This window comes from Phascolarctos cinereus, unplaced genomic scaffold (assembly GCF_003287225.1).
Source record: "Phascolarctos cinereus isolate Bilbo 61053 unplaced genomic scaffold, phaCin_HiC Scaffold_1;HRSCAF=81, whole genome shotgun sequence".
Classification (NCBI taxonomy): domain Eukaryota; kingdom Metazoa; phylum Chordata; class Mammalia; order Diprotodontia; family Phascolarctidae; genus Phascolarctos; species Phascolarctos cinereus.
The window spans coordinates 101,886,507-102,174,864 of record NW_027555514.1 but is presented as its reverse complement, the minus strand read 5'-3'; the positions used below and the strand labels follow the sequence as shown (position 1 = coordinate 102,174,864).

Genomic DNA, 288,358 nt, shown 5'->3' with positions numbered 1-288,358 from the left:
GTGTGTATCTTTTACCTCCCTTACTAGACTGCAGACTCCATGATGACAAATGCCATTTTTCTGCACTTGTGTTTTTTTCACGGCACCAGCAGAGTGTCTTGAACATAATGGCCACTGAATTAATGAGTGAGAAGATATGTTGACCTAGGAGAAGGGGACAAGGTAATATCCTCTGGGTCATGTGGTAGTTGGGATGGTTTTGGTATACTAATGATGATGAAGGCTAACGGTATGAAGTACTAAGAAGACTTTTTTTAACTATAGGTTTGGAGAAATGGCTGGAAGAATCTAGGATGAATTGGGTCAGAGTTGGGGAAAACAATCTGTTATAAAAGTCTGAAAGAATAGCTCGTACAGGAGGATATAAAAAAAAATTAATGCAGAGTTAAAAGGATGGAAACTAAAATGGACTAATAAAATTTGATAGGTCAGCCTAGGAAAATGAGTAAGGGTTATGTACCAATAGCTAGGCTAAAATAGGAACTTCCAAATTGATAGTGTAAGGGCTGCTGGGCTAAACATCCAAAGGGTTGTGGTCCTACAAGTGAAATCTTTGGACTAGAAGCTGGCTTTGGAAGCTTCTGGAAATTCTCTGAACTTCAGTTTCCACAACTGTAAAACGTTGGGGCAAAACTAAGTAATCTCTAAGGCCTCTCTCAGCTCTAATTCCTATGAACTTTTATGTTAAACCTTTGCCAATATAAGATTCTTCCTGTAACTTTACTCTGCTGTATCTGATTGTTTGTAAAGTAATGGAATTGATTTTCAGGTATGAGTTATAGAATCTATTCCATTTCTTTATAACCATAATAGAGATATAGATATATTACCCTGTAATTCTCTAAAGTGTGATAAAGGAATGGACAACATATACTGGACCATAGTGGGCAGAATGGGAAAAGATTTACTAAGGGGAAGAGAAAGACAAAAAAGTAAACAAAGGCCAAAAAGGAACCATAGACTTTTTGTTACTTTTCATGAATACTGGTAGTGAGAAGGTCATCAAGACAAGCAATGTCAGGAACTCAGACAGAGGTGTGGTAAAAAGAATGCTGGGTTTCTGTGTAAGAATATGGGTTTGAAGCCCAGCTCTGCCTACAACTTTTTGAACTGTGGACAAGTCATTTTTACTCCCCTAAATCTCAGTTTTTCTACCTGCATGTAGAACTAGATGACCTCTAAGGACCCTTACAATTCTGATATTCTGATAGCCAATGACTTTCTGCTTGTGAAAGATCTTTCAGGGAGGGGCAGCTAGATGGCACAGTAGATAGAGCACCAGCCCTGGAGTCAGGAGGACCTGAGTTCAAATCCAGCCTCAGACACTTGACACTAACTGTGTGATCCTGGACAAGTCACTTAACCCTGATTGCCTCACCAAAAAAAAAAAAAAAGTAAAACAAAAATCTTTCAGGGATATGCTTCAAGTGAGTTAAGCAATAGAATCTGTCAGAAAAGAGATAACGAACTTTGGGGTTAAACTTAGAGCAAGAAATGTAGCATTGGTCCCATATAACTCACAACCTGTGATGTCTTGGGCAATTGATTATATAGTTTATCATCTGAGCCCCCATCAGGTATACTTTCTATTACTTAACCATGCAAGAGATACATAAAAACAAACCTCAGAAGTATTTGATTGAGACATAAATCAATGTAAATAACAAGGAATTAATTTTTTGTAAAAGAATTGTGGATATAATTTCCCATGGGAAGATGGGATAGAAACATTCTTGGAAAGTAGAGAAATTATCTCTCCGTTCATGGGTGCTCAGAGGAATCTATCAGCCCCTCATCTCATCTTAATAAGTGTCTCAAGACAGGTTGAAAAAACTCCAGAGTCACCAGGGTTGTCAGGATTTCTGGGGTAAGCAAATGTCATGCCAATATGCTCCACTTGGCTTGTTTTTTGTCTCCCACTCCTAGCTGTATCCCAGAGCTTGCCTCTCCTGTGTCTGCTTACCCCCTCTGCTCGTTCTTCTCCTCTTCCATTTGTACTCACACCACTCCTGTGGCTTTTTTAAACCCCCTACCTTGTATCCCACCCTCCACCAATCAGTCTTCCCATGGTGATGTTACCATTCTGCAGCCAGATATAGAGTCTCTCTAGGAAGCATGATCCAGAAAATTTCTCCTAATTAGCAATATTCTCTTAGCTCCAAGCATTGTAGATAACGAAATCCTAGGAACTTTTTTTTTTCACTTAGTCATCCCCTCTATGGAAAGAAAGGCGTGTTTGATGGGGAGGAATAATGGCAGTATCCCTTATTTAGGCTTCAGACTGCTGTCCCTGGTTTAGGGCAGTTCACCAAGTAGGAAGATAAAATGTGGCCATAAGTTGACTTAGTGGGACTCTTATCAGCACCTAAGATTGTCTGAGCTCTGCTACTCAATCCCTGTCCCCTCCCCGACCCTCGTCTTTCCCTTAGTATATCCTATGTACCAGATGTCTTTGCTATGGACTCCATCTTTTACGAATAGTGTATTTCTAATATAGATAGTATCCCTCAAATATTTAACAAGATGGCAGAGAAAAAGAAATGGAAGAGATGAGAGAAAAGCAGAGATAGATCCTCCTCAACAAGAGAAAAAGGCAGGGAGGGATGCTTGTTTTACAATTTGTTGCTGCTGCTGCTGCCGCTACTGCTTCTTAATTTAGCAAGCCGAGTTCTTAAGCCTTGCTGTCTGAGAATCAGACATAGATGAATTTTCAGGATCTCTACTGTTCCCCCAGAAAGGATTCAAGACCTGAGGCTTTAACGTTTAGGAGCTAACACTCTTAGGTAGAAGTAGCTAGTTACTAACTGATGGCTGCTTTGCTGAGGAGATTAGGAGACCCAGTGTCAGGGATTCTGCTTTTTTGCAGGAGTAATCAGTTACTTTATTAGCTGACAATATTTCATAGTTGGCATTTCTTACAGCACAGTAATATTACAGTCATGTACCCCAATTTGTTTTGGTTTTTCTGCTTCTATGGGTCTAAGCAACAGGAGAATAGACTGATGAGAAGTGGGAACTCATAGCTTCTCCTACTTGGCGCTGAAGGCAAGATATCAAGATAACAAAGACTAATGGGCATTCCAATACTTGTCCTTCTTGTCCCCATCTCTCCTTTCCCCCCTTCTCCCTTCTCCCTGCTCTCTCTCTAAAATCTTAGATTCCCTCTCTCCGACTTCTCCCTTCTTCCCCTTTCTTCTCTTCCATTTCCTCTCTGCCTTTTCTATTTATTCCTCTGCTTTCTTTTCTCTCTACCCCAACCCTATGCCTCCCTCCTCTGCTACACCCCCCCCCGCCACTCAGAAAAAGAGGAAGGGAAAATGGTGAGCCCTGCATTCTGCTTATCCAGTGGGAACATCCCTGCTGTGAAGGTGCCCAATGAAATCAGTTGGAAGCAGTAGTAACAGCTCAGCTCCTCACAAGCAGCGACAGTTAAGTGCCACTGTCTGCTGCCTGGGTCTCTTAAAGGGATCTCTCCTCCTCTTTGCCTTTTCTCGGCTTCCTTTTCTTTCACACATCTTTTCCTAAATCTCACTTTTTCTTGCTTTAATTTTCCTTCTTTTCTCTTTTCACCCCTGATTTTATCCTCTTTCCTTTCTTTCTTCCCCTCGTCCCTGTCCTATTGTTCTGCATTGTTTCTCTCTTTCCCCCCTTCCATCTTTCACATCCTTCCCCCCCATCTCTCTTTTATCTCAATACATCACAACCATAGATCATTTATAAGAGTAATAGTACCTGTTTGCCCTGAGGAAGTAGAACGCAAACTGGAAATCTGCTCTCACCAGACATCAGTCAGTCAGTGACAGATTTTTATTAGCATTGTTGGGGAACGAGGTGTTACATGTAAGAGAACTGTCCAGATAGTTGACATTTCTTCCATAAGTACCCAAACTTTTAAAACCTTAAACATTTCAGATGGGAATCTTTCTGATTTGTATCAAATGATGACATGCCTCCTTAAATGAAATATGCTTGAAAAAATATGAACTTTTTTTGATGATGGAGAGAGAGAGAGAGTGACTCAGGGACAGAGAAAGTCAGAGACAAAGGCAAGAGAAAGATCAACTTAGCTAGCTTAATGCTCAGTCCCAGTTCCAGATGTCTTTATTTTGATGGGGTCCTCATGAGCCCAGACAAAGTTGTAACTGGGACAGAGTGTTTTGGACTTTGTCCCAGGACACCAAAATGGTGGGGGTGCAATTCTTTTGCATCCTTTTTCTAACACTTCCTGGTGCTGTACAGGGATGGTAAAGAAACTTCACCCAGAGCTACTATCTACCTCATTGCCACCCCTACTACCTCCTCCGTCTAGGTGTTGCCATTGCCACTGCACCAGGTAAATCTTCCTCTACAGGAAGGGTCTACCAGACCCTTTTCCCTCTCTCCCCTTTGACTCCACCCCAAGTTTTCCCAGGTCTGGCCCCCTCTGCTGGAGGAACCTACCTCACCACAGGACCACTGGCCTGGCTGTCATTTTTTTTTCTCTTATGGGATCACACCTCCACCTATGACCAATGTTATACTGATGACTAGATAGTGAGGGTCCCATCTCTTTCTTGGGACATACCTTCCACGCTTAGTCCTGTCCTTTTACCTCTGGACCTCTGCATCTGAACCTAGTCAGCAGGTACCCATGATATCTGCACCCCCCTCTAGAGGATTGCCTTGAAGAGCTGTGGTAAGAGGGTCCTTCTTCTGCTCTGCCTCTAAATCTACCCCCCCACCACCACATTCTCCAGAGCTGTCTACAGCACTGCCCCTGAAGCAGGATCCATCTTCTTTTCCCCACCTTCTCTGCCTTCAAGAGTTAGGGAAGTGTTCAGCATCACTGGACCACAAAGGGCCAGCACGTCTACCAGAGTCCACCTTTTACTAACAGAATCTATTCCTCTTCTGCCCTGCTTCGAATCTCCCTCATTTGACATCTGACACCCTCTCTCCTTCCCCCTAGAGGTTACACAGTGCTGCTGGACAATGAAGATCTTGTCCTCTGGGCCCACCACCTTCAAGAGGTTGCAGGACAAGATTTCATGAGAATGGGCAAACTGTCTCTTGTGTTCCCCTTTTCCTAACCCATCCCCCACCAGGAATTATACCCCCTTTCCCTAACCCAACCCCCACTCTGCCATGTTGATGCAAAACCTGGGGGGATTTGCCCCTGCGTTTCCTGCTTCCCTCTTTGCCTTCAAGAGGTAGAATTGCTAGATGAAGCTAGGTCTACAAAACCCTCCACCCCGCTTCTACTGTGCTCCAGAATTCCTGGTTATTGCTCAGACTCAGGCTCCGCTCTTCAGGTTTTTTACAGGCTCAAAAACTCAACTTTATCAGTTTACCCAGAGGGTATTAAGCCTCTGAAGAACTGAGCCATGAACCCAAACCCAGACACTGATTTATACACCAGAATGTCAAGTTATTAATTTACAATAGAAAATAGCTTTCTAGTGACTGGAATACTGATGGCCTCTGCCCAGGGTACCTCTTGCCCAGCATCAACGAAGCTGAAAAAGCACAGTATTCATGAGATGGTAGCTAAGTAAGATTAGAATCAGAACCAAGGGCGCTGGGTATTCCCATGGGGTGTTTAACCCAGGCTGTAGTGGAGTCCAGAGCATTATTTCATCTGTACTACACATACTGTACCTTTCTAGTGAGTGAAATACTCAGTTCAACAAGGTACAATATCTCTCACTTGGATAGCATTCAGGAAACACTAATAAATTCTTATGGCTTCAATCTTCTTTTTCTAGGTTCTATTTAGAGCACCATTTTTTTTGAAAGGAAATAGGGGTTAAATGACTTGCCCAGGGTCACACAGCTAATTAGTATCATGTATCAAATCTGAGGCCAGATTTGAACTCAGGTCCTCCTGACTCCAGGGCTGGTACTCTATCCAGTACCCCACCTATCCGCCCCACAGAGCACCATTCTTTGGAGACAAGAACATCACCTCAGACTCTTTATGATTAATTAAATCATAACTATTTTCTGTTAATTTCATTCTAGTTTCCATGATGAGATTCTGGAGACATCCTAGACGCCTCATCTACACAGTTTCAAATCCTTTAGACCCTGTTCAAGTCGCACCATATCTGCTATGTATGATCCTGCACAGCTCAATCTCTCAGTCCCTTAGGCAACTCTGTGATGCAACTCTCTATAAATTGTAGAGAAAGTGCTGAGCTGCATTGGTAGAAGGAGTTTCCTCACCTGAGAATTCCCCATACCACTGAAATCACAGGGCCAGTATCTAGCCTAGCCCTTCAAAGAGTGACTTTAAAAAAAGTCCTTGTCCCAAATTCTTAGGCTATTTCATTGTTGGAGCTTGCAATTTCCTCTGCACAAGCTACACTAATTATGAACATTAATTATTCTATTGTGCTATAGTTCCTTGATGCCTTCAAAGGCTATTGAGGTATACAGAGAGGTATGTCCCTATGTTAAATGCCTGAGACTATGCTTTTTTTAAAAAATAATATTCATATATATTTTACATGACCTTCATTTCTGAATATCTCTCTCTCTCCTCCCCTACTCAGCAAACCATCCTTTATAACAAGATTTTTTAAAAAAAAGAAAGAGAAAAAAAAGTTCAGCAATCCCAAAGAATCCATCTGCTATATTTTATGGAATATACAATATTCTACACCCATAGAACTCCACCTCTGCAAAGAAGGGAGGGAGGTATATTTTCTCAACTCTTCTCCAAGGGTTGGTTTATTATGATTACACAGCATCCAATTTTAAAAGGTTTTGTTGTTGTTGTTTCTATTTATATTACTATAGTCCTTGAATATAATGTTCTCATTGCTTATTTCACTGAATCTGTTCATGTATCTTCCCATGCTTCTCTTCATTCTTCGCATTTGGTATTTTTTACAACACAGTAATAGCCCATTGCAGACATATACCTCAACTTATTTATTTCCTTACTTCTAAGTATTTATAAATTGTTCTAGGGCAACTCTCCCCATGTTTCTACCCCACTCCCTTCTTCCCATTCTCACAGTGGCAGAGAGGGAGGAGGGTGCAGGGTGGATCAGAAGGGATTGATTGTTCATCGCCAGGTAGCACCCAGATCCTGAAACAGAAGCAGAGACCAGAGAAGAAGAAGAAGGTTCTGAGTACCCTCAAACTGATAGTTATAGAGAATCTGAGGGTTGGAAATTAATGAGGAGAAAACTATTTTCATTATACTTTCTCTGTTTTCCTCTGGGGTTGAGTCTGGGTACATTCTAGTTCTCCTAATCTTTTCCATGATTTGGGGGGTAAATGTGGTTTAGGATTTTTCCTAGGTTTACCAGAAGAACTAAGAGGACAGGAAGAATTTTTGGAAGATGACTGAAGGCAGATAAAAATGCTCAACCCTCTTCCTTGTTTTATCATTGTAGTCAATAAATTATGCAGCCACAATTTGTTGAGTATCTGAATCCTGTGAATATGGGCGGGGTGGGGGGGTTGTAACTTTAAAAAGAAAATCCAGATATGGGCTCTAGAGTTGTAGATTTCATAACTTTATCATTTGAAAAATATTCCATATTCTATACTAGACACATTCTGAATCTGGCAGGTGGGGATTCAAACTGATCAGTTCCACTCCACTCCTGGAAACTGAGCACCATCGTGATGGGGAACAGGCTGGGTGTTTGCTTGCAGAGTGCTCTCTAGTGGCCAGACGGGATACTGCAACCTTTTGGAAGGCTATCTCGTTGTAATGGAGATGTTGCTGGATTAGTGACTTAAGGAGAGTGCCACCTGGTGGACTATTTAAATATTATATACCCTTCACTGGATAATTAATCCAGTGACATTCAGTCATCCTGTAGGCTTAAAGACTGCAGCACATAAGCTACTTTGGATAGCTGCCAATACTGCAGTGCCCTAGGTGTCACATACAGGGCAAAAAAGTATAACATTTTTTCCCCTTGCTTTCACGGAATAAGAGAATTTATGCCTCCGATTGAATGGGGAAAAAAAGAACGAAATTACTACCATCTTATGCCTACAATTAGGCAAATGTAACATTTTAGAGGTCTCTAATAATAGTATGCTAAGAGCCACAAAACAGATAATGTTATTTTAGGAAGGCAGACTTTTTTTTTTTTTTGCTTAATATTATATACCTATTTCCCTGAGCACAGAGCTAAATGGTTTCTGTGTTGAAACAGATGAAGAGATGATTTCACAGATGTCTCAACTTAGTTGTTTTTCAGCTTTAGGTGGAAATTAAAACACTTAATATTGATACAGATGTTGCCTTCAAAGTGTAGTTCCCAGATGAAATGAGATAATATTTATAAAGTGCTTAGCATAATGCCTGGCACATAGTAGGTGCTTAATAAATACTTCTTCCTCTTCTTCCCCATCCCCTCTCTGCTTCCTGTGCAATTTTGTCTATTTCCATGGAACTCCTCTGTAGGGAGGTCCATCTAACATTCTAGGAGCCTCTATTTCTTAACATTTTGTGGGTATTTGTATAGCACTAGGGGCATCCATTTCTTATCCCTTTTTCTTGCTCTGTGACTATCTCCTCCAGTCATACATCTTTTTGATTCGCTCTTTTATCCCATTTCTTGCATGAGATTGATAATATCATCGGTAATATGCTACAACCTATTTATGTGCAGCATACATCTCTGCATTGCCCTTTGTATGACCCATAATTTTTATTCTTCCGTGATTATAGTATTGCACGAGTCACAGCCCCTGGAAGAATATTGGTGTTAAAACAGACGGGGCTTGAAGCTGAACACTGAGTAATTGTGAAGATGGATCTTGCCCCAGAGAAGAGATGAGGAAGTACCTCTCTCCTTTTGGTAGAGAGGTGGAAACTATGGGTGCAATATGTCTCATGTACTGTCAGATGCAGTCAGGATCTGATTGCCTGTTTTTCTTTGTCACAAGGGAGGTTCCTTTTTTTCTGAGGGGGAGGTAATATATATAGAAATTGCTAAGCTATAAAATAAATGACATCAACAAAACTTATTTGAATTTAAAATAAATTGTTTTAAAAGCAAGAAAAAAAGATAGGGTTTCGTTGTTGTTGTTGTTGTTGTATTTACAAATGCAATCTAGTCCCTCTTTTTTCTTTCTCTTTATTTCTCATTCCAGCTAAGTGGGCTCTCCATCTGCCTGCATGTTAGAGTAGGCATTGTAAGGTAGTAGAAAGAATATTGAAGTGAGAATAAGAGGACCCCAGTCTGAATTCTGACCTTGGCTTAATAACTATTAGCTGTGTGACTTTGGGTAACTTACTTCCCCTCTCTGGGCCTCTGTTTTTTCCCTCATCTTTGAAATGAGAGGTTCATACCAGATGACCCCTAACTCCCTTCCTTATATGCTATGTCCTATAATCCTAGTCTGAGCAGTAGTTATTCTTCAGCCACTTGGTTTTTCCTGCATACATTGCCAAACCCAGCTCTTCTGAATGATTGTGCATCTTACCTAAGAAAATCTACAAGATTCCCAGGCTTGATACAATAAGTGCAAAATCATTCCCGAATGCCAACATCTGAGGACCTCCCCTACTCTAGGGAATCACATTTCTGTTTGAATTCTGGGCTTGACATCATTGGTAAAACATCTTCTTTTATGCCAATTAATAATCATGGGATTATTTTTTCAACAGTTACCCCTGTCGTTACCTCTATCAAGGAATCTTTACACATGGGAGGCACTTTGCTGGAAGAGGGTCTTCATTTTGTTCTTTTGAGTTCTTTTGAGTTGAATGCTTTTTCATAGTCCAGAAAAAAAAATCCACAAATTGTGGATTCTGTAAGTCTTCAAGAGAAGGTGTATAGATTGAAATAGTGTTGAAGTCTGGGCCATACAGTGGGTCAGATTTGGCCTGCAGTCTGCAGTCTGCCAGCCCCTGGAGTAGATGGTCTTCAAAGTTCCTTCCAGTTCTATATCTATAATTCTATTAATATCCTCTACAAAAGTCTTCTTATTCCCCTCTTAGAGTATCTTCTAAGATGCCCTTGGCAAGGGTGAAAATTATTCTCATAGCTTGTAGTGGGTCAGTACTATTTAATGCTATTTTATGGGGTTTTTTTTTGTTTTTTATGTATTTTATATTTTCACAAAAGCCTGTTCCCAATGCCTCATTGTGATATAGAGATGCTCTGGGCTCTCAAAGACAATGCCAGCAGATCTCAAGATCTGGCAGCTTCTACCATGCTGGAAAGGGTTTCAGAACTCAGAAGGTGTTTGTTGGTTGGCTAATAAAGAGGTACTCATCGCTGATAAGTTAGCCCACTAAATAATGAATTATTTGACCATGGGAAGATATCAAAATGAATCTTATAATAAATTCTGGAGCTGTTTGCCCTTTTTTAAATTTAGAAAATTATGGGTTTGTTTTAAGTTAGTCAACAAGGATTTTATTAAGCACTTAGTAGTGTGCTAAGTACTAAGTGTGCTAAGATGCAAAGAAAGGCAAAAATATGGCCCCTACCTTCAAGGAACTCACATTCTAATGGGGGAGACAACATGCAAGCTATTATGTACAGATAAGATATAGATAGATAGATAGATAGATAGATAGATAGATAGATAGATAGATAGATAGGATAACTTAGAGGTAATCTCAGAGGGAGGTCACTAGCCTTGTAGGGGACCAGGAAAGACTTTTTTGCAAAAAATGGGATTTTAGCTGAAATGTGAAGGAAGTGAAAGAAACCAAAAGGCAGAGACCAGGAGAGAGGGCATTCCTGGAAGGGGGGACAGCCAATGAAAAGGCACTGAGGGCAGAAACGGCAAGAAGACCAGTGTCACTGGATGATAGAATATTCAGAGCAGAGGAAAAAACATGGAAAGAAGTAAATGTAAGAAGATTGGAAAAGTAGGAAAGGGCCAGTTTGTTAAGGGCTTTAAAAACCAAGAACATTTTCTATTGGATCCTGGAGGTATTGGGGTGCCCTTGGAAGGTGACTAGGTCAGATCTGCAATTCAGGAAGGTCATTCTGAAGGGTAGACTCCAGTGGGGAGAGACTTGAGGCAAGGACTGAATGTATGAATGTCTCTCAAGGCTTGTCAAACATCAAGACTGAATTCTTACAAAATTCTTCGAAAAAAATGTCCTCCCCATTGAATAATAATAATTAATAACTATATATAGCTAGTTACAGTATACAACACTTTCACACAGATTATCTGCATTTTTAGTATTTTACTAAAATTTTTAATTAAAAAAAAATTAGTCTGACCTAGGAAGGGAACTCTCAGTATAAAAAGTGGCTAATGCAGATTGACCAATCTTCAGTAATTTAACCATTTAAAAAAGTTGCCTGAAACTATTATTGTTTTGCAAACTCTTTTTTCACAACAGGATTAATATGGAAATAGGTTTTATGTGATTGCACATATATAACCTATATCAAATTGCTTACCATCTGAGAGAGGGGAGAGGGTAGGGAGCGAAGGAGAAAATTTGGAACTCAAAATTTTACTAAAAATGAATGGAAAAATACTATTAAAAAGAAAGAAAATTTGTTGCCTGGTGTAATCAGAGATTAAGCTACTCTTCCAAGGTACCAAAACTAGTATGAGAGAGACCTTGACTCCAAAAAAGGCCTCTCTACCCACCCTACTCCAACCAGGCTTGGGAACCTCTTTCTACAGAATGAATCCGAGGCTAAACGATGGTGGTGACTTGTCTGGCTTGCCATACCTAATAAATCAAAGCTGTAAAGACAGACTTGTTGAATGGAAATAAATTAAAGTAGCAGAAGGAGAATTTGAATACAGGTCTTACTCACAATCCAGGCTTCTTAGCTCCATGTAGCTAAATAGTATTTTCAAGCGATTTCGTGAGTATTTTTATGGACTCTTTTGCTGTGTAAGTGTGCAGTTAAGGGTCTAGGTTGTGTTTTCTGCCTGGCTGTTTCACGCCTTCTGTGTTGTAAGAGAAATCACATACATTCCAGGATGCTTCATTAACTCGAACTCTTGCAACATCTCGATATAAGAACAGAATTAACATATAAAAACTTTCAGAAGGGGCTCTGGCCTGCCTTCCTTTTCCTTTGACTTTCTAAAGCTTTTTACAAACATTAGGTCCCTTTATCTTCAACACAACATCCTCTTGGAGTCACTAGAGCAATCATTATCACCCTCATTTTACAAATGAGGAAACTGACCCACAGAGCAGTTAAAGGATTAGACTAAAAGTATGTAGTTAAAGGCAAAACCTTTACTTGGGTGTCCTGACTCTCCACACAGTTCTCTTTTCCCAGATGCCCAGATGTCTCTGCCTCATTTTCACTGAAGCTGTTCATCCTTGACTGAAAGGCAAGTTCATCCCAGAAAATGAAAAGAAAAAAAAGAGAAAAATAGAGCCAGGCAGGAATGGGCAGAGTAGAAAAGCTGGCCTCTTTTAGCAGCCAGCATTCCTTATTTCTTTCTGAAGTATTGGCACCTTTAAAAGCCTTTGCTGTCCTCACCAACCTCCCCACTCAATCACTAACAACAGCTCCTGGGGAAAAAAATAAGGGAAAAAAAAAATCAATGTATGAAATCTCAGCTGAGCTCAGAGGCAGCTTCCCCCACACTTTCCTTCTGGCAGCGTCTCCCTTCCCTGTATTTGAACTAGGCCCCGGGACAAGTCCTCTTCCTCTCTAGGACATCAGTAGCATAGACAAAAGGTGCTGGACTTTTGGAGAGCCTGCCTAATCATTGGTGTTCAGTGCTCACTATTGCCCTATTCCCCTTTCCTCTCACCCACAGCTTGGTGCCGTAGAAAGAATACCTATGGGAAGACATGGGAAAACTGGGTTCAAAACCCTTCTCTGATGCTTATAAGCTAGGTGACCATTTAATCTATGTGAGCCTCAACATTCTGTATCTGTAATATGGAGCTAATATTCCTCATGGTACCTACTTAAGAAGATCATTGTGAGGGAAGGGCTTTAGAGACCCTCAAGTAGTATCCTTCAAGTAAGCTAATAAATAAGTCAATATTTTTATTTCTAAGATTAGTATATTTACTCTCTCTTTCTCTTTAGACTTCTACTATTTCTCTCCTCCTTATCTGTGCATATTATATCCCACTCAACATAAAGCTTCTCACAGTGTATTTCAGGCTGTGTGAGACAGACAGACAGACAGACAGAGACAGAGAAGCAGAAAGAAAAAGAGGGAGAGACAGACAGACAGACAGACAGAGATGTATATTTGAGTAGGGTTATGTACAACCTGTACAGAAATGACTGCATTTCTATCCAGTGCACAGAGATTTCATTCAATGCAGCAAGCTTGCTTTGAGGGCCTGCATTCTATGAGATGCTGACAAGGGTTGGTTGTAGAAAGATCAGAGGAAGGGATTTTAGGGATTATCTAGACCCAGCCCTGACTTTACACATTAAAAAACGGAGGCCAGAGAAATTTAGTCATTTGCCCAACTTTACGCAGATAGAAATGGCTGAGCCAGTATTTGAACTCAGGTTTCTGACTCCAGCATTGGTGGAACTTTTTTTTCATTATGTAGGGATGCTGCGTCTCAAGGACTATAAAAGAAATATTAGGATTATAGTGTAGATGGAAAGACAAAAAGACCTGAGATTTTAGATGAGGGAAGACCCTCAGAGATCACTCAATCCAACCCATTCATTTTGTAAATGAAGAAAGTCCCACTGGTGAGAACCTTCATCCTGAAGGAGGCCCTGGAGGAGCCATCCTTCATTCCTCTCCAGATTGGCTTCACCCTCTCTGGATTTCACCACTTGCTCCCATTTTGATTCTCTCACCTATAGCCACTTACTTTTTAACTCAACTTGAGCGGAAATCAGGACTCAGATCAGAGGAGTGTAGATCTAGAAGCGGAAACAATCTCAGATACCGTCCAGTTCAGTCCCTTTGTTTTATGTATTAGAGAACTGAGTCTCACAGAGCTTGGACCCAAGCTTATACAATCCAGAAGCGAGATTTGAACCCAGGTCCTCTGACTCAGAAAATCACAGATTTACTGTTGGAAGGGACCTTAGAGGCCATCGAGTTCCCCCAGTCCTCTCACCCAATTTTACAGATGAGAAAACTAAGACTGAGAACAGTTAAGTGATTTACTTAGAGTCATTTACCTACTCACTAAGGCAAGAATCTTCCCCGTTCTAAGTTCGATGCTCTACCCACTGTGTCTCTGAGCTTCCTCTACAGGTGTCATCTCTTCTGCTGCACCAGTCTAGTCTTCCAACTCAAATTCAGTGGGTCTAGTCTTCCAACTCAAATTCAGTGGGGTTTTTTCATGACGATATAATATATCAAACAATCAAAGAACTATTTCAGAGTAATATTCTGTTCAATTATTCATCCTTTCTTTGGGGAGGAAGTAACAGTGTCATCTCAGGCAAGAAGGGGCTGGTAAAAGTGATGTCCTGAGAATTAGGTCAGTGACTGTGTAAGTCAAGGCAGAGGAAGAGGAGGACATGTCAGGAGTATTGTCTAAGTGGCCAGCATTGGAAGATTTATCAGAGTCCAGGTCCAGTTGCCAGATGTTATAAATTCTGGGGGTTCAAATGGCCGAGTCATTGGGAAGGGGGAAGTTACCTCTCAGATCTAGGCTGTGTTGTTCCAATGCAAATGGGAGATACTGTTCCCAAACAAATAGGAATGAGCCCTAATGAAGGTTGAAAGATCTAGGGAACACAACCTATATAACCAGAAGGGAAGGGATAGCATACTTTCCTACAGAAGTAAATAGAGGAAGGAATCCACATCTTCATCCCTACCCCATCTCTAAAAACAAAGTTTCCGACCAAGTGACAAAGCATGTCTTCCTAAGCACTGGTCTACCCATGACACTCCCCAGCTCAATAATCCTTCATAGCTCCCTATTTCTTCTAGGATAAAATACTCACTGGTCAGCTTGACAGTTAAAGTCCTTCAAATTCTAGCTCCAGCCTGCCTTTCCAGATGTATTTCGTATTGTCCCGTTCACAAACTCTCTTTCAGCCAAATGACCCCTTTTCTGTTCCCTAAATTTAGCATCCCATTTCTTGCCTCAGTACTTTAGCATGGTCTGTCCTTCATTCCTCACTTTTTTCTCTTAGAATCTTTAGTGTTCTTCAAGATTCAACTTAATTGACGTTTCCCATGGGAAGCCTTTCCTGATCCCCCAGGTGTTTGGGAGCTATTAGTATCCCTATGTTACAGATGAAGAAATTAAAGCACAAAAAGAAAGGTTAAGTGACTTGCCCAGGGTCACTCTAGTAAGTATGTGAGGACAGGTTTGAACTCAGGTCTTCCTGAATCTAGGCCTGGCACTCTATCCACTGCACCACCTAACTGCCTCATAGCAGATGTATAGGTGTTCAGTGAGGATCAGCACCTCTCATGTGAAGGCTTGCTGAGCCCTTTCCAAGGGCTGCTCATCCACATTTGGTGTCCAGCTCTGGTCGCCCAACTCTCACCTATGGCTCCAAGAAACTATATTATGTGCAGTGGTCACAACTGTGGTAAAAACCGTGTCAGCAAATGGGCCTCAAAGCTGGTGGGTTAGGGGGATAGCTACTCCAAGCATGCAAAGACTTCCCCCAGTGGGATGGGAAGATGAGATCAATTTGTTCTGATGGCCACAAAGGTGGCTGAAGCAGGAGCTGTGAAGTGCTTAGAGTTTGGTCAGGCATTGAAGATGTCAAGGTCATCCACTGCATCCTGGGCCATCACCAGTTTTCCTGACTTTTGTCTTGCCACTGGACTTTGATGGCTCTGGAAGAGAGATTGAGGCTGGCTACTTTGCCCAGCTCTGCCTCACTTAAATCCACTTCCCAGCAAGTCAAGATATCATTCCTTGATGTCATTGGTCCTCTTTGAAAACGAAGGACAAAGGATCAGCTAGGTGGCGCAGTGGATAGAGCACTGGTCCTGGAGTCAGGAGGAGCTGAGTTCAAATCGAGATCTCAGACCAGAGACTTGACACTTACAAGCTGTGTGACCCTGGGCAAGTCACTTACCCCCAATTGCCACACACACACACACACACACACACACACACACACACACACACACCCAAAGAAAAAACAAACAAAAAAACAAAGGACAAACAATACCACCAACTAACCTAGGACTTGCACTGAGATCCTTTGACTCCAAATTCAGTGCCTCTTCTACTATACTTTGCTTTCTTCAAGAAGGACAATAGTTGGCCACCTTCTAAGAGATAATTAATAAGCTAATCCCTCTTTGTGTCAGCTCTCCAGTTTTTTCTTCTCTCCCTCTTTTTCCCCTCTAGCTCCCGTATCATACCAGAGCTGATGGTACCAGATGCCAAAGGACATTAATTCAATCCAAGAGCAACCCTACAATGGCACCCAGGCTAAGTTCAAGCCAGTCCCTGGACTAAAAAGTCTTACAATGGCCTGGTCCTCTTAGAAACATGGAAATAACCACAAGATATAGAGCTAAGAGGGATCTTAGAGATCCTTTAGTCTACAAATGATAAGTAATGGAAACTGAGTCTGGAATCCAGGCCTTCAGACTCTAAATATATTAATACCGCAGTTACCCCTTTTTTTCCCACTATGCCACATTGCCTCAGAAGTGGGGTCCTGAATCAACAAACAAGTGTCTATTAGCATTTACTATGTGCAACGTGCTGAAGATATGAAGAATCCAATCAAACAGATTGATACACTGTGAGTGTTCTGAAGCAAACATCCCTAACCATCCCCTGGACCAAACACTGGCTACACCCTTGATTTAATACCCCGGGATTGAAGTTGATGACACAGCATATTTGTCTTCTTTTTCTCGCCCATTTCTGCCTGAGCTCACTATGTTCCCCCTGTTGGTGCTCTCCAGATGAAATTAGTAATTTCTGATTCTCTCTGAGGAGCTTCTCGCCAAAGAAAGTGATTTTGTTATGGAATGTGTACATGTTGCATTTTGAAAGATACTGCTCCGTGGTATAATCTGCAGGTGGCATTATGCTCCTGAGCAGCACGGCGCCTAGTGACTAAAATATGTTCTTTCCAATCTCTACATTTCTACAATCTGTGAAAAATAGCTTAAGCTAAAATGATGAAGGCTCAGTAAACCAGAAGAGTCAGAAGCAAAGTTCTTGTGACTAATCGACTTCTGCATATTTGAAAACTGACATATTATTAAACAAAGCCTTCAACTTGAGTAACATCACCATTTCTCCCATTTGCCTTTTTTTTTAGTCTGGCCAAGGATTTCACATGGCATAGGGAATTGCTGGCTAAGAAACTTCCTAAGAAACCCATGCAATCTGGAACCTCCTCTAAAAATTGAAAGTTTTAGGGCAAGGGTTCTTAACTATGTGATAGATTTCAAAGGGTCCATGAACTTGATTGGGTTAAGAAATTACTTCTTTATTTTCACTATCCTCTCAATAAAATTTAGCTTTTCCTTCCATTACAAATGTAAGAAACAAATCACAGTCATGTTAGAAGTACCTGTTAACTTTGTCTCCAGCAGAACTCACAGATACTTTCATTGCACATTACAGTTGTTGCAAACAATCTCAAAATATCATTAATGTTCATCACTACTTCAAAATTACTGTAGTTATTAGATATACTACTAGATCCTGTGTGATTGCAGTCTTCCTGTGTATACGCTCGTGCAACATAACTAATCAACCATTGGGGTCTGTAGGTTTCACCAACAACAACTTGAATTAATTAAGCACCTACTGTGTGCCAGGTACTGTGCTAAGTAGTGGGCATACAAAGAAAGGCAAAAACAGTCCCTGATCTGAAGGAGTTCATAGTCTAAGTTCTGAAAGTCTAAAAGACTCCAATTTAGAAAATTCCTAGGGCACCAAGAAGTTAAATGTTTTTGTCCAGGGTAACATAATCAGTATGTAGCAGAGTTGAGACTTGAACCCAGGTCCTCCTGACTCTGGGAATACTTTCTTTCTACCCTTTGAGGCTATCTTTCAGCTATTTACTTACTGAAACTATTTAGAATAGACTACCATCGTTTAATTTTTTTTTTGAGCTGGAAAAGATGGTCCAATTCCAACTCCCTCATTTTACAGATAAGGAAATTAGTACCCAGACAAGTGAAATGATTCATCTATATCCCCAAAGCTTAACACAATACCTGGCATATAGTAGGCACTTAATAAATGTTTATTGAATGAGTGAGTAAGACATCTGGTTAGAGGCCAAGCCATTATGAAAATCCAGTTCACCTGGCTCCCAGTAATATGCTGTTTCTGCAAAAACACAAGTTAGCAGCTTCCCAGTTTGACTCAACTGAGACAAATATTCCTTTTCATTTAAGAAAAATCTCCTCTCAATAATTAAACAGAGAAGGCTATCTTTCTCTGAATGTCATGTGTAACTTCTCAGAAATTAGAAAAGACAATTTTACAGGGCAGCTAGGTGGCGCAGTGGATAGAGCACCGGCCCTGGATTCAGGAGGACCGGAGTTCAAATTCAGCCTCAGACACATAACACTAGCTGTGTGACCCTGGGCGAGTAACTTAACCCCATTGCCTAGCAAAAACAAAAACAAAACAAAACAAAAAAATGAAAAGACAACTTTACACACCTCTATACTCAGTTTCTGTTCCCAGGAAAAGCTATTTAATCCCCCCCATACCTCTGACCCCCATCATATCCTCTCTCCTGCTCTCCCTTCACCAAAGGAATGCACCAGTTATGTTAGACTGAGAGAGGAAGGGATGGGGATGGGTAATGGGAAAGAATGAGAATAAGAAGAACTGTGTTTAGTGTAGTGCTTTACATTAATCTGAGCCATGAGATTATCCAGCCTCAGCATGAAATGGATGAGGAAAACAGAATAACCTTTCTCCCGCTCTGCAGTTGGAGCATCATGGTGCCTCCTTATTATTCACAGCGTTCCTATGTCATTTTGCTTGAAGTATTATGAATTCCAAAGTTTGTGATATATACCCATGTTCATCTGCAAATACAGAAATGCATTCAAAAACCAAGTAGAAATGCTGGGCTTGGCTCCTCTTTTTAAATTATTCCACACTACTGTTCCTCTCCATCAGCAATCCTAAATCCTAGTACAAGATGGGAAGATGTGGCTTGATAGCACTGTTCGTGTGGAAAAGACTTAAGGATTTTGGTGGACTGAGTACGAATTAGTTGTGTGGGATGGCTGCCAAAAAAAGTTAATGCGAACCTAAGTTGCAATAGTAATAGTATCTAGGGGGGAAGAAAAGATGGAATAGCCCCACTGAAGTTTGTGTTAGGCAGATCACATGTTAAGCATCATGTTCAATGTGGGGTACCACACCTGAAAGACACTGACAAATTGAATTGCGTCCAGAGGAGGAAGCCCCAAACAGCATCATATGGAGATAATTGTGTTGCAGTGGAAGATTGCATTGAATTTGCAGTCTGGGGACTTTGGGTCAAGTCCAGACCTTGCTTCTTAGTACTTACGGGACCTTGGGCAAGTCACTTCATTTCATTTTTCTCATCTATAAAATGAGAAGGTTGGACTGGGTGAATTCTGAAGTCTTCCAGCTCTATTTTAATCTATGAAATTATGAAGGATGACTGGAGGCACTGGTGATGCTTGGTCCAGAGAAGACATGACTCCAACGAGGAGTCTGGCACTCTGCTGCATCACCTAGCCGCCCAGAGCCAGGAAGACCTGAGTCCAGATCTGGCCTCAGACACTTGCTAGATGTGTCACCCTGGACAAGTCACTTAACCCTGTTTGCCTCAGTTTCCTCACCTGTAAAATGAGCTGGAGAAGGAAATGGCAAACCAGTCCAGTTTCTCTGTCAAGAAACCTCAAATAGGGTCACAAAGAGTCAGACACAACTGAAAGAACTAAACATCAACAAAGGCCTCTTTCAGCTCTGCATACACCATTGAAAAGGCTGGATAATCACATGTCAGGGATAATTGTCCAGGAGATTATAGTTTTGGGTGATTGGATTACATGATTTTTAAGATCCCTTCCCACCCTAAGAATCTCTGATTCCATAGGTGCCAAGTGATCAATACAGATAAGTACATGAAGATTTTGGAACAGTGAGAAGCCTATCAACACACATGTGTTGACCTACTACGTGGAGGATACTAACAAATCACCTTCAGTGAGAGGTGGATGAGAAAAGCTTTGTGAAAGATAGGCTTTAGAAGATCAGTGGAACTTCTACATAGGCCCATGGGATCAGAAATTTAGAGCTGCAAGAGACCAGAGAGATGGTCAAATTTAAACTCCTTCTACTGATGAGGAAACACAGGTCTGTTGGAGTTAGTGACTTGCCCAAGGTCACACAGCTAGTAAATGTCTGAGGCTGGATTTGAACTCAGGAAGATGAGTTTTCCTGACTCCAGGTCCAGCCCTTTATCCACTACGCCTCCTAGCTGCCCCCTGCTGCCACCTAGGCCAGCACTTCAGAGCAACAGTTTCTCAAAGTTTGGTCCCCCCAAATGGCCACATTACCCATACTGGCAGTGCATATTTCCACTGGGCTGGAACCAATGACCACATTTTACATAATTGTAACTTCAAATGCTGTAAAGATATGTGTCCATGTCAGGGGATTCTATATGCTCTAATAAGGATTTAGTCTTTCTAAGACGTTATTTTTCCTTTTCCAACTACCTATGTGTGTGAGGCCAGATCTTCTTCATACACTTCAACCAAAAACAATGTATTGCAATAGATTGAAAATAGAGGTAGCTATAAGAATCCAACCATTTTCTATTAGGCTGACATTAAAGAAACTTGCAAAAGAATATGTAAAACAATGCTATTCTCACTATTTTTTTGTTTTGGAAGAGTTATTTTTTTATAAAACTATGTTACATTAATATGTAATGGGCAACATGTAAGAAGGCTCAATGGATAGAGCGCCAGGCCTGGAGTCAGAAAGACCTGAGTTCAAATCTAGCCTCAGACATTTACTACCTGTGTGACCCTGGCAAGCCTCAATTTCCCCACTTGTAAAATGGGCTGGAGAAGGAAATGGCAAGCCACTCCAGTATCTTTTGCCAAGAAAACACTGAATGGGATCACAAAGAGTTGGACATACATACCCATGTCTGACATGTTCATCATATTATGAGTCCATCACCTCTCTGCCAAAAGATGGGAGGCACGATTCATCATTACTTTTTTGGGGTCATGACTATTCATAATGTTGATTCTAGCTCTTAAGTGTTTCAAAGTTATTTTCCTTGACGAAGTCCTAATTATCATATTAATTATTCTCCTGGTTCTGCTCACTTCACTCTGTAGCAGTTCTTTCAAGTTCTCCCAACTCTCTCTAAATTTGTCCCTTTTATCAATATTCCATTATATTCCTGTACCAGAACTTAGTCAGCCATTTCCCCATGGATGGGTACCCACTTTGTTTTCATTCCTTGCTGTAACAAAAAGTGCCTCTATAAATATTTTGTATATATGGGTCCTTTGCTTATTTCCTTAATTTCTTCTTGATTTATTGCTATAGCTAGCCTTTCTAGAACTACATTAAGTAATAGTGATGACAATAAATATCTTTGCTTTACCCCTAATCTTATTGGAAAGGTCTCTGGTCTTCTCAATTACATATAATGCTAGTTCTTCATTTTTAATAGATATTATTTACCATTTTGAGGAAAGGTAGAGTATTCCTGTGATTTATAGGATTTTAACATAAATGAGTATTGTATTATAAAGGGTTTTTTCCTAATTTTATTGATATAACCCTGTGATTTGTATTGTTATTTTTATTATGATCTATTGCACTTATAGTTTTCCTATTATTGAACCATCCTTATATTTCTGCTATAAATCCAAGTTGATTATAGTGGATAATTTAAAAAATATGTTGCTTTAGCCTCTTTGCTAACATTTTATTCAGCATTTTCATCAATATTCATTACAGATATTGTTCTCTAGTTTTCTCTCTCTGATTTCTCTCTCCTTAGTATAGTATCAAGACCATACTTTCATCACAAAAGGAATTTTCTAAGATATCTTTTTTCTCTATTTTGATAAACCATTTCTGTACCACTGGAGTTCACTGTTCTTTGATTATTTGATAAAATATACTTGTAAATACATCTATGCCCAGCTTCTTTTCTGGGGGTGGGGGGGAATAAGCATTTATAATGTTTACTATGTACTAGGCACTGTGCTAAACACTTTTTACAAATATTATTGACTAAAGAGGAAACTGACAAATGTTAGTTCATTAATAGCTTGTTCAAATCCTCTTACTGAGTTTAGGTTATTTTAATTTTCTATATAGTTTTATGTTAACCTAGATATTTTATATTTTTGTAAGTGTTCATCTAGTTCTTTGAAGTTATCAATTTTTTGACTTATATTTGGGCAACATAATTTTTAACTGTTTCTCCTCTCCTGTTATTTTTCCTTCTTATATTGGCGATTTGGTTTTCCTCTCTTTTTAAAAAATACAATTAGTGGGGCACCTAGATGGCGCAGTGGATAGAGCACCGGCACTGAAGTCAGGAGGACCCAAGTTCAAATCCAGTCTCAGACCAAACACTTGCCACATACTAGCTGTGTGACCCTGGGCAAGTCACTTAACCCCAAATGCCTAAAAAGTAAAAAAAAAAAAAAAAAAATACAATTAACTAATTCTTTCTCTATGTCATTAGCCTTTTAAAAACAGCTCCTCATTTTGTGTATTAATCTGACATCTTCAGAGCCATCATTTCTTACAGAACAGCAACATTCCATCATATTCATGTGCTATGCCATTACCCAATTTATAGTCACCCATTTTGTTTCAAATTCTTTGCTACCACAAAAAAAAAATGGTGCTTTAAATATTTTGATAAGTATGGGGCTTTTCTTGACTTGACCTTCTTGGCATATACCCAGCAGTAGCATCTCTCAATCTTAATTTTAACACAGTACTTTACAAGTTTTCTCTAGTCAGCAACAGCTGAGATTTCTTGCTCATAAATGATTCCATGACAGTAAAGTGAAGAGATTGCCACATGTAATTCCTATCCTGACCCAAGTTCCATCATCCTCAATTTGTGCTATGTACATAAGCAATGGGATTTTGTATCTCTCTGCCATTTTCTTGCTTCTAAATGCTCAAAAAGCGATTAATGTAGACTTCCTTTTCCAACCATAAGCATATTAGCCCACGTTTCCCAAGTCAACACACACCATTTTAACAAGTCAATTTAAATCATCTCTTCCCTAGCTATACTGTGATTTTTTTTTAACAACAACAAAAACTCAACTGGCTTTTCTGCCTGATTCCCTTTCATCTCATTTTTTTTTTATTAGCAGGAATTTGAGGATGAAGGGCCAAGATGAGGAGGTATAAAAAAAATCAAGATAAGGAAAGGCCATAGAGGGGATTCTACCTCTGTAATGTCCTAGCTATGTGAACACAGGCAAACCACTGAAGCCTTGTAACTCTGTTTCCTCATCTGTAAAATGGGAATATTGCATATGGTACCCTGTTTGATCCACACAGCAACTCTGTGAGGCAGCTGCTATTATCATGCCGATTGTGCAGATGAGTAAACTGAGTCCAGGAAGAATTAAATCATTTATCCAGGATCGCATTGCTAGGAAGTGTCTGAGCTAGACTTGGAAGCCAGGTCTTCCTAACTTCAAGTCTTGCACTCCTTTCCACTGTGCCATAATGACTTTAAATAGCTTTAGAATTTTTCTCACTGTGTTCTTTGTGAGGCTCAAGTGACATGATGCATATGAAATGCTTTGGAAACTTTAAAGTAAGAAATAAACACAGGGTATTATTGTTATTATCATCATCATTATAATTACAGTATAGTGATATAAATACAATAGAGTGACATTATAAATATCACATAGTGACAGAGCCCAACTCAGAAAAGGACTGTTGGGTCAGGTAGAAGAATAGTTTACCACATGTGGTCTACTTCCCTGTCCAGAATGATAATTCCAGGTTGTGTGCATGCAGAACCTTTCTTCTGAGGATTCCAAATGCCTTCATATCTCTGTAATGTATCCCAGGGCTTGGGGGGATGTATAACGAAGAAGAATGCTGTTTTAAGAAGCTTTATCATTTCTTTTTGCCTTATGCCGGTACCTATTCCCAGGAGTGTACTGGTAGATGTTTAACAACCGGCTTAGGGGAAAGGAGGGAGAGAAGGGGGGAAATGTATACATGACATACTTTTAAGTTTAATCTGCAATATTATCATTTTCTCCATGACTTTTTAAAGTCCAGACAATCAAAAAAACAATAAATCAAGGCCTGATCTGTAGCATTTGCTGATTTCCAAGGTATAAATGCTCACACTGAAAATTTAACAATTGGCTTTCCCAAGCAGGGTACAAGCTGACTCCAGCACATCCTCGCCTATTATTCTAGCATTTTCTTCCCATGCTCACCCCCCAAAAAAATGTAACAGAGATAAATCTGGACACTTGTGAGATGCCATCTAATTTAGGTTTCAATCATAGGATTTTATGGCTAGGATCTTTGTGATTATCTGTACTAATCTCTTCATTCTACACATGAGAAAAGTAAGGCTGAGAAAAACTATTTTGCTCTAGGTCAGGCAATTTGTGGCAGACCCATGACTAGGATCCAGTCTTATTCCATTAACACCCACATAAGTAAAGCAAAGATAATTACTCCCTTTTTAAGATGAAAAAAAAACTCCATTGTAGAAAGGTCACAATGTTCCCGTGTTTTAAAAATGGAAATCATTATCATAACAACAGCTGACATTTATACTGTACTGCACAGTTTACATAAATTCTCCTTTGATCCTCACAACAACCCAGCGAGCTTAATACACAAGTATCATCATCTCCATTTTACACATGAGGACACTCAAGGACAGAGACATTAAGTGACTTATCCAGAGTCACACAGCTAACATGCGGCTAACCCAGGATTTAACACTGTATCTCCTGACCACACTACTATAAAAGGAGACCTTATATCCAAATTATTTTCTTCATGATTTTTCCTCTATGCTGACTTCACTCAGATGACCTTGCTTACATCCAAATATTTCCACAAGTCAGTTAGGTAGAAAGACTCAACCCAGTTTTGACATGTATAAGACCAATTCCAAAATTCCTCACTTCAAATCTTTTGGTCTCCACAATACCCCTTATTCCTCATACATACATACATACATATATATATATATATATACATATATATATATGTATATATATATATATACATATATATGTATATATATATTATACACATACATACATACACACACACATACATACATACATACATGTGTATATACGGAATAATCTTCTCATTTCTAAAATATAGCTGCAAAAAAAATTATAATAATGAAAGCACTCTCCCTCGAAGGGGATGCCTATGAGCAAATGAGTGTCCCAGGAGGAGAACTAACAGCGTATGTCTGGGGCCAAGTCACAAAAATGAATAACAGAGGGTATTCACCCTCATGGAGCTCATGATCCTCCTTCTACCTTGCATGAAACCATGCTCATGTAACATTGGAAGATGATCTTTGTGGGAGTTTGAAGCACAGTGATTTCTCTGTTGAATAATTTCTGCGGTTTAAAACATTTTCTTCTGATTTTATTTTTCAAAGGGAACAGGGAAGGGGTAGGGTGAGAATTCTCTTTGGCATTTAGCCGCCACTTTCCTTAAAGCATTGCTGTTGTCCTATATTAGATGTGACCATGGGTCAAGCATGTTGTAAACTTAGGATCATAGAATCACATTTATAATATGTGATAACATATGTAAAGGGATTTACAAACCTTAAAACCCTAATGTTAGCTATTATTATTGTTGTTATTTATCTAGAGCTGAAAGATTTCAATGGCATCTGGTCCAAACCTCTCATTTTAGTGCCAGATATTATTAATAGCAATAGTAACAGAATATTCTTGCAGGAAAAAGAGCCAGGTTTTTTACATATACACGTACATATACACCCAGGCACAAACGTGAAAAAGATAATAAATAGAAATATTTAATGGCAAACTGGTTATAGAGGTGGGACAATAGTGAGAGAAGTCACTTCCTGAGCAGCAAGCCCCAGTCAAGTTGGTGCTTATCCCTAGCAGAGCCACTGAAATTTCCCAGACTTTTTAAAAAATTCAATTTTATTTTATTTTCAGGTATATATTCTCTTACTCTTTCCTGCCCCCAACACCTTTCATTGAGAAAGTAATAAAACAAACTTATAAGTATATATAGTAAAGCAAAACAAATTCCCACATTGGCCATGTCCTAGTCAGGGGTGGGAAACCTGTGGCCTTGAGGCCACATGTGGCCCTCTAGGTCCTCAAGTGCAGCCCTTTCACTGAATCCGAACTTCACAGAACAAATCCCAAATCATTTGGATTCAGTCAAAGGGCTACACTTGAGGACCTAGAGGGCCACATGTGGCCTCAAGGCCACAGATTCCCCACCTCTGCGACTTAGACATTTTAATAACAAAGCTCAAACTCACTACTGGACAGCATTCTTTTTTATTTTTTAAAAAGTATTTATTTATTTGTTAACATTTATTTTTACAATTTTGAGTTCCAAATTTTCTCCCTCCCTCCAGTCTCCCCAACTCATTGACAAGGCAAGCAATACGATATCAATCATACACATAGAGAAAGAAGAAGAAGAACAAGAAGAAGAAGAAGAAGAAGAAGAAGAAGAAGAAGAAGAAGAGGAAGAAGAAAGAAGAACAAGAGGAAGAAAAAGATGAAGAAATAAAGGGCAAAAAATATACTTCAGTCTGCATTGAGAATTCATTAGTTCTGACTTTGGAAATAGCATTTTTCATGCTGAATCCTCTGTAATTATCATGGATCATTGCATTGATCACAGTAGCTAAGTCTTTCATAGTTTATCTTTAATATATTTTTATTATTTCATCAAATTTCATTAATATTTCCCAGTTACATGTAAAAATTTTAACATTTATTTAAAAAATTTTTGAGTTTCAAATTCTCTCCCTCCTTCCTGTCCCCCACCCCTTGAGAAAGCAAACGACATGGTATCAATTATACATATGAAGTCATGCAAAATATTTCCATATTAGCCATGTTACACAAGACAACACACATAAAAACAAAAAAAATAAAGTTTTTCAAAAGCATGCTTCAATCTGTGCTGGGGGCAGCTAGGTGGTGCAGTGGATAGAGCATCAGCCTTGGAGTCAGGAGGACCTGAGTTCAAATCCGGCCTCAGACACTTGACACTTACTAGCTATGTGACCCTGGGCAAGTCACTTAACCCCATTGCCTAGCAAAAAACCAAAAACAAACCAAAAAAATTACCTGTGCTCAGAATTCATCAATTCTTTCTTTGGAGATGGATAGTATTTTTCATCTTGGGTCCTTTGGAATTGTTTTGGATCATTATCCTGATCAGAATAGCTAAGTCTTTCATAGTTGATCATCATTACAATATTGCTGTTACTATGTACAGTATTCTCCTGGTTCTTCTCAATTTACTTTACATCAGTTCATATAAATCATCCCAGGTTTTTCTGAAACCATCCTACTCGTCATTTCTTATAGCACAATAATAGTATTCCACCACAATCAGATACCACAACTTATTCAGCCATTCTCCAATTAATGAACATCTCCTCAATTTCCAGTTCATTGCAACCACAAAAAAAAAGTTGTTGTAAATATTTTTGTACAAATAGGTCCTTCTCCTTTTTCTTCTGATATCTTTTGGATCCAGGCCTAGTAGTAGTATTGCTGAGTCAAAGGGTATGCACAATTATATAGCCTTTTGAGCATAATTCTAAATTGTTCTCCAGAATGGTTGGACCAGTTCACAACTTTACCAACAGTGCATTAGTGTCCCAATTTTTCCATATCCCCTCCAGCATTTGTCATTTTCCTTTTCTGTCATATTAATCAATGTGATAAGTGTGAAGTGGTACCTCAGTTGTTTAAATTTGTATATCTCTAATTATTAGTGATTTAGAGCATTTCTTCATATGACTATCAGTAGCTTTTATTTCTTCTTCTGAAAACTGCCTGTTAATATCCTATGACTGTTTATCAACTAGAGAATGGCTCTTCTTTTTTGCAAATTTAGCTCAGTTTCCTATGTAGTTAAGAATTGAGGTTTTTACTGGAGAAACTTGCTATAAATTGTTTTCCCCCAGTTTCCTGCTTACTTACTACTTTTGGCTGCTTTAGTTTCATTTGTGCAAAAACTTCAGTTTTATGTAATCAAAATTATCCATTTTACCTCCTGTGATTTTTCTCTATATTTTGTTTGGTCATAAAATCTTCTCTTTTCCATAGTTCTCACAGCTCATTTTTTCCCCATGTTCTCCTAATTTCCTTATGAATTTTCTTACCCTTAATGTCTAAATAATATACCCATTTTGACCTTATCTTGGCATAGATTGTGAGATGTTGGTCTATGCCTAGTTTTTGCCAGTCTGCTTTCCAGTTTTCCCAACAGTGTTTGTCAAGTAGTAAGCTCTTGCCTCAAAAGCTCGGATCTTTGTGTTTATCAAATGTTAAATTACTATGGTCATTTACTACTTTGTATCACGTGCATATTTATTCCACTAGTCTCCTACTCTTTCTTAGCCAGTATTGGATTGTTTTGATAATTACCACTTTGTAATCTTTTTACAAAAATATTTTTAAAGAATTTATAAAATTTAAAGAATTTTTAAAGAATTCACAAAATTCTCTTTTTAAAGAGAAAGATATATACTAATAGCTTATCACTTCATTTCCCTTCTAGTTCCAGTTCTTTGGACTTCTCCATCATGACCTGAGCCCAGTACCTTCCCTTCCTTTCCCTCTCACTCATTTCTTGTTGGCTACCTTTTGCATGTTGTTTTCCTTCATTAGATTATAAACTCATTGAAGGTAGGGCTTGTCTTTCTTTTTCATATTTGTAACCCTAACACATAGTAGGTACTTAATAAATGTGTATTGACTATTAAGATATTACATGAGGATTAGTGATTTCTTGATAAGACTATCTTAATAAGAAGATGGGTACATTAGAACTGACTAGGATCTTGAAAGTTGAGGGAAACGTGATTTTCTTTTCTCTGAATGAATATTTATTGAGACTGTCTACATTGTGTAAGTTCCTGGGACAGGACAGGTCTGACTGGTGATTCACATGAGTTGTTCCAGGGGGCCCTGCTATGTATTAGGAGATTTTCATTTAATTTGAGGATTTTTCATTATTGTGTACATTTTTATTTTATTGTCCACTGTGCAGTTCAAGCTCTCCTGCAATTGTAGTAATCAGGTTACTAGTCATCAGGGACCAAATTGAAAGAGCAGCAATTAGATAAATTGAATGACAACCCAGAGCGCTGTCTGTCAAGTAGAAATGATCACAATCTAAAGTAAGTAAATTTAGGCAAAAAGCCAAGACCATTAACCCAAAATACAGTTATTACCAGCAACTAACAAGTGCCCAAGGCTTTCACTGTACAGGAGCCCTAGGAGTATATATTTTGCAAGGCAATTCCTGTGCCCCTTCAAAATGATTCCCCCAAAGTGCCCCTCATTAACTTGTTCATCTTTTGCAAGACTTTCTTCTTAATTCTCTTGTTCCTTTTCTCTCTTTCCCTCTTCTTCTTTTTCTTTCTGTTTTCTAGCTCAATTAGCAATATTTATGGTAATTGCTGAATCACAGGCCATACTGTAGATATATTTCCGGTTTTAGAGGAATTTCACAGCTGATCCCATTGACCTCTCTGATTACTGTTCTCCATTCTTGCTCTATTCACTTTCCTGAGGCTGTACATCTACATCCTTAAGAATGTCCAAGGACTTCCACCATGGGACCTCAAGCAAAAGATTCTTTGATTTTTACTTCCTTTGTACTACATTGATTTCTGAAATCTGGTCACTTCATGGGGCTTTCCAATCTACCAAAGCAATTTCCAACATCTATTTTCAGGTTCTGCTCCAATGTTTCCCAAGTTTCTCTTCATGAGTCTAGACGTCAGTAATCATAGCATGAGGTAATAGGCCAGAATGGTACCAGTGGTGATGTAGAAGAAAGGGCCCATCTGAAACATATTACGAAGGAAGAATCAATAGTACTTTGTGATTAATTGGCTATGGGAGATGAAAGGAGGAGAAGAGAGTCAAAGGTGGCATAGATCTTAAGCCTGTGGGATCACTGACAGAGATAGGAAGAGGAACTAATATGGGAGAGGAAATGATGAATTAAATTATACATGAAACACATTTGTAATATATATATATATATATATATATATATATATATATCTTAGACATGCCTAAATGAACTATGTTACTTTTTTATTTTTTAAATTTAAACTCATAGCCAGAAATCTGGGAAAATCTTTACATTGGACAACCCAGAAGATGGGCGCCAGTTTCCTAAATTCTAAGTATTCAGGTTGCAATGTACACAAAAGAAAACTGACTCTAATCTGTCTTTTCAGGCTAATTATACTTTAGTCTTTGTAATATGTTCTATATTCCATCCCAAATGGGCTGCTTACTGATCCCTCTACATGACATTCAACCTCCCATTTCACTGCTTTTGTACAGGTTGTCCCCCATGCCAGGAACAGCCCCCTTCCTCATGTCTTGTCTCTTAGAAACTCTAGTTCCCTTTAAGGTTCAGCTCAAGTGCCACTTCCTACAAGAAGCCTTCCCTGAATTGGATCGCTGTTAGGATTTCCCTACCCTGACATTACTTTGTATTTAATTTATGAATATTTTGTATATGCTGTGTTCACAAATATTCAAAGTAATTGAAAGAGACAGAGAGAAATAGAGACAGATGGGAAAGAGGGAGAGAAAAAGGGAGAGAGAGAGGGAAAGGAAGAAGGGGGAGAGAGAGAGAGAGAGAGAGAGAGAGAGAGAGAGAGAGAGAGAGAGAGAGAGAGAGAGAGAGAGAGAGAGAGAGAGAGAGAGAGGAAGGGGAAGAGGGGGAAGGAGAGAAAGGGAGAAACAGAGATGAGGAACAGAGAAAGAGGGAGAAAGGAGGGTAGAGACAGAGAAAAGGGTAGACAGAGACAGACTGAGACAGAAAGACAGAGAAAGAAGGAGAGTGGAGAGAGAGGGAGAAGAGGGGGGAAAGGGGGAAGGAGAGGAAGGGAGAAACAGAGATGGGGAACAGAGAAAGAGGGAGAAAGGAGAGGAGGGTAGAGACAGAGAGAAAGGTAGACAGAGACAGAAAGACAGAAAGAAGGAGAGTGAAGAGAGAGGGAGAGAGAGAAAGAGAGAGAGAGAGAGAGAGAGAGAGAGAGAGAGAGAGAGAGAGAGAGAGAGAGAGAGAGAGAGAGGAGAGAGAGAGAGAGAATGCAGGTGAGGAGAAGGAGAGAGCTAATAACTTTGGAGACATATCAGAAAAAGCCTCATCCACAAAGCGGTACTTGAGCTGTTATCTAAAAGTTAGGGCTTCTGCCAGGTAGAGATGAAGAGGGAGAGCTTTCTAAACATGGGAAACCACTTGTGCAAAGACACAAAAGTAGGAGATGGAATTTTATTCACTCTGTTTATGTCAGGTAGGGGGTACTATTAAAGACTTGTTCCTCTCTGGACCTCTAAACCACACCTCACCAAATTTCAGTTAAAGCTTTATTCTGAGGGCTTGCTGCTTTCAATTTTTCTCTATGTAAGCACTGCGAAAGTCCTTTTTGGAGGTCATTTCTCAAAATTCCTTCTCCACCTAAGGGATGTTATAGATATTTTGAGTTTGAAGTGGTGACAGGAGAGTCAAATAGCAGCTGGAAATACAGGCCTAGGGCTTAGGTGAGATGTTAGGGCTAGAACTGAAGATTTGGAAGGCTCCATAACGGGATCACATTAAGCTGTGAGGATGAGCTTTCAGTGGGAATTAGTATAAAGGAAGAAAAGCAGAGAGTACAGAACTGTGTCTTTAGCAATACCCACAGTTTGATTGCATGAAGGAAGGAGATTTTATGAAGGTTTTATAATAGAGAGCACTGGATTTGGAGTCAGAAAACCTTGGTTCAAAACCTGACTCTGCTATGAATTACAGGTCTCTGTTTTCTCATCTGTAAAATAAAGAGATTGGATTACAAATTAAAGTTTTTAAAAGTACTTCATAAGAAAATATTTAAAGTGACAAAGTGTGTAAAGTGCCTTCTACATCTTAAGTCATATCACATGGAGATAAGAGAGGAGAAATGGGTGAATACAACACGAAAAAGGAAGGAAGGAGACATATTTAAGAGAATATTTAGTGTCAAATGCATCAGAACTTGAATGCCAAAATCTAAGTAGTGTCAGGAAAGGCTTCTTGCAGAAGGTGGGATTTGAGTTGAATATTGAAGGAAGCCAGGAAAACCAGGTAGAGGTGAGGAGTGATGGTTTTCCAGGTATAGAGGACTGATAGAGAAAATACAGACTGATACAGAAAAAACAGAACAGAAAATACATTGCCTTCTAATAGCAAGGAGGCCTCTGGAGCCAGATCACTCACTATTTGGAGGGGAGGAAAGTATCATTATAAAGACTGGAAAGAAGGGAAGGAATCAGGTTGTAAAGGGCTCTAAATGACAAATGGAACACCTTCTGTTTGATCCTGGAGGTAACAGGAAGCCACTGGTAATTATTGAGTAATTACGGTAAGACCTGCCCTTTAGGAAAATCACTTTGGCAGTTGAGTGAGGCTGGATTAGAGTGCAGAAATACTTGAGGAAAGGGGATCAGCCATCAGGCTATTACCATAGTCCAGGTATGAGGGGCTGAGGGCCTGCACTAGGGTGGTAGCTTTATGCAAAGAGAGAAAAGGACATAGATGAGAAATGTCATGAAGGCAAAAATGACAAGACTTGAAAACAGACTGGATGTGTGGGATAAGCACGAGAGCCAAAGTTGAAGGCCTGAGTGGCTAAGAAAATGGTGTTGCCCTCAAGAATTAGAAGGAAAGTTGGGAAGAGAGAAGGGTTTGCAGGAGAAAGACAATGACTTCTGTTTTTTGACATGTTAAATGTGAGATGGCCATAACCAGTGAATCAATAAACATTTATTAAGCATCTACTGTGTGCCAGAGATTATGTTAGGTGCTAGGATTACAAAAAAAAAAAAGGCAGAAGACTGTCCCTGCCCTCAAGGAGTTCACTAATGTAAGTCCCTGTCCTTAAGGAGCATAACTAATCTAATGGGGGAGACAACATGCAAACAAATATATCCAAAGCAATCTATATGTAGGATAAATGGGAAATAATAATTTAAAGAGGGAAGGGACTAGAATTAAGAGGGGTTTGGAGAAGACTTCCTGTTTGTTGTTGTTATTAGGTTGTTTTTCAGTCATGTCTGACTCTTCATGACCCCTTTTGGGGTTTTCTTGGCAGAGATACTGGAGCGGTTTGGTATTTCCTTCTCCAGCTCATTTTACAGATAAGGAAACTGAGGCAAACAGGGTTAACTGCCTTGCCAAGGGTTACACAGAAAGTGTCTGAGGCCAGATTTGAACTCAGGAAGACGAATGTTCCTGCCTCCAACCCTGGCACTCTATCTACTGTGCCATCTAGCTGCCCTAGGCTTCTTGTAGAAGATGAGATTTTTAGTTGAGACTTAAAGGAAACCAGCTAGGTCAATAGTTGACATGGAAGAGGGAGAGTATTCCAGGCATAGGGAACAGCCAGAGAAAATGGCTGGAGCCGAGTGATGGAGAGTCTCATTTGTGTTATAACCAAGAGGCCAGTGTCACTGAACTGAAGAGCACATGCTGAGGAGTAAGGTATAAGAAGACAAAGCATCCAGTTTGAAATATTCAAAAAGTGGTTGATGTTGTCAGACTGGAGCTCAGGAGAAAGCCCAGAGCTAGATATATTGATATGGGAACTATCTACATAGAGATTGTAATTGAACCCTGATTATAATGGAAGCTAATGAGATTACCAAGTGAGAAGGTATACAGGGAAAAGAAAAGAAGGCCCAAGACAGACCCTTGGAGATACCATAGTTAGTGAATGTGAATTCAGTGAAGATCCAGGAAAGGAGACTGAGAAAGAGCAGTCAGACAGGTAGGGGAAGAACCAGGAGAGAGAGGTGCTATGAAGACCTAGAGAGAAGAGAGTATTAAGAAGAATAGAGGGAGTAAAACTTCAGAGAAGTAAAAAACAAACAAACAAACAAAAAAAAGAATGAGTATTGAGAAAAGGTCCTTAGACTTGACATGGCTGGGGGAGGGGAGCAGAAAAGGAGAAATGAGAATGTCTGGAATAGCCGTGGTGAGTGAGATTGCATATTGATTAGGCATATATAATGAAAGGATTACCTTGCTGCAGTAAGGGCCCAGATGAAATTATATAACATGATTTTGTAGTGGACCCAGTCAACCCAGTTTCACCATTTGCTCCAAATGTCTGGGAATAGAAAGAAGCCAAATTAATTGATCAGTGGTTTGCATACTACCCTCTTCCCTTTTCTTCAAATTGGAATATTTTCCCCTTCTTTGTTCCTAGAACTCTTCTCCTGATGTCCAAGATCTCTCCAAGACCATAGATAGTTGCTCAGGAATCATATCAGTCAGTTCTCTCAGGACTCTCCACGTCGTTTGTCCAGGCTTGGTGAATGGAACCAACTGAAGACAGATAAGTGCTATCTTACTCTTGAATTTTTACTCCCTGAAAACCATTTTTGTTCTGTCCATCTCAATACAAATATCCTTCTCAGAAGAGAGCACAGAAGCAAAATGATATTTGAGTAATTCAGCTTTCTTACCACTGACCATTGCCATCATCCAGTTCAGTCCAAACAATGGTCCTGTCCTCCCTTTGATACTCTCCTCCAACTCTACCAAGCTGGCCTGAGAAACTTCTTCATATTTTGTTTTAAATCTTAAGGCTTCATTGTCTCGGTTACTTGTTCCCTGATATGCTGCAATTTCATCAGCTGGACTGGGTGGGGAACAATAGTTAATCCACCCTACTACACTTATGTGTTTGTGCCCATCAGCCAGTTGTCAATCGATAAGCCTTTACTAAGCATCTACCACGTGCCAGGCATTGTTCTAAGCAGTGGGGGTGCGAAGAAAGACAAAAGACAGTCCCTGCTCTTATGGAGCTCATAATTTAATGTGCCATTCCTCTATGTTCATTCTTAGTTACTTATTTTTGTGTCCATCTTCTATAAATGTGTTTTAAAGGTCTAAATAGGTGAATGAATTTCCAGGGTACATGAATGAATCTTTTTAGGTAGTTCCACATTTTTTCTGTTCATCTGGAAATCTGCTTGCTCCTCCAATATTTCATTCTCTTTAATTTTTTTTTATTCTTGATTTAACAAACACCAAAAACAAAAACAAAAAAAACCAAACCATTTCCAAATGCAAAGCAGAACAGAAAAAGGGCACCAAGTATCAAAAAAGAATCTCTATTATATACCGCTTGCTTTTAAAAAATGATGAAATAAATTCAACATACTACTTTCAAAGCTATCCTATTTATGTTTTCTTCTGAGTTTCCTTCAGTTTTCTTCTGTGCTTTTAAAAAATGCTTCGGTGACCCTCTTTCTTTTTTCCTATCACTATCCCTAGCTCTCTTCCACTAAATAATTTTTTTTAAAGGCAGTCTTTATAATAAGCATAGTCAGGCAAAACACATGCCTACATTTGCTATTTCTGAAAATGTATGCCTCATTCTGTACCTTGAGTTTTATCACCCCTCTTTCAAGAAGTTGATAAGCATACTTTCTCAACAGTCTTCTGGAGTCAAAATAGGTCATCGTTTCGATCAGTTCTTAAGAAGTCTTTCAAAATTGTTTTCAGAATTTCATTCTTGCAACTTTCTCTTCTCTCTTGAGCTAACTTTCTCCACAAAATATGAGACCATTGGATTCTACCTCTCATTCCTTTGGATCCTTTGAAATCTGTTCTTTCTAAATCTAGGGTATAGATGAACTATACTGGGCTTTCTTCTGGTCATCTTTCAAAAACTGTGATGAAGTAGCCACTTGTCTCCAAGGTTTCAGTAATTTCTCTTTCAGCTACCAATTCCTCTTTGTTGATGAAATTCAAGTGCGAAAGTGGTTGTTCCTCCATCTTCGGAAAGATGAAAATGTCATTAACTTAAGGCACAAATTTATCAGCTGTTCTACCTTTGGCAGAGCATTTCCCACCCTCTACCCCCACCCTTATCTTTCTCTCTCCAAGTGAAGACTGAAAAAAAAAATCATCATCTAACTGTCACCCATGGAAGTGAAACCAGGAAGAATCCCATTTTATCTACAAACTCTATTTGGGAAGGAAAAATTAAAAGTGTATCTCATCACTTCACACTCTCCCAGCCTTCCAGAAACCCTGAACCAGCCTTAATAGACCTTACTCCTTCCACACAGACAATGCCCTGGCCATGTACTACATGGAATTGGGGATCAGACAAGGATCCCCAACTATTTAAGGGTGGCATGAAGGGGTCCTAAAACCTCAGTGGTGGACAGTCCATCCCATTAAGATCTGGTAAGAGGCTGCAACATGATGTAACAGAAATAGCACCAGTTTGGGAGTCCGAGATCTGGTTTCTAATGTACCCTACAATTAACTAGCCACATAAGTCATCCAGTTTTCTGAAGTACAGATTTTTCTCTAAAGATCCACTTTCAGCTTTGAAATGTCTTCAGCATGGGCCCTGAAAGAGACACCCAAGTTCCAGGTTCTCCAAGTCATCATCAGTTGAAACCCACAGCTCATAAGCCTCCCACCACTGCTTTCCTTTTTCCAAACGAAATGAGATTACGCATTAATTCAAAATAAAAGGTACTTAATTAAAACAATATAGCAAAGTAAATAAAGGAAAATCCTCCATGCAAGTTTGGAAACACACTCTTCCATAGTTTTCTTGGAGGGTAATGGAGGGAGAAGGAACATGTGGACAATTCACACCCTTAAAGGTATGTTCCAAGTGAATCATTTCTCTGCCTTCAGAGTCTCTGCTCACTGCTTCCATGCAGCAAGGCTGGTGTTATTTCCTGGGCTGCTGCTTCTCCCCCTATAACTACAACTGCACTGAATTTCATTCCTAGTTGGCCCCTTTTTCACAGAGGAGTGGTCCCAGCTCTTTTGTGAAATAAACCATAACTTTGGGGCTATTTTGGATAGTTCTACAAGAGAAAACCCACAGGAACTCTGTGGAGAGCAGGGCTATAAAGTCTTTGTTTCCAAAATCCTCTTTGGATGGGCATATAGTATGAATTTATTAAACATGTACAATTTGGCAAGGAATATACCAAGTATGAGGGATGCAAAGAAAAGAAAAAACATAAGTCCCTGCTTTCAAAAAACTTAGGCTGGGGGGTGGGATGCATGATGCAAATAACACATGCAAATAAACAACATGCAAATAACTGTACATATATGATAGATGCAGTGTAAACAGAAGGTAATCTGATAGATGGTATTAGCAAAGTTGATGTCAGAGGTCACTCTCCTTAAAGCTGCATTCTCCCTCAGCTGACAGTCTTTCTCTATCCAAGTCAGTCTAGAGGGTGTTCTCCACTACGTACGGTGCAAAGGTAATGTCCAGTAGCTTTCTCCTAAAGATATATGGTTGATAGGAGGAGGAGGAGGAGAGATGAGATATTCCTCCCTATCCCCCCTTGCTATAGTCTCCTCCACAGGTTCCTACTGGTTTGAAATCTCTCCCAGTCTTGAACTACTTCTCTAAATACTGTACGTTTCCCTCTAGACAAATTGCTGCTGCCATACTCTCTCTGAGCCTTAACTGACTTCCATGACCTCCTCAGGGTTTATCTATTTCAAGTCCCCAGATGTGTGGCTAATTTGTTTGCTCAACCAATTCCTTCAATTCCTTTCTGGATGCAATCAGAGATGTAGGTGTTCACTGCATAAAGAGATCAGGGCTAGAGACATCTTTAAATTTAGTTTAATACCTCATTAACATTCTGTGATTATATTTTATCTTTTGACTATAACTGGGGGGAGGGGCAGAGTGGGGTACCACCTACCACTCCCTTATCAATCTAATGTAACATCCTTTCTGGGATTCACTCCCCCAACTTGAACTTACAATCAAGGTTTGGAGTCCAAAGAGGGTTGACTGTCTACTATTATCAGGGTTCTAGGAGGAACCCTATGGGGCTGAACTTTTAGTACTATTGCTTTAAAGCCCCCACTGGTGTGCTCCTTATTAAAAATCAGGCAGGTGATTCAATTGGCTTTTAGAAAAAGTGTTTAATGAGATGGTAAAGTAAGAAAAGTTTTCCTTCAAACCTGGGGCACGCTATTCTACAAGTATACACAATGTCTGTGGGGAAAGTAGACTCAAACATAGTACGAAGGCAGTAGATTAAATTTTTTAAAATGTCTAGCAAAAGGATGCCTCCTATCTCCTTCCCCTGGAAATCTTCTTCTCTCTTTGTACAATCCTAATGATATTTCCCTTAAGTATAGCTCTCTGCTGGGCTCCAGTAGTCCCTGACATGGTCCGCAGCCAGAATTTCTCTCTGCCATGAGGGGTCATGCTCCCTGAAGTTGTAGTTGAATTGCTTCAGATAACTATCATTCCATATACAATTGTAGTTATTTCCATTGCTACTGGCCGCTACCACTCCGATGGATGCTGACTGCTACTGGGTCCATTCAGATCTGGCTACTGATGGACTTTCTGGTCTTATGGACATGTCCATCTCAGAATATTTATTTGCCTAAAATCAGGAAAGAACAAATACAAAGAAACAGAGGATGCCAGGTACTCACAGCCACCATGGCCAAGTTGGAGACAAGGCAGCCTCCTTTCCTCCACTCAGCTCTCAGAAAGGCTACTCAAAGTAGCCCTGTCTCCTCAGAGTTTCAGAGGCAAAAGAGTGACAAAGGGGCAGCTCACTTCTTATGTCTGCCCACTGGGCCCTGGCTCAGTAACCCCTGGATCATTAGTTCTTTTGCTTCAGGAGTAAACTAGAAGACTTTTTCTTTTCACACAGTGCAAGCCAATCAGTCACACATGACTGGGAACAGGGTCTCCCAAAGTTTCCATATGGTCATCTAGACTGGAATCAGGTGGAGAACAGCCCTGAATTTCCCAAGGACTGGACCCCATAGACCAGTTCACTCCTAATTACACTAAGAAATGACAAAATTAAGCAAAAAGGACAAAGTTATTTTCTTCCACACTCCTCAGTCCATTGAGATTACCCTTAGAACACTGAGTAGTAACTGCCCTCTGGGCACTTGACCTGCAAGGGCAGGTTGAGGGAGTGAGCCCAGAGCAGGTGCTACATATTCCTGATGTCCCCAAAATCTGTCACAGTGTCTGACACATGGTAGGAACTTGATTAATTCTAGTTGCCTGCTTCCTCACTTCTTCTACTATGTACAAAGCACTGTACTAGGGGCAGCTAGGTGGTGCAGAAGATAGAGCACCAGCCTTGAAGTCAGGAAGACCTGAGCTCAAATCCAGCCTCAGACCAAACACTTGACACTTACTAGCTGTGTGACTCCGGGCAAGTCACTTAACCCCAATTGCAAAAAAAAAAAAAAAAAAGAAAAGAAAAGAAAAAAAAAAGAGCACTGTACTAGGCTCTGGAGGAACAAAGAAAAAAAGTGAAATCATCCCCTTCCTCAGAGAGGTTAAATTCTGCTGTTGGCCATCTGATAGCTTGGAAGGCTCTGGAGTATTCCTTGGCAGAGTCTCCAGTCCTGAGGACTGGTTATACAAGGCCTGAGGCCAGTTCAGGCTTGCTCTGGGGTCTTTTCTGGGTAAGAAAACATTTCTACACAATGCATTTAGTTAGTAACCTTGCTATTTTTGTGCTGACAGCAAACTAGTGAGTTATAAACGTATTGATTTCTTATTACTAAAGTCTCTTCTTCCTCCACTGAGGGCCGATTCCAAGGGCCTAGAGATGACCCTGAGCTTTCGATGCCAATGCTATTGAAGCACAAAGCCTTAAAGACCTCTGGGATGCCCAATAACCTACTATGCATCTGGAGGGAAAGGGCAGGGAAGGGAATAAGCATTTATGTAGTGCCTACCATGTGCCAGGCACTGTGCTAAACGCTTTACAAATATTATTTTGTTTTATTGTTACAACAACCCTACTATTATCTCCATTTTATAGTTGAGGAAACTGAGGCAAACAGAAGTTAAGTGACTTGTCCAGGGTCATACAGATAATAAGAGGCCAGGTTTGAACTCAGGTCTTCCTGACTCCAGCATTCTATGCACTGTGCTGCCTCTAAGACAAGGCTAGCTAAATTCAAAGATCGTCATAAGATTTTCCTTCGTGATGGTAATGATGATGGCCATAGAAACTCCTAAGATTACGTACTTAGGCAATGAGTGGTAGATATATCTTAGTTGGATATTAGAACAAGAAGAGAGGTGATGTAACATACCTGTGAAGGGGGTATTCACCCTGATGAAATCATGGGTCACTTAAAATATGAAAGTGCAAAATCTCTTCTTTTCCTTTCCTTTGCCAGAGTAAATAAAACCATACAGCCCCCAAAATGTATAGCTATGGTATTGCAGATAGGTGGTGCAGTGGACCTGTGGAAGAGGACCAGTCAGGAAGACGTGAGTTCAAATCCAGCCTTAGATATTTAATATTGGTGGGACCCTAGGCAAGTCACTCTACCTTTGTCTGCTATGGTAGTAGTAGTAGTAATAATAACAATGATGATGATGATGATGATGATAATAATAATAGCTAGCATTTATATAGCACCTAGTACATGCCAGACAGTGTACTAAGTGTTTTTCAAATATTATCTCATTTGAGCTTCACAACAACCCTGGGAGGTAGATGCTATTGTTATCTTCATTTTACAGATGAGGAAACAGGTAAATAGAGGTTAAATGACTTGCCCAAGGTCACATAGCCAGTACATATCTGATGCTGGGATTCCATTTAGATCTTCCTGACTCCAGGCCCTGTGCACTATCAGCTTCCTCATCTGTAAAATGGGGATAATAGCAGCATCTATCTCCCAAGGTTGCTGTGAGGATCAAATGTGAGGATCAAATAATATTATAAAGTGCTTTGTAAACCTTGAAGTTCTACATAAGTGCTAGCTATTAGTAGAACAATTTTCCTCTGCCCCTAGAGTCCTGACTGAGGACTCCTCTAACCTCCTGCCCCCAAAAGCTTCCCTACGCATAAAATCAGGTTCCAATGAACATCAAGAAAAATCTGGAAAGGGAAAAGAACTAATGAACTATGCACAGAAGGTGGGGAGAAGCAATCCCATTTTCTTTGCTTTCTTCATTATGGAAGGTTTTCTAGACTGATATTAACATACAAGAGCCCCTAGTCTTTGTTTAGTACTTAATGACAGAGGTTTTCCTTTTTTTTTTTTCCTGAATTACTGCCCGCCTGTCAGTAGCTCAGGGTTTGTAGGAAAGTAGTTGTTCCTAGTCATCATGTGTGGCTCTGATGTCAAGGCTAAGGAGGATAGATGCAACCCCTACAAAAAAGTGTGTTCTAATTACTGTCAGAAGACCTGACTTTGAATCCCAACTCTTAGGCCCTCTAGCTGTGTGACCATGGGAAAATCACTTAACTGCTCTGAGTCTCAGTTTCCCTGTTTGTAAAAATGAGTTGGTCTGGAAGGAGGAAAGAGTGGAAAGAACAATGGATTTTAGGTCGGAGGACCTGAATTCAATTTAGTTATCTCACCTACTACCTAAGTGACCTTAAGCTTCATCTTTCGGGGCCTCAGTTTCCTCATGTAAATGAGGCTTAGACTTCATGGGAAAGGAGAGGCTTAGACCAGATGACCTTGAAGATCTCCTCCAGCTCTGTTTCTGATCTCATGGCAGCTGTAGAGAGAGTGCTGGACCTGGAGTGAGGAAGACCTGAGTTCAATTCTAGCATCAGATATTTTACTAGCTGTGTGACCCTGGACGAGCCAAGTAACGTGTTTGCCTCAGTTTACTCAAAGCCAAACGGGCATAACAACAGCACCTACCTCCCAGGATTATTGTGAGGATCAAATGAGATTCTATTTTGTCCAGTGCTTAGTACAATGTGTGGCACATAGTAGGTGCCTTATAAATGTTTATTCCCTTCCTTTCATGGAGTATCCCTTCCTTCCAAAATCCTTTTCAGCTCTAAATCCTTTTTTTTTTTTTGGAGGGAATTGTTGTTAAAGAGAAATCGGTGTCACAGTGAAAAGAGCACCGCATTTAGAATTAGGAAACCTGGGCTCTGGTCTCCATTCTAATATGTTTTGTTTTGTGGCCATGGACAGAAGTCATTTAACTTTTCTGAGTCTCTGTTTCCTCATTTGTGAAATGTGGATGATGATATTTGCACTTGAGAGTCCAGCATGGAATAGTGGATAGAACACTAAACTCTGAGTCAGGAAGCCCTAGCTATGTTCATGTCCTGCCTCTGACATATACTAGCTGGATAAGTCACTTGACCTTTCAGTATATCAGCCAACTTTCAAAGAATAGAAGTTGTAGAGCAGGTTTTATTCTGCATTGATATAAACTCTCTCGATATGTACTTAGACATATATGTATATGTATATATATGTAACATGTGAATAACAATTTATGTTTAATATATATGTAATATATGTAATGTGCATATAATATGCAGAATGTATAATCTGTTTTATACATATAGTATATGTGGACAACTAGGTGGTCAGCAAATAGAGTGCCAGGTCTGGGATCAGGAAGATTCATCTTGAGTTCTTGAGTTCAAATCTGGCCTCACATACTTACTAGCTGTGTGCCCCTGGGCAAGTCACTTAACCCTGTATGCCTCAGTTTCCTTATCTGTAAAATGAGCTGGAGAAAGAAATGGAAAACCATTCCAGTATCCTTGCCCAAAAAAAACCCAAATGGGGTCATAAAGACTTGGATACAAATGAAAATGACTGAACAAGCGTGTCTGCATTTAGATGTGTTATAAACCATAAAGAGTTATGTAAATGTGAATGATTGATAACACTGAAGTGCTGAAGATGTGGGACTCATAAGAGCCTATTTGGTAGGCCCCAAGATTCAGGCAGCCCCTAGCTACAAGCTTAATGCCTCAGGCAAGAGCCCTCACTAAGTCTCAGCCCCTGTGTGGTATCGTACAGCAAACTACCGAGCATTGCAGAGAGACAATTTGCATTAGATTCAAGTTATAACATTCCCAAGATCGCTAACAATCATGGAGATAGTTAGAGGATGCTGGCCCATCAGCCACAGGCCGAGTTAAAATACGTTTATGCGGTATTCAGGCTCAATTTTCTTTTCACCACCTGGTCTTGAGAGCCACCTAGTGGTCAGTATTCCCAGCTTGCCAAAAGCTTTTGGCCCAGCAGCAAAGAAAGCCAAATCTTAGGATTTGGGCCTACTCTCAAGGATTACGGTGATGCTTGCTGGAGCTGTGATGGGACACCTTATAGAAATACCATATAATTGAGAACATAAGGATTTATGTCAAAAAAGGGAAAAAAAAGACCATTTCCCACAACACTATACTACAGTAACCTGGGATAATGAATGAGCATCACACCTGGCATCAGGAGGCCCACGTGTGAGCTCTGGCTCCATTACAAACTACTTGTTAGTGGAACTCAGAGTTTAGTGTTCTATCCACTATTCCACTATACAAAAGCCTCATCTGTAAAATGTTAGAGTGAATGTCCTCTGAGGTCTTTTTTTGTTCTAAATTCCTTGATCTAAATAAGGTCCCCTCCATAGCCAAAAGTCTTTGATCCAATAAATATATATTGCTACTCATCTTTCCTCCCCCCCCCAAGTTACTGCTGACTCAGGAGCAGCAGGACATGCATTGCTCCCCCAAAGTAGGGACAGCTTCACTTTGCAAAGAAGAATTTGTTATATTTTCAGTATAGCAGACTCTCAGTATTCCATGGAAAATAGGTTCCAAAGTTCCCTGAGGATAAGGAAAGGTTCTATTGGGGGTGAGGGGAAAGGAGGCAAATAGTTTCTTTCTGCCTATGTAGACATATAAAACTCTATTTTCTCTTTGCCCTTGCTTCTTTCTATCACTGGGGAGAGGCCGAGATTGGATGGGAGAAATGCTAAATGCTAACCACCGAGCTTGAATTGGACTATTCCAGATAAGGAGTGAAATGAATTAGATTTACAACATTTCAAACTTAAGCATTGGCAAGCCACAAAACACGTGCCGGAGACAAGGTGACTCATGGTTTTCAATGGCGTGTAGACTGCTAACAGTTCTCTAAAAAAATGACAAAGTTGATAGGATGCAGCAGCCTAAAATCCTACAGGAGCAAGTCAAGTTGGTAAGGAGGAGGAGGACATGAGAAGCTCTCAAGAATGAAATTCAGAAGACAGAAAAATAAATGATTCTGATGAACAAAACACAAAGTTAACTAAAGCCATACAGAGGAGCCATTAACTACCTCAGATTTTTATTAGACATATAGAAAATATGAAAGCAAGGTTGAAGGAGAAAATGACCACAGAGGTGCCACAAAGTCCTTTATAAATAGTGTAGAGGGAAAAGTCAAAAGCAGAGGGTTACAGCCAAGGCTTGACGCCCAAGGTGCTGACATTGGGGTGGGGAGGGAGACCTTTCCTCCCTCCCACAGCCTTGGTACATTTTACTTGTTACAATAGGGGCTGGAGGGAAAGGAGGAGGAAGGAGAATACGGGGTTATGGGTCAGCAGAGACTAGGGAAGGATGGGAGACAAGCCAAACACTGCCTTAGACTGCCTGTAGCCATGAACAGAATATTCTCTGTGCTGCCGCTACATCATTCCCCAATCCCACCACAACTGATTTTGCTCTGTGTGAAAAAATTCCTAGTTATACTTCTGAGTGCTAAAACTCAGAATCAGCTGAAGCTGGCATTTGAAAGCGAAAAACAACCAAAAATCAACTGACATTAGGTATTCTACAGTAGGAAAAACCCCGTCATATCCCTCAGCCCCCAAATCCTCCATTGCAAATGCTCCCCAAGGGCAGCTAAAGAGCTGATGAATTCAGAAACATATTTTCTTTTCATTCTTTCTCCTTTTTTTGGACGCGGTTAATGCAGGAATTTGTTTTGCATGACTATACATATTTGTAAGGGGGTTTGTTTTTCTTGCCTTCTCAATAGGTGGGGGAGTGAAAAGAAAAATAAATATAGAGTAAAAATAAAATAAAATTGAATTTTTTAACAAGGGAGAGATGGGGCAGCTAGGTGATACAGTAGAGAGAGCACTGGCCCTGGAGTCAGGAGGAGCTGAGTTCAAATCTGACCTCAGACACTTGACACTTACTAGCCGTGTGATCCTGAATAAGTCACTTAACCCCATTGCCTAGCAAAAGGAAAAGAAAAAAACAAGGAAGGGAGAAGGGAATAAGTATTTATATAGCACCTGACAAATACTAACTCATTTGACCCTCTCAACATCTCTATGAAATAGATGCTATTATGATCCCCATTTTATAGTTGAGGAAACTGGGCAAACAAAAGTTAAGTGGCTCACCCAGGATCATACAGCTAATCTGTGTGTAATTAGTCTGAGGCTAATATTTGAACTCTGGACTTTCTGTCTCAGGCCCCAGTACTCTATTAACTGGGCCACCAGCTGATACAATTCCTGAATAAAGGATCTTTTCCCATGGGGGTCTTCTCTTGTCTGCAGCAGCCCTTCTGCTGGTCTGAGTGACTCCCATGAAGACTGGGGCATCCCCTCCACTTCTAAATGTTCTCCCTAGATCTTTCTGAGTGCCCCAGACATCTGCTCAGTTGAAATCCTGAAGTCCTACGTAAATGGGAGCTAATATTATTAATGAAATTCCTTTCTCAGAGTCCACAGCCCTTGCATTAATGGGCTAGACTCCTTTTCAATCTGTCTCTCACCTGTTTTCAGCTTCCTTTATAGGGTTCCAAACCTTTGGTACTTTCCTCCTTAGTCTCCATTTTCCATCTGTGGCTCTGCTTCCTTTTGACTCTAGGCAACATTGTGTCCCAACCCACCCTCAGATTTCGTAGCTTCCTTTTGTGTGCTGGCTTCCCTGAGGGCAGGAACTGTCTACCTTTTTCTAATTTTATCCCTGAAGCTTAGCACTGTGCCTGGCACTTAGTAGGTGCTTAATAAATGTTGATTGAATTGAAAATTGAATTGAAATACCTGCAACTAAATCCCTTTGGGGCCTTCTCTTCTAGACTATAGGAAATCCAATAGTTCTGACTATCATCAGAGAGAGAGAGAGAGAGAGAGAGAGAGAGAGAGAGAGAGAGCGCGCGCACACGAGCTAGCAAGCCACTTAATGTACACATAGCTTCCTTCTTACTTCCCTTATACTCAGAATTTTTAAAATTTTACTTATTTTATTCTGAACTTAAGAAATAAAACAAGCATTTCCATAACATAGTAGAATAGGGGGAAAAAAGATTATTGTACATGACGCTGCAAATCTATTATGTACAATTTGATATTCCTTTTAAATATACAATAAAGTTAACATCTAAATTTCTTTTTTATTCTTTTTTCCCTTTTTTTCTTCCCCTTCCCCCAGTCCCCCAGATGACTACCATTAGACACAAATATGTGTGATTGTATGCAGGTATATATATATGGGGGGGGGGAGAGGTGTGCGCACATTCCCCAAAACAGAGTTTGTTCTAAGAAAGATAAACGATTTAGGTTGTATGTCAGTGTTTTAATTTCTCTCACAGGCTGGAGATGTGCATTGCATGGGAGTGACAGCTTCCTTTATAGGAACTGGCTCAATTTGGGATTTGTGGGTACAGGGTTATATGCCCTTTGAAGAGTAGGTGTTCCCAAGGGGTGCCAATCAACTCTGATTGGTCAGCACACTGGGGGGTAGGCTATATTAAAATGAGGGTCTTTGAGTATGTAGTTTAGGTCACTTAATCCTGGTACAATACCTTTTCAACAGGGGCTGCGATCAAAAGTACCTATTCTATCAGACACCCCCCCTACCACCACCACACACACACACACACACACACACACACCCCATTCCAGACCACTCCTAGCCTTGGGCTATCTGGGAAGAAGAATCTGTCTCCACCTAAACCGGAGCAGATTAAATCAATTCAGGTCTGGGGTAGAGTTTGACCAGGATAAGACTCAGTGCAATCTCATCATCAGTGATATCTTTCTGAAGAACTTTTCAGAAAGGACTGGGGGGAGAGAGGGAGCTCTGAGTTTAGAAATCATTTTTCACAATATATATATATTATATATACATTATATATATATTATATATATATATATAATATATATATGTAAAACCATTCTATGCATACTTCTAGTTACTTCTTTCTCTGGAGGCAGATAAGCCCTTCCTTCATATGTCCTTTGTAATTAATTTGGGTATTTATAATAGTCAAAATGACTTAGTTGTTCTTAAAACAATATTGCTGTTACTGTATATGATGTTCTCTTAGTTCTGCTCATTTCACTCTTCATTATTTGGTGCAAGCCTATCCATGTTTTTGTAAAATCATCAAGAATAAGGTTTTGAAGTCCATTTCCCAAAAGGCTTCAAATCTCTCAAGTATGAGCCATGTGAGTGTGTGGGACAGCGACCCCAACCCAAATTAAACTCAGAGACTTCTCAAGGTGGAAAGCAAAGGTTACCTTTATTATAATCTCGGGAGATGGCTGTGTGCTCCTCAGATACAGTGGGGAGGAAGAGGAGAGAGGGAGAGAGGGAGAGAGAGAGAGGAGAGAGAGAGAGAGAGAGGAGAGGGAGAGGGAGAGAGAGGAGAGAGAGAGAGAGAGAGAGAGAGAGAGGAGAGAGAGAGAGAGAGAGAGAGAGAGATGCATAACAGGGGCCACCTTATAAAAACAATTCTCTGCCCACCACCAAAGTCTCCACCCACTATGCAAACAAGTCTCCACCCACCACTATCCCTTACTCCCTTAACTGGGGGTAGGCTTACATTCTAACTGGGAGGTGGGGCTTACATTCTAAGCTCAAAAGTTTCTTCCTATCCCCTCAACTGGGAGGTGGGGCTTACATTCTAGGCACAAAATTCAAAGACAAGGAAAGAGGCCGGATGCCAAGGGCAAACGGCTCAGGTTGGGGGTGGGGCAGGGCTTATTCTTTCTGTTAAGTGCTTTAAAACAGGGTCTGAGTCGGGGAGGATTTTGAAAGTAATAATCAAGAATTATTTGACCCTTTGAGGAGACTTCACTTCTGAGAGTTCATTTCTCACACTACCTTCTGAACTCATTACCTTAATTACACTGAGAAGTCTTCACTGGGACATCCCATTCATGAGGGTGAGGGAAGATGTGAGCACTCTGCATTCTTACTATAGGTAAACAGGAGTATGATAGTTCTAACCCACCATCATTAGATGACGCTATGGATAGACTTGGACCTAGAGTCAGAAAGACCTGAGTTTGAATGGCTCCCTCAGACACTTACTAGGTATGTGATCCTGGCCAACTCTCAGCATCAGTTTCCTCATCTGTAAAATGGGTGTAATAGAAGCATTTACCCCATGGGATTGTTGTGAGGGTTAAATGAGATAATATGTGTAAATTGCTTTGCAAACCTTAAAGTGGGGTGTAAATCCTAGTTATTATTATCAGTAGGACATGGGCTTTGAATTATTTTTCTAACCATTGCCTGGATTTTCTTGCTAATCTAGCCATTCTTCTTCTTTTAATCCCGTTGGATACATATGACATGGGATATATTTGTGGCTGTGTAATTGAGTAAACTTAACTGGCTTTCACATACGTTAGACCCTACATCCTTAGCTTTATTACCTATTTGTTATCATTACCTGTCTGAGGCATGCCACTTATAGCTCCAAAGGGCTTTTAAGTAAGGTAGTTGACCTAGACCATGATTTAATTCCTCTGGACCTTGGTGCCCCTCAGGTATTGTTCTATTGAAATAGTCAAGGGGCAGAGGTGAGATACAGGATGAGGATGATGAAAGTTTCACAAGGAAAGGATGGATTGTGGGAAGTAGACTATCCCACAGAAGAGTGGAAGACCAGATGATAGGTAGCAAATCTAAGGTATGATTGTCATACAATTGTCATATGATTGTCATCCAAGTACTTAATACTTGAATTGATAAGTGATTTTGTCACTATGGGTATCCCCTCTACTTATGCAGATTCCAACCACTCTTTGCCTTCCCATCTCATGCATTCTTATCTAGGTCTTTTCAAAATCTTACATATTTTTGTTGTTATTCAGTTGTTTTCAGTAGTGATTTTCACTCCATTTGTGGTTTTCTTGGCAAAGATACTGGAATGGCTTGCCATTTCTTTCTCCAGCTCATTTTACAGAAGAAGAAACTGTGGCAAGCAAGTGACTTGCCCAGGATCACAGAGCTAGTAAGTGTCTGAAGTCATATTTGAACTCAAGCTTTCCTGATTTCAGTCTGGTATTCTAATCCACTGTGAAGAAGAGGTTTTGAATGCCATTAGGCTCCTTTCGTGTGGCAAAGCACATGGTGCTGATTCTGTTCCAGCCGAGATTTACAAGGTAGGGGGATCCGTTGCTCATACAAAAGCTGACTGAAATTTTCCGGGTTATATGGCAAGAGGAGATTATGCCAGAAGTTTAAGGCTGCCTCCATTGTCCATCTCTATAAAGGTAAAGGAAATAAGTTGTTCTGTGACAATCAGAAGGGGGTCTCTCTCTTAGTCATTGTTGGCAAAAATCTTGCCAGGGTCCTCCTTATTAGGCTGATCATTCACCTGGAAGATGGTCCTCTAGCTGAGAGCCAGTGTGGCTTCAGAAAGGGCCAAGGAACAGTCAATATGGTATTTGCTGCCTGACAACACCAGGAGAAATGCCAAAAGCAGAACAGAGGTCTCTATACAACATCTGTAGATCTGACCAAGGCCTTTGATGCAGTCAGTCAGGAGGGCTTTTGGAAAATTATGTCAAAATTTGGTTGCCCAGAGAAGTTCTTCAGTATTGTACATCAATTTCATGACTTCATGCTTGCCAGGATTCTGGATAATGGGTGATGTTCTTGTACTTTCCCCAGTCACCAGTGGAGTGAAACAAGGTTGTATGCTTGCTCCCATACTTTTTAGCCTGATGTTTTCAGCCATATTATCAAACACCTTCAATGAAAATGAACGCCGCATCAAGGTCAGCTATCGCACTGATGGCAAATTCTTCAACTTGTAAAGGCTGCAAGACAAGACCAAAGCGGAGAGAGTGTTGGCGTGTGATTTTTTTTTGTTTGCATATGATTGCGCACTCAATGCAGCCTTTGCAGCTCAGATGCAACAAAGTATGGATCATTTCTCTGTTGCCTGTGCTAATTTTGGTCTAACAATTAATACCAAGAAAACACAGGTGCTCCATCAGCCAGCACCACACCATCCATCTATGGAACTATTGGTTACAGCAAATGGAGAAGTTTTGAATGCTGTGGATAAGTTTGCTTACCTTGGCAGTATACTTTCTAGGGATGTACATATTGATAATGAGGTTGAGGCACGCATTGCCAGAGCTAGCTCAGTGTTTGGGAGGCTCTGAAGGGAAGTGTGGGAGAGAAGAGGTATTAGACAGATTACCAGACTGAAGGTCTATGGAGCCATTGTGCTGACCTCATTGTTGTAAGCTTGTGAAACCTGGACAGTGCATCAGTGCCAGGCCAGGAAACTGAATCGCTTCCATTTGAATTGTCTTAGGAAGATTCTGAAGATCACCTGGCAGGATAAGATACTAGACACTTAGGTCCTTTCTCGAATTAAACTGCCAAGCATTCAAACTCCACGGCAGAGAGTGCAACTCCAATGGGCTGGCCACATTGTTAGAATGCCAAACCCACGCCTGCCTAAAAGACAATTTTATGGAGAATTCACACAGGGCAAGTGCTCACATGACGGTCAGCGTTACATGGACACTCTCAAGGTCTCTCTTAACTTTGGAATTGGTTATGTGGCATGGGAGACACTGCCACAGGGCCACCCAGCATGGTGTGCCCTCATCAGACAAGGTGCTGTGCTCTATGAGCAAAGCAGAATTGAAGTAGCTCAAAAGAAATGAGATTTGCAAATTTAGAGAATCCATCCCAAATGTTCACATGGACTATTTTTGCCTGACCTGTGGTAGAGCATTCCGAGCTCATATTGGTCTGATCAGCCACAGTCAGAGGCACTGTAACTTGACTCTAGCCCAGTGATGTCATTTTGGTTCTCTTTGAGAATGAAGGACAACAACCAAGTCACCTAGCTGCCCATCTTACATATAAGATAATAGCTAGCATTTATATAGTAGAAGATTTTTTTTAAAAAGCTAGCATTTATTAAACACCTACTACATGCCAAGCGTTTAAGAAATATTATTTCATTTGATCCTCGCAACAAACCCTGGAAGGTAGGTACTATTATTATACCCATTTTATAGATGAGGAAACTGATGTTAAATGACTTGCCCAATGTCACATAGCTAGTCAGTGTTAGAGGTAGAATTTGAACTTAAGTCTTCCTGACTCCAGGCCCAATGCTCTGTCTACTCTACCATCTCTCTCTAGAAACTTTCCTTGGATTCTTTTGTCTTAAGGATATCTTGGGGCAGCTAGGTAGCACAGTAGATAGAGCACCCTCCCTGGAGTCAGGAGGACCTGAGTTCAAATCCAGCCTCAGACACCTGATACTTACTAGCTGTGTGATCTTGGGTAAGTCATTTAACCCCATTGCCTAGCCAGAAAAAAAAAGGGTATCTTAATATCCATAATGTCTTAAAGATAAAGATAAACGTAGCATTCAGTTGCTTTTCATCCTTAATACATGGCCAGTCCTTCTCCCATTTGGTTTGTATTATATGTATAACTGGGGCAGCTAGGTGATGAAGTGGATAGAGTGGAGTCAGGAAGACCTGAGTTCAAAGCTGGCCTCAGACACTTACTAGCTGTGTCAACCTGGGCAAATCACTTAACCCTGTTTGCCTCAGTTTCCTCATCTGTAAAATGAGCTGGAGAAGGAAATGGCAAACCATTCCAGAATCTCTGCCAAGAAAACCCCAAATGTGGTTATGAAAAGTTGGAAACGACTGAACAACAACAAAATATGTTTAACTTGGACAAATGCGGCATATAGACAACAAGCCAGGCCCAGAATTTGGTAGGAGCAGGAAGATGACATTTGGGAAACTACAGATCTTTTAATGATCTCATATTGCTCACTGCCACAAAAGTCCTTTTTTAGAATCACAGATGTAGAGCTGAAAGGGACTTCAGAGGCCATGCTGTCCAAACTCCTCATTTTACAGATGTGGAAACAGGTCAGAGGGAAAAAAAGTAAATTGCCTGAAGTGACACAGGGGGTGCCAGAAACAGAATCTGAACTCTTGTCCTCAGACTCCAGAGCTAGTGATCTTTCTACTGTACCCTACAGCCTCCCTCTTTATGATCTCTCATTTCACCAGGCGATGTTATATGGGTGCACATCAGGGAACTCCACAAATATGAGAATAATAAAGCTGGGTTTTAGACTGGTTTGTAGAAATCCTATAAATGAGAGTTACACTAAAAACTGACATCTACATATACTTTAATACATTAGGTCATTTTAGCCTCATAGCAATCTTTTGAGACAGGTACTATACCATCAGGGTCACTATTTTAAATATGAGGAAACTGAAGGTGGATCTTTGTATGACCTAATTTACAAGTAACAAATATCGATTTAAGGCAAAAGTGATCAGAGAGGGAAGATCTTCCTACACGTCTCTCCTCTATTCAGTAGACTCTAGAATCAAATACAGTTATCTCTTCCATATCAAAGGGTGAGGCATTCCCCCCCCCCCCAACCTGGAAAATCCACGTGAAAATTTTTGGGCCTCCTTTTGTACCAGAGAGGATGTCTGAATTGTTTCTTTTTCCTTTATGGGGTGTTTATAATATCTTCTCGTAAAAATTGGGTTTAGTATTTTTCTGTGTTATCTGCTGGCCTTCAAGTGTGGTCTGGGGCTTCCACAAAACTCCTTCAAAATTCCCATTTAATTTCTTACGCCGACCCTCAATATATAGAAACTGTGATGGGGAAAGTCATGATATGGAAGGGATAACTGTACATGTACAGACTCTTCTGTGGAGCTTTCAAAATACTTCATCACCTTGCTCCAACCTTCTGGATTTATTGCTTAGTATCTTCTTCCCCCAGCCCAGACCAAACCGGCCTTCTGTCTGTCCCTCACAAATGAGATTTCCTTCTTCTCAGTCCCTGTCTTTTCAGTGCTCTTCCCTCATGCCTAGAATGCACTCCTTTTTCACCACACGACCACTCTCCAGCTTCCCCTATCTCCTGAAATTACTTTGAATTTATTTTGTATATGAGATACACATGTGTATGTATGTATATGTTCATGTGCTGTTTTTCCTAATGGAAATTAACCTCCCTGAGGCACTGCAGAGTGCCTAGAACATGGTAGACACAATTATTTTTATTGGTTGATTCTTTTTTACAACATGACTGAAAGGCAGGCAACTCTGTGTTAGGAAAACCTGGGTTTAAATCCCACCTCAGACACCCACCAACTCTGTGACCTTGAGTCACTTAAACTCTCTGTGCCTCAGTTTCCTCATCTGTGAAATGAGGGGTTGGACTAAAGTCTCTTTCAGCTGAAAAGCAACGGATCCTATGTCCATTGTGCCTTCGGGAAAACGGAAACACTGCTTGAATGACCTGCCCCAAACTTAAATTCATGTGGATGGAGTGGAGGAGAGGGAGGTAGGGTGGGGGAAGTGAGAAGAAGGAGGAGGAGGTGAGAGAAAGGGAGAGGAGAGGGAAAGAGAGAAAGAGGAAGGGGAGGGAGGGAGGGAAAAAGAGGGGGAGGAAGGAGTGAAGGAAGACAAAGAGAGAGGAAGGGGGGAAGAGCAAGAGCAATGGGGGTAGACGGGGAGAAGGAAGAGAGGGAGAGGGAAGGAAAAGAAGTGGGAGAGCTGGAAGGAGTTGAGGGGAGGGGAGGGAAGGGACAGCCAGATGGGAGTGGGTAGGATGCCCTTGATCCCGCCGCCAGGGGAAAAGCAGGGCGGGGTCCCGCGGGCCCGACCATTCCGCGCAGCGGGGGCGGCCTGCCTGAGCCTCGGCCAGGGCGCACCTGCTGCGCGGCGGAACCGAGCGCAGGTGGCCACGGTTTTCCGGGCCATGGGGGGAAGAGCTTAAGTAGGCACACCGGAAGGGCGGCCCGGGACGGAGCGCGTGGGGCGCGGGGTGCGGAGCGAGGCCGGTAGAGGCGCTGGTGGGCGGCGGGGCAGGCGGTGAGTCGGCGCCGGGCCGCCGGGCGGGGAGGAGGACGGGGAGGACGGGTTGGGTGTGCGGCCGGGGAGCGGCTGCTGGCGCAGCGTGGGGTCCCGGCCCCGGTGCAGCTCCTCGGGGGCCCCCTCTGCACGGGGGCAGCCCCACTCCTCCCCACCCCGCCCGGCGGGGGGGCGGCGCGGACTGACTTGTTAGTCTGCGTTCTCGTTCACCTCCAGCTCCTTAGACCCCCCGCTGCGGCCGGACACGCGTGTGGGGAAGGAGAAAAACGGGGAGATCCCCTTGACTTGGCTAGCAGACAGCAACAGACTGGCTTGCACCTCTCCGGTGGCACGTTGCATGGTTTTTTTTCCTTCTCTAGTCACTGTGGTCTACGCACAGGTTTTCTCAATTCTGCTTGATTGTAAAGTGCTTAAGGGCCAAGACTGACTTTATCTTGTGTTCCAGGGCTTCTTCAGCTTTAGTGAATGAATGAGTGAATGAATGACATTACCTTATATTTATGCAATCCTTTTCATTTTCAAAGCACTTTCCGAAGCCATCTACCTTTTTGATCCACCCAAAACTATGCAGGATAGGTATTGTTCCCACTTTACAAATAAGGAAACTGAGGCCCTAGGACTGGGAGTCAGGGTATCAGAATTTCTGGGCTGCCACTGACTTGATGCATGATCTTGAATAATTCACTTAACTCCCTTGGGTCTGTTTTCTCATCTGTTATACAGGGATAATAATATCTGCCCTATTTACCTCTGGTCTTTAGGAAGATATAAGGAGATGGTAGATATCAGAGGTCTTCAGAACATATAAAGTGGTTTGCAAACTAAAGTTATTTGGCCAACTATTTAAAATTGAGGAATTCTGGAGTTAGGGTGGAAAGAGTTCTATCAAGATTTCTGTGTTGAGTATTCAATTTATAAGGCAGATTGTTCAAAGGTAATGAAAGTTAACTGATAATCGCACTGCTTCTTCTGTACCTGTGTTGTTTCTATTATGTGTTAATTCATCCAACTCAAATGATGTCCCAAATGATTCAGGAACAGTTTTTTGAGTTGATATTGTATTGATTCATAGCATTCACAGTATCTTCCCTTTTCTTGGGTAGGATGGAGAAATCCATATGTCAGGAGCTAAGGAATTCTCTCTCTAGATATTTTAGCTACTACGTTCAGGGCAAGGTGCTGGATTTAACCTGAGGGAATCTCAGACAGTTTGAGGGACCTCAGGTACCACGTAGTCCAGACCCTACACAAATAGACTCCCATTCTATCATACTTGACAAGTGGTCATCTGACCTTTGCCTGAAGACTCCTAAGGAAGGGGTGCCCATTACATCTTGGAAGCAGACCATTCTACTTTTGGACAATGCTAACAGTCCTAACTTCAAGCCTAAATTGATCTCTTTGCAGCTTTGACGTATTCATAGTACCTGGTTTTGCCCTTTGTGGCAAAAAGAACAAGTCTAATGCCTCTTCTACATGAGAGCCCTTTCAGATACTTGAAGACAGCTCTCAGGTTCACATTAACTTTCAAGTCAAAGTGATGGTGTGGTTAAGGAAGAGACGACATTTGTTCCTGCTAAGCCTTCCTTATTAAATGATATTAGACCAGTGGTAATGAAAGGGAAGAGCTTCTTACTTTAGTCTGTGTTCATGCATGTGTTAGAAATAGACTGGACACCAAAAATTTAGTATCAAGAAAATTTATTATAAAGAAAGTCCAGAGGATTTAGATGTTTCTGGCCAGAAGTGGGGCTCCTCCCCTCTTCAGGAGAGGTGGGCCCTGAGTGTAAGGGCAAATGTGCTTTTATGCAGTTGAATTCGGTGCGAAACCTCCCAGGCCGGGATTGGTCCATCCCGTTAATGAGGCTCTAATTTTATGCGGGGTGTGTCAGATAATAGTAATGAAGTTCATTAAGCGGGTGCACTAACATTTTTCAGGTGTCCTCAGGTTGACCCTAGCTAGTCTGAGCTGGCTCGACCCCTATCTTGATTTTGGGGTCTTCTTGGAACAATCCACTTACTTCCTATTGGTCAAGCCCAGGCCACCTACAGTGTTCCACCTCCAGGGACCTTTGTTCTTTAAATCTCTGCATTATTCTACCTGTGGAAACATAAGCCCTTCTAACTCTAACACATGTATATGCTGTTTAGCCTACTTAGACTTCGGGTCATCCGCATCTTTGAAGACTGGCATTGTAAGACTCTTAAACATCAAGGGATCTCCAGAAGAACATTTGTATTAAGAAGATGAGTGTTTGCACCAGGGAGTGGGTTGATGTTGTTAAAAGTACTGCACAGTTTTCTAGATATAGTTCAACTTGTTCTCTTCATCCTGTTCATTTCTGGACTCCAATACATTATCCACATGAAGTACCTGTCCTAAACATATGTACTAATGTGATACTTCAGTTAAAGGCCTTGCCTTCAACCTAAATACCATACTCCAGACTAAAGGTGTGGTTTTTTCTTTTAGTTTTTTCCTTCATGGATTGATAATGCTGATACCTTTTGGGTAGTCATGGATTATATTGAGGAGGCTTTGGCTTACCACATTCAGCACTTTGTCTTTCTGAAATGGATACACCTGGAGAACATCTTCATATCTAGGGAATCCTCCCATTTGGTCACTTTACAGAACATCCTCCATTGTTCCTTTGGCAAGCATATTCTCCCTGATTTGTGCCTTGTTGGACAGTGATTAACAGAGGGGCATTGGAGAGTTACCTCTATAGTTGCCTTTATTATGTAATCTTACATGATACTATGGATAGGAGACACCTCATTGGAGGAAGGCCTTTAAAGCTGCATTTTGATCCTCCAAGTCAAGGGTTTCTTGTAACTGATAAATATAATAGGGTCTTGTATTCTTTGCAGCTTTTAGTCAATTAAGGGATTGTAGAGATGTGGCCTGCTATAGAAAAATTTTTTGTAAAAGACTCTGTTCCCTTCTCATAATTTCATAAAGGATACCCTGAAATGTGTATAGACCATTCTCATAAAAACTTGTATAAAGATGAGAAAATGAGCATGTGGGTTGTAGTTGTTAATATCTTCTAGATTGCTTTTTTGGAATATTAATGTCGTCATTGATTTTTTTTCCCATTCTTTTGGTGCCTTTCCCTACCTGAGTTATCTTATAAAATGATCACTAGGATCATAGAATTAGAATTGAAAGGGACTTTGTAGTCCTTTAGTTCCAACCCACTCTTTGTATGGATGAGGAAACTGACGTCTGGAGAAATTAATTAATTTAACAGCATCACAGAAGCAGTTAGTTGTAGAGCTGGGATTTGAACCTAGTAGCCCTGACTCCAAATGCAACCCTGAAAAAAATGATTTTTCAAGCCTGGTCTTCCCCAGTCAGTCCACTGAGCTGTTTCTAACTTAACCATATTCCCTCTTGCTCCTTGAACCCCACTGCATCTAGAAACTTCCATATAGTTCTGTCAGTCAGCAAATGTTTACTAAGTGTACTTGTTGAGCCAGACACTCTGCTAGGTTCTGGGGATGCAAGAACAAATGAAACACTTCTTGCTTTGGCAGAAGCAGCTAGGTTGCACAGTGGACAGAGCGCTGGGCTTGCAGTCAAGAAAACCTAAATTTGCATCTGATCTCACACGCTTACTATCTGGGTCACCTTGCTCAGCTGTAAAATGATGATCATAATAGCAACCTATCCCTCAGAGTTGTTGTACAGATCAGATGAGATAATTTAAAAAAAAACTTGGTACAGTGTCTGGCACATCGTAGATGCTTTAAAATGCTTGTTCTTCTCCCTTCAAGGAACTTGCATCTTAGATTGGAAACTTCCAGTTTCCTAATTCATTGGTAGCTCTCTGCTTTCACTTTAGTTGTGGGAAAACAATCTGACTTGTCTGAGTGGGATTCCTCTGATGGTCATAAATACCTGAGTTACCCTAAAGCATGGAGTGAGGATACCCCGAGGAATTTGAGATCATACCAGACTTCTTTCCCTGAAGTCCATTGTATCCAAGGTTACCTGATGAAATCTTGGTTGTTTCCCAGTCTTGTCCTTCCCAGTCCCACTTTAGAGGTATCAGATCTGGCTCTAAGGTGGGGAAGTTGTCTTGGCCCCAAGGATGGAAGAATGTCATTGAGTTGCTTTTGGGGGTTGATTTACCCTAGTTCAGAGAATTGCTCAAGTACCTTTTATTTGTTGACCCCACCTCTCCTTCCCTCTTCCTTCTGTGGGCCTAGGTAAGCCATGTAACCTTTTCTTAAGGGTGCTGAATGAAAGAGCATGGCTGCTTTTTCGAATTCTTCCGTGAAGCCTCCTATTCTTAGCAACAGGCCCTGACTGCTTTTATGATTCTGGTTCCCCAGCACAAATTTCCTTTATGTTTACTTAACTGGTTTGCCCCCTCTTTCTGCCTTTGTCTTCTTAAATGCCGTACTTCCTTGTATAGCACAGAAGGGCCTGGGATAGTGGGTTTTAAATGTCCACTGTCATTCATTGTAAAAATAAGTGATTATAAAGTACTGACAGCATTTGTTTCATTTTCCACTTGGTTGTGCTGTCAGCAGTTACTGGCTTCTTTTGCAGGGGTATTTCATTGTTTTGGAGGTGATTCTGTTTATGCTTCAGGTACAGTATAGGACTAAGAACATGAGTAGGAGGGACCAGTAATTGACAGGAGACAGTACTCCCCCCCAAAAAAAAAGCCTTTTTCTTGGTGACTGTACATATGCACAAAGTGTAAATAATAAACGAAGTGAACTCTAGAACCTAAGGCAAGGAGGCAAACTCATCCTCATTGTTTCAGTGAGATTTGGTAGAATAAAATTTGTGATCGGGAAATGGCTCTAGAAGGATTCCTTTTAATAATAAGGAAAAGAATAAATGTTGAAGTAATTTGTTTATTAAGAAGATACATGAGAAAGTTCAGGAACTGGAAGAGAAGTTATTATGGAGAACATTTGGATGAGAATCGGTGGAGGAAGAAACAAGTATTTTTTTTTTATGAGTATGTTCTAGACCGGGGTGAGGAACCTGCGGCCTCAAGGCCGCTTGTAGCCCTCTTGGTCCTCAAGTGTGGCCCTTTGACTGAATCCAAACTTCACAGAACAAATCCCTTTAATAAAAAGATTCATTCTATGAAACTTGTACTCAGTCAAAAGGCTGCATCCGAGGACCTAGAAGGCTACATGTGGCCTCCAGGCTGCAGGGTTCCCCACCCATGCTCTAGACCCATTTGTACAGAAGGAGGAGATAGACTCAGAGTTTAGGAAACTTTACCTGTCGTGGGGGCATGATAGTGTAGGGCTGGGGAACTTTACTTATCAGGACATCTGCTAGAGCACTCTGGCAAAAGCAGAGTGCCTAATGAAACTTTTCACTTTGATTTACTGATAATCTGATTCTTTAGAACATAAAAGAAAATAGTTTAAATCCTTTAATGAGGCATCTGTCCAGATGAAGGAGTCTAATTATCTTGTTCTCTGTCATGGTCAAATCACATGTGGAGTGTTGTTCTGGGCACATTTTGAAAAAGGACATTGAAGGGTAGGGAGTATCCAGAGGTGATAGGACTGTAGACCATATGAAGGTCATTGAATGAACTAGAAATGCTGAGCTTGGTCAACAAGTCAAGTCAACAAGCCTCTGTAAAGTGCTTGCTTTATTTCAGTCACTGTGCCTAGGGATGAAGATAGGAGGTGGTGGAGACGTGACAACTGTTTTCAAATATTTGAAGAAAAAAACCTCGTAGAGAGCATAGACTTGTTTTTCCACAAAGCATATACCCATTAATTCAGGACTGGCTAAACCAATTACAGTACAGAATGTCACAGTGCTGTAAGAGGAGGTGGATATGATGAATACAGAGAATCAGAGAAAGACTTATATGAACTAAAAATAAAAGTTTCCTTTAAAAAAAAGTCACCTTGTTTTTCTCTGCTCCAGAGAACAGAGCTTGGTAATCCTTGATGCCAGGAAAAGACTCCTAATAATTAGAGTTGTTCAGAGTAGAAGTTGTTGCCTTAGAAGGTGGTGCCTTCCCAGGGTGGCTGGAAGAACGATTGTTAGTGGTGTGGTAGAGAAGACAAGGCTGAACTAAATAACTGCCGGTTATTGTTAAGATCAAGTCTTATGCGGAGATTCTTTGATTATTTGAGGGGTTGGGTGAGTGAGGAAGGGAAGGGGAAGACAGTGACGTGAGCAAAAGCACAGAGAGAAGAGAGTAGACTGGAAATGGGGGATAGAGGATAGTCCAGTTTGGTTAGATTCTCAAGTTCATGGAAGGGGAACAGAATAAGGTGAAAAAACAGAGTGAACCTACGGTATAAAAGACTTTTAATGCCACTGGTTTCTATTTTATTTAGTAAGCAGTGGAGTACCACCCCAGTGGTTTTAGTTAGCAGAGTGGCACTCAGAACAATCTTTTAGGAAGATTACGAGTGTTACGTTGGGAAAATTGGATTGGAGAAAGGATAGAAGTAGAGCTGAGTAGGAAAACATTACCGTAGTCTAGGAAAGAAGAGCTAAGTGCTTAATGCCAAGGAGATTGCAGAAGTAAGAAATGAGAGGATCAGTACAAGAGATATCATGGAAGAAGTTTTGACCGACTTGATGGCTGATTTGGATGTGGGCATGCTCTTGAGGAAAGAATAAAAAATTGAGTGTGAGTAACTAGAGAATGGTCATGATTTAAACAGAAAGAGAAGTTAGGGGAAGGTACAGGTTTAGAGAATATTAATTGATTTCAAAATATGTGGAGTGGGCCATCTGGATGGAGATGTACTTTAGGCAAAAATAAGGATTAAAAAGTAAAAAAATAAAAAAGAGGTAGCAGAAAGAATATGAATATCATGTGATTACCCTGGAGACCTTATGCTAATGTCCGCTCTTACCTTCCAGGTTCTGGTAAACTAGCTAGCCTACTAGAGAAGATGACTCAACTTGTCAAAACCTTTCGGAACCATTGGAAGAAAACTACATTTGGTGCCTGCCTGTTGACCTGGGGAGGACATTGGCTGTATGGAAAACACTGGTAATTATCTGATTTTCTTTTTTGGGAAAAATAAAAAAGTGGCTGTAGGGGAGAGGTTGTATAATGAAACTAATTAAAACCGGTTGCACTTTCTATTCTAAATTTGAGTTCTTTTTTTAAAGCTTTTGTAACTAGAGGTTACAGGAAGCTAAGCAGAGTTGTCAATTTAATAAGTCATTATCTGTAGGTTGAAGAACAGATGATGGAGAAGGGCCGTTTTCTGCATTCTAAGTGGGGAAAATTGTCAGAATAGCTTCCTATGATTGGGAGGAATCTAGGCTTAAGGATTTTTGTACTGCTTTCTAGGGTTTCTGCCCCTTTCCTATCTTTCCTACTTTCCCACTCAGAATAAGCTTATAGTGCCTAACCCCCATTTTTTTGCTCCTAAAGGACCTCATCACTCAGCCCCTCCAGTCCATTAGCTTTCCAATGACTGTTGATTCCCTTGTGCCCTTGGCTCTCTGGCCACTTAATGTACTTCACTGCTGCCCTTATTCTGTTCTTCCCCCTTCCTGTGTGTCCCTCCCTAACCTTGTTTGCCTTCGTGTGCTGCTATTTCCTGCCTTCTTTTGGGGTGATATGATGCTGATGGAGAAAGATGCAAATCTCTCCCACTCAAATTCTATAGCTCTTTGTGCTGCTCATCAGTCCTTTTTATTGGTTGCCTGGCACAATCTGCTCAGTAGCTATTCCAGATTTTTTCCACTGTGCTCATTTTCTTATGCAAAATCACAGAATCATGAGATCTTAGCAATCATCTGGTTCAACTTGTCGTTGAACAGGAATCATCTGTGTTCTTTCTGTGACAAGTGGTCTTCAGTGTTGTAGACTTCACTGGCAGTTGAGGCAACAGGCCAGATTGTTAATCACACGTTTCCTTTACATTGAGCCCAAGTCTGCATCTTTACAATTCCTGCCTACTTTGCTAAGTCTGCTTCCTGAAGCCAAGAGAATAAGTCTAAATCCTCTTTACCTAACTCCCCTTAAAATATTTAAAGATAGAAGTAGTTTTTCTTCTGATGCTTCTCTTTTCCAGGCTAATCAACTGATTCTTGAGTGGCCTGGTCTTTAATGCCTTCACTGTCATAGTTGCCCTCATATGACACTCCAGTTTGTCAGTATCCTTCTTAAAATGTGGCACCCAGAACTAAACTGTAGTATTCCAGATATGGTCTGACCAGGATAGAGTACAAAGGGCCTTTCAACCTCTCTCCCATGGTTACTGTGCCTTTATAAATTAATACTGAGATTGTGTTAGCTTTTTGCCTCCCCTATCGTATTACTGATTCATATCGAGTTTCAAATCCACTAAAACCCCCTCCTTCATTCCTAGCACATCATACTGCTTCCACCTTCATTCAATAAACATTTGTCGAGCCCTTGTTTAGAATTATGAAATTGTAGACTTAGAGTTGGAATAGCCCTTGGGTGTTGTCTTCACCATCTACAAGTAGGATCATAGGATTTAGAACCACAAAGGATTGTAGAAGGCATCTCGTCCAGCCTGTTCATTTCGAAAATGAGGGGGCCAAGGCCCATAGAGGTCAAGAGACTTGGTCAGTATCACAGATAGCATAGGCAATGCAGCCTGGATTTGTGCTCGAATTATTATTTGGAAGTTTTTCCTTAGGATGAACTAAAATCTGAGCCTCTGTAGCTTCTGTTCAGTGTTCTCAGTTCTGCCCTGTCATATGGTGTGGCTTTGAGTACCCTAACCATTCTATCAGTCTCTGCTTTGTCCCAGCTTGTCAGTGTCCTAAAATGACACTTGAAATGAATGAAGTTTCCAGATGTACTCTGAACACAGCAGATACAATAAGATTATCTTCTTACTCGCCCTGAACCTTAGACATCTTTTCATACCACTGAAGCTCCCATTCACTTTTTTGGTTCTCATCTGTTTTGAGTTTGCATTCTGCTAGAATGCCTGTTCATTTTGACGTTGGGCACTTGGAAGCCACACTACCCTTTCTTGTACTTGGGCGGTTTATTTTTATGAATTCAAAGAACTTCATTTCTTCCATATTGCATTCATCTTTTTAACTTAATCCCAGCCAAATTGTGTAGTTTTATATCCACAGTTCTAGAATCTGTTGTCTTAGCTATCACCCTTGGTTGAGTGTCACCAACAGATTTGGTCAAGATACCATCTATGACTTTATCTGGCACTGAAGTTTGTGCAGGTCATATTCCTTGGATTCATTGGGGTCAGCTAAGTACTGCCTCCAGCACTTTCCTTACTTATCTTGAGTTTCATTTCTCTTGTTATCCTTTCCAAATCATAGGTCATTCTCCTTGGTACAAAAGCAGGATAGCATTTGAATAATCCTGCCTTCTTTCTGTTGCTCATGATCATTTTCTCATCCACATCAAGGTACTATCCCATCTCTTGCTTGATTTTCTTGCTCTCAAGATAGCTTTAAAGAGCTCTTTTCATTGTCTTCACTGTTTGACCAAGCTGAAGCTCTTAGTGGTCTTTAACCTTCTCAACATTATTTTTTACATGACCTTGCTACCTTTTTGTGCTAATTCTTAGTTACCTGTGTAACAGCTAAAATTAAGGTAGACTGAAGCACAAAGTTCTGAGCCCAATCAGTTTATTAGTGAAGCTCAAATTTACCAATAAATAGGATCTCAGCTTCCCCAGCAAAGCTAAGACCCTGAATGGAAGGGACAGCTCTTTTTTATGCTTTCAGAGAGTACAAAAACAGGAAGGCAAGCATCATAGATGAAAAAAATATAATTGGGTGGATATTGGGAATGAGGGCTAGTAACAACCCTTTCCTTCCCTACTGTGAGTAAGAAATGTTTATTGTTAATTCTAGCTGTATGTGCAAGGAAAGAGATAGCTTTGGATGACAAGCCAGACATCCTTGAAGGGGTAGGTTGGTGGTGTAAAAGTACTAGATCAGATTCTTTGGTGTCTACCTGCCTCCTTCAAGGATAACATATTTCCTTGATAAACTGATGTTCAGTCATTTTCAGTCATGTCTGACTCTTCGTGACCCCATTTGGGGTTTTCTTGGCAAAGATACTGAAGTGCTTTGCCATTTCCTTCTCCAGCTCATTTTACAGATGAGGAAACTGAGAGGCAAACAGGGTTAAGTGACTTGCCCAGGGTCACACAGCTGGGATGTGACTAAGTACAGATTTGAACTCTGGAAGAGGAGTATTTCTGACTCCAGGCCCAGCATTCTATCCACTGTGCCACCTTGCTGCCCCGGACACAAGAATAGAATGTGATTAAGAGAACTGTATTTCTAAACTAAACTCATTGCAGGGCAGCTGAATTTCTGAACTAAGTTCAGAGACAAAGAATCATGATTTTAAACAGTTACAAGACAAAATCAATTCATTGTAAATGGGGTCAATTAAAAAAGACACAGAATGAATCTGATTATTTCAATTGCCTTTGCTTTCCTCTTTTACATACATGCATTCTTCTAAATTATGAGCACATTGATGAGCTCTCTGTTTAACATCATTTTTCTCTTTTAACAGTTCCTCCTTTCCTTCTCATTAGAATCAATTGACTGCAACTAAAGTTTAATTTGAGAGTCTACTATTCTTCAAAAGTACTTAACTTAAAAAAAAAGTTTCATTGGTGCTTTGTCTTTTTTAACATTATCATTGCTTCTCAATGATACTTCCTCCCCACTGTTCCCCAAGACCTCACTTCTAACAAAGGAGCACAACAAACCAACACATTTGTGCCATTCTTATTGGACTGAGTTCCCATATATCTTCTTGGCATATGGGATGCAACCTAGCTTATTTCTGTAACTCAATAGAAAGAATGCTGGATTTGTTGACCAGAGACCTTGGTTCAGATCCCAAACAAGTCATTTAACTTCTCTAGTTTTCTCATTTGTAAATTGAAGGGATCAGTCAACCAGTAAATATTTATTAAAAATCTGTTAAGTGTCAGGCATTCTGCTGAGGACTAGCAGTACAAAGACAAAATGCAGTCGCTGCTTTCAAGGAGCTCACAGTCAAAGGGAGGAGACAGCATTCCAGTAGCTGCAAACTAGGTCTATGCAGGAAAAATGGGAATTGATCAGTGTCGGGAAGGCCGTAGCATTACGGGGGAGATCAGGAAAGGCTTCTTGTGGAAGGTGGAATTGTTACCAGGGTGTGGCTGCTGCATGTGCTGTAGCTTTCGGAGCAAAGGTGAGAGTTAGGTGGAACATGTAGGCACCCAAAGGTGGAAAGCAGCCCTGAAAAGGGCTCGGCAGCCTTCACACCAGAGGTACTGCTAGTCTTCCCTGAACACATCCTACACCCCAGAAGGTAGAATTGTAGCTGGGACTTGAAGGAGGGTGGAGAGGAGGAGAAAGTATTCCAGGGCTGGGGGACAGCCAGTGAAAATGCACAGAGTTAAGAGATGGAGGGCCAGTGCCACTGGGTGACAGAATATGTAGGGGTAAAGTAAGAGGGTAGAAGAAGGCCAGATTGTAAATAGCTTTGAATGTCAAACAGTGAATTTTGTGTTTGATCCTGAATGTCATAGGGAACCACTAGAGATCATTGAGTTACCTAGGAAGAGGTGACGTGATCAGATCTGCTCTTTAGGAAGAGTAATTTGTCAGCTGAGTAGAAGATGGCACAGAGTGGTGAGAGCCTGGAGAAAGGGAGACCAAACAGCAGGCTTTGCAGTAGTCTAGATGTGAAGTAGTGACAGCTGGTACCGGTGTGGTGGCAATTTCAAAGGAATATGTAGGAGGTATTAGGAAGGTAAAATCGGCAACCCTTGGCAACAAATTCAGTATGGGGGTTGAAAGAGTGAAGAATTGAGGACAACACCTAGATTGTGAGCCTGGTGCCTGGGAGGGTGGTAATATCCTTTACAGTGAGAGGGAAATTCACAAGGCACGGGTGATTTGTGGGGAAAGGTAATGTTTTGGACATACCAAGTTTAATATGTCTTCAGGATATCTAATTTGATATGTCTTATAGGAAGTTGCAGATTCGAGTCCAAAGATTAGAAAGAAAGATTAGGGCTGATCATCAGCATGAAGATGATAATTAAAACCATGGGAGCCAATGAGATGACCAAGTAAGATAGTATAGAAGGAGAAGAGAAGATGATCCAGGACAGACCCCCTCTGGGATACCTAAGATTATCAGGAGCGACCTGGATGAAGATACAGTAAAGGAGAATGAGAAGGCTCCATCGTAAGGGAGGAGAACCAGAAGAGATTAGTGTCACAGAAACCTAGAGACAAAAAGTGTTAAGGAGAAAACGGTGATTAGCAGTGTCAAAGGCAGCAAAGAATTCAAGGACAAAGATAGGAAAAAGGCCTTTGGATCTGGTAATTAAGAGATCTTCGGAAGCTTTGGAGAGAGCAGTTTAAGTTGAATGATGAAATCAGAAGCCAGTCTGTAGAGAATGAAAAAGGAATGAGAGGAAAGAAAATGGAGGCATCTTTTATGAATGTCCTCCTGGAGTTTAGCCACAAAAGGGAGAAGAGATTAGAGATAGCAAGAAGAGATGAAGTGAGGGTTTTTTAGATTACCTCAGAAGTCCCAGCTATAGATCTAGAATCTAATAATGCTTAAGTTTAGGGTACTGGTCAGACAGTGATTTCCCTCACAGCATTGCATGGTGGCAAGGATGCTGGATTTGCAATTAGGGAACTTGGGTTTGAATCCCACCTCTGTTACTTATAACTTTGTGACCTTGGGCAAGCCCCTTGGCTTTTCTGGGCCTTGGGTCGTCATCTATAAAATGAGGTAGGTGGAGCAGATGTCCTCCCAGATACCTTTCTGCCCTAAATTTATGACTCTATGATTCTTAAGTATTGCAGATTCTGAAGTGGCATGCTCACCCGTATCACCAGTTAACCAGCCAGTTTTAGGAGCGTTCTGTGCTATGGGGAATGCCACAACGGTACATGGGATGTGTTCTGTGCCTTCTAGGAGCTTACAGTATTTTAGGAGGAAGGAAATACTATATATAGTAATAACTTAAATACAAGGCATTTTATATCAAGTGTCTTACAGCAAGTGCTAGGAATAAGGGTGGTTAGGAAAAATGAGGACTTCCAGGTAGGGTGGTAGCATTTCTGATTAGGATAATCAGAGAAGACTTCATGAAATTGAGCCTTGAAAAATGATTATGATTTCAGTGAGAGGAAAAGGAGATGGGGGGAAGGAAAAGGGAGGAAGGGAATTCCAGCTAGAGGGAATAGTGTAACTGAATATATGAAGTCTCCACCAGGAATTCTCAGTAGTTTGTCTGCCTGCTTTGACAGAAACTGAGGGTTTGTGTTGGGGAGTAGTGGGAAAGAGTTCTTTTTAAATCTTGTATTTGTTATGTAGCCTTTTTTCCTGGAGATTTGTGAATTATTTCAATTGGTATTTTTTTTTTGTGTTCAGAAGTTCTGGGCAATTCTCTTCTATTATTTCCCGCAGTATAGTGTTAAAGTTTTTTGTCCTATTGTGGTGGTCTGGGAGACCTGTGATTCTTAAGTTGTCTTTAAACATCCTGTCTTTTTTTTTTTTTGCATAGTGAACATATTTTCTTTTGATATTATTATTTGCTTTTCTATATTGGTCTTTCATTTCTGTATATTTACATTCCCAATCTGTACTCTCTTTTGTTTCTTTGGTAAGACTTGCCATAGCAGACTGTAGTTTTTCTATTCTGCCCATTATTTTTGCTCTTCAGGCAATATATTATGCTCATAATTCTCATTTCTGTTTTAAACCACTCAGAAACAGTATGTTGTAGTTCCATGTTCTCTTCACATTCCACAAGGTCTCTTGTCTCATCAAAGTGTTGGATCATTTTCCTTCAGCAGTATTTATTCATAGATGCCTGAACTTGTGTACTAGATCTGGAGGCCATATTTTCTTCTGTTAATGGTTTCTCTGTTGATTTATTCTCTTATGAGTTTTCTTATTCCTGAGATCTTTGGCAATTTCAGTCACTCTGATCCCCACCCCGATTTTTCCATAGTCACTTTCTGACTCTGTCCCTTCTAATGATGGTTTCTATGGGGGCTGGATCTTAAAGCATTTCACACTGGGAAATTCACCATTCACCAGCCTAGGTTTCTGCCTCAGGTGACTTTTGAGTAATCAAAACTGGCCCCAACTGGATGCTATGCTCTTCCCTCTGGCTTAGTGGAGGGCCACAGAGCCCCTGCACCCTACACATTGTACCCTTTCCTGGTGTCCTGTCCTGCTCCCTCCACTCATTAGTTCTCTGAACAGAGAAGGCTTCATGGAATTGGACCTTGAAAAAATGAATAGGATTTCAGTAGGTGGAAATGGCCGGGGTGGGAAGTAAGGGGAGAAGAAAGGTGGAAAGTAATTCCAGTTAGAGAAAATAGTATAATTGACCAAAATTAAGTGACTAAGATTATGTCTACTGAAGCCAGGGCAAACTTCTGTAGCCTGGAGCCCAGGGTCTTTATGGCACTGGAAGGAAGGAGGGAGTGTGTGTGTGGAAGTGGCTTTTGTTGTAAGCCTCTGTCAGGTCCTTGGGTGTGCTAGTGCTTCCTCACAGCTGATAGCATGGAAGGTGGAAGAGGGGTGTTAAGTAAACTCAGGGTCAGTGAGTATCACTGCATGAGTTTTGAGTTTTGTTTTGTTTAAACTTCTTTTGGATTCTGAGTGTCCTAGACCGTGGAGCATGAAGTTTTATATTCAGTGCATAATTTCTGTTTTGGAGAGGTTTGAGATATCCTGGGGAATCAAAGAAAATGTGTAGTTCTTCATCTTATTGATCACATGACCGGGAAGTGTACATTTTGTATTTGTTATGAAGGTTGGCTTAAATTTATGTTATTTTGCTAAAGTTTTCAGTTCTTTAGAGGATCTCTGATTGAAGTGATGTGGGTAGTTCCTCCAATGATTCAAGTGTCTATAGACATTGTTTTTTGGGGGGGGGTTGGTACTAAGGTATGGTTTGGAAAAGCATTCTAATCACCAACTTCAGTTTCTTAAACTTAAACATGGTGTTTAAGTCCATGGTCCAATTGCCACCTGGAAGTTCTGCCACAATTACAAGGGCAATTTTTTTAAAGCTTTTATTTAGTATTTCATTTCCCCTCAGTTACAAGTTATATGTAAAAACAGTTTTTAACATTCATTTTTAAAACTTTGAGTTCCAAATTCTCTCACTTCCTTCTCACCTGACCTCCCCCCCAGTGAGAAGGTAAGCAATTTGATATAAGTTATACACGTATAGTCATGCAAAACATATCCATAATAGTCATGTTGTGAAAGAAAACAAAGAAAAAAAACTCAAGAAAAAGTAAAAAAGTATGCTTCAATCTGTATAGAGATGCCATTGGTTCTTTCCCTGGAAATGGATAGCATTTTTCATCATAAATCCTTCAGAGTTGTCTTGCATTGTTGTATTGCTGAGAATAGCCAAGTCATTCATGGCTGATCATTTTACAATATTGCTATTACTTTGTACACAGTACATTTCACTTTGCAGCAGCCCATGCAGTCTTTCCAGATTTTTCTGAGAGCATCCTGCTCATCATTTCTTAGAGTACAATAATATTCCATCATAATCGCATACCACAACTCGTTCAGCCATTCCCCAATTGATGAGCATTCCACTAGGGCAATTCTTGAAGGCAGGTTGAGCTAGTAAATGGCATAACCATAAATGTGCCTAACAGAGATGACAGCTTTGACAAGCTTTTTATTCATACTATTTGAAAATGAATGAAGTTAGAGAAGTTTGTTAAAATATCAGGTGATAAAAGAAGTAGGTGACTGAAAGCCTTCAATACATGGCTCCAACTGAGTTGTCAATTCATTGGGACTAGAGGTTGCCCAAATAAAGATGGCACAGTTTAACAAAGAATGTGTAGTGCGTATTATACTCTTCTCATATATTAATAAGTTTGTTTCTTATTATTTTCCTTTTCATTACTAGTTTAAAAAAGGCTTTTGAAATAGCCATATATTTTTATGTGGCAGAAAATGATATATGGCATGCCATTTTAAATGACAATAACTTAATTAGTAATTTTTTTCTTTCGTGTCAGTCATGTCATTGGTTTTCTCTGAGTATTTTGTGTAATGTTTTAAGAGAAATGAGGTCCAAATTCATTTCACATTTGCCATGTGAAAACATTGGGCGTTTCCTTTCATTAGCATGCTGTTTATTGCAGAATATACTTGTGAAAGTAATGAAGCCGTGGTAATGATCCTATGTGGTTTGTCTGAGTATTTGAATTGGGCCCTGGCACATGGGCCCTTAGTGAGTAATTAACTCTTTAAAGTGGTAGCAGGATTTCTCTGAAGAGCACATTATTTTCTTTACTTGAAAGGGGCAGCCTCCACCTAGAGGACCATATGTCTGATTGCTCACCCCTTTGGTGAGCATAAAGACATACTACATGAATTGTAGTTCTGAAACAACTATTCAAGATAAAACAGGATTAAGAGAGACCAAGTATAGCAAAACTGTACAAATGTAATTTGTAATTAATTCCCAGACCAGATTTTGTAGAACATAGACTACAAAGTATCCCTGTAGGAATTCCCTTTTTCTCCTTTCCACAATAGTTGTTTTGGTTATCTTATCTTATTGTTTGTTTTTTTAATTTTTAATTTTTTTAGGCAATTGGGATTAAGTGACTTGTCCAGGGTCACACAGCTAGTAAGTGAAAAGTGTTTGGTCTGAGGCCAGATTTGAACTCAGAGCCTCCTGACTTTAGGGCCGGTGCTCCATTCACTGCACCACCTAACTGCCTCGTTTTGGTATCTTAAAGAAGATAGGTGGGGCATCTAGACAGCGCAGTGGACACTTTAACACTTGCTAGTTGTGTGATCTTGGGTAAGTCACTTAACCCCATTGCCTAACCAAAAAAAAGATGATATGTAAGTACCCTAAAATAATTGTGCAGTTAGTTAGCTTGCTTATATATAGAAGAAAGATGTATTTGCAGGACAAAGCTAGAAAAGGAGATAAACTAGAAGAAAGAACAATTCTAACTAATCCCTACCATGGGAAAGAAAAAGATGTGCACACTATTTATGTGTAATCTTAAGAAAAAAAACCATGAACTGGTGAGTAGGGGTGATTTTTTTTCTTTGATTTGCTGTATTTTCCCCTCTGAGTTAGAAAGGAGATTAGAGCTTTCTCATCTTTTTTTTCCTCACTGAAAGTGGGTCTGTACATTGACTCAGTGGGCTTCACTCTTTAAATTTGTCTTGGAGGAGACATATTCTTTTTCTGCGTCCTTTTCTCTTGCCTTGGATGTTGAAAGAATGCTGAATCTGGAATCAGTGGGCTTAAGTTTGAATCCCAGCTCTGCTATTTTACCTTTCTGACCCTAGATAAGTCGTTTGACCTCTATGCTACTCATTGTCCTCATATATCAAATGTGAGGGTATGACTTCATGATAAGCTCCATTTCAATGCTAAATCTATGAACCTATGGAGTGCAGGTACATTCCATAGTACCTTCTTCTGATCTACTAATCTGATAACCTTAAGAGAAAAGGATATGATTAGTTTTGTATGACCTGTTCTTGTTAATAGATTGTGAGTTCTGTGAGGGCAGGAACCATTTCTTACTAGTAGAAGCTAACATTTATATAGCACTTACTATGTACTAAGTGCTTTACAAATATTATCTCATATGATCCTCACATCAAATCATTTTGCGGATGGGGAAACTGAGGCAAGCAGAGGTTTGGTGATTGGCCCAGGGTTACACAGTTCGTGGGTGTCTGAGATCATATTTTAACTTGGGTCTTCCTGACTCTAAGCTTGGTTCTATCCACTGAGCCATCTAACTGCTGCTTCATTTCTTATAACAGTAATATTCCATTACATTCAGTTACCACAGTTTGTTCAGCCATTTCCCAGTCAATAGACTTCTACTTTGTTTCCTATTCTTAGTTATCACAAAAAATGCAGCTATAAATATTTTGGAGTGTATGGGGGCTTCTCCCCTCCCCCCAATCAATGGCTTCCTTGGGGTATAAACTCAGTAATGGAATCTCTGGTTCAAAGATAGGGACGTTTGGAGCATTTTTTCACGTGATTGTGAATATTTTTGTTCATATTCTTTGACCATTCATCTATTGGTTATAGATAGTGGTTATAGATAGATAATTTATGCATCTTGGGTATAACTCTGGTACAAGGATTTTTTTCCCCCAAATTAACTGGTTCACTTATCCTAGATGCATTTGACTGTGCTGAAGCTTTTCAATTTTGAGTTCCTTCTTTTTTTGATAGTCACAGTATTATGTTCCTTCAGTTAATCTTTTTTTTTTTTAAGGTGGCCTGGTTCCCACTGGTCCTCTTCTCCTTGCCTTTGATTTCTTCTTCTCATTTGATATTTCCCCTTCTTCTTCTCCCTTTCAGCTAGTCCTGTTCCTTAGTTTTTAAATTTTATTTTTTTAGCACCCTTTTCCAAAAGATTTCTCTTATTTTCTTCATCTTCTGTCTTCTTTTTCCATTTACTCTAGACTCTCATTCTCTGATTCATAGCCACTCTAATTATCTGGTCTCCCTCTTTTCTTTGTGTTCTTCATGCAATTCAGGGTGTCCATTCCAGGCTTTCCCTCCTAGGTGCTTTCTGGTACTGCTTTGTAGGCCTTACTCCATGGATTCCCCTTTTCCATTGTACTTTATTTCCAGAACAGTGCCAATTATTGTAGGTGTCAGAGAGGCTCAGTGGTAGAGCTGCTCTCCAGCTATGCCTCTGATTATGCATCACACTATTGATCTATTCTCTCTTTTGTTTGACTTCCCCCATCCCCCTACATTTGCCTAGAAACCTCCTTGCGTCCATGCTCTCCACTCGAGGTAACACTTGCCCCTAAAGATTCCCTATCCCCTCCCCACCGTCCACCCCTGTTCCCAGTGAGAGGAGAAGTTTTCTTCTTCCTAAAATCTTTGGCATTTTTAATCCCTTTTTTTCTCTCTCATTTTCTTATCACTCTCTTCCTTACTTTTCCCCCCCTCTAATTGTGGTTTGGGGGCTGGATCCCAGCCTCTTCCCTCATTGGGTAATTCTTCGTTTGCAGACCAAAGTCCCAGGTGACTTTTGGGTGGTCAGAACTAGCCCAAACTGCTTTCCCTCAGGTTTGGTAGAATTCTTTATAATCCCTCATGCATAGTTTCCTATCCTATTCCCTCTTGTGTTCTTCGGCTCTTTGGTTAGTCTGTTTTCCTAGACACCAGCAATTTAGAACTTTGCAGCTCTGGTACTTTTGGTTGCAAATTCCAGCAGGCTTTTGCTCCTGAAGAGCTCTGGTCAAGCTGACTATTGAAGCCTGAGTCAACTTCTGCAGCCTGCATCCAGGGTTTCCATGGCACTGGAAAGAGGGAGAGGGTATCAGAATGTGGGGAGAAGGTTTTGTTATAAGGCCCTGTCATGTCCTTGGGTCTGCTACTACAGCCTCGATGCTGGAAGTGTGAGAGGTGGGGGAAGGATGCTGAATGGTTTTGGGTTGTGTTTTTTGTTTTTTGTATTTTATTTTATTTTTTATTTTTTATTCTGGCTGTTCTAAGCCATGGAAACAATTGAAATTGATTTATCTTTGGTGCTTAATTTCTCTTTTGGAGAAGTTTGAGAGATCATGGGCAGCAGAGAAAATGTCTAGTCTACCATTTTGTTGCTCTTGTGACCTGGAAGTCCTCCACTTAATATATTTAAGAAAATCATCCTTTTCCAGTTAGTCTTCTCTTTTCTGATTAGATTTTTTTTTCCAATTCCTTCATACTTTTCTCATATGTTAGTTTCTAGACATCTTAAAGTTATAGTTGTCCTCCTGGATAATATCCAGTTGATCAATTTCCTTTGCAAACATGGCAGCAGAAATGAATACAGTACACTAGTTGTGTTCCAACTTGTATTGGGCACCGTAGAACAATTAGCTGTTTTGTTCTGTACACTATAAATGCAATCTAAAATTGCATGAACTTTTGTAACGGCTGCCTTACAAAGTTCACTTCTGTTATACTTGTGGATCAACCTCAGGTCTTTTTATATGAACTCATGTCAAAGAATTATAGTCATCTGGCACTTTGATTAATTTTTTGAACCCTGGTAGGACTTTCCTGTTAATACTAACAAAATATCATCTTACTGGCTTTGGACTGTAATTCTAAGTTGCCCTATAATGTTAAATCTTGATTCTCTCATCTGGAGTAATATTGCTACCACCTCATTTTTGTGTCCTATTTTGAACCATCAGGTACTCAGATTGTTAATTTCACAGGATTGCTAAGAGGGTAAAATGAGATAGCTTAATGTTTTATGAAACTATGAGACATTATATAAATGTGAATTGTTATTACTGTGATATGATGTGTAAAGAGTACTGATCCAAGAGTCATAAGACCCAGGTTCTAAGTCCGCCTCTGGTACTCACTAGCTGTGTGACCCTGGATTAACAAGTCAGTGAATTTACCAGAAATTCAGTTTCTTCAAGTGTAAAATAGAGATAATAATACTTGTACTATCTACCTCACAGAATTATTGTGGGAATGTGTTTTGTAAAGTGCTGTCTAAATTTGGTTATTTTGTTATTAAAAACTGTCAGAAGTAACCAAGTGCTATAAAATAATAGTGTATAATGCCAAAAACAGTAGTCCTGGAATTAGAAAACCTGAGTCCAAGTGCCAACTTTGGTATTTTACTAGCCGTGGGACCACGGGGAAATTATTGAACCTTTATTTCCTCATCTATCAAATGAAAATAATTAGGCAGTGGTACTAACAATTCAGAAATCATTTTGTGGCTTTCTAAGAATTTCATAGGCTCTAGAAATAGGAAAGACCTTGAGATTATCTGGTCCATACCCTTCAGTTAAAAAAAAATTAACTCAATTTTATTTTCTTTTCAGTTCCAAATTCTCTCTCCCCCACTCATTGAGAAGGCAAAAAACCCAAAATCCATTAAAAATATGTGTAGTCTGGGGGCAGCTAGGTGGTACAGTGGATAGAGCACCGACCCTAAAGTCAGGAGGACCTGAGTTAAAATCTGGCCTCAGACCAAGCACTTGATACTAACTAGCTGTGTGACCCTGGGCAAGTCACTTAACCCCAATTGCCTTAAAAAAAAAAGTATAGTCAAGCCAACTACATTACTTATGACTCCAAGAAAAAGAAAGTGATAAAAGAAAATATGTTTCATTCTGCAATCTTGAATCCAACAGCTTTCTATCTGAAGTGGATAGCATGTTTCATTGTGAGTTCTTTGGAATTATATTTGGTTATTGTGTTAATCAGAGTTACTAAGCTTTCAAAATTGAGTATCTTTACAATATTGCTGTTACTACATAAATTATTCTCCTGATTCTGCTTGCTTCGTTTTGCATCAGTCATGCAAGTTTTCCCAGTTTTTTCTGAAACCATCCCCTTCATCACAGTAGTATTCTATCACATTCATATACCACATGTTCAGCTATTCCCCAATTGAAGGGCATTCCCTCAATTTCTAATTCTTTGTCATCACAAAAAGAGCTGCTATAAATATTTTTGTGTATGTGGGTACTTCTTCCTCTCTCCTTGGTCTCTCTGGGGGATAGCCCTAGTAGCAGTATCGCTTGGTCAGGGAGTATGCGCAGTTTGATAGGGTTTTGTTGTTTTGGGGCATAGTTCCAAATTGCTTTCTAGAATGGTTGGACTAGTTCACAGCTCCACCAGCAGTAAATTAGTGTACCCATTTTCCCATATTCCCTCCAGCATGTGACATTTTCCTTTTTTTTAGCCATTATGATAAATGTGAGGTGGTACCTCAGAGTTGCTAATTTGCGCCTTTCTAATTATTAGTAATTTAGAGCACTTCTTCATGTAGCTAGTGATGGTTTTGATTTTTTCCTCTGAAAAATGACTTTATATCCTTTTGACTATTTATCAATTGTGTAATGGCACGTATTCTTAAAAATTTGACTCAATTCTCCATATACCTTAGAAGTAAGACCTAATTTTTTTTTCCCCCAATTACATTTAAAGATACATTTAAAGATATTCTCTTTCCTTCCCTCCTTCTCAAGACAGCAGGCAGTCTGATGCAGATTATACATTTACAACCATATTAAACATATTTTCACATTACTCATGTGGTGAAAGAAGAATCAGAACAAAAGGGAAAAACCAGGAGAAAGAAAAAAAACCAAAAAAAATGTGAACATAGTATGCTTCGATCTGCATTTGAACCCCATAGTTCTTTCTCTGGATGTGGATAGCATTTTCCATCATGAATGTTGTAAGTGTCTTGGATCATTATATTGCTGAAAAGAGCTAAGTCTGTCATAGTTCATCATGGCACAGTGTTGCTGTTACTGTGTACCGTCTTCTCCTGCTTCTGCTCAAGAAATGAGACCTCTATCAGAGAAACTTGCTGCAAATATTTTTTCCCAGTTTCCTGCTTTTTTTCCCTTTGTTTTAGCTACATTGATTTTATTTGTGCAAATATATTTTAATTTAATGTAATCAGAGGTATCCATTTTACTTTGTCTGAACCTCTCTGTCTCTCTTCTTTGGTCATAAACTCTTCCATTATCCACACATCTGACTAATATTTTCTTCCCTGCTTCACTGTACCCAACTGTGAATGTATGTATATGCCTCCCTCCTTTAACCAATTTTGTATGAACATGAGGTTCCTGAGGTTCCTGCTATCTGCTCCCCCACCAACTGCCCCCTCTGTGATATGTAAACTCCTCTTTGTGCCTCCTGTTTATGTGATATAATTTTTCCCTTCTTCTCCCTTTCCCTCTCTCCCAGTACCTTCCTCTTCCCCACCCATTCCATTCTTTTCTTGAGATGATCCCAACACAACAGAATCATACCTAGGCCCTTTGTCTGATTAGACCCTCTCTATATAACTCCTGTGTTGAGAAAGTTCTAAGGGGCTACACCTACTTCCCTGTTTAAGATTGTAAACATTTTAACCTTATAATCCCCTTATGATTTCTCATTCATGTTTGCCTTTTTATGTTTCTCTTGACTCCTGTGTTTATATGTCGTATTTTCTACCCAACTCTGATCTTTTCATCAGGAATGCTTGAAGTTTCTCTAATTCAAAATCAATTTTTTTTTCCCCTGTGGGATTATACTCAGTTTTAATGGGTAGATTATTCCTGGTTATAAGCATAGATCTTTTGACGTCTGGAATGTCATATTCCAGGTTCTCCACTCCTTTGTATTGGTGGCCACTAAATCTTGTTCGATCCTATTTGTGACTCGTTGATATTTTAATTATTTCTTTTTGTCTGCTTGAAATATTTTTTTCTTGATCTGAGATCTTTGGATTTTGGCTGTAATATTCCTAGGAGTTTTCATTTGGGGTTTCTTTTAGGTGACTAGTAGATTCTTTCAATTTCTACTTTGTCTTCTGGTTCTAAGATAACTGGACAGTTTTGATTTATGTTTTCTTGGAATAATATGTCTAGGCCTCACCCCACCCCCTTGGTTTTTTGGTAATCTCAAATTATCTCTCTTCAGTATATTTTACAGATCAGTTGTTTTTCCTATGAGATATTTCACATTTTCTTCTTTTTTTTTTTCTTCAGTCTTTTGGCTTTGTTTTATTATTTCTTGATGTTTCATGGAGTCATTAGCTTCCATTTGGCCAATTCTAATACTCTTTACTTTTTTCAGTAATGGTTTTCTAAGCTGTTAATATTCTTTTCTTAACTCCTTAAAGTAGGTGTTTCCCAAGGTCTGTCCTTAGTTCCCTTTGCTCTATGTACTTTCCTTTGGCAGTTTTATCATCCTTTATTTCAGATGCCTTCCACCTGAGCTCCCAGTGGCAGTCTCTGGTTCCCTCTTGAATATCTTACAAGCACCTCCAACTCAGTGTGTCTGAAAAAGAACTCCACCCCTCACACACACACACACACACACACACACACACACACACACACACACACACACACACACACACACACACTTCTACACCTACCTCTGACAAAGCTTTGCCTTTGAAATCCTTTTCATCTTTGAAATGGCACTTCCTCAATGAAGACTTTGCTGATTTTTTTCCTTAGTCAGAATCTTTTTTCTTCCTCCAGCATCAGTTAAAAATAATGACAGTTCTCATGTGTACAGTACCTTAAGATTTACAAAATGCTACTTTGCTAATATTATCTCATTTGACCTTCATAGCAGTGCTGTGAGGTGGGTACTATAAGTGTTGTTATCCCCATTTTATAGGTAAAAAGGCTTAGAGCAGTTACATGATCACCTAAGAAATAAATGTCAGAGGCATTGAACCCAGCTTTCCTGACTCTTAAGTCCAACTTTCTATCAGTTCTGATTTTGTACCTTTTTCATACTCTCATTTTATTCCATTTATCTCCATGAGGCAGGGCCTGTTTAATTTTTGTCTCTGTTAGGCCCTCACACGGTGCCTGGCATGCAGTAGCTATTTAACAAATGCTATTTGTATGAGTGGATTGCATGTTGAGCTTCTTAAGAATCCAGGCTGTGTGGTATCTATCTTTGTATCTTCAGTGTCCAGCCTTCCTGGTACGTAGTCTAGGAGGTACTAAATAAATGTTGTTGAAATGAAATTAAAATAAACATCAGTATGTAGCAAGACTCTTGGCCGAGTTTTATAGTTTCAATAGAGGTGAAAGTAGAAGAATGTGTTTTTCTATGAGATGTTCCATTCATTTATTCACCAAATATTTATTGACTGTCTGCTGTGTACGAGGCATTATGCTAGAGGCAGAGAGGGATTCAAAGGAGGAAGAGACAAAGATTGCTTCCCTTTAATTTATGCTCCAAGGGGAGTTAAGATTAGTATACTGGCATACAAGTAGTATGTAATATCAGCTGTGTGTATCATAGAAACTAACCTATATAGAGGAAGAACAAGATCACTTCTGGCATTGGGAATTAGAGAAAACAGCACAGAGAGGTTGGCATCGGAACCAGGCCTTTTTGTCATGGATAGGACTTCAAAAGGGGTAACATAGGGAAAAGGGGTAATTTTGATGGAGAAAATCATTTGAGTAATGGCTGGAGACAGGATATAGCACAGTGCTTGTTTGGAAAAGTCAGCTTTCCTGGAGTGTAAGGTTAAAAGAATTGATGGAAAAAATAGGTTAAGTCCAGATAGTAGAGAGTCTAAAGGGCCAGAATGAATTTGTCTCATATTTAAGTACTGGGAACCATTGAAGGATTTTGAACACTTAAATGACATGATCACAGTGGTGGTTTGGCATCATTAATCTAGCTGCAGTACACAGGGTAAATTAGAGCAGGGAAATGTAAAGTCCAATTAGGAGTGCTGTGGTGTAAGGGAGGGGAAGAAGGCCTGAACCAAGGTGGTAAGAGTTGAAATACCAAGGAGGGGATGGATTTGATAAACACTTAGAAAAAAGAAAAGGACAGAATGTGGTGACTGGTTTGACAGCAGTAAAAGAAAGGAAACAGACAAAGTCTATTTGCATTCGGAGTGACTGGGAGAATGATGATACCATTAACAGGAACAGGGAAGTCAGGAAGAGGAGTTGGCCTCTTGGGAAAGATGGTAAACTCAGTTGTAGTCATGTTGAATTTGCCGTGTGCCAGTGGGACATCTAAATGGAAATGTGTTAGATCCAAGGTGAAATTATTATGCATGAGACATGCATGACTAGATTTCTATTTCCTTTTTTAGGACAGATTAAGGATTTGGTAAAGTATTGTGGTTTGGGAATTCAGGGAATTTTGTGTTTTGTTTTGTTTCTGGCATCCCCTACCTTTTTAATAAAGAGGGGATGCTCCAACTTGACACCAGTTCAGATTAGCCTCTGACTTCCTGGAATTAGCTGTCTGTGGCATGGCTGGCTCATTTGCAACTGAAGAAAGAAGAATTTTTTTTCCTTCCCATGGATTTTCATCCTTTAGATTTTGTTGAACTTTAAAAGAAGCATTTTTTTTTAAACCATTTCAAGGGTCATCTCTTTTTGGGTGTATAAGCTGATGGTGAGATTTGGGGTATTCATGGGAGCTATTTAAAGCAGCACATTTGCTAGGAATTAAATAATGTGGCTGTCAAACTAGATTTGTTAGAAGTCAAATTTTTTTTTTAAATGCAGTGTACATTTGTTGTATTCCATTTCCCCTCCCATTCCCTTTTCCAACTAATAGGTGCTAATGAATCTAAAACTTATTTTATTGTGCCTGAGTCTTGTTTGGGGATTTATGTATGTCATAGATTCAGTCTGGTGTGGAGTAGAACCTGCTCTTTGGAAAGGATAGCGAGAGTTAGAACCAGAACTGTCTCTTGACTAGAAAGCTTATATCCTAAGGAAAAGGTCCTGTTCAGATTGTCTCTTCAAGGAGACTGCTAACAGTGGTCATGGGGGTCAGACCTTGTCCAGACCTACTGTCTATTGTGGAGCCAAATGAATTGGAGTAAACAGCACTTTATACCACTTATCTATAGAAGTAGGTTCTGATGAAAATTTTTCTAGTGTAAAGGTCCTTCATCTGCAGACAGTTCACTTTTTGATAGGTTACATAAAGGAAGCATAGTATCATGGTTGTGGCTGGGGCTTAAGAAATATTTGTTGTTTAATTGTAAATAAAAATATCCAAAGGCCTTTTCTCAGTCTTCATATTTCTTTACCTTGCAGCTTTTCTTGGATACCTTCTCCTGTCTGGGTTTTAACAGTACCACTTTCTCTCTTCTGCTGTCTCTCTCTGACCATGCTTCCACTAGATTAACATCCCTGACCTCCATCCTCTGACTGCGGATGTACTCCAAGCTTCAGTCCTGGGCCCTCTTCTTGTTTCTATACTCTTTCTCTTGATGATTTGACCAGATCCCATGGATTCAGCTATCTCTGCAGATAACTCTCACCTCTCTCTCTCTCTCTCTCTCTCTCTCTCTCTCTCTCTCTCTCTCTCTCTCTCAACCTCTCAACCTCAACCAGGCTTCTCAAACATCTTTATCCCTAGATCCATCTGTTCCCTAATATCCTTATTTCTGAAGAGGGCACCACCATCCTTCCACTCATCCAGATTTGCAGGCTCAGTCATCTTCTACTCCTCACTTCCCTCAGTCCCTATATATATTTAGTTGCCACATCTTTTTAATCCTACCTCCTTTCCCTCCCTTCTGTGGCTATCACTCTCATCACTCCTACATAGATTAATGGAAAAACATTCTAATTATTCTCCTGGTCTTCTCTAGTCCATCTTCCACTCCACACAGCTACCAAAATGCTATTAATAAAGTCCAATTTGATCATATTGGTTCCCTGCTCACAAAGCTGTTGTGGTTTCCTCTTAGCCTCAGGATAGAATGCAAACCCGTCTTTTAGACATTGATAGCCAGTCTGGCCCTAACCCCCCTTTCCAGGGGTATTTTGTATCATTCCCCTGCACCCCTCTTTATATTCTAGCCACATTGGCTTACCTGCTTTTTTTCATATATGATATTCCATCTCCCCTCTTAGTCTTTACACAGGCTGCCCCCATACTGGAATACACTCTTTCTCTCCTAACCTAACCTAATCCTAACTCAGAGAATTCATAGGTTCCCTCAAAAGTCAGATCAAGCACTAACCTTCTACATGAGAAATTGTCTAATTCCTTCCCCAGATGTTAGTATCTCCCCCTCACCTCCTGAAAATGATCTGACATTTAATTTGTTTTTTGTATTTATGTGTTGTTTTCCCCCAATAGACTGTAATCTCTTTGGGGACAGATATTGGGGGTTTTTTGGGCTTTTTAATATCCCCAGCACTAGCACAGAAGGTGTTTAATAAATGCTTGTTGATTATAGATGGATGTAATCATTGAAAAAAGAGAAGACATGGCCTAGGCTGGCTGATACAACTAAATGATGGACGAAATGAAATGGTTGAACCAGATATGGAGGGTAGGGCAAAGAGGGAAGAAAGAGAAGTTTATGAATAAAAGAGCAGAAAGATGGAAAGAAGTTGGTGAACAGAGAATGGGTTACTGTAAAAACTACAAGTAATTAGCTAGTAAACAATTGGTCTGCCAAAGAAATGCAAAGAGAAATGAGTAGAATACCCATGTGGCATGAAAGCTGATTGTCTAAGGTTCAGAAGGCTTTGCCTCCTCAGTGATAAAAAGAACTTAGGCCTCACTTTGGCTTTTATAATTATTGGACACGAGTGATATCCCAGGAACAGGAACAAACACTTATGGTAACATGAAGCCCAGAGTAAGAGAATGCATTTACAACAGGTACCATAAAGGGAGGGAAAAAAATAAAATGTGAACTTGAAGTAGGGGTTTTTAACCCAGAGTCTGTAAACAAAATTAAATATTTTGATAACTGTATTTTAGCATAATTGATTTCTTTTGTAAAGATTCTGCAGAGGGGTCCATGACACAAAATAGGCTGAGAACCCTGGTCCTATACAAAAAAGGTTAAGAACCCTGGGCCTATAAGAAAATGAAATCTCATTAAGACCTTCTTTGCAGGTCAAAATGAGTAAGGGAGAAATTAGTAGTGCTAAGGACAAATAATTCTGTACTGCTTTACTCTGGTGCTTTTTTACATGAGGGATTTGCTTCAGAAATTGAAGAAGTGTGGTGGAAAGAGCGCTACACCAGAAGGCAGGACACTTGGGTTCCATTTCATACCTTGTAAATGACAGCCTGCACTTGGGCACGGCACTTCGACTAAATTTCCTAAAGTGGATAGTGAATTGGATGTGGTGTCAAGGAGCTACAGTAACATAAAACATCCAGTCACATATCTTAATAGAAAATTACTGCTAAGTGGGAAGTATTTTCTTTTTACCCAGAAGAACTATGTTCTAGACTTGAGGGGTTTGAGTCGCCTTAAGCTCCCCATTTTTGTCTGGGAATTTACTTTGTGAACCAATCATTGGCTCTGACATGGGTTAAGGTAATGAAGAATTTTTATGGCAAATTACAGAAATAGTCTTAAAAGCTTCAGGAATCCCAAATAAATACTGGACATGTTGTTAAGAGCAAGAATGTATAGGGAAAGACACTTTGTGCAGTATGGGACAGAAAAGCATGAACTGGGCAGAGACTCATCCTAGTTAATGGATGTTGTGTATTTTCTTTTAAGATATGAAATTGTGTGTGTGTGTGTGTGTGTGTGTGTGTGTGTGTTATGTATAGAAGGGAGAGAGAGGAGACAGAAGTGTGAAGGAATTACTTTATATTTCTACTTTAAAACCTTTTTTAAAAAGTAAGTGAAAATAGAGCCTCTTTGAAAACCAGCTTTGTCAGAGGCCAGGTTGCAGAAAGGTTACTGTTTTTGTGGATTTGTAACTGGAAGGGACCATAAGGATCATTTCATCCAACTCACTCTTTTGACAGATGACTGACACCTAAAGAGGTTAAGTGACTTGTCCAAGCTGCAAAGTAGCAGAACCAGGGCCTTCTGTGACTCTGCATCTAGTCCTCTTCCATCACACCAGGAAATTTAGGTGTTTTATGTAAAATAGAAACAATGTGCTCTGTAGCTTCACTGAGAAAACAGCTAAGAATAAGAGTCACGTAGGTGGGAAAAAAAAAAAACCTAGTCAGAAAAAAAGGCAGTCACTGGGAAATCACTGCTCTAAATAAAGGGCATGTAGTGTGATCTTTATCTTTCTTCTGCCAGTGAAATGGAAAAGGATACCGGAAGCCTGAGCATCCAGATTGCTGACTGAAAGTACAGGGAGGGAGATCTAAAAACTATTCTAGGATTAATTGGAAGCGTTACTAGGTAAGACTGCCTTCAGCTGGCAAGGAGCTGTGCAGGACCAGGTCTTTAAATCCAAGTGAAACCAGATCCAGCTGAAAACAAGCCTAAGGCATTAGTTATCAAGTAGGTGAGAGCAGAGGAGCCAGAGGTCAAGGCAAGGTTATCCCTTTGATGTATGGGATTGGTTTGGGACAGTCAGTGGATGTGTGGAGAGAGGGTCATGGCAAGTTACTGAGCTTGTTCTTTTCAGGAGACTATGCTAGAATTAAACAATGATAATCGTTGAAGATTGTTGAGAAAGGAGCCTTTATCATACCTATATGTGTACAGTATGTGCTTTTTAAATTGTCCTATATTGTGTATCCAATTTAAATATAGTATTCTTTAACATTTATTTTTTAATAGAAAAAGCAGAATTCAGTTGGAAAATTTCCTGTAGGCTCATTTATTCGGTTAACCACAGCTGTGAGAAATTTAGGTATTTGGACCAGGAAGCCATGAGCAAAATATCATTATTCAACTACTGGTAAAAACAACAACAATAACAACAAAAAACTAAATTGCTGACAAATTATAAGGAAACAGCCTCTAGAATACTAGTCTAAAGCATATAAAGTGAAAATAGGCATCACATTTGTCAATAAGGATCAATTCTGCATCTCCACAATGATCTGAAAATGAAGTAGCTGAGAAATGACAGCATGGGAAAATTAGATTAGATAACAAGAAGTATTTCTGTTGGTGAATATTACTCAGCATTAGGATGTGTTACTAAGCAGAGCTGTAGTATTTTGTCCTCAAATAGTCTTTAAAAAATAGGATAGATTCTCATTTGACTAGGTGCGATCTGGCCTAAAGATGGAGAGTAGAGGTGACTTACAAACTTAGGTTATTCTGTAGCATATGCATCAACAGCCTTTTTTTTTTGGTCTGTGCCATCTTGAAGGTAGATTGAAAGAACCACAGTAATTGGTTGTCCTCCACTTCATTCTCGCTGTACTTCCTGTTGTGCGACCATTACTTAGTGATGTCAATGGAAATTCTTAACTGTGCAGTGAGAGTGATGACTTCATTGGACGTTATACCTGACATGATAGTCTACCATGACACATTTTGTGTATCTGCAGGAGTCTGCCAGTATTGGCTGTAGTACCTGAAGAGATTAGTATTGTTCATCAGGGTGATAGGACTCATATGTAAATATAGAGTTCCCAACCTATAAACGTTCAAGACCGTGGGTAACATTAAATCTCGGATGGCTCAGACATTTATTTGCTTATGGGTCAGAAGACAGAACAAATAATTTCTTGAGGTCCTTCCTGGGAACTTCTCTTACCATTATTAGAACGAAAGTTCTTTGCAAGTTGGAATTATTTCATTCTTTGTCTTTGTATCCCCAGTACCTAGTATGATGCCTTGTGCATGGTAGCCACCTGAACGGTATTTGTTGATTAATCCATAGTACATTTTCCTGAAGGAGTGGTGAGCCAAAGCCATGCATCTGGTAGACTAACTCATACAGTAGGAAGTAGAAATCAGGAGTATTGAAGGTTGGGTTAGAATGGCATACTAGATTACCAGCTAGCATTTGTAGTGATCTGGGAACATCCTTCAAGATATGTGAGAAAATGGCAGGCAGATGACATCTATATGTCAATGTCAGTGGGATGGGGGATTGACCTGTGCAGACGTAGTATTGGAGCTTGGGTGTCTTTAATAAATGGATACCTGCCTGGCTGCTTTTTAGTACTTTTCATGATCACATAAAGCACTATGTAATAAAGAGAAAAAAGATGAAGGTCACAGTTCTGCTACATTTTGCTATAAACATTCCAGGAAAGATGTGTTTAGACTTCAGGTCTTTTAACAGAGCACAAATGTTGTCTGTAAAATGGGACCAGCTATATCTTTCCCATGGTGCTGAGCTATATAGTATCTATTGCCTTAAGGATTAAGGAAAAAGGGTTTTTATTGGCACACGAGGTATTGCTACTCATTCCACCTTGGCTAAACTCCAGAGAACAGATAATATTGCTAGCTGGTTAACTTCACTGCTTCATTTTATATCCCTGCCAGCTTCTTGACTTGAATTTTTCACTTTCAGCAAATTGCTAAATTCAACTACAGATTTTTAAAGAAGCTAATTTAAAAGTGGTCTTCGATTTAAATTCTCAAGTGGAAATGTGGTGAACCTTTTGCCATTCCAACAGCAAATTTTTACTCCCAATTGTCCTTTATATCAGAGTTGTCAAACACAGGGCTGCCAGCAGCCCATAATATTCCTGAGTGATGCCCAAGCCATATTAAAATGTAATTGGGAAATGTTTAACAAAATAAAAATACAGTACAACATAGATAATGTTAATTTGTGGTTTCTAAGTTGGTATGTGATCTGAAGATACACTGCTTTATATGATAACATTCAATAAGTAGTAACTGCCTACTATGTGCCAGGCATTGTGCTAGGCAGTGGGAGTACAGATACATTGAATGAAACAATCTCCAGTCACAGTGAGCTTACATCCCAATGGATAGACAGGGTGTCCCAAAAGTCTTTTTGCTAAAGTTTGAAATTGTCCCAAGACTTTTGGGACACCCTGTCTGTAAGTATATGCAGAATAAATGTACAGGGAATAAATACAAAAGAATACAATGTAGTTTGAAAATAAGGGGCACTAGCAGCTGAAGGGAATTGGAAGAGGTTCCATGTTGTACTCAAGTTGAATCTTGAAGGAAGTAGCATCTGGCGAGGAGAGATGTGTGTTCCAGGTGTGGGAGACAGGAGTTTGAAACACTGTGTGTAAGGAACAAAGAGGAGGCCAAATGGACTGGTTTGCAGAGTGTGGGATGGGGAATGATGTGCGGTGACACTGGAGAAGAGCAAGGTTGAGAATGGCTTTAAAAGCCAGAGTTTGATAGGAAGCCAGTGGAGTTTATATATTGCTTTAAGATCTACAAAGCTCTTTTTTCACAACTCTGTGAGATGGGTAATTAATATTATTTTCTTTATTTTGTAAAGATGAGACCTGAGGCCCAGAGGGCTAAGTAACTTGCCCAGTCATATAGCTGCTACAGGCCTTTACTGTGAATCAAGTTCTGATAGCCTGTATGGCACCTTATTTCTCACACCTTTTATGACACCCCTTATTTCTCACACGTTTTATGATACCCGTAGAAATCAATGTAGTTTAAACAGATTGCAATATATAGCCATCAGAAGCACTTCTTCATGACTCTTTATGGAGTTAGATACAGGCATACATCCCTCACATAATCTCATCCCAACCAGTTTTGTTTTGCAATAATGTTACTAATACATTATAACTAAACTCTGTCATAACATTATAAAACCCCACCATGATGTCATTTGACAGGTTGCATAAGACATAAATTGTGGGCTTTATCTGCCCTCTATAATGATGTTTCACTTGCTATGTTATTTTTTTGTAACCAGTTGATGGCGTTAGGTAAGGAATACTGTCAGCGGTTTTGCCCTTGTTCTCACTGTGCTATTTAGAAGTAAGACCTAGTATCTTCAGTAACAGCTGATAGATATATCAAGGAAAATGAAGGTTTTTATGAGGAGATCTGCAGGGAGCAAAAGATTTTTCATCTTTTGGTTTACCCAAAAGATCAGAAGATCCTGAAAACTGTTCAAACATCATGAACAATTTTTCTTTCCTTGGGGGTTTCCAAATGAAGAACTGTCCATTTTTCACCAGTTTCCTTAATAACCATCTAAGCCTAGATGATCAAGCATTTCTCTGAACCAAAGGGTGTGTGTGTGTGCGTGCGTATACGCACGCACACACATACACACCCCTACTCACTTGGTCATATGTCATTCTCTGAAGTGTATTTTTCTTTATGATTCTATTCCCACCCCAATCCTTTGCTGCTCCACAGGGCTGCCAGAGGACACAGCTACTGGCAATATAATGTTTAATTTCAGTGCAAGAAAATAGTCTAGTATAAGTTGAGGTGGTTGTTATAAATGCTATACTTGGAGTCTGTTTTGCTGTAAAGCATAAGCTATGTTGGCATGCTGTAAAGGAAAAGCTGGTGGTACAGATTGCTGCACAATTTGCTTTTAGATCATAGTGGGAAATGTCTTTTTGGGGGGAATCGGATGGATCAGTATGATTTCTCTCTCTCTGCAAAGTTGTTATTGTAATAAAATCTTATCTTATTCTGCAGTCCTACAGTAATAAATAAAACATTAGAAATGCCTTAGAATAAATTTAGAGCAATCCTTTACCTGTGATAGCAGAAAAGTTCATGGGGCATGCCCTGTAAGTCTTTGGCATGTGGACATCAGCAAATTTTCCTAACTTGGCGACTTCTAAATTCTTTCTTCCAAAGGCCTCTTCTTTGGCAAGTGAGAAATTGTAAAAGAAGCCTTAAACATAAAATTAAATTTTGCATCCCCTTTCAGATTTTAAAACTACATTTTCTCATTCCTTATAGTCTATGGATTTTTTTTTTGAATCTTTGTACATTTGTGTTTTCTTCTTTTCCCCCACTTAGTGATAATGTTTATGCATATCTTTAAAAATTATTTTTTTTTATTCTCTGCAGTGTCTTTTGGTTTTAAAGACCCATATAAAATATGGTGGACCTAAAGTATGTTTGAGTACATTGTAGTCATCACATCCCGATTCTCAAAGTTACTATCAATATAATCTGCTAGATTTTCTTTAGCATCAAGTGACAAGACAAGGTCACCTACATCAATATCATTCATGAAGGAAGCTAGTTCATCATCTCGGTGTTTGCTAGAATTGGACTAAACTTATACAAAGAATGGTTAGGCTCCATTCACTCACCACCTGCTGTCTTGGACTTCTACCAGTCTAGTTTATGTCTCTAACATTTGTTTGAAGGTTACCTTTTTCTGGCAGATCCACTGGTTGCTTTTCTTCCTCAGTGAGGATTATTTTACCCTTGCCTTCTATGGCACTTAGTTTTGCTTTTACCAAAATCTTCCAGCTAGTAGCTACTTTACAGCTAATCTAATCCAACCACTCCTCCACTTAGGAAATTCATTTGCAAATGGTTAATAAGGTCATCTCTGTGTGAATACACCCAGGAAATGGGAATCTGTGATCCCATGAGGCTATTCCAATTTCATGCTGTCTTGACTGTAATTTCTCACATAGAGCTAAAAATCTCTCTAAAATCTTAGCACTTGTACCCGTTCTTCTACAGTGGCACAAAATAAATGTGATCCCTCTTCCGCATGTCAGCCCTTCAAATCTCTGAAGGCTCAGAAGGGTTTAGTGCCTCATCAAGGATGACCATTTATTTATAGTAAGGCTAAAACTAGGACCTCACCTTCCAGACTCCCACTCTACTGCCCTTTCCATTCTGATACTCCTTTGTTTGGAGAATGACAATCACTATAACAGAGACAATGGAAGGAAAATTGGAATTGAATGGTTCCACTTTCTGTGACCTCCATTAACTGTTAATACCAGTCTACCTAAAGCAATGGGTCGGGTCCTTTCTTTGTTTTTCTTGCTACAAATCCAACCTTGGAATCCATTTTTATTGTCTTTAGCATTTTGCAGCTTATTTTAGACTTTGACTATCTTGACATTATCTTAGAGGGCCCTGGCCCTCTTGTATTCTTCCTTGTTTATGTGATCTTCATCCTGTTTGCTGCATATGTGTTTTGTTTTTGAGTTGATCAGAGTGATGTGGAGCCATATACATATCTTAAATGTTTTTTCCATATTTTGGATTATTTGTCACAAGAATTTCCCTGTGGGGAGCCATCTGTCTGTCCTTATTGAGCCTACTTTTCTTTTAGAGTTTTCGGCCATTAATTTATGTTGATCATGCCTTGAACTTTGTCAAATCTGCTTTCTTAAAGCCTAGGACGTGTATGACTGCACCAAGAATTCCTCTCCTTGGCTGTCTTGAATACTAAAATAATATGGTCACTTTCTCTAAAGGTTCATGTTAATAGCCAGTTCTGACTTATTAATGAGGTAAGATTTGAATATGAATTTATCTTTGCTTCCTCTACCTTCCTTCTCCCAACTTTTCTCCTGACTTCAAAATCATGCTCAGCAGCTGTCTCTTTCTGGATCTTCCCTCAGTGCTTGGGGTCCACCTGGCCCTGAAACACCCAATCACTCCTGTAGCTTTGTCCCCCTAGAACATCCCTCTCCAAGTCAGTCCTCATCTCCAGTTGATGAGTTCTTCTTGAAGCGTCCATTTTGTGGAGTGGCCTAGCTACCCAGCCTTCATTAGCCTCCTGGCTCTGCTTCTGATTTTCTCAACTTCAAAACTGCCATTTCCATCTACCCCTAGGACTTCAAAACCATTAGCAACCCTCTCCCCACTTCAGCTTCCTATTGTGGATTGTCTTCCTCCATTAGAATATAGGTTCCTTGAAAGAAGGGACTGGTCTTTTATTTTTGGCTGTGAAGGCTAAATGGAGAGCTTCATATCTGAACCTAGAAGTGATAGGAAGCCATTGGAGTTTTTGAGTACTGAGGTGACATGGTCAAACTGGTGGGGTGTGGCCCAAGCCCAGGTCTTCACCCCTTGCCCCAAAGGGAATCTGGTTCCCCTTGTCTACAGGCCCTAGCCCCTCATCTTCCTTTGAAAGCCTTAGCCTACCTTTTAATCTCATTCAGATACCTTTCAGTTCCTTCTTATCTATTCCCATTGTCTATTCAATCTCTTAGACATTCTAATCTCTGGCAATTCTCACCCTGACCCTTTTCCCAGACCATTTTCCCCGACCCTTCCCTGGTCACCTAAAGTATATAAGATCTACCCTGGACCTCATTCGGGCTGAGAATCTCAATCTCAAAAGGCTGAGAACCTCTCATGCCCGCTTGTCCTTATGGGTGACACCTGGCCTATATGTTTTATCACTAATAAACTTTTCCTCTAGCTGAAGAAGATTTGAGTTGAATTCTTTCCGGCAGGCCCCGGTACCACAATCTTGGGGTTCCAGCAGCACCCCAAAAACCTCTAGACCTCTTCAAAGCCAGTACATCTTCTTGTACTGCTTGTTGTGCCACTTCTGGTCCCGCCAGTGGCTGTGCGGGGTCCATGGCAGTTGCCCATCTTGCTTCTGCCCATGCCCCTGTGGAGCCCCTTTTGTTAGTATTATTTTTTACATCTGCCATTTCCCCATAAATCGACATTGTATTCTCCTGTGTAACAACAAGAGCAACAAAAATGGTTAAGCAAAACTAACAAAGCAGCTTCTGATAGCGTGTGCAATATTTTATGCCTCTCTATTGAGAATTGAGAAGTGGATTTAATCCTTTGTTTTAATGGACTATGATTGGTTATTACTGTTAACCTGAGGTCAGTTGCCTTTTTAGTGCTATTTTAGTGTGGGAATTATTTTCTTCATTCTGCTTGCATCACTTTTCATCAGTTCATACAAGTTTTCTTGTAGTTCTCTGAATCTTCTTTGTCATTCTGTAGGATTCAGTAATATTCCATTATGTTCACATGCCACAGTCTATTCAGCCATTCCCAATTTTGTAGTTACCCATTTTTGTTTCCAGGCTTTTTTGTTTTTCTACTGCAAAAAGAACTGCTGCAGATATTTTGGTAAAAAATGGAACCTTTTGGCCTTTGATCTCCTTAGGGTATATGTCTTATAGTAGGATCTTTGAGTCAAAGGTCATGAACAGTTTATTGGCTCTTCTACCACAAGCTAAAACTTTTCCAGAACAGTTAAGTAGCATCATGTTACCTAGGTAGGGGCTGGTGAAAGTCTATGGTACTGTTGGAAGGATTAGATATTTTAACAGATTTTGCCAAAATGGTCAAAGCCTCCTGTCTCTGAAGTTTATACAGCAGTGAAAACAGTATCACAGAGCCCACATTTTGCCTTGGTTTCATTTTTTTCCAGTGACACAAAGATGCTTATCTATGATAGGGTGAGACATGGCTGCTTCCAGCCTCTTTTTGTTCATATCTATTCAGTTCCTTAAGGGGACACATCTTTGGCCATGTCACCTGGTGCCAGTGCAGGTAGTGGCTCAGTTACAAGATAAAAGATCTGAACTGAAAGGTACCTGAGAAGTCATCATTCTTCTCTTCATTTTATGGATGAGGAAGCTGGTAAAAGGTGGTAAAGAAGTCTTTGTGGATTTATACCCCAAGATACCTGCTTCTTTATCCCTCTCTTCCCAAGATCCATATCTTGTGGTCTTTGGGCATCAGAACTGGTTGGTTCAAAAAAATGGATTAGTGAGCTTCTTGTTAGCCTTGCAAATGATCATACACATACAATATGGGGCCTGCCTTTGCATAGTATTATAGGATATTGGACACACATGGTTTTTTTTTGTGTCCTGGACTTCTTTGACTGTAGCCTATGAACCCCTTCTCAGAATAATGTTTTTAAAGGCATAAAATAAGATATATATTGAAAAAAAGTTATTGATTTTTTTTTGAAGTTTATGGACCCCAGGTTAAGAGCCTTATTTATAGGGTATGGAAAATTTGTATCATGAAGCCCCTCAAAAATTCAGGAATATAATTAGCAAGCAGTGATGTAATGTGAATATGTGTATGTGTTTCCAATTCTTTACTTGAGACCCCCTTTGTAGGAAGGGATATTGCTCTGGAAGTTATGTCACATATGATCGAAACTCATGGATATGACATTCCCTTCTCTGGGCTACAATTTGCCTTCTAATATGTAGTCGCAAAAGCAAATGTTGATAGAATTTGGCAAAGAGTCTTCTGTTCTAGGGTTGCCTCATACACCGTGCTGTGCATACATTATTATATGAGGTGCATTGGGCATACAGAGGCAGGAAGGAAAAAGCCCATTCACTCAAAGAACTTATCTTCTACTGTGGACCTGACATACAAACAAATTAACAAGAGGAATTAGGAAAGGCTTTTTATATGAGATGGTGCCTGACCTGAGCCTTGTATGAAGCCAAGGTTTCTGAGAGGTAATGGAGGACGTTCCAGGCATGGTGGCAGCTTTTGCAATGGCACCAAAGTGGATACAGAGTACCAAGTCTGAGGGAATAGCAAGTAGATTGATTGTAAAGGGAGTAATATGAAATAATTCTGGCAAGTGAGCCAAATTATGAAGGACTTTAAATGTCAGGTGGAAAACTCATTGTATTATTCTGGAAGTAATAGCCTAGATTTTTGAGCAGGAGGGTGACTTTTGCTTTAGGATCAGTTATTTTGGCAACAGTATGGAAGATGAATTAGAGAGGAGGAGGGAGGGAGAAGTTTAGAGACTGTTTCAGATGGGGAGCGGGGGGCAGGGAGGTGTCTAAATTAGAATCATAGCTTTGACATCGAAGAGAAGGGAATGGGTGTGAGGGATGCTATAGAGGTAAAATTAGCAAGACATAGTAGCTGATTGATGTGAAGAATGAGGGAGAAGGAAGAGTTGAGAATGACTCCTCAGTTGTCACCCTGTTTTACTAGAAGTATGGTGATGCCCTCAACTGACATAGAGAGTTTGGAGGAACACTTGATTTGTTGTTGATAATGTTTTTCAGGGGAACAAGGGCACATGCTGGGTGTGTTTTGTGTTGGACTTTTAAATAAGATGCTCAAAGAACATCTAGGTGAAGATGTCTAGCAGGGAGCAGATGTGTGACTAGAGTTCAGGTCACACAGATTAGGACTGGTTTTGGAATTGAATACAGATTTGGGAATCATCTTTATAGAAGTGACAATTGAATCCACGAAAGGTGATGAGCAAAAGAGGGTGTAGAAAGAAGAGAGAACAGAAGAATTAGAACAGAGCTTTAGGGAACTCAGATTTAGGGACCTTCTGTCCAGGGTCCTGTGGTTGCACTAAATTACATTCGTGTTGCAAAGCCAGCTAGGCAAGTAGCCTTCTTGTTTCATTGGAATTTTAATGAAACTTTGTTCTTAGATGATATCATTCAAACTAGCAGCTTTTATACCTCCCAGATGAGTGACATTATTTAACTTGGAGTTTAGAGATTCTTAGAGGTTAGCACGGTGTTTTTTTCCAGTGTTGCTGAATCATAAAGAAAATAAGTAAGCCCTTCCCTGTAGCTGTGGTAAAGAACAAGAAACTGTTTATTTTCTTTCTTTTAGTTCAATAATAGATACAAAAAATGGATTTGAATTTGTGTTGAAATGTAAAGAATACTAAGTACATAATGTTAATGGAAAAGCGTAGAGAAGAAAAGACTGAAGGTATAATGATCTTTTTTTCCTTTTATTTATTCATTTTTTTAATGAGTTGCCTTTTGTTTGCCCAGTCCAAGTACAGATTTCAATAATGGCCTAGAACCACTTGAAATTGTTATCTTAGTACTACCAGCAAATTATGTCCATTCTGCACTGAGCCTTCCATTGAAAAGATTGGGGAATTGTTAGCCAGAAGAGCTGCTTAGTGCCATAATGACGCAAACTGTATTTAAAAGCTTCTTAAAAACCTTGAGGCTAAATAGATGAACTTTTTCTGACAGCCTCCTTTGAATTTTTTTCCAAACTGATCTTTATGTTATGCCAAAAGTGTTCTACTTATGATAACATGGACAGTGACACTAGAAAAGACAGAGAAGTCTGACTTTAAATGAAATAGCAGGGAAAAGAAAACAGTTTAAGAAACAAATTATTTCATCATTATCCAATGACCAGATCAGTCAGCTGGGGAAGGAATAAAATGGAGATTGTAGAAATAACCAACAGAGAATTTTCTCCAGAGAGGTTATTTTTCCAAGTTTTTCCATGCTATGCTATCGGCTCCTTAAGACTTTTGTAATAATGTGAAAGAAATGTTTACAGATGTTTTGCAAAACAAACTCTTTAGTTTGAATCCTAAACTTTTTATTGAAAGCTAATGTCCCTTTCCTTTTTTCTTTTACCTTGACAGTGATAACCTACTAAGGAGAGCAGCCTGTCAAGAAGCCCAGGTAATACATTCAGTGTGATAAAATTAAATCCTGCCTTTCTTATCTCAGTGGTGCAGTACTTCAGCCACAGACTATTCCAGGGTCTTTGGCTGGATACAGTGTCTCACATCACTGGAGTTGGGGCTATTTCTTCCTAAAATGAGGGGCTGCCTCAGGCTGTGAACCAGCTCTTAATGGAATACTGGCAGATTAACTCTTTGGTTCACAACAACGCTTCCTTCCCCCCCCCCCAATTTATTTGGTTCTATAGTAACACTACTAGCTTTGTGACCCTTGGCAAGTCACTTAACCCTGTTTGCCTCAGTTTCTTCATCTGTAAAATAAGCTGGAGAAGGAAATTGCCAACCACTCCAGTGTCTCTGCCAAGAAAATCCTAAATAGGGTCACAAAGAGCTGGACCCAACTGGGAAAAAAATAAAAGACTGAAATAATAACCCCAGGGCTATATATTTGGCATAGCTTGGGCTCCTTAGGTTTGCCTTTACATGGAATGACCTCTGAAGGACTGTTTCAGCTGTGGGCCATCCCTATATCTAGATGAACTTTGAGGATTTTGTTTACATGTAGTACTACCACTTTGGGACTTGGCTCTCAAGGTGGTTTTTTTTTTTTTTAGGCAGTTGGGGTTAAGTGACTTGCCCAGCTAGTAAGTGTCAAGTGTTTGGTCTGAGACCGAATTTGAACTCAGGTCCTTTTCATTTCAGGGCTGGTGCTCTATCCACTGCACCATCTAGCTGTCCCTGCTCTCCAAGTTTATTAATTGATATTGTTAAAACCCATTTCAAGATTCTTTTTGTTGTTCTAGACGTATGTTTTATCCCTGTGGGAAATTGCCACATTTAACTGCAATTTACAAGAGAGCACCACGTTCACTTTGTATTTTGCTCCCCTTAGCATTAGACCATAGAATGTGAAAGGGCACTAGAAGTCTTCTGATGCACTCCTTCATTTTATAAATGAATAAACTGAGGCCTAGTCAGGTTAAATGACTTGCCCAGGTCACACTGTCAGTAAGTGTCAAGTATCTGGGGCCGGATTTGAATTCAGGTCATCCTGACCCCAAGGCCAGAGCTCTATCCACTGCAACACCTAGCTGCCCCTGTAGCTTTCTTTAATCAAGATGAGTGGAAAGTTTCAAGGAGTTTGGTGACGTTTTGAGAATACCTTAAGTGTCCATTAAGCTTATCATGTCAGAAATACAAAAAAAGAATCATTAAAGTCATCAATGGAAAAGAGAACAGTACATTGAGCTGGAGAGGTGGGTGATAGACAAATTCACATTTGGTTACTGAAATATTTTCATAGATTACACTGACGTTTCATACTATTAATAGATTCCCACTAAAGTGGGAGTGATAAAACTACTTTAACTCCATTTTAAAACCTTGTCAAGTTTTCTGTTTGAAAGTATTGTTTAGAAATGTTTTGTTCTGATGAGGACATTTCTTTTTCAGTTAGTTCTGAGGAACCTTCTTGCCAACACAGCCTTTACAAAACAGGCCATAAATATTTCAGGTGCTAGTGCCACCTCAGCTGTTTGGCAAAGTGTTTTTTTAATAGAAATTGCAGGTAACAGCTAAGCTAGCAGGTAGTGACTGGAAATCCTCTTGGGAGAGGGAAGATGATTGCTTTAAGAAAGGAGAAAGTTACTTGCTCCTGATTGGATAGTGGCAGTCATGCAGTTTCACCAGGCTGGTTTAGAGTTGTAGCTATGAGGCCATAATCTCCCTTTTTCAGCTCTTTGGAGAGTGAGCATAGCTCACTAACAGCAAATCTTCCTTGCTTATAAATTAAGAAGTCTAGAAGGATATCTTTCTAACTAACCTGATCTAAAAAATTTAGACAAATAAATAGCCCACATTTGAATTAGAATAAGTGAGAAAACTGGCTGAAAAGTAAAGAAAAAAGCCATTATCGTTGTTGGGAAAATGGAAGGGCTTTTAGCACTAAGCTGGCCTGAAGTGTCTAAGCTTATACCAACTCAGAAGGAATTTTATAATACTAATAGTTAAGCTAGAATAGAACTTTCTTTTTTAAAAATTTATTTTATTTATTTTGATTTATCAGCAATCACTTCCATATGCTTTTGAGTTTAAAATTTTTCTCCTTCCTTCTTCTCCACTACCCTCCCCAAGATGGTGCACAATCTAATATAGTCTATGCGTTTACATTCCTATTAAACATATTTTCACATTAGTGATGTTGTAAGTAAATATTAAAGCCAATAGGAGGAACCATCAGAAAGAGGAAACAAAACTCAACAGAAGAGAAAAAAAAATAGCAATTCAACTTCCATAGTTCTTTATTTGGATGTGGATAGCATTTTCCATCACAAGATGTCTTAGATCCTTGTATTGCTGAGAAGGGTTGTTTATCGATATTAGTCGTCGCACAACATCACTGTTATTGTGTACAACATTCTCTTGGTAGAATAGAACTTTCTAATAAGGCTTGTGGATCCCACTAGAGTTGGATTAAATCAAGGATCAGTGAAAAAGTTTCCAAATTTACCCTAAAGATTTTCAGTGACCTTGGCAAACAAGAAGTCCTCATCCTATCAGAAAGTGGTAGGCTACAGGGTTAGCTAGGTGGTGCAGTGGATAGAGTGCAGGAACCTGGAGTCAGGAAGATTCTCTTCCTGAGTTTAAATCTGGTCTCAGATACTTTCTAGCTATGTGACCCTGGTTGAGTCACTTAGCCCTCTTTGCCTCAGTTTCCTCATCTATAAAATGAGCTGGAGAAGAAAATGGTATGGCATTCCAGTATCTTTGCCAAGAAAGCCTCAAAAGGGGTCACAGAGTCAGACTACCCTCTTTCTTTACTTCCCTCTCCTTTTATATCTTTTTGTTTTATGTTTTTTATGAGGCAGTCAGGATAAGTGACTTGCCCAGAGTCCCATAGCTAGTGAGTGTTATGTGTCTGAGGCTGGATTTGAACTCAGGTCCTCCTGACTCCAAGGCCACTGTACCATCTAGCTGCCCCTCATCTTGGTATTCTTAGAAGCAGCCAGGTGCTCCATTGGATAGATCACTGGGCCTGGAGTCAGGAAGACTTGAGTTCAGATCTCTCCTCAAACACTGGCTGTGTGACCCTGGGCAAATTGCTTAACCCCTGTCTGCCTTAGTTTCATTAATTGTAAAGTGGGAATACTAATAGCACTACCCATCTCACAGGGTTGTCATGAGGATCAAATGAGATATTTGTGAAGCACTCAGCACAGTACTTGGCATTTAGGCGGCGCTATATATGTGCGTTTCCCTTCCTCTTCTTCTCCAAGGCTGGTAGATGCATTGCTTACCACAGCATATCATTTGAAATGAATGTGGGTTACTGAAGGCAGACTTCATTTTGTCCAAATTGACCCTCAGTTAACCGTAGGCACTAGATTATCCTTGGGTCCCCTTTCCCTTCTCTCCCTTCCCCTCCCCCTGATCCCCAACCCCAACATGAAATTCAGAACCTTCTGGCCAGAATTAGGGAGGATGACTTATCCTAATAATCAACATCTCCCCTAACTAGGCCATAGCCCTACTAGACCAAACTGTCTGGAGCCTTTTATCCATACTACACTTCCAAAAGTAAAACTACTTTTTTCAACCAAACCTGGGAGACCCTTTGTTTTATAGTCTGGCTCCTGAGGACTCAGACATGGCTGGAGGAAGAATCTTCTTCCAGATTACAAAAAGAACAAGTTGTTTTTCTAAATTCACTCTGACTTAGTTGTCCGTCAGAAGCATTTATTAAGTACTGTGTGCTCTGGAACAACCACATGCTGCTTAAGTCTCACCATAGAATTTATTGATGATATGTGCAAAAAGTGTGCAAAGACACATGTACAGGGGTTCTGTGGCAGCTGAGTTTTCAGCTGCCTCGTTTGGCCCCTGCATAGCAAAGCAACACTGTGCCTCCTTGTCTCTTTCCAGGATTGCAGACTAGGCTCTAGCAGTAGCATCTGCCGGAAGCAGCATTGTTTTATACTCTGGGAGGTAAAAGGCTTGAGCCTTTTTCAAGTGCACCAACAGAACTATAGTACGTTTTGTGTGCACTGATCATGGGCAAGCTATTTAAGGAGGCTGGTAGAATTCCTTTTCTGTCATACTGGGTTGGGTTGGAAGTTATGCTCATGAATCTTTCGGGTAGACTAGCTGTTTCTGTTACCTATATCTTCTTCTTTAAGGGGGAGAGGAGATCACTTGTTTGGATTATACCACTACCTGAATCATTCAGGGAGTATTTGTTCTTAACGATAAGAATATAGATAATGAAGACCAAAAGGAGGTGTGTGTGTATGTATGTGTATGTGTGTATATATGTACATATGTATATGTGTGTATACACACACGTACACACATACACATACATACATACATACGTGTGTGTGGAGAGAGAGAGAGAGAGAGAGAGAGAGAGCAGTTGCTTAAATGTAGCGTTCATATTTTCTCCTCTTTGTGTGGTTACTTTAGTCTTTTTCTTGTTAACTGTTTGTTGCTTATGATTCTTTCTTCACCTTGATTTGCTAATTTTGAAAGATCTCCTCCTGCTTCCACTTTCAGCCTCATTCTAGTATTTTTCTTCATCCACAAAAGCTAACAATTCTTCCGTTTTGTATACCCACTCTGACATGCCTCCCTGCCCCCTCCTAGCCCCACCTTTTGTCCTTGTATTCTCATTGCCTCTTGATTCTTTTTTATATCTTATATCTTCTTTTCTGATCTGTCTCTTTGCTTTGTTAGGAGTGTAGAATGACTACTACAAGGTTATGAAAAGGAGGTAGTAGACTGATAGGTTTTTATATATAACATAAAAATTGTCTAGTAAACACCCAACATTCCATATAAATACTTTTGTAATTAAAGAGATAAGGATAATACTTTAAAGACCAAGGAAATGGTAAATGGATTTAATTTCCCCTCTGACAGACTATGGCCTCTCTAGCCATGTCTTCTTGATCATGCCTCTTGATATTTCTTGTCCAGGAGAGGGGGAAAAGAGGTTAAAATTAACTTCTTACGATAAAATGCCCTTGGGAGGCTAGGAAAAGTTTTCTGTTGCTCAATTTTAAATCTGCTTCACTGGAGGGTTTTTCCTTCCAGTGCCTGGGAATCTGAAAGAAAGTTAACTTGTTTTGTACTTTGCAAACCAGATGTCTGTGAACCTGCCTTCTCTTAATTTACACAAGATAAAGTTGGAGTTGAAAAACCATATGAAAAAATTAATGGAGTGCAGATAGAATAAGGAACAAAAACTTAAGATGGTCAAATTTGGGTTGACCTAAAATAACCTTCATCTACTTTCAACTTGACTCTTAGATTCTCATTCCTATCCCTATGTCAGAATCCTTTGACTTCTAATCACCAAGATCCTGGGATTTGACAAGGAATGATTTAGGGCTTAGAGGACTCGGCCGAGGCTACATTTGTCACAGACTCTGTGACATAGGTTTATTGTTAATGTTTTCCCTCTCTGCCCAAAACAATTGTATTTATTTTATTTTTATTTATTTGTGTACGTGTTTTTTCACTCCTGCTAGAACACAAGTTCCCTAAGCTCAGGGACTGTTTCATTTTTGTCTTTGTTTCCCCAGTACCTGGTCCATAGTAGACATTCAGTTGATTCTTGTCGAATTGAATTTATTTGTGAATATGTCTTGACCATACCCAGTCCATATGGTTGTCAGTAGCTTTATTGATTTCAAGCATCAGACCCAGTCCATAGTAGGGTTTCTTCCCTTTTCTAGTATGAAGACTAATCCCTGTCCTGGCACCTTGGCCCTAGCCGTTTGAAGGACCATTAAGACAGTTATCAGCACAAAATTGTCCAGACCTAGTTATTTCTCATCTCCTAACCCTGTGCAATCTTTTTTCTGCCCACTCCTACTCCAGCCTTGGGAGCCATTGGGCATGGTGAATCATCCAGCATCACAGGGCTATCCAAGGTCGGGTCTCATCAGAAGACTCATTGTTGTCCACCTAATGGATCCTAGCTGTTCATACCCACCTGTTGATTTTCCCTTACTGCCTCAAGGGAACAGGTCATTGACAAGTTGGCCCCCACTCCCACTACAGAGAAGGTCATTTCCAGTAATCCTGTTCTAAAACTTTCATAATTTTAGTACTTTACATGCGCAGTAACAACCAAGACAGTTTCTACCCACAGTGAGAGGGTCATTTCATTCTGCCTCTCATAGGTGAGAGTTTATAGGATTGAGTAAATAGTTATTGTCATGTGACATTTAGGCATGCTGCAGTTTGTAAATATGAGAACATGAAGGCATTCAATTCATCTCTGGTAAGGCTAAGTGCAGTATAGATTGAGAATTAGTTATTTTGGCACAAAATAATATGTTTTGTAACTAAAGGACAAGGGAAAATCCATTTTTAAAACATTTATTATCTTTCTCAGGTATTTGGAAATCAACTCATTCCTTCCAATGCACAAGTGAAGAAGGCAACTGTCTTTCTCAACCCTGCAGCTTGCAAAGGGTAAGTGTGTGTGTATTTTATAAAATATAAATTACTTACTTAACTACCTCAAAGATCTGGAGCATTCCTCCACTGGTTTCAGTCAGATCCCTTTGATGACAACATAGATAATCTTCCAGTATGGTCATAGTTGAAACATGAATTGCCCTGAACCTGCCCAGGGGCTGAGCCTTTTTAATTGAGCTAGCTTGATTTCAGACACATTAAATTAATCAGAGGACCTAGAGGGGCTTATAAGACTTACCAGTACTTGATTGTCGTTGCTTTTGAGAACCTAAGGTTACCACCACACCGTGATGAGGTACTAGAGAAGAGTTTTAGATAGTCAGAGTTAATAAGGAGCGATTATAACTCAAAAAGATAATGAAAACCATAGGGAGAAGTCAAAAGAAGCAAATTTCTTACTTTTCTTTTAGTCAGACTTTGGCACTCTGACCAGGTAGCCAGGATCAGAGAGAGGCAGATATATAAAACTATTGGTAACAGGAAGTTAGTTATGGCCCCTTTAACCTGGCTTGTGCTTAAGTATTGTTACTATGAGGTGTTACTATTAAAATTAATTTTCTTTTTGAGAAATGTATTGATAGGGTGGTCATCTTGGAAGACCACACTCATTCCAATAATGTTGCTCACTCTTGTGGAAAAGATTATATACTTTAGAACTATTAGGTACCCTAGAGGTCATTGAGTCCAGCCCCTTTGTATTACAGATGAAGAAACTGAGAACCAGAGTAAGTAATTTGATCAGATACTAAATGTCAGAGATAGTATTTGAACCTGGTCTTCTTGACCCCAAGGCCAAAGCAGGTCCAATATGCCATATTGCTTCTATGCAAGACATAAAGATGTGGCCTACATGGTAGGTTGAGAACTTGTTGAATACTCAGATTCAGGATAGTGCCCAGTATTAAATTGGTAAGATGAACAAGGGCTGTATTTACAAAAGTAACAAGGATACAAAGATATGTCAGCTCACCACGTGATTTACATTCAGCCTACTGACAAAATCAAGGTGACTGACTTTATTCAGTATACATCATTTTGAAATAGAAACACATGTGTATACACATATGTATTGCATATATACGTGTGTATACACACATATATATACATACGTGTATGTGTGTGAGTGTTTGTATTTCACTGTGCTAAGTGAAGAGATACAAAAGCAAATAAAACATCCCTTTCCTTTTTTCTTTCATTTTTCTTTTATTTTTAAAAAAATTTTATTAATTTATTTTGATTTATCAACAATCACTTCCGTATGCTTTTGAGTTGAAAATTTTTCTCCCCCTTCCTCCCCCCCACCCTCCCCAAGACGGCACACAATCTGATATAGGCTTTACATTTACATACCCATTAAACATATTTTCACATTAGTGAAGTTGTAAGTAAAAATTAAAACCAATAGGAGGAACCATCAGAAAGATGAAACAAAACTCAACAGAAGGTAAAAATAAGTGATAGCAATTCGACTTCCATAGTTCTTTCTTTGGATGTGGACAGCATTTTCCATCCTGAGGCCTCTGGAGATGTCTTAGATCCTCGTAATGCTGAGAAGGGTTCAGTTTAACAATATTAGTCATTGCACAATGTGGCTGTTATTGTGTACAAAGTCCTCTTGGTTCTGCTCACTTCACTCAGCATCAGACCATATAGGTCTTTCCAGGTTTTTCTGAAGTCAGCCTGTTCATCATTTCTTATAGCACAATAGTATTCCATTACATTCATATACCACAACTTGCTCAGCCATTCCCCCAATGGATGGGCATCCTCTCAATTTCTAATTCTTTGCCACCACAAAAAGAGCTGCTATGAATATTTTTGTATGTGTGCGTCCTTTTCCCATTTGTAAAACATTCCTTTCCTTAAGGAACTTAAACTAAAGAGCAGCCTACCTAAATCTAGTCACGTTTAGAAAATGCACACATTATTCAAATTCAAGGACTTTTTTTTTTAATTCATCTTGGCCCAACTTGAACACACAGCAAGTAGAATATAAGCTCCTTGAGGGGAGGGACTATTTTCATCACTGTGTATTATCCAGCACAGAGTAAGCTCTTCATGCTTTGTGAGTATTTGAAATATCACTAGTCCGTCCCCTTGACTTATTTGTAGGATGGATTAGAGAAGCACAGCTTCTCTTCAACCCTTTGTAATATTTTAGCAACCATAGCAGTTATAAAAAAAATCAGATGAAAAGAATAGTCTGTTTATCCTACAACTGAGATAAAATTTTTCTTTTTCTTTTTTTTTTAATTTTTAGGCAATTGGGATTAAGTGACTTGCCCAGGGTCACATAGCTAGTAAGTGTCAAGTGTTTGATCTGAGGCCGGATTTGAACTCAGGTACTCCTGACTTCAGGCCGGTGCTGTAGCCATTGTGCCACCTACCTGCCCCTGAAATAAAATATTTGAAAAATATATCTAGTCTAAAAAATCAGCTGATAGAACAAGCAATAAAATAGCATTATACAGGTCTACTTGGTCTAGTGTTTTAGCTAGTTTTAGAGAAACATGATTTCATGGAGTGCTGTTATAGGGGACAGTAAGTTCCATGAGAGCTATGGTATTGCAGTTGAATAAATGTTACTGCCAGGGGGCACAGTGGTTATAACACTGGGCCTAGAGTCAGGAAAACCTGAGTTCAAATCCAGCCTTAGACACTTACTAGCTATATGACATTGGAGGAGTCACTTAACCACTACCTGCCTCAGTTTCCTCATCTGTAAAATGGAGATAGTGATTGCACCTACTGCCCAGGGTTGTTGTGAGGATCAAATGATACAGTATTTGTAAAAAGCCCTTAGCATAGTTCCTAGCACATAATAGGTTACTATATAAATGTTAGCTATTATCATTATTTTACTAAAAACCAGATCTCTTGGAATATAATATTCTAAAAGGCCAATAAGATAGGTTTACAACCAGAATAACTTACTTGACAAAGCTGAGTATGATACCATAGGGGGAAAAAGTGGAATAGCAGACTTTAAAGCCTTTCTGATGAAAAAGAGCAGAGCTAAGTGGGAATTTTAAAATATAAACACAAAAGAGTCTAGAGAAACCTAGAGAGGTAAATTGATTTGAGCATTGGGAAAGAACACTATGAGGGGGAGAAAAAACAAGTGTCCCCCCATGTCTTCAAAGGGTGTTAAATTAAAAACAAAACAAAACAAAAAAAACAATAAGCCAGAGAGTAGATTGATTCTGTTTTGAGAGTTTGAAGAGAAGAAAGAGAATAGAGGGGTAGAAGGAGAAACACAGTAGAAAGGAGGAAGAAGGATGTACAACCTGGTATCTTTCATAATTGGGAATACATGAGAAGAAGAATATACAGATGTGGAGGAAGGGGTGGGAGAGAGGGCATCAGATGAGCCCTCCCTTATCTGAAAGGGTCAAAGTAAGATTGAACACAGAGTGTAGTGTAGAGTTGCATCACAGTGAGGGAAACAAGTAGGGGGAATAAGGAGGAGGTTGGGAGGGAGGATAATATTGGGGAGGGAATAAGCACAAGCAAAATAAACTTCCTTGGCAGAAGCAGTGATGTGGGGGAGGGGAGAAAAAGGAGTCAAGTCAAATTGGAGTGTCTTAGATTGCCTCTTAGACAGTTGGGAAATGGCTGGAAAAAAGTAGTATATGCATGTAATGGAATATCATTGCATCATAAAAAAATGACAAAGGAGATAGTTTCAGAGGATCCTGGGTAGTATGAACTGAAGCAGAGTGAATCCAGCTCAACCAGAAGAACCATTTATGCAAAAATAGGAATATTATAAAGAAAAACAAATGTGAAAGACTTCAGAACTCTGAGTTACTTGAGAGCAGGGACTGCTTTTTGCCCTTCTTTGTATCCCCAATGCTAGACATGGTGCCTGGTACATAATAGGTTCTTAATAAATGCTGGTTGGCTGGCACCAGAGAACCTCTGATGAAGCTTGTTTACCATTTGTCCTATCAGGTGAGAGACACAAGGAGCAGAGATGTTTTGGGCTATGGCCACTGTTTGGATTCATTTTGCTTGACCAGCCTTATTTGACACAAGAATTTTTTTTTCTTTATTTCTCTGTTTTAAATTGGGGTGGGGATGGGGGTGCAGTAGAGATGCTTTAAAAAAAAAAGATGACCATTATAATACTTTTGAAAATGCACAGAAGAGAATAGAAGGAAATTCAGAAGAAAGCACAGACAACTATGGGACAGTTTTGAATATGACATGTAAAATTTATTATACTTTTTTTTTAAGCAAGTGGTGGTTCATGGTTTCAGGTACCAACATCATCTCTTGTGTATAACCCAAGTTGTCATTTCTTTTATCTCTATTTACATAGTTGTAGTCAATGTATAAATTATTCCTCTGCATCTGCTTTTTTCACTCTGTATCACTTAATATAAACCTGCCATATTTCTTTGAATTCTTCATGTTTGCTATTCCTTACTACACAATATACCACATTTTATTAGGCTGTCTTCCAGTCCCTCATTGGACACATATTTTCCAACTTCTGTTATTACAGATATTACTGATGTGATTGTTTTTTTTACAGATAGGGCATTTTCTTCCTACTAATGATTTTCTTGGGGTATAAACCTAGTAGTAGGATCATTTATATCAAAAAGCATGAACAATTTTGTAATATCTGTTGTGTAATTTTATATTGCTTTCTAAACTGGCCAGACTAATTCACAGCTCCACCAAGCAGCAAATTAGCATTTCTAACATTATATCATATAGTATTGGTGATGGTGAGCATCATTATTTTACCCTTGATTTTAATGGGAAAGCTTCCAATGTTTTTCCATTACAAATAATGCTGGATTTGCTCTTAAGTGCCCTTGAGTCTCTCATCTGCTTCAGCTATTAGTGTAAAAATTCAGATGACTTCTGGTAATTGATTCCACATGTAATTATATAATTTGCAGCTTTTGCCTGGTATTTTTCATAACTGGGAATACATGAGAAGAAGAATATACAGATGTGGAGAAAGGGGTGGGAGAGAGGGCATCAGATGAGCCCTTCCTTATCTGAAAGGGGCAAAGTAAGATTGAACACAAAGTGTAGTGTAGAGTTTTTTCATTGATACAAGTCATTTCTCTATCTCTTGGGTCTTGGGTATGTTTCATTTCTGTTCAGTAGACATTTATTAAGTGTCTTCTGTGTGCACAGTACTATGCTAAGGGGACTTGAGAACAAAAACAAAAGTTTTTGTTTACAAGATGCTTGCATTCTGTGAGAGATACAGTGTGTATTCAGATAAGTAAACATAATTTCGTTGAACACTAACAAGTGAGGGGATCAGGAAAAGCTTCTCAAGTGGTAGCAAGTGAATTAGGGTTGGTGGAAGCAAGGTAAGAGGTCTGAAAGTTGGAGCTGAGGCAGTGTTTTTGAGACATGGGAGATGGCTTATGTGAATGCACAGAGTAGGAGCTAGAATGTGGAGGGCAACTAATCAGAGTGGATTTCACTCCAGTATTATTTTTTTGTCTAGAACACTTAGTTCCATTTGGGAAAGAACCAGTACCCATCTGACTGTTCCTAGTGGTGAAAATAGTCTGTTTTTCTATCATCATAGTATCTCAGTGTTAGAAACTAGCCAGCTAGAGAAATGGATCAATGTATTTTTTAACCTCACAGTTATTTCCTTAAATCATGCCTTCCCTAGAAACAAAAACAAATGGATGAAGTGCATGTACAACATTAAATTGTCCCCTATTTTTCTACTGAGAATAGACTTGAGTCCTCAGTTCTTTGGATCTAAAATTGTTCATTGCAAATTAATCTGAGTTTAGCCTCCTTTTAGCATTGTTTTCATTTATGTTGTTGAATTCATTGTTTATATTCTTTTCCTGGTACTACTTTCTTTGTGCCTCTGAATTCTTTATACTTGTTATTTCCATAACATAGTAATATTTAATTGCATTCATATATCACAGTTTATCAGCTGTTTCCCAGTTGGTGGGCACGTGTTGGTTTCCAGTTTCTTGCTACCACAAAAAGTGTTGCTATAAATATTTTAGCATATATGAGACTTTTCTGTGTTTGACCTCGTGAGGGCAAATGCCAGTTGTGGAATCTTTGGGTCAAAGAATGATTTATTTAGTAAATTTTCTGAGTTTTGGACTTCCTTTAATTCAGTGGATGGAGTAAAGCCTTAAAAGGTCCATGGTGTTATTTCACATCCTTTTCTATAGAGGATGTTATGGGCTTTTAAATCTCCCTTTGAAAAATTTGTTAAAATATTTTTTCTTGCTTTTTCTCTATCTACAGAAAAGCCAGAAATCTTTTTGAAAAGAATGCTGCCCCAATTTTACACTTATCTGGCATGGATGTGACTGTAGTCAAGGTGAGACCAACTCATCAATGTACCTTTACACAAAATGTACCCATGGAACAGTCCACCCTATGTCTCTATACCTCTTGAATAGTCCTTTATTAAGTATCTACTATGTGCCAAGAATTGTGCTAAACACCAGGTATACAAATACTAAAATGAAACTTGTCCCTGACCTTAAAGAGCTTTTATTCCAATATGGAGAGACAACATATATAGGGAAGTAGTGGCCAGAGAAGGATGTTTGTGGTTTGGAAAATTAGAGGGGCAGTTAGGTCATGCGGTGGATAGAGCACCAACCCTGAAGTCAGGAGGACCTGAGTTCAAATTCGGCCTCAGACATATGATAATCACTAGCTGTATGACCCTGGGCAAGTCATTTAACCCCAATTGCCTCAAAAAAAAAAAAAGGGAAAATTACGGAGATGGTGAGTAGAGCCATGGGGGAGTAGATTGACACATCCTTTCTAGGAACATGACAGACTTAATGCTGGCTGGGAAGTATAATGAATTGTTGAATTGTTGCTGGGGCCAGGTCTAGATATAGTAGGTTCTAGTGACAACCAACAGTCAGGGCAGTGGGACATCAGGGCAGGAGTTCTGTGTATGAAAAGAATAAATCCTCCAAGGGTTGGTTTCTGATTAGGGCAGCATGGTGGCTAATAAGGAGCTAGCATCCTAACATTTAAGGCAAGACTGTCTTTTGCTTCTTTTTGATACTCAGCAATAGTAAGCACTTAATAAATGCTTATTGAATTGAATTTAAAGAATTAATCTTCTTCCTTATATAAATCAGTCAGTGTGGCCATCTTCCATCCCTTGGTAACTTTAAACTTTTGCGTTATCCACAGTTCCTCAGAGAGGAATCACAACAATCCAGAAACCCTGTGTACAGGTCCTTTTGCTCCTTTGAAACCAAAACTGCATAATAGGCAGGAAGAGAGTGAGAGAGGATTTTACCTTCTCAGGCATGCTGAAAAGCAAAAGTCGAAATACTCACTGGTCTATCTTTGGCATCATATTATGAAATTATTGCTTCTTGGATGGCAAGCACTGTTATAACCGTGAGAATTTCCTTTCCCTCTGAAAGTATAAAATTCTTAAGGCCTCAGGATCATTTCAGTACCTGACTGTATAACCTTAGCCCTCAGACAGATATTCCCTTCTTTCTGTAGAAGGAACTCCAAATGATGACCCTTGAGTGCTCAATGATTTGACTGAGGAAGAGGGAAAAACAAAAAGGAATAATACTATTTCAGAGACTCCTGTAAACTTACTATAAATCTAACTGTGAAGTGTTTGTTACATGTTGGTGATGAGTCACTCTTTAGAGATCAATAGACATATGTATGTAATTCTGTCTTGCTAACTTTTTTATAAGGCTGCATTTGTATTTTTACTCTAAACTCTATTTTTATCAGCTTATTGCACAGAGCTCCTAAAACAAGAATGCTGCACACATGTATTTTAAAAACTAGTTCCCCAGACTTACACTGTAACTTCTTTCTGTGATCAAATGCTTAGTATGTGCTATCAATTTCACTCCCTTGAGTAAAAAACTAGGCCCCAGAGTCATCTCTAAACTATTGTTTCACCTGGATTTGTTGCAGCTAGTGTACAGCTAGGTTTTGCCCATATAAATGTTCCCCACATAGTCACAGTTGGATATGGATTTCATTTCTTTTAGTTCCTTGGTGACTTTTAAAGTATTGCTCTGCCACAAAGATAAGCACATTTCATTTTTTTAAGTGGCCTCTATAGGTTGATACTTAGCTCTGAGCAGATACAAATACTGTCTATATGTGTTTAGGATTTTATATTGCAGTTTTATAGATAGCTAAGTAGAGACATTGCTCCCCTCCCAAATAGCATAGAACTATCTTTGCTGTCCTTTGGAAGAAAATATTCTCTTGTGATTATTGCACATACCTGTGGAATAATAGTGTATACCCACACCTGTGCATTTAGTTTCCATAATGCTTTAAAAAGAAAAGTTTTGAATAAATGTAGTGATGAAATGAACAGTTGCATTGGAAGCTAGGAGCTTGGTTTCCTCACCTGTCCCTGGTCCTGACCATACACTTTCAGATAAGTTATTTAACTTCTCTGGCCCTTGTTTTCTTCACATACAAAATATAAGGCTAGAAATCTCTGAGGTCTTTTCCAGGGCTCAGGCCCAATTATTAGTTTGTTAACATTTTAGTTATCAATCAATTACTTTTTGAGGGGTGACTGGCTAACTTAAAAGTCCAATATTTTAAACTTTGGGCATTTGTAGTCCTTGGATTGATCAACTGAGCCAGGGTTTTATTTCCATTCTAGACAGATTATGAAGGACAAGCCAAGAAGCTGTTAGAATTAATGGAAAACACAGACATGATCATTGTCGCAGGTGGAGATGGAACTCTGCAGGAGGTAGGACTGTTTTGCTGTTTGAAGGGATATTGAAGATGGAGGAAATGGACACCATGTGTCAGTATGTTGCCACTGAGGGATGGTTATGTTCCAGAAAAACCATTTCTTTCTAAGCTCTAATTTTTAGGATAGTTACAACTTTCTGAAATGTGTGTAGTGGTAAAATTTCTGCTGTACTGTTCGCCCACATCTCTAAAACCTTCATCCCAAGAACAAATTTTCATTCCATGTAAGTTTAATACATTTCATTTAGGCATGAGATAAAATGGCAAAAACTTTTTTTATTGTGATAGCAGTCAACTGTGAGAGAAATTTTTATGACATGACATATAAGCGAACCTTAGTTTACCCTGTCCAGTACCCCTTCTTATTGTATGTAGAGTGGACTTACCTGTTTATGCCAACATTGATTTTTCTTTTCAAATATATGTATCTACTTTTTAAAAAAAAATATTACATTTAGTGTCATAAAGGCAGTGAACCTTTTGCATTGAAAGGTTTGCCATTTCTCTGCAGCAAACTCTGACATCATTAATTAAATATCAGAAAGCTATTAAAGACACAAAGATGCATTCCTTGCCACTGCTCTACTCTTTGGCTGCTGCCTAATGGACATCAGTACCTTATTTCAGGCTTTATCTGGTATAATTTGGTTCCTTTTCCTCCCAGATCACAAAACAAGAAGACTGCAATAGTTAGAATTCTGTCTGATGCTTGTATTAGAAATTCTGTGAGCTGTTTTAGAGATCTTTTTAACACGTTTTGTTGATGGTGCATTTTGTCTTTACATCACAGTTGTTCCTGGGAGATCTCTTCCTTTGTCCCTCTCTCCCTTTGAACCTTCCTTTGTAGCAAAGAAAAACAATTAAACAAAACACTTGACAGAGGGACTGTATCTGATCATGTGACAGCATTTTCCCTTGGCACTTGCTTCTCTTCCTGGGCAGAGTATCTTCTCTAGGACCATCAGTGGTTTTTCATTTACTCAGTTTGGCTTCTTTTCAGTAATATTTTGAAATACAATGTTGTAATAATTTTTTATGTATGTTGTTCTTTTGGTTCTGTTTATTTCACTGTGTAATAGGTCATACACATCTTAGCCTGTTTTTCTGAATTTCTCCTGTTCTTCACTTCTTACTGTACAATAATATTCCCATTATCTTCATACAACATAGTTTTCTGTCCTTTTTCTAATTGATGGACACTCTCTTTATTTCCCAAAGATCCTTTTTGAAAGGCTGTACTAATAACTTGAATAATTGTTTTTGTAGTATAATAATTGTTTTTCAGTAAATTACATGATACTTTGATCAGGTCAGGAAAATGTCAAGTAGGCTCTTTGGCAGTAAAGGTTAAGAAAGAATGACTTCAATTTGATAAATGTCAACTAAGCTATAATATTTTGGGAGATACAAGGACAAAACGTTTTTTAAGAACAATTATAAACAGTACCTGTACTCAAAATAGTCACATTTATTGGGGAATACAACTTTCAGAACAAGTAACCATAATGTAATTTGAGAAGGAATGTTAATTAATTACATGGGTCAGAAACATAGGAAGTTGGACCTAACCAGAGCCTGGAAAGAGGGGAAGTGTTCTAGCAGGAAATGGTATGTAGGGAAAGTGATTTGTAGGCTTTGAGGGATGAGATGGGCAAAGTCATGGAAGTAAAGCTTGACAGTATTTAATGTTTGTTGCTGGCATTGTTTTGGTCTGAAAATGACAGGCTGATAATTTAGTTTTGAATAAACTTGAAAAAATTAAGAGGAGGGGAATTGTACCTAGGTTATAGGAAGAAGGATTATTTGCTTTATTGAAGATTGTGGATACCTCTTCTGGGAGGAAAGGGAAGAGTGCTGTAGGGAATGTTTCTGAGAAATTTGGAGGAGTGGAGTCAAGGGAGAGGCTCCAAACTGACTTTAATTTTCCTAGTGTAAAAGAAAGCAAAATCATCAGCTGTAAATGCAGAGGGTAAGATGATAGGACTTGAGTAAGAAAAAAGTTTAAAACAGTTACATTGGAAGTTAAGATGGAATAACAGGATGATGAATTTTATGGGTTTCTATTTGAATCTAATTCTGTAAGGTAAAGGAAATGCTTGTTAATCTCTTACACTCCTTTGTAGGTTGTTACTGGACTTCTTCGAAGAGTAGATGAGGTAAGCATTTAGAATTTCTAGCCTCTAAATTTTTAATTTTGCTCCTTCCTTTTCTTTCCTTCTTATTCCTTTCTTATTCTTTCCTTTCCCTCTGTCTTCTATGCACTTAATTGAAAGAACTTCCTAGAATGGGCCTCCTTGATTTGGGGGAGAAGAAGGACTTGGGAAGTACTGGCTTCTCTGTAACAAGGAATCTTCATTAACTTGGAAGTAGTCTGTTCTACATAACAGGTCCATCTAAGGTCTTTCCCAGCAGCTTGTACCCACTGTTGCTTTACTATATAATCTTCCTCCCCCAGCAGAAAAAAAAGTCATTTTCTAAAGAACCTTTTCTACAAAAAACAGTCTTTGGAGATATGTCTGTGTCCATCATTTTCATGGTATTTGCTGCGTTTTGGTGCCTTGCCGCCTTTCTTGTCTCACCAGCTTCTCATTTCTGTTTGCCTCAGTTAGATTAGAATCCCCATCAGTTATAAAGCTAGAGGAACTTGGAGATGTTTTTTCTGCTTCCTGAAGAAACTTAAAACCCTCTCTAAGCGGTGTGGTAGGGGAGGTGAAACTAGGAGTGATTAAAGTGTCCAGAAATTTTTCCACCTGGGCTCCTAAAGAGCTCAGGGAGAATCTCCCTCAACATACTGGAAGTCAAATAATATGAGTGACCAAACTGAAAGGGAAGTACATTTACTAATATACTAGGGGAGATTACCTTTTGTTGTCAGTAGCACTCCCTTCCTACTGTATAGATTTGATCTATATAGTTTTTCCGCCCTCTCAGAGTACACAGCCAAAAAGCAGCATTCTTCAGCATTTAACTGGACCAATGAAAAGCTGATTACTGGGAGTAATGGGAGGTTCAACTGTTTGTTAATTGCTCAGTTAGGCTATTAGTGAAGCTGTCTGGGAAGCCCCTTCCAGTCATATCATATGTTTCTAAAATGGTGTCTTTTTTGCCTCCTCAGAAGCCAACTTAATTTCTTTTGTTGGTTGGATTCAGTTGAGTCACACTGTAGATCCTCTGGGTCACCTTGTCTAGAGAGTATTGACCCAAAGACAGCTCATGGGGAATGCAGATTGTATTAAGTCATCAGAGTACGGTAGTGTAAGCTGCAGAATTGTGTAAATTAATTACTTTAGATCATCTTGCTGTAGGATATTACAGGTCATGCAGTTTATTGTGATTGGTTTATAACATTGGAGCCTTCATGGTAGAAAAGGAAAAGTAATGATTAAAAAAATTTTTTTTTAACCAAAAAGGCTAACTATAGATCGTACAGGTAGAACTCAAAGGGCCTTTAGAAGTCATGTATGTAGTTCAACTGTTCATTTTGCAGGTGAGGAAGTTGAGTCTCCAAAGGATAAAGTGACTTGCATAGGGTCACCTTGTAAGGGACAGAGCTGGGATTTGAACCCAACTCCTCTGAATCTAAATCTAGCATTCTTTTCACTATATCACTGCCTCCCTCTTTCATGTTGTATTCTTTCTTGAATGATTGTGGTTTGTCCTTCATTCTCAAACAGGACCATGACATCAGGAAGATGATGCCATGACTTGCAAGTGAATTGGTCTTAAGTGAGGGAGGGCTGTGCAAAGTCACTAGCCTCACTTTATCTTCCTTAACCATCTGGGTCTAGTGGTGAGATATAGATCAGGACAACTGGAGATGGTCCAGCATCTTGAATGATAAAGCAAGTCTATCACATAGAACTTTGGATTTTTAAAATTTAGACAAATAAAATAAAGATATTTTAAATTAGAAATACTAGATAAAAATTAAATCTGTTTTAATTTTTTAAATAAAATCTGAGTATTTTCATTTTCTGTTCAGCATTTTCAAATTGGGAGGAGGGAGTACCTGATTGATTCTATTCCTCTGTTTCTTGTTAGTGTATTTCCACCAGTCTGTATGACTATGGCCCTATTCATCTCACAAAGCTCTTTTCTAACTTGTTGGCCCCTAGTGGGTTCTCCGGAGTCTTTCTGCCAAACTCTAAGTCATTATTCATTGCCTGGTTTGAAGATATGCCCAACTACTGATACCTGGGTTCCATTTCCAGGAATGGGGATTGTGCTGTCCTAACTAACACAGCTGTGATCTTGTCTTAACCTGACTTTTTCCCATTCTTTCCTTTTTTTTTTTCCTTCACCTCTCCAGGTTACCTTCAGTAAGATTCCCATAGGATTTATCCCACTGGGACAGACCTGCAGTTTGAGCAGTACACTCTTCCCCGAAAGTGGAAACAAAGTCCAGTAGGTTGTGTATGTGGGAATTTAACATTAATGAATGTGATGGAATGGAAGGAAGAAATCACATGCATGATATAGCTTGTGTCAAAGTGTTGTTAGCTTGTAGTCACACATTAGAGATACAGAAACAATAATTATATGAAAGAAACTGGTAATGATGAAACAATACACTAACATTTCTGGGTTATCACTAAGGCAGTCCTTGAGAGGGAGAAATTATATCCCTAGAAACATACATTATTAAGTAGAAAAGAGTTTTAATAAACTACATATTCACTTTAAAATTAGCCAAAATAAACCCAAAATAAGCCAAAAAAAGAGGAAATACTGAAAATTAGAAGAGAAATTGGTAAAAGAGAAGGCAAAATGAATATAGAAATGATAAATAAAACTAAAAGTTTGAAGCCACAAGGAAGGAGGTAGAGGTTTATTAAAATAGTTGTAAATGTCCTGGTAGGACTTGTGCTCATAATGATCAAGAAAGGAGATACTGTGGGAAAGACCGAAGTTAGGAAAGAATGTTTGAGTAGCTGGCCGTATGTTGGTGACAGTTCTGCTGCCCCATCAGTAGAACTTGGAATTAGGATTGTTATTTACTTTGCTTTGTTTTCAGTGGTAGTAATAATAATCCATCTTTCTAGGTCCCATTGCCAGAAATAGTCTACTGTTGTGAATGAGATATGGCCAGGGAATTGAGAGTAGCCACTGCTTGAAGTAAGCCTGTTCTTTGGTCTCATTGGTATAACCCTATAAACAGATTATCTTAACAACCTAATATTCGTTTTCGGGGGTAACTTCAATAGACCAAGTCTGTATGTTCAGCAGAAGACAAATGCAGCTCTGGCACCTAAAATATGGTAATCACAAGCAATTATTTTTTTACAACTTTTCGTCAGGTGAAGAGTCTTGGTGTAAGAGTTAAGAGATTCTTCTATCCCTCTTTTGTTCCTCTTCTGTCCCCTCAATAAAAAGTTTTATAAACCTGATGTGGTACTAACGTGCTTTTTTGGTTGTTAGTGCATCTCTGTATATTTCAGAACTGTTTTCTATTTTTCAGGCTTTTTTTTGGTAAAGTTTATTTTAATAGTTACAAAGTACTAGGCCATTTAATGCTTCTCAATGTATATAAGCGTTCTGCCTTCAAGTGCTTTCACCATATGGTACCTTAGATATTTGACAGGTAAACAAACTCAGATTACATCTTTCATTAAAACTCCCCCAGTGATTTGGCCCTTAATACAACAGGTCAGTTCATCCCCAGCCACCCTGAAACCAGGGATAGATGCAAGAGGCCAGTGAAATGAGCTGTGCTTGTTCTCTTCAGGTGAGATTTTCAGAGAGGCAGTTGAAAAACATTGAATTGATAAGAGTTTTATTTGCCTGACATAAGCCTTCTGTGGTTTGGGTCTTGATTCCTTTTGAGATCTTGTCTTTCCCTTCCTTTCAGTTGACCTGCTTTAGCCAACATATCCTTGCTGTATAGTTTAGGAAACCTAGAGGCAGAACCTTTCCCTTGGAGGGAAAATTTATCTTTGGAACTTTATACCTATCTTTCTCCTTTTTACCTATTCCTTTATCCTCATTCCTCATAGCCGAGGCTACTCTTTCTCAGGCAAAAGGACAAACTCCAGTTTTTAGGCTTGCTTATCCTGTAATCAAAATATTACTCTTCCTTTTGCTGCTTTTAAAAATTAAATTAAAATTAATTTGTAATCATACCCCAAGGCTCTTGTCTAATCAAGTCAGCCAAGCCTAAGTTCATAATGTTTGCAGCCTCTGGTAATACGGCAAGTGCCTAAGGCCAACTAAACAGAGCAAGATATTGCTTTTTCGCACTACTGTCAAGATTTGTTATGCTATGATTGCCTTAGAGAAAAAAGAACCTTGAATGTTGGAGTTGTTCAGCTAAATGAGTTGAGGATCCTATTATCAAAATCCATTCTGATATTGATACTGAAGTGTGGTGATATGCTGAAGTGTTACTTTTCAGTGCTTTGGACAGTTGCTGAACAATGACACTTAAGGCCAGGAGTTCATTGACTTCTGTTCTTCACTTTACAAAACAATTTGGAAATGATATGCCTGAGTTTTTAAAGACACAACAGTGTTCTGCATGTAGGTGAAGATCGTTCTTTTATTCAAAAACTACTATGCACTTAACTCTACAATAGTATTCCTAGGGTTTTGCTTAAGGTAAATGAAATTTTTTTAGGACCTTCAGTGTTTCTGGTAAGTTTCTTTTTGAGATGAACATAATTGAAGTGGCTATACAATTTCCCCTTTCCTCAAGTGGCCAATCCGATACTTTAAGCTGCTAAGTGCTCTATTTTCAAAAGATAAGTAATTCAGCTCCTTGAGGACAAAAGAGAGGGAGTAAAGTTCAAGTGGACTCCAGCCTGCTTTCTGGAGATGAGCTCCAGGTGGCCCCTGCACAGATTGGATGGCTAGGGGATAAGAAACTTAGCTTACTTTTTTACCCCTGATGCCTACTAGCTACGTGGCCTCTAAGCTTGTTTCCTCACCTGCCTCATCATTAACTAATAGTTATAGTATTTACCTCAGAGCATTGGCGTAAAGATTTTTTTTTCAATATAAATTTATTTATTTTTAGTTTTCAACATTCACTCCCACAAGTTTTTGAATTCCAGATTTTCACCCCATCTCCCCCCTCCCCCTGCCCCAAGATGGCATGCATTCTGAATATGCCTTCCCCTAGTCTGTCCTCTCTTCTATCTCTCTCCCCTTCTCTTATCCCCTTCCCCTTCTGTTTTCCTGTAGGGCAGGATAGACTTCTGTACCCCATTTCCTGTATTTCTTATTTCCCAGTAGCATGTGAAAACTTTTTTTTAAACATATGTTTTTAAAACTTTAGGTTTCAAATTTTCTCTCTTCCTCCCTCCCCACCCACCCTCATTGAAAAGGCAAGCAACTCAATATAGGTTGTACATGTGCAGTTATGCAAAACATGTCCATAGTAGACATGTTGTGAAAAACTAACTCTATTTCCCTTAATCCTATCCTGCCCTCCCATTTATTCTATTCTTTCTTTTGACCCTGTCCCTCCTCAGAAGTATTTACTTCTGATTACCCTTTCCCAATCTGCCCTCCTCTCTATCATCCCCCTGCTCTCTTCCCCCTTCTCCCCTATTTTCCTGTAGGGTAAGACAGATTTCCATACCCAATTGAATGTGTATGTTATTCCCTCCTTAAGCCAAATCCTATGAGAATAAGATTCACTCATTCCCTCTCACCTTCCCCCGTTTCCCTCCACTGTAAGAGACTTTTCTTTTCTGTTTTTTTTTGTGAGATAATTTACCCCATTCTACCTCTCCCTTTCTTCTTCTCCAAGTATAATCCTCTCTCATCCCTTAATTTTATTCTCCAGATATGACCCCTTAATCTTCAACTCACCCTGTGCCCTCTATCTATCTACATATACATACATATAATTTTTTTCCTCCAACTACCCTAATACTGACAAAGGTCTCATGAGTTATAAATATCATCTTTCCATGCAGGAATGTAAACAGTTCAATCTTAATAAGTCTCTTATGATTTCTCTTTCCTGTTTACCTCTTCATGTTCCACTTGAGTCCTGTATTTGAAAGTCAAATTTTCTATTCAGCTCTGGTCTTTTCATCAGAATGCTTGAAAGTCCTCTATTTCACTGAATGACCATTTTTTCCCCTGAAGGATTATACTCAGTTTTGCTGGGTAGGTGATTCTTGGTTGTAATCCTATCTCCTTTGCCCTCCGGAATATTATATTCCATGCCCTGTGGTCCTTTAATGTAGAAGCTGCTAAATCTTGTGTTATCCTGATTGTGTTTCCACAGTACTTGAACTGTTTCCTTCTGGCAGCTTGTAATATTTTCTCCTTGACCTGGGAACTCTGGAATTTGGCTATAATATTCCTAGGAGTTTTCCTTTGGGGATCTCTTTCAGGAGGAGATCTGTGGATTCTTTCAATTTCTATTTTGCCCTCTGGTTCTACTATATCAGGGCAGTTTTCCTTGATAATTTCTTGAAAGATGATGTCTAGGCTCTTTTTTTGATCATGGCTTTCAGATAGTCCAATAATTTTTAAATTCTCTCTCCTGGATCTATTTTCCAGGTCAGTTGTTTTTCCAATGAGATATTTCACATTGTTTTCTAATTTTTCATTCTTTTGGATTTGTTCACTGTGTCTGATTTCTCATAAAGTCACTATCTTCCAATTGCTCTATTCTAATTTTTAAGGAAGTATTTTCTTCAGTAATCTTTTGGACTTCCTTTTCCATTTGGCCAATTTTGCTTTTTAGGGCATTTTCTCCTCATTGGCTTTTTGGACCTCTTTTGCCATTTGGGTTAGGCTATTTTTTAAGGTGTTATTTTCTTCAGTATTTTTTGGGTCTCCTTTAGCAAGCTGTTGACTTGTTTTTCATGATTTTCTTGCATCACTCTCAGTTTTTCCTCTACTTCCCTTACTTGCTTCTCAAAATCCCTTTTGAGCTCTTCCAAGGCCTGGGACTGATTCATATTTTTCTTGGAGGCTTTGGATGTAGGAGCTTTGACTTTGTTGTCTTCTTCTGGTTGTATATTTTGATCTTCTTTTTCACCAAAGTAAGATGCTATGGTCTGACTCTTTTTGCTCTGCTTGCTCATGATCCCAGCCGATTACTTGAGTTTTAAACTCTTTGTTAAGGTAAGAGTCTGCTTCTAATGTGGAGAGTGCTGTCCCAAGCTTCAGGGGTTTGTATAGCTGTTTTCAGAGATACTTGTAGGGACCTGTAAGTTTTCAGTTCTTCCAAGGTGGTATGATAAGGGGAGAGGTGTTTACTCCTTTCCTGGCCTGTGAGCACAAGTATTCCTTTCTGTCCCGTAACTGTGAGGAAGGGTTCCTCTCCACAGCCACTCCCAAGCTCCACCACTCCAGCATTCCTCCTCACCCCAGCTCCGCAGCCCAGAACTGTGACCCAGATCCACACACGGGCAAAGCAAGAGATTCCTGCCTCAGCACTGGCAAAGAGATCCCTGCAATCCCTCTCTGATCAGCCACTGAATTCCCCCTCAGTCTGTGGGCCAGAAGCTCGGGAAGCAGCTGCGCCCCCCCCCACGCTCTTGGGGAATGGAGCTGAAACCCCACTTTCCTGTCTTAGCACGGACAGAAACAGACTTTTCCCACTGACCTTCTAAATTGACTTTGGCATTCATGGATTGAGGAGTCCACAGCTGCCCGAGATTCAATCCTCTGAGGCCTGCTCCAGGTTCGCTGCAGCCTGCGCGCCCATGCTGCTCTGCGCTCCCAGCCCGGCACGATACACCTTTCTGATCAATCATCCAGGTTGTCTTGGGCTGGAAATTTGTTTCACTCTGTCTTTTTGTGGGTTCTGCTGCTTTAGAATTTTTTTAGAGTCATTTTTTTTATGAGTATTTGGAGGGGTTTGGGAGAGAGCTCAAGCAAGTCACTGCTTTCACTCCGCCATCTTGGCCCGTAAAGATTATCAATAATGTACGCAACATAGACTTTGCATGTGTCTTCTGTGTGTCAGTGAATAGAGTGCTGGACGTGCAGTTAACGCGAGTCCTTTCAGAGCCTCATGTTTTCACATCTGTAAAATAGATAGAATACTATAGTACTTGCATCACAAAGTTAATGAAAGGAAAGTATTTTGCACACCTTAAAGTGTTATATGAATGTAAAATGTTATGTCCACCTGATTGTCTTTCAGGCACATTACAGATGCCACGCTGGCCATTGTGAAAGGAGAAACTATTCCACTTGATGTGCTGCAGATCAAGGTAGGGAAAGCCATCGAATTTCTGCTGAAAAATTACTTGCCACATCCAGGTTCCTTTTCTCTCAGTGAAGTTCCCTTTTAAAAAATTAGTGACAGGAGCGTATAGTATGTATAGACAAAGATAAAAATCCATTGCCTTGTTTCTAGTTGTTAAAATTATTCTGATATTTTGAACTAACTGCTTACATATTGAAGATGTTCAAATCTTTATGTTTATGTATAAAAGGAGTGCTCTGTACTGAAGTAAATGCTCAAGGCCCTTTGAAATCTATTCCAAGACGATGGATAAAATGAAAGCATATTTAAAAATGCTGCTAGTTACAAAGGAAGTGAGGCTCTGCTCTCAGTTGCTTCACGTGGCTCTTTTATTTTGCCTGCTTGATATACTGGTACAAAGGTTTGTTTGTTTTTTTTTGTTTTTTCCTCCTTTCCTTTTTCTGCCGTCACCTCCTGCCAAGCCTGTGTGTTCTTTTTTTATAACTGCCATGTGATGCAGTAGAGAAAGTGTCTGGAGGCCAAAGCGAGAATGGTTTGGCATTGCCACCAACGAGGGATAGAGAGGACTCTTCTTGATCATGCTTATCATCTCAGCACCTTCTCTCTTGTTTTCCTTTTTTGTTTCAAATGTTCCTATTTTGTGAGCTGATTCATCCATTGTTGGTTTATAACTGCTCTTTATTCTGCTAGTATGGCCAAAGAAGTGGAGAACATCCACAAATAGGTCTTAGATCCTCAGAAAATGTCATATTCCAGACTATTTTAGTTTCTTTTGCACCCAGCTAAAGTAAATTTGACCTGGCTTCCTGGACCAATCTCTTTGTAGATTAGGAAAATAAATTATTTAACTGCTATTCCTCTCTCTACCTGCAGCCTCCTTCTCCCTGTGCCATCCCTTCCTCCCTCTTCCCCCATATCCATATAGGCCTTTTAAATTCTAATTATTTATGTAGTTAAGAAATCTCTGGAAGGTATTGCAGTTGAGTAAAAGACATTTTGTCCCCATTGGATCAATAGTGTGGTACCTGATATGAGTAGAATCCTTGCTAGGTGACACAATAGAGCAGTGGACCTGGAGTCAGGAAGACCTGAGTTCACATGCTGCTTAAGACACCTGCCTTGGTTTCCCCATCTGTAAAATGGGGGTAATAATAGCTTCTATGTTCCAGGATTGTTGTGAAGATCAAGTAAGTTTATATTTGTAAAGAGCAACCCTTAAAAGCACTATATAAATATAAGCCATAATCATTAATATTATTATTGTACCTGAAATGTACATGGAACCATCACTGGTTCTTCTTTCTAATGTCCCATTTAGAGATTTTCCAGTTATGTCCACATAGAACTGTTTTTATTTTTGTTTTTATTTCCCTAACCACTGTCATTGTGTCTTTGTCACAGTAAGTGTTTAATATAAATGAATGAATGGCAGATAGGATAAAATGAGAGGGAACACCATTTCCCTGCCTACTGTCTCTTCCTTCCTTTGTTCCTAACAGCTTAAGTGCTATTCTCTGAAGTGAGGTGACCAGTATGAGACCATAGTCTTCAACTGTGGTAAATTTCTTAGCAGTCAGTGGTTAATGACACATTTCATTTGAGGTCCTCTTGACAAATAGATGAGTACTCTTCCTAAGACCAAAAGGAGCTGTTTTCTGTTCCCTGCCCTAACACTCCTCAGCTCAGTTAAATTCCTCATTAGGCCTCCAAGCCAGGTTCACTTAGGGAATTAATCAACAGGTGAAGTTTTGTTGTCATTGTTCAGTTATTTCAGTTGTATCTGACTCTTTGTGACCCCATTTGGGGATTTTCTTGGCAAAGATGCTGGGTTAGTTTGCCATTTCCCTTTCCTGCTTATTTTACAGATGAGGGACTGAGGTAAACAGGGTTAAGTGACTTGCCTAGGGTCACTCAGCTAGTAAATGTCTGAAGTCACATTTGAACTCAGGTCTTCCTAACTCCAGGCCTAGTGCTCTATCCACTTTGCCACCTAACTGCTCCAAACAGGAAGTATCCCTATTTAATTCATTTAAATTCTCTAAAGTGAAAATCTTCCCCTGCTTGACCCTCTAAGCACCCTGAGAGACTGTAAAGTTGAATAAGATGTGATTCATGCTCATAAGAAATTTTCAGACTTGAAGGGAATAAAACAAGTATCGTATCCTGCATCCCTACTACTTGAAAAGTGATTTCCTAGGGGAATATCTGCAGGTGTCAGTGTGATCCTCTCTTTCTTAATCCAGGGTTAAGTCTTCCAAGACCAGTTACACTAAGAATTAAATCTTCCAGGCCCAGGGTATCTTCTACTTCAGCCCCAGGTTTCCGCACAATCATTTAGAAGGCTTATCTTCTCCAAGTCAGGGATATCTATCTATCTATCTATCTGTCTGTCTATCTATCTGTCTATCTATCTATCTATCTATCTATCTATCTATCTATCTATCTATCTATCTATCTATCTATCTATCTTCAGCCCAAATAATTCTTCAACTGAGAACCTCAGAGGTGTCTTCTCACCTCCCTACTTCAGTCAACATTTCTTTCCCCTTCTGCCATTTTCCTACAACCTTCTATCAAAAAATGTTGGGCTTCATTAACAAAGACAGCCTGGAGGCAGTTGCCGAAATCGTGTTGGATGAGTTTGGACAGGATCTCTTCTAGACATATCCTTTAACAGAGATTAGTTGTAGTGTTGTTCCCCATGTAAGAAGTGCGCCTGCGGATTAGCAAATCATACCTCCAAGTGGCATTTATTTACTGTCCAGTAACAGCTACAGTGAATCTACCTCTTAACTGCCTACCACGGTTTTCTCACATAGGGACAAGCTGTTTGTACAGTCTGACTGCCTTCTTACTGCTAAGCCTTCCAGAAGAGACTCAGGCTTTTATTCTTATGCTTTAGAATTACTGATGGGCTAAGTAAGTAATATACCTTAGCCATCTTAGCCCTTAAGGATCTGGACCTTCCTGTGGTAAAGGAAAGTTTTTAAATGGTATCCCTAAATGTGTAGATCTAACACTGTGGGATATACATGTTCTTCCGCTCATAATTTGAGCAGTAGCTCTTTGAGAACTTTGATTTTCATCACTCTTCTTTCCCTGTTTAGTCTGTATGTTGCCTGTAGTACATTCTGATGCCAAGTCTTGTAAATTCTTCCTTCACACTATTTAGCACCTGATTCTCTGAACTATTGCAGTAGCCTTTCGTTTTTTGGGGTTTTTTTTTTGTTTTTTTTCTGCCTCAAGCCTTTTCCCCATCTAGTCCATCTTCCTGTACTCAGCTCTCAGAGCTATTTTTCCAAAGGGCAGGTCTGACTATGAACCCCCAGCCCTATCTCACCTGTGGGAGCGAATATAAAACCCTCTGTTTGGTTTTTCAAAGCCCTTCATAACCTTGCCCCCTCCACCCTTTCAAGGCGTCTTACCCCATACTCCCTCCCAGGTACTCTTTGATCCAGTGTCACTGACCTCCTTGCTGTTCCTCCCACAAGACACTTCATGTCCCACTTCAGGTACTTTCACTGGCTGCCCCTCATACCTGGAATTCTCTACCTTTTCATCTCTACCTTCTGGCTTCCCTAGTTTCTTTCAAGTTCCAATTAAAAATCCCACCTTCTACAAAAAGCCTTTCCAGATCTCCCTTAATGTTAGTGTTTTTCTTCTATTGATTATCTCCAATTTATCCTGTATAAATCTTGTTTGTACATATTTTCATGTTGTTCTCTCCATTGGACTGTGAGCTCCTAGAGAGCATGGACTGTCCTTCATATTTCTTTGTATACCCAGTACTTAGCACAGTTCAAATGCTGATCACAGTTCAAATGTTTGTTGGCTGACTTGCCCTGTCTGGCACATCTTCCTTTACCTACACAATGGGTTCATTGTACATAGTTAAAAGAGAAGGGATCACTTCTCCCAGAATGGAATCCTTTGGAAGCAAGCCTAGATTTGAGGAAAATTTGACCCCACTCGAAGAAACCAGACCTCTACACATAAAAACAACTTTGTATGTTGACAAACTGGTACAAAATGTTACCCTTCCTCATAAGGTAAAGCAGAGGACCTGGGCCCTGGACTCCCTTAATGCTGAGTTGGATGCCATTATACTTGGCTCTTTCTTAAGATTTTCCTCAGAGGGAGATGGTTGCTGAAAGTTTTTTCTTGCTAAAAATGACACTTTTTTCCTTCAATATTTCACACTGTCCATTTGTTTCATCAGTCACAGTTGGCATCTTCTCCACTGATGTAGTTCAAAACCCCTACCAGCCTTAGGAGATGAGATGCTATGGCCAGAAAAACTTATCATTGGGTCATTAGCCTTTTGATGATGAACTGAACTTTGCAGGATCTAACTAGTCTGGTCTTCAGATAGTAGACCCACAGCCCGTGCCCAGATCCAGACTCAAACTTGGGTAAGCAAGCACTGCTGTGACTTAAGTTTCACCATCATAGCCTTCCAGAACCCAGAGCCATCTATTTTCACACCATGATGAGGCATCAAAATTAGACTTTAGTCAAAGATTACTGTTGAAATTCATATTATATTTTCCTTCTCTCCCAATAATTTTAATGTGGCCTGCATTTTCTTTCTGTGATTTCAATAATAATTTGTGGTTTTGTTTTTTATTTTTTCAGTTAGCAACCTTTTAAAAAAAATTTAATCTGGCCTTCCCGACTATCCCTCCTTCATTAATCGTATTTTAAAAATAAATAAAGCTTTTGATAAATAGCTGCGTAGTCCAACAAAATGAGTTCCTATGTTAGCCATATCTGAAAATAGATTTTTATCTCATTATTAGGAGATGAGTGGTGTATTTCATCTTTATTTTTTTGGACTCATAGTTAATTTTAAAATTTTCAAAAGTTTTAAAATCTTTCAAAGTTGTTTTTCCTTATAATATTTTTGTCATTGTATAAATTGTTTTTTCCACTTTGCTCTGAGTCAATTCATACGGCTCTTCCCAGTTTCCTCTGAATTTATCCATTTCATCATTTCTTATGGCACAATAGTATTCCATTATATATAGTACCATATTTTATTTAGTCAGTCCCCAATAGGAGGACACTCGTTTAGGTTCTGGTTTTTATGTTTTTAATAAAATATCTAAAAACGAAGAGTGAAACTTAGCCTGAAAACCACTTGTGGCATATATAAGAATGGTTCTCCTGTAGCCTTGGACCCATCTGTACTCTTTCCATAGGGTTTAGTCCATATCATTTATCTTTGATTACCGAATATTTCTAGACCAAAGGTTCATTTCATCAAGGTTCATGTCACTACTATTTTTCTACCTATGTCCTCAGGGAAAAGAAGCCTTGTTGATTTCTCATACTTAATTTCTTCTATCTCCAAAGGTCCTCAAATTAAAACTCCTATTAGGTGAATCTCATATGTGACTTTTGATCTGCAGTTGTACTTTTTTTAGGATTCATCCTAAATTTCTGTCCTACACAGTATCTTACTTTCATATCAATCAAGGCATAATCTTCCCATCTGCTCCCCTAATCTTTCCTTCCCAGGAAATCATCCTACACATCTCAAGATGAAATATGGACTACCATACATATCTTTATACTGAAACAGGCACAAAAACAGTTTGTGGTGATAGTTCTGCTTCTTTTGTCATCATCCATCAGGGGTGCTAGTATCCAAAAGAACCATCCCAGCTGGTCAACAAACTTTAGCTCTTCTGCTTCGAGTGAGGTAGAAAACTATATAAAGTTAAAAGCTGTTCAGCAACAGGTTGGCCGTGATGGCAGCTCTGAGGGATATTTCCAAGTAGAAATGCAAAGTGGTTAACTGCCCTTTCCACCATCCTTTCCCAGTTCATTATTGCTTAGATTTAGCTTTTTGTTGAGAGTTTCTGTTTAGTCTGATAGTAGCTACTTAATGACCTGACCTCACTCTGTACCTTTTGGTTCCATAGCTACCATAGTCACTGCTAGGAATTTTTTTCTTTGGGAAAAATACTAATTATTTAGAATTTATTTTCTCTGGAGATATATCATTCCTAGCAGCCAGCCCTTCCAGAATTCATCCTTCTTCCTCTCTAAAGCATTCTGGGCTAGCTGCCTTTCACATAACTTACTACTGCCTTCCTTGAATCTTCAGACTAAATTAGAAGTATTTCTCACGTAGCACAGAAAGGGTAAAAACCTGTTTCAAAACCTATCAGGAATTATGGACACCTGCAGAGACCCTCCCCCCAAAAATACTCTTGGAATATTTGGAAATACAGTAAACCACAAGTGTGCCACCAGCAATAACAGGTAATAAGACTGCCATCATGGCCAGTCTTCCTGAGATACTCTATTATGCCAGTGCTCTGATCCCCTTATTAAATTCCCAGACTGATAAAGATGGCAGGCTCTAATCAACTTTGTCCTTGTAAAAGGTATACAAGGGAAAAGAAACTAAGATAAACTCAACTCCCAAGCTGTACGTATTGTAAGACCATTTTTTTATAATCTAAAGGTAGCAACACACCGTTGTTGGCTGATCGCTTTGTTAGAATGGCTGAGGATTGGCCTTTTTTAAAAGTATGACTTGTTTTGAAGGCCATGTCCATCGTGCAGAGCAGTAATCACTTTTCTTTACAATTTGAAAAGGATTTTCATATTTTTGTTATGGTTTAAAAGAAATCAAGAACACTATCTGCACACTAACGTAGAAAGACTGTGTTGTGGCTAATATGGAAATATGTTTTGCATGACTTCACATGTATAATGGGTATCATATTGCTTTCCTTCTCAATGGGCTGTGGAGGGCAGGAGGGAGGGAGAGAATTTAGAACCCCCAAAAAAACTGTTAAAAATTTAAAATTATGTTAGTATGATTGCATTTGTTGGAATCATTAACCTTCATTTCCTGTGTTTACTTAACTTCCAGGGAGAAAAGGAACAGCCTGTGTTTGCATTATCTGGTCTCAGATGGGGATCCTACAGAGATGCAGGAGTCAAAGTTAGCAAGTAATGTAGAATTATTTTACAAATATGTGACTTTCTTTCTTTGTATTCTCCTTATTAGGGTGTTCATTGAGTTATATGATTATAGTTTGAAAAAAAAGATTCTATTCATTTAGGGTTTTAGAGATACTGTACCTCATTCATATTGTGGCTTTTTTCACCCCATTTGGCAGACTTCTAAGTTGAGTTTTGTTTGAATTATAAGGGTAGAGGTTATTTTTTGTGGAAGCTGGCCATCCTTAATGCAAAGAAGACTAGGAGAGCTTCCCAGATCGTTATTTTTACTGGATTGATGTTGTTTGAGTAAGGCAATAGATTCACTATTTAAATACAGGCCTTCTGAGGGTGAGTGTCTGAGTTGGGAGCCATGATCATGGTGTCTTTATGTACCGATTGGCTCAAGAGAGGCCTTTCATAGGTCTCGTTTCTATAGGTCTTCTCTGAAAGGAGTACCCTTTTTGTTGCGCTGGAAAAGCAAGGGATCCTCATCTTGAAGAGTAAGGAAAGAGGGATTGTTTGGTCATGTTATAGCTGGTCATAGAAATAAACTGGGAGTATCCCTGATCTCTCATGGAAAATGAATTCATTTCTGGAGGTCTCATCATCGGGAACTAGGGAATTGTTGTAGTTAGTGAATCAGTAAACATTTACTAAAGATCTACTGCATGAGAGCACTGTGCTCAGTACTGGGGGAGATAAAAGCTATAGCTAAGACATCGGCCAGCCTGTATGTTGCTTATAGTGTAGCAGGGGCATGGGACACAAACATAGACAATTAAACAATACTACATGAAAAGTGCAAAACAGAGTGGTATAAGAGGTCCTACAGATGGTGAATCAGGGAACGCTTCCTGGAAGAAGTGACGTTTGAACTGGGCTTTAAATGAATATTTTTCAAGAAACAAAAATTCCATGCTTAGGAGAGAACATTAGGAAGGGCATGAAAGTGGGAGAGTGTCTTCAGGAAAAGGAGAGTAGTCTGGTTTTGCTGGGTCAGTCAGAGAGGGATGATAGGAGATAAGGTGAGAAAATGAAGACTGATGCCAAAATATTGAGGGTCTTAAAACCATGTAACAACTGAAGTGTGAATTTTATTCTGTAAGCAGTAGGGATCCACTGAAGATTTAAAAAAATTTTTTTTTATTCTGAATTTAATGAACCAACCGAAAAAGGAATATTTCCCTAAATAAAGCAGAACCAAAAAAGAGGGTTATATCTGAAACTGAGAATCTTCATTACATATAGCTTGCTGTTTAAGTATATGATAATTCAGTATGTCACTTCTAAAGCAGTCTGCTTGTATTTCCTTAGAAATTTGTTTTTTATGTGTTTTTTAAAAATGCTTCAATGACCCTCTTTCCTTTTTTAAATGCCTATTCCTGGCTCTCCTCTCTTCCCACCCACCACCCTCCCTTTAAAAAAAATTATCCATGTACAAATTACCATTGAAGCAATGTAAATCCACACGTTTGTGTCCACGTACATATCTGTATCTATACATACACACACACACACACACACGCACGTGCATGCACGCGCTCACATGTGCGTGCGTGTAAATCTCATTCTAAACCCAGAATATATCACCCCACTTTCAAGAGTAAGTCCTCTGGAGCGATGGTTGGTCACTGCAGTGATCAGAGTTATCACAAGTCTTCCATCTTTGTTGTGTTTTGTTTTTAACAATTTGGCTGTTACTATATGACTTGTTGTCTTGGCTTTGCTGACGTGATTGTCCATAAGTTCATACTCATTTTCCCAGGGTTTTTTAACCATTCCTTCTGTCATTTCTTATGGTGCAATAACATTGCCACAAAAGTTTTTTGAAACAGATGAGTGACGTGATGAAATCTATGCAAATGAAAGCGCTTTTTTTGCTTTTAAAAATTAAATGTTTTATTGAAAACTTAATTATTAAACATCAATATAATCTCCTAAACTTTAGTAGCCATTTACAGTTTAATTTCAATGAATAAAATGTAAATGTCTTTTTCCTCCACGTCTATTTTTACCAACTCACTTTGTTCCTGTTTATCTTTGTAATTATTACCTTTGTTCATTTTGTCTCTTATGATCATCTCTCTCCCTTATTTAGGTAAGAATTTTCCCCCTACTTCCCTCCCAGTCGTAGTTATAAAACATATCTCCTTCCTTTGTCATCTAATTTTTAATGATATGACCGTTTCCTCTTGAAATCATTTGTCCATTTGTAATTTATCATGGCTTATGGCATAACATGGTTTTCTAAAGCAGGACTTCTTAACTTGTCACAGACTTCTTTGGCATTCCTGTGAAGTCTCTGGACCCCTTCGCAGAATAATGTTTTTAAATGCATAAAATAAAATACATAAGATTACGAATTAAATGAGTTATATTGAAACATAGCTACCAAATACATTTTTAAAACAAATTCACAGACCCCTGGGTTCGATCTCCAGATTTAGATCTAATTTCTTCTATACTACTTTCCATTTTCCTCAGTAATTTTTGTTACATGTAGGTCCTCACCCTAGTAATTAGTGTCCCTGGTTTTAGCAACACTATGCTACTGTATTCAGTTGTTTTTCGATGGTGTTCACTATCTAATCTCTTCCATTGGTCAATTTTTATATTTTTTAACAAGGACTAAATCTCTTGATGATTACTTTTTTTTTTTTTGCTTTTTTGGTGAGGCAATTGGAGTTAAGTGATGTGCCCAGGGTCACACAGCTAGTAAGTGTCAAGTATCGGAGGTTGCATTTGAACTCGGGTCCTCCTGACTCCAAGGCAGTAGCTCTATCCACTGCCCCACCTATGATTACTTATTAATAGTATAGTTTGAGACCTGGTATTACCAGGTTCCCCCACCCCTACTTTTAAAAAATATTCCCTTTAAATTTCTTGACCTTTTGTTCCTCCAGATGAATTTTGTTATTATTTTATCTATATCTATAAAATAATTCCTTCGTAATTTGATTGGTATGGCACTAACTTTGTAAAGTAGTTTAGACAGTAACAGTGTTTTTATCATATTGGCGCAGATCAACTATGAGCAATTAATATTTCTCCAATTATTTAATACTTTATTATTTCTTCTTATTTTGGCCAAAAGTGTTTTGTTGGTGTCATCCTATGTCCTGAGTGTGTTGATAGATAGGTAGGCTCTCAGATACTTTATACAGTCTGAATAAAGGTACTTTGTAGTAGTTTGTAGTTACCATATTTACTTTGAATAGGTTTTGTTTTTGTTTTTTCAGTATCAACTTGCCAGGTTTTATTAGTAACATACAGAAAGGCTGATGATTTTTTATGGGTTTATTTTATATCTTACTACTAAGAAAATTTGTTCTTGCAGTGATATGAAAGACACATCATAGCACAGAAAGAGTGAAGGTGGGAACTTGTTAGCAGGTTATTGCAAGGATCCAGGTAGTTGTCCTAGGGTGGTAGCTATAGGACCCAGGAAGAGAGGACAGATTTGCATGAGCTTGTAGAAGTGGGCTTGACAGGACCTGGTAACTGATCAGATGTGAGAGCTTAAGTTAGAGAGAAAAAACAAATACAACCTTAAAGTCTTTATGGCAGAACCAGAGTGCACGAGGCACAGGTAACACAGAGGAGGGGCAGCTGCAAGCTCCTCTGAAATCAGTTGTAGCCTTGCCTAAATATCCTCTCCAGGGCTGAGTGGTTTTTCCTCTCGTGCCTCTGCCAGAAGTAGGATTACTACCTACTCCCTCATTTTTGACTTCCAGACTGCCTATTTGCCACCATCTCACAGAACTCTCTTCCTTTGAGGTTTACTACTTCCTTTGTTATGAACCAGTACAATTCCTTCCGACAGGTGTTCTGAGGTTCAGAATGTGGTTCAGGTTCCCTTTCTTTCCAGACTCCTGCTGTTTTACTTGGGTACTTCACCATACATACCTGTCTCCCCTGAAATAATCTGGCTTCCCAGTTAAAGCACAGGAGAGCTCCTGAACTCCTGTGAACTTTTACCTTCACTCTGTCTTAGTACTTGCAAGGATAGCCATACCCTTGATCCCTCATAATTATTTCATCTCCATGATCCTTAACTAGAATTCCTCTCCCCAGGCATAACTTATCTTTTAATCTTTCCTTCTGCCTCCTAAATCTAGCCTTCATTGTCATCATAACTTCCAGTCTCTTTCCCACTCCCCGTATTCCCAGCTGTCACCCCTGCTCTGACCTTTCTTCTTTTTCTTCACAGGCTTGACCTTGCAGTTGACTTGGTCATCCCTAGTATCATCAGCTGTCTCTGCCTCCCTTTCTGTCCTATCAGCAGTTTCACCTAGCCAGTCCCAACCCCGGGTTATTCCTACTATCTGCCTTCTGCATTCTAACTCATGTTTGCTGAACATTTTTGGAGAAAATGAACTGACTGCTGACTTGATTCATTACAAATTTGTCTAATTTCAAAAGGATTCTCACTATAGCAAAATAGTTCTTTATTTTTCCTTGACTAACTCTTTCACACTCTCCACAGTAACTATTCCCAAACTTCTCTTATCAGACAAGCTCCATCATTATCTCCTGCCATATTTACTGAGAAAACAGAAACCATCCATTATAAGCTCCTTCTTCTCCTCAACTCCTGTACCTCAGAACCTCTTTTTACTTAACCTTTCTCTTCTCCTTTGGACTAGTCTCTGAGGAAGAGGTTAACATGGTTAACCCCTTTCCTTATGCTTCTGAGCCTATCTCCTCACACTCTTAGGGAACTGGTTCTCTTCATCATTCCCTCTCCCATCTTCAATCTGTCCATCTTCATTAGTTGCCTACAAATATGTCTCTCTCTAATACTTGTAGAAAAAACAAAATCTTTTACTTGACCCTGTTTCTCCCTTAAGCATTGGTCCTATATCTGTTTTTTTTTCCTTTTTATAGCTAAATTCATAGAAACATTTGTCTGCACTCATCTCCTTTTCCTTGCCTCCCACTTCTCTATCCCTCACAATGAAGTCTCAAACTATACCACTCAATGAAACTGCTCACTCCATAGTTAACATTTTATTAATTAACTGCTATCTCTTATAGTCTCTTCTCACTTCATATCATTCCTGATTTCTGCAGCATTTGACATGGTTGGCACCTCTTTCTCCTCCTGAATATTTTCTTCTTTTTGAGTTTTTGTGATGCTTCTTTATTCTGATTCTTCCCTTATTTGTCTGACCACTCCCTCTTGGTTTCTTTGCTAACTTATATATCCAGTTCCTGCCACCTTTGCTTGGGCGTACCTTAGGTCTGTGGCCTAGACCCTCATCTTTTCTCTTTCTATACCTGCAGCTAGGTGGCTTGGTGGATATAGTGTTGGGCTTGGAGTCAAGAAGATCTGAATTCAAATGAGGCTTCATTCACTCACTAGCTGTGTGACCCTGGGCAAGTCACTTAACCTGTTGATCTTAATCCACCAGAGAAAGAAATGGCAAACCATTTTGGTACCTTTGCCAAGAAAACCTCATACAAGGTCATGAAGAGTCGGACATGACCGAACTGAACATTATTCAAAGATTTAATCAGCTCCTGAGGATTTAATTGTTACCTCTATGCACATGACTCCCAAATCTATATATGCAGTAGTTGTCTTTCCTTTCTTGAACTCGAGTCTTGTCTCTTCAATTGCTACAAAATATCACCATTTGGATGTCCCAAAAGCATCTCAGAGTCATCATGTCCAAAATGAAACTTGATCTTTCCCCACAAAACCCACCTCTCTTTCTAAATTACCCATTCCTATTTAGGGTAACACCACACACACACACACACACACACACACACACACACACACACACACACGCGCTCCCACACCAATTTGATTCTCTTAAAGCACAGAGCTGTCTACATCGCTCCACTACTTAGAAAGCTTTAGGAGTTTTTTGTTGCCTCTAGGATCAACAGTAAACTCCTCTGTTTGGCATTTAAAGTCCTTCATGATCTCATCCCTGCTTGTCTTTCTAGACTGGCTTCCTATCGTGTCCCTCACACATAGTATATTTTCAGCAAAACTAACTTGTACTTCTCCTTGCACAACGTTTCACTTCTTGTGTCTGACACTGAACAGAATCTGTCGTGCCTGGGAAATGTTCTCACTCCTCACCTCTAGTTCCTTCAAGGCTAGACTAAAATCCTGTCTCCTACAGAAGGCCCTTGAGATCTCCCTCCCCAGGTGTTGGTGCTTCCTCCTTCCCAAAATAACTTTGTGTTTTGGTTTTGTGGTTTTGTTGCGGTATGAGAGGTTGTGACCCCTCAAAGACTGACTGGGTTGTCTGTATTGAATTCACAGACTCAAGCATTCTTCAAGTCAAGGTGGCAAAAAGTTTATTGTGATGCTTTTTAGCGGGCAAGGATTCTTAAGGATCCTGCAATCTTAGAGTGGTACAGTTAAAGTTTACATAGGATAAAATACAATAAAACATGTGCCAAATATGCTAACTAGGTGATTCAGGGTGGGATTAGGGAGTGGTTAAGGAGTGGTCAGTTCTTAAAAAAACATGCACTTCTTGTACCTACTGCACAGGCGTTTTACCCAAAGTTCACTAGGAAAAGCCCACAAGGGGGGCCATATGGAGGTGTGGTTTTAGGCCTGCTGCTTTAGGCCACTAAGTTAACTAGAGTTCAGGGTAACAGAGTTGTCCAGTCTGCCATCAATCAATATCTTGTTTGACAAGATAGATGTAGGGAGTGTACATATGTCTTAAGGCTATGAGGAGCCCAGATGAAGATAATGAGGTAGGGTGGTAGTATGTCTTTATGACTCAGTGCAAAGCCAGTTCAAACTAATAATTCCTTCAGGTGCTGTTTGTAATTGCACCAAGGAGAGAGATAAGGGTCTTGCTGGGGCCCACTCATGAGTAATTGCTAGGCACAGTGTCCTTGGGCTGGGGAGAAACTGTCAGGGATAGTGTTCCTGAGGTTAGGCAGAAATTGAGGTCCAAGCACAAGCACCCAAACACAAGCACCCAAGCACCCCATCAGTTTCATTTTGTTTTTTGTTTTTTGCTTATCTGGCTTCCATGTTGTCATTACATCTCCTTTCTCCTCTTGCCTGGCAGGGGCTATTTGATTATTTGTCTTTTATCCCCAGACCTTATCGAAGTAGATTTGTACTTGGTAGGTGCCTCACTGTACCTGTTGAATTGAACTGAATAATGAACTGTATCTTTGTACCTCTTCTACTTTTAGACATAAAGTCTGTTGCAGCCAAGTATTTTGTTAGTGCTCACCCTGTTTAGTTATGGAAGTATTATTATGTTCTTCACGTTATCCTTATATATATTTCTCATCCTTTCATTTGCCCCCGTACTACAGTTTTGTTTTAATTTTTTTTTTTTACAAAACCTTCTGTTTAATATGTAACCAAATTTTAACATCTCACCACATAGAAAACTTATTGGTAGCCTTTTTTGAGAAATGTGTGAGTGGGCAAATGGTGCATCTGCCAAGATGTATTAATCACCAACGTGGTGCAGATCCGTCTCAGCACTGATAGAATGTCCTACAGACTTGGCCAGGAATGCAGCCATGCTCCATCTGGTGACAGCTGTCTGATCAGGGCATTTTAGGATGCTGCTTGATATCCAGTTTAACGTCTTAAATGGGACTGTTCACCAGATGAAATGCCCTGATTGTGCAGTGGAAAGAAACCAGGATGACAGAACTGTTTCCTAGCCTGCTGAAGAATTGCATAGTGCTAAGTCACGGCTGTTGGAATGTGAAGGGGACCTGGCAGTTTAGAAATTAGAAACCTCAGCAGGGAAATGGGGAATGTTCATCTGTTTTGCCTTTGAAGAAATAGAATTTTTGTAGGAAGCAGGGAAATGGGGAATGTTCATCTGTTTTGCCTTTGAAGAAATAGAATTTTTGTAGGAAGCAAACTATATAACCTGGAGAATTTACCTATTCAGGAATAGAAGGAGGGTCCAAGCTTTCTTATCAGTGGGGATCATGTCATTCTCCTGATAAAGAACTTTAATAGCTTTCCATTCCCTAGTGGATCAAGTCATAACTTGTCTTTCTGGCTTTGAATTAGAGATGATGGTAAAGACTCCCCCATAATCTGCCCTATTCTGCTTTCCTGATCTTATCTCTTATTATTCCACTAGGGACTATAAACTCCTTAGGGGTGCATCCTTTTTGTTAGGATTTAGCTTGGCCTTGCACATGGGGGCACTTAATTGTTAGCTAAATTGAATATGTATACTTGTCTCTGGCTTTACTCTGGTCTTTCTTTGAAACACCTGCTCTCCTGCCCTCCTTGTTTCTGATCTTTTCTCATGCTCTGCCCCAGGCTATAATTCTCTCTGAGCATCTCTCTTCAAGTACTGTAGGCCTGTCTCAGGTTCCTTTCTCCTTTAAGCCTTTCCTAATAACTTAAAAATTAGCATTATCCTTCCCTTCTTGAAATCCCTGGCACTTAAAGTTTGTACCATCTTATTTCAGCACTGGATTATATTCATTTTAGTGCTTTATCATGTAATGGAATTTTGTAGGGACCCCAAAAGGTCATCCTCACCAAACTGGGTTGGGGTCTTATAATGGTAATAAGGAGTCAACCAAAAGTGAAATAAGTAGACATTTCTTCTAGCCAGTTGCTGGCCACCTCTCCCCTGCAACTCATCACATAAAAATTTACTGCTTACATGTTATTTTAGACTATAGCTCAGTCTCCCATTCTAGCACATTAGATTAGTACTAGCCGCAGTAATCCTAATAGGCTTGCCTTCCTGTACAAAGACACTACTGCTTTCTCAATCATCCTTTAGCGGACCTGGCTTATTATGGCTTAGTTCACAACCCATCCAAGCCTTTTTGTTCTATGCCACTCTTTCCCATGTCCTCCCATAAATCTTCCACAAGGGTTTTCCCTCCTGGACTGACCTCTCATCATGTAGAAATATCTGTTATTGACCCATACATGCCAGGAAAAGAAGGATTTTTTTTTTTAATACTGACACAAATTCATTTTTTCTGTCCTTGGGTGTAGGTATGTCCCTCTTACCATCATAGTCTTGAGGTACTTATCATAATGTCCTTGAGGGTGCAGATATGACCCATACATGCCAGGAAAAGAAGGATTTTTTTTTTTAATACTGACACAAATTCATTTTTTCTGTCCTTGGGTGTAGGTATGTCCCTCTTACCATCATAGTCTTGAGGTACTTATCATAATGTCCTTGAGGGTGCAGATATTTACATTTATGTTGTGAAGATGCAGATCAGATGGATAGGACTTTGTAAATATGCTGATCATATTTTCTAATCAGAATTTCATCTTGATCCCTTTCAGGTACTGGTATCTTGGACCATTAAAAACCAAAGCTGCTCACTTTTTTAGTACTCTTAAGGTAAGTAAAACACAAAACATGGAAAATTACATTTAGAAGGATGTTTTCTCATTTTGTTTGTAGTAGAAAAAAGGAAATGGGGGTGAATGGGACATATCTTATCTCATTATTTAGGGGAACTGCATATATACAAGGCTGCATCTCCAAAGCAGGAAATACACACAGTTTTTTTTGCTGACAAGTTGCCTTCTCTCATACTTACCCATTCACTTTCACCTCTGCCCCCGTTTACCCTTCTAACACCACTTAATATATTCATTTATTCTCTACTATTGAAGAGACTCTAAGCGTGTTGACTTATCTTTGTGTAGATTACTATGTATCTGGAAAAATGTGTGTGCGTATTAATATATATTTACGAATATATGTACCTAGACAGACTTGTTTGTTTATATTTGTGTTTAGATGTGCATCTCTCTGTATTGTGAACAGATCTCAATTGGAATAGACCTGTTTTAATATTACTATTATTATTATTATTATTATGTATAAGCAAAAAGAAAAATGCATTTTGTGGGTTGATGTGTGAAGGGAGAGTCAAAATAATAGGATTTTTAGATTGTAAAGTCTGGGTAGAAGTAGATACCTTTTTTTTTCCCCCTAAAGATTCATTAATTTATTTATTTTTAGTTTTCAGCATTCACTTCCACACAATTTTGAGTTTTGAATTTTCTCCCCATCTCATCCCTCCCCCAACCCCAAGACAGCTGCATTCTGAATACCCTTTCCCCTAATCTGCCCTCTCTTCTATCTCCCCCCTACCCCTTTCTCTTATCCCCTTCTTTTTCTATTTTCCTGTAGGGCAGGATAGATTTCTACACCCCATTACCTGTATATCTTATTCCCCAGTTGCATGTGAAAACAGTTTTTTAACATTTATTTTTACAAGTTTGGGTTCCAAATTTTCTCCCTTCCTCCCTCCCCACCCACCCTCATTGAGAAGGCAGGCAACTTGATACAGATTATACTTGTGTAGTAATGCAAAACACTTCCATAGTAGTCATGCTGTGGAAAATTAACTGTATTTACCTTCATACTATCCTGGCCCCCATTTATTCTATTCTCTCTTTTGACCCTGTCCCTCCTCAGAAGTGTTTGCTTCTGATTATCTCCTCCCCCAACCTGCCCTCCCCCCCATCATCCCCCTGCTCTCTTATCCCCTTCCCCCCTATTTTTCTGTAGGGTAAGACAGATTTCCATACCCAATTGAGTGTGTACATTATTCCCTCCTTAAACCAAATCCTATGAGAATAAGATTCACTCATTCCCTCTCACCTTCCCCCACTTTCCCTCCACTGTAAAAGCCTTTTCTTGTCTATTTTATGTGAGATAATTTACCCCATTCTACCTCTCCCTTTCTCCTTCTCCCAGTATAATCCTCTCTCACCCCTTAATTTTATTCTCCAGACATCACCCATTCATCTTCAACTCACCCTGTGCCTTCTATCAGTCTATCTATACGTATAATTTTTTTTACCCTCCAACTACCCTAATACTGACATAGGTCTCATGAGTTACAAATATGTCTTTCTGTGTAGGAATGTAAACAGTTCAACCTTAATAAGTCCCTTATGATTTCTCTTTCCTGTTTACCTCTTCATGCTTCTCTTGAGTCTTGTATTTGAAAGTCAATTTTCTATTCAGCTCTGGTCTTTTCATCAAGAATGCTTGAAAGTCCTCTATTTCACTGAATCCATTTTTTCCCCTGAAGGATTATACTCAGTTTTGCTGGGTAGGTGATTCTTGGTTGTAATCCTATCTCCTTTGCACTCCAGAATATCATATTCCAAACTCTGCGGTCCCTTAATGTAGAAGCTGCTAAATCTTGTGTTATCCTTATTGTGTTTCCACAGTACTTGAATTGTTTCTTTCTGGCAGCTTGTAATATTTTCTCCTTGATCTGGGCACTCTGGAATTTGGCTACAATATTCCTAGGAGTTTTCCTTTGGGGATCTCTTTCAGGAGGATCTGTGGATTCTTTCAATTTCTGTTTTACCCTGTGGTTCTAGAATATCAGGGCAGTTTTCCTTGATAATTTCTTGAAAGATGATGTCTAGGCTCTCTTTTTGATCATGGCTTTCAGATAGTCCAATAATGTTTAAATTCTCTCTCCTGGATCTATTTTCCAGGTCAGTTGTTTTTCCAGTGAGATATTTCATATTGTGTTCTATTTTTTTCATTCTTTTGGTTTTGTTTTACAATGTCTTGATCTTTCATAAAGTCACTAGCTTTCAGTGGCTTCATTCTAATTTTTAAGGAAGTATTTTCTTCAATGAGCTTTTGGACTTGGTTTTCTATTTGGCCAGTTCTGCTTTTTAAGGCATTCTTCTCCTCATTGGCCTTTTGGACCTTTTTTAAAAAAAAATTTTTTTTTTTTGGCTAGGCAGTGGGGTTAAGTGACTTGCCCAGGGTCATACAACTAGAATTTTTTTTTTTGTGAGGCAATTGGGATAAAGTGACTTGCCTAAGGTTACATAGTTGGTAAATGCCAAGTGTCTGAGGCTGGATTTGAACTTGGGTCCTCCTGACTCCAAGGCCAGAGCTTTATCCATTGTGCCACCTAGCTGCCCCTCTGGACCTCTTTTGCCATTTGGGTTAGGCTATTTTTTAAGGTGTTGTTTTCTTCAGTATTTTTTTGGGGGTCTCCTTTAGCAAGCTGTTGACTGGTTTTTCATGGCTTTCTTGCATCACTCTCATTTCTCTTCCCAGTTTTTTCCTTTTCTTCTTTTAATTGCTTCTCAAAATCCTTTTTGTGCTTTTCCATGGCCTGGGCCTGATTCATATTTTTCTTGGAGGTTTTGGATGTAGGGGCCTTGACTTTGTTCTTTTCTTCTGTTTGTATGTTTTGATCTTCTTTGTCACCAAAGAAAGATTCTATGGTCTGACTTTTTTTGTACAGTTTGCTTATGATCCCAGCCATTTAATTGAGTTTTAAACTCTTTGTTAAGGTAGGGTCTGCTTCCATTGTGGAGAATGTACTGTCCCAAGCTTCAGGAGTTTTGTGCAACTGTTTTCAGAGGTACTTCTAGGGACATGTGAGTTTTCAGTTTTTCCAAGGTGGTATGATCAGGGGCAAGGTGTTTACTCACTTCCTGGCCTGTGCTCTGGTCTACGAGTGACCACAAGCACTCTTTTCTGCCTTAGAACTGTGAGGAGGATTCACTCTGCACTGCCACTACAAGCTCCACCATGCTAGCACTTGTCCTCACCCCAGGATTTCCACCCAGAACTGTGACCCAGATCAAAGTGTGGGCAAAGCAAGAGAATCCTGCCTTAGTACCAGCTAAGAGATCCCTACAATCCCCCCCCCCCCACCACACTTAATTCCCCCGTAGTCTGTGAGCCAGGAAACTTCAGAACCAGCTGCCATCTCGGGGCTGTGCTAGGACAAAGCTTCTCTCTCACTGAGGTTGTAGACTTTTTGTACTGACCTTCTAAGTTGTCTTTGGCATTTGTGGGTTTAGAAGTCTGGAAACTGCTACAGCTGCCTGTGATTCAGTTCCTTGAGTGAGGCCTGCTCCAGGTTAGCTGAGGCCTGGTCTTTGCCTGCATGTGTGCCCAAGCTGAACTGCATTTCTCTCCCAGTTCGGTGCGATAGACCTTTCTAATCAACTATCTAGGTTGTCTTAGGCTGGAAATTTGTTCCATTCTGTCTTTTTGTAGGTTCTGCTGTTCTCGAATTTGTTTAGAGCCATTTTTTACAGGTATTTGGAAGGGTTTTGGGGAGAGCTCAAGCAAGTCACTGCTTTTATTCTGCCATCTTGGCTCCACCCTAGATACCTTTCTTAAGAGATGGTTACAGAAGGCTTTATATCAGGGGCTTTTAACCTGGAATCTGTGAACTTAAAAAAAAAATATATATATATATATATATATATATACACACACACATATATATATATTTAATATATTTCATATCAGTGAAACCATATTTCAATATAATTAGGGGTTTTTTTAATCCTATGTATTTTATTTATGCATTTAAAAACACTCTGGGAAAGTATCTACAAATTTCAACAAAAGGATCCATGACACAATAAAGATTTAAAAATTGCTTTATATAGAAGAAGTAGGGTTAAAAACCTATTTATGTAGGGGCAGCTAGGTGGTACAGTGGATAGAGCACCGGCCCTGAAGTCAGGAGGACCTGAGTTCAAATCTGACCTCTGACCAAACACTTGACACTTACTATCTGTGTGACCCTGGGCAAGTCACTTAACCCCAATTGCCTAAAAGAAAGAAAGAAAGAAAAAAGAACCTATTTATGTGAAGAAAGAAGAGAAAGTTTTAGGATTTCAGGCCGGAAAAGGTAATCTGGAATATGAGATTTTGATGGCAGTAAGTCACTTAAACCTCCCAGTGCTCAGGCAAATCATTGAGTTTATCAGTTGCAGAGAAGGTACTAACCTGCATTGGTGAAAGGAGTTTCCTCATCAGGGAGTGTCCTTACTCTCTAGCCCTGAAATCACAGGTCTAATTCCTATCTCTGATAATGAAACATTAGATGTCTTTGCCTGGGATGCTCTCCAACTCTTGAACCACAGATGACTCTTGTAGGACTTCTGTTTTCTGTATTAGACCATTTTATTACATGTCCATTTACAGGCTGTACACACACACACACACACACACACACACACACACACACACACACACGTTCTCATTCTTGTGCTCTCGCTTGCTCTCTCTGTCTCTCTGTCTCTCTCTCTCTCTCTCTCTCTCTCTCTCTCCCTCTCTCCCCCCACTGCTAAGCTCAGAAATTTGAAGGGGAGGAGCTAATTTGTGAGAGACAAATGAAATCAGAGATGCTCTAATTATAGATTTGGAAGCAGAAAATTAGTATCTTTGTCTTTTACTTAAGTAATTCTTGATGTAGCACAATACTTTTTTTTTTTTAGCATCTGTATATGTGAATTGAATTTGCCATGCAATGGTTCACTCCACATACTTAGTACTATTAGTTTTGTCTTCTTGGTGTATTATCTTCATTGTTTTCCCTATCCTAAAGGGAAAGACTGTTATACACTAAGTTGTTAGTTTGAAGGAAAGATTCCTTAAATCTCTCTGTGATGAGGAATCAGCTCTAGGGATTCAGTCTTCAAATTCCTCATAGGGCCACAAATTTCACAGGAAAGAAAATGAGATTGTTACCTTTCTGTCCAAGATCTCCCAGGACTTGTCATTAGCAGCATTTTTTTTAATCTTCATGTTAATCTAGGAGTGGCCTCAGATACATCAGGCCTCCATCTCGTATGTGGGACCCACTGAGAGACTGCCCAGTGAACCAGAAGAAAAGCCTCCCAGGCCTGCTTTATACAGGAGGATATTCCGAAGGCTTGCATCGTACTGGACTCGTCCTCAGGATGGTGAGGGAGGTTATTTAGAGGCCTGGGATACCCTCTATGCAGAAGAGCCCTCAACCAGTTTCCCCAGTCAATCAATAAGCATTATTATGTGCCTGCTATGTACCAGGCGCTGTACTGGGTTCAGGGGATACAAATAGAGTGAAACAGTCACTTCTCTTGAGGAGCACACATTCCAAAGGTAGATACAGAGACACTACTCAAGCTGGGAAAGACTCTCAGAGGTCATTTGGTTCATCCTCTGCTTCCAGTCAGCACAGGACTCAAACTGCCAAATAAATTGGTCTGAGTTCTTCTCTGCCCCAGCAGTATGCATTACATGGTAGCATGCTAAGCCCAGTGGATAGTAGTAAGAACCTCTTGTGTTGTTTGGTTTTTGTGGCAAAGAATGGGCCACCTCTTCTTTATTCCTTTTGCTGCTGCTCTGGGTTGGAATGTTTCCTGCATGGGTCTTCCACAGTGACTCTGACTCTCTCTCTCCTCTGTGGATAAGTGAGATGTACAATAAATAAAGCAGAGGAAGCAGAAAGACTGGGCAGGGAGAATGAAGGGGAACTGAGAAGCTGACGGCCCCAGTCATTTATTTTGCATTGGTAGTAGTGGAACACTAATGGAAGTAATTGACCTGTGCCTAATGGATTCACACAGCCATCTCCCAGGAGGTAAAGCCAGAGGTCTGGAAAGAAGTGCAGCTGTCCACCCTTGAATTATCCATCACAACACGGAACAGTCGACCTGACCTGACGGTAAGAGAGTCATGTTATAAATCAGTCTTTTGTGTCATTACATGAGGCAGCGTAGGTCATGTGGTTTTTCTGCAGCTCAGGTTTTGGTTTGTACCATGTAAATGAGTGAAAGGATAGAGATGGAAGGGTCAGGATGGGGTGGGGGGAGGGATGTGAAGGGGATGATGACATACCATATGTGGGATGAGACCAATGAGACATGGAATCATAGAATGTCAAAGCTAGAAGAAGCCTTAGGGAACATGGAGTTGAACTTTTTCACTTTCTAGACGATAAAGTTGAGTCCCGAGGAGGTGGGGGCTTCTTCTAGAGCCTCTGACTAGGATCCACATCACCTGATTATCACACCATGGTATCTCATATGGCTTGGGAGGATGGTTGTTTTGAAGCTTCTTGGGCTCTAGTAAGGAATTCTGGTCCTGCATGTGTTGGCCTAGAGGATTCTTCAGCTTCTCTGTCCTCGAGGCCACTTTGACAGGGCACAAGGACCTGTAGCCTATCAGTGCCATCAGTTCACTCTTGTCAGTATAAATTTTAAAACACAGTTTTATGTGATTTGTGTTGTGATCCAGCCCAAGGACCTAGATTACATATTTTAGAATCACTGATTTAGAGAGTTCCAAGGGGATTGGTAAAGTGCCTTAGATTTTTTATATTGGTGAACTAATGGGAAAAGCATATCCTCTGTGTCACTTGATGTGATTGATGATATTAGCATTATAGATGGACTCACATGTAAAAACCAGTGAAGTCACAAACTAGTTAACCCTTCTATAAATTGGCAGGTGCCAACAGAGGATAAAAAGCATGATCAAGATAACATTTTTAAGATTTATATACTTTTGGGGCAGGTAGGTGGAGCAGTGGATAGAGCACTGGCCCTGAAGTCAAGAGGACCCGAGTTCAAATGCGGCCTCAGACACTTGACACTTAGTAGCTGTGTGACCTTGGACAAGTCATTTCACCCCGTTGCCTACAAAAAGGAAAAAAAAATTATATACTTTTATTGAGCCTTTCATTTATTCATTCATATAAAAACAGTTCTTATGTAAGGTTACCAGTGTTACAGAAGTTGGGAAGCATAGAAAATTTTCCTGTTTCTACCAGGAAGTGCCACATAACCATTTAGAGCCTTTTGTCATGTTTTACCATGGGTGTCTCCACCTACTCTATTGGCTTTACCTTTCCATCTTTGCTGTTTATGTCTGTGGAGAAGGAGAGGTGGCATCAAAATCTAGATAACATATTTGTTGGGAATAACTTGAACTTTAATTGGAATTTGAATCTAAAGTTAAAATGAGGCAGAGAGAGAGGAGAAAAGAGACCCAAGGATGCAGATATAATGGACATTCTTGTGTAGACCATCTAAGAAAAGCTGACTAATCATAAAGAGTAAAAAAAAAAAGTCAATGCAGCTTGAAGTTTTTAAATATGTCCTTAGTCACTGTTTGTCTTAGCCTCTCAGGTAGAGGATGATGTCTGACTTCTGCATCTGCCCATGTTACTTTTTTTTTAAGGCAATTGGGGTTAAGTGACTTGCCCAGGGTCACACAGCTAGTAAGTGTCAAGTGTCTGAGGCCGCATTTGAACTCGGGTCCTCCTGACTTCAGGGCTGGTGTTCTATCCACTGCAGCACCTAGCTGCCCCACCATGTTACCATTTTGGATAGATTGTAAGTTGCCATTGGGAAGCCTCGTGATATCTGCTTAAATCTGACATCTAGTGTCAGTCTCAAAGCTTCTGGGTGGAGAGGAGTCATTGGTGATTCCTGGTGCAGCAGTTGCCAGTAGAGGGGCAGAGCCGTCTTCTACTTTTTGAGACTTGCCATTTCTAATCAGAGCTGCTGCTAGCCCCAGTCGATCAGGCTGACCACAATAATGCTGGTCAGGAAGAATCAAGACTAGGAGTCCGATTATGTAGGAATACATCAGATTTTATAGGTCAGCTGAGCATGAGGATGTGTTTCACAGGAGCAAATGGGATTGGATAGATCAGTTGGGTATCTTAGGTCAAACAGATAAAAGAGTAGAGTTCATAGAAGGCAAGTTAAGGCATGAAGGGCCAGTATGGTAAGCAGATAGGAGATCTGGAGTACAGAGATCACGGCACCAGAAAGTAAGAGATAGCAAGGTGTGCCCTAGTCGAATAGATTGCATTTCTGTCCTCTCTCTCTCTCTCTCTCTCTCCTCTCCCTCTCCCTCTCCCTCTCCCTCTCCCTCTCCCTCTCCCTCTCCCTCTCCCTCTCCCTCTCCCTCTCCCTCTCCCTCTCTCCCTCTCCCTCTCCCTCTCCCTCTCCCTCTCCCTCTCCCTCTCCCTCTCCCTCTCCCTCTCCCTCTCCCTCTCCCTCCTCTCCTCTCCCTCTCCTCTCCCTCTCCCTCTCCCTCTCCCTCTCCCTCTCCCTCTCCCTCTCCCTCTCTCTCTCTCTCTCTCTCTCTCTCTTTTTTTTTTTTGCTAGGGTACCGGTTTTATTATGCTCTAGTATGTCACTGTGGCCCTTGCAAAGAAGCTTTTGGCCATTCTCACCCAGAAAGGGAATAAAGTAATTACTGGGTTTTTTTAATGGAAGAGAGACAGTGTAGAATAGTGGATAGTACTATCCTATGAGTCAGGGAGACTTGGTTTGAAATCCCGTACGGCCTATATTATCGACATAACTATGAGTAAGTCACTTCTCTGAACTTCAGGCAACTCTCAAAGTTGCAAACAGATTACAGTCTGCATTGGTAGAGGGAATTCCCAAACTGACAAAATCACAGGTACTTGAAATACTACATATGGCAGCTATGTAGAGTTGTGGTTATAGTGCTGGACTTGGAGTCAGCAAAACCCAGGTTCAGATCCTTACTCAGACACATAAGGGCTGCATTACCCTGGACAAATCACTTAATTAAGCCTTAGTTTCTTCATCTGTAAAGTGGAAATAATAATAGTATCTATCTTAGAGAGTTCTTTGGAGGTTCAAATGAGGTAATTTATATCAAGCACTTTGCAAACCTTTAAAGAGCCATATAAATTATTATTGTTATTATTCATGCCATATGATAAGTGATAGTCCTCCTGAATATCTCCCAACTAACTTGGTGCAGGAAAGTAGAAACTAAACAGAGGGTCACTCAAACAATACTATAACCAGAAGAAAGTAGGCCATTGGCTGCATGTGAACCCTACATGATGGGGACTTGAATTTTTTCATGGAGAGCTAGGCTTCCACTACTGGCCATTGACTTCCCATGAGTCCATCACCAGCAGGTTGTAGAAAGAGAGACCTACACAAGGTGACCACATAAGGCATCCTTTCTTTCCATAATTTATATTATACACCTTGTATGTGGCTCTCCATATGGTGGTATCAATAAGAATGGAAAATCTGAAAAACATTTCCATGGCATAAAAGTGTCTAATCAGAAGGAAGGTCTGCATATGGGACCAGGAATTACATTAATAATACTAATTATTGTTTTTAGTGATCAGTCTCTGCCATGAATATCTTTGAGCTATTTTGGCTTAGGAAATAAGAAACAGAAGTGAAAATCATAGTCCCTGAAGGAAAAAGTCAGAAGCACACTTCTCAGCTGTAGAGCATAAGCCTCCTCCTGCCAGACTGCAAGATCCATGAGAGCAAGGGACTGTGTCCTTTCTAAACTTATCTTTCTCCCTTATCTAGCATGAAGCTTTCCCCACATTGAACGTTTACTGAAGCCTTATTGAATTGAACCTCCTTTGGCCATGAACAATCCAGAGGGAACACCCAGGCTAAATCTTATTAGCTGCAGTGTTAGAAACACTAATAAGAGTTTTCTGAACTCTCTTTCTCAGGGCACAGAAGATTTCATGAACATTTGCATTGAACCAGATACTGTCAGTAAAAGTGACTTCATAAGTATAGGGTAAGTACAAAGGAAAAGAGGCTGGTTTGGGGAGTGAATGAGTGAGGTTTTAGACTCTAGTGTTCTCCAAATTCACCAGTGGTCTTGAGCATCAAAAGAGAGAATCTGATGGAGTTGGATTTTAGTTCAATTTTCAGATTGGACTTCCATGCTTGGCTCCACCCCCACCTTCAGGGTCCTTTATGAGAAGATCATACATAGTTCATTTCAGCCTTATTTTTTAACCTACCAGGAAAGTGGGAGAACTTAATGACCAGCTCACCTTTTTCCTTTCCCAGGACTTTAATCAACTATCAAGCATTTAGTAAATGCCTCATATGTACCAGGGATTTTGCTAGGTGAAGCAGTTTCCTGCCTTCATTCCCTTCCAGGAGCTTACATCTGAACAGTATATAATGTAGATACATGCCTGTATATACACAGCATTCCAAGCAGATAAAGGGAACTTGGGGAGGGGAAGAGCTGGAAGACACTTGGCTGCTGGGGAGTAGAAGAGGCCTTGTGCAGAAGGATTCTTTGGAAACTCCACTCCTGCCGGACCTTGGATCACAAACTCTTTCTCTAAGTCTCCACAGCACACAGCCGTGCTGGTCTTGGAGAGGCTGCTTTGGTTCTGGGTCAAGGGGTAGGCTTTACCTGCCTCCTGGTTGGTTTTCGTTCTCAGTGCTCCCTCTACTGCCTGAAGAGGGGAGAAGCACATTCATCTGCAGCAGGATCCCCATGGTTACTGTTGTATTCACAACTCTCAGCTTTGGCAGCTGGGAGGGCCTCACTTGAGTGAGCGCCATTCCTGCAGTCAGTGCAGAATCTTCAGACTCTAGATACAGCCTTGGGTTTATCTACTCTATATGGAAAATGCCTTTTGTTTTCCTAGGAGCTGTGGTTTCTGTTGTCACTGAAGCTAGATAATGATGAAATCTCTTCTCTTTAAGTCTGGCATCTGCTGATAGGAATAATCTTCCCTCCTGATCCTGATTGTGTTGTGCTAGGTTTTGTCTTGTGCAGTTTGAGAACAGGAGCAGATCCTTGTGATGGCGTGATTCTGTTGTATTTGTGGATTTTCAGAAGGGGTAGGAAAAGAAAATCGTGTGTAGTGCTGGGTTCCTCCAAAAAAGAATATTTTAGCCATATCAGGACAGTTGGAACTCTGAGGGCAGGAGCAGAGAAAGAATAGGGATGAGACCTGTGGTTTTGTTGGTAAAGGGAACTCCCGGTCAGCAGGTTTTCTGCAACCTAGTCTTAGAGAGTTGTCTGGGACACTGAAAGTGACTTGCTCACAGTCTCACAGCCAGTATGTCAGCGGTGGGACTTGAACACAAGTCTTCCTGATTCTGACGCTAGCTCTCTAGCCACTTTCCCATCAAAAGATACAGGCATGGTTTTTTTAAAAAGTGTGTTTGTGTATGTATATATGTATGAATTAAATGTATTATTTTTAAAAAGGAGCATGAAGAATCATCAGGCTTTATTTAGGTGAGAAGAGTTTGATGAGCCCTGTTTTTTAGGGGGATTGTAAAGTCAAGAGAGTCCCTCGCATCTGGCTTGTGGAATCAGTTTTCCTTTTGTTTGGCCACTTGCTCATGTGAATGTTATGATCCCTCTTGAAAACCACAAAACAGCTTTGAGACAAAGAGCCTAAGAGACTAGTTTTTCTCCTCATTCTGCTACCTTGAGAAAATAATTTAAGCTTTCTGGGCTCCATAAGCCTCATCTTTTAGATGATAGGGAAGGAGAGAGAGTAGAAGATCTTCAAGTCCTTTACAGCTCCAAAATTCTGATTCTAAATTAATTTGGGAAGACTAAAGGAAAGATCATTTACCCTTACTTGATATCTTTATTGTCTTGAAGTATTATTAACATGATTATGCTTTTTACTTAGCTAGAAGAAGAATATTGAAAAAGAGAAACAAAGGGTTTGGGTTTTTTATTTTTTCATTTATTTGAATCCTTTTAGTCAAGGTTGTACTCAAAGAAATCTGAGGTTACTAAGCCAGAGCCTATATTCCAGCTGTGTCACTTCTACAGTGCCTGTACTGGTAGGAAATAGTTCCCCTTTTCCTAAAGTCACACTTCCTCTTATTTTTTTTTCCAATATTTCTGCCAGTAGTTGTCGGGCTTCTGCCCTCTCTTTTGGTTTCTTCTTTTTTTTCCTATTGTCCCTCTCATGCCTATCTCCTCCATAGTTACCATGCAGGTTTTTTAATCATTTGCTCCCCAAGAGTTACTGAGTCATTTGATGATTTCCCAGAAACACTTTCTTCTGAGATCCAGACTTGCGGCCTAGGTTGTGTGTATCATACAATGCCTTGCTTATTTGCTGACCGCAGATACCTTTGTCTAATCCAACAACTACAGAGTAGTGACCCTATAGCAGAGGAGACTCTGGGTAGGTGAAAGTTATTTTTTGTGTCATTCTCATTAAGCAGAATATCTGCTTTTACTCAGTATAGGGGGATGGCATCCAGTGCATCTGAATAATCGATAGCAGAAAAGGTAGGATAAGATCTGGGATTTCAAGATGTGTTTTTTAAATCTAGTGAAGGTTTCGTATTTGAAGATGTAATATTATAGCTAGAAGACTAGGAAATAAACATTGGATTGATTCACTTAGGTTTCTTATTATCTTTTCTCCATTTCTTAAAGTATTTTACATTTGAAGCCTATGCCTTTCACTTGCCCAGTGGATTTGAGAGATTTAATAACAACTTAGTTTAGGTATAGGACTGGATTCAAATACTGAATTTCTCATTGTGTTCATGTGAAGATGAGATTACGGTTGTACAATGGAAAAAGCATTGGAGTTAGGGGCTCTACCTCTTAACCGTTTGCATGACCTTGAGCAAGTCTCAGCCTCTCTAAACCTCAGTTTTCACAAATGCGCAATGGGGATAATGTTACCTACCTTAACCTGGCAGCAGCTTTGTTTTAAGGGTTGAATAGGCTCATCCATGCTCACCATTCATTCAGCTCGTCGTATTAAGTGCTGACTGTGCAGATCCCCATGCTGGCTGCTGGGGAATGTGCCAGTATCTCAGCCCTGTGCTTGTTTAAGATCTGGCAGTGGGGCGGGGCGGGGAGGAGAGGAGATACAAAACTAGATTATAAATTACAAATAAGGTTATAGAGGCTATGTGCTATAGTGGAAAGACTGTTGGATTTTGGAATTGGGAGACTTGGATTTGAATTGTGGCTCCACAAGTATTTATTAAGCTGGCACTGTGCTAGTTGAGGGGGTTATAGCAGTGAAAATAGTCCCTGCCCTCAAGGAGCTTGCATTCATGGGGGAAGGCAGCATTTACACATATTGTGTACAAAATAAAAGGTGATATTGAAGGGAATACCTTAGCATCTGAGAGGAATCATACAACGCCTCATGTAGGAATTGGCATCTGAGCTAAGCCAAAAAGAAGCTAGGGGGTTTTTAAGAGTTTGGGTGAGGAAGGGAGTATATTCCAGGCATGGAGGACAGCCTGTCCAGGGCATAGGATGGGAGCTGTGACGTCACGTGTAGGGAGTAGCAAGAAGGCCAATTGGGTTGGAGCATAGAATGCTTAAAGTAGAGCATAAGCCCAGGTGTCAGGGATGAAGGGCTTTAAATGCCAACCATAGGGTCATAAGATCATAGCCATAGAGGTGAAAGAATAGTTCAGAAATGATCTAGTTCAACCCCTTCATTTTACAGTTGAGGAACTTAGGCCCAGGAACGTTAAGTGACTTCTCTAGGTTACGTAGCTAGTGAGCACCAGAGGCAGGTCCTCTGACTCTAAAGCCTGTGCTTCTTCCACTGTGCCAAGCTGAATCTGACCTTAGAGATCGTAAGGAGCCACTGGACTGACTTCTGTTGGTGGGAAAGCAACATGGTCAGGTCTGTCCTTAAGAAAAATCACTTTGGTAGCTCTGTGGAGGATGGCTTGAAGAGCAGTTTTGAAATAGGGTAACCAGTTAGGAGGCTATTGTAGTAGCCCAAGTGAGAGGATAGAAAGGTACTTCCTGGCAGCATGACCACAAACAAATCATGTAATCTCTCTAAGACTCTGATGATCCTGTCTGTAAAATGGTGGGAGTATTTGGACAATTCATCCCTCAGTGTTTATAAGAAAAGTGCTGTGTAAATCTTAAAACACTATATAAATGTGATTTAGTATTATTATTATTATAGGTGAAAACACTTATAGACTATAAAGGGCTATACAAATTGAAGATATTTCTTAGCAATTCTTAGATGCACATCTGATTTGATTTAGAGTAAAAGTTGTCTTTTGATTCAGAATTAGTGTTGTTGAAACCAGGGTTTATATCAAGAGGTCAAAGATTGTGGGGGAGACGGGGGTAATGTTGTCTGTTTTATTGTTTTTTGTTATTTTTCACAACACAGCTTCATTCTGATTTAGTTGATGAATTTCCTTTTAGATTATTTTAAGAGCCCAGAACACAAGCAGAGGCAGTACTACTTTGAATTAAAGAACTAATCTTTGTTGTAGGGCACAGTGATGTTTCCCACATAGGCTTTGGTAATGCGTTTTGTCTCCAGGTCTCCAGAGCCGAGTGAGAGTTTGTGTCTGAAATGGACAATGGCCATGATAGGCCTTCTTTGGCTGCTGTGTTCAGTCGTGTTTGGGAATTTTCTTTCTTTGGCTTCTGTGTGCTCACACCTTAGTTCTACTCCTTCATTGCATTGTCTTCATTGCATTGTAGATTCCTAATTACAGTTACTTCTGTCAGTTTCTAAGCTTGCTTTTTCCCGCTTCAACAGAAGTCAGAAGATGAGAGACCCTCACACGTGTCCTGAAGGCTCCGAGTACCTCCAAGCCAGCCGGTGTACGTTGCTTCTTCCTGAGGTAAGAGTTCAGGGGCAGTAGGCTTGCATCATCCGTCTTTTAACTCTTCTGAGGCAACATGGCATATGGAATCAGCATTAGATTGGTGCTGGAAGACCTGGATTCAAATTCCAGCTCTGACATTTACTAGCTGTATGAAGAAAGCAGGGCCCCCTCAGTGTTCTCATCCATTAAATGTGAGTAATAGTATGTGTACCCCTTACTTCACAGGGTGATTGTTGTTAAGAAAATTACTTTGTAAAATGTAAAGCATTCTATAAAATGCAAGCTCTCATCTTATTCTTCCTTGGGACTGGGGTGTTTTCAGAGATCCTAGCCTCCAACACTGAAGGTACTTCTTCACTTTGCCTTAGAAAGTACAAGGAAAAATCATTTCCAAAGCCAGGATTTGATATTTGCTTTCTGGGGGATTCTTATTTCTTTCTTTTTTTAAATTATGTAAACATTTCCATATTAGTTATTTTGTACAAGAACACTTGAATAACAGAAAAAAATGAAAGTGAAAAATAGCATGCTTCAATCTGTATTCAGTTAACATCAGTTCTTTTGTTGGAGGCAGATAGTATGCTTCATCATTAGTCCTTTGGGATTGTCTTAGATCATTTTTTGCTGAGAATAGTTAAGTCATTCACAGTTCTTCATTGGACAGTGTTGCTGTTATTGTGTACAACATTCTCCTGGTTCCATTCATTTCACTATGCATCAGTTCATGTAAGTCTTTCCAACTTCTTTTAAATCATCCTGCTTGTAATTTCCTACAGCACAATAATATTCTATTACAATCATATACCACAGCTTGTTTAGTCATTCCTCAATTGACAGGCATCCCTTTGATTTCCAGTTCTTAGCCACTACGAAAAGAGCTGCTATAAATATTTTTGTACAAATAGTCCTTTTCCCTTTTTGGGGGATATCTTTGGGATATTGATCCAGCAGTGGTTTTGCTGGATCAAAGGGTATGCATAGTTTTATTAGCCCTTTGGGAATAGTTCTAAATTGTTCTCCAGAATGGTTGGATCAGTTCACAACTCCACCAACAGTGCATTAGTGTCTCAGTTTTCCAACAGCCTACATTTTCCAATCTGACAGGTGTGAGGTGGTATCTCAGTGTTGTTATAATTTGTATTTCTCTAATCAGTAGTGATTTAGAGCATTTTTCATAGGACTATAGATAACTTATTCTTTGACTGAAAACTGCCTGTTCATATCCTTTGACCATATCAATTGGGGAATGACTTTATTTTTATAAATTTGACCCAGTTCTCTATATATTTGAGAAATGAGGCCTTTATTAGAGATACTTGTTGCAAAAAAATTTTCCCCAGTTTTCTGCTTTCTGTTTTTAATTTTGGTTACATTAGTTTTGTTTGTGTAAAAAATTTTTAATTTTATATAGTCAAAATTTTGCATTTTGTAATGCTCTGTATATTCTCTGGCCCTAAATTTTTCCCTTATCCACAAATCTAACAGATGAACTGTTCCGTGCTCTCTTAATTTTCTTATGGTATCATTTAATTTGCATTTTGACTTTATCTTGGTATAGAGTGTGATCTGTTCGTCTATACCTAGTTTCTGCCATACTGTTTTCTAGTTTTCCCAGCAGTTTTTTTCAAATGATGAGTTTTTGTTCCAAAAGTTTGGATCTTTGGGTTTATCATATACTACATTACTATGGCCATTTACGATAATGTAAATTGTACCTAATCTATTCCACAGATGGACCACTCTATTTCTTAGCTAGTACTAGATTGTTTTGATAATTACCACTTTATAATATAGTTTGAGATCTAGAGAAGGCTGTGGAGGAGAAAGTGAGGCTGGTGACCTTGCACAGCCCTCCCTCACTTAAATCCAATTCACTTGCAAGTCATGGCATCATCTTCCTGATGTCATGGGCCTCTTTGGGAATGAAGGACAAACCACAATGGCTAGACTGCCTTTTGGGGCATTTTTTTCTTTGATTCCCTTGATGTCCTTGAGCTTTTGTTATTGCAGATGGATTTTATTATTTTTCTAGCTCTACAGAATAATTTTTGATAGTTTGATTGGTATGGCACTAAATAGATTAATTTAGGTAGAATTGTCATTGTTATTACATTGGTTTGGCCTACCCATGAGCAATTAATATTTTTCCGATTGTTTAGATCTGACTTTATTTGTATGAAAAGTGTTTTATAGTGGTGTTCATAGAGTTCCTGGGTTTGTCTTGGCAGGTAGATTCCCCAAGTATTTTATATTGTCTACTGTTATTTTAAATGGACCTTCTCTTTCCGTCTCTTCTGTACAGGGAACAGGTGGCTCCTTCAGCATTGACAGCGAAGAGTATGAAGCCATGCGTGTGGAGGTGACGCTGCTGCCCAAGAAGCTCCAGTTCTTTTGTGACCCACGACAGAGGGAGAAGATGCTCCAGGTGCCTGTGCAGTGACCATGGACAAGGGGACAGAAGTCAGCTCTTCTCGAGGAGCCGTGGGGGCGCTGCAAGACTGTCAGGCTGTGCTCGGGGACCACACTCTGAATAGCAGCACCTTGTTATCTCGGGGCCTTCTTGTGCAGAGTGCCCTCTGCCACCTGGAGCATCCCCAGATGTCCTGTTTACCATCTGTTGTGCTGCCATCTTCTATTAAAAGCATGCTGCAGTTTTTGTCTCGACAGTCTACCCTTTTTGATGTTGGTTTCCCCTGGTGTGTATCCTGACTTTCAACGAGTTTCTTACACCGCCAAACAGCACATGTTTAAATGGAAAAGGGTGGGGTCATCTTTTACCCCCAGCCCCCACAGTGCTCCTCTGATGTGTCAACATGACCAGAAGGTGACCCTTCTTCCTCAAAGCAAGGCCAGTGGAATAGAAACTCAGGTCCTACTCACCTGGGAAGGGTTGAGTATGGGCTTGGTAGTAGACTCTGCTCCTCCTCTCTGGGGCCAGTCTGGCCATTTCATTCCCAGTTTGGCTGCAGGAGATAGCAACCTCTCCTCACCTACAGTAGTGCATGGTCATAGAGAGGTTTTTTACTTAGTGGGAGTATCTGCACTGATAAAATTACAGTTCCTTCAAGTATTAAATCCACTCACTTGCTGTTGCCCTTTAGGGTGGCGCTCTTTTCCCTGGAGGCTTTTTCTGGCCCTGGTACTTCTTGAGGTGATGCCCTTGTTTGCAAACCCTCATTTTCATTTTCCTCTTGACTTGACCCTGCCTTAACAGAAAACACATATATAGTGGCTTCTCCCTTAAGTTGGAATATGATATTGTGATGCACCTGATTTTGAACCTTTAAATGAATATAAGCGCAGTTCAGGAAAGGAAAAAACAAAAAGTCCTGAAGGAAAGTTGGCTCGGAGCAGAATTTTCTCTCCAGCTCTTCACCTTGCCTCCCATCACCCCCTGAAAAAACCAAAACATATCTCCTCCCAAGCTTGCCTAATTTGTCTTAACATATATTTCTATATTTCACTTGTGCTTCCTCTTTCTCAAGTAGGAGCTTTAATAATAACTTAACATTTGTAATGCTTTCAGGTTTTCAAAAATGCTTCCTTTGCAGCAACCTTATGAGATAAGTTTTATGTAAATATTATCCTCATTTTTCAGATAAAGAAAGATTTCAATTAGGTTAAACAATTTGCTCATGGTCACATATCTAGTATGTGAATCCACATCTTCTGACTCTAGACCTGTGTTCTTTATATTAAACTAGACTGCCTGATTTTGAGTAGGTTCAAATATATTTAAAGACAGCCTATCTATCATTCCTCTTCTCCTCAGCCCCTCCCCAGGGAGAAGTGATCATGATTGTAAAAAATAGTAATTTTGAGGACCTGAGTTCAAATATGGCCTCAGACACTTGACACTTACTAGCTGTGTGACCATGGGCAAGTGTCTTAACTCAGATTGCCTCACCAAAAAGCCAAAAAAAAAAGGGGTAGTAATTTCTAGTTGTAGAAAGGATCGCCAAATTTGGAGTCAGAAGACTAGGATTCGAATCCTGGCTGTCTTAGTAGCTGCTGCACTGTGGGCTAGTTAATTAAGCTTTTATGCCTCCATTTGCTCACCTATAAAATGAGAAATACTTATACTACCTGCCTTACAGGGGCATTTTGAGAATCAGCTGATACAATGTATGTAAAAATATAAAGAGCTATTTAAATGTCAATTGTTTCTCTCCCCCCTCCCCTTATGCAATATATGGGGTGTTTTCTGTAACATTGTTTTCTATAACAGAGCCTATAAACAGCAAAAACCATTTGTTTTCCTCCTTCCATGTTTTGACTTGTGAGTTTCTTATCTGAAACAGAGCAGCTACCTAGTTTTCTGGGCTATTTTCTCCATTACTTTAGTCGCTTACCCAAATTGTGCATTTGGATTGATGGTGGAGGGCAAGTATTGAACAGAATTAGTATTATATACTGCCACCATCCATTTTTGTTTTTAATGTTAACATTTTAAGTGGAAGTACATTTCTGGTTTTTGTTTTCTATATTATATATTTATATATGTATTTTGTTTTCTACATTGTGTGTGTGTGTGTATTCGTTCTACATTATACAGCTTTATTTTACTAGTGAAATTGTAAGGCCAACTCTTCCTGTGAATTTGCTCTTCTGTCTCTTTGAGAATATATATCCATATTGTGATGTTATTTCTTTGCTTTTCTCCATACTATGCCTTATTTTTTTTCTTTTTGGTGAGGGTTGGGGTTAAGTGACTTGCCCAGAGTTGCAGAGCTAGAAAGTATTAAGTGTCTGAAGCTGGATTTCAACTCAGGTCTTCCTGACCCCAGAGCTGGGGCTCTATGCATTGCACCACGTAGCCTACCCTCTACTTTATCTTATAAAGAAACATCTGTAGGGGTAGCACTGGGCAGCAAGAAACCTGGTATCAAAACGTTCTACTTAGAACAACATATTTCTGTAAATATGTTGATGCTGGTTTGCTTTGACGAGACACTAAAGAAGGAACAGAATGGGTTTTTTATTCCAAAGCTGCTTATCGACAGTAAATGGTCTCAGGGCACAACACTGCCCTCTACCAAAAAAAAAATTTAATGAAATAAAACCTAACCTTTATCATTAACCACATTTTAAAAATAGATTACTACATTAGAATAAAATTTTTAACAAATGATATTGGCAGTATGTCCCTGGATAAATGACTTAATTTTTCAGTACTGTAAGCTAGTATTGTCAAACTCAGATAGAAACTGGGTCACTACACTGTACATCAGGATCTCTGCAGGCTGCATATTGACTTTAAAAACTACGTATTAACATCATCTGTGTTCTACTGTATTTTTGTTTCACTAAATATTTCCCAATTACATTTATCTGGTGCAGCACATTTGATACCTCTGCTGCAGGCAAACCTCAAGACAGGGATTCTTAACTTTTTGTGCAGTAGATCCCTTTGGTGTAGGTAGTCTAGTGAAGTAATACTGTGGTTTCTTGCCTATATTCATAATTGAAAGATTCTCAATTTCAATTAGAGTGAAAATAAAGGTATTACTTTTTTTTTTTACTCCATTCAAGTTTACTACCACCTGAAATACATGGTTTGTGAACTTCCAGGTTAAGAATCCATAAAATAAGTTATAGAGAAGATCCTGACAGGCAGGCATTAGCAAAGGAGGTTTCTGTTACGAATAAAGTTAGTTCCAGTACTTACTCCCTAATATTTTCCACAAAAATATTTGTGGAACAGATGTTTGGTCTTAATTGCATCACTCACTCTTGAAGCTGGAATATTCAACTGAAGTGGAATAATGAATTTTCTCTTCAAGATGAACTTGTAAATTTATCCTCTCTCCTCCTTGACTTCCTAGGGATGGCTGCTGTCCCGAAAGGAATGGTGGACCTCTAGAAGCAGCAACCTTTCAGGCATCCCCCAAGGATCAGCATGTCCCAACATAAGCCCAGGCACATCCAAGCCCCTTACCACCAGGCACAGAGTGATTACAACCCATGTATTCATGTTAAAATGGGAACTTTAATTGTAAAAACGATTTTTCCATAACTCTGGTCATATCAGCCTCTGTAGACTACTTGGCTCAGATCTATACAGGTATGATATAAACTATCCAGTAACCATTTGTACAACAGAACAAACTCAAGTGCCATTTTTGTCTTATCATTAGGGTTAACCCCAGCCTTCGGGCCTTTGGAATTGCCACAGCTAAGAGTTAGTAGGGTTTTGCAAGCATTGTCGTTGGAGTGGTATTTACCCTACTGATTTTGTGGTTTCATATTTGGTAGGTAAAGACTCTTCAGGGAAAGAGGTTTTGGAGAGGGGGTGGAAACCGTCAGGTTTTTGTTATTGCTAGCATAACATTAATAGATGTGCTTTCCATCTTTAAGGTGTTCAGGAGGCCGCACTGGTCACATGGCAAGAGGAATTAGATTATATTCATCCACATCTGTTGTTTTTTCTTAAATTTAACAGGGGCTTCTAAGATGACCAAAGATTGACCTGAATGAAGTGAATAAACCTAATGGGGGGGAGGAGGGTTAGACATTTCTTCTCCTCTCTCCCACCCCACCCCCTTGCCCTTCAACCTTTCCATCAGAACAAAGGGAGTTTATTAACAGGAGCTGATTGGTCAGGAATATGCAGCTTTACTGCTAAGAAAATAGATTTCTTCTGTAGTTGGTGTAACTAGTTATGTTATCTCCTTCAGGAATAACTAAACCTTATTTCCTAAGAAGAGAATATTCATATTTGATGACAACTATCTCTGCTAAGATGTTTAAATCATACTCCTGTGGCTTCTTTTAGGGCAGGTTTCCTTAATATAACAAAATTGCCTTCTTCCAGCATTGTAGTTTTGAAATCCCTTAAATATTTAGTCACTGATAGAAAAATAACTTTTCCTTTCCTGTAAGAAAAAAAAATCAATTTGCAGGATTTTCTAACAATATTCAGTAATCTTCTATAGCTCTTTAGAGCATAGACCTATTAGCAGTCAAGATAAGATTTCTAATCACATCTTTTAAGGACATGCTGAAAGGCATGGACTCTACTCTCTTTCAATTTTCTGTCCTTCCACTTCTGTATCTGACTGTCAAGTCAAACTGCGGTAGCATCCCTTTTTAATAGGAAAAAGTCCTACACATTATCATAAAGGATGCATGGGCTCTACAAAGGTAAGGGGGCTGCTCTGCAGTCAACAGTTCAGGGGATGGGGAGGCTGAAGCTTTTACCACCCAAAGCAAGGGATTCGTGGTCCCATCAGTCAAGTGCAAAGGCAGATCTTGGTGATAAGACACCTATTCTTGGGTCTCCCCAGGTTTTTTTTTTGGCTCTTACTGCTACAGAGCATCAGATCTTGGGGGAACATTGACTCTTTGTGACCCTCAGTCCTTACAGGCTTGAGCTGCTAGGATTGGCAAGACCACTGGCCCATGTTGCCTAGAGTGTAAGTTTTTACCTCTCCTTGGCTGGGGAGCACCACTGCCATTAAAAGGTCAATTTAGTTGTTGCTCTTCACAAGGGGTTCCCCCAAAAAACTCCTCTAAAGGCAAGTAACTTCATAGTTCTATTTTAAAGGATTTTCTAGTTTGCTCAAACATAAGCACCTTCAATTCTCACAGCTTTTGTTAAAAACAACAAGATGGCAGTAAGGTTTTAAATTTATCTTCATCCTCCACTGCTCAGGTTGAAATGTGATGGATCAGTAGTTGGTATGGGAATTTGCACACTATGTGGGTTTTTTACATACATGTTTTGGTCTCAAATTTTGCTTTATTTTAACAGAGAAGAACAAGGTAAGTTACATATGCGACTATGTACCACAGATTCTACCTAAGCAAATCCCTCATGTTCCTTTTAATCTCTAGCTTGCTTACCCCCCACCCCCCCCAAAAAAAATAGGAATGAGAAACATCTGTGATGCTTTGATGGCTGATGCCCTATGAGAGCAAAATGTTTTCTATTTCAAGTCAGTGACCATTCACTACGGTTCAGTAGTGTGCGAAGCCCCTGGTCTAATATTGCAAATCAAGAATGATAATCATACTAGGGAGAAGGAATGCTTCAGGTCTGACTGAGTCAGAAGGCTCACACCAGACAGCTTTGAATCCTGTCTCCTTGCCTTACCTCGATGAGTACCGTCACTGTCTAACTCTGTGTAAAATGAGCTGGACTTTAAAGCAAGAAGACATTTTGGAGTCCACAGAATGACTTGTCCTGGCTAATGCCTCTTAAATAGTTCTGACATCCTATGTACCTAAGTGGGTGCCTTTCTGTCATGAGGTCCAGGCCCTTGGTTTCCAGTCTGCTTTAAGGGAATTTATGGGGATGATCAGGTGCGTAAGCTCTGCAGGAATTAGAGGGTAAAATCCTTACCTGCTTGCATACGGCAAAATTAGTGGATAATGACAGAAGAGGCTGGATTGTACCTCAGATTGAATATATAGCCCCAAAGGTCTCTTTAAACCTTAGATCCTATGAATGTAGAGGCATTTTAAAGACAATGGAGTAACAGAGGAAGTTAGATTTCTTTTTTCCTTTACAAATACTTGCATCACTGGAATGCTGGCCACTGCACCCATAGCAAAAAAAGAAATTCATTAAATCTTTTCTGTCTATATTTGAAAGTCCATACTTAGTTATTTATGGATCTACCAAAAAAAAGTTATACCCTGAATATGGAGAATGTGTTTGTATTACCATCAAGTATATCTGCATTTCACATTACTTGAATTTCACACCCTAAAAGCCAGGCTCAGCAAACACTTCTAAAGAAAGCAGAAGCTTTTGTCATCCCTGATGGTAAAAAAATATAATTCATTTTTTTCCTCATTGTTCTTCCCAACTGTGGCAATTCATCTCTGGATCATGGTTCTCTCTTAGCAAGAGAAAGAAGGGGGAGAAAGCACTTCCCAAAACAGCCCAGGCTATGAAAACTGAGAGCCAGGAGAAAGAATAGTTCCTATCCCACCATATCCCCACAATCCCTGGATTGTGAAAGGTCTCATTGTAGCTCCCAGAAGCAGGCTACTGACTGCAGCTAACAGTTCCCCTCCTCTTCCTCCAAGTTAACAGGAGGGCAGTCACCCACTACTTAGCTGTCTGGATGCCTTTCACAGCCATATTCTATGTGGGAAATTGGATGCATCCACAACTCGTGTTCAGTAGTGTTCTTGACCACTCTACCCTCAGAGAAGGCACTGTTGAGATTCCTTCCTACCAAGGAAGGGAATAAATTAACTTCTCTGTCTCTGGCTTCAGCTACTAGACTCAAAAATGCCATGCATGGCCCTTCATACTAAAGATAAATAGGACCTTTAAAAGAGATAACATCTGTTTCCTTAGCTTTGTTTAATATAATACTGTGACCAGTTGAGATAACCAGCCCCAGTACTCAGTAGATTTTAAAGAGTTTAACTTTCAGTTTCATGCCACTTTTCTATTCTATAAAATAAACTCTGCCCTTTAAACCCAGCACACATAGCCCTCAGTGGAAATTAACCCGCAGGAAAATTTTTGTCAAGGGCATGGTAGTCAACCCCTGCCCCCATCCAAGCTCTAGCTTGAGCTATGTAGGATTTAGAATGGAGGGAAAAGGGAATGAATGGCCTGTAGCAGTCCTGGAAAAGTGTTTCAACTCTTGCAAGTTTCCTATGACATTAGACCAGTTTTCAGTAGTACTTAGGCTGAGACGCATACTTGTGTCCTGCCCTACAGTCACTGCCACCAAAAGTGTACTTGCTTCCTTTAGTTGAAGCAACTGCCCACCGAACAGGAATTCACATGATGAGATCAGAGGATCAAAATCCTAAAATAACATCCAGGGACTCAAGGTATCTGGTCCCTTGCCTTCAGGTAATGGTGTATTTCAATCATACTGGACAGATGGTTGTCTTCTCTTGAACACTGCCGGTTACAGAAATTCTACAACCTTCCTGAAGTCCGTTCCAATGTTTTAGAGAAGCCGGCTGTCCTGGTAACCAATCTTCCACTTGATCTCATCCCTGAGTCACTCTAGAAGATCTCCTTAAGAAATCAGCTTTCTCTCTCACTTCCCAAGGTCAGACCAGACCCAAAAACCTGGACAGTTTTGGGGTGAAAGTTCTATCAAAGCCAGAATACAAAACCAAGGTTGTTCAATCTGAGTGATAAGGAAGGGGACAAAAGGAAAATGTAAAAGTTACATTTGTTTGAAAAGTATAAGTAATGTTCTTTCATATAAACTTGTTAAATAAAAATGAAATCCTTTGGGAGCCAGTGGGGTGAATTCCAGGGGTGTGCTTCTCTTCACACGAGGGAGTCATTTCTTCATCAGCCCTCTCTAAGGGCAGCAGGGATTATCAATGACTAGCATCACATCAATGCCATATGCTTCCAGCAAGTCCATAAGGAAGCTTCGGTCCCCTTGGGGGTCCAGGCCCATTCCCCGGGCGTGCTCTGCTGTCAGGGTCTTGTCCTGGCTTGCGGAGACCTCCAGCAAAGTCTGGAATATCCTCCTGTTCTGCTCTAAGAAAAACCTGTAATGCCCAAGTTATAGCATGAGAAATGGAACAAAGTTCACCCAAATAATTACAAGAAAACTCAAATGTGAGGAAACCATTGATACTTTTGTTTTCAAGGTATTTCAAAGCATTCACTGTTTAAAAGGCAAAGGACTTTTTAAGGGGGCTGGAAGGGAGGGAAAGGGACCACTTACTTTTCCCAGGAGAGAGAACTTTAAACTGAAAATGGAGACAAGGAGAAAACTGTTCACATAGATCAACTAAGCCAAATTTGAAGAAAGTAACATGTGACATGAGATGAACAGTCATGGAAAGGTCCAAGAACTCATTGGAGAGAGGGTCCAGAAAGGGGTAGTAATACTCCTTTTAAGGAAGACAGGTAAGGAGGAAAATGCATCTTAAAAACCTTACCTTTTTTCAAGGATCAATTTAAGGCCCTTTTGAAGCTCTCACTAATTCTCTTAGTTGTTAGTGGGTTCTCCTGCCTACAATAATCCTGTATTTACTTCTTTTTCTATATATTAGGTACCCAAATCCAGGGGTTCCTAACCATTTTTTGTGCAGTCTTCTGTCAGTCTGATGAAGCCTGTGAAGTTCCTTGCTTACATTCATAACTGAAGGAAATGTTATATTTCAATTAGTGAAAATTAAGGTATAATTTTTTCTTCCCTTCCACGTTCATAGACAACCCTCCCCCAAATTTATGCATGGACACTCTTAGGGTTCAAAGATCCCAGGTCAAAGAACCCTGGCCTAGGATAATATAAGCCCTTTGAAGGAAGGACTTTTGTTTTTTCTAGCACTTAGCATAATACCTTGTCCACAGGGATAGATGATTTCCTTGGTATGGGAAGTCCCAGGTAAGGAAACTCCCCTACCAATACAGATTAGAACCTTCTCTGCAATTTCTAATCTTGAGAGAACTGCCTAGAACATTGAGAGGTTAAATGAGTTGCTCAAGATCACCTAGCCAGTAGATGTCAGAGGCCAAACTTGACTCCAACCTGACTATGGCATGCTGCCTTGTATGTATCAGGGGTTTAATAAAAATGTACTAAATTACCTGACAGAATCAGTGAAGATCATGAAAGGTCTCAACAGCTTAGAATGAATCTTATAAAATGTTTTTAATACAGTTGAAATGAGTAATTTGACATTTAATTAGTATAAATCTACAAATACAGAATGAGAAAGTAACGTCAAGATAGCTGGAAGAAACTGATCTTAGGCTGATTTAATAGCTTAGTATCTAAAATCCTGAAAATGAGCTAGAATAAATAAAAACTTATGAACACTCTATTTGAAAGAATGCCTATTAATAAGAACAGCCACTAATGTCTAGAATCACTAATCTTATTTCAATTAGAACTTTGCCCACAATTCTCTAAACTGTCTATTTTTTGACCTAGTGTTACCCTTAGAAAAATATAGCATTTTTTTTGGAATGGCAAAAAAACTGGAACCCAAGGAGGTGTTATCAGTCAGGAAATGGCTAAACAAATTGTGGCATACGAATGTAGTGGAATACTATCGTGCCATAACAAAAGTGATGGATTTAGAGAAACCTAGGAAGACTTCTATGAACTGATGCAGAACAGAGGAGAATCAGGAAGACAACTTAGGGATGTTCCTTTTACAGTGTTGGTTAATAGTCTAACTCCTAAAAAGGGGCCAACTTACAGAACAAAGAGGTCTTCTTCACAAGGGTTGCAGTCCTCACCCACCTCCTGAGAGTACAACAGCATCTGCCTGTTTTAAAGAAGAATGTAGTCAAGTATTTGCAGACTGCCTGAGAATCCCAGGATATCATGCAGACAGCTGGGTGGTTATACCAGGCTCCCTGACTAATCCAATGGGCAGACCCAGCAGTGTGAAACCAGGTAGTAAAAAATGGGAAAGAAGGAACAGAGAAAAGTATGGGCAAGGGAGAACTAATCAGAACCAGAACACAGGCTTTTCCCTTCTCTTTTCAAACTCAGTTTGCCCAGAGATCATGCTAATTGCATCTCTTCCACTTTTGCTTAAGGGCACTCTGGGTATGAAGCCATATAAAGTAGATCAACACGATTAAGTCCCGTGGCCCTCATCAAGTTGGGTAAAAAATGGGACAGCATTACAGAAGGAGCCTGCCTTCCTTAGGAGGAGGTTCTTCTTTTACTTCCCTTCCTCTAAGTATTACACAGCTAGTTCTGAATGGGCAGAAAAGTTCCCAGGGAGTGGGCAGAACAGAAAACCTGTATATTCTTGCTTACAAAATGAAGGGCCATACCCTTCTCCCACTGGTGAATTCCTGTTGGAGTCTCCATTCCCCTCCTGGCCTGGTTCCTAATCTTCTGGACCATGGCACTACCTCTGTACCTCCTTAATTAATTTAATCTTTTCCACTCCCTTTTGTTCTTATCTCTAGTGCTTAGTAGAGTGCCTGGCACATAGTAGTGCTTAATGGTTCTTTCCTTTTTTTCTAGAATGAGAAATATAATAATTTATCTCCATTCTCCCCTGTACCTTCTCATTCCCAAAGCAGGTTGGCCCACATTTTACCCTGACCCATCCTACCACTCACACTGGCACCTCCCCCCTACCTCTGCTCATTAAGTCTCCGGTATTTTTCTTTATCAGCACTGGTTGAGCTTAAGCAGTGGCTGCAGGTGTTCATGGTGCGTCTTCACATTCTGGTTGTCCACATAAACATCATACAAATCATGCTTCTCTTCAAAGATCTTCTCTGTTGTACCTGTAGAAGCCAAGGTCAACAATCAGGAAACCAGGTTGTGGTTTCATAGTTTCATCAGGGAATTCCATAACAGTTTCCAAGTCATCCAGGAGTAAGGAGGAAACGGCACCTGATCAAATGAGATAACAGTACATAGCAGGCACTTAATAAATGCTCATTCCCTCCCCCCACCCAAAAGGATAGACTCTTGAAGAATAGGAAGTCAAAGTCAATCAATGAACATTTTTGAAGAACCTACTGTGTGCCATGCACTGGGGATACAAAAAGAGGCCAAAGACGACATGCAAACAAATATATTCAAAGCAAGCTATATACAGGATAAATAGGAATAATTGACAGAGGGAAGAGCTTCTTGTAGAAGGTAGGATTTTAGGTGGGATTTAAAGGAAGCCAGGGAGATCAGCAGTTGGAGAAAAGGAGGGAGAATGGAAGGGTCAGAGGAAAATGCCCTGGGGCCAAGAAATGGAATGTCTGAATGCCAAATAGAGCGTTTTGTATTTGATCCTATAGGCAACAGGAATTCACTAGAGTTTGAGCTGGGGAGAGGTATGTGACATGATCAGACCTGCACTTTAGTGACTGAATGATGGATGAAGTGGGGAGAGTTGAGGCAGGCAGACCCACCAGTCTGTTATCACAATAGGGCCAACAGACTGGCGACAATGTCGGAGGACAGGAGGTATAATCAAGAAGTTGCAAAGGTGAAATCAACAGGCCTTAGCAACAACTTGAATAAGGGGGCCTAAAAGACAGAGAGAGGTCCAGGAGGAATCATAGATTCCAAACCTGAAGAAGTAGACAGATGATGTTGCCCTCTACAGTGACGAGGAAGCTAGCAGGGGGAAAGGGTTGGGGGAAAAGATAAGGATTTCTGTTTAAGGCATAACGAGTTGAAGATGTCTACTGGATATCCAGTTTGAAATGTCTGAAAGGCAGTTGGAGATCTGAGCTGAAGGGTAGCAGAGAGATAGTGGCAGAATAGGTAGATCTGAAAATATTCAGCAATCTATGGAAGCTGATGAGATCACCAAGTGGAGTAATAACAGAGGGAAATAGAGGAGGGCCCAGGACCGAACTCTGGGAGACACTGGAGGGGGATCCAGTAAAGGAGACACAGAAGGAATGGTCAGATATGTAGGAGAACCAGGAAAGAGTGATCAACAGTGTGAGCAGCCACAGAGGTCAAGGAGAAGAAAGACTGAGAAAAGGCCACTGGACTGGCACCTAAAAGATGATCATAATTTTGGAGAGCAGTTTCAGTGGAATGCTAAGGTCAGGAGCCAGATAATAAGGGATCTGGAAGAGAGGAATGAAAGTGGAGGTACCTATTATAGACATCCTTTTGAGGAGTTTACTACAAAGGTCAGAAGAGATATAGAGGACAATAGTGGGGATGGAAGGATCAAGTGAGTTTTTCAGAATGGGGAAGACACAGACATGTTTGTAGGCAGCAGAAAATGAGCCAGTAGACAGGGAGAGATTGAAAATAAGTGAAAGACGAGAAATGACAGAGGGGACAATCCACTGGACGAGATGGGATGGTCACTTGGACAAGTAGAGGAGTTAGCCTTGGTAAGGAGTAAGGCCACTTCATCATGTGAAATGTGTAGAGAAAAAAACAGCAGAAGGCATATGCGTGATATGAGGAAAAGAGGGAGCTCATGGCCTCAGTTTTTTTCTGTAAAACATAAGGGAAGGCTCTCTTAGCTGAGGTTTCAGGAGAGAAGAAAAGATTTGGAAGAGAGGCTGTGGAGAGTGAGTTGATAAGGGTGGTATAGTAGGATTGCTTAGCAGCATTGAGGGCCCAATTAAGGTGATGTAACAAATTTGTAGTGGACCCAGTCAAAAGGTTGTCCTTCTTTGCAAACAAGGTTTTCTATATCCCTGTTGGGAAACTGGGCTGGCAGGGGAGGGCCAAATTGTCTTGTGCTGGCACAGGTGCACATGGTTGCTGTGGAAGATGCTTGGACTGGCCCCTAGCAGATTTTCCTCAGGAGACACACTGTGCCCCACAGGAGATGAAAGTCTGGCTCCGTGAGCTGAACAGCCCTTCCAAAAATACTGTTCTCTAAGCATAAAGGAAAGAGAAATACAGATGGGAATGAAGGGCAAATGGTGCCATACTCACAAGCCACGTAAGATACTTCTATCTCTAGGCTCTCAATATCTGCCACATTCACATAAAAAAAGGGTTTGGATTCAGGAATTGTTCCTCCTATGCCTGGCAGAGAGACATTGGCCAGGCAGCAGCAGCAGTATACTGTGGACAAGCAGAAGAGAGAGATTCCATTTAGAAGAGACTGCCATCATGTATCTCCCCCCCCCCAATTCACTGTCTTCTGTTCCTTGCACCTCCACCCCAGCCATTGCTATAGGACCAAATAAAAGCATCCTCCTTCTCTAGAGATCAAACCAGACTGAAAAGGTCTAGAATGCAAAATGAGGCTTAGTGAGATCAGAGGTAAGCATGGCCATTATTCTAAAAGTGTAAAATTCAGTATTTCCATAAAAGATAGTATGCCAATGGAATGAGTAGTATTAGCCAAGGGACAGCCCAGTCACTGAGGCAAGGTTTAGGGTCAGCAAGTTTAATTTTGATATTTATTTTTCTCCTTAGCTTCCCTTTATCTCTTAGATACTGATAATGGTCCTACCTGTAAAGGTTGCTCTCCTTTTCTAATGATGGTTTCACACTGAAAAGACCAAAACTTTAATAGTGTTATCCACACTATGGGATATGTTGAGACTGTGGATTATTATATCTGATTTCAAAATAAGGAAACTGAGACAAGAAGTTTGGACCATAGAGCTGGAAAGAACTTTAGAGGCCACTGAATACAACCCCCTCCTTTTTTAATAAGTGAGGAAACTGTGGCCCATGGTCACATAATGCCCTACTGCCTTACATAAAGAGGTAAGTTAGCATCTTAGCTTTCCACAATCCCAACTGTGACAAACAGGAAACTAGGTTGTATAGTGCTAGAGATGGAGTGCTAGACTTGGTCAGGAAGACCTGACTTCAAATTCTGCCCAGTTACCATCATTTGTCTCACACTGCTTCTTCCCGCTATTAAATTTAAAAACTGAAAAGAGAACTCTTAAAATATGCATAATCTAGTGAAATAAATTCATGTCTCAAGTTCTGTATGTTAAGTCCATCAAATCTCTCTACCTGCCTCAGACACTAGCTTTGTGACTCCTAGGTAAGTCAGTTAACTTCTCTGGGCCTCACTTTCCTCCTAGATAAAATGAGGTCAGACTCAATGACTTCTAATGTCCCTTTCAACTCTAAATCTTAGAAACATCTGTAAAGTGTGGAGATTGGATTCCTCTGAGCTTCCTTTCAGTTCTATATTTAGCCTGTGGCCATCATATGATCACCAACATCTCACCAAAAGTAAACCTACCCTTGCAGGATGTACCACCAAACAAACAGCTGCTTGAAGCTCCCAGTGTCCCTGTCAGCACTGTGGCCCCAGTAGAGATGCTGGGTCTTCCCTATTTGCCTACCTTATTGTTTAGTATTAACATCACTCAAAATGATCATCGCCAATAAGAAGCCTTAGAAGCTACTCAACTCCTTCCTGAATCTGGTCCTACCCAGCAACGGCCACGGAGTCTCTAACATGTGCTCCTAGTAGAAACACTCTTAGAACCTGGTGCTTTTCCCTTCCTTTGGATGTCACTTACCTCTGTAACACACAACTCCCACAGGTGGAGGAGAGAATATCAAAATGCGTTTTCGAAGCAGAGCAAACTTCCAAAGGATAAGGATTTGCTCCCCAAAAAACTTAATAAACTGAGACATACAGCCAGCTGGGTGTGTGATCTGCAAAGGATAAAGATGTGAACAGCTGAGTAGAAATGCCACAGGGGGAGACTCAAGCATGTACAAGTCCAAGAAACAAAGTATAGAAGTACTCCAACCAGTCTTCAGAATTAAGATACCAAGAGTGCAGCTGTACTCATTTCCAGTCAAACCCTCTCTGGAATACTGTATTCTCTTCTGGGTGCCATACTTCAGTCAGGGCATCAACGAGGTCATGCACATCCAGAACAACCTAATTAATACTACAGGGTAAGGGGCCTCAAAACTGTCATCCAAAAATCGGGTGAAGGAACCAGAAATTTTTAGACTAGTTACAGAGAGGCTGTCTTGGCTCCTTCATGAGTTCTTCTTCCTCTTGCCCTCTTCTATTGAGAAAAACCCTATTATGTGTGTGTGTCCCTAAGTTCACTGTTTGTTCATTCCTCTTATACATTCCCATCATTTCAACTATGACTTGTTCCTGGATGACTCCTAAAGCTACATCTCCACATTTCTGTTGGCAGCCATCTCTACTTAGAACAGGGATCCTTAATCTTTATGTCATAGACCCCTGTGACTGTCTGGTGAAGCTTATAGATTTCTCAAAATATTGTTTTAAATAACATATGATTACAAAAGAAATCAATTATACTGAAACACAGCTATCAAAATATTTTCCCCATCCAAATTCTCAGATGCCCTAAATCTGTCTATGGACCCCAGTCAAAAACATAAAAGGTTCCACTGTTACATCAACCCAAACATGTCTAAAAATACTTTTTCCCAACCAAATTGTTTCCACATCCCAGCTTTACTCTCTGTTCATGGTATCACCATTCTTCCAATCAAACAGGCTTAGAACCTCATTTTTTATTCTACCAATTTCTTTTTTAATTTTTAAATTATTTTAATATTTCATTTTTTATTCCTTTCTCCAACTCCTCAGATAGCATTTATTCTTACTTTGGAATGTCTCACAGATTTGTTGTTTTCCTTTCCATTCCCATTCCCATCATCCCTCATCAATAGCCTGAGTTATCCTGCCTCTAGTCTAACCCCTCCAATCCATCCTAGACATAAGTTAATCCTCTCAAAATGATCCTTTTATTATATCACTCTTCTATGAAATTTTTTCAGTGATGCCCCATTAAAAGATAAAGTCCGAATTCCTTAAGATGAATGACAAAGCCTTTCACACTCTGAACCCAACTTATCCTTCTAGCCTGATCTCCTATGTCTTACCTAACATCTGTCTCACAAATGTATCTACCCAGTGACCTCGGAACATACCTTGTATTTTTTCACCTGCATGACTTTCTTCCTACTTAGGATGTTCTCTCCCCTCTCCACCTAAATCAGGATTTTTCAACCACGACAAGTTTTTACAATCAACAATACTTGTGTGTAGATTAAATGTTTGATCCTTCTTTGAAACAGAATGGATGTATAAACACATAACTTTTTATTTTTTTTGTCAAATGTTTTGCTTAAATGTTACCTTCAGGGCAGCTAGGTGGCGCAGTGGATAGAGCTCCGGCTTTGGAGTCAGGAGGACCTGAGTTCAAATCCCACCTCAGACACTTGACACTTACTGGCTGTGTGACCCTGGGGAAGTCTACTTAACCCTGATTGCCTCACCCTACCCCCCCCCAAAATGTTACTTTAAAAATGTTTTGGATTCTTTTATTAAAAAGGTTTGGTATGAATGGAGATATTCTATGGCTCAAAGCTTTATATGTCAAAGCAACTAATATTTTGTGTGAACGCTGGTAAGGGGGAAAAATATATATAAATTTCATTTGATACAATAATCGGCTAAGACACTGATCATTCAACTCTGAACAGTGAGGAAGCTGAAGAGTCATTGAAAGTGTTGAGAAACTTTGTCACTGAAAACGGGGTTTTATACAAAACAACAGCATCCTTTGGCTACATGAATAACATTTCAGGGGATATGGAGGGAGAGAGAGGCAGGGACTTAGAACAGAGAAGTAAGAAGACCACTCTTAGGGGAACATGAAAGTTTCTTTCCCTTTGACTAGGTGTAGGCAGGTATTTTTGTCTTTCACTAAAGACGACTAAGGGTCTGAAGTCCCAAAGCAGGAAAGCCAAAATTGCCTCCAGGGAAGGCCTTTTGAATTCGCCAAAGATTCATAGTATATTCAAAGAAAAGTTCTGCCTAAGCCTCTGTAGAACCAAAGCTAAATGAAGCAGTAATTATGAAAAAGTTAAGTATTAGTAAGCAAAGGACCAAACTGTACCTAGTTATTTTATTTTAAAATTTGTTCTTTAGGACAGTTTACTTCTTATTTAATGTGACTGTGTCACTGTTTTAATAAAAGTATCTTTGTTTGTATTTAAGGATAAGTGGAGATGCACGTTTGTGTCTCAGCTGACTGCCCTTTGTGAGAAGTTTGGCCAATGGGAACATGAAGCCATAATCAAGGCATCACTACTCATGTGCTGTCAACACATATTCTAAGTTCTCTAAGAGGAAACTACTCCAATTCTGAGCCTGCATACTTAATATGAACAAAACAAAAGAATGATGATTGTTCAGCATGAAGACATGTTCAGTTCAAGGGATAAAGACTTTTTAATATCTCTAACCAATGGGTTATATATTTGTATAACATATAACAATTAGGCTACTTAATACTTCTACTGAAGAGTAAATCAAGCTATGCCTTCCTAGGGCACAAAAAGTTGGACTCTTGTTTCATTTGGAACACCGTAACAGGTTCAAATCTCACCTCTTATGCAAAATGCCTGTAATGAATTTGGGCAAGTCACTTAACTTCCCTGGTTCTCAGTTTCCTCCTGTAAAATGAAGCAGTCCAACCCTAAATGGTCTGAGATCCCTGTCAGATCTACATCTATGAATCTGATTGCTCTCACACACACACAAAAAAAAAACCCAAATCATTTGAAGTATTTACCTATTTCAGAGATAAAGCTTCAGCACAGCCAGACTGGAAAAATGAACTGCTGTAGCCGAGGCACTTATCCCACCTTTCAAAGGTGCCCGAGACTGTGGTTGGGCCTCGCTTACCTTCATCTCTGGATACATATATCGATGGATGGAGGGCAGCCAGTGAACAGGGTGCACAGAGTTGGGTTTTCCCTCACCAGCATGAAGCACACCTTTTTTGTCCTCATAGAATGCAGCCAGATGAGAATAATGTCCCGGCATCTCTAGCTGGTGTCTGTAGAACGAACGAACACACACACACACACACACACACACACACACACACACACACACACACACACAGTGAGAACAGCTTAGAGAACTGACACGTCCCACCCTTGTACTTGTTAATAGAACACCAGTGCTTGCTGCAGCTAATACCTAGGAGAGTGAAGATTTAAGTTTTGGTTTAGGTCAATTACTTTTGGGGAGCGTCATCAACACAGAGCTGCTTCACAACCTGACTGTTTACCAGCAGTACAATGTGGTCACCTCAGAAGGGGATGGGTTCTCAGTGACCAAACAGCTGGTCCCACTGCTGATCTACTACATAGCCTGTTTTCAACCCTTTCCAACACAGCTTTTAGCACAGATGTCCTTAACCTTTTTTTCATGTCATGGACCTCACCTCCATCAGAAATAATGCTTTTAAAATACATTAAATAATTAGGATTGCATGTATGTTGAAATGCATGTATCAGTGTTTTTTAAAACAAATTTGTGATATAGTAACACATCTAGCAGCAGATCTAACAACTATAGTAATTTCAAAGTAGCCATGAGCACAAATTTTATTTGCAAACATATGCAACGACTATAATAGGCAACAAATACATAATATGCCACAAAAGAAGGAACAAGCATTATTAAGCCCCTACATGCCAGGCACTCTGCTATACAAATATTAGCTTATTTGATCAAAACAACAACCCTGTGAAGTAAATGTATCATCCCTAGCTTACAGGTGAAGAAACTGGGATAGGTACAGGTTAGGTGACTTACCCAGGGTCACCTAGCTAGGAAGTATCTGAGACTGGATTGAACTCAGGCCTTCCTGACTTCTGGCCCAGTGCTCTATCTACTGTACCACCCACCTGCCTACATTCATAATTGAAGGCAAAGCTAAATTCCAGTTAGAGGCAGTGAAAATAAAGATGTCATTTTTTTTCCCATCCAAGTTTACAGACCCCTCCCTAAAAGTCTTTGGGTCCCAGATTAAGAACCCTTGTTTAAGTGGTAGAATTTACCTTCTCCTGTCTCACTAATCCTTAGGTAGCTAAAAATGTGAAAAACTAAGTTGATATTTTATAGCTATCCACATACATCTAAATAGGGAAGATTTGGAACAAGTTTTTGAAATGACCTTCAGGCAAAGTCATGTTTTGGGTTGGTGTTTTTTTTTTTTTGGTGGAGGGAGGGGAGATGCTTTTTCCCCCAGAGAAAATTAATGAAGCCTGTATTCAAACAAGGGCTACTTGGTGGTGGTGGTGGGGAAGGGGGATGATGGGAGGGAGAAAAACAGCTCTCACTCTGATTTCAGGGCATGCTATAGATTTTTTTCCTTTGCATACGGAGATAGCCATGAGTGATAAATGCCTGCTTTGCAGCTTTTTATAACAATTTCTCAGTCCTCTCACAACCTAAAAAAGTTCAAGTGACAGAGGGTAGCAAAGCTCTTCCTACAAAAGATATCTGACCTTTCGGAGAATGGGGTACATCACAGACCTCCTACAGAGCTTAAATCAATGCATGGAAAGCTGAACTGAAATCTGAAACTCTCCACAATGATTAAGTCAAGATATAGTTTAATACTAGGCAAAGCCACTACAAAGAACACTGCTTAGGAAAAACCCCAAATCCTTTTATAAGATCAACTATTGATTACTTTGGTTAATAAAAGGGTTCAGCAAAACATAACACGTAATGGAGCAATGAAACCAGTTTTATTTACTGATTAATTTTTGGCCCGATTTGTTTGTCCAAGTTAAGCTGTCACTTTATATTTTACCTGGCCCCATTTTTAAAGAAAAGATGGCTTCTGAAGGCACTTGATGGTCATCTTAGATGCCAGCTGACTGATTTCAATGTGGAATATGAGGAGGAAGAGATAGAGTGAGGAAAGAACAGGGCAGAAGAGGAGGAAGAGGGAGTGGGGAAAAGGAGGGAGCGAGGAAGATAGAAGGGGAAAAGGGGGAAGGAAAGAGGGAGTAGGAAGGAAAAGGAGAGGGACAGTGGGATGGGGAGAAGCAGGTGAAGAATTGAAGTGCCCACCACATTGAAACTGTGATACAATTATACTAGGGGCTGAAAATCCTAGATGTATTTGCATGTAGGGTTCCCTAGGCACTCACTGTAGAAGGGAAACTGACAAGGTAACCAAGACATCCACATGTGAAAGACCAAGATGGCGAGGAGACTTAAAAATCATGCCTTGGGGATTAAAGGAACTGAGGATGTTCAGTATGTTCCTGGGAGTAGGGGTTTGTGAAGGTAATGATGTGGTAAATTAATGCTGTCTTCAAATATTTCAAGGATTGCTGCAAGTAAAAAAAAAATCAGACTTGTTCTGCTTGGCTTTGAAGGGCAAAACCAGAACTGAAGGACAGAAATTATAGAAAGAATGATTCAAAAAAGAGAGATTTCCTAACAATTAGAATTGTTCCAAAATGGAATGATTAGGGTGGGGAAGGGGAATGGGAATAGGAATCTCCCCATTACTAAAGGTCTTCAAGAAAAGACTTTGTATTAAAGCTATCTATAGTCATATGAAAAACGACTCTGAGGTATCACATCTCACCTATCAGATTGGCTAACACGACAAAACAGGAAAATGATAAATGTTAGAGAAGATATGGGAAAATTGGAACACTAATGCAGTTGGTGGTGCTGTGAACTGATCCAACCATTCTGGAGAGCAATTTGGAACTATGTCCAAAGGGCTACAAAAATGTGCATATACCCTCTGATCAACAATACCACTTCTAGGTCTGTATCCCAAAGAGATCATAAAGATGGGAAAAGAATCCATGTGATCAAAAATACAGCAGCTCTTTCTGTGGTGGCCAAGAATTAGAAATGAGAGGAAGTCCATCAATTGGGGAACAGCTGAACAAGTTGTGGTATATGAATGTAATGGAATACTATTGTGCTATAAGAAATGATGAGCAGGCAGATTTCAGAAGAACCTGGAGAGACTTATGTGGACTGATGTTGACTGAAATGAGCAGAACCAGAAGAACGTTGTACACAGTAACAGCCACGCTATGTGATGACTAACTTTGATAGGCTTATCTCTTCTCAGCAATGCAAGGATCTAAGAAAACTCCGAAAGACTCATGATGGAAAATGCAGTCCACATCCAGAAAAAGAACTATGGAGTCTGAATGCAGATCAAAGCATACTATTTGCTCTTTTTTTCTTCTGTTTTGTTTTGTTTCTTCTTTCTTGTGGTTCCTCCTATTGTTTCTAATTCTTCTTTACAACATGACTAATGTGAAAACGTTTAATAGGAATGTATATGTAGAGCTTATATCAGATTGCATGCCATCTTGGGGAGGGAGGTGGGAAGGGAGAGAGAGAAAATTTAAAACTCAAAAGCTTATGGAAGTGATTGTTGAAAACTAAAAATAAATTAATTAAAATTAAAATAAAAAGAAGACTCTGTGGTCCTTTGTCAAGGATCTTACAGACAAGGGGCAGCTAGGTGGCGCAGTGATAGAGTACCAGCCCTGAAGTCAAGAGGAGCTGAGTTCAAATCTGACCTCAGACCAAACATTTGACACTTACTAGCTGGGCAAGTCACTTAACCCCATTGCCTATGCCCCCTCCCACAAAAAAAATAAAAAGATCTTATCGACAGAATTCATGCTTTGTGCATGGTTAGACAATGACTTCTGAGGTCTATTCCAATTCTATGACTCTATGATTCTGCCAAGTTCCAAAGCCCTGAAGCAAAGACCAGGGAGACTGGAAGATAAACACAACTTTAAAGTATGAACAAATAAGAGATTCTTCAAGATAAGTACACAGATAAAGATGAGTGGACTGAGATGGAGCGAGATGCCAGCATATCTACAATTTACTTTCAAGAGCAAGAAGAAAAAAGTAGGCAGAGATTTGCCTCTCATTTGGGATACAGCACACTTCCGTGCTTGCCAGACTAACGCCAGACTAACCCCACTTGACCGGAAGATGTAAAGTACTGGGCTCAAGTCACCTGGACCCTCTCTCTCTACCTCTGATTTATCAATAAACCAAACCTATTTTTGCAAAGTGCCCTGGGTGTCCTAGGCCCTGTCAAGTAGGTAGTGGTGTGCACTTTTACTTGAGATCATGAAGTTAAATGGATCATGAGACTGGGAATCAAGAGTCTGTAGAAGGACCAGTCACTGGGGGCAGCTAGGTGGATAGAGTACCAGGAGTCAGGAGGACCCAAGTTCAAATCCAGTCTGAGATACTTACTAGCTGTGTGACCTTGGGCAAGTCATTTAACTCCGGATGACTTCCAAAAAAAATTTTTTTAAAAACAAGCCATTGAACATCTGAGAATTTTATCATCCCTTTAAAAAAAAAGTGTCTTAACTGGAATTTCTGCCTTTGTGAACAAGGAAGAACAAAAAAGTCATAACTTAACTGTAGATGGGTGAGTTTGCTGGCTTCCAGTCACAGCCTTCAGACAAAAGCACCCTTGAGGCACTCCAGGTTTCATCTTAGGTCTCCAACCTTGGGCTCTTCTGGGGAATTGCACATCTTCCCTTTGGCATGGTTCCCCTAGGGTACTTGAGAAGGGGGAAGGGCGCTGCTGTGTATAACTCTTCCTAAAACAAGGGCCAATTTTATCCAGCCTCTAGCACCCTAAACAAACCTAGTTTTAGCTAACTTAAGTCTTTGTCTTCAGATGGTGCCACATAACTCCAGCCAAAAAGGAAAAGGGTGAAGTTTGAACTTGTTTTTAGCTTGCCTTATGGGCTTTTGATAGGAAGGGAATGGAGACCCTTTGGGAAGGGTAAAATGGAAAGTTGGGGGGAGGGGTAGAGTAGGGAGAGAAAGGGAAAGAAAATGTATAGCTAAACTTCAACTAAGAAGCAAGAAGTTAATTTTTTAAAAAAAAGTTTTTCCCCAATTGCCTACATGGGATAATAATACATTCAAGAATTAATGAGAGAAATTTTAGGTTCCGAGTTAAAATTCAGAGTATATATATGGAAGTCAAAGTGTTAAGAGTTATGAGTTCACTACAAAACATCCATTTCCAGGGCAGCTAGCTGTCATAGTGGAGAGAGAGCATTAGCCCTAGTCAGGAGAACCTGAGTTCAAATTCAGCCTCATACACAAGATACTTACTGTGTGACCCTAGGCAAGTCACTTAACCCGGACTGCCTCACCAAAAAACAAACAAACAAACAAAAAACAATAAAAACCAAACAAATCAGACACCTACTTATAGCAGAGCATGGTGCCAGGCATTTGGAACAATACAAAAATTAAAACATAACAGTCTACTTGAAGCTTTCAATCTAGATATTTATTAAAATGTCCATTTTTCTATAGAAAAATATAAAAATTTGGAGGCAGGGGGATGTAGCGGAGAGCTCTTGCCCTGGCATAGGAAACCTTAATTTCAAATCCTGCCTCTCATGCCCACTACCTATGTGACCCTAGGAAAATCACTTAACCTCCCCAAATCTCAGTTTCCTCATTGGTAAAATGAAGGGGGTCAAACTAGATGGTCTCCGACTTTCCTTCCAGCTCTGTAGCTATGACCCCATCACATGTGGTTAAAAATCTGTGAGGAAAATCTGTAGCAGCAACTCAATATCTTCAACGTCAAGCATTTATCAAGTGCCTACTACGTGTTAGGTGGTGCAGTGGCTAGAGCTCTGGACTTGGAGTCAAGAACACCTGAGTTCAAACCTGGCTTCAGACACTTACTAGCTGTGACAATGAACAAGTCACTTAATCCTGATTGCCTCAGTTTCCTCATCTGCAAAATGAGCAGGAGAAGAAAACGGCAAACCACTCCAACTTGTCTTTGCCAAGACCCCAAATGGGGTCACAGAAGAGTCAGACATGACTGAACAACAACAACAACAATAATTGTGGTAGGCACTGTCCTAAGAGCCGGGGATACAAAGAATGGCAAAAGACAGACAGTCCCCCAGGGAAGCACATGCTTCCTAAGACCATTTACAAAAACCCACTGCCCTGCGATGGAGAAATCCTGTGGTCTAGTCCCAGCTCTGATGCTGACTAGCAGCTATACAAAGCAAAGAAGTCACAAAATCTCTTTGGGTCTCGTTTCCTCATCTATAAAATGCCACGACCTAGATTCAAATGACCTCTTATGGCCTTATGGTCTTTTCCAGTTCTAAGAATCACATCTTTCACTTGCCACCCTGTGTCAGGATAGAAAAATAGTCATGAGAATTAAAAAGGGAGAATTAAGCCCCTGTAGTGTCAAATGCCCCCACCCCTCCCCCCTTTGCAACAGAAATTATTTTTGTGCTATTACTTTGGCTTCTAGAAGGCATTTTGGTATCTATCTCTGAATGCAGTAGGTGAAGCTCCGAGAATTTACTTCAAGCAAAGAACAGAACCATAATGTAAATTTATAACGATTCCCTAGAAAAGTCTTCAATTTCCTAGCTTACTTCACTCTTCCACACTGTGCAGAACAGATAAGGAATAGCCTGTACCTCTCAAATTGATACAAGGGATGGTCTAAAAAGGTGAGGTTCTTTTTGCACACCCAAGGCAAAGGAGTGATTGTTTCGGTTAGGGTAAACAAAGTTTGAGCCACTGAATACTTTGATTAAACTACAAGTATAAGTGACAGAATATGAAAGAAAAATCCCACTCCAGGGTTGACTGTTCTATTGTGTGGAAGTGGACTAATTTTTTTTTAATAGGCTTAAAATCCTTTTGTTAGAAAAAATGCCTTTTGTAATTGTATTGTCGTAATGAAACTTGACTGGCGGGTAAGAGCTTTAAGACAGGTGAGGTTTATCAAAGTGAACAGTCATAAAAAACGAAGAACTTACCGGACTTGATTCTCTAAGAAGTGCATGTATCTGTAAAGGAGGGTATAGGAAGGCGAGAGAATGCCCACAGATTTCATACGTGCTCCACGCTCCAGTTCACTCTCCACAGGCATGTTAGCGAAACAGGCAAGGCCGAAGAAATGCCCTTTCCGGAAATAGCTGAGGGAAACCAAAATGGTTAAAAAAGAACAGGAATACTCAGCAACAAAGTGAAATTGAACAGTTGGTTTTTTAAGCGTTGGAAGAGGGGAAGAACTTGATCAAAGCAGTCTCCTCATCTATTTAACAAGCTTGCTGTGAAGTGACGTTTGGCTTGAAATTTTGATAAAGGTTTTCTCTCTCCCCATAGAAGGTGTAGCCCTATGCATTTGTGGCTCTTTAACAGGTCAAAAGACTACTCCAGAGTTGGGGAGGGGGGTATAGAGGGGTTGGTTAATGGGTAAAAAAAGCTCATCAAGAAGTGGATGATTTCAGGAAAATCCTGGGAAGGCTTACGTGAGCTGATATAAAATGAAGTGAGCAGAACCAGCAGAGCAATCTCTAGTAACAGCAATACTGGTTTTGATTTTTGAGTTTTGTTTTGTTTTTCAGCTTTATAATGTACAATTTATTTTAATGGCTGAATTGTTCAGTGGTCTTAGGAGATAAATGACATGCCAGTAAGAGGTCATATTTTCACACGGTCAAATGAAAATACATCTATTGGTCTCTTAACAAAAGACATCTTTGCTTAAGTATTCTTTTTTATTGTTTTTGTTTTCTTGAAAAAGGCCACTGAAATGTGCAAAATGATCTGATATGATGGTGACGGTATCAAATTAGATGCCCCTTCATATGGCAATAACAGTATATATAAACATTAATGTGAGTAATGGCTTAGGTTTGGAAATGATTTAACAACATTACTTCGGGTAGCACAACAGCTTCAGACAGTACTCAGACAGGTATATGAAATGCAGTAAAGCAATTAGATTGAAGCAACTTTAATTATGGTGAACGCTATCAAATGAAAACTGGAAAGAAAATTACAGTAAAAACCTTTTGTAAAGATAGGAGTCCATAAAATGAATAATATTTAGATTCTTGATACCACAAGGTTTACAAATTTCAACACTATTCTGGAGTAGCCTACTTTGCATGAACAGCTATTTGCAATAATGAAATAAGTCAAGCATGCCATATGGCAATTTAAAAATCCAAACAGTATATTTATTGATATATGCGGCATAACTTACTACCTGTTAAACTAAGCACAAAGATTACAGCATCCAACATCTTATTCTACAATTTAAAAAAAAAACAAATAAAGCCAAACTCCAAACAAAAAACATCACCAGTGAAGGCAGAAAATAGGATTTGTGGAATTCTAATCTGAACCGATGTTAAAGCATTTCACATAAGAAATAAATGCATATTGCATAAACAGCAAAAGCGAATGGTCCATCAATGATTTCTGTTCCAGGTGCTTAAACGACATAACACTGCATCGCTATATAAGGATGTATTTTAGAAGACATGAATAACAGTAATATTGTAACTATGATCAACTATGAAAGACTCAGCTACTCTGATCAATACAGTAATCCACCATAACTACAAAGAACTCATGATGTAAAATGCTATCCACTTCTAGAGAGAGAACGCATGGTCTCAGAGTCCGTTTTTACTTCTTCCTTTTCCTTAATTTTTTTAAAAGATGGCTAATGTGGAAATATGTTCCTCATGACTTCATATTTCTTACTTTCTCAATGGGTAGTGGAAGGGTACAGGGAGGGAAAGAACTTGGAAAATAAAAATTATTTTTTAAAAAACTCATCAGTAAAACTTTTCATCTTCTTAATGCAAAGAAGAAAACCAGAAAGAATGCAAAAGGGAACACAAACAATTTTATTACCATCTTGTTAAATTTCTTATTGTTATTGTTATCAAGAATAATGGTAGTAATAGCAGCATTAATATAATACTTTCAGGTTTGGAAAATGCTTTACAAGGATTAACTCAATTTATCCTCAAGCAACCTTGGGAGGTAGGTAGATGCTATTACCATCCCTATGTTACAGATGAGAAAACCTAGGCTGACAGAGGTGTTGACAGATAATAAGTACCTGAAGCAAAATTTGAACTCTGCTCTCCCTGAGTCCACTTCACCACCTAGCTGCTTATCCTTTCTATCACCCACTTCACAACTTTAATGGCATTCTCAACTCCTGCTAACACCACTGGCAAATCTTGTTTCGGTCCTGACAACATCACCATATAGTCCCCTTCTCTGTACTCACACAGCTACCATCCTAGGACCAGCCTCATTCCCTCTTACCTAGACTACTTCAACAATCTTATGACTGGCCTGTTGTACATTTCTTAATTAATCAATAAACATTAAGCATCTGCTATATGTCAGGCATTGTTCTAAGTGCTGAGGATACAAAAAGAGGCAGAAGACAGCCCCTGTCCTCAAGAAGCTTACAATCTAATCCCCACTCCAAGCCATCCTCCACTCAACTACTAATGTGGCTTTCCTAACTGCTACCTAGCACCACCCTTACCCATTCAAATGGCTCCCTATCACGGGAAGGATCCAATCCAAATCCCTTCATTTGGCATTTAAAGCCCTTCACAACCTGGTTCCTTCATACTTTTCTAGTCCAAGATCTAGCCATACTGGCATACTGTTGTCCCTCCATCATAACACTCCATCTCTACGTGCTCCCTCTTCACCCTGACCTCTTTAGTTTCCCTGACTTCCTTCAGGACTCAGTTCAAATCTTACCTTCTCCTGGAGGCCTCTGCCAGTCCAAACGAGCTGCCAGGATTACCTTCTGTCTGCTCTGTAGATGCCTTGTCTTAACACTTGTTTGTTGATTGATTAATGAAATACACATACACACATACCTTTTAAGAAAGAAGCTATATACAACAGAAGTATATAGTTTTTTATAGTAATAATATGTAACAAATTAACAACAGCATCTCCCTCACAGTACTGTAGTGAGAATCAAATAAGATAATAGTTGTAAAAGGCTTTGTATACTGATATAGAAATGCTATATTTTTATTATATTACAATCTTTTTTCTTGTTCTTTGTATACCAATGACTAAGTTCACAATAAAAAGAAAATTTTAAATTATCAAAAAAACAGTAATTAAGCCTGTCCCCAGATGAACTGGTTGGCAGTCAGAGGCCCCTTTGAAATGTCACCTATAAAACAAACAGTTTTCACTTATTCATAGTGCCTGACAAATATTAAGTACTTAATAAATGCTTCCATCAGGTAGCTATCATTTGAAAACTTGGGATTTCTTTTCCTCATTTTCCTTCCATATTTTATGCAAAGGGTACCTCATCAAATGGTTAGAAAACTCTCCAGGACCACCTCCTCCCTCCCCTTTAAAAAAAAAAAGGCTCAAATAAGATTATCTCTAAGCCTTCAAGGCCAGTGCTTAAACACAAGGATGTCTAAACTTTGTTTTCTTTTTTCACTCTTTTCAGTAAGGGCTGAACAAATCATCCTAGATCTGGGTTCCCATTACACAAAAAGAAAATAATGCTATTTCAGTCCCTGACCACAACTGGGGAACTGACAGTCACTTTTGAGATGAATCTGAAAGGATGCTAAAGGTCTTTAAACAGCTGGGTTATCTTCAAATGTTTCCATTAACTAACTCATGGAAACCTCGAGTTCTCTGTTTTAGGACTGGCAATTGATTTCATGGAAGCACCCCTCTCATGTCTCATGCACAAGACAGGAAACACAAATGGGTCAATTCTGCCCCTTCTCTATGGCAAACAGGCCCGTTCTTGGGGAAAGGATGGAGGAAAGGCAAAGAATGGTATGGCTAGCTTACTTTATAATATTTTTAGACACCAGGATAACTACCCGGGTCTAGATGGAGAGTTGTTCCTTTTCAAAAAGGTTCACGAGTCAGAAGCCCACCGACTGATAGTAAAGAAGAGTTTAGTAGGAAACATCTCCAGAACTTGTAGCACAATAAGAAATGGACAGAACTCAGTCTTTGGAAAACGAACATCACATTGGCTAAGGGAGTAGGGAAACATATACTTCATTCCATACGCTATAATTGACTGTCCAGACTTTCCCCATCATGCTGGAGCAGCCTCGCACTCTGGAAGTACACTGGGCCCCAGCAATCCTTTCCTCTGATTGACCAGTCCATCTCAGAACCTCCATCTAAAGGAAAACATCTAGGCTGGGCATGTCTTCATTCCTCTCTGGATTCCACTCTTGACTTTCAAGACTTTCTCTACCATACCCCATAGCGAGTCCCTTCTCCACACTTCCTCATTTTTCAGCTTCCTCCTTTATAATATAAGCTCCCTGAAGGCAGAACAGCCTGTTCATATTTTATTCTCAAAGCTTAGTACAGTGCCTGGCACACAGACAAATGCTTGTCTTATATACTATAAGCACTGTCAAGTAGCAAACTAACCCCATAAAAATTACACTCTTATTTTCTTTTAAAAGTTGTTTTATCGGGGCAGCGAGGTGGCACAGTGAATAGAGCACTGGCCCTGGAGTCAGGAGGACCTGAGTTCAAATTCAGCCTCAGACACATTACACTTACTAGCTGTGTGACTCTAGGCAAGTCACTTAACCCCAACTGCCTCATCAAAAAAAAATGTTTTATCATCTTATTAATAGTCAGTTCTACTGCTTGCAAAGCTTATTCTCACAACACCCTTCAAGGAGTAAATAGTACCCGCATTACTTCTCAGTGCCTGGAGTCTAAGCGCATGTGTACCGCCTTTATTTTTACAAGATGGAAATCAATGCCAAGAAAGGTTAAATAACTTGTCCAAGGTGATACAGCAAAAACATATCAGACTCAAACCCCAGCTCCTAGATACTACATCCAAATGCTTTTTTCCCTCCACAGTGGCATGCAGCTTTTGGGTGCAGGGTTAGAGGTAAGGAGGCTGTGATCTGAGAGTATGGGCAGAGAATGTGGAAGTGGTGCTCCCTCCCCACCACAGAGAACAAGTTATGCAGTCACAAGGTCCACGCATGCTAGCACGGTGTGTTTGGGGAACATCACTGCCATCTCTTGTTAAGAGTCTTCTGGGGCAGCTAGAGCTCTGGCCTTGGAGTCAGGAGGACCTGAGTTCAAATCTGGCCTCAGACACTTGACACTTACTAGCTGTGTGACCCTGGGCAAGTCACTTGACCCCACTGCGTAGCCAAAAAAAAAAGGTCTTCTGGTGAAGTTCAACATCTCCCTGCCCATCCCAGTCCCTACAGCCTGAAGATGCCCTAGCTTAAAAGAATGAAGTTCCTCCTAACTGGGATGCTCCAGTATCAGAATGTCAACGAATGGGAAAAAAACCACTGTGGCTGGTATCTTTTCTCTTCATGTTCTCCATCCTCCTAAATTGGAGGGCTTGGTCCACATTTTGAATGATACTATGATTCCATATGATATAGAAAGGCCCAAGAGATCAAAGCCTGGCCCTTCCACTCACATGCTATGTGATCATGGATAAGCTCCTCTGCCTTCCCATACCCCAACTTCCCTGTCAACTAATAATAATTCTAAATAATGGCTGACATTTATTTGGGACTTTGTTTTTTAAATACTTAACATATATGATCTTATTATATAATTTTCATAACAACCCTGTGAGGATTAGTTAGGGTCATGGTTAATAATACGAGAAGTATTTACCCCCATTTTACAGATGAGAAAACTGAGGCTCAGGGAGTATGCCTGTGGTCACAGACATACTTAAGTGTGTGAAGTAAGAATCAAATCATCTCTCTTGACCCTATGTCCAGCACTCTATCACTACTGCCATTCAACCAACATGGTATTGAAACGGACACTGGATTTGGAGTCAGAAGACCCAAATTCTAATTGTGACATACCTCTGTGACATTAAAAAAATTATTGAAAGTATCAGAACCTCAACTTCCTCATCTATAAGATGAAGAGAGCACACTAAGTGACGTTGAAAGCCCCTTCCAGCTCTAAATCCTCAGATTCTATAACACTGCTAACTGACTCATTATAGGATGGAAATGAGTAGCATTAGTCTTTAGGCTACTCCACATTTGTGTCCGTAACAGGCAATGGTCCCTGCCTTACACAGGGGGTTTTCTTTCTTCATTTCCTCTCTCAGTGCAGTGGAGCTTGTGGTCAAGGGGGCCATGCTACTTCCTTCCTTTGTTCCCTCCCTGGTATGTGTTGTAGTTACAGCCCATTGATTCAAGAGAAGCTACTCCTTTCACTTGAGTTCCTTCAGCCTGCTTTTCACTAAAAGTCATTTGTTCATCCTACCTCATCTCAGGAAGTCTTGACGATTCCTTCTTGAAAATATTTTTTGTTATGTGGCATAGTACAATTGAAAGAGAGACTCTAGAATCAGAGGATCAGAGTTTGTGCCTTATTTAAACAGCAACTATAAGTCTGATCTCACATTAAAACTGGCATCTGGGTTTTGATATCCAGAATATAAAGTACTGATTTGGACTCAAAGAAAACTGCATTGTTTGATGAAAGTTTCAAACCACTATGTTGGGGGTGGGAGGTGAGGTGGAGGATTCATAATTTTCTAGAAGATAGAGAATTTTTTTGGAAGGGAAGGGGAAACAAAAGGAAGGAGGAGGATATAAGTTCACAAATACTTACATGAAGTCAGACTGGATTTTATGGGACCCACTGGCCATAGATTTGAATTCAATCCCTTCGAGATCAATATCCTGAGGTAGACACCATTCCAGCATGTTACCTATGGAACACAAAGGTTACAAGTTAGTCTGGAAGAAACTGCTACAGCGAGAGAGAGAGAGGGAGAGAGAGAAAGAGAGAGGAGGCTACTCCAAACCCATATTGCTCAGCCTGAAACAAACCCCTTCAAACGTCAAAGTGATTTATCCTGCCACTCATGCAATCACATATTTACTGGAGGATGTGGAAATAGACATTACCAAGGAATATCTGTTCCTCAGTTTTACAGGTGCAGCAAAAGCATCCTCTATGTCCCCTAAGTACTTTCTCTTCAATCTGCTGTTCCACTGAACACCAACCAACCTCTTTTTCCTTTCACTACCAAATTTTTCACATGAGACCTGTACCACTGCCCTCATTTCAGCAGGCTTCCTCAAGACTTGGCTTCTGTCTGTACCACTCTAGCTTAAAATCAGCTTCTCTGAGGACCCTGATGACCTTACCAAATCCAGCAGCCCTTTGTCTGTTCTCATTCTTCTTACCGTTGCTGACACTGAACATGTCTTCATGAAACTCTCTACTCTGTCGTTTTTCCATAGTACGCTAGTTATCTCATCTACTTAACTGGCCTTTTCTTCCACACATCTTCCCTGCCCCTGCAAATAGAGGCGTTCCTGACATTCAGTCCTCAATTCTCTGCCCATCTTTCTCTTCTCACCCCATCACTTCTACCCAGCAGATATCCCAAATCTCAATCTCTTGCCCTAATACTTCTCCCAGGTTCTAAACCTGCATTTCCTTTACAATATATACAACCTCCTCAACTTAAAATCATCGGATCCAGGGACTCATCCTCCCCCACCCCACCCCAACAACACAATTAGTCTTCCTACCCCACAACCTCCTTCTTTCTGTCACTGGCATAACCAGTTTCTCAGTCGATGAAGACTGAACCCCCGGAGTCTTTCTTCCTTGTATCATCTTATGTAACCCATTAAGTCTGATCAATTCTTCCTTCAAACTATTTTTTGTATCTGGCATAGTACAATGGAAAAAGAGACTCTAGAAGCAGAGGCTCAGGATTCAAATCCCACTTTTGCCACATGCCAGACTTGCAATTTTAGGAAAGTCACCTTTAAAATGAGAGGGTTGGGCTGCCAGGCTTCTTAGGTCCATCCCCTTCAGCACTAGGTCTAACATTTTATGATCTTCAATTTTTTTTTTGGCTAGATGCCTTCTGTGGATTTTTAATATTATAGTAATTTGCATTTATACTCCCCCCTCCCCACATCAAATCTTCCCTGGAAGAGGAAAAAAAAAAGGCTAACCAATAAGGCTATTGTGTCAGACAGCACATATTGCATTCCACATCCATAGTTTCCCACTTCTCTACAGCGAGACAGGATGCTCTATTCTCCTAAACAAAGATCGTCATTACAAGTAATCAAGAGAGTACAGCTGGCCCCTTCTAGAGTTAGGTACATTCCTGAAGTCAGGCTATATTGTTCTCTTGGGTCTGCTTACTTCATCAAAAGTCTTCCCATGCTTCTATGAATTCCTGACATTGTAATTTCATTTGGAATAAAAATATGCCATGATGTTCATATATTACAACTCATTCAACCAACCCCTAATTGATGGGTACCTTTACCCATCAATTTCTAGTCTTTCTGCTAATGATAATAGCTAAAACAATAGCTAGTATTTATACAGTACTTTAAAGTTTGCAAAGGGCTTTACAAATATTACCTCATTTTATCCTCACAACAAACCTGGGGGCTATATGCTTATTATGCCCATATTATAGATGAGGAAACTGAGGCAGACAGAGGTTAAGGGACTTTCTCAGGGTCACACCACTAGTATGTGTCTGAGGCTGGATTTAAACTCAGGTCTTCTTGACTCAAGGGCAGAGCTCTACCTACTTCAAGACCCTACTGATCCCACAAGGAATGCCATTCTGAATATTTTGCTATTATATGGGATTTCTCCCCCGACCCCATTGTGGCACCTACTTTCTATTCCTCCACCATCATCCCAGTCTATGCCCCTATCATCTCATACCTACATTACTACAGAACTTTAGAACTGAAAAGGCCCACATATATCATTTTCAACATTTTCCAGATTCAGAACCTCAGGCCCAAAGTGACTTTTACAATGTCTCTTAATTAGTTAGTGACAGACATAGAGCTAAAACTAGGTCATTCTCTCTCCCAGGCCAATGCTCTTTTCTTTAAACCAGACTGCCTCACTTTTGAATCCCCACCACAGTATAATGCCTTGCGTCTTTGTCATGTCCAACTCTTCATGCCCCCCATATGGGGTTTTCATAGCAAAGACACTGGAGTAGTTTGCCATTTCCTTGCCAGTTCATTTTACAGATGAGGAAACTGAGGCGGAGTTAAGTGACTTGCCCAGGGTCACACAGCTAGTAAACGTCTGAGGCCAGATTTGAACTCAGGTTTTCCTGACTCCTGGCCCAGCACTCTATCCACTGGGCTACCTATCTAGCTGCCGCTTTGTGTCCTAGGAATACTCAACTACTAATTAGATTTAGCAGCTATATTTGCATGATGTTCATGATTATTTCTCTGTACACTAATGGAAACATAAAATGATCTCTCTAAAGATAGACAGTCTTTAAAAAAAAAAAAAAGATAGGTCTTTGCTAGAGCAAAAAGCCTTATTCTAAACGTTGACATATTTACTCAGTCACTGTTTACACATCAGAGCTGTAAATTTGATGGTATCTAAAGAGTCTTTTAGCTTACACTTTAAGGTACTCCACAAGTCACTGAATTTGTAGATTCTGTATAATAATGATAGCATTTTCTCGGAAAATGGATGAGGCAGAACACAGTAGTTGACTTCCAATTATCTCATCATATAGTCAAAATTTGAGTTCACAAGGAACATACCATAATAATGAAATGCCGAAGCAGACACAATCCTGTAAGCATCAGATAAACAGCATGAATTAATGCTTTACAGAATCAGAGCAAATTCCTTACTCGAGTGCATATCTCATGGGCTTTAAAATATCATAATCATAGGATCACAGAAGCAGCCAATCAGTAAGTGTCTGCATTCCAGGCACAGGGCTAGGCACTGGGGATCCAAGCACAAAAGAGGAGACAATCTTGCTGATAAGGACTTACATTCTGATGGGAGAGAAAACAAATGCATATATAGGTATGTATAACAAATACAAAGTTAATAAATACAAATCTAGGGGCAGCTAGGTGGTGCAGTAGATAGAGCACTGGCCCTGGAGAGGACCTGAGTTCAAATGTGGCCTCAGACACATAACACTTACTAGTTGTGTGACCCTGGGCAAGTCACTTAACCCCATTGCCTAGCCCTCCCCCCCCAAAAAATACAAATCTATACAAAGTAGTGGAATACAAAGTAGCCGGGGGTAAGGGTAGATCAGGAAAGGCTTCGTGAAGAGGCTGATGCCTGAGGCACATCTTAAAAGAACGGAGAGACCACAGTGTAGAGGTATAGAGAGAGTGCTTTCCAGGCCTGGGGGCAGGGTCAATGCAGGTAAAGCAGGTAGAGTGATTGGGGTGAAGGAAGGGGGAAGGGAGGAAGAGAGAGATGGCTAGATAGATGAAAGAAAGATAGAAAGAATGTTGCATGTGAGGAAGAGAGAGAAGGTCAGTTTGACTGAATCCCAGCATGCAAAATGGTTAAGTAACACCTAGTGAGGCTGGAAAGATAACCTGGGACCAGGCTGTAGTACAGGGCAGAGGTTCAAACACACTGCTGAACCAGACTGAAATGTAACTGGGAAATATTTAACAAAATGAGTAAAAACACAATTTTTGTTGTTTAGCTGTTGTTCAGTTGTGTCCAACTCTTCCTGACCCCTTGTGGGGTTTCCTTGGCAAAGATACTGGAGTGGCTTACCATTTCTGTCTCCAGCTCATTTGACAGATGAAGAAGCTGAGGCAAACAGGGTTAAGTGACTTGCCCAGGGTCACATAGCTAGTGTCTGAGGCAGGATTTGAACTCAGGTCTTCCTGACTCTGGGCCTAGTGCTCTATCCACTGGGCCACCTAACTACTGTAAAAACACAACAGAACAGATAATATTCCTCCCAGAGTTGTTGTAAGGATAAAATGATATAATACTAGTAAAATGCTTTACAAATCTTAAATCAGTATATAAATGCTAACCACTATTATAGCAATTATTGTTGAGGATGATAGCCTCAAAAAGCAAGCATTTTTCTCCAGGGGCCTTCTTTCTACTACTGTGACAAAGTGACATGCAGCTCTGCCCTGGGTAAGTTGTTATTTGGTCATTTCAGCTAAGTCCCACTTTTCGTGACCTCATTTGGCGTTTTCTTGGCCAATATACTACTGATGTAGTTTGCCATTTTCTTCTCTAGCTCATTTTACAGATGAGGAAACTGAGGCAAACAGGGTAAAGTGACTTGCCCAGGGTCACACAACTAGTAAGTGTCTGAAGCCAGATTTGAACTCAGGAAACTGAGTCTTCCTCACTTCAGGCCAGGCACACTATCTAGTCCACCACTTGCCACCCAAATAATACCTGCTAACAGGCTACTTGAAGCCAAACATATGTTATTGTCCTCATGAGTCTTTTCATTTTTCTTTTTTTTTTCCCTCAATCAAAGCACCAATCAATCAGGCCAATGACCCCCAGGCATTTGGTAAATTGCTATTACTGCCAGGCCCTGTGCTGTGTTCCAGGGATATAAAAATCAAAGTGGGACAAGTCTCTGCCCAAAGAAGCTTATATCTTACAATCGACATATTCACTTTTGTAACCCCTATGTCCATTACAAGCAGAAACCAAGAGAATTCTGAATGAGCACAGAGATGAAGGAGCAAAGGGAGGCATATGGAATCAATCAAGCCTCACTTGGAAAGGGGACTTTTCATCTTCAAAAGACTCATGATGGAAAATGCTCTCCACATCCGGAGACAGAACTATGGAGTCTGAATGCAGATCAGAGCATACTATTTACTCTCTTTTTTTGTTTTGTTTTGTTTCTTCTTTCTCATGATTTCTCCTATTGGTTCTAATTCTTCTTTATGACATGACTAATGTGAAAATATGTTCAATAGGAATGTATATGTAGAGCCTATAACAGATTGCACACCATCTTGGGAAGGGAAACAGGGAAGGAGGGGGAGAAAATTTAAAACTCAAAAGTTTATGGAAGTGAATGTTGAAAACTAAAAATAAATAAACTAATTTATTTTTTAAAAAAAGAAAGGAAGGAAGGAAGGAGGAAAAAGAAAGAAAGAAAGAAAGAAAGAAAGAAAGAAAGAAAGAAAGAAAGAAAGAAAGAAAGAAAGAAAGAAAGAAAGAAAGAAAGAAAGAAAAAGAAAGCTCCTGAGATCCTTTCCAGTTTTGAGATCCTGAGGTAAAGTTCCAAAAGCCATATCTGAGGAATGTTCTCCCTTATGCTCAAGGAACATGAAGGACTGTTACCCCACCCCAGAGAGGGCAGGGAAATTAGATAATGACAAAATGATGCAATACTAGAAGAGACTGGGACCTGATTCAGATAGAAAGAACTCAGCAATAAGCTAAGGGGGCAGCTAGGTGGCACAGTAGATAGAAGACCGGCATGGAGTCCAAAGGACCTGAGCTCAAATCTGACCTCAGACATTTACTAGCTGTATGACCATGGCCAAGTCACTTAACCCCCACTGCTATAATAATAATAATAATAATAATAATAATAAGAAGAAGAAGAAGAAGAAGAAGAAGAAGAGAAGAAGTTGTTGAGGAAGCTGGTAAAGGAGAATAAGCTGAGTTCTCAAACTACTATAGAGCACAGGACCAACTTAAAAGTAAGAGGACCTGGGTTCCAATCCCAGCTCTGCCTTCATATTATTCTAGTCATCTTAAAAGTCACCTTCTGGGCCCCCACCTCCTCATCTGGAAAATAAAGTGGTCAAACCAGACATGTCTAAGATGCCATTTTTAGGTCCTATGATCAACTTCCATCTTTGGAACATTCAGGTTCTTGAATAACAACTACTCACATGTCTGTGTGTCTTATAACCTCAGGAGACACCTAGTTCAGGTATTAATATCTCTGTTTAAAAGATGAAGAAATGACCCTCATCGCAAACTGGTACTCAATACCAGGGAAACCTACGGGGCAGATTAATGTGAAGTGGATAGACTCATCTTTCTGAGTTTACATCTGGCTTCAGATACTAGCTATATGACCCTGGGCAAGTCACTTAACCCTGTTTGCCTCAGTTTCCTCATGCATAAAATGAGCTGAAGAAGGAAATGCTAAACCACTCTAGTATCCTTGCCAAGAAAACCCCAAATTGGGTCATGAAGAGTCAGACATGACTGAAAACAGCAACAACCAGGGAAACCTTACTTGCTCATATTCTTGGCCCTTCTATTTTCTAAAGGAGTAGCCAGCCTAGCCTGGCCTGGCTCTAAAAGTGAAGGAGCTGGAGCTGGGACAAGGAGACAGCTCTGTGCCTTTGTTATTCCAGTAGAAGGGCTCAGCCCAGGGTTCCCACACAGGTGATGCTTCAGCTAATTGTTGCTATAATCATTAAGCTTCCTTCCCTTCTCTCCATCCATTTTTCTTTTCAATTCTCAAAGATTCTAAGGCCTCCTCTCAAACTTAAGTAGAGTTGCATAGGGGCTTTTCTCCCCTGAAGTGAAGCAGAATATGCTTAGGGATGTGGTCATTTCATATTCCGTACCTGGGCTTCTTGAAGATTGGAACGAGGTTGTGTTTTCTTGGCTCACCCTACAGCACGAGATTGCCACAGATGGGGGAGCAGCGGGGGCTCTGGATCACAGAGCCACCTACCAACCTCACCTTTAAGACAGTGAAGCTGAAGGCCTTATTTTAAAAGGTCTGGCTGAGTGACTGTCCTCCCTAACAAAGTCTGGCTTTTACTCGCTCTGTTCAGTTCTGAGGGCCGGCTGAAGCACCACTGACAAAGGACTTTATCACAGGAATAATGACATTATAGATGTCCAGAAAAAGATCAAGTTAGTACGTAAAGAGGCACTCGGGCTGGAGAAGAGCCTCTTCCCTATGCTTGTCATTCCAAGTACGGAATATACTGCCTGCTCGCCCCTGCCTCGTTGAATCTCAATCTTCTACCAAAGCTCAGCTCAAGGACCACATCCTACAGGAAGTCTGCCTTGATTCCTCCCCCCCATCCCCCCCCCACCAGATGTCATCACCTCCTTCATCCTCAGAAATGTCTTTGTATCTACTTTGGACAGGATGTCCCAAGAGTTTTAGTGCCATCTTAAGCAGAAGACAGCACTAAGATTTTTGGGACACCCTGTACATATTTTGTATTTACTTTTCTGGGTACATGTGGACCTCTCCCCCCTCCAATGGAATGTAAGGTTCTAGATGGCAAGAGCTATTTCAGTTTTGGCTCTGTATCCTCAGCACCTAACAACTTACTAAGTGCCCACCATGTACCAGGCACTGTGCGAAGCACTGGGGATTAAAAAAAAAAAGCCAAAGATAGTCCCTGCCCTCAAGGAACTTATGATCTAATTGGAGGGACAACATGCAAACAAATACATACAAAGCAATCTACATACAGGATAAACAGGAAATAATCAACAGAGAGAAGACACTGGAATTAAGAGGGCTTGGGGATGGCTTCCTGTAGAAGATAAGATTTTGGTTGGGACTTGAAGGAAGCCAGGGAGGTCAGTAGTTGGAGCAGAGCAGGGACAGCATTCCAGGCATGGGGGACAGCCAGAGAAAATGCCTGGAGTAGAGAGATGGAGTGTCTTGTTTGTGGAACAGCCAGGAGCCCAGTGTCAAAGGATCAAAGAATACCTGTTGGGGAATAAGATGTAAGAAGACTAGAAAGTAAAGGGGGCTAGGTTATGAAGGGACTTGAATGCCACATGGAGCACTTTGTATTTGCTCCTGGAGGCAACAGGAAGCCTCTGGAGTTTTACTGAGCAGAAGAGGGAGGGTGATAAGATGAGACTTGTGCTTTATTAAACCCCTTCTGTGGCTCAGAAGAGAATGGATTAAGAGTGGGAAGAGACTTGAGGCAGACAGACCCACCAGCAGGGAACTGCAGTAGACTAGTGGCAGTGTCGGGGGGTGGGGGTGGGGGTGGCATTTAAGAGAATTTGACAGATCTTGGTAACAGCTTGGATATGGGGGGGGAGAGGTGAGAAACTGAGGAATCCAGAATAACTCCTAGGTCATGAGCCTGAGGGACTGCGAAGATGTAATAAGTAATGTAGGAGTAGGAGAGAGTTTGGGGGAAAGAAAATAAATTCTGTTTTGGACACATGAGTTTAAGATGTCTACCGGAAATTCACTTCAAGATGTCTGAAAAAAAGTTGGAGATACAAGATTGGAGGTTAGTTGAGAGACTGGAACATGATAGGTAGATCGGAAAATGGTCAGCAATAAGATGGTAATTAAATCCATGGGAGCTGATGAGATCACCAAGTAGAGTAGAATAGAGCAAGTCTTCTTATATTTTTTCCACTCAGCCTTAGCATTGTGTGGCCTGAGGGCATGTGTTGTGCAAAGTGTGCATGCTTTGTGTTTAGAACCAAGGCTGCTGCGGTGAAATTGCCTGATACAAGGGCAAGCGTTGCATTTGATTTTTAATTAATTTTTGGTTGTTGCACATTCAGAAACCTTTTACTGTTGCCAAATCCAGTTTAAGTAGTGCTGGAGAGGGAGAAGAGGGCCCAGGACAGAACCGTGAGAGACACCTACTATTAGCTGGTGTGATCTGGGAGAGCATTCAGCAAAGGAGACAGACAAGGAAAGATCAGATAGGTAGGAGGAAAACTAGGAGAAAGCGGTGTTCTGGAAACCTAGAGAAAAGCGTATCAAGGAATGATCAACAGTGTCAAAGACTACTGAATGAAAATTGAGAAAAGGCCATTAAGAGATCATTATTAACTTTGGAAAGAGAAATTTCAGCGGAATGATAAGGTCAGAAGCCAGACCATGAGGGGTTAATGAGAAGTAGGTTGTTCATTGTTACCAAAAACTTGGATCTCTGTTTTTGTATTTTCTTTTAATTAATTTATTTTGTTTTCAACATTCACTTCCATAAGATTTTCAGTTCTAAATTTTCTCCCCCCTCCCTCCATGCCCCCCTTCCCAAGATGGTGTGCAATCTGATATAGGCTCCACATATACATTCATATTAAACATTTTCACATTAGTTATGTTGTAAAGAAGAATTAGAACCAATAGGAAGAACCACAAGAAAGAAGTAGCAAAACAAAACAAAAAAGAGAAAGAGCAGATAGTATGCTCTTATCTACATTCAGACTCCATAGTTCTTTTTCTGCATGTGGATATCATTTTCCATTATGAGTTTTTTGGAGTTGTCTTAGATCCTTTTGTTGTTGAGAAGAGGTAAGTCTATCAAAGTTAGTCATCCCACTATGTTGCTGTTATTATATATAATGTTCTCCTGGTTCTAGTCATCTCACTCTTCATTGGTTCATTTGAGTCTTTCCAGTTTTTCCGAAGTCTGCCTGCTCATCATTTCTCATAGCCCAATAGTATTCTATTACATTCATATGCCACAACTTGTTTATCCATTTCCCCAATTAATGGGCATCCCCTTGATTTCCAATTCTTTGCCAGGTATTCTTTTTTAATGAAAGGGGCAACTATGTGGCACAGTGAATAAAATGCCAGGCTTGGAGTCAGGAAGACTCCTCTTCCTGAATTCAAATGTGACCTCAGACACTTCTAACTCTGTGACTTTGGATAAGTCGTTCAATCCTGTTTGCCTTAGTTTCCCCATCTGTAAAATGAGCTGGAGAAGAAAATGGCAAACCACTCTAATATTGTTGCCAAGAAAACCCCATATGGGGTCATGAAGAGTTGGACGTGACTGAACAATACTAAGATTCTTTTTAGAGAATTACAGAATCTAAGAGGTCTACAGAAAACCCTCTTGAGATCTGGCCTGGTCTGTAACAGGACAAATAACTCTTGATAGCCTGGTGAAATGGAAATGGTGGTGGATCTGGAGTCAGACAAGCTAGGTTCAAATCTCAGCTCTGCCACCGGTGTTGGCTTTGGGCATGTCACTTAATTTATTTGTGCCTCCTGTTTCCTCATCTGTCAAATGAGGAGCGTAGACTAACAAACTAAGATCTTGCTGATCTCTGCCCCAGATGCCATTCACAAAGAATGACTTTAAAACTGTGTACGAGTACAGCACTACATATTAGCTGTACATCTGAAGGCAAAGAAAGTGTTAAGAAAAGACCTAAAGAAGGTAAAATTTTGAACCTGGAAATTAAATCAATGCTAGCTAGCTTTTCCTCAGGGTCTAAACTCCATTATATTAAGAAATCACGGGGGCGGGGGGAGGTGGGAGGAGAGGGTGGAGGAAGATGGGACTATCATTTCATACACACCCTGTTATTTTACTTAATTCTCCATTGAGTTCCTACAGGTTAAAATAGAAATCATGGCCAATGACCACAAACTGACTTCCCCAGGAAACCACAAGCTCAGCAGGTGAATCATCAGCAACCTGGGAAAGATGTGGTCAATGTGAGATTAATAGGAAAATGAAAAGCAGCCACAATCAGGTTTCACTGCCAAACCCAATGGGAAAAAAAAAAGGAGGGAGGAAGAAGACAGGGTTAAAAACCACTTCATAGGGGCAGTTCCTTTTTAGATAGCAGGAACTTTCTCCCTGACTCCCTCATAAGTTTGTTCTTAGTAAAAGAATCTCAGGAATCAGACAGTCAACACGCATTTATGAAGCTATTCTTAGGGGCTAAGCACTGTAGTAAGCCCCAGGAATAGAAACAGACATAAAAAACAGTCCCTGTCCTCAAGGAGCTTACATTCTAATGGAGAAGACAACAGCCAAAAAGAAATTGAAAGGGAGGTGAGGGAGAAAGCTGAGAGGGAGGGGCAAAGCAGAGAGTGGACTGGAGGAAACCATCCAGAGGGAGAAGTCACAGGATGGAGGGTACATCCAGTGTGTGAATTACAGGTGAGTGAGGCTAGAGGATGAAGAACTGGGGCATGCTAGAAGAAGTCCAGACAGTGGCCTGTACAGAAGTATAAATATCACACCAAAGAGCCTTCCTGTCTTACTCTCCTTCATCCATCCATCCATCATATTGTTTCCACCAGCAGTTGGAAGCAACTTATCCTTTGCCATGACTTAGATGACCCGGGCCTTGTTCCAAGACATACCATAGATCAACAGAATGATAAAAGCCCGTTTCCTGACCTCTATGTGATCTCTTTTGTTTAGAGAAGCAAATACGTTACCAAGTAAAAAAAAAAGAAGTAAAAAGTGACTATGTGAAGATGCCCAAGTTGTAATTGTTGTTTATAACAAGACTGAGAACTACAAAGGCAATTGATGCTACAGTATTTACATACTGTGCATGTAAACAGATTTGATATAATCTTCCAAACAGGTGAATGAGAAGTGTCTCACTAAATTAACAAAATGTTAGGTGTAATTTGTGCACTTCAGGATGTGCAGTAAGACTTGGCATGGGATCAGAAATTCAGAGCTGAAATGAACCTTAGGAGTCATCAAGGCCAACCCATTCATTTTATAGATGATGACACTGTGGTCCAGAGGGGTTAGGTCAAACAGGTAGGGAATGTGTTCAAACGTATTAGAATCTAGGCCTTCCAGACTCCAGCCAGCAGACACAGCAGGTAGAGCGCTGGGCCTGGAATCAGGAAGACCTGAGATACTTACTTAGATGTGTGACCCTGGGAAAGTCACTTAGCCACAGTTTGCCTCAGTTTCCTCAACTGTAAAACGGGAATAATAACAGCATCTACCTCACAGGGTTGTCGTAAGGATCAAACGAGATGTTTGTGAAGTGCTTAGCACAGTTCCTGGCACATAGCAGGAGCTAAAATATTTAAATGCTTATTTGTCATTCCCTTGGCCCTGCCTTCCAAATCCAATGCTCTATTTGCTTCACCCCGATATTTCTCAGGCTACCTTGTACGGCTTCTGTCTAGACTTTATTTCTCTAGTATCCTAATTTTCTACTCACAGCAAACATGTTACTTTATTTTGAAAAAGGCCTTAAGTTTTGTTGTGGAAGTGGGCTTGGGAAGGGTTGTAGCTTGTGAGTGAGAGTAAAGTGTTATTATCCAACCTTGCAGAATAAGGTGGTAATTTGAGGTAACTAAGAGATGTTTGAGGCGTGTGCATTTTGTGCTCAGTTCAGCTAGAGGCAGTTTTCTGTTTCATGATGAGTGAATCACCTAGGTAAACTTGATTTTTACATTGTACTCAAATTGTTCCTTGATATGTCAATCAGGTTGGAACAAATTAGTGTTTTCAAAACAAGAATTATAGCAGAACTGACTGTGTGTACAAGACAACTTGGACGTAATCTCAGAGGGAAGGTACAGCATTAAGGACTGGGAAAGGCTTCTTACAAAAGATGGGATTTTAGTTCAGACTTCAAGGAAGTCAGGGCAGCAAGGAGGCTAAAAGAAGAAGATTTTAGGGCAGGACAACAGCTAGTGAAAATGCCTAGAGTCAGAGGGTGGAGTGCCATTTTTGGGGCACTGGGTTGTAGGGTATATGAAGGGGAGTAAAGTTTAAGAAGCCTACTCCAGTTCCTTAACCTTTCAGTGCCTCAGTTTCCTCATCTGTAGAATGGAGGTAATAATAATAGCTGGGAATCTAGGTGTCACAAGTGGATAAAGCACTGAGCCTGGAGTCAGGAGACTTGAATTCAAACAGGACTTTCAGATACTTATTAACTGTGTGATCCTGGGCAAGTCACTTAACCCTGTTTGCCTCAGTTTCCTCATCTGTAAAATGAGCTGGAGAAGGAAATGGCAAATCACACCAGTGTCTTTGCCAAGAAAATCCAAAAAGGGGTCACAAAGAGTCAGGCATGACTAAAACAACTGAACAATAATAACAATAAATAATAATGACAGCTAACATTTATAAAGAGCTTCAAGATTTGCAAAGGGCTTTGCAAATATTAACTCATTTAATCTTCAGAATAATCCTGTGAAATATGTAATATTATTATCATCCCCATTTTGCAGATGAAGTAATTGAGACACTGTGAGATTAAGTGACTTGCTCAATGTCACATAGCTAAGTGTCTGAGACAAGATTCACACTCAGGTCTTCCTGATTCCCAAGTCCTAGTCTCTATCCGAGGGGTCACCCACCCACGTGCCCTAATAATAACACCTACCTCAGTATAGTTGTGAAGGATCCAGTGAGGTTCTACCTGTAAAGCGCTATGTAAACTTCAAAGCACCACACAGTTTAATTATTAATATTAATAATCATCACATCATCACAGTAACAGGGGCAGCTGGGTGTCGGCAGTGGATAGAGCTCCAGTCTTGGAGTCAGGAAGACCTGAGTTCAAATTCAGCCTCAGACACTTGCTGCTTACTGGCTGTGTGACCCTGGGCAAGTTACTTAACCCCAGCTGCCTCACCAAAAAGCAAAAAATAAAAAGGGAGAGAGAGACTAGTTAGTAGCAGTAGTAGCCCTGTGACCTTGAGCAAGTCATACAAATCTCCAAGCCTCAGCGCATCCTTACACTTCCTTCTACCCTTGAATTTCTTGTCCCTTTGCCCTTTCCCAGCTCCCTCTCTCCCAATCCTGAAAACGAAATACAGTTATCCTTTCTACATCGAGACTTTTGATATATGGCAGGTTAACATATGAAATTAAGGGAGAATTTTGGGGGAGTTGCAGAAGCTGCACGTGACATAGAATCTATGACCAAATACTTAACCCAAATTTTACATTAAGGTACTGCAAACACCCCATAGAAGAAAAAGAAAAAAATCAGACTTCTTCTCTGGTACGAAGGGGAGGCTAAAAACTCCTCATCCCCTCAATAAAGTGGAAGGGATAACCATACCTCTTCCTCACCACCACCACCCTCCACAGAACCTTAAGAGTGGGAGGGAACCTCAGAGGTCACCTACTCCAATACCTACCCCAACAATAACTCCCCCTTCTGCCACCCTTTTCATCATACCCAACACAGCCCCTAAAGGAAGAGTTCCAGTGAGGAACCAGCTACTCTCAGAGACAGCCCAATCCACCTCGGATAATGCTAATTCAGTGGTTCTCACAGTACAGTATTAGTACCCCTAGAGGTCTCCAAGAACCTTTCGGGAGGATCCAGGAGGCCAAGACTGTTTTCATAATTATACTAAGATGTTATTTGTCTATTAAAATACTCACTTCTCCAACTACCTAGTGAGGCCAGATTTTCTTCATATACTTCAACCACAACACTTTTATAACAGATTGAAAGCAGAAGCAGATGAGAATCTAGCTTGTCTGTTAAGCCAGACATTAAAGAGATTTGCAAAAATACATAAAATGATGCCACTCTTCTCACTGAATGTTTTGTTTTAGAAAAATAGTTATCTTTCATTAAAATATGATATTTATGTTGACAGGTAGTAGTATTAGTATTGTTACTTTTAAAAATGAATTAGCAAATATTTTAAAAATTGATCAGTTTTAATTTCTAATAGGGTAAATATCAGTACAGTGTTGATGTCATTGTTCAGTTATGTCTAATATGATCCCATTTGGGGTTTTTCTTGGCAGAGATACTGGGGTGGTTTGCCATTTCCTTCTCCAGCTCATTTTACAAATGAAGAAACTGAGGCAAACAGAGTTAAATGACTTGCCCAGGGTCACACATCTAGTAAGCATCTGAGGCCACATTCGAACTCAGGTCTTCCTGACTCCAGGGCCAATGCTCTATCCACCCTGCCACCTAGCTGCCCTGAGGGCCTTAATAATTTTTAAGTTAGTGTAAAGGCATCCTGACAGCAACATGTTTGGCACTGGTCATGTCTAGAAAATATGTCCCAATGTACACTTGCATCTATCACCTCTCTGTGACTGACAGACATAGACCACACCTCCCCCGTACTGTCCAGAAATAACATGAGTTTGTCACATGCTCTGCTAAAATCTAGACAAACTACATAAAAAGTGGTCCCCTTTTCTACCCCTCTAGTATACCTATCAACAAAGAAAATTAAATTAGCCTGATGTTCCTGTTGAAATCACACGGGCTCTTTGTGAACACAACCTAATTTTCTAGATGTTCAACTAACCATCCCTTTCATAACATTCTTGAATTTTGCCAAGAATCAAAGTCAAGTTCTCTGGCCTTTAATTTGCAGATTCTAGCAACTTCCTTTTTTTTTTTTTTTTTTTTTACATTTCTCCCCCTCCAATCCTGCAGCATCTCACCTGTGCTTCACTCTCTCAGAGATCCCTGGCCGTGGCTCAGTAATGATATTTGCCAGTACTTTCAGTACCCTGGGTTTTACTAGGACTGTTTACGCCAACTCCTCAAGGACAGCTAGGTGGTCTCTTACTAGTTCAAGGTAAGTACTCCTTGCTTATGTGGGGGTTTGGCTCCTCATTAGCCACTTTTATTCTGCCCTTTCCAACCCAAGGATCATTTTCCTTGGCAGAGAAACAGGCAAACTAAGAAGTAAGATCACTACCTCCTGCCTGCCACCTACGATCATGCTCCCAATCACATCAAGCAGTGGTCCTATCTCTTCTTTGATCTTCCTCTTAACCCCCCAAGGATAATTTTTTTAATTCTTTTTTTTTCCTGCCTAACTTCATCTACTAGCCTCAGCTCATTCTGACCTTTAGTGCTTCAGACACTATCATTACCCAGCCATGCCACTTTTGAATTCACCTTTTGTCAAAATCTAAGTTGAGCAATGATTTTCCTGCGCATCCATATTGTTCTCTTTAGACAACTCTCCCTCATCTGTGTCTTGGGAGTTAGATCTCCTTATATATTACTCTAGAGAGCTTCCCACCCCTCCTGCTGTTTCCTGCAGAATTTTAATCTCTGCGATGCTACCTTTCCTTTTTCTGAACCCTTTGGAGTCCTATCTTCCAAAATCTGAGGGCCCTATCATGGCTTTCTTCTACTTTACCACCAATTCTAGGATTGAAGGCTACTTCCCCAGCCAAAGCTCTCATCATTTACATCGAGGAAACCGGTTCCTTCTTGTTGATGACAATTAATTCCAGAATAGAAACTGCCCTTGTTGATTGTGCTACCTTTTAAAAGATGAAATACCTGGTTTTGGAAAATGTAGAGTTCCTGAGGGTGTCTAGATAATTGACTCTAGCTCAACCCCTTTATTTTACACATGAAGAAACTGAGGCTCACCGAAATTAACTGATTTACCCAAATGTATACAAGTTGTAGGGTACCAGGTGGCACAGTGGATGAAGCACCAGCCATAGAGTCAGGAAGACCTGAGTTCAAATGTGGCCTCAGACACAAACTAGGTATGTGACCCTGGGCAAGTCCCTCAATCCTGTCTGCCTCAGTTCCTCATCAGTAAAATGAACTGGAGGAGGACATGACAAACCATTCCAGTATCTTTGCCCCCCAGGTGGGGTCATGGAGAGTCGGACATGACTGAAACAACAACAGTAACAACACAAGTTGCAAGTGTCTGAGCCAAGATTTAAAAACAGATTTCCTAACTCCCGAGCACATGTTTTTCCACTGCAGATCACTATGTCCTTTTCCTGTGTGTTTTACAACATACTCTGATGACAATATTTATCATTTTAGATGTCACTGATAGTTGTCCAAATGTCCCCCACCATGCTTCCCCTCGGTTGCTAAATATATATTAATTATAATATATAAATTAATAATAAAAACTCATAGTACAATATAAATTTATCTCTATTATCAAATAACTATATTTACTTTAGTACTTAATCTGTTCTCCACCCATTTTTTGCCCATTTACTTATCCTGGTAATTTCAAATAAGGGATACACCCTTCGGAAACCACATTAAAGTCAATAATCCTGGCCCACCAAGTGTCCTTATATTTAGAAGGTCAAATTTGCTTATGTTAGGATCTCTAGTACACCTTGCCTATTAACCACACTATGTGCCTTTGAGTATAGACATCCGAGGCCAGGAGTATTGCTGCTAGCGTCTTCCTTAGATTTTGTCTCCTGCGAATTTCTGAGTTTCTTTTTTGCTATTTTTCTTGATACAACGTAACTACGTGTCATGTCAGCTTGGCGGATATACAAAGCTCTCTACTTCTTTCCTTTTCAGTTTAAAGCCTTTTAGGTTAGGTTTCTAAATCTCTAGGCAGATCAATTATCCGCCTCCCCTTGTTAAGCCAGGAACCCATCACTCCCTATATTCCAAGCAGCTCTCTTAGTTCCTATGAGCAGGGAAGCAGCTACTCTAGGAAGTCTTAAAACTGTATTGACTAGGCAAGTAAATTCCTTTATCCTCTCATTCTACACAAAGCACATTCAAAACTTCATTTTGGGAAGGCCAAGGCAATCACAGGCAAGCAGGGTTGCTGAACTTATATAAAAAGAAAAGTAATTTGTACGTAGCAAATGGACAATTTTGGGGCAGCTAGGTGTCACAGTAGATAGAGCACCAGCCCTGAAGTCAGAAGGACTTGAGTACAAATCTGGCCTCAGACACTTGACACGAGCTATGTGACCTTAGGCAAGTCACTTAACCCCAACTGCTTCACACGTACAAAAAGAAAACAAAAGAAAAGAAAATGGACAGTTTTATACACACATACACACACACACACACACACACACACATACATACATACGTGCACATATAAAGTCCTCTTTTCTTTTCAACTGTGTATATGGAAGTGATCATGTTATTTGATGTTTGTTAAGTGCAGAATTTTTAATATGAATTTTTTTTTTATTTTTAGGCAATTGGGGTTAAGTGACTTACCCAGGGTCCACACTGGTAAGTGTCAAGCGTTTGGTCTGAGGCCAAATTTGAACTCAAGTCTTCCTGACTTCAGGGCCGGTGCTCTATCCACTGCGCCACCTAGCTGTCCCAGTGCAGAATTTTTAAAAGGGAAAACAAAACCCTAATAATTTCCTTCTTTCCTCAAGCTTCTAATTGTATCTCAGCCTTTCTCAGCTGAGAATGTTGTTCTCTGTTTTACTGAGAAGACGACATCCAACTTTCCTCTTTCTCATTTGAAAAATGTCTTTCCCCACCTCTTCCCCCTTCCTTCTCACAAAATGAGGTTACTCCTCTTTGTCAAAGCCAAAACTCTACCACCTGGCCTAAGAAGATGTGTGGTAGAAATAAAGCTGAACTCTGAGACAGAAGACTCGGGGTCAAATTCTAGCTCTGACAGTAGCAGCTACTGACTTCCAAGGAATGAGGTGATAGATTCAAAGATGCTGAGACATGAAGGGTCAGAAGAAGAAGAGATAAGCAATGGTGATGGGTGACTCCCTACTGCAGGGCATTCGGTTATTATTTAGAGATGGGGCTAACAGTAAAGGGCAGTCCTCCTGGAGCACATCTCCAAGGCATGATGGGGAACCTACCAAAACTTGTCAAACTGGATCAATTCTGGTGATCTGTGTGGGTACAAATTACAAGACCAGAAAGAACCTGGGAAGCCTTGCCAGAGATTATGAAACTTTTGGCAAGGAAATGAATACCTTAGGGACATGGGTGCTTATCAAAGGCAAAGGATTCAAAAGAGAAAGATGAGATTTGGAAAGTGAGTTGCTGGTTAAGAAGATGGTGTCTGAGAATGGGAACTGAGTTTCTGGAACACAGGTCTATATAGGAAAAACAATTTTTCCTAGGCAAGGATGAAATGTACCTTAGAAACTGGTAAAAATATATTTGCCTGAAGTCTGATATAATAAAAGAGGGAGGCAGTGAGACATAATGGACTCTATACCAAGCTAAACTATAATATAGGAAAAATGACAATAGACATACTAGAAATTCACAGAAGATCTTATTCAAGTAAGGAGCCAATATTCCCAATTTGCTTATGGCGTCACCCTTTATGTCTAAATCATGTATTCATTTTGACCTCATCTTGGTATAGTGTGAAATACTGGTCTATGTCTAATTTCTGCCGCACTATTTCCAGTTTTCCCAGTAGTTTTGGTCAATAGTGAGTTCTTTTCCCAGAAGGTACAGTCTTGGGGTTTATTGAAAAGAGCCAGTATTAAAGCCCATCGTTTCAGATGTCTCTACACACAAATATGGGTAACATTCTGTAAACTAGAGCAAGATGCACTAGAAATTCTAATATTTGTAAAAGGACAAAAAAGGAAAAGTTGACTTCATGGATCCCACTGAGACCTGGTGGAGTGAGACCCATCTGTGGAAGGTTTCTGGAGGTGTATACCTTACTCAGTGATAAGTGGTGGTAGTAGAGTAGCACGTCACTCATGTGAGGAAATCCAGAAACCACAAGTGAGCAGAATGATGAGGTGACTTCATGCTTTTGGGTTAAGATAAATGGGGGCAGAAACAAAAGTGATATTGTCATCACAGTACAGTATAGCCCACCGGCACACGTAGAGGATACTAAATGAAGAGTGAGAAAGGGATCATAAGCCTAGCATGGAAGCATGATATACAGCAGTGATGAGAATTTCCATCACCCAAACATTGCTGGAACTCTCTACGAAACGAAGAGGAGTCAAAAAATTCCTGACTTATCTTAATGTTAATTTCATTCTTGAAAAGGCAGAGCAACAAACAAGGGGGAAAGTCAATTCTGGATCCGATTTGTACCAACTAAGAGGAATCATTGTCAGGGTACAAATGATGATCGCTTCATTGTAGAATTTGTTAAACAGGAGGAGAGGAAAGCTAGGAATTGCCTGACATCCAGAACTATGTGCAATGAGTAGAAATCATAATAAGGCAAATGTAAAGAAAAAACTTCCTTTTCTTGCTGCAAGGGAAAACTTTATAACAATTAGAGTAGAATCCCAAAGTAGAAGGAACAAGCAAAATTTGAATAACCACATCAGAAACATTGGAGAGGACACTCCTGCTCAGCTTGACATTGGACTAGATGTGCTTTCAGGTCCCTTACAACGCTGAAATTCTGCAATTGTACAACCCTGGCGACTAGGTGGCACCATAGTGCACAGAGTGCTTGGCCTAGAGACGTGAAGATTGATCATCCCAAGTTCAAATCTGGCCTTAGACACAATTAGCTGTGTGACCCTGGGCAAGTCACTTAATCCTGTTTGCCTCGGTTTCCTCATCTGTGAGAAGGAAACGGCAAACCATTCCAGTATCTTTGCCAAGAAAACCTCAAATAGAGTCACAAAGAGTCAGACAGAAATGAACAACAGCAAAGCCCTATGTAAATGTGAGCTGTCATTATTCCTATCGACTCCCACCTTTCTCCTCTATATTCCATTCTTGACACCCTTGTTAAAGTAATCTTTCAAATGCACAGGTAAGATCACCCAGTATGGTTTTCAACTGCCTGCTAAGTAAAACAATGACTTTTGAGGTGGCTATGCCAGGTCTTTTACAGTATAGCTTCCTCCTAACCTCCCAAGCTTACTTCAAAGTACTCCCCCACCCCCTTCCTATACTCCAAACTTCTCTGATTTCACCTTGCCTGATTCCTGCACACACCAGTCTCCTGGCCTGGAATAATGTATCTGCCTCCTGGCCTCCTTCCCCTCCTTTTAGGCTCAGCAGCTACCTCCAAACATCCTTCTCTGATCATGTCCCATAAACAGGATCTCCATTTTACCTCTGCCTTGCACGTCATCATTTTCTAACTTGCCTCAAAATCGCCTGTGTGTATGTGTTCACTCTAGCTCCTAGAGCATCATCTCCCTGAGGACCCAGACTATGTGGTTTTCCCTTGGTGCACGGAAGTTTGTTCAAATGAAAAAGAAGTCTCAGACATCAAAGAGAAACAGTAACACCTCAAAGAAACCTTGTCTCCCCAAGCTCTCTTAGCTGTCTACACTCCAGGTTTTTTTTTGGGCCAATGGTATCACCTGAGGCAAATTCTACATACAGGTGTGCACACTGACTGTCAATTGCTCAAGTCAAAAGGTTTGAATGTCAACATCGGGCCAAGAAGCATCATCTAAATGTTTTCTCAGAAGATGGGGCACTGAAAGGGTGGAGGAAAAACCCTATCGTCTCTTAGCTGCATTTGTTCCATTTTGTCTCCTACATGTTTATATCTGCATTTGGAGACACAACTCTATGGCCTATAATAATAATAGCTTGGGGGAATAGAAGAGCTACTTCCTACAAAAAAAGGGAAGAAACAGATAGATAATGTCCTTATCTAAGACTGTCTCTCCTCTCACACCACCTTCCTCCCATCTGAGCCAATGACAGAACAGCTTTGATAGAAAATGGTACCTGCTGGGGCAGCTAGGTGGCACAGTGGATACAGCACCAGCTCTGAAGTCAGAAGGACCTGAGTTCAAATGAAGCCTCAGACCAAACACTTGACACTTACTAGCTGTGTGACCCTGGGCAAGTCACTTAACCCCAACTGCCTGAAAATAAAAATTAAAAAAAAGAACAAAATGTTGTCTGGGTTAAATTTACAATACCACCATTCTTGTTCCTGATATCCACTATCATTGAATATTATCCACTATCATTACAGGTACCAATACATACAAGTATACTTTCTCTTCCTTTTCCCCACAACAACTGAGGTCAAATGAGCACCACCTTCTTTTTGGTCCTGGTCTTTTCTGTTCACCAAGGGCTACAGGTTCAGGGTAGCTTTCCCTTCCTCCAAATATCAAAGGTGCTCTAAGCATAAGCAGTGTTTGTAAAATGTCTTTAGCACCACAAATGAAAAGCTAAGTTAGTGTATAAATTCACCCACTGCACATACTTTATTATTAATAAATTCAAATGGGCCAAACAGCACTCCTTCCAAAATAAAAATTCTAGAGGGGGATTTCTTACCTTTTCTCTAAGCACTCTGGCCACCCCTTTTCCTCCTAGTTCCTCTTAGACTCTGACCAAAAACAGCTTAGTTTAGTGCTCAAGTCTATTGGTGGGCAATATTTTCCTTAATAAAAGTATCCACTTTAATTTAGAATTGATGGTACAACCATTTCTCTGAGGGGCAGCTAGGTGGCACAGTGGATAAAACTCTGGCCTTGGAGTCAAGAGGACCTTAGTTCAAATCCGACCTCAGATACTTGACACGTACTAGCTGTGTGACCCTCGGCAAGTCACTTAACTCTCACCAAAAAGAAAAAAAAAGAGTTAGTAGGCTAACTAGTGTCCCGGCTAGTAGGACAGCTCTTAATCCTTAAACAAAAGGCTCTTCCTACCAGCAGGAACATTAACTCCAGGGATCCTCAAAGCCCACTCCACAATTAGAAAGGGCTGAAAGATGAAAATCCCACCCTTTATAGTCATTCCCGAAAGGACTATGGATGTGCTTATCCTATCCCTGTACACAACAGATACAGATATGCCACTGGGATGATCACTTTACATGCATAATCTCACTAGGTTCTTACAATCTCCAACAAGAGGTCTAAGTAGCTGTACCTCTACAGAGGGGAAAATTGAGGTTGAAAGTAGGTTAAGTAATTTGCCCAAGGCTTACACAGCAGATAAGCAGCTTTGTAAGAATTTGAACTCCCAGACTTCCGATCCTTTCTTTTTCTACACCAAGTAGCAAACCAGCAATTGAGCTGAGTGGCCATCACACTAGTCCGAGTTCTTTGGAATAAGGGTATATACATCCTCAGTTTCACCCTAGGGAAACACTCCCATCAACCAAACACTGGACTACATGATGGACTACTGGGGGACATGATGACAACAGTGGGCTATTCTTTTAAGAGCTTATGACCTGGCTAAGGGACAGAACGTCTGTAGGAGTGTTTTTTAGGGACAGAGACTAGATCTGTGATTTCATTGGCATAGAGAGCTCACAGATGAAAAAAAAACTATCTTTTCCAATTTAGGTTCATACCTTCTCTGCAATTTATAGTTTTAAGTTACCAAGGCACTAACAGATTAAATGTATGTGGCCTAGAGAAAGTATGTGGCCGGGACAAAACTTAAACCCAAGCCTTCTGGGTTCAAAGGCCAGCTCTCTATTCAGCCACAATGCAACTCTGCCTCTAAATACAAGGTAATTTGGTGACACAAGAGTCATCAGTGAAGACTTCAAGTATAAATTGGTGTGTGAACTAACCCTTCAGGGAAATGAAGGATTTTAGGAGGCAGAGTTGAGGAGGAAGAGCATTCCAGGCACAGGAGACACTCAACGGAGAGCCACAAGTGTATCATGTTTAGGGAAAAAAGTCTAATTTGGTCTAATGGGCCATAGTTTTCACGAAGGTAGCATAATCACCAACAGGAATTTCTACTCTGAAGCTTTTAAATGGCCAAATTATTTATGCTTGATCTTTGAAGTAATAGGGAGACTTTGTTTATTGAATGGGAGACTGACATGATCAGACCCCCACTTTATTGAAGTTACTTTGATAGCTGTATGGAGGATGAACTGGAGAAGGAAAACTTGAAGTGAGAGATGGTGAATCAAGGTAGGAGCTGTGTGAATGGAAAAAAGGAGATGGATACGATAGACTTGGAGGTGAAAATAAATGACAGGATTTGTCACCTGAACAGATATACTGCAGCGACTGAGGAAGGGGAAAAAAGGGCAACACACTGAACTTGGAAACCGGGGTAACAAACTGTAATTGGGATAACCCGTGACTGTAGGTGTCCCACAGGGCTCTCTGTCCTGGGGATGCTTCTTTTCTACAGGTGATCTCATGAGCTCCAATGGATTTAATGACTATCTCTATGCTGATGATTCTCATATCTACCTGCCCTAAACTCTCTGCAGACCTATGATCTCCAATAGACAAATGCCTTTCAGAAATCTTGAACAGGCTGTCCGGTACACATGTTAAACTCCACATGTCCAAAAGAGAACTTATTATCTTTCTCCTAGACCCTTCTCTCCCTCCTAACTTCGCTGTTACTATAGAGGGCAACACCATCATCTTCCCAGTCCCTCATTCTCATTACCAAAGTGTCAGCCCCAACTCCTCACTATTTCTCACCCACTATGTTGCCAAGGGCCGTCTACGTCACCTTTGCAACATTTCTCAAATGTGCCCTCTTCTCTGCCACTGCCATCACTCTGGGCAAACCTTCACTGCCTCACTCAGACTTATTCTAATAAGCCTGCTGGTAAGTCTGTCTGCTTTAAGTCTCTCCACCATCCAATCGACAAAGTGGTTTTCCTAAAGATCAGACCCCATGATGTCACCCCCACTCAAACTGCAGTGACTCACTATTACCTTCAGAATTATATCACCTTCTCTTTGGCTTTCAAAGCCCTTCAAAATCTGGTCCCTTCCTACCTTTCCGCTTTCTTACATTTTTACTCCCTCCAACATGTCCTCTTCCATCCAGTGACACTGGCCTCATTTCGATTTCATAAACAAGACACTGGATCTCTCAGCTCAGGACATTTTCTCCGGCTGCCCCTTCATTTCTAGAATGCTGTCCCTCCTCATCTTGATAAATCCCAACTAAAATCCCAGTGCCCCAGCAGTCTTTAAGTTCCAACCAAATTCCCATCTTCTACAGGAAGCCTCTCACAACCCCTTTTAATTCTAGTGCCTTCCCTTTTTCAATTATTTCCTATTTTCCCTGCAAATAGTTTGTACCTATTTGCTTGCTGTCTCTCCTGTTAGATTGTGAGCTCACTGAGGGCAGCGACTGTCTTTTGCAACTTTTTGTATCCCCAGTGCTTAGAAAAGCACCTGGCACACAGTAGGTACTTAATAAATGTTTATTGATTAACTGAAAGGGGAGTAGTGCTCTCAAGAAAAATAACAAAAGTTAGAAAACATGTGGATAGGGTAGGGGTAAGGACAATGAGTTGCTTGATTTATGTTACGTTTGAGATGCCCAGGAAAAAATCTATACTCACTCTATCAGTACTACGTGAAATACATAAAGAAACGTAGTCATAGGAAAACTTCTTTCCTCCTCCCCATTCCCCCCCCCCCATAGCCTTGAAGAGGCTTTATTGAAAGAGGCTTCTAGTTTAATCTCCTTACTCCGCTTCTAACTTCAGGGAATCCAGAGATCAAAGAAAAAACTGAACGTATCCTTTGGAACAGGGTCTCGGGATACCTAAAGGCACGTTTCAAGAGAAGGTAGCTATAGGAATTCTCTCCTCAAAGGGCGGGGGAGAGGGGACGACGACTCCTCTAGTTAAGTAAGAAAAACCTGCCGTGATTACTCATCCCCAGGGTAAATGAGGCTGAGCGAGCACCGTTAGGTGGGAATGGGTTGTGGGCACAGCTGGGACTGAGGACCTGCTAGGAAGCCAGAGGATGGGAATTTGCAAAGTCAATGGAAAGGTGAAGGGAACAGCCTTCCTAAAGGATTACAGCAGCCCCATTCTGGGGGAAGTCACCTGAAGAGCTAGCTAGCCGCACCTCACCCCTAGCCGGAGGTGGGCGTGCTCCCTGCTCAGGTAACGGGGAAAGCCCGCTGCCTGACCCGCACTCAGGGGCTTGGGGTGTCCCCGGGACAGTGACCGAGGCTATCACTCCCTCCGTTACCAATGGGGGCCCTACGGGGCTGGAGTGCAGGGGTGCAGGGGTGCAGGGGTGCTGCTGTGATGCGCGCGCAGCGAAGCCTCCCCCCCCCCCACCCCCGGCCCAATTCTGCGGGCAGCAGCTGCCAGGCCGACAGCCCAGGGGGGCTCCGGAGGGGCTCTTACCGGTGCGGGGATCGAAAGTGACCACGAACACGGCCACCACCTGGTCCTCCTCCTCCTCCAAAGGCAGACGCCCGGACTGCAGCCGCAGCAGTTCCCCTGGACCGAACTCCGCCTCCTCCTCCTCCTCTTCTTCCTCCTCCTCCTCCTTCTTCTTCTTCCCGGGCTCTGCAGCCCGCCGGGCCCCGGATGCAGGCCCGCTCCCCAGCCCCCCGCCGCCGCCCCCCGGGCCCCATCCCCGGCCGCTGGCCTGGAGGTCGGGGGGCCTGCGGCAGGGACACGGCTGGGCCCTCGGCCCAGCGCAGCAGCGGCGCTTCGTCTCCCTGCTCCACCATGGCGAAGCGAGGAGGAGCCGCGGGCGGGGAGGGGGCGGGGGCAGGGGCGGGCTAGCGGGGATGCCCGGCCCGGCAGGAGGGACCCTCTCCGGCCTCGGGCTCTAGCCCTCCCTGCGCTTTCCTCCACCTCCTCTTCCTCCTCCGCCCCGGAGCTCACCTGCAGGCCACCCTCCCTCCTCCAGCCAGGTGCCGCTTTCCCAGCGAGCCCCGGAGGATAGGCACTCTTGCATTTTTTCCGTTTGTTTCTCTGATTGGGGCTGCGGATCCATGTGCACCTAAATACACACACGTGTATGGATTGGATCATTGAGGTGTTGATGGGCGTTTGGGGGCATTGTGCATGCACCATATATGTACATGATATATACACAGTGATACACTGCGAGTATATATGCGATACACATATTTTATCACAATGTATATTATACACATATATACACAAAAATATAATATACATTTAAACATAATACATTCCTTAATACTGTACACATATTGTCTCAAATATATACTCACACTGTGCATATATATATATATATATATATATATATATGTATATATATATGTATATATATATATATATATATACGGCATATGCCCTTATTATGGTGTATGTACATATGTATACACAAGTATTTATCTACATAAATATCACACTTTCTTTGTTCAGAAGGTGTAGAAAATTCCAGGTGAGGAAAGTCCCACTACCAAAGATCAACAACTGCTCTGTAACTTATAGTCCTAGGACACCAAAAGGATTTGTTGCTTGCCTAGGGTCACAGAGGTTGGTCTTCCTGACTCTGAGGCAGTCCTATCCACTACATCACATGGCCTCTCTACAGCCTTCCCATATATAACCTAGTATATATGTGTATGTACCCTATATATTATAATGCACAGGTAATACGTGTCAAAGCTTTGGTAGCCTGAAGAGGTGGGACAAAGGGGTGGGAGCACGGGGCTGAGGCACTCTGACTGTCCCTGTATTATTTAGGCTGAGAGATTCAACTCTTGGAAGAAAGGTTGTATGCATATATGTAGGTAGGCATATGCAGCTTCCTGGAAGGAACAGCAACAGACTGGGCATCAATGAGCTTCTGATGCTGAAACTGTATGGCCTTAAGTTATTTTGACTACATTCAATTTAAATCAGTCCATAGAATCATAGATCTAGAACTGGAAAATATCTCAGAGATTAAATTCTTGAATGAAGCAAAAGAAGAAATTATTGGGGTAGATTTAGCTAGGTGGTGCAGTGGATAGAGCACCAGGCCTGGAGTCAGAAACACCTGAGTTCAAATGTGACCTCAGACACTTACTAGCCTTGTCACTCTGGGCAAGTCACTTAACCCTGTTTGTCTCAGTTTCTCTTCTGTCAGATGAGTTGGAGAAGGAAATGGCAAACCACTCTGGTGTTTTTACCAAGAAAACCCTAAATAAGGTCAGGAAGAGTCAGGCACAACTGAACAACTACAAATAACAGTTTTAATTATGTAATTTTAAGAAAATAGCATAATAAAAATAGTATACAAATAAAAACACAAGTTTGTTGTTATGGGGATAGTCAAGAGAAACATCTGATTTGATGGTCTGGGAGCAGCTCCTATGGAGCTGGGCACCTGCTTTGGTCTCTTCTCGAGAAGACAAGTGCTTTGGAATGACTTGGCAACTCCTAAGTGTTCACCATCACCAGTGATGGTGGTCGCGTTGAAAATGATTGACAATTGAATCAGGAGTCATCATGTATAGGAAGAACAAGGAGAAAGGTTTTCTGGCCCTTTGGGGTCCTGCCTATATTCATCTCTCCCTTGGACTTCCAACAACAAGGGGTACAGGAGTAGAGAAAAATTTCTTTCCCTCCTTCCCAAAGAGGCAATGGCAGTAACAAGCACATGGCAATGTGAATGTGTTTGCCTGGACAAGCTTTCAACTAAACCTCAAGACTGTGGCTTCCTCTAATGCCTTTCTGTTTCTTTCTCTGATCAAAACTCATCCAACCGTCAACAATCCTTAAAAATGGGTTTTCCAGCCCTGGCAGTAACCTCATAAGCTCAAGAAGTTCCATGTTTTCTAGCTGGGTGCAGGATGCCCAGTAGGAAATGATTTCCACCATAGCACTTCTCAAAGGACAAAAGTAGGACTGCCAGGAAGTTTTTTTGGTTTGTTTCTTTTTCTTTCTTTCTCTATTTTTTTTTTGGTGTTTGTGTGTGTGTGGTTTTTTTTTTTTGTTTTTTGTTTTTGTTGCAACAGAAGGACTAAAAAGTCCAAGCCATGCAGCAGCAGCTGGCTTGTTGTTGGAGTTGCTTAGACAGTATAAATCTGAGGTGAAGAGGAAATATCCTAAATATCTGTTCAGTGGCCCCACAAAATTGTCTTTATCAATTAGGAGAGTATAGCATATGATAAATTACGGTTTTATGTTGACTTATACTTGTTAATATGCATGTTCTAATTTTTCTGTGTCTTAAGCATTTTTAATGGTGAAGAAAATAATCTGTTATCCCATAACAAATATTCACATTGAATATTGTTCCTACAAAGAACCCTATTATCAGCTTTGGGGGAGAGTTTAGATGTGGGTCTTACCTAAACTTTGTTTTAGAGATTTTTCTGACTTACTCTAGTGTTGGAGCCATGAGACAAAGAGAAGTATGACTTCACCCTCTTCCTGGCCTCCCTATCCATGAACCTATCTGGTAAGTTCAAAGCCAAAGCCCATTGTCACAAGGAAAGGGACTTACTGGTCCAGGAGTCACATTAGGAAAAGTGTTTTGTGAGATATTTGCCAGGGGAAAGCTTAATATCCAGAATTTACTTATACAAATTTATAAGGATAATTCTCAATCCTCACTGCTTAGTCAAAGGATATGTGGTAGGGTAGGTCACAGAAGCCAATCTCCTTGTGGTTTAGATCTCATATTGGAATGTATCATTCATCAGTTAAGAAGAGGAGGTTTACTTAGCCTTGTTGAGAAAGTAACTCAACAAGGAACAGCTCAACAAGGAACCTGGAAGACTCAGCCTCCCTAAACTCCATATGGAAGTGGTTCTAATCAGCAGGGTAGGGTGTGGTGCCTTACTCAGCCTTGGGAAATCTGCCAAGTCTGGAAAGGCCCTGACCCCAAATGTGCAAGCCCAAGGGGAACAGGGAGTCTCAGTTAATACAACCTGAGGCCTCTAGAAAATTGCAGCTTGAGCCTTAGCTCCTTGAGATGATCAAGTTTTGAGGGTCTTCCTAGGAGGCTACCTAGGTTCTTAGGAAAAGAACTAATCTATATGCCAGGGGGTGGGAAACCCTGGCCTATCACTTAATTCACCGAAGAGAACACCAAACAGTAAATAAACACCTGAAATATGCCCAATCTCACCTAAAGAAGATGTCATAGCATGAAACAAGGAGATAAGGAGTCCAGGAGACCTAGGTTCAAGTCCTGGGCTCTGCTACTAACTTCCCTCGTGACCTTGAGTAAATCAATCACTTCCCCTCTCTGGGTTTCTGTGACATCTGTAAAATGAGATGGCTGAACCAAAGGATTTCTAAGATCCTTTTCAGCTCTAACCTTCTAACTATTCTATACTTTGGGAAAGATGGCATTGGACAAAATGGAATGATGTAGAAGAAATGGGGAAACAGGTCCTAGGAACAGTAAGACTGAACTAGAAGGGACCTTAGGCCATCTAGTTCAACCTCCTCATTATGCAGATAAGGAAACTAAGGCACAGGCAGGTTGAACGACTTACGCAAGGTCATATAGGTAGTAAGTATCAGAAGTAGAATTGGAATTTGGATTCTCTGTCTCCCCAGTCAGGGCTCTTTCCATGGTACCACTCTTCCTCTCACAAGTGACAGTCACCATGAAAGTTGGCCCAGTCTCTCTGGAAAGCTATATGGCAAGCAACAGAAGTCATAAAACTGGCCAAATCCCATGATCCCATCCTTTGGAATCTCTCCCAAGTAAATAAAGAGGGAGAAACAGAGACCTATTTGTATAAAGATGTTTATAACTGTGCTATATGTAAATAGGGAAAAACTGGAAACAACCTAAATGTCTCACAGTTGGAAAATGACTAAGCAGACTATTAGATATACTGTGGCAGTGAGGATGACGTGGCCACACAGAAGGACAAACTCAAAGAGCAAACAGAAACTTGGAAAGATCAATACACGACAAAGAACAGTAAAAAGAGCAGAACCAGGAGTTCTGTGTAATAAGCCAACTGCAACTATGTTTGAAAAACTGTATCTGTACACATGTATGAGGATGCCAGGTGGTCAAACAATAGGTTGCTGACTGGGTCCCATCAGGAACTGTATGTTAACTGGACTGTTTTTACTGTAAAGGCGATGGTAATTTTTTTTTAATCATCTGCTATTTGACACCATTTTTGACAGGGCTGCTTGCGAAAGTTTAGACTGAATAGCAGAGCAAGCACCATCCTGGTTCAATGCCATTCTTGTCATGTAAACTAGGAATGGTAAAGAGGGATTAGAAGTAAATGCATATAGCTAATACCTAATCCCTGACCCTGGGCAAGTCACTTAACCCCACTGCTTAGCCAAAATAAATAAACAAACAAATAAATAAATAAATCTTGCCTCAGATACTTATTAGCCATTACCCTGAGCAATCACTTAACTTTTGTCTACCTCAGTTTCCTCAATTATAAAAATGTGGATAATAATAATAAGATCTACTTCACAGGGCTATTGTGAGGATCAGATGAGATATTTGTGAAACTCACTACCTGGCACATAGAGGGTTAATAGATGCTTCTTCCATCCCTCCCTTCCCCCTTAAATTAGTGGCACTTGAGACAGGCAAACTTAATTTTTTTTTCTAATTTTTTAATCGAGGTACAACAATTATTCAGGACTGTCCCATAAGTAAACAGTGCATAGCACTTTTCTTGAAGGAAATTGAAATATGTTATAGACAAGATCTCATCCTTCCTCACCATATCCCTGTGAGGTAGATAAAGGGAGAATTTTTTTTTCTTCTTATAAATGGTAAAATTTGGGCACAGGGAAAGGCAAAGAATTTCCCAAGATCAAATGACCCTTTTTACTTTTTACTTCACTGACATTCATCAGGGATTTAAACAACTGAGGATGGACTTTGTGGACTAACTTTGGCTAGTTTCCAATGACTTTGAGAAAGCTGGGGTACCAGGAAGATAGGAAGAAGAGTTAAGGTGATATGGACACAGTGCTTAGAATGAGACCATTACAGTTCCACTGGAATTGGCTTCTTCCCAAGAATATCCATGTGTATGTGGATATACAGTAGCTACAGGGATGCCAAAAATGATGTGATTTCAGGAGTACCAGGAAAGCTTTATCAGTCTATCAATAGGCATTTATCAAGGACCTGTTATGTGCCAGGTACTGTGCTAGGCAATGGGGGATACAAATGCAAAGAATCAATCAACAAATGTTTACTAAGCATTTGCTCACAATTCTGGTAAAAAGTCAGCCATCTCCATCTGGCCCATTAACAGCTTGATTTTCAATTAACAAGCATGTACTTTCTCTCCCTCTCTCATCTCCCTATGCCTAGTGGGAAAAGAAAAGACAAACACAACCCTGGTAACAAATATGCATAATCAAGCAAAATAAATCCCCACACTGGCCATATTTAAAAATGTCTTATTCTGCATTTTGAATCCACCACCTCCCTATCAGGAGACAGATAGCATGCTTTATCCTGAGTCTTCTGGAATAGTACTGGGTCACCAAATTGATTAGAATTGACAGCTTCCCAAGGAAGACCACTGGGTTTCAGCAATCTGGACTCCTCTTCTCTCAGATCTCCTGTCCATACCTATAATCAGGTGAGCTGGAATGCTTTTTTTAGGGAAGAACTGCCAGCATTTGTTGGGGGGAATTTGTCAGCCTGAGTTCCTAGAAAGAGCCCAGGGAGAATCTCACTTTCTAGTGTAGGTTCCCTACCCCTGTTCTAGTGGGTCCACTGTTCTACAAGTCAAATAAAGTGAGAAGCCAGATGGAAAGGAAAAGAAATTTACTAGTACACTAAGCAGGGCCACGCAATACTAATTTAGATAACATGGCTTTTCAAGCCCCTTAGAGTATAAAGCAAATCAGCAGCATACTGGTAACTGGACCAATGGGGTGTCGTTCTGCCATATGGGATTTCCAAGAATGGGAGGCTCAAGAGTTTGTTGTATAACCTACTTGTTCAACTAGGCCTGTGGCGTGGCTGGAAAGCCTTTCCAAAGAAAGAACAAGGTTGCCATTTTAGTCACACAGGCTGTTTCTAAAATGGTGTATTTTGTCTCCCTCCATATGTTGCAGTCAGTATCTCAATGAGAAAAGTGATGAATTGCCTGGCCAATCATGTCAGCTTCCACAAACGCTGGCTAGTCATTGGTCACAGACAGCTCCTTCTCTCTGTCTCTCCCTCTTTCTCCTATGGGCTCTAACTCCCTAGAGGGAGGGATAGAGAACCTGCTACCATGCAAGGTGTCCCTGTCATGGCAGGCTCTATGGCAGTTAGGCCTTATTGTCTTTCCATGGTCCCTCATAGCCCTCCCCTGCTCCAGTGACTCAGAGAGCAGAGCAGTCTGTTTTTTCAAAATGCCTACCCTGCAGACAAAATCATGACATCTCATCCCTTTTAAATCTTGGCAAATCTCTCAGCTTTCTGATTTGGCTTCAAGTCCTGGGTTCTGGGAAGAAGCCAGAGAAATGTAACTGAAAACTTCTTCCTCTCCAGGTGAGTTTTACCTTCTTAATATTATTAAGAATTGAGACTGGACCTGTGATTTCATTGCTATAGGGAACTCCCAATGTGTACACTCATTTTTTTAATCATTTTTTTTAATCATTGCACAATGTTGCTGTTACTGTGTACAATGTTCTCCTGGTTTTGCTCACTTTAGTTCATGTAAGTCTTTCCAGGTTTTCCTGAAATCCACTCTGCTCATCATTTCTTATGGCACAGTAGTATTCCATTACATTCATATACCACAACCTGAGAACAGGTTGGCACCTTTTCTGTAGTATATCTGGTCTTGCTTGCCTAGAACTCTGGGGAAGGTTAAGTGATTTGCTGAGGATTACATTGCCAGTATGTGTCACAGGCGGTTTTGAACCCAGGTCTTCCTGGCTTCAAGATCAGTGCTTTATCTTCTATGCCATGTTGCCTCTTGATATTATTGTCAGGTTTAAGATTCACCACCAATCGCCATTATCAGCTCTCTATTTTTGTACCATTCCCCAGCTCCTGCACCCCAATCAAGTTTCTCCCAAGGGAAGAAAAAATAGAGAAGACATTTTCTGCATTTCCATGTCCCTCTCTAGCCACAGGAGAAATAATAGTCATTCAGAGCTTCCAGGGTGACCCCAGCTCCCCATATCCAAATTTTCAACAAGGAACCAAACACCTAATTTTATTACAAAATTAAATTAGATAAGGACATTGAATGCAAGAGCTAGATGGGAACTTAAGAACAATGGATACAGTGCCAGATCTGGAGACAAAAATAACTGAGTTCAAATCCTGCCTCTGACACTAGTTATGTGACCTTGGGCAAATCACTTAACTTTGGTTTGCCTCTCAGTTTCCTCAACTATAAAATGAGAATATTAGCAGCATCTACCTCCCATGGTTGTTATGAGCATCAAATGAGACATTCATAAAGCACTTAGCACTGGTTCCTGGAGTATAATAAGCACTATATGAATGCTTATTCTGTCCCTCTCCTTCCCAGGCAAACCTTGTTTTATCATTAGAGTATAGGTGATTGCTCTTACTCTTTCTGAGGAGACACACAGGTTCTTTACTAAGAAAACCGGTTCCAAGGCTCAATAAACACCATAATTTTTGCCTAGCTACATAAATTAGCGCCTTCAGTTCTCGAGACTAGAAAGGGCATAATTCAAATATTCTTTTATATAGCTGTCATAAAGGAAATGAAAATGAACACAAATAGCCACCCTGTAGCATGAAACTGGGCATCATGCTCCACCAAACATGATATTCAGGTCAGATCTTCACAGTAAAAGCAAAGCAAAACAAACACGATAATTGAATAAAGCAAACCAACCAGGTGTTAAGGTGTGCTGTTGCTGAGAAACAAGGATGTGGGAGTGTGAACATTGTGATGAAAGCCATCACTATCAGGAACATTTCAGGAAAATTTACTACTGATAACAGTGAGCCTGGCAAGAGACACCTTGGAATCATAGCAGCACATTGGCATGCACAGTACAAGACTGGAAAAAGTGGTAGGCAGTAAATAAAGTTCTGGATTTAGGAATCAGGAGGGAATCTGAATCTGGCTTTCACTCTTGCCTCTGATACTTACTAGCTATGTCACCATGGGCAAGTTACTGAGGAAGTTAAATGTCCAGGTGGATAGAGTGCTAGACCCGGAGTAAGGAAGACTTGAGTTCAAATCATGCCTTAGACACTTACTAGCTGTATGACCCAGGGCAAATAATTTAATTAGCCTGTGTACCTCAGTTTCCTCATTTGCAAAATGGGGATAATATTAGCACCCACTAGGGAGGTTGTGGAGATAAAAGGGATTGTTATAAAGCACTTTACAAACTAAAGTGCTCTTTAAAAGTTAGCTATTATTATTTTTAAATGATCTTGGCTACTATGACAGAGAAGGAGAATGACAAATGTTGGAGAGGATGTGAGAAAGTTGGGGACACTAATGCACTGCTGGTGGAGTTTGTGAACCGATCCAACCATTCTGGAAAACAATGCGGAATCAGGCCCAAAGGGCAATCAAACTGTGCATACCCTTTGATCCAGCAATACCACTACGAGGTCTGTATCCTAAAGAGATCATAAAAAGGGAAAAGACCCAGTGTACAAAAACATTTATAGCAGCTCTTTTTGTAGTGGCAAAGCATGGGAAATTGAGGGGATGTCCGTCCATTGGGGAATGGCTGAACAAGCTGGGTATATGAATGTAATGGAATACTATGGTGCTATAAAAAAATGATGAGCAGGTGGATTTCAGAAAAACCTGGAAAGACATGTATGAGCAGAAGTGAGCAGAACCAGAACATTGTACACAGTAATGGCAACACTGTGCAATGATCAATTATGACTAACTTAGCTCTTCTCAGTAATACGATGATCCAAGATAACGCCAAAGGACTCATGATGGAAAATGCTATCCACATTCAGATGGCATCTGAATGCAGATCAAAGGATACTATTTTAACTTTTTTTCCCCACGTTTTTGCCCCCTTTTTGGTCTATTTCTTCTTTCACAACATGACTAATATGGAAATATGCTTTACATGATGGCACATGCATGACCCCTATCAAATAGCTTACCGTTTTAGGGAGGGAGAAAATTTGGAACTCAGATTTTTTTAAATGAATGTTAAAAATTGTCTTTACATGTAATTGGGGGGAAAAATTCTAAGCCTCACTATCCTCACTTGTAAAACGAGGCTTAAAAATATTCATAATGTCTGCTTCTCTATGGTGAAGATCAAAGGACATCAAGTATATAATTGTCAGCAAAATATTAATTAAATGAACAAGGGCAGCTAGGTAGCACAAGCATGACTTGGGAGTCAGAAAGACCTGAGTTCAAACCGTGCCTATCACTTAGCATGCCCTGGGCATATCACTTCAATTTGTCTCTACCTTGGTTTCCTCATCTATAAAATGGGCATAATATAGAACCTACCTTACAGGCTTGTCGTGAGGATCAAATGAGTAAACACATGTGAAGAGATTTATAAACCTTAAGAGAGTTACATAAACGATGACTATAATAAATTAAACAGTACTTGGGATCACAGACTCAGAACAATAACCTTAGTCTCTAGTTCAGTGGTATTAAATAAAAAACTGGCGCCACTAATCAGTACATAAAGATCCAGAGTGGGTAGTATATTGGATTGAGTTATAAGACGTATGGGCAGCTAGGTGGCCCTGAAGTCAGGTGGACCTCAGTTCAAATCCAGCCTAAAATGCCTATTAGATGTGTCACCCTGGGCAAGTCACTTAATCCTGATTACCTCAGTTTCCTCATCTATAAAATGGGCTGGAGAAGGAACTAGCAAACCACTCCAGTACCTCTCCCAAGAAAACCCCAGCAGATAGGTGGTACACTGGATAGGTCCTCTAGCCTTGGAGTCAGCTGGACCTGAGTTCAAATTTGGCCTCAGACACTTGACACTTACTAGCTGTGTGACCCTGGGCAAGTCACTTAACCTTGATTGCCTCACACACCAAAAAAAAAAAAGATGAAAAGAAAACCCCAAATGGGGTCATGAAGAGTCCAAAACAAGTAAATGTTTTAAAACATAATGTTATCTATGCTATATTGAATTTTTAATTTATTTTGTTGAGTGTTTCCCACTTACATTTTAATCCAGTTGGGCAGCATTCAGCAATGTTGCTGGCAGCCTAAGGTGTATTTGACATCTCTGGTCTAGTAATCTAGTCCCTTCATTTTACACATGAGGAAACGGAGCCCATTTAACATTAAAAAAAAAAAAGGACACATAGGTAGTGATGGAGGAGTCTGGCGTTTAAACCCACATCCTTCTGACTCCAAATCCAGCGATCTTTTCACTGCTTAATGTGAAACAAAGAAGCAGCTGATGCAGAAGCCAAATCAACAGTATAAATTTAAGCAACCTCAAGAGTCAAATAGGCAGCATGGCACAATGGACACAGACAAAATCTACCTCTGGCACCTACCGATTATGTGACTAGGGGCAAGTCATTTAACTTCTTAGGCAATTTAACCGACCAGGCAATTCCCTGAGACTATAAATTGCAGAGAAGACAAAACGTCACCCTACCCCTAATGAGAAAATCCCCACACTTGATTCAAATCTAGCCTTAGACCCTAGGTGTGTGACCTTGGGCAAGTCACTTAATCTGTGTTTGCCTCTGTTTCCTCAAATGTAAAAAGGAGATAATAGCACCTACCTCTCAAGGTTGTAGTGAGGATCAAAGAATTAATATTTGTAAAGTGATTAGTGCAGGGCCTGGCATATAGTAAGTGCTGTATAAATCCTAGCTTTTACATGATGAAATCATAGGTCCAGACTTCCTCCCCCTTTCCCAATGTCATCTTTTACTTTCCTTGGGCCACTGTGATGTGGTCACAGTGAGTCATATTTAGTCTTATTTTTCCCTAGAAGCAGTCCCAGACTTCTAGGAAGGGGAAGGAGAAACAATAGATTAATATAATATATATCAATTAATATATTAATAAATATATATTAATATCATACTATTGATCAATATATAAATATAATGTCTATTAACATATTATATTATATATAATAGAGAAATGTCACTTCCAGAAGGCAGATCACCTGATCCCAGATGCTACACTGGAGACATTCCCTTTTCCCAGTCTCCGCTCCCAGTTTCATATGTAGAAGATACGTATAGTTTCACATATAGCTCTTTGCAGAGCTTGGTGTCTTTTTCTCATCACTTACCCAACTCACACTGTACAAACCCATGCCCTCTCCATTTTAGGAGATTTTAAAAAAGAGAGAAATTTTAAAATACAGCAATTGTCGATAGAAACAAAGCTTCAAACAGATGTTCAAACAAAGAGACAAAAATCTTACCCCTAGACCTTTGCCTTTAACATGGTTGAAACAAAAGCGTCCCAGAAAGAAAAGATATTCATTCTGTGAGTGACTTGGTGTTTCCAGAAGGAGGCGGGTGCAGCAAGCATCAAAGGTGAGGAGGGGCAGGTGGGTGGGGTGGGGCTGGTTGCTGATAAACAAAACTCATTTTTTGTGTTTTATTTCCCAGACTTTCTAGAGGACTGGCAGACAGAACTCATCCTGAGTAGCCAAGGCATAGAACCACAAAAACCAGCAATATCTCCTCCCAATTCCTTCATTTGGAGATCTTTGGAATTACAATTAGAGGATAGAAAACTGGGAGGGGCTTTTAAAATCTTTTAGTCTTCTACCTCCTTTTACACAAGAAAAAATTGAGCCCACTGGTGAGGGGAAGTGATTTACTCAAGGTCATAGCAAGTAGCAGGTCTGGTATTCAAATCTAGAAGCTGTAATAGCCTCTAGTTTGGGAAACAGATCCTCTCTAAAAGAGTTAAACCTATCAGTCATTCATACCTTAGTGCCAATCCAAATTTTTCCAAGTTTATTCTTTGGGAGTTTTCTATGGGAAGGAGAATAAAAAAAAAGAGGGGGGAGAAAGAAAAATATTTGTTTCCATCTTTGTTATGAGTACTAGAGAATTCTCCTACTTTCAAGACTTTTGAGATCTCTTCCTTAAGCAGGCAGAAAGTCTAATTAAAAGAAACATTCATTTTTCCCATGAGTGTTCTTGCTTGATTTTAGAAGTTTAGGTGATAGTTTTCTCTCTCATTTTATTCCCTTCATTTTTATTTGCAATATTTGTCCCCCTCCCCTGGGTTATTGTGAGAATGAAATGAGAAACTATAGTGAAAGATATTTTGAAAGTATAAAACATTACACGAAATGGAGCTTTAGTAATAATAGCAATCTTCTTGGGAGTGATTTTTATCCATCATACAAGAGTGGTTAATCTTCCTCTCTAGCCTTTTACCAGACAGAACAGATGATCCCTAAAGACTCTTCCAATTCTAAAAGCCTAAGATTATTTTTGTTCTGTCCCTTTATCCTTCCTAACAGCCCTTTGATCACTCCTTCCTCTGAAAATTTAAGTGATGCAGCCCATGCGAATCTACGTTGGGGTGAATATGTCTGAGGATCCAGAGAACTTGCCCTATTAGAGACCTGAGCTGGAGCCAAAGTCTATGTGAGGCTCTTTAGCAGTGGTGATTAAGTACCGGTGGGCTGAATGGTAATTACAAGCTGTTAGCTTAAAACACGGGCAGGTGAGTATTTATAAATAGTGTGTGCTAGGCTTCCTGCTCACTTATTTCTCTGCAAGAATGGACTTCATCCCAAACTTTTGCTAGTGGAATTAAAAAAAAAATACATCCAGGAAATGAAATCCATGTTTGGCTAGCATGTGAAACATAGGGGTAAGGGGAGAATGAGTGGAGGACCTAGAAAGTGAGACTGTGGGACAGGATTGGTTTTAATATCTCATAGCATCCGAGAGGTTTTCTTTATTCCAATATGAGTGAGTCCTGTAAGCACAAGCTGAGGGTTACAGATGGGTGGTATTTAAGATGTATCAATGTTGTACCAATTGGTAGGTAATATTTAAGGTGTACCAGCTAGTGTACCAATGGTGTATCTTGACCTTTATTGGATAGAGGGAAACTTGCAACTGAGGACCACATTTCTCCCATTCTCTCTTTGCTGCAGACTACTGACCAGTACTTTGAAGCCCTTTTGGCTGAGATGGAAGGAAGTAAGAACAAGGATGACCTGGTGCTGAAATGGAATGTCTCCTTCTCTTGTGAAAAAGTTGCTGGGAATCTAGGAAGAAAGGAGGAAGGAAAAAACAGTAAGAAACTGCAAGAAGCATCCCAGAGCTCCACTCCATATTCTTCTCCAACTTCCTATTGGCCTGCATCCTCATTTCGGACCCCAGAGAAGATCATTGAGCCTCAGTCTCCATTGACTAGTGTGGTTTCCGAGGGGATTCCGCTGTGGATCTGCAGTCAAGCTACGCCCCCTCACAGCAATTCCGGAGATAGTCCTGACCAGACAGCAAACATCTCCTTGCTGCAGAGTCCTTTGTCACGACCTTTAAATGACACTTCTAGGACCCCAGAAATATCCTGGAAAAAGTTGCAACTTTGTGACTCTCCGTGTACCCCCAAGGTAAGCATGTTAGGCTATAGCTAAAGCCTGTCTCAAATATTTCCATTTCAGAGACACAATGTGTTTTTATTCATTTTCTGAGGGGGGAAAAAAAGTATAATCACTTCTACATTTCCATTTAGTGTTCTATTTGTGAGTCTTAACAAACTTTAAGCATGCTAACCTTTTCTGGAGATGATCAGTCAGTCAATAAACATTTGTCGTTGAACCATTTCATTTGTGTCTGACTCTCCGTGATGGCAAATACTGGAGTGGTTTGCCATTTCCTTTTCCAGCTCATTTTACAGATGAAGAACTGAGACAAACTGGGTTAAGTGACTTGCCCAGAGTCTCACTGCTAGTAAGTGTCTGAGGTGGGATTTGAACTCCAGTCTTCCTGACTCTAGGGGCTGCATTCTATCCACTGCACAATCTAGCTGCCCCTCAATAAAGATTTATCAAGAGCTTAACTATGCTAATCATTGGGGAATATAAAGAAAGGCAAAAGACAGCCCCTACTCTCCAGGAGCTCACTGAGCAGACAAAACAAACAATCATGTGCAAACTAACAATATACAGGAGGATAAATTGGAAATAATCTGTAAGGGGAAGGCAGACCATGAATGAAGATAGGCAAGACTTAAGATGAAATTTGTATCACGTTTTATCCTCATTATGGAATCTTCCTTAGTATATCCTTTTTTAAAAAATAGATTTTTATTGATATCTATCTTTTCATAGTATCTACATTTCCTTCTGTTCTCTTGCTCCTATAGAGAGCTGTTCCTTAAAACAAACAAACCAAAAACCTTTAAAAAAGAAGAATGGGGACATGATGGGGGAAATTAAGCAAAATTAACCAATACAGTTTTTAAAAAGTCTAACTTTACTGCAATGTTCCATATTTGTGGACCCAGCTTTTGCAGTGGGGAGGGAGAGCTGCTTTCTCATGCCTCTGTTTTTGAGGCAAAGCTTGGTCATTATATTTCTAAAATATTCAGTTCAGAACTTTAATTGTTCTTTCCATTTACATTGTCTTCATTTTTGTATGTACATTTTCCTAGTTTTATTTAGCTCATTTTTCATCAGTTCCCGTAAGCCTTTCCAGACTTCTCTGTACTTGTTATGTTCACCTTTTCTTATAATACAATAATAGTATGTTTATGTAACTTGTTCAGCCATTTTCCAGCTGATTGACATCTACCTTATTTCCAGTTCTTTGCTACCATAAAAAGTGTTGCTATATAAATATATATTTTTTTTGGTTTGCTTTTTTTGGTTGTTTGTTTTGGCTAGGTGATGGGGTTAAGTGACTTGCCCAGGGTCACACAGCTAGTAAGTTTATGTGTCTGAGGCTGGATTTGAACTCTGGTGTTCCTGAATCCAGGGCCGGTGCTCTATCCACTGTGCCATCTAGCTGCCCCAATAATTTGGTGTTTTTAAAGGAACTTTTTTTTTTTTGTCCATGACTTGCTTGAGGTACCTGCCTAAAAGTGAAATCTCTAGGTCAAGGGATTAGTCACTTTGTCTAATAATGAAACAAGCACCCTTGTTTACTGAGATCAGCAACTGGTCATCAGTTAGAAGGGATAAAGGAGTCTGAGCCCTCCCATACATTTAATACATACTTTTCCCACCCTTTGGCCATTTGGGCCTTCCAAGATATTTTTCAGATCATATATAAAGAATAGCAATGCCTACTGAAAAGTATGTATTAAATGTATGAGAGGGTTCAGACTCCTTTATCCCTTCTAATTGATGATCAGTTGCTGATCTCAGTAAACAGGATGGAGTTGTTCTTTGTTTTTTGTTTTGTTTTTCCCTCAGCTGCCTAGGGTGCTTGTTTCCTTATTTGTTTTTGGCATTTTTTTTAATCACATAAGCACTTCCTTCATTCTGAAGAGCCTTCAAGACTTGGTTCTCTGCTGTCTGTATTATCTTCTTTGTTTGGCCTTTTGTTCTGCCTTCCTAGCCATGGTGCTATGGATACAGCAATGGGCCTGGAGTCAGGGAGACCAAAATTCAAATGGGGCCGCAGCACTTAACTAGCTTTGTAATCCTAGGCATCTACATTGAAGGGTTGTTTGGAGGATCGAATGAGTTAATATTTGTAAAAAGTGCTTACCACAGTGCCTGGCACCTAGTAGGTGTTTATGTAAATGCTTATTCCTAGCTGTGTGACTCTGGGCAAGTCACTGAACCCTGTTTGCCTCAATTCCTCATTTGTAAAATGAACCGGAGAAGGAAATGGCAAACCGCTCCAGTATCTTTGCCAAGAAAAACCACAAATGGGTTCATGAAAAGTTGGACGTGACTGGAAAAACAACTGAACAATCACCCTTCCCTTCCCCCTGTGATGTTTGACATCAATAAATAGTTTTCTTTTTGGAAGTTCACCACTTGAAGGCTGGTCGTATGGATCCCATACTTTTTACATCTGTCATTTGCCAACATAGCTTCCTTCCCCCTTTTTCCACCATTGAATTGTTCCTGATAGTAGTTAAGCAAAATAGCCTTTCTTGATTCTATAGACTAAGAGCTGAGAGAATGTATAAACTATTCCTACTGTACATAAACTGAAAATGCTGTTGGCATTCAAATAATTTATGACTGACCAGGAATGAGGGTTTAAAATTACCTGCAAAGAGATGAAACTCAATAGCCTGTTAGCTGTTTCTGTCAGGTAATCAAATCCAAGGGAACTAACTTTACTGAATGCTTATACCTCTCACAAATGAATGGCTATGGGAAAGAGATGTCGTGGAAGAAATTCTTAGTTCTTCTAGAGTTGGAAGGGATCTTAGATCAACTAGTCCAGGCGTTCTTAACCTTTTTTATTATGGACCTCCCTGGCCATCTGGTGAAGTCTTTGGATCTCCTTTTCAGAATAACATTTTTAAATGCACAGAATACATAGGATTACAAAAGAAATGATTATATTGAAATAGTTATCAAAATACTTTAAAATTGCATGGACCCCAGATTAAGAACTCCTAATTTAGTCTAAAGCCCTCATTACACAGAATTGGAAACTGGATGGGAGGTGGCCAGGTTTAGCCAACTAGTAAAAGTGGCAGAACCAAATTCAAACTCTTATTTTGATTCTCTAAAATCCAAAGCTCTTTACAAATCACCATGTTTTGGTCAGGAAAGTTTGTTTTTATTTAATCTACTATGTGCTCAATGTTTGTGAACTGATACCAAAATGTATTTTTAGACATTTTGGTTTTTGTATGGTATTTAGTAAATTCTATAGTACTTGCCATTGTTTCATTTGATCTTTCACAACAGTCTTTGGAGGTAGAAGTTCTACATTTTCAGCCGACTCTTCTTGACCCCATGGACCTCATTGTCCATGGGATTTTCTTGGCAAAGATAATGGAGTGGTTTGCTATTTCCTCTTCCAGTAGCAAACAGAGGTTAACTGGCGTGCTCAAGGTCACACAGCAAGGACATTTCTAAAGCTAGATTGGAATTCTGGGCTTCCTGATTCCAAGCCCAGTGTTCTATCCAAGCTGCTTCCTGAGGTTACGTAGTAGTTCCATTTATGGGTCTGGACTACCTACTTCTTTCCAGCCAGGAAACTCCCTCTTTTGTTGTTGCTGTTCAACTGCATTTTTTCTTTTTGGAGGTAATCCTGGTTCAGTGACTTACCCAGGGTCACATAGCTAGTAAGTGTCTGAGGCCAGATTTGAACTTGGAAAGAGGATTCTTCCTGATTCCAGGCCCAGTACTCTATTCACTGCACTAACTGGCTGCCTAGACCTCTTGGTATGCCATGGATTACATTATAGGGTACAGTGACTAAACCTATGATTTTTATTGGTATGAGGGTACTCTCTCTGTCAATGCAGCATGTATTATGATGAACTTAGTATGTTTAAAAAAACCTAATTTTATCTTTTCAATTAACCAGGATCTATTTTATCTTCCCCTCCACTGAAAAAGATAAAGCAAAACCCTTGTAACCACAATACATAGTTAAGTAAAACATTCTCAAATTGGCCATGTCAAAAAAAAAAAATTCTGTAGCATGAGTTCATCCCCTCTGTCAGTAAGTGGGTAGCACGTTTTGTCGATGAATCTTAGTTGGGCATTGTGTTAATCAGAGTTCTTGAGGCTTTCAAAGTTGTTTATCTTTAGAATGTTGTTGTTGCTATATAAATGTTCTCTTGGTCTTATATCATTCTGCAGTATTTCACGCAAGTCTTTTCACTTTTCCCCTCTTCATCATTTCTTATAGCATATTCACAGATAATAACTTGCTCAGCCAGTCCCAAATGATGGTTTTATCCTTAGTTTCTTGTTCTTTGCTGCCACAAACATTTTTGAACATATAAGTCATCTTCTTCCTTTGGGTCTTCTTTATTTGGATACACACCTAGTAGTGGTGTTGCTCTGTTAAAGGCTATGCACAGTTTAATAACTTCCTTCCAAAATGACTGTGCTGTTTCCAAGCTCTACTAAGAATGCATTACTGTACCTGTTTACCCATAGCATCTCCAGCATTTGTCATTTTCTTTCTTTTTTTTTTGAATCAACTCTACTAATCTGATGAGTATGAGGTAGAACCTCAGAGCTGCTTGAATTGCATTTCTCTAATTATTGGTAATTCAGAACTCCCCCCTTCCCCAGTATCTATTGGTAACTTGGATTTTTTTCCATCTGAATGGGGGATGGCTCTTATTCTTATAAACTTGAATCTATTCCCTGTATATCTTGGAAATGATACCTTTAGCAAAGAGACTTGCTGCAAAAATTTGCAAGTTAACAGTCCTGAAGAACTGCCTACAGCACTCAGTCTGTGACTCAACCAAGATCACACAGCCAGTTAATCAGAAAGTACCTGTTTATATGCCAGGCACTGTACTAAGTGTTGGGAATACAAAAAAAGGCAGGAGGGAGAAAATCAACAACAAAAAGTCCTTGCTTTCTAACAGTTTGTGTTCCAATGGGGGAAGACAGCATGAAACTAAGTACATAGAAGATACACGGGGCATATGAAGGTGCTCTCTGCTAGTAAGTAGAGGAAGGGTTAGAGAACACCTAAGAATGACCTCTTGCAGAAGGTGGAATTTGAGCTGAATCTTAAAGTAAAAGTTGGGAGGGGGGCAGGGCAGAGCATCCCAGGCATGGGAGACAAAGGAACAGAGATAGAAGTGCCCTGTCCTGTTCAGTGAACTGCAAGGAAACCAATGTGGTCAATAGTTATCAGAGATGGAACTTGAGGTCAGCTCTTAACTGACTTTGAGGCTGGCTCTCTATTCACTAGGAAACATTTTCCTCACAGTTCAGTGAGGATTCAGTTATATTTGGGGTCAAATCATGACCACTGGGTACTCTGTGAAATTTCCTGTATATTAATGTCTGTATTTTTCAGTATCATCATGGAAGTATAGAACAAAGGATTTAACCTTTTGCCAGGCACAGATGCCAAGTCACCTTGAGTTTTTACTATGAGATTTTTTTTTACCCCCTTTGGATTTTTCTGGGCCTGGTTAGGTTGTATACCTTTTATTCTATTTCCCCCTGCCCCCCTTTTCACAACACACAGACCTGTCTAATTTGGGGGAAGCCTTAGATTTGTAAAAATCTTCTGCTGATTTGTGTGATCTGAGAGAATTGTCACTTTTTTTTAAGGTGTTATTGCAACATAATGTTGAGGCCTGAATTATATAATAAAGAGAATATGAGTATCTTAGGGTCAGGATTTCCAGCTCCTCTATGTCCTATGTGGTGGCCTTCATTTACCTGCTGTGGAACAGTGATAGAGGTAGAACTGCTTTGATTAAAGAAGCAGTGAACAAGAAGGGGTGGGGGAAAGGGGGGGATGAGAATAGAGCAGAGGAAAGTGGGGTGGGGGGGTGGGGAGACAGAGCCCAACTGAGCAAGTGAAAGAGCATGAACTTGTGCTAGCCTGGTAATTGGGAAGACATGCATTCAGGTCTTGCCTGTGCCTAAGATGCTTAGTCACTTAAGGTCTCAGTGCCCTGGCGGTGTCACCATGAGCTCCCTTTATCATTGAAATTATAGGTTTAAAAGAATTTTTTAGTCCAGTCCCATCATGCTTTTGAAATGTAATTTTGTTGTTGTTCTCAAATCAGACCCTGCTAACAAGTAATATATGTTCTTCTGGAAAGCCATTTACAAGAAGTTCTAAGCACTCCCGATTTATACCTGCCATTAGCACATACCAGATACCTTCATCAGATCAGGTCAATGTGAACCCTTTCACCCCAGAATCCTACCGGAGGATGGTTTCTCAATCCAGCGGCAAGAGGAAAACGAGAGGAGAGCCGTGAGTGTCATCATACCTTTCTGTTTTTTCCCCTTTTAATTTGTTTTATGTGCATTTATAGTCTCTCCCTCTTGCTGCCTCCTCTCCCTCCACTGAACAATAGAAAAATCGAAAAATGGAAGGGAAAAAAAAAGAATAACATATGCATAGTCCAGCAAAAACAAATTCTTACATTGGTTATGCCTAAAAATGTATGTCTCTCTGTAGCTAAGGTCATCTCTCTGAGAGGAGAAGCATGTTTTAACTTTAGTCATTTTAAATTTGTGGGTTTTTGCTAATGTTTTCAACATCCAAGATGTTCTGCTTGCTTCACTCTTATCCGTTCGTAGAGGTCTTCTCAGTTTCCTTTTTAACAGTCTATTTCATAACTTCTTATGACATAATACTCAAATTCATATGTAAACATTTGTCTAGCCATGTCCCAATAAAGAAGATACCCCCTAAATTGCCATGGCTACATATAAAAAAAGCTGCTAAAATATTTTTGTATTTTTAATTTTAAGAATAATTAACTTTCCTAACTTTTGAGGGATAGTGAAGAATTTTCAAGAAGTAAAATTGAGATTTGAACTTTAATCACATTAAAATTTTCTGTATGTGTTCCTGTTTATATATGAAACCTTGATAATTTTGTCTAAAACCCATTGCCTTTGCAGTGGAAGCTCAGACGTATTTGATATTTAACAAGGATGTGATAATACTTGTCTGTTTTGCATGTATATATTGATGTTACATGTGTACTTGCACATATGATGTAGGTTTTTGTATGTCTCCCTGATAGGATGTAAACTCCTTTAAGACATCATAGGTAGTTGCATTTTTTATATTCCTACTACCTGAAACATAGTTACTTCACAAATGCTTGTTGACTGAAATTTTTTTTAAGGTGAATGGTTGCTGAAATTGTACCCTCTTCTAGTTGCAGTTGAGTATTGGGCGTAGACATACAGTACCTTATGTTCACAATGTGAGCGTGTTGGCTTGAGTCCAGTTTGTGTGCAATCTATGGGGGCTGTAGGGTAAAGATTTGAGATATCCATAGGTAGTTGGGAGGCATGGGAGTGCTAGATAGCTGAACAGATAAATTGAATTGCCCTGCAAAATAGTTTGGGAAGTAAAAATTTCTTAACCTGCTGTATGTTTCAGGACAGCTTCACTGTTTTAAAAGTTTTTTTTTCCCCCTAAAATTCGGGAAAGGAAGCCTACTGACGGAAGGAATCTATTGTGTTAAGAGATACTCCTTATGCTACTGTTTCAAGTTGGGTTTTATTTCCTTTATGGCTAAATCTTTAGAGTTGACCAGTGTAGATTCCCAAGATATCACCAGAATAGATCTTCTGCACAAGTTACATTATTAGCCTGCTTCTGAGGCCATTTATTATAGTGGTAGCTTTTCTTTGAAATTTAGCCCTTGTCTAGATGTACACCACTTATAAGCTGGAAATGATGCTTAATGTAAACTTCTGACAGTTAAGGTGGTGAATTTTATGGCCAGTGTTAATGTATGGACCTTGAAAAGGAGCTTAGCTTCAACTAAACAAAGATACCCACCCTAGATTTTGTTCAGACATGTGAACATGCTTGCAAATTTCACTCGCAAATGATCAAGTAAAGATATTCATATTTGGGTGAATCCTGTCTTCTGGTTGTCTTGTTTTCCTTACCATCACCTTCTTAGGCAGTAAAAATCAACTCTCAGAAGTTTTGGTCTGAAATTGTCTGAAGGAAAATTAGGGTGGGAAGGTTTACCCACCTGGGTGCTAAAATTTAGAAGGAATTGTCATTCATAGTCCTTCAGCTTTGTGGAAACACATGAGAACATAGCATTTAACAAGAACCAATAGTTAAATAGGTAATTACCAGCTGGCAGCAAGTCCCAAGGCTGTTAGCTCTAGAAACATTTCTTTGTTGTTGGGTTTTTTTTTTCTGATCAAGAAAGCAGATTTTATTACTGCTGAACCTGGTATCTATCATCTTATGCTAAACTTCTCTTATAAGAAACTTTGTGTATTTAACCCATGTTAAGCCTACTTATTTTAGACTCTGAGTTAAGAAGGGACCTCAAAATGTCATAGCCCAATTCTTCCCCAAATTGAGTCACTTCCGATAAGTGGTTATCCAGGCCTGTTACTATCACTATAGTGAGAGTTAGGGAGTGTACGGCATTGTTCTAGGGTCACTGTCTTAGATTGGGTTCCCAGAGGGGAGCAGATTACCCCTCACCTCGGGCTTCTAGGGGTAACCCTGAGGAGTTGGGGTTGATTTCTAATATCATTTCTTCCAAGTTCCTATCTTGGGAGTGTTCCCCATTAATTGTCAGCTGGAGTTAATTAGCTTTTAGTTAGGGCTATTTAATAATGTGATATAATAACAGTTGGTACAAAACATCCCCAAGTGGCAAAGAGGTAACTCGAAGCTTGTGGTTAAAGCAAAGTCCCTCTTTGTAGTCCTTATGAAGTTTACTTTAGATGAGCTCTATTGAGCTCAGAGAACAAGTACCCTAGTAGAGTCCCGAGTAGCGTGTCTGTCCTCCTGTCAGTCAATAAACATCTATTCAGTGCCTACTATGTGCCAGTCACCAGTGAGGTGCTTCCAAATAAAACATGCATGAAAACAAAGACAGTCCCTGCAATCTAATGGTGGAAGACAACACTTCAAAGGCAATGGGAATTGGGGTGGAAGGAAGGGGAGAGGAGAAGGTACTCTGCACAAAGAACATAATGGAGAAATCAAAAGAAGTCCAAAAGCAATATAGCTGATGGTGAATGGGGAGAAGAATGTACTGAGATCTCTCCTTAAATAGAAGTCCTGGAGCCCACAGTCTCACCCTCCAGTCAGAGGGCCCAATCAAAGGGGCTGAAAGTACTGATGAAATGAGAGTACCAGGCAAATTCAGTCTTGCAGAATAATGAGATTTCCCAAATACAAGCTTACTGTGGAAGAAAGACACGATAGAGAGGTTCAAAGGAATTCAAAAGCATTGTAGCTGGTAATAAATGTGACTAGAGTGTCTACTGTCACCATGATTGGGAAGACTAAATCTTGGGGACCTTTAAAAGGTCTTGAGCTTTCCCTTTTACTCATGGGAAGTGAAGACAGACTCTTTCCCCCACCTCTCGGGGAGGGGTCCCCTCTCAAGGGACTTGGTTAGAGCTATTCCACGACTCCCACTGGGCTGGCTGGTTAGCAAAAGTTGGACTCCAATTTGGCTAGCAGTCAGAATGTTACCTCCCCACAGAGCATGACTGAAACCAGCCATATGACTCTTCCTTCTTTATACCTTGATTCAATATAGGTGTCTAGGAACTGTTTACACTATTAATTCTGTAACTCCATCAAAGAGTTTCTCACCTGATAAAAGTGTTGAGGAGTAGTTACTTTAACTATGGAGATGAAGGTGTGGAACAGCTTTCTTATATATATTTGTTTTTCTGGTTTTTTGTTTTTGTTTTATTTTGTTTTCTAGTGAGGAATCTGACTTCTCGGAAGACAACGGAGTGCAAGGACTGCCTGCCAAGGTGAGTGAGGATTTCCAGACCCTGGTGTCTTTACTCTGATGTGAGCCTGAGTATTTCGTGAGATTTGCCCTCTGCTAGTAACACCACATAGTGCCTAGATATGTTTGGATTTTAATCTAGGGTCTTTTTGCTATTACAGTGACATCTATATCTTTGTAACCTAGGATTTCTTTTACAGTTTAATTAGCTCAGGTATTTTTTTTTTCCAAATCTAATGGCTGCTGCCCCTGTCTGACATTAGGGAGAGTTGAGCACTGATTGAGGTAAAGAATCAGAACTTTAGAGGGGGGAGCACATATTCCAATTAGATAAATGTGGGCAGAAGTTTGACTTAAAAAACTAGAGTTAGGGTCTAGGCTGCTAATGGAATCCATGAATGGTTTTTAAATAGAGTAGGAACTGGAAAAGGCCAATTCACAGAAATTGTACTTATTTCAAAACTCCTGAAAACAAAGAGAAAAGAGAGAGGGGGAAAAAAGGTGACCTAGAGCTCAATTTGAAGTAATTGGCTAGATTAGTTATATAAATTTGACTTTCTAGAAATCCCACCAAATAAGCTGGTAATTTAAATTTTCCCCCCTCTGTCTTCAACTTGAGGAGGCTTTAAAAATCGAACATCTAAGCGTTAGAAGAGACTTCAGAGGCTGTTTAGTCCTACCCGTGCCTCCACTATGTCATCGGAGTTAGGCTTGAAGACTTTTATTCAGAGGGATCCAATTGCCTTCCCAAGGATCCCATTCCACTTTTGAATAGCTGGGCATGAGGAAATTTTGTTGAGTCACTTTTCAGTCATTTCTGACTTTTTTGTGTCCCCATTTGAGATTTTCTTGGCAGAGATACTAGAGTGGTTTGCCATTTCCTTCTCCAGCTCATTTTACAGATGAGGAAACTGAGGCAACCAGGGTTAAGAAAATTGCCCAGGATAACATAGCTAGTAAGTGTCTGAGGCCAGATTTGATCTTGGGAAGATGTCTTTCTGACATCAAGTCCAATGCTCTATCTACGGTGCCACCTAGATGCGCAGATCTCACTGACTTCCCAGTCCAGTGCTTTGTCCACTCTGCCACTGGTCCTCCAAGTAAAGGAGGTAGGTAGCTGGTAGAGACATGGCTGTAAATTGTATGTAGAACTTAAATTTCAAGTGAGGTAATTGACTACTACCAAAGGCTTCTCAATTCCTGTGTCTTTAAAAGAAAATACTTTCGTAAAGTTTTAAGAAAACCATTCTTGCCATCATATTTAGAACATTTGAAGGGCAGTGTTCAGAGACAGGAAGAACACTTGGGAGGACATGAGTAGTCTAGGCCCTAGAGCAAATGATTTTGGAATAAGCCTGTATCTAGAAATGAACAGAAAGCAATATAACTAATAGATCTTGCAAAAGATGAGCCTGCAAGACTTGTTAACGATTGAAATTTTGAGAATTAAGGAGATACAAGTCAAAGTTAACTTTATTCTTGGAGGTCTTCTCAATTTCCCCTGTTGTACAAGTGGTATTACTTCCATCTCATTTCCCCAATACTGTGTTATTAAAGCTCAGTTTGGCTTTGGAAATTGTGAAAACCAAATACAATTTTAGGCACCATTTGTGTATGGGCAGTTTAAACATTAGGGGTAGAGGAGTTCTTTAAAGGGGAGATAATAGGGGAAGAACAGAACATTTAGGATTCAGCTTGCAAGAACAAACATCTGTAGTAATTGGGGTGAGAGGAAAAGAAAGTTGGGTGTAAGAAGAACTTGGTAAAAGATAGGGTTATTTAAAATTAAGGTAAAGAGAAAGTCACTGGTACCATTGATGTCATAGGTTAAGGAGGACAATCCCTTGGATTTGGTTAGAAGATTGCTGATGACCTCAGAACTCTTTAGGAAGGCAAGTTGACTAAAATCCCTTTCTATATCCTTCCTAGCACATTTCATTCCATCCTCCCTTCCCTCAATATTCTCAGAGATGTGTCATAAGAGAAAGCAACATGGTTTCCCGCTATGAAAAAGAATTCCTGGAGTTAGAAAAAATTGGGGTAGGAGCATTTGGATCTGTCTACAAGTGCATCAAGAGGCTGGATGGATATATTTATGCTATTAAACGCTCAACAAGACGTTTGGGAGGATCCTCAAATGAGTAAGTTTAAATTTTATTGCTTTGATGTAGAGGAATTCATCCAGAACATTCAAGATTTCTATCACAATCTCATAAGGTAGTAGTATTTCAGGATGTCCTTGGATACTTAATTGGAGCACAGCTTGAAGCTCCATACAAAATTTTCTTGCTTTTCCCCCCAAGTGTTCTTGTTACACCATTGGGGCAGCTAAGTGGTACAGGAATAGAGCTCCAGATCTGGAGTCAGGGAGATCTGAGTTCAAAGCCAACCTCAGACACTCACTAGCTTTGTGACTTAACCACTGTCTGTCTCAGTTTCCTCACCTGTAAAATGGGGATAATAATATCATTTACCTCCCAGGGTTGTTAGTGAGAATCAAATGAGTGCTCAGCACAGTGCCTGGCACATGGTAAGCACTATGCAAATGTTAGTTATCGTTATTATAAATTATTATTATAACATGCCTAAGACTTCCGGTTCAAATGCAGGAGATTAAATCTTACAGAATAACTTGATGATGCTTTATAGTCAGCAGCATAATTTGTACACAGCTCTTGATGGTGGTTGTTGAACTTTGTATAAATTAGCCTTCTGTATGTGTATCTTGCCTTGAAAGGACCCTTCTGGGAATGTCCAAAGGGTCAGGAATTCTGTCCGTAAAACATTCCTATTGGCTTAAGGCAATTTTCTTTTAGCTTTAGCTTTTTTCTTTTAGCTTTCTTTTAGCATCCAACATCCGGTTTAATGAATGAGAAAAATTAGCAACTTTGCCTTCTATTTCTTGTCCTAAAACTGAAAGATCAGTGTGTAAGTTATGCTTTGACTACAGCATTGGAAAATGAAACTGCATTTTAGGATCAGGTTGCTAGAGTCAGATAGCATTCTTGTGTGAAGAGGTACAAAACATTAATTAGACTTGAGTATAAAAATACTGATGTTGTCCATTCTTCTCATGGAAATTGGTCATATGAATTAGGTTAGCTATGACTTTTATAGCCCTAATAGGATGGAATAAGAAAATTGGTAATAGAGAATTTAAAGATGTGGGTCCAAAATATAGTCTTGGTATTCAAACTGGAATTTACCAAGTATTACACTCTCCTGTTCCATGTATTCCCCATTCCCCTCCCCCATTTTATATTGCTCATTCTTCCCTAAGGCTGACCCTATCTGTCATATACTCTTGACTGGTTTATAGTTTTGTTGGTAGGACAAAACGCTAAAATCCAATTATCCACTGGACTCAAAGAGTCATTCCAGGATGGGGGAAAGTATTCCTTTTACTCTATTGAAGTATGATAGATTATTGTGACAGTTCAAATCTTCTCCTCTGCCCCCCACTCCACTTTGTAATGGGACTAGAGATAGAAGCATGCTTATCTTCCTGGCAATAACCACTGAGAAACTTCCTGCTGAAGCCATAATTATTGGTATTTTCTATATGTGTAGAATGTGTGTTTTCTATATGTGTGAAGGTTTACAAAATATTTTTTGTACATGTTTTCATTTTATTATCCTTCTGTCTCTAAGAACCTCAGCTTTGCGAGAAGTTTATGCACATGCTGTGCTTGGACAGCATCCCCATGTTGTCCGTTACTATTCTGCATGGGCAGAGGATGACCATATGATCATTCAGAATGAGTATTGCAATGGTGAGTACTGGGACTCTGATCTCTGGGGAGTGAAATGAAATCCACGGTCTTCAGGAACTGTCCTCCATTGATGGCTACGGTAGCTGCCAGTGACTTACAGGAACAATTGTCTACTCTAAGATTACGAGGACAGCATACCTATGGGGTAGTCTCAATAGTACTCTTGCCCAGGTGTAGGGAAATGAAGTAGGTGAATTTGCAGATCCATCTTCCGTTCCTTGACTTCACCTATGACCAAATCTGGCATATGGCTATATCCATGCTATTTATTCCTCCTGTTTTATGTAAAACATCTGATCCAAGTTCCATAGTTGCTTCTTTGTAAACTATAATCTTGTTATTATTAAATAACTTGTTAGATGTTTATAAAATTCAGATAAAATTATGTCAGGGTAGATATGGGATAGATCAAATGTGCAGGGTATGGCAAATAATTCAACAAAATTCTGTCAAACATCTACCATGTTCTGGGAATACAAAGGTGAAAAATGAGTCTTGGCTCATTACATTCAGGTTGTGCATTGTAAAACCATGTTCAGTGTATTGGCTCTACTCAGATGGAGCCTTTGAGTTATATAAGCAGGGATTCTTAACTTGGAGTCCATTACTTTTTTTTTTTTAATACTCATAACTGTATTTCAACATACTTGATTTCCTTTATAATCCTATGTGTTTTGTATTTTAAAAATATTATTTGACCTCAGGTATTCCTGATTCCCGGTCCCATGCTCTATCCACTGGGCCACCAAGCTGACTGTGATTTGGACAGCTTAGGGTACCCCAAGCAGCCAATAGGTGGGCAGCCCTTTGGTCTCCCATATTAGGAGAGCATTTCCAGCACCAAGACAGCTAGCCACTTGAATACTTGAGAACTTGGGCTTCTTTTCAAAAGTTCACCAGGTAAATGAAAACTAAAAATTGTAACCTTTTTTTTGGTGGTCCAGACCTGTTCATTAGCATAGTATGTACTTGAAAATATTATTCTAAGAAGGAATCCATTGACTTCACCAAAGGGATCTATGACATAAAAAAGATTAAGAACCCCCCTGCTCTAAGACAACTTTAAAGGCCTCTAATTGTGGGATCAACTCAGAAGATCTGTTTACATCTGTACCTGCCATATAGGCCTACAGTAGGTTAAACTTAGAAGACTAGAGGATCCCTGTGGGATAGGGATTGGTTTGAAATTTCCAGGATCCTTAGGATGACATTGTATTAAATAGACCTACCTCTGCTTAAAATAGATTTCTCTCAAAAGGTCATGGATCCTAGTGGTGATGGCCATCAAATCTTGCCCCCTACCTCCATCCCTCTGTCCTGGCTCAGCCCCTACACACACACCCCCCTTCCAAAAAAAAAAAAAAGAAAGAAAAGAAAAGAAAAAGCTGATTACTTCTTCCATAGAACACTTGCAAGTCTAGTAACAATACCAGATCAGCTATAAAGCTAGGTCCCAATTAGTATGAATATGTGATTTCTCCTAAAGTGGATGCATTATTCAAATCCATACTTTGTTTATAAATTGGGCTGGAACCAATAAGCATATTTTACATAATGATAACTTCAAAAGAGTTTCAGTTCAAATGCTTTGAACTACTTTAGGATATTCATTAGTCACACTAATTGTGACCTAGCTTTAGTGGCTTGGGTTTTGAGTACAGTAAATTCTTTTTAGGTCTAACTAGTGAAGAATAGTGAGTCATCTCACAATTTACATTGGTTTTTTTTCCTGTTACAGTGTAATTCTTTATCTACTTGTTAATAAACTAATCTATGCTTTGTTTTGATAAGCCTGTGGTATGATTTAAGGAAATATAATGACCTAGGTACCTTCTAACTAATCTAGGATTCTAGGAGTTAGAATTAGAAAGGATCTTGGGTTATCTAGCATTCTCATCTCCACCTCCTCCTTTCATTAGTTTTTTAGATGGGAAAAACTGAGTACCAGACAAATGAAATGACTTGCCTAAAGTCTCACAGGATCCAGAATTTGAAACCAGATTCTCTGTGTTCTAATCCAGTGCTCTACCCAGAGTACCATGTTCTGTATGTGTATTCTAACATTAGTTAAAGAAGCATTCGTGGTATAATGAAGTAGATGACCAGTTTTGGAGTTGGGAAAACCAGGGTTCAAATTCTCCTTCTCTCACATACTAGCTGGCTGAAGTGTCCTAGGGAACTTTAAATTACAGATGCTACTCTGTATAGGGAATCAAGGGGAGTTTCCACACTCGTTTTTGGAATGAATGACCTATGCTAGTGAACAGGTCTGGAGCCAAAAAAAGGCTCCAATTTTTAGCTTTCATTTACCTGGTGAACTTTTGAAAAGAATCCCAAGTACTCAAGTGGCTAGCTGTTTTGATGGAAATGCTCCCTAATATGGGAGACCAAAGGGCTGCCCACCTATTGGCTGCTGGGAATACCCTGAGCTGTCCAAATTACAGCAGCTTGGTGGCCCAGTGGATAGATCATGGGGCCTGCAGTGGGGAACACCTGAGGTCAAACCCTACTTCGGACGTTTACTAGCCATGTGTCCTTGGGCAAGTGCCTTAACCTCTTTTTGTGTCAGTTTTCTCATCTGTAAAATGAGGATCATGCTAGTACCTACCTCCCAAAGTTGGTTGTGCTATCATCATCATCCTCTTCTTCTTCATCATCATCATCACCTTACTGGGCCTTCCACTTGTCAAAGGGCTTTTAAGCCCTTTAACAAGAGAATTATTCATTTGAGGCTGCCAAGTGACATTAGAGTGTCCCATATTAACTCAATTCAGCAAGAAGCAGTAAGTAAGCCTTTACTAGTGCCAGGCATTATGCTAGGTATGGTGTATTCCTAGGAATACTAAAACAAACCAGAAGTAGTTTCTGTAATCAAGTAGTTTACTTGGGAGGGTGGGGGGAGAATAGAGAAGGAAAGAGTCTTCTGACTATTGAAAAGTTAAGAAATATAATTGCCCTCACCTCACTACCTGTTACTTCAACTATTAAGTGACTTCCAGGTTCACTTTGGGATGTTCTCTCCTCTCTGGGAAATTATGCTTTCCAGTTTATCTCCTAGAATCACAATGAGATTCCAAAGAACATGAAATCCACATAGAGTATTTCCTCCTCCTATACTATCTATGTCCTCACCTTTGATGTAGGATGTCACTTGGGTGACATAACTTATTGAGGGGCTCCAGTTCTGTGTATTTATTCATTCTTTTTCCAGCCATCCATCCCTCACTTTTTCCTTGCACTTATTCCTTCCTTTCTGAATAGGTCATCCATATTGAATTATTTCTTCCCAAGAAAGTCCTAGCAGCTTTTTTTTTTTTTGTAAGCTGATACAGCCCTCTGGTTCTCAGAAGGAGCATATGATGTATTTTCCTTTCCAAATCATAGAAAATAGGCTTTGAACAGAACTGTGTCTAAATGCAGTTTTACATAGTGGCATCCTTATAGAGTTGTCATCTGCCTCAGTCCTACCTCCTAGAGTGGTCCCTCAGATTTCACAAGTGTACAGCACTTAGGATATTCTATGATACTCTGCTTGTACTTCCTTGGGAGGTAGGCATTATAAACAGTAATAATTCCACTCCAGAATTGTTAATGGATCTTGGCTAAAAGAGGGCCATAGCCCAAGTCATTTATAAAGAACATGCGGTAGTGTAGCACAGTGGGAACAGTGCAGTTATTCCAGAACCGTGGAGGGTGTTAGAAAGCCATTCCTTGACCTCTTTTTTTGTTTTGTTTTGTTTTTTTCAAAGCCTTTGCTTTCTTCCCATGCTTCTCCCAGAAAATTTCTCTTTTACACAAAGGCACATGGGTTTGATCTTTACCAGACTGGCTTATGTGCTTTACAATTGTCTTTGGACTCTCTCCATTTGACTTAAGTATGTTTTTCTCTCCTAGGTGGGAGCCTGCAGGCCGCTGTGTCTGAAAATGAGAAACTTGGCCATTTCTTCCAAGAGCCAGAGCTCAAGAATATGCTCCTGCAGATCTCCATGGGGCTGAAGTATATCCATCACTCGGGTCTGGTACACCTGGACATCAAGCCCAGTCAGTACATCTCTGCTTTCTTCCCCTTGCTACTACTGTAATATCCTTCTAATATCATCTGTTGCCACAACATGTGCATGTATTAAAACAAACACTTCTGTTCACTGGCATAGCATCGGACACAATTCTTCCTCCTTCTTTGGTGGGAGGGGAAAAGGGGGAAAAAAAATTGAAATGGGGGACAAAGCCAAAACGACATACGCTTTTCACTTGAGACAAGAAAAGAAGATCCTGCTACAATTGTTAGTGAAAATCTGCACATTGAGTAGGTTTGTATACCCGTTTTTATGTTTACTACTCTTCCTATACGTTTCTGAGTCAAGAAGTAGCTAGGATGAAATGCGGTAGTATGCTTTTAAGAGCAGGAATTTAACTGAGCAGTCAAGTATTAATAGCTAGAGTATTAGGAGTTGGCTCTACTATATGTTTTCTTGCTTTTTAGGATTGGGGGTGGGGAAAGAATGGCATTATGATTTGCAAGTGACTTAATTTCTTTGAGCTTCATTTTATTTATCTGTAAAATAGTCGTTTGTATAGGAATGGGGGAATAATGGCACCTGTTGAGCCAAGCTTAAAGGGTTGTTGGGGTCAATTGAGATGATAAATGTAAAATATTTTATGAATTTAAAGGATTATATAAAACCAGTTTTATTTTAGAAGAATGGTAGTATGTGTTTTATATTAATCAAGATAATTGCGATTTTGTAGGGGAGGTGTTAATTAACATACATTAACTGAATGAATGAATAAAGCATTTATTAATTGCTTACTATATACAAAGCTAGCTGTGTGACCATAGTTAAGTACCTTCACCTCTCAGTGCCCCCCAGAGAATTAGGGGACAGGTAGGTGGTACAGTGGATAAAGCACAAGGCTTGGAGTTGGGAAGATCCGAGTTCAGTTCTGACCTCAGACACTACCTGTGTGACCCTGGGCAAGTCATTTAACACCTATTTACCTCTGTTCCCCATCTGTGAAATATGGCACACTGGAGAAGGAAATAGTGAATCACTTCAGTGTCTGCCAAGAAAACCCCATGGACCAAGGCAATTGAACCATGTAGAGTCCCATATGACTGAATAACAACAAATATGCAAAGCACTATATTGAATGCAGGTGGAGATACACATAAATAAAGCTCTCAAGAAACCATAATTACCATTCTTATGAGTGTTCATTTATTCTTGTTAGGTAGTTTTAAGCAATTGAAAAAGATGGACTGATGAAAACAGAGACAGTCCTCCTCCACGAGGAGCAGATGCCAGATTTTGGTCATAACCCCATAACCATATCGAATCTAATTGAATTGCATCATGTTAAAGATGAGAGGAAATTTCAGTGAAGAGACAACAGCCATAGTTATAAGAACAAAAAGGAAGGGAATTTGAGGAGGGAAAAGAATCCTGAAAGATGTAGTCATAGGCCAGAAGAACTTCAGGAGCCTTTATTCAAAATAAAATATTTTCCATTTTTTTTTCTCCTCTGGGGAGAAAGAGACATTAACTCTTTAAAAAGTCCGACTCTGTACAGGTAACATCTTCATCTGTAAAAAAGAAGATGATGTCCCATATGTATCGGAAGAAGGAGAGAATGAAGACGACTGGTTCCTTTCTGCTAATATGATATATAAAATTGGTGAGGCTGCCTTCTTTCCATAACATTTGATTATGATCTGATGAAATTTGAACTGATAATTCCTTGCCTGTTGTAGCCCTTCTAGGAGAGATCTCCTCTAAAGTGATTCATTCTTTCTCTTAGGTGATCTGGGCCTTGTGACTTCAATCCAGAACCCCCAAGTAGAGGAGGGAGATAGTCGCTTCTTGGCCAATGAGATTTTACAAGAGGTATAGCTGTAAATCAGGGAGGTAGTTGGGATGGTATATACTGACCGTTGCTGAACCTGCTTGACATTCAGATATGCAGGAAATGTAAAACTATCCCTGTGACAATATAGAATCTCTTTCCCAGTCCAGAGGTAGAAGAGAGACTACAAATAAATATTCTCCTAGATTAGTGGCTCTCAAAGTGTGGTCTGGGGACCCCTGGGGGGTGATTCACTATTTCCTTCTCCAGTGTTCAAGTAGTCTGAGAGGTCAAAACTATTTTCATAATAAGACATTTTAATTTCTAGCATGGTAAATATCGGTAGATATAACCCATATAAACAAAAACTTTAAGTGGTCTCAATTTTTAAGAATATAGAAAGGTTTCCTAAGACCAGACAGTTTGAGAACCACTACCTTAGAAGAATCTCTTATTCATTATGGATCAGTACAGGTTATATATTTATTATTAAGTACCTGTTATTGCTAGGTGATATAAAGACAAAAGATTTTTAAAAAAATAGTTCTATCCCTGAAGAGCTTCACATGCCTGTAAAGGAGGTTTCATGTTGCTCTGAGATAAAATATCAATAGGTCAGATAAATTCAAAATCTTATCTTCTTGTCAAACTCCTGTTTGTAAAAACCTTCATTTCATCCCTCTCCCTACCCCTCAATACTTCTGGTAGTGATGATTGTTTCTTGTAACTGCAATGGCCTTGGAAATCTATCTTTGAAGATATCTGTCATAAAATATAGAATAACAGGCATCCCTTCATGGCTTTGATAATGGGGGAAGGGAAAGAATCCCCTTTCCTGTGTGTCTATGTATATTATCTTTTTTTTTTTTTTAAACATTCTTCTCCCTGAGCATATCATGATTCTGTCAGGTTCCTCAAAATTCACAAGTGCCCCTGAGCAGAGTATAAAAATTTTTGTTAATCTTTTTTTTTCTTCCCTCCAGGAACAAAGAAACTAACTTAAATATATTTATACCTATGTGTATTTGAGAGAATAATTGAGGTTTCTCCCAGAGACCATTTGCCCAGTCTCATTACCATTAGTAAACTCCTTACTTTTTTTTTTTTTTGGAAGGACTATCGCTACCTGCCCAAAGCAGACGTGTTTGCCCTTGGATTGACAATTGCTGTGGCTGCAGGGGCAAAGTCCTTACCAGGCAATGATGAGCCTTGGCATCATATCCGTCGAGGCAACCTTCCAGCTCTCCCACAGAAGCTCTCTGAAGACTTTTACAACTTGCTTAAGGTGGTATCTCTTATGACATTAGGTTGGCATTTGGGAGGTGGCGAGAAGTTGAGTGAGAAGAATAGAACATATTGGTGGAGTTAGAGTGGAAGGAAGGGGAAAAAATTAAGAGGATGATCTAAAGAGCAGAGCAAACGGGAAGACATCAAGGCAGGATTAGGGTCATGAGGCTACACAGATTTGAAGTTGGAGTGTAAGAGGGAATGGTCAAAAGCTGCTGTCGTACTGTCTGGACCTTTTATAATTTTTTATAACACTTTAAAAATGCCACCTTTTTTTGTGCTTTGGGGGGAAAAAGACACTTTCAGTTCAAGTATTTATGTGCTGCTTACACTCAGTATTATGCTGAGGTTGGTGGTAGGGAGAGGAGGGAGAAGGAAAAAAACACTACAGCCCATGTCTTCAAGGAGCTTTTCTCTCCCTTCCTCCTTTAAAAATAAATTTTGTTTTTACTTCTTCTGCACTTCCTTTCATTCCCTCTTCCTCTCTGTTTCAGTAGAGCCATCCCGGGTAGGGAGATCATTCCAGCATTTCCAGATAGGGGGAAAAAACTATGACCAAAAGGCAAAGATGCATAAGAATGATTTGAGCCAATTTGGCCACCACTAATTGAAGTAGCTGGTCCCCTTGATCAGTATCCATCAACAAGCATTTGTTATGTGCCAGGTACTAAGCATTCAAATTTTAAAATGAGACAGCTCCTGCATTTTAGGAGATTAAATCCCAATAGGAGGATACAGTACATGTAGGGAAGTGGCAGGAAAAGATAAAACTAGGAAGACTGGGGCTATGTGGTTGGAGACCTCAAATGCCAAGTTACATTTAACCTTTAACCTGGTGGTAATCAAGTCCTTTGAATGATGGGGTGGAAGCTGTGGATTTCTTATATGACTTTTTGTGAATAATAAAATGGGGATAATAATAGCACCTACCTCACAGAATTGTTGTAAGGATCAAATAGAACGTGTGTGTGTGTGTGTGTGTGTGTGTGTGTGTGTATGTATGCACATAGTAAGTTGAAAATCTTAAACAACTTTATAAATGTTGGCTATTTTAATTAGCTATTTTCTCTTTTTAATATGATTTATTAATATAATGTTTTTTTTGTTTGATTTAAAAGAAGAGCATAGGAACATAGATTTTTAGAACTAAAAGGGACCTTATGTGGAAGCTTTGTACAGAATGGATTAAGAAGGGAGAAGCCATAGACAAATGTAGCAGTGAAGCTATTGTTATAATTTAGACATGAAGTAGTTAAGAAATAGGACAAGTGGTTGCTGTAAAAATGAAAAGGAAGTTGATGGATGTTAGAGATTTTTTAGAGACAAATGACAAGCTTTAACTGGATATGAAGGGTAAAGGGAAGCATTAAATGTTCCCTAGTCCTTAGACTAGAGAGACAGTAGTGTCTTCATAAAAAATAGAGATGCCTAAAAAAGAAGCATTTTTATGCAGGGTGAAGAAGGGACTCAATTTATGCCTGTTAAGATTGTGGTGACTGGGGGCAGCTAGGTGGTGCAGTGGATAGAGCTCCAGCCTTAGAGTCAGGAGGACCTGAGTTCGAATCTGGCCTCAGACACATGACACTTACTAGCTGTGTGACCCTGGGCAAGTCACTTAACCCCCCTTTGCCTCACCAAGAAAGACAAAAAAAAAGATTGTGCTGATTGGACATCTAATTAGAAACGTCTAGTAAGTAGTACATATGAAACTGAAGCTCAGGTGGAAAAGTTAAAACAGGTTACATAGACTTCGGAGTCATCTACACAGAGGCAAGACTGGAAGCTATGAGGGTGGGCAAGCTTAGAAAGATACAGAAGCAGATGACTGATCTTTTAGAAATGATACCAGTTTAGGAGCAAGAGGAAGAATTTCTACAAAGGAATAACAAGGAGGACCAGTCAGACAATAAAAGGAAATGAGTGTCAAGAGAAGGGAGTATCACAAAGAAGACCAAGTGGTCAATAGTGTCAAGGGGCAAAAAAGCAGAGGTGTGCTGGAGCCATCTTGAACAGATTGAAGAGAGTAACTGTTAAATTTTCAATGTGATCATTTATACCTTGGAAACTAGCAAATTCTACAAATTGGGGCTTGATTTATTTTTCTGTTGATTGTCTAGACTTCAAGAGATGGAGAAAATATTAACGCAGATTAAAGTAAATGTGCTGTATGTACTTTTTTTCCCCTAAGAGAGCTGGTCATTAAATATTTACTAGCACACTATTGCACAAGGTGGGTCAAGAAGTTTTAAAATCTTCAAAAAGGACCACATTTAAGATACTAATACTTTACTTCCTTTCACAGTTTATGATCCATCCTAAACCAGAGGAGAGACCTACAGCAGCAGCTTTGGCTAGGAACACAGTCCTCAGACCCTCTTTGGGTATGACTGCAAAGCTTCAGAAAGAGCTGGACAGAGAAAAGTCCAAGACGGCTGAGTTGGAGAGGTAGGTCCTGAATATTGGAGGTAATAAATAATCTAGTCAAGGGGCATTCATGTTATAGTGTGGAGCCATGTTTACAGTTGCCATTAAGCCCAATGATTTCACTTTGTCTGATGGAATCACACACTACAACAATCTAAGATGAAACAAGTCTTGAAGAGCTTCCAGCCTTACCTGAAAGACAGTCTTGGCTTTTTGAGTACACTTGTGCCTTAATCATAATATGGGGAAAATGGATGGCTGCCTGCTATTACCTTGGTGCTTTTTGATTTTGCTTTTGGTTTTGTTTTCCCTTTTTGGTTAGTTATATCTGACTGGCAAAACTATCATAAATGAGTTCTTGTTTGCCACATGGGTAGTCCTGATCCTAACAGACTGTCTATGAAAACAGTAAAGTGAGGGGTGGCATTAATAGTTTCCTCTCATGCTGCCACAGTTGATAATAATTGGCTGGATCAAATGAAATCAACTTTTTTTTTTCCCTTAGGGAACTGAAAGAAGTTCATCTTGCCCAGAGCCACCAAGAAGAAACCAGTCAACGCTCTCCTGGATCACTTGGGTTCTTTGCCAAAACTGGGTCAAGTAGCTCCAGTAGATTGGTGGGAAGGAAAACCAAAAGGTCACATAGTTTCACCTTTGGGAAATCTGAGTAAGCATAGTCCTGTTCCCTTCCACACAACCTCTGGAAGAGCCCCATTTCATGCTAACCAGCCCCACTTTGAGGGTATGGCTCCAGAAACATTTGGTGGCTCCTCCAACCTGGACCTTGACACCATTTACTGCTGCTATAAAATGGAAAAGTGGCCAATGGGAACGACGGCAACTTCCCGCTGCAAGTTCTTTCTGAACTTTGTATACTAGGTTTAGCTCTCCCCTAAAGGTATATTGGCTTTTCAATTGCATATAGATTTGAAAAAATAATACTGGTTGGTAGGCATTTCTCTCTGCCTACCCTCACATCTCTAGATGCCACCATTCAGTGCATTTGAGCACAGATAAAAAAGAGTTTTTGGATTCTAAGAGACTGATGAAATAGTAAGATATTGAAATGACTTTCCAGGCTGAGAGGTGGTTGTTGTAGCACTTCCAAAAGGATCCTCAGAAGATATTATTTTGCATAAAGAGAGATGGGATCTTCGCCTCAACTTTGGAAATAAGGCTAATAGACTTTAGTAATGCCCGCTCCCAACAGAGAATTCCTAGTGGGTTTGGAACTAGTGGTTCTTCTGACACATTTTCTGGAGGGAGAGAACATTTTCTGTTCTTCCTATAGTTACATGAATAGTCTAGCTGTTGAAATGGGAAGTTATATTTGCAAATAGGAATACTTTTGAGGTTGCCAACAAGCTGTGACGAAACATTGGAAGAGGAATCTGATTTTGCTCTCTTCTCACTATCTTACCCTTTTCCTTCTGGTGGCTGTTCGTCTAGCTTTAATTTTCCCCCCCAGGATCACTAGTTTCTTTTGATTTTAAAACTTGAATTTGGCTTTGTTTCTATCGATTTTTAAAGAGATTAATTTTATTCAAGTGTTTTCCCCTTTCCATCTTTTTTAAATGAACAGAACATGTGTAAATAAAGGTTTTATTTTTCCAAAGCCAAACATGAAAAAATTCTCTTCTTTTGGACAGGACAGTCAGTAACTTGAAAAATCATTGACAAAAGCACTTTTTATTCGTTTGGATGAGAGTCAAGAAGCTGATAATGAGAAGTCTTTATAACATTTTTACATTCTGACAAGTAGACAGCTAGGCTATTCTATGTATTATTGTCTACATGAACATTTGACAAAATCTATTTGGAAATATCTCCAGGTCTAATGAAGACAGCTGTTAATTGTCTAAATGTTATATTCTATTTGAATATAGCCATCCTTTTTCTTATTTTGGTTGTTCAGTCTTATTTTTATTGTCAGTTGTGTCTATGTGACCCTGTAGACTTTGTCCCTGGGGTTTTCTTGGCAAAGATACTGGAATGGTTTGCCATTTCCTTCTCCAGTGTGTCATTTTACAGAGCAGGAAACTGAGGCAAATAGGTATTAAGTGACTTGCCCAGGGTCACACAGCTAGTAAGTGTCTGAGGCAGTATTTGAACTCGGATCTTCCTGACTCCAGGCCTGCTACTTTATCCACTGTATCATCTCACTGACCCTCCTTTTTCTTAATCTCAATCTCATTCCCATTTTCAGAAGTAAATTAAGAAAAAAGGCCTGAAGTAGTTTCCCCCAGTTTTCCCCTCTGCTATAAAATAGCTAGATGAGCAAATGAGGCATGGTGCCCCCTTTTAGTGTTCCAGAAGAACTGGGATTCCTTTTTTTTTTTTTTAAATTAACTGCCATCTAAGAGTAAAAAAAAAAAGGTACTTTCTGGATATTTTTTGGTTCTCACTTTCCTCCCATCATTCTTTAGTATGTCCTACTTTCCCTCAACCACCCCAACCATTTTCCTTTTGTTCACATCCGAATAATTTAGGCTATATCCTTGCTGTGTAAGAATCAAGGATAGAAGTAGGGATAATGTCATATACTGTGTACAAGAGGCCCTGGTTATATTTTTGTCTTATTGTTCTTAGTTATAAGTATGGGAATAAACAAAGGATCCATAATCCTCTTGGTATGGGGAAATCATTATCCATTTCAACTATTTGTGACTTGGTAGATAAGTTCTCAGAAATTGTCTGAATTGCACAAACAAGCAATTCGCCCAAAGATCAGTAGCTACTAAGTGCTGGAGACACAATTTGAAACTAAGTCTTCCTTAAACTTGGCCTAGGACTCCACTATGTCACACTGTCTTTTTCGTTGGTAAGTAATAATACTGAGTACCTGTATTTCCAGCTGTAAGCTGCGTACGCCAAGGAACTCGGTCATCCTACCCTGTGGCTACAGGCTTCATCCATTCAACAAACATTTATGGGGCCCCGGCTATGTCCTTGCTGGGGGATATCAGGAGCTGAGGACGTTTAAAAAAATGTTTAAAAGAAGACCAGGAGGGACATGATAGCTGTCTTCACATGTTGAAGGGCTGTAGTGTGAAAGGATTAGATTTGGTTTCTTTTGCCTCAGAGCCAAATAGCAGTGGGTGGAAGTTTGCAAGGAGGTGATTTTTGGCTTGATGTCAAGGAAAAATTTCTTTAATTTGAGCTGTCCAGAAGAGAAATGACCTGCTAAGAGAAGTATGGTGCCTTCTCTCTTTTTGGAAGTCTTCAAGCAGAGGCTGAATGGTGACTTGTCGAGTATGTTATAGTGGAGATTTCTTTCTTGTAAGGGATGGACTGCTGAAGTCCTTTCCAACACTCTAATTTTGTGATAGAAAGATAATGAAGTAATCCCAGCCCTTAAAACTTTTAAATTGCATTAGTGAGAACAGAAATTAATGATGCACAAATAAATAAATGTTATATATATGTATGCATGGTAATTTGCTGCAATGTTCCCAGCTCTCCAACGGTCACTGTTCTTCCTTTTCCCTGCATTGTGAGGAACAACAACAGGAACTTTGGGATTAGATGACTGAGAGGAAATGATGCTGTCCAGCAGCTTTAGAGTGCTGAGAAGTTCAAAAAGAAAGAAGCAGGGACAGGTTGGGTCGAAGTTCCTTGCTAGACTTGGTTGACTCTACTCACCCTTTTGTGTTATGGATGACCTGTGGCCAGATGAGGTAAAAAACCAGCCCAGCTTAGAGTACCGACTTTCTTAGGATCCACTGGATTTCAAATGCTAGCTTACATGGCTCCAATGAGCAGAGAACTCCAGAGCTCCTAATGGGCAATCTTATGGGAAATTCGAGTCAAACATCCTGTGTGGTTGTTATTCAGTCATTTCAGTTGTATCTGATTCTTCATGACTCCATTTGGGGGTTTTCTTGGTAAAGATACTGGAGTGGTTTGCCTTTTCCTTCTCCAGCTCATTTTACAGGTGAGGAAACTGAGGCAAACAGGGTTAAATGACATGTCCAGGGTCAACACAGCTAGTAAGTGTCTGAGGACAGATTTGAACACGGGAAAAAGAATCTTCCTGACTCCTGGCCCAGCAATCTATCTACTATACTACCTAGCTATTATATTCCTCCTTCCTGCCCAAGGCGGAATTCCAACTGTACATAGTCTGTAACTCCCGGTTTCAGAGGTATTGGTGATTCTTTGTTCTTGAAGAAGACCAATGACATCAGGAGGGTCTGATCTTACATTGGAGGATGGTGAGGGAATTTTGGGGGTTGAGAGGAGCAGTGAATTCTCAGCTACTTGGTAGATAATTTGTCTTCTGCACTGTGCCTCAGGTTGAGTACTATAACACTTATTGATTCTATGTTAAGAGTAAAAATACACTATGCAGCATAACAGCTTCCCTAGGGAGCCAACTCTATTAGTCCAAAGTGAAATGACTAAAATACTCATTAAAATATAGCACAAGATATGTAGTGGGTGGTGGAATGGGGGCTCAGAGCTAATTTTGATTGGTAGATTCATATGTACCTTTTTCACCAGGGTGCTTTGAAGCAAAGTATGCAAAATCCATTTGAGTGAGGGAAGAAAATATTGAAGTTTCTGTCTTCATCTTGAATGAGAAATGAGCTTTACTAATGTTGAATATATAGGCCTACACTGGCCCTCCCCCCCCACCCCAATTTGGTATGTATTTTAGATAGTCACACTGTCTCATATACAAGGTATACAGAGTATCCTGAAGGGAGAGTGGGAGGTTCACAGCATTGGAGGATTAATGATTCCCTTACTTATCTGTTTATGGTACATTGTGACTTATTTTGAGATATGTATCCAGTTAAGTACATTTATTGATCACATTATCTAGTTTAAACTAAACCTGACAAAATGGACAAATGATTTAAAAAGATTCCTACAAAGAAACTACAGTTTGAAGATACTCCTAAAGTAAGTACAAGTAAGCAATAAGATGGTAGAGATGACACCTTTTGTGTTCATATTCATAAGACACGTTAAGGTTAAAAACAATGACTACTCAAACTTGACAGAAGTTGCCCCCAAATTTTAATTATCGTAGATGGATTATATTCACTATTAATGATGAACCTCTCTACAAATATGCTATACTTTTGAGATCAGTTGATAGCATGAAGCCATCATAATTAGAAACATATTTTAAAACCTGCTTATATTGACCAAAATGATGTAAATGTGTTACTTACAGAATTACACATCTACATAGATGAACTTGGAAACAGAATTTCTAAACACCTTTTAAAAATTTTGCAAATGAAAAGTTGATGAATTTTTAGCCCATTTGTTAAAACTTTGAAAATGCAATCCTTCCAATTGTTTTGCAAGAACAACTGATTGACATTAGTGAAGATAGAAATGTTTTCAGTCAAATTTCAACAAAACTTTGTGTAACTGATAGATGGGACTGAAAATGAGTATTGTGCTTAAGGAAGTATAACCAATTATACATTTTCATTTGTAGCTTTGTGGGATCTCTTTGAGTTCTGAGAATCATTCAAACTAAGTATTAAAATTAACTGAACTTGGAACCAGACCCTCAAATTGCTGTCTCCAGGGGGTTGATTAAGTAAATAGCCCCACCCCATTTGAAGTATTAAGATGTTGAGCCCTGATGCCTTTACCAGGTGAAAACACTTCTACTGAGTCAATCCTAGACTTTAGACTGTGTGGAAAAACTGCTTGATCAACTGGAATTATGTTAAACAGGAAGTGGGTTCAAATTGATGGAAGAAATTTTGTCACACCTAGTGGGTCATCTATAGAATATTGAGTGTGTTTGTGCCTGAGAGACTTGAGCATCTGGTCCCAAAAGAGAGAGCTATTCTGAGGACTTGTTTTGACTGGAGAACTTCGTGAACCTGAGAGCCAGAAGTGATTAGACTTTCCATCTTCCCACTGGCATCCTAGCAATATCCCTGAATTGACTGTTGGCAGTGTCTTCATCAAGTGCCAAGGACAGAGTAGGTGAGATGAAATGAAGATTTGAGGCTCCACCAAATATCCCCTCAGAAAAGCTACAACTTACCTAAAAGGAGCACAACTTGAGGACTCTAGCAAAACGACTTGCAGGGGTCAAAAGAAAAGGAAAGATGTTCTATTAGCTGTAGGCAAGCAACTAAGTGAATATTACAGAGAAGAGGGCCCTGATGCATTCTCGATTGCTACCTTTTTAATGTGAAATGTGTTAAAAATATGTCTTACGCCCCTGGAGAAAGTACTAGTAGCTGAGAAAGTGATTCGGGCAGATAAGGGGATAGGAACAGAAGAGGAAGAAGAAATGCATAAGGCCTTTGAGAAATACTTGAGCATAGTTGAAGAGGACAGGGAAGATGTGCATTCCCCTGAGCAACAGAAAGATGTATATTTACCTTCAGTTAAACAACAGCCTGGGAGAAAATTTAAATGCAAGGGCGTTAGAAAAGGGCAGAAAGCAGAGGGGAAGAAGTGCCCATGGACTTAAAATTAGCTAGGAAAATAAGTTTAAGCATGTAGGAGAGAGGAGTATGTATAGCAAGCTTAAGGAAGGTATAATTTATTTGCACAGTGTGATTAGAGGTTTTGAAAGTAAAAAGGTTTTGAAACTTTTTGAGAATTGTTAGGAAAAAATTCTTTCTTTTTTGCATTCTAAAGCTCTGGCCAAAGCTTTGGGTGTAAAATTGAAAGATTATCAAAGATAAGTTGTTGGAAAATATTCTCTTCCTTTCTCTCCATTCCAGCCCTGGCCAAGTTGGGGTGTGAGAGACAGAATGAGAATAGTGAAAAGGAGGGTGCACCCCCTCAGATCGTAAAGAAAAGTTTTTTATTTTTTTTGGAATGCAATCAAAAGATAATTTAGCTCATTCAAATTAGTAATATGCTTGTTTCAAATTTAAAAAATCTAGTATCGTTACAAATTGGTAAACTTTTGTATTGTTTTGTGTTATGTCAAATAATTTTGAATAATCTAGATGTTAAAATGTGAATTAAAAAAGACTGAAAGACAGTGGAAAAGCTGTGTAAAAGCCAGCTAAATTATTTTATCAAGTCCAGTTAATCTTGTTTTGTAATGTTTTATAACTGTCAATTAGAAAGTCAGGTATTTCCATCTTTACCTGTAATTAAAGAACAGCCTATAGTTAAAAACAATTTGACTATCACTTATGAAAATTACCAGATTGTTAATTAAGTTACTTGAAGTTACTGTTTTAATGTTAAAACCTAAAATTTTTAATTACTTATGAGTGAAAAGGAGGAGCACAAGGCAATTCCCTCTACTTTGTAAATTTGCAAGGGCTCCTGGAAATTATCTGCTGTGGGCAAGGTCATCTTCCCTGAAAAGAAAGAAAAAAAGGAGAGAGAGAGAACTTGTTAGAATTGTGCAGTTCCTAAGCAGTTAATTTGGCTTGCTGGGAAGCTGCAGCTGTATGAAACGATTTCTAATAATTGGCTTTTTTTTTTTTTACCAGAACAAGTTTAAATTTGAGAAAGCTGTTAAGTGAGATCTCTTATGTATGTGACTCATGGTAAATCTTTGTTACTTATTACAACTGCATGGGAGTAAAATTAACTATATCTGGCCTTAAGCCATGATTAGTGAAACTCACTGCTTAAGGTAAAAGACTCTTAGGACTATAACTAATTTTGTTTTGAGTTTTAAGTTGGGTATAATCACCTCTATTAAATTAGTATTTGAAGTTTTCCTATTATGGTCCTTTAAGAAGGAATGCTTTCTACCACGTGCAAAAATTTTGTTCGTAACACTATTAAACCTGTTGGGCAAAAATATTCCCAGAGAAAAGTAATTTATTATATGGATGATAAACTTAGTGAACTTTCCTTATTAATGTGTGAACTTTAACAAACTCTTCAGTCTCAAAGATTTATAATTACTCCTGATAAGGCACAAAAGAAACCACCCTTTATTATTTTAGACATATTGTTTCACTGTCTGCAATTAGACCCCCTGTGGGGGCAAGATATTTTACATCTAAGGGGAATTGTTAGTTTGGGTGAAACAGTGGCTTTTGACAAAAAGGAAGCTTTTTACAGTAAAGCAATTAATTGAACAAGACTTTTAAAAGGACACATAGAATTCTTTACAAATCCTTGGAATTAACCTGTTTTTGTTATTAAAATGAAGTCAGGGAAATAGAGGATGCTTCATGACCTCTGAGCTATTAATGAAGTCTCCCTTCACCCATATGAATTCTGTTTCCTAGCCTTTGATAGTTATTGATTTCAAAGACTGCTTTTTTACTATTCCACTGCAAGAAGCTGACAAATGTTTTGCTTTTATAATACCCAGTGTTAATGCAGAACACCCTGCAACCAGGTTTCAATAGAAAGTCCTTACTCAAGGCATGAAAAACAGCCCTACAATGTGTCAAAATTTTGTTAATAAAGCTATACAACCAATTAGAAAAAATTTTCTCAATGCAAAAATAATACACTATATAGTGACATACTTTGTAGCTGTTCCACTGAACACTCATATGTTTATTTCCTGAGCCTCAGTTAGCTTTACAAGAATATGGGCTTATTATAGCCCAAGAAAAAGTTTAAGAAAAATCTCCATTTTCCTACCTAGGTCATATTGTCACCAAAACAACAGTGAAGCACTTAATGATTTTCAAAAACTTTTAGAGGATACTAATTAGTTTTGACCATCATTCCAAATTACTACAGAACAACTGGCTAATTTCTTTTTTACATTTAGAGGAGATCCTAATCTAAATTCCCCTAGGACATTAACTCCTGAAGCAAAAAAGGAGCTTTATTTAGTCAAACAGAAAAATTCCTGAAGCTCAACTCACCCATATTTTTTTAAATGAAGAGGTACCAGGTGCTATTCTTAGTACTCCAGTGTCCCCTACAATTTTTAACTTACAGGAAATTTACTTTCTGTTATTAATTAACCTTATAATAAAAGGCAAATAGACACTCTTGTTTCCTCTTAGAGAATTGGCAAATTGCTATTACTCTTTTCTCTGGTCGTATTGATAATTACTTACCATTTCTTAAATTATTCATAGGTATTTCAAAAAGATTGTTAGATTTAACCCCATTCCTTCAGCACCCATGACATTCATCGATGGGTTAAGTACAGGTATAGCAGGCTATTTTGAGCCTATTAATGTTGTTTCTGATAACAATTAATCAGTTTATGTCTCTCAGAATATAGAGACTGCAAAGTTAAAATACATTACTAATACACAATTATATACTGAAAGCAATGCCATTATTGATTCTTAACTACAATGCTGCCACTTAACTTTTATTAAGCTTTTATTGAGCCTTTTTATTAACTATATTCTGCCAATACAACAACCTTAACTGTAGAGAAGAAAACATTTTGTGACTATTTTTGAATAAACTCCTACAGTATTAGAAACATAGTATAAAGAATAATGATTATTTTTTAATTAACAGCCTGTTTCAAATGTATCAAGAGGCTTTTCTCCCAAACATATTTGACAATTGGATGTAACCTATATGCCTTCTTTTGAAAAGCTTTCTTATATTCATGTTATAATGGATACTTTTTCTTCTTTCATTTTTGCCACTTTACAAACAAGTGGTACAATTAAATATGTGATCAATCATATTTTACAAGCCTTCACAGTTATGAGTGTACTTAAATGAATCAAAACAGCTAATGCTGCTCTATTATATATATACACACATAAATACATATATATGTGCATACACATACATATATACACACTTATCCATAATATGTAAACTCTGAGGACAGGGACTACTGTTTTTTCATTTTTTTATTTTCTGCTTTGTATCCCTGGCATCTATCCCAGTGCCTTGTGTATAGTAGACCCTTAAATACTTGTTGGGTTGAAGACTGGAAGAATGATACCTTATATGTAAATATTCTAAAATATACACAAATGCCGTGGGATTATGGGATTTGTGCTAGCTTTTTCCTATTCTGAACCTTGATTTTGACCAGTGTTCTCAAAGGTGGGGTGAATGCACCCCAGATGGTACACGAGACAATCCACTAGGGCGTGTAAGGAAAATACTAAGATTTCTATTTCTATTTACTTTTAATAAAAAAGAAATAATTAAGCTTTAAAAAAAGATGAGAAAAGAAGTAGGACAGCAGTTGTTGATATGTTCTTGGTGACTTCTTTTCAGAATAATAAAATCCATAATCATTTCATCAAGCATTTAGTATTTTTCTCTCTTTCAGATACTTTGAAAACCAGTCCTTTAGTGTCTTTAACCCTGTGTCACTCTAGAATAAATATATCTGAAGTTCTGCCTAAAAAAAAAACAGTTAATGCTCCTGAGGAGCTTCCATTAGCAAAACATTTTCTTCCTTTTATGCTTTTTATAACATTTCTCTGATCACAAACATTTTATATAATTAAAAACAAAGATATTAAAATTATTCTTTTCAAAAAAAAGGGAGGGGGAATCTGGACTAATATCCCTCATTGATAATTGGTTATTAATTTTTGACAATTGGCTATTAATTTTCTAAATATTAACAAAGATGAGTACACTCCAGCCTAAAAACATCCAGAGGCCCAGATCCATTACCGGATCCATTACTAACAAGGGGATGAGGGTGTGCTCATATTTTTTCAGAAAACTGATAAACCTGTCTGGATACCAGAAAAAGATGTCAGAGTATATATAACAACTCACAGCTTGAATACAGAGCATGAGAATTCAGGGAAAGCACAGAAGGAGCCAATCTACAGTGACAAGTTGCCTTCCCACATGGGGTCCAGTGAAAGCTCCCTCTCATCAAGTGATAAAAGACTCCTGGACTTGTATTTTTAGTAATAGTAGCTCTACTTTCTACTCAAGTGTGTAATGTACAGAGTGCTCAGCACTGGACTTATTTTTCCTTTTCCACCCTGGATGCAACCTCTCACATATATGGACAAATTGGGACTATACATACACTAATAACACCTGCATATTTGGAAGACAAGAAGATCCCTATCTCCAGGATAAAGTCAAGATTACAATTACCCTCAGATCTCTAGCATCCAGGACACCTATATGTTTTTCAAAATTTAGGAACAATATTGAATCCTGTTTTTTCCTTGTTACATCAGTTTTTAATGCCAGTTTGTCTCATGGATATGCAACTTTTATTCAATCTAATACTACTTTTGAATAGTATGTTACTTGTGTCAATTGTGCTGTCAAACAATGTATTGATAATAATGACTATATTGTATTTTTGGTAGAACAATCATCATTTGCTATTTTCCCTACCAACGTTTTACATGAATAGTTTCAGAATTCTGGTGAACATGTTCTTCAAATTATTACTTCCTCCTTAAGTCAATCAAAACAATTTATTTGTCTCCTTATTATTGGTTTAATCATGTTGCTTCTTTTATTGTATCTACTACCGTTTCTTCTATTGTGCTACAATCTGAAATCTAAACTGCATAATTTGTATATGACTTAGCAAAAAATATGTTTAGTACTTAATGCACAAGAAGCTATTGTATAAAGTCAATTTATTAGAACAATCAGTATTGTATTTAGCAGATAAGTTAGAACTCTTGAAAACAAGATTGCTATTGCAATGGGATTATAGATATTCATATATTTACATTATCCTGCTATGCTATGATGCTTCGGATCCTAATATCTCATGAGAGAAGACAAGTGCCTGCCTATTGGGGGCCTGGCACAATTCTAAATACCACCCAGGAGATTGCAGACAGTCATTCCCCAGGGGCCAACCCAAAAAATTTGGCTGTAGAGATCTTAGAGAAATTAAGTGCGATCAATATATTTAAGAATTTATCTGCCTTGTTACTTCATGCATTTTCTTGGGCAGTATTATTCATCATACTATGTTTCATTATCCCCTGTATTGTTACCTTAATTAAATCAAGGATCACAGTGTTGGGAATGGATGTTCATCACCTCAAGCTACTTGCTAATTCGAAAAGGGAGGAGCTTGTTGAGGGCCGATCTTAAGAGTCTGATATGGGTTTAAGATCCAGGACAGAGTTTGACCTTTGCCTAGGCTTTTACCCAAAGGGCTCAATAATTAAAAGCATGGCTCTCCAAATCTCTCCCTGTTAGGAGGTTCCTGAGACATTCCTTTTCACTCTTTGAACCTTAGATTTACATATTCACTCCTCTATACAGGTGCCAGGAAAAAGCCTTGGAATTTACAACTCTATCTAGGAACTCTGATAAGTAGTAAATGTATGTTATCACATCCTTAGCAGATGTTTGGGGAGTGTCTCATGGAGAGGACTTTTTGAAGTTAGAATGGATTTTCTCTATATATCCTGTGCCCTCAGAAAAATAAACTGAGTCAGTTTTTCTGCTCCGCCTGGCCCACTTCTTCATGTCTTATTTCACGCCTTTCCATTCAGTGCACTATCTGGTTGCGGGCAACAATTAGCTAGGCATTGGATCTTGAAATAGTGTATTTAAGGTCAATCAGCAACCATGTATTAAGCCAGGCCCTGTTCTAAGCACTGGAGTTGTGTAGAAAGGCAGAAGTAGTTCCTGCCTCCAAAGAGCCCACATTCTTTCAGGGGAGATATGTAAATAACTACAGACAAGGGATATAGGAGTGCATGAAACTTGATCTCAAAGGCAAAGGCACTAGCAGCTGATGGGACTGGGGAAGGTCTTCTCCAAAGGTATGATTTGAGCTTATTCTTGAAGGAAGCCAGGGATGGTAAGGCTGAGATGAGGACAGGGAACATTTCAGGCAAAGGAGTTATTCAGTATAAAGACGATGTTAAATCAAACACAAATTTGGCTAGCAAGAATAGATACATAAGGGCTCATACTTTCCCAATCATATTATAGGGAGCTTTATGAAGAAAACAAAAATAAAAAGCCTCTAGTAGCATGTGATGGTTTTAACATCAAGAAACTTAATATTAAGAGAATAAAAAGGCTACTTGCCCCCAATTCTTAGTTACTTAATGGCTGTGGTTATATATGCCCACAGTCAGCATAATATTTGATGTCCTTAAAACATTTTACCTAAGCAGTTTAGTTAGCTTTGAATAGGATTGAATCATAACATGGACTCTACCATGGAGGATTGCACCCGTATGAAGTAAGACACAATTCTTTGCAGGGATTTTGTGCTACTACTCAAGGCCCTCTGCATCTTTATTGTCAGAGTTTTACTGGTATCTTTACACTATTGTCTTAAATTAAACTACCATTTTTAATCCCTTCCTGGACTCTGAAGGAGTAACTCATTCCAACAAATACTTAAGTTCATACCCTGTGCAAGACACTTATGTTCTTTCCTATTTTCACTCTTTTCACTCAAGTCTAGTGGCTGCTTTGGAAAATTCTTTGAATTAGAGAGGACTCCCAAGATTCTTCCCAAAGAAGAGATGAGAAAATTCAACTCCCCCCCTCACTCTCCCACTTTTTTTTTTAAGAGGGAGACTACATATATGGAATGTTATTTGTGATATCAGAGTCAGTTGATATATTAGTGAGGGTTTTGGGGTTTTTTTTTATTCTTGTATGAATTGCTGGGTATATGTTGTGGGAACAATGTTAATGGAGGATATGCAACTCCATTGTAAGGCTCCATTTTGTGATTAAATAGTTGCTAGTTGTTTTTCGGTAATAAGATAAAGACTTTAGTGGTATAATTTGGCAATAATGTGTGTTCCCCAAATTTAGGCAAACAACTACTAATGACATGTGACCCTCCTTCAAGCTGATAAACACCTTTTGATGTGTCTCAAAACTGATAACTGAAAAACACTAGCTAAGGATGTTAAAGTGATTTGCCCAAGGCCACGTAACTAGTAAGTATCATAGAAAAGATTTTTAACTTGTCATGCTAGCATAAGCTGCACACATCTGGGCACACTCAGTTAAATTCATTATAGAAAGAACCAATCAAAAAGTTTCCTAATTACCTGGAGGATTGGAGGTGTATATGTCTCAATCTGTACTCTGAATCCATTACTTCTCTATCAGGAGGTAGATAGCATGTTTCATAAATCCATTAGAATTATAGTTGATCATTTATGTTGATCAATTTCCAAGTCCTTTAATGTTGTTTGCCTTTACAATATTATTGCTATTGTATAAATTGTTCCGGTTCTGCTTACCTCACTCCATCAGCTCATGCTAGTCCTGTCTTTAGCTATTGTGCCTCAAGAACACATTTATATGTCATAACTTGTTTAGCCATTACCCAGTTGATGGGCACTCCTTTAGTTTTCAGTTCTTTGCCATCACAAAAAGAGCTGCTATAACATGACTAATGTGAAAATATGTTTAATATGAATGTATATGTAGAGCCTATATCAGATTGCATGCCATTTTGGGAGGGAGGGAGGGGGGAATTTGGAACTCAAAATCTTATGGAAGTGAATGTTGAAAATTAAAAATAATTTTAAAAAGAGCTGCTATAAGTATTTTTGTACGTATGGGACTCTTCCCTCTTTCTTTGATCTCTTTGGTGTGAGTTTTGCTTTTTTTTTCCCTTTCTCATTGTATATGTGTATGGGGCATGGGAGAGGAGGAAGAGAGTATTAACCTGGAGATTTTTGAAAAATGGATATAAAATAATATGTTGAATTTACAAGTAGCTCTTGAGATGGCCTTCCAGATCTGGGGGGGTGGGGAAGAGGAGTGATACCAAGTACCACATGAGGTAGTTCACACTTTTTTGACAGCTCTGATTTTTAGAAAGTTTTTCCTTTTATAGAGTTGGAAGTTGTATCCTTGTAACTTCTATTGATTAGTCCTAATTCAACCCTCTGGGGTCAAGCAGAATAAGCTTAATCTCTCTCTCTCTTTAACAAATCAGTGAGTATGTGAGCATATGAGCATATGTGAGTATCATGAGCAGTGAAATGGTAATTGAAGCCATGAGAGTAGAGGAAGTCATGAAAGGAAGGGAGTGTACACATAGAAGAAGAGAGTTGTGGAGATCTCCACGTTTAGGGAGCAGTAGGAGGAAGATCCTTTAGAGAGGAACAGGGAAAACAATTAGAGTTGCAGTGCTATGGAAGACAAAAAAGAAGAGGGTGTCCCCACAAAAAAAGGGTTGTTGTCATTTGCCCTTTGCTCTCAAAGAGGACCCTGTGGAAGGTGATGCCATGACTTGCAAATGAATTGGATTTAAATAAGTGAGGGCTGTGCAAAGTCACCAGCCTCACTCTCTCTCCTCAGGAGCCATCTGGGTCCAGTGGCAAGTTATAGATCAGGATGACTGGAAATGGTCCAGGATGTGTGGGAAGCCTTGGCCTTTTTGAGCTAAAGTCTTTAACAGGTCTCAGTTTGTCTGAGGCAACGCCCAGTCAGTGATTAAGGATAGGTAAAATGAGGCAAAGAATGGCTTCTTTTACCTAGTCAAAAAAAAAATCAGTATGGGAGGGGATGGTTCTCAGGGTTTCTGACCAAAACAGAAACAATTGTTATTTACACTCACTCTGAGTCACCAGAATCCAGAGAATTGGGGGTCATCAAAAGAGCTTTAGAGATGCTAAAAATAGTAATGCTGCTGCTGATAATAAATAAATAAATAATAAATAAATAAATAAATAAATAAATAAATAAAGATATTAGACTTCATATTTGAGAATCACAAAAATCCTGGTAGGTTGGTGCTATTACCCCCGTTTTACAAATGAGTAAAATGAGACTCACAGAGGTCAAATGCCTTGTCCAGGGTCATACAGCTAAGTGCTTAAAGTGGGATTCAAATTCAGGTCTTCCAGACTCCAAATTCAACATTCTCAGTCTAGGATGAGAACTTAAAAAGATGCTGTTGGCTATGGCAATAAGAGGATCATTAGTCCTTTCAGAAAGATCAGTTTAAATTTGAGGGAGGGATCAAAGCCAGATTACAAGGTTTGAAGTGGGTGGAGAAGTAGAAGTATCAGGTAAGCACTACTATTTGTAAGAGTAAGTCAGGTGGAAGTGTGGCAGTGATGGTGGAAAAGTTTTTACATTCTTCCCTTTGAATTTTCTTAGGAGTAGAAGGAAGGATAAGCAAAGGAAGTTTGACTGCTGCTGTTTTGATGCGAAGTCAGGCTTAGATGGTTAAATACTATCATTGTACAAATTAAAAGCTCTTATGCACAGTGTATGCTGTTTAGGGCAAGGACTGAATTAGGAATACTTACCATCAAATTTCATACACTCTATAGCAGAGTAGATGTCAAGAACGCAAACAGGTATAAAACAAATTAATTTGTGATTAGTATCAATGCAGCCTCTCGTGACTTCAGTAGACAAAAGGCTAAAACAGCACCTGGTTGATACAAAGGCTACAAGCTTCAGTTGATACAAAGGCTACAAGCTTCAGTGATACTTCTGGGAATGCATCAGTAATTGATTGGTGAGTAGTTGTAACTGAAAAGTAGGAACTGAAATATAAACTGTATTAGTATAGTAATTAGGGAAACCCAGTGGAGCTATTGGAAGGATAAGTGTGTCCCGAGTAATTGCACCACCTTTCTGGCATGCAAAGGTGACATTTAATTGGGTGTATTTAAGGAGAAGCAGGCATGATGGCTTTGGGGAGTGGATGAAGTAGTGGCTGCAATTATATTGCATTTTGGTAGAATTCCTTATCTTTGGAGACAGAACTGTCATAAGTAAGCAGCTCTACAACCTATTAAACTATGACTGCTGTGATTCGTTTCATAGTGTCTAGCATCTGATTTCTATGACTTTATTATTAGGTGTAAAAGGATGTTTTTGCTTCTTAAAACTTTGTAACTACAAATAATATTCTTAATCTGAGGAATATTTGTGAATTGATATTTCTTGATAAAAGAACATGTATATATACACACACATATATATATTTACATACATACATAGCTATATTAGTGAGCTGAAGTTTTTTCTTTACTTGATAAGAATTAGAATCTTTGGGAAATTTTTCCTGTCCTGTGGAATCTAAGCTAATATTTTATATGTGGTGCCACAAGGGAAAACTATTGTAAGCACTTCCACAAGGTCTTTGATTTCCTTCTTGAAATAACTAAGAGCCAGAATTACCTGGGAGGAGTCATACCCATATCATTTGGCTAGTGCCTTGAAAATGTTCATTATTTCTTACTTACTTTTGCTTTCACTCCTAAACCTGCATTTCCCAATAATAACCTCCTAGATAAGTGGCCATGTAGGCCAAAATGGTTTTCATAGATAAGACCCTCCACATGCCTCCTGTTAGCTAACCTTGAGTAAATTGGAAAATATCCTCATTTTATACTCTTGTTATTCTCAAGCATTTATTATAGTAAAAGATCCCCACAAGTAGGTCTGGAAATTGAGGTATTCTACATGACCTCTTGCACCCCATTAATGAGTATCCTGAAATCACTGAACATGAAGGATCATTTCTTTAACATGTCAGAGACGGGACTTTTCCTATAAAAAAAAAAAAGGAACTACTGCCCCAAACTGGGGAACACCCACACCATTTCCCCAACCTTGATACTGGTTTAGAGGCCTGAAGCATCCAGTTTCTATCTCTGGTTGTAAAGAACATCCTTTAATAAATATTTGCCACCAGACCACACAAGTAGTGATTTTGGTGCTAGAGGTACCAATCCTTAAGCACCCAGCACGGTAGGTAGAGCCAAGATGGCAGAGCAGCAGGAAGAAGTACAGCTGAGCTCTTCCCCACAACTCTTTCAGAGAGATCTAGAAAACTCACCAGAATGAGTCTTGATTGGCTAATACCAGAAAAAAATCCACAATGGGTCATTTTTTCCAGACCAGTCGGTATAGGTAGACAGGTCTTAAAACACTGGGGACAGGGGCTAGCTGGAAACATTCTCATGAAGCAAGGTCCCTTCCTTGTTCAGGATTCAGGGATAGGCACCAACTAGCAGATGTCAGAGGTCTTGGCAGACTGAGGAGGGGACACGATCCTATGGGCAGTGCGCCAGGGTGAGAGGTGCTCGTGGCCGTTAGGTTGCGTACAAAGGAACAGACAGGTTAAGAAGTAAGCAGCAGCTTTGTGGCTTTGACCCCAGGAGCATAGCAGGGGCTCAGACCCAGCTTCTAGCCCAATCTGAAGCCTTTAGGGAAATAACTAGAGGATACTTATTGATAGCCTGTAAAAGCAAGTTTAGAGAGATATCTTGGCTTGGGAGGAGGCTGTATTGATAGACATATGGAATGAGCTTAAACAAGAACCTAAAAGTCTATTTAGGAAGACATCTAATATCTAGGAGAAAGCCTAGGTCAGGAAGAGAGGGCATGTGTGGTTTGATGTTGCACTTTCACTTTTTGGTTTGCCTCTACTGATCTGGACTCTATCTCTTATCTCTTGAGGATATGTTCCATTTGGAGCTGCTTCATCAGTGGGGAGACGAACTGACTCAAGAAAACCTTTCGGGTGAGGGAGGAATGTAGACGGGTAGGGAGGGTATCCAGGGATGTCTTTTCTTACATGGGTCCTTCTGTATGTTTCTTTCATTCAATGACCTACTAAGAAGGCAGTTAGGGGTGGAAATAGAAGGGCATGTAATTGTGGTGTTCCCATACTATCTCTTGTCTACTGTGACCATGACTTGCTCTGCCTTGGGAGGGAGGGGGCAGTCTACTTGAAGAGTGAATCTCTGACATATTAATGCATATATAGCCTGGTTTATTCTGCAAAAGAGATCAGTCTGAGTTTCTGCCCCATTTCTACAAGGCTATGTGTGAGGCATTAAAAGGGACTCAAGTGCTTATTGTGTATAGGTTTCATGTTCTTTCATGTCTTGCTTCACTTAGGATGTTTTCTTATAGTTTGTATATAAACCATACAACAGTTCCTCTGTGTGTCTTATTGTGTGTTCACATTTAGCTTTTTCATATGGTTATTTGGGAAACATTTATCTTCCCTGTTGTTTAGTCATGTCTGTGTCTTTGTGACCCCACTTGGGGGTTTCTGGGCAAAAATACTGGAGTGGTTTGCCATCTCCTTCTCCAGCTCATTTTACAGATGAAGAAACAAGATTAAGTGACTTGCCCAGAGTCACACAGCTAGTAAGTATCTGGGGCCAGATTTGAACTCAGGAAGATGAGACTTTCTGACTTCAGGACTGGCACTCCGTCCACTGTATCATCTAACTGTCCTCTATCTCTCCTACTAGATTGTAAACCCCATGAGAGCAAATACTCTGTCTTCTTTCTTTCTCTCATGGCATCTAGCACAATATATTGTCTCTAGTGAGTGATTTCTCAATATCTGAATGAATGAATGCATATGTGGGCACAGAATGATTAATGAGTTTCCTCATCTGCAAAATGAAAGGTTGGACTAGATGAGCTCTATGGTTCCTTCTGTGTTTAATATTCTATGATTCTATAATTCAATTTTATTAATAAAGAATTATATTTTTCTAAAAGTAAATTAGCTACGGAATTGGAGGGTTAGCTTTAAGGTTAAACCTTTCATTTAAATAAGGGAGCCATCTTGTGGTGATGTGTTGGAATAGCATGGAGAAACCCACAAAGTGAGAAAGGGTCTAGAGTCTAGAATAGACTCTGGAAAAAGATCCTATCACTGCATTCTTTTGACGTGTGCAAAGCATCTGTTTAATAATACATTCTAAAATTTTTTTAAAAATTAGTACAAAGTTTCCAGGATTCATCATCCCCTATCCCCTTTTATCTGAAAATTGAGGTGTTGTTTTTGTCTCCACAACTCTGGTTCATTCTTGGTGTTTTCCTGGTGGTTCTGAGTTAATTGCTAAGAGATCCGTCAGCATCCAGGGACATTGAACTTATTCACAATGTCTTGGTGCTGTCTTGTGGGTATGCTGGTAGACAAAAAAAGTTACTGCAATCTTAGGCTGTTACAAGAGGTACAGTGACTGGAATGAGTGAAATAATAATTTTACTGAATTCTCCCCTGGTCAGACTATATCAAGAGGGTTTTGAATAGAGCTTCCTCTTTCTCCCAAATTTTTAGTATCTCCTCATTCAATAGTTCCTTCCATTTTGCTCATAAACATGACCAGAACTTCATCATCTTTAAAAAATATTTTAACTTGATTCTACTCATACCTTTATGCTATCATCCTATAGCTCTCCTCATTCTCTCCACTTTCTCATCTCCCTCTTCTCAGATTAATCTGGCAATCACCTCTATTCATAATTCTTAGATTTATATATATCCAGTCCCAGTCTTTCTTCACATCACTAACTCTCTACTAGATGTCTCCGATTTTATATCCCAAAGGCATTTTATACTCAACATCTTCAAAATAGAATTTATTATCATGTTCTCCAAACCTCCTTTCTTCCTAACTTCCCATATCTGTGGAGGGTCCCACTAGCCTTCCAGTTACCTATATTCACCAGTCTTGGAATCATGCTTAGTTCTTTCCTTATCTTCATATCCAATCAGTTACCTTGTTTTATTGATTCTACCTTCACAATATATCTTACATCTGTCCCTTTTTCTCCACTCATACACCTCTGTAGCTCAGATCCTCAACATCCCTGTCCTAGACTTATTGTCTTAATCTCCTAACTGACCTACCCACATCCAGTCTCTTCCTCTCTGCAATCTGCCTTCCAGAGTTGACAACCTGATATGGCTAAAGTACAAGTCTGACTGTGTCACTTTTGCTCAAGGAGGTCCGGTGGCCCTCTCTTATTTTTATGTTAAAACACATACAATTCTGTAGGGGCAAAAAGACTTTTATAATCTGGCTGTAGCCTAATTTTTTAGGCTTATTTCACATTTCTCTCCTCACATTATGTAACCACCAGTCTTGCCTGCTTTCTGTTCCTTATGTACAATAATTCTTCTCCTGTCTCTGTGTCTTTCACAGGCCATCATCTCCATACCTGGAATGCACTCCTGCCCACTTGTGTTTCCTGTAATCTCTAGCTACTTTCAAAGCTTAACTCAAATGGCATCTCCCACAAATAGTCTACTCCATTTTCTCCTGCTTCCATCTACTTTGTATGTGTGTGTATGATGTATATATGTATGTGTTTACACACACACACACACACACACACACACACACACACTCCAACTGCAAGAGACACAAAGACAAAAATAAGATAGTCCCTGACTTAGAGGATTTGTATTCTAATGGGGGAAAACAACCCTTGCACAGAAAATTAATACTATATAGTATACTCTCTCTGTATAGTGTTAATTATATGATATGTAATAGTAATTAATTATATATTATTATTAATAATTTTCTGAGCAAGGGTTGTTTTCTCCCATTAGAATATAAACTCCTGGGGCAGCTAGGTGGCACAATGGATAGAGCACCAGCCCTGGAGTCAGGAGGACCTGAGTTCAAATCCAGCCTCCAACACGACACTAGCTGTGTGACCCTGGGCAAGTCACTTAACCCCATTGCCTAGCCAAAAAAAAAAAAAAAAAGAATGCAAACTCCCTCAAGTCAGCTTCTATCTTATTTTTGTCTTTGTCTCCCTTGAAGTTGGTAGACACTTCAGAAATGCTTGTTAAATGAATGAATGACCTAGAATGGGTCCAAAGGAAGACTTCCAGAATTGTAAGGTGACTGGAAACTCTGCCATGCAAGTATCAGCTGGAAAAAATAAGTGGTTGTGTTTAGCCTATAAAATTGAATTTTTAGGTGGGACATAGTATTTATCTTCAAGCATTTAAAGGACTATAAGGTAGAAGAGTGATTGGACTTTTTCTGCTTGGTCCCAGAGGGCCTCACTATAACCCATACAGGTAGAAATTGCAGTCACAGATTTAAGGCCCCATGTTAGGGAAATATTGTCTAAAAGTTAGAATTATAAAAAACAAACCTAGAAACAAACTAGATGTTCAATGACAGAATGGCTAAACAAATTATGGAATATAAATGTGATGGAATATTATTGTGTCAGAAAGGATAAATGTGAAGAATTCAAAGAAATCGAAATATTAAGTAATGCAATGATGAAAACAGAAACAAAAGAATATAGACACTAAGTGTAATTATGTAATTAAGAACAATAACAAAAATCCATAGAAAAGACTAAAAAAGTAAAAAAAAGAATGTGAATTACTATAGTGTTAAAGTCAGTATTTTCATCTTTTAGGTTCTTGTTAACAACTCACAAAAAATGGCAATTTATATATATATATGTATATATATATATATAGTCATTTTAGTGCCTTATTTTACATCATTTGGTTTTTATTTTTCTATTTACATATTTGAATATCTGTACTTGTCAATACAAGTTATAATAAAAAAAATTAGATCTGTCCGACAGTGAAATAGGCTGCCTTGGGAGGTAGTGGGCCATCTCTCAGTGAAAGTTTTTGTAAGCAGAGATTGGATGACAACTTTTCAGTCATGTTATAGAGGGAATTTTCATTAGGCTGGAGTTAAAATAGCAAAATTCAGAAATTACCTGATACTAAACCCATGAATTCCATAATACAGTAAGGTACTATATATCCCTCCAGGACTAGGTTCTTACAAGTCCTGCAAAGCTGTGCACTATCTCCACCAATTTTGTTTTGTTTGACGATAAGATCATGACCTTGATGGTATTCATGTGTGATTCTTGCTTACAATTATGCTGCCATGGCCTCCAGACCCTAAATGTTCCCATTTTATTGATAAGAATATTGCAGGAAACTGGATTTTGAAAAAAATAAACTCTAATGTAAATTATTTATGTGAAATGTTTATTGAATGGAACCATTGCTATACAACACAGTTTAACAAACATATTCTATACCTATTGCATCCAAAATACTGTGCTAATTACTGAGGTTACAAATACCTTTGCCCTTTCCCCTTTAGTTTACTGGGCGGTGAAAGAGATGGACTAGATTAGGATTCAAAGGATCTGATATTTTTGCGTTGCTAACTAGCTGTGGGAGCTGTACCTTGTTTTCCTCTTCCGCTACAGATAAGGATTTTGCTAGACTCTTTAGAGGGTGTGGTGAGATTTTAAGCATATGATATTGTTTCGGCTTATTTATGACTGTCTTAGAAATGAGTTTAACTTGGCCCCTTATAAAATCCATTGTCTGCACAACGTTTATTTTTTTATTTAAAACATTTTTTGGGTACATTGACAGCATTATGAGCTTTGGCTGTTCTGTGGGGTTTTTTTCCCCTCTCTCTCTAAAATCATTATTAATTAGAGGCCACGAAAGAAAAAAAAATCAAGATAGCAATCTGGCAAACGTCGAATGACCTGTATATAGATAATGACAAGGGTGAAGAGCAGGGAGAGACAGGTGTAGTCTGAGAAAGCATGGTGAGACTCAGGGAAGGTGGGTATTTGAGCTGGGCCTTAGCAGACATCCTAGGGATGCCCTGACGGATGAAGGAAGACGTATACACTGAAGGCTGGGTTCGCTCCGGATAGGTACTGGGGTAGGTCGTCTTGGGATCTTTCCCCTTTCCCCTACTTCCGGCCTCCCCATTAAAATGTAAGCTCCCTGAGGGGGAACTATCTTTTTCTTAATTGTATCTCCTGTGCTTAAGCTAAAAGCCCGGCCCATAGTAGACATAAATAAATATTAATTGAATTGATAGGAAAGAGAGCTGCGGTAGACAGGAATGCGAGCCACTGTGGGCCTGGAGGGCGGGCAAGGACGAGATGGAGAAGACACGCAAGGGTCGCAGACCCTCATTTCCAGGATCTCGGGACGGCGCCTGCGCAGAGGCGCTGCGTCGGCCCCTCCCGGCCGCATGGGGGCGCTGTCGCCTCCGTGGGTGCGCGGCGGCGCGGCGGCGGCGGCGGCAGCACTTCCGTTTCCGGAGCGCTCCGTCTCCTAGGTCCCCATCTGCCTGGCTCGGCGCCGTTCGCGGGCCTCCGCGTTAGGTAAAGGCGGGGAGGGAAGAAGGAAGGGAACGAAACGAAGAACGGGCGGGGTGACCCGGGGCAGCTTCTCGCGCTGCCGCCTCCTCTCCTCAGCGGCCCAACTCGTTGGCAAGGCGCCGGCGCGTGGCCTTTGGAGCGAGAGCTAGTGGAACAGGTGACCCTCCCACCTGGTGCGGGGAAAGTGATGAAGAAGGGGAGGAGGAGGCTGAGGGGATATGGTCTCTTCCGTCCACGTGACGCATCGGAAGCGTGCCCGGGCCGCGTTCCAATCCCGGCGCTGCTGTTTCTTATAGATTCGGGACTGAGGGTTTGAGGTCGTGTACTGCCACGCCGCCCTTGTTTTGTAGTTGAGGAAACCACGGCCGCTGAGAGTGGTTGAGTGACTTGTCCACGGCCCCCAAGTCAAGAAGCAGAATCTAGGGCCTCCGACGCCATAGCCGGAGCGCTCCCCACTCTACTTTGCTCATCAGTAAAACGAGGGTATTGGACTAGATGACCGCTAAAGGGCCCAATTCTAAAGTCAGTGACCCTGCGTGTGGGTCCCCTCCTTTGTCTTGTGGTGTGGATGCTCCGATTCCCTTCTCTGGAGGTGATGGCATGGGGTGGGAACTTTGATGTAATTACTCTTCCCCCTCACCCCCCATACCCAGTAGTCCTTAGTTTTAGTGTAGCAGATATCATTTGCACACCCACTGTACCACTGCATCAGGCGTTAGAGTTGCAAAGACAAAAAATGAAAATGGTCCCATCCCCAAAGAATTTACATTGTCCTTGGAGGAGTTGGTACGCGAGCTAAGAACTGAAGAAAGGATTCAGAGATCGAGACTTCATAGGCTTGCATTCCACGTGGAGGCCAGCTTGGGGGCTTAGAATGTCAAGTTTGGGAGATAGCTGGTAAGCCAGTTTGACTGGAATGTGAGCATTCTTGAAGGGCAGTAACGAGACTTAAGGCTGGAAAGAGAAGTTGGAGCCAGATTGTGGAGGGAAGAGGTGAAATCGAGGAGCACGTTCTGGAGGCATGAGGGAGTCAGTAAAGGTTTTTGAGCACAGAGGTAGGGGTCAGACTTGTAGGAAGATTTTTTTTTTTTGCACTTGTCTGGGGAGATTGGAAAAGAAAGGGAATAGAAGCAGGGAGACCAGTTAAAAGAGAGTAAAATATGAGAGAAGGCTTGAACAACTGGGTGGTTGAGTGGAGAGTAGGGGAAGGTTAAGGTGGAGGACAAATAGATAAGACCTGGCAACTTATTGGATGCTGTACTGGACAAAGAAGATAGAATCAAGGATGACAGGTTAAAACTGGGGAGCTCGAAGAAAGAACAGAGCGTCAGTTTTGTTTTAGATGTATTAGCTGAGATACCACTGGGAGGCACAGGTACGTAATTGAATATGAAGTTGGCAACATATAGGTTGCAATTTAATTTACTAAGCATTTATATAGGACCTATTATGTGTGTCAGGCACTTAAACTTGCTTGAAGACCTTTATTGAGGAAGAACCTACTATATCCTCGCTCTCCAGCCCATTCCTCTTTTGGATAGCTCTAATAGTTTTTCTTTACTCAACTCCAAATTTATCTTTTTCTAATTTCTGCCCATTGCTTCAGGTTCTGCCATCTGGAGTTTGTTTATACAAAAAAGAGTGCAATTCCTTTTCTATATGAAAAGGATCCTTTAAATATTTGAAGACAGTCATCATGTCTGTCTTCCATTCCTTTCATTAACCAATTTGAGAGTCCTCTGCTTAATTGGACAGTTTGGGAAAGCAGGTGGATGATCCAATAAAGAAGACTAATAATGATCAGATAAGTAGGAGGAAGACAAGAAGAGAACTGTGTCACAGAATAAGGCTTTCCTGGTCTCTTCTCCACCTCTAGAAATGTGTGCCGTCCCAAACTACCTGGAATTCATTTTGTATGTATCCTAAATATACTTTTTGTCTTCCTCCATTACAATATAAGATCCTGAGGGCAGAGACCATTTCACTTTTGTCTTTTTTCCACAGCTCTACAAAGTCCTAAGCTGCAGAGAAGTCAAGGAGGATGAATACTGAGAAAAGGCCATTGGAGTTAGCAGTTAAGAGATTGCAGGTTGAGAGCAGTTTGAGTAGAGTGAAACCAGAAAACAATTTGAGAGGGGTTTAGAAGTGAGTGGATGGTATGGTGGTGAAGGTATTGAGGCTATTCTAGTCTTCTTCCGGCTGGTGAGGGTGGGCCTGGAATAGACTATCCATACATCAGAGCCATAATTCTTTATAAGGAGGTTGTTTATAGCAGAGCTTCCCTTTTTGCGTTTCAGCAGCATTTGCTTGGCCTGAGGGCATGCACAGTGCAAAGTGGCATGCTTTGTGTTTAGAATCAAGGCTGCAGGGAAGTTGTACCATGCAGCATGGGCAAGCACTGCCAGAAACACCTCCGATTCATTACAAGTTTGATTTTTAATTAATTTTTGGTTGTTCATTCAGAAACGTTTTACTGTTGTCACATTTTTCTGCAACCCCATATGGGGTCGAGACCCACAGTTTAAGAAGTGCTGATTTACAGCATGAAATAATTTCTGAAGCCTTCAGATCTTTTTTAGCTTAAAATTCAAATCAGCAGCCCTTTGCCTTATTTATGAGGACTTCTGGTGTCAGCTTGAATACACAAGTATCCTCTGGAAGCCAGACTTTAAAGCTGTTTTAGTTGGCATAGACAGCAACATATAACTCAGTTTTTTATTCTTCAGGAAGAAACTCCAAACCGGATAAGAAGAAAAGATACAAGCCATGTTTCAAAGACCTGTTTTACAGGTAACTTTCTTTCCATCACAGTCATGGGATCATTTGCTGTCTGAAATGTTTAAAAAGTTAGAGCACTTTTAAACTGTCACTTTGATGGGGCAAAAACCCCTCTTAGACAGGGGTTTTTAACCTGAAGTTCAGAGACTCCTGAGGGGACTGTGAGAATGTGGTAACAGTTAAGGAGTAATCTGTGATCTCTACCAATGCCCTCAGAATGTGACAAGACAATTTGGGTGCTACATGGGACAATAGCCATCATCTGTACTGTGTAGGGCTTGGTGGGGGGGGGGATGGCGTCTCCCACCTTTCACTTAGGTGTGTGATAGACTCAACTTCTCTCTAAATTCGACTAGCTCTCCCCACCTACACTCACACTATCTGGTCTAAGTTCCCAAAGGCAGACCAGCACCACATGGTTATACTCGTACTCTCTCAGAGTCCTAGGGGATTTCTCTTCTTCACTACTCTAGCTCTCGAGCCCCCATCCAGTACATTTTCTGTCTGTATAGCCTTCTACAGTATTGACACTTCTGGATCTGAAACATAACCTTTTGCTTAATAATAAGGCAAAAGAAATAATAATGGATTGCTCTCTTCCACCAGTTCATTTAAATGTGATGAAGAGTGGATACATGCAGCAGCCTAGAAGAGAAGCATATCAGGGAAAGAAACAAGTGATTGGTGCAGCACTGCAATAGGCTGCAGGCTTCAGTGTCATGGCTCCATTCGGGAACATTTGTATTACATGGAATGGCTTTTCTGCTAATGAGCTTCACTTCTGACCCTCACTACTGTTCAGCTGGGGGAAATCCTCCTTGACTGGAAAACAGCCTGGGCAAACTTTTTCATCAGAGTAGTAGAGGTAGTCTAGTAGACCCCATATGGGGTCATGGTGCGCAGTCTAAGAAGCACTGAAGGGATTGCAAATGGAAAAAGTTAAAGAAGCCCTGCCCTAGGCTATACAGACCAGCCTGGGCAGGACCAGGGTGTTGTGCTGTGCAACCAGAACCTGTGCTGTGCAGTTATAGCCTAGCTCACACAGTTCAGCCCAGTTCATCTTCCTTCTTAAACCAGCTCTTCTGGATGTTGTAACAGCCAGGAACCCCACTGCTTCTCCTTCTCAAGCCCAGGGGCTCCAGAGAGCAAAGCCCATAGGAAAAGCTTCGCCTTTATCTAGCTGTAGGTAAAGCTGAAGGGCAGTAGCTGTGGCTGCAGCTCCTATGCAGTGATGTCAGCTCTCTCTGACCAGTCATGAGTTCCGTGGAACCTTCTCTGCTAACTCTCTTTGAAGCTCCAGCTGAGCTTCTCGGCACCTCCCCCTCCCCTTCTTTAGTTCCTCTCACCTGCTGTTGCCCTCTCTTGTCTTCCTTGTACTGAAGTGTTTTTAAATGAGAGCCTTCTGACTCTCAGTGGCTCACCTTTTACTGAAAAAGTCACACCTTTCCAAGTCAAGTCAACAGACCTTTTTGAGTCGTATCTCAACCTCCATATGATTATGTGATTTCTAATTATCTTAGTTTTGTACTCTTTAATCATAAATCATGTATGTACAAATGTGATGAGGTACCTGTTATGTGTCTTTTTAAGTCTTCAACAAAGCAGTCTCTGTCTTTGATACCTTTGAAATTGTTTCTTCACACTCATGTTTTTCTAGTTTTTCATAAATAATAGATCTTTCTCAGTCTTTATGATATCAAATTGTTTCCATACAAACAAGACATCATTCCACATTGTTAACAAAGAGTTCTCTATCACTTTTTTTTGGCGAGGCAATCAGGGTTAAGTGACTTGCCCAAAATCACACAGCTGGTGCCAAGTGTCTGAGGCTGGATTTGAACTCAGGTCCTTTTGACTCCGGGGCCAGTGCCCTAGCACTGTGCACCTAGCTGCCCCTTAACAAAGAGTTCTAAGCCCTGGAACCCAAACTATACATCTTCTCTTCAGAACTGTGCAAAATCCTGTCTGAAAGTAAGTTTTTTCATATATTTTAGCAGTTAGTAGTGAAACAGTGTTCATTTGCTACTCATATTAGACATCAAAGTATCCATCCCTAATGGCAGCAATGTGCAGCTTCATTTGACAAGCAATATAAATATTTCAGAGCACTTTTTCTGCTCTTTTTATAAACTACTGCATATGAAAATAGCTTAAGGAGACTGTACCAAGGGGGGGAAATTACATTTTCATGTTCACTAACAGAGGCTCTGATTAAAATTTAGCATTTCCTTCAGTTATTTAAAAAATATTATTCTGAGGATTCCATAGGTTTCTCCAGCCTACCAAAGGGATCTGTAACACAACAAAGTTGTGCCTTGTGTTATTTCTCTTAAATGTTCACATTTGCTGAAGGACTTTCGCCTGAATGATCACTATTCCATTTAAAAATAGCCAGTTATGTATTGTTTTAATGTCAGTTCTGAAGTGGAAGATTAATTTAAAAAAAAACACCAAAACTCCACTTGTCTTGATAGGGTAGAGTGACTTGGATTTTCAATCTGCTGGCAGAATATCTCAGAGCTCTTGAGGACTATAGTTGTTTGAAAATTAGACTTTGGAGAATCACGAATCAGGATCTAAGCTTTGTGCATATGTGTTGTAACTTTTGACCCAGTAGACTACCCAGCATATCACTTATCTGTATCTCTTTTTAAAAATCAGATTTGTGTATTTGGTTAGTTGTTAACACACACACACACACACACACACACACACACACACACACACACACACACACACACACACACGGTATAATGTACCTTAAGCATATACTGGGATATATTCTAATATCCTAGAAATAGAGCAGTCCCAAGACTGTCCCAAGACTGAGCTCTAAGTAAAGCAGATTTCTTATCTAAATTTTGTATCCGCTCCAGTGTCTTGCATTCTGTTTAGAGTAGATACAGATGATGATAATAGAGAGGAAAGGGAAGAGATTCACAACGTTTTCTATTTTTTCTTCTTCCCTTCTGAAGGGAGTGGAGCATGAAGTGCATTGGGGTACAGAGTTGAATTGGGAGAAGTTTTGTGGCCATCCTAACCAGACCAGATGATATATTAGCCTTTAGTCATTTACAGCAATGATTTTTCTGGTGGTGGGCTAGCTGCCTGGAGCAAAATTGCCAGTTTGTCTTTGTTACCTGTCCCCTTTTATGAACTGCTCTCCTACCACCAGCTTTCTTTTGCCATGTCCTGGGTGAGGGTAGGGGAAGGGAAAAAACATTCATTAACTGTCTCTTATGTAGTGGGCACTGTGCTAAGCATTTTTAAAAGTTATCTCATTTAAACCTCACAATAGTCCTGCATAGTAGGTACTATTATTATCCCCATTTTACAGTTGAGGAAACAGGCAAACAGAGTTTAAGTGACTTCCAGTTCAAACCGCTACTAAGGTCTAAGTTTGGGTTTGAGCTCAAGTCTTCCTGACTATAGGCCCAGTGCACAATTCATTGTGCCACGAGCTGCCCAGGCTCCTCCTGGTGTCCTTGTGCTACCTTCTGGCTGACTGAATGGTTCTGTCCTTACCTTTTCTGAAATTTTTGCTCCTTGCTCTGCCCTATCCCTTTCCCATTCAAAAAAGCTGTGCATCTGATTAAAGTAGTTTACATTCAGGTATGAATGATGTCTCTCTCTCCTGGGATTGTTTATTTTAGGGGGCCTGGCATTTTTCCTGCCAAGTGGTGAAACTTATATACAGTTTGTATATGAAGCTGCTGTGATTACCCCCCCCCCATGCTGTGCCAATAATTAGCTTAGCCATATGACCTAAAAAGAACTCTGACCATATGGGAATCCAAGAAGAATTGGACAGAGTCAAGGGCTGTCTTATTCTGGTGCTCTCTTTTGCATTCTTAGGGACATTTAAGTACATAACTAGGTCTTGTGATGAGGTAGTTATGCCCTTGGAGAAAGTGAAGATTTAGTCTCTTTGTGATAAACAGGGTACCTTTGCACATATAATAAATTATTTTGAAATTTCATTCTGTAATTTTTTTTAGTCAGTTAATATGTTATAGACAATTACTTTTTGAGTTTGTTTAAAGCAACTTATTGCTTATTTTAAAAGACATCTCGGTGAGCAAATATCCTCTTTTCTTTGCTACTTGTTTTGTTTGTTCTTTCTGGAAATTAAAGCTATCCTATTGTTTTTCCTGTTTAGGTACTTCGTCAATTTGCAAGACATTACTCTGAAGGAACTACCAGTTTAGTTCTTGAACGATGTAAGTAGATGATAGCTAAGGTTATAAATTATATATGTAACCTTAAATTTAAAGATTAAATTAAGCGTAAGTTCTTATATACATATATATTTGATATATATAACACATATAACATGTTTATGTATGTATATATGTGTGTGAAGACATACGTACATACGTACATACATATATAAACTTAAATTTTTCTGTTAATTTATTTGTCTATGACAAATGACCTATGAATTCTTTCATTGACTTAGGTTTTGTGTCTGAACCAATGATCTCATCCACTGGGGAATAGATTTTTAGCCAGAGTGGTCCTTAGAGAGCATCTAGTCCAAACCCTTCATTTTGTAGATGAGGAAATAGGTGTCACTAAGGTAGGATGGGCCTCCTCAGCAGACATTTCTGAGTCTGCTCTTTTTCTGCCAGATAACTTCCTATTCCTCTATTGAGTGTAATCAATTTAGAGTTCAAGCTCCCTGAAAAGTTTGAACTTAAGAGGAGGTGATAAAGGAAAGCGCATACATAAAAGTGAACATACCTTGAAGAGGATATCCACTCTTCTATCTTCCTTCTGCACAAGTAAAAGAGAAGTAGGAGAGAGGAATGGAAGTCCTTGAGATTTGCTGGTGTTGGAAGAGTGGTTTAGGCATTAGCCAAAGTGCTTATCAAGTATCTACTTTCCTCTTTGCCTGTAATTTGGCTTTTCCTTGAGATGTTAAACTTAACATCACCCAGGGATTCTCAATAGGGAAATCATAATCAGCTACAAACTTCATTGTAATCAATTGCCAATCACTGGACTACAGCTTCTAGGCAGCATTTGGAATACGAAATACTAGCATCTTTAGGGATGGGGGGGTGGGGGGAGAGAGGAACAAGGATGGCCATCCACATGCCATTTCCCCTGAAGTTCTTAAGCATTTAAAATGGTCTGACAGTTCTAGGGAAGTAGACTGATGCCCATGATATACTGTAGTGCATTTCAAATGGATGTGGGCTGAAAAGGATGTGTTATTGGAGGCTTGGCATGTATGTGCCTTCCAGCATTTTCAGGGAGAGAGGGAACATGTTCAGATTAAGTCAGACTTGAGATAGCAGTGGATATCTGCCTTCTCCCTGCCCTGTATTTTCCAACATGAACTCCTTGTCAAAATTCTCCCCAGTACTTGGGTCAATCACAAGGCTTCTTCCTTGTAGCTAAAGTCCTGTAGAACCTGTGCTTCGTGAGGGCAGGCTGATGGGCATCTTTGGTCTAATTCTACTTGGTCTTAGTGGTGACATCAGCAACATTTCAAATGTCTACTGATAAAAGTCTGTAGCCCAGGGATTAGTATTTGATCACATTGGAACTTGTCATCGACCAGTTATTCTTATTGCATGTTTGGGTTCCTGCTCTTCTTTTCCTTTGCTTTCTTGGCTTGATGGGCCTGAAATCTTAAGTTGTAACATTAGTGGAGGAATAAGAGGTTGTTTTGTAGAAGTAGGGCAGACTTTCAGAAATTTCTAGCTTGTTAGTGATGGAGTAGTGCCAGAGGAGATAATTGGATTTGAAATCAGTGGCCCGGGGTACAAATCCTAACTTAGCCGCTTACTACTTGTATCACTGTGGGAAAGAATTAATTTCACTCTGGTTCTGTTTCTTTATTTGCAAAAGGGAGGACAGTGGACCAGATGACTTTTCTGATACTTTCTGGCTCCTGTGAAATCTTGTTTTATAGGAAACATGGCAAGTGGGAAAAGAAAATAAGTTTAGAAATCCCTCTGTTACTCAGCATAGTTTTATAGATAACTAGCTTTTTTTGCCTTATTAAACAAAGTATGTTTTACTTTTTATTTGAAAATTCATGGCCATTGTTGTGAACATAATTTATTCTATAGTGATACAGATGTGGAAGGTGTGGGATGCTGAACTCAGTATGTACCCAGGATGTATCCTAGAAATTAGTTTTTTTTTTAATTATATTTTGTTTTTATGTAATCAGCAAAAATCTCCCTCCTCTTCCTTTTTCTCATTGAAATAAAGCACTCAGCTGCAGTTTGACCTTGCCAGTGTAATGTTCTTGCAATTCTGCAATCATGTGTAAATATCTGTTTTTTAAAGTTTATCCCTTCATTTCTAGGTAACAAGCTGCCTCTGAGGCTTTATTCTGGTGCCAGTAATCAGTGTTCTGAAGTCAGAATCTATTCTCCACTTTTTTCCCCAAGCATTGGTTTGACCGACTTTGCCTCACCTTCCATTTTGGAGTGGTGAAATGGATAGAGGGCTAGGCCTGGAATCAGGAAGACCCGAGTTCAGATGTGGTTTTAAGACACTTACAAGCTTTGTGACCCTGGGCAAGTCTTAACCTCTGTCTTCTTCAGTTACTTCAACTATAAAATGGGGATCATAATAGCACCTACTTCCTAGGGTTCTTGTGAGGATCCAATGAAATAATATTTGTAAAGCTGTTAGCAACGTATATGGCATATGGTTCCCTTCCCATTCCCCCCATTAAAGTATAGTGAGATTTAGTTCTCTTGTTCTTTGGAGTATTTCTCCCAGGTTAAGGTTTTGATTTTTCAATTGTACATTTATCTTTGTTTTTTATTTCAGCTCTTAATCGTGTCCAGTTACTTGGAAGAGTGGGTCAGGATCCTGTTCTGAGACAGTCAGAAGGAAAAAATCCAGTCACAATCTTTTCTTTGGCCACAAATGAGATGTGGCGATCAGGGGAAAGTGAGACATCTCAGCAGAGTAAGTTTTAAAGACTTTTGGGTGAACCAAATATGTTTATTAATTTGTTGCCAATGGGTATTTGATGATAGATAGGATTTTTATGGGAGTTTACATCTTATTTATAAGACACTTTTCTTCCCTATATGTACATTGTAATCTTATGTGAGTAAACTGAAGGACCTGATTATTTTCAAAGGTGACCCCAAATTTTATACCATTTTTTATACAGTGACTTCCTTAAGACAGGTTGGATAATACTTTTCCTTATAGAGACAACTTGTGTGTTTTTTTATTCTGACGTGAATAAAGATTAAATGCACATTTCCACATACATAGGATAACAGAAAGAGAGGATTGTATATAAAAATGCAAATCTCTTTTTTTGCTTTTCTTTTTAAGTAAGTTCAACCTATTGTTTTAAAAACTCCTGTTTGCCTGTGCTTCTTTCTGGCCTTTTGTTCTCCTCTGTACATTTTTTAAAAAGATGCCTCGGTGACCTCTGATTTCTTTTTTAATCTACTCTATTCCTGGCAATGTACTATACATGCATCCTCTAAAGCACTGGTTTCCAAAGTTGTATGATCTTTTGGGATGCACAAAGAAAGTATGAGAACCAAGGAGAGCAGCCCAGTTATTCAGCATGCTGTCTGCCTCTGCTGCTCTCTCCCTCTTCCTAAGTACATGGTGGGCTGCTGCCCTGGATGGTCTGCTGTCCTGGTTCCTCCCCTGGTCAGTCTTCAGGCAGTCCATTCTTGATCTGGCTTAGCTTCATCTTCCTTCCTCCTTTCTCTTCATGAAGACAGAGGCCAGTCATTCCCTTCTTGGCCCCCTTGTGCCCCTGCTTCCACCCTATATAGATGGTGTGCCGGCACATGGACTTCCTACTACCCAGCTGTGAAAACCCTCCTCCACCTGCCCCCAACAAGGAAGGGCTCAGCCATAGATAATTAGCAGGAGTGGAAACAAGCAGCAGCAAGAGTCAGAGGCTGTGGCAGTGGGCTTGAGGCTCACACAGTTCTTTCAGATCTGTAACATTGTTCCAAAGGCTGCCCCCATTACCCTCATTTCAGTCCCACCAGACAGTTTGGAAGCAGATGAAAAAGGCACATGTTAAAAGGATTTGGTTTTTTGTTTTTTTTAGTGAGTGGGGAATAGAAAGAAGAGATTACATTTCTGTTCATTAAAAAAAGGAATTTTTTTAAAGTAGCCCAATTTCAACAAAAACCTTTACATAACTGGTGGATGGAATTGAAAAATAAGTAGCATATTTTTGCAAGCATATCTAATTTTGCTCATACTTGGATCCCTTATTTTTACGAATTTTGCTATAGTAGCCATTAAAAGCAACTCTAGAAATAAACTCGACATAGATTTTTTGAATCACTGTAATCACAGTGTCAGACTAAAATAAAAAAATAATAGTACGTTCACATTGCTCTCACTGAAATCATTTTTTTAGTGAGAGCAAAAAGATTTTTTGTAGTATTAAAAACAAAAAGAAATTTAAAAAATATTATTTCAGCTTTATCTTTCAAAATGTTTATTTTGCATATATTTTATAATATACATGATGTTAATACAGTAGATGTATTATATAATTTATGAATAAACATACATATAAGCAGCTGTGTACCCAAAAATCGACTGATGGTGGTGTGAAGTCAAAAAATTTTAAATACCACTGAGAACAGGTTTTAGGTTCAGAGCAACTTATCATTACAGTTTACCACCAAGTAGTCATTTCTTTTGTCCAAAGCTATTCATGACAGCTATCTGCTAAGAGAAGTTTTGTCCAGGTTGGTGGAGAGTTCATATTAAAAAAATTGGTTATTGAATTATTGAATCAAGACAGAAACACTGTTTTGTTTAAACTTGTTTTTCATTTATCATGTTAGTTGCTTGCCTTTTGGTAAATAGTCCTTTGCACTTCATCAATGCTACTCACCTGAGCATCTTGAAAACTTACGAGTTAAATAATTTTATATGTATACTGGTGGTATATTATTAACAGGACTCAGGAATTTGGACCTAGTCTGTGTAGTCATCCTAGGCAGCAGGACCTAAAAAGAACCTTCTCTAGTTTGTTTAGTTAGGAATAATTACAGGGATTCTACTTTGTGTGGTATCTGCTAATGTTTTTACTCCTCTTTGTAATCTAGGTGATGTCAGCCAAAGGACCACATGGCACAGAATATCAGTTTTCAGGCCAGGCCTGAGGGATCTGGCCTATCAGTATGTGAAAAAAGGGTAGGTAAAGAAAGGAGGACGTATGGGAAGGATTAAATGCCTTCTAGCGTTGAGGACAAAAACATCTTACTTTAAGGAGATTGTAAGAATCATGTAGTTGAAGAAAGAGTTTAAATCTTCAGGGATGAGATAGTTCCATAATTTTTTGTTGATGTATCTTATTTTGAGGCATAAATCGAGTCCCAGTAAATTCTTTCCTAGGACCTTCCCATAAAAAAGCTAAGCAAAACTGCCCACTGATGTAACTTTCCACTTTTCCACCCTTGTAGTTTGCCTTTTCTTAGCACAAAGCATGTTTACCTTGGAAGCAAAACTGTGCTTTCAGTTTGAACTGAATTTCTTCTGTTGTCATCTTTTATAATTTTTGTCATTGATGTGTTATTTTGGTTCTGTTTTCTTCTCTCTGCATCAGTTCATATACTGTCTTTCATGTTCCTGTTCTTCATATTTCTGTTCTTTACAACATGATAATATCTCATCACATGTATATATGTAGATCTGTGTACGTACACACACACACACACACACACACACACAGCTCAGCCATTTCTCATTTGTAGGGCATTTAATTTATTTCCAGATTTTTGTTAATATAAATAGTACTTCTATAAATATTTTGGTCAAGTGGCATTTTTTCCCCTTTTAATTAATTTGTTTGTTTTTAGTTTTCAACATTCACTTCCACAATATCTTGAGTTCCAAATTTTCTCCCCATCTCTCCCTTCCCTCCACCCTAAGACAGTGTGTATTCTGAATATCCCTTCCCCTGATGTGTCCTCCCTCCTCTTCTCTCCCCTCCCCCTTCTCTTATCCCCTTCCCCTTCTGCTTTCCTGTAGGGTGGATATATTTCTATACCCCAGTGCCTGTATATCTTATTTCCCAGTTGCATGTAAAAATTCCCTCCCTCCCCACCCACCCTCATTGAGAAGGCAAGCAACTCGATACAGGTTATATACATGTGTAGTCATATAAAACATTTCCATAATAGCATGTTGTGAAAAACTAACTTTATTTCCTTAATCCTATCCCACCCCCCATTTATTCTGTTCTCTCCTTTGACTCTGTCCCTCCTCAAAAGTGTTTGCTTCTGATTACCCCCTCCCCCAATCTACCCTCCCTTCTGTCATCCCCCCTTCTCTTTCCCCTTCTGCCCTATTTTCCTGTAAGGTAAGATAGATTTCCTTATCCAGTTGAGTGTGTATGTTACTCCCTCCTTAAGCCAGATCCAGTGAGAGTAAGATTCATTCATTCTCTCTTTTCTCCCCCTTCTTCCCTTCCACTGTAAAAGGTTTTTCTTCCTACTTTTATGTGAGATTATTTACCCCATTGTACCTCTCCCTTTCTCAAGGGACACTTCTTTATGTCATTGACCTCCCTTGGCACATAAACCTAATAGTGGAACCACTGGATCAAAGAGTATGGACGGTTTACTTCACTCTTATATAATTCCAAATTGTTTTGTAGAATAGTTGGACCAATTTGCAGCTCAAGCAGTTATATATTAATATGACTTTTCCCACAGTTCTCCCACATTGACTGTTTTTATCATTACTATTGTGACTAGCTTCAAGTCAGGAAGATCTGCATGCAGATCCTTCTGGACACATCTGTGTGAATATGGTTCAAGTCATTTCACTTCTTAGTGCCCCAGGCCACTCTCCAAGACCATAATTACGCGTAAGGGGCTAATCTGTAGTAGTGGAGAGTTTTTCCACACTGGTAGTTCCCCTTTAAAGTGAAATCAGAGGTCCAACCCCATTGTCACCCCCAAAAACTCCAACCATCTTTGACAGCTTGATGAGTATAAAGTGGTACCTTAGAATTGTTTTAGTTTTCATTTCTTTAATTAATGATTTAGAGAATTTTTCATACAGTTGCTGATGCTTTGAATTTCTTCTTTTGAAAACTTTATATCTTTGACCAGATGGGAAATGACTTTTTTGACAAATACCTGAGTGTCTTTTCTGTGTTAGGCTCTCTGCTTTGTGTTATGGGGGATACAAAGCTGAATAAGTTAGTCTCTCCCAGTCTGAGGGTTGCAGTTTAATTGGGGACATAGAACATAACGTGCATTAAGGACTTCTGTACTAGTACAAGGGATGTCATGGAGGTGGAAAGAAAAAAAAGAGGGAAAATGAAACATGTTTCAGTAAATATTTATTTGCTAAAATCTCAGGGAAATTTTTTTTTATCTCAAGAACAGATAATTTTTTTAATACTAAGGCAAACTCCTTTTTAAGAGAGAACTCCAGAAATTCTTGGCAGGAGTAGTATGTATTTGTACTTGACTGAAACAGTCAATGAACAATTATTAAGTACCCTCTAAGGGCAGGCTCTGTGCTAGGCTCTGGGGATAAGTATAATGAATAAGACAGTCCTTACCTATAAGGAGTTTACATTTTAATGGATAACCAAATATAGTTATGTTAATGTATGTGGAATTACTTTCACATTTAGCCGTTTATGCAGATTCAGGTATTCTAGGGATGTAGGGGAGAGGCTGTGTTGTCTAATAGCATCTTCATACTTGTGTATTGTCTCTGACTTTAATCACCAGCCAAACTCTTGTGCTTGTTTTTGTTAGATTTTGTTTGCATATGTACATGTTATCTATTTGTGTCATCCTGGGCTGCTTATATCACTGTCTGCTGTTAGGATTTTAGTGAGCATGACTTATTATAGAATTGCTATACTTTCAACAGCGAAGTTGAAATAGTCATTTGGTAAATTACTTCCTTATAATCCTAATCACAGAATTTAGGGTCAAAAGGGAACTTTAAGCTCAGCTAGTTTAGTTTATGGTATATTACAGTGTAAACCCTAGAGAAGATTTAAAGTAGCATATTTAACACTTTATTTTAAGTGTCAGCAGCTTTATTTCCCTTTTTTTTTTTAAAGGCGCAGAAGAGGGGAGGAGAGGGTTTAGGGGGGAAGATAATGAGTTTTGGACATGTTGAGTTTAAGGTATTGGACATCCATTTTGAGATGTCAAAAGGCAGTTGGAGGTCAGCAGAGAGGTTAAGGTGGGATAGGTAGATATGAAATGGACAGAAATAAGATGGTAATTAAATCCATGGGAGCTGATGAGATTACCAAGTGAAGTAGTATAGAAGGAGAAGAGAAGAGGGCCCCGGACAGAACCCTCTGGGACACTTATGGTTAGAGAGTGTGATCTGGATGAGGATCCATCAGAGGAGATGGAGAGTGTGTTTTGATAGGTAGTAGAAGCACCAAGAGAGAGTGCTGTCCCCAAAACCTAGAGAGAAGAGAGTATCAAGGAAGAGAAAGTGAGCAACAGTTTCAAAGGCTACAGAGAGATCAAGGAGAATGAGGATTTGGTAACTAAGAGATCATTAGCAACTTTGGAGAGAGGAATTTTGGTGGAATGATGAAGTCAGTAGTTGAGTTGTAAGGGTTAAGAAGAAAGTGAGATGAGAGATAATAGATGCACCTCTTATCCACAGCCTTTTCAAGGAGTTTAGCCACAAAGGGTGGAAAAGATACAGGATAATAGTTTGTTGGGTATAGATTAGATTCAAATGAGGATCTTTTTCAGGATGGGGGAGAAATGGGCTTGTTTGTAGGCACTATGGAATGAGCCAGTAGCCAAGGAGAGATTGAAAATAAGTGATAGAAATTGGGCATGCAACTAAAAGAACTAGAAAAAGAACAAATTAAAAACCTCCAATTAAATACCAAATTAGGAATTATGAAAATCAAAGGAGAGATTAATAAAATTGAAATTAAGAAAACTTTTTTAAACTAATAAAACTAAGAGCTGGTTTTATGAAAAAACTAATAAAATAGATAAACCTGTGGTTAATTTAATTTAATAAAAGAAAGAAGAAAACCAAATTAAGAGTATCAGAAATAAAAAGTGAATTCACCACCAGTGAAAAGGAAATTAAAACAATAAATAGGAACTGTTTTGCTAAACTGTATGCCAATAAATTTGACAATCTTGGTGAAATGGATGAATTTACAAAAATATAAATTGCTCAGATTAACAGAAGAGAAAGTAAAATACTTAGATAACCCATCTTGGAAAATAAGTAATAAAGCAGGGATGACAGAGGGGGCAATCTATTGGAGATGGGATGGAATGGAATTGCCCCAGCAGCATTAGCCTTGGTAAATAATAAGGCCACCTTGTCATGTGAGATAGGGTGAAGGAAGATTTTAGATAGTGGTAGAAGGCATATGTGTGATTTGAGATAAAGAAGAGGGGAGAAAAGGGAGCTCATGGGGAATAGCCTCAGTTTTTTCTGTAAAATATTAGGCAAGACTCTCAGTGGAGAGAAAGGGGAGAGGCAAACCATGGGACATATTTGTAGGGATGAAAAGGTTTGGAAAAGGTGTTGGTGGATAGTGGAATTAGTGAGTTGGTAAAGGAGGTATGGTAGGATTGTCTAGCAGCAGTGAGCGCCCAGTAGAGGTTATGTAACATAAATTTGTAATGGACCCAGTCATAATGGGCACATGCTTTTTCCTCCTTTGTTTCAGCAGATCATGTGTAAGAGCAAAGGCAGTGAATGGTGGGAATGGTCCAAGGCTAAGGCATGGTGGGGTGTAATTGTAGATATAATAAGGGGGCTATGGAGTTGTGAAAACAGTGTATAGTTGAATTGGTTCACTAAGGGGTCAAGATGGAGAAAAAAGAGGAGAGAATTGCTAGTGGAGATGGCCAGGAAGAGTAATGAGGGGTTGAGGATTCGAGGTCCACAGTACAGCAAATAGTAGGATTTGATAAGGGAAGGTAGAGAAAGAGGTAAAAAGCCAATACATTATGGTCAGGAATTCTTGACAATAGAAGTGATACATTTGTGGGTGATGGCAAGATCAAAGATATGACCATTTTTGTGTGTAGCTGAGATGGGGTAGAGGAATAGGCCATGGGAAGTAAATAGGTTGAGGATCTGAATGGTTAAGGTGTTTCATGGAGAATCAGTAGGTATGGTAAAGTCCTCTAGTGTGAGGGCAGGAGGTAGGACAAAAAAATTTGTGACTCAT

The 288,358-nt window shown here is 39.8% G+C and overlaps 4 protein-coding genes across 7 annotated transcripts in view; 3 read left to right on the top strand and 1 right to left on the bottom strand.

Annotated features, from left to right (window-relative positions):
* Positions 1 to 53,943: 53,943 nt before the first annotated feature.
* Positions 53,944 to 153,804, top strand: AGK (acylglycerol kinase). 2 transcript variants are annotated; one of them, XM_020997957.2, is made up of 16 exons: positions 53,944 to 54,048; positions 60,926 to 61,058; positions 94,563 to 94,602; positions 101,005 to 101,084; positions 107,352 to 107,427; positions 109,738 to 109,830; positions 111,959 to 111,991; positions 114,145 to 114,239; positions 119,947 to 120,016; positions 126,902 to 126,981; positions 136,262 to 136,319; positions 141,538 to 141,685; positions 142,331 to 142,428; positions 146,245 to 146,315; positions 151,069 to 151,153; positions 153,441 to 153,804. In XM_020997957.2, the coding sequence occupies exons 2-16, from the start codon at positions 60,958 to 60,960 to the stop codon at positions 153,576 to 153,578; spliced, it is 1,266 nt and encodes a 421-aa protein (XP_020853616.1). In that variant the 5' UTR covers positions 53,944 to 54,048; positions 60,926 to 60,957; the 3' UTR covers positions 153,579 to 153,804. The 2 variants fall into 2 exon arrangements, with proteins under 2 accessions (XP_020853616.1, XP_020853617.1); XM_020997958.2 differs by lacking the exon at positions 53,944 to 54,048 and adding an exon at positions 54,083 to 54,376.
* A 3,303-nt stretch (positions 153,805 to 157,107) lies between these two features.
* Positions 157,108 to 210,787, bottom strand: DENND11 (DENN domain containing 11). The gene is given in 11 exon segments (XM_020997956.1): positions 157,108 to 161,623; positions 163,289 to 163,357; positions 164,191 to 164,231; positions 164,233 to 164,342; positions 166,471 to 166,602; positions 168,033 to 168,171; positions 171,203 to 171,356; positions 178,162 to 178,320; positions 184,808 to 184,907; positions 210,456 to 210,705; positions 210,707 to 210,787. Coding segments are annotated over 11 exon segments (1,431 nt in total). The 3' UTR covers positions 157,108 to 161,427.
* Positions 210,788 to 224,117: 13,330 nt separating this feature from the next.
* Positions 224,118 to 248,344, top strand: WEE2 (WEE2 oocyte meiosis inhibiting kinase). The gene is made up of 11 exons (XM_020997969.1): positions 224,118 to 224,543; positions 230,627 to 230,820; positions 234,287 to 234,338; positions 236,285 to 236,457; positions 237,968 to 238,089; positions 241,984 to 242,130; positions 243,661 to 243,765; positions 243,889 to 243,974; positions 245,048 to 245,218; positions 247,523 to 247,665; positions 248,150 to 248,344. Exons 1-11 carry the CDS (start codon positions 224,118 to 224,120, stop codon positions 248,313 to 248,315), a joined length of 1,785 nt encoding a protein of 594 aa, XP_020853628.1. The 3' UTR covers positions 248,316 to 248,344.
* Positions 248,345 to 271,303: 22,959 nt separating this feature from the next.
* The window catches only part of SSBP1 (single stranded DNA binding protein 1), a 21,015-nt gene continuing 3,960 nt past the window's right edge, over positions 271,304 to 288,358 (top strand). Inside the window, exons 1-5 of one of the 3 annotated variants that reach the window (XM_020998097.2) lie at positions 271,304 to 271,404; positions 274,128 to 274,191; positions 278,339 to 278,399; positions 280,978 to 281,118; positions 283,260 to 283,347. In XM_020998097.2, coding sequence (XP_020853756.1) covers positions 274,168 to 274,191; positions 278,339 to 278,399; positions 280,978 to 281,118; positions 283,260 to 283,347 — 314 coding nt within the window. In that variant the 5' untranslated portion in view covers positions 271,304 to 271,404; positions 274,128 to 274,167. Of the gene's footprint in view, positions 271,559 to 271,623; positions 272,299 to 274,127; positions 274,192 to 278,338; positions 278,400 to 280,977; positions 281,119 to 283,259; positions 283,348 to 288,358 lie in introns of those variants that run through there. The other 2 variants (XM_078153316.1, XM_078153318.1) reach the window with 2 other exon arrangements.

Coding starts and splice junctions, on each gene's coding strand:
- AGK (XM_020997957.2), top strand. CDS start 60,958: ATGACTCAACTTGTCAAAACCTTTCGGAACCATTGGAAGAAAACTACA. Junction 101,085..107,351: donor AACCCTGCAGCTTGCAAAGG/GTAAGTGTGTGT, acceptor CTCTATCTACAG/AAAAGCCAGAAATCTTTTTG. Junction 142,429..146,244: donor ACAGTCGACCTGACCTGACG/GTAAGAGAGTCA, acceptor TCTCTTTCTCAG/GGCACAGAAGATTTCATGAA.
- WEE2 (XM_020997969.1), top strand. CDS start 224,118: ATGGAAGGAAGTAAGAACAAGGATGACCTGGTGCTGAAATGGAATGTC. Junction 224,544..230,626: donor ACTCTCCGTGTACCCCCAAG/GTAAGCATGTTA, acceptor TTCTCAAATCAG/ACCCTGCTAACAAGTAATAT. Junction 243,766..243,888: donor TAATATGATATATAAAATTG/GTGAGGCTGCCT, acceptor TCTTTCTCTTAG/GTGATCTGGGCCTTGTGACT.